The sequence below is a fragment of the Muntiacus reevesi genome, chromosome 1, assembly GCF_963930625.1.
Source record: "Muntiacus reevesi chromosome 1, mMunRee1.1, whole genome shotgun sequence".
Lineage (NCBI taxonomy): Eukaryota > Metazoa > Chordata > Mammalia > Artiodactyla > Cervidae > Muntiacus > Muntiacus reevesi.
Window position 1 is genome coordinate 127,682,713 of NC_089249.1, and position 232,010 is coordinate 127,914,722.

The following is a 232,010-nucleotide window of genomic DNA, read 5'->3' on the forward strand; positions in this document are numbered from 1 at the left end:
TCCAAAGAAAATAATTCAGAAACATAAAAAAACTGTCCAAAGATAACTCTTTATAATATTATTTTAATACTGAAATTTAAAGACTGTGTATTGCCCCGAAGACGGGCAATTACTTTGGCTGAGGCCTCAGTAAGGGACAGAATTCCATGTCACATTAAATGCTAAAATTACTGAGATTATGAAGCAGCATAAATACTTTTATGTCATGCTAGATGTAAAGCAGAATTTAAAACTAAATGAATATAATAAACATAATGGAATGAATACACATGATTTATTAAATCCTCAGACTCTGAGATATTTTAGCTCTATAATTACAAAATAAACAAAAATGTAACTAATTTCTCCATGTTCATACGTTTAACAGGTAATAGACCCCTAGTATAATAGTTGGAGCGCTCACCCATCTTTTCATTTGCAATTGATCCAATTAACCACCTTTTTGTACCCCAAAGCTTACTCTTCCACATCACATCATGCTTCATATAGTCAAAGAATGGGCAACACTAACCAAAAAAAGGAAGTAATAGCTTCTTAAGGTTTATAGGCTCACAGTTTTTCTCCACTGCTTTTCAAAAAAGTTTTAAAACGTCCAGTTTATAATACAAAACCTGAAAGTTTAGTTCAAGGGTCAGACTCAATCCCAGCTACCTGGGAAACGCAAGAACTGTGGGAAGCGCAGGTTTTTGAAGGCTGGCGAGGCGGCCGCCCTCTAGGAGGCGGGGCAAGTGTCGCAAAGGAAAAAAAAAGCAAACCCCGCCCCGTCCTGCTTTACGGCACTCGCCCCGCCTCTCCAGGTGCGCTGAAGCCGGCAAACATGGTCGACACTTATTTTCTCAGCCGGGTCTTGACTACCCTGGCAGGGTTGTTGCTCTTGCCCTTCGGCAGCTTGGCCGCTAGTCAGATCGAGGTAGGAGTCAGGCCCTCTGAACGACAGGGCCCTGCGGGGGACAGCTGTGTCGTGGCCGTAAGCGTCCAGCAGATGTCCGATACACAGCCACGGAGGGAAGCCTCCTAGAATCACCCATCAGCCTCTTACTAAGCTGACTGTGCTGTGGGGAGGGTGTTGCAGGGAACGGGAGAGGACAGTGACTGTTTGTTTCAACCTTTAAAAATGGCGAATGAAAAGAAGTCCTGGGCGGCGGGAGAGGGCCTGATCCTTTGCTCCGAAGAGCGTGCAGTCCCTAGTAGGTGAAAGGTCAGCTCTAGAGTGCCGCGCTTGCGTCCCCGCTACCAAACTACAGTGCTCTACTAGGAATCAGATGGGTACAGTGTTTTATTTTCGGCTCACACCAAGTTTTGACCAGATATAAAGCCTTTACTCTTCCCTGTACTCTGATAACACCTTCGTCCAGTTCTGCAGCCTACATCTCTAGCATCATGTTTCAGAATAGCAGACGTTTGAAAATTTGTGTCCAAAGTTTTATATTTGGACCTACCCCACCTCCTATGGGGTTTCCCCTATGCTGGAAACCTAGGATTTAAAAAAAAGAAATGAACTCCTCTCTTTATTTCACATTTTAATCATCACTAAATTCTGTATTCTTAATTTTTAAAATTGCTTTCACTTCTTCAGTTCCACTGGCTTGATGCAGGCCCTTGTCTTTTCTTGCCTAGACTGTTTCAGTAACCTTATCTTGTTTTCTTCAGGCTTCCAAATTCCTTCACTTTAGTCTTCATCAAAGTAAGTTTGATCAGATTATTCTTCAGATTGCATCCTTTCAGTATTTTTGCACGGAGTAAAATGTAAACATCATGATCTAGTTTCTGCCTACTTCCCAGTCTTCATATAGGAGCCCATTCTCTCCACCATGTCAGACGTTGAGCTTAGACTAATGTTGAAAGCTTTTTAAATACACAACTCTACCATTTAAAAAAGAAAGCATGCATGCTTTCTTTATATTCATGAATTATTGCTAATTTATATATTCACTATTAATGAAGTGTGTTGTCTAGATAATATAAGTATGTATAGAAATTCTATTTTTCTTATATATTCTAGCAGATTATTCTGTATACTTTGTTTTGGATACTATTGCTCTTTTTTGTAGTTACATAGTTGTATTTTTTTACATTCTGATGTGTTATTCTTCCTGTTCCTTTGTTTGCTCATTTACTAAAATGTAGTAAAAGCTAACCCCTGTAAAACCTTTCCCTATTCTTTATTTTGCATTTACTGTTGTAATGTGTGCACTTGGCTAGTATAGCACTCATCTATCATATTATAACCCATGTATAGTTTGTACTCACTATTATTCCATCATCTTTCATTTATAGGGCAATAGCTGCCTACTTGGTCTGCCTCAGGTCATTCTTTTTTCAATCCAGTCTGTTCTCCAAGCCTCAGCCAGAGTAACTTTTAAATACACAAATCTGACCATGTCACCTATATATACCTTAATGTTGTTTTAAGGATAAAGAGCTAAATCTTGGTTATGACCCATAAACAGGCCTAGCATACTTAGGCTTCTGGCTGCACCTCTGGTTCTATCTCCCCTCTCTTTAAAACTTCTAGTTATGGTAATCTTCCTTTAGTTTCTAGAACCTTTAAGGTCCCTTCTGCTGTTCGGATAATGTTCTCTCTGTCTGGAATTATCTTCCCTCTCTATCTGTTGAATTGTAACCCAGATTTCTCTGGAGAAACCTCCCCTGACATCCCTGCTGGGCTCCCCCCACCATTCCCTCATCAGGTCAGGTCCCCCTCTTACTCTTTTATGATACTGTATATCTTACCTTTAGAGAATTTGTAGGTTGTCCTTTTCTGTTTGATGTGTGTCTAGTAACCTCTTTGGAGGCAAGTGCTAGCACTGTTTCACCCATTGTTGTGTTCTGATCATTGAGAACAGTAACTGGCACTTGGTACCCAATGAATGTGATGAATGAATGAATGTTATATTGTAGTGTAATGTGTTTGCATGCTTGTCTTTATTGACCTCAGGGATTCTTGAGAGAAAGCAGCATGCTTTTTGAGTGATTTTTGGATCACTGTACATTACATGGTACCTGGCACATAATAGGTGCTCCACTAACCATATGTGGATTGAATAACTTTGCAGTGTCTGTATTATCTTAACAATCACAAAAGAATTTTGACATCTCAGTTTTTTTCACTGAAGTCTTAACAATGTGAGAGTTTGGAGCTAGAAGGGACATTAGAGATTATTGGGTCAGCTCTCATTTCTACACGAGGAAAATCAAGTCCAGAGAACTAAATGACTTAGTCTCGTTTCACAGCCAGGTAAGGGATAGGATCTGGGCAGAAACCCAGATCTTCAGATTCCTAGCTCACTATTGCACGTTGCTTTCTTTAGCATCTATTCAACTGTTGAGAAGTTTAAAAAGAAATATATATTGGGTTGGATTGGCCAAAAAGTTCATTCTGGTTTGTCCATAAGATGTTACAGGTATATATATAACACAAACACATGCACCCGAGTGATTTTTTAATTTCATTCTTCCGGAAATTTTCTTCCTAGCTGAAAATTAAAAGAGCTAATATTCGTTTTGCAGTTATATTCCAGTCACCATTCCTACATTCTGTGTGTCAGATAATGCTACCATTTTATAGATGGGGACGTGAAAGCACAGGAAGTTAAGCAGCTTTCCTAAGTTTATACAGCTAGTAAGTAGTAGGGTCCAGATTTGAATCCAGGCAGTCTGATTGTTCTCATAATTAATGCTGTTTAGGAGCAGTACTCTTGCCTGGAAAATCCCACGGACAGAGGAGCCTGGTAGGCTGCAGTCCATGGGGTCGAGAAGAGTCAGACAGGACTGAACGACTTCACTTTCACTTTTCACTTTCATGCATTGGAGAAGGAAATGGCAACCCACTCCAGTGCTCTTGCCTGGAGAATCCCAGGGATGGCGGAGCCTGGTGGACTGCCACCTATGGGGTCGCACAGAGTCGGACACGACTGAAGCGACTTAGCAGCAGCAGCAGCATGAGCAGATCTGAGATCATTATGGTTTATATTCACTGTTATTTTAATATATAATAAAAATCATATTCATTAGGTGTCTGGATGGTATTGGATGTTGAGATTTTTAATGTTCTGTGATGGCAAATGTAATTAAGATTTACTCTTAACAGATAGCAAAATGGTACATGGAAGTATACCAGAGAATGTATTTAATCAGATATATTGGTGAGTTCAAATAAAATAATAGGAAGCATTCAATATTCATTCCTATTCAACAGGAAGGATATTGTTATGTGTAGAATCAAGACATGAAATAAGTCATTCACAATTTAAAGACTGAATGGAAAACTGGAAACATATGAGGAAGAGCTGACTGTATTTGAGATAAAATGTTTAAAAACAGCCCCTCTCACAATAACCCCCGAAATAAAATTATTTTGTCTTTCATAAAGTCAGATACTAGAATATTTATAGACTTGTGTGGTGATGACTTATTATTATTGTAACTAAAAGTTCCATGAATTTTAACTTTCCTTTATCAATCTTTATTCTGGGAAATTTGACTTTCTTCTAATCTTTTTGCTATTATTTGATTACTAGGATCAAGCAGAACAGTTCTTTAGAAGTGGCCATACAAACAACTGGGCAGTTTTGGTAAGTATTCTATAAAGGTCTACCTCGTTTACATTAGATATATGTCTGAGAAATTTTGTGTGAATCAAATTCTTAAGAATAAAATTTATTTCTTGTAACAGAAATTATATTAAAATTATATTTTAAATTGGCCACATCAACTAATAATATTCTTTGCTTTCAGTATATCTGTCAAGTGGTGATGTATAAAAAATAGATAAGCTAGAGATCCTGTTGTTAAAGGAAGTATTTTATGAAGTGTTGTGGTATTTTAATGACAGAAATTAGTAACTTACATTGAATATTTCTTATCTATAATGTTAGTTTATAGAAACTCTCTACTTTGGCTATTTTCTTAAAAAATTTTTTTTTTTGTTTACAAAAATAAATGATCATTGTAGAAAATTCAAGTTATACAGAAATGTTTAGAGGAAGACAGACTAATTTTATGTTATTGTGATTAAATAGAATAGTAACATGTCTCATGACTCATTTTCTTGTTCAGGTTCATGACTCATTTTCTTGTTCTTCAGGAACAAATACCTTTTATATGCTACTCTCATAAGAGATTTTATAAAGGAATTGAACAAAAGCTGCTCATGATAAGAAGAGAGGTTTTAGTGATCATTTAAATTGGGCAAAATTGTGAGGTAGCAGGCCATGATCCACCAGTTTGTGAATATAAACTTGTTTTGTAGAAAACTAGTGTTAGTCGCTCAGTTGTGCCTGCCTCTTTGTGACCCCATAGACTGTAGCCCACCAGGCTCCTCTGTCCATGGGATTTTCCAGGCAAGAATACTGGAGTGGGTTGCCATTTCCTTCTCCAGGGGATCTTCCCTACCTGGGAATTGAACCTGGGTCTCCCATATTGTAGGCAGATTCTTTACTCTCTGAGCCACCAGGAAAGTGTAGGAAACTTAAGAGCACTTCCAATTAGTCTTTCTATGGAAATTCTTAAAAGAGGGAATAACTGCCTATGTGCAGACAGCTAATTTCCAGAAGTCTCCTTTAGAATAGAAGCCTGTTAGCTTATACCACACACACATTAAATTCTTCCTTGTTCTGGGAACTTCCATGTTCTTGAAACTGAGCCCCTTTCTAATCTCAGCTACCTGGGTCTCCGTAGAGAAACTGAGGGTGAAAAAGAATTACCATTGAGTATTTCACAACTGCTGTTTTCATATTTGTGCAGTATGTTGCACATTAATGGCTTCCCTGGTGCTCAGACGGTAAAGAATCTACCAGCAATGCTACTGGGGAGATCCGGGTTTGATCCCTCAGTTGGGAAGATCCCCTGGAGAAGGGAATGGCCACCCACTCCAGTATTCTTACCTGGAAAGTTTCATGGGCAGAGGGGCCTGGTGGGCCACAGTCTATAGGGTCACAAAGAATCGGACATGACTGAGTGACTAACACTTTTATGTGTTAACTCAGATTTACTAGAGTGAGACTTCAGTAAATTGTACTTTCTTAAATGGAAAATTATGAAATTTGACCAGGAAGGGCCAAGTTGAAAGTATAAAACATATGTTTCACTCAATATTATATAATTCAAATTAAATATATATATACACACACACGTATGTGTGTATATTCCAACCGCCTCCCCCCGCGCCCCCCGCCCCCACCCCGCCCCTTGCAGTTTGAGTTAGTTTTAGCCTTGACTGGATGTGGATGGTCAGAGGTAAATGAAATGCCCCTTTGCTCTTGTAATATGACTGAGAAAACTTGCCACCAGAGGGAGATAGAAGAAAATTGGATTCCATTTTAGTTTCAGAATCTGCTTTGAATAAAACATTTTTGTCTCTGTTTAATAAAAAAGTTAAATAATCTGTACTCGTGGTGAAAAAAGTAGTACTGATGGGTAATGATTTTGTTTCTACCCTTCTTGGTTTTGACTTTTGCTAATATAGGCAACAGTATAGTGAAAATCCTTGAATACCTATTTTTGCACGCTTCAGTTCAGTTCAGTCGCTCAGTTGTGTCCGATCCTTTGCGACCCCATGGACTGCAGTATGCCAGGCTTCCCTGTCCATCACTAACTCCTGGAGCTTACTCAAACTCATATCCATTGAGGCGGTGATGCCATCCAACCATTTCATTGTCTGGTGTCCCTTTTTCCCACCTTCAATCACTCCCAGCATCAGGGTCTTTTCCAATGAGTCAGTTCTTCGCATCAGGTGGCCAAAGTATTGGAGTTTCAGCTTCAGCATCAGTCTTTCCAGTGAATATTCAGGACTGATTTCCTCTAGGATAGACTGGTTGGATCTCCTTGCTGTCCAAGGGACATTCAAGAGTCTTCTCCAACACCACAGTTCAAAAGCATCAATTCTACGGTGCTCAGCTTTCTTTTTAGTCCAGCTCTCACATCCATAGATGACTACTGGAAAAACCAAACTTTGACTAGATGGACCTTTGTCGGCAAAGTAATGTCTCTGCTTTTTAATATGCTATCTAGATTGATCATAATTTTTCTTCCAAGGAGCAAGCATAGTTTAATTTCATGGCTGCAGTCACCATCTGCAGTGATTTTGGAGCCCAAAAAGATAGAGTCTGTCACTGTTTCTATTGTTTCCCATCTATTTGCTATGATGTGATGGGACCAGATGCCATGATGTTAGTTTTCTGAATGTTGAATTTTAAACCAACTTTTTCACTCTCCTCTTTCACTTTCATCAAGACGCTCTTTAGTTCTTCACTTTCTGACATAAAGGTAGTGTCATCTGCGTATCTGAAGTTATTGATATTTCTCCCAGCAATCTTGATTCCAGCTTGGGCTTCATTCAGTCCAGCATTTCTCATGATGTACTCTGCATGTAAGTTAAATAAGCATGGTGACAGTATACAGCCTTGACTACTTCTTTTCCTATTTGGAACCAGTCTGTTGTTTCATGTGCAGTTCTAACTGTTTCTTCTTGACCTGCATACAGATTTCTCAGGAGGCAGATAAGGTGGTCTGGTATTCCCATCTCTTTAAGAATTTTCCAGTTTGTTGTGATCCACACAGTCAAAGGCTTTGGCATAGTCAATAAAGCAGAAATAGATATTTTTCTGGAACTCTCTCGCTTTTTCAGTGATCCAGTGGATGTTGGCAATTTGATCTCTGGTTCTTCTGCCTTTTCTAAGGCCAGCTTGAACATCTGTTCAAGGCTCATGTACTGTTGAAGCTTGACTTGGAGAATTTTGAGCATTACTTTATTAGCGTGTGAGATGAGCTCAATTCTGCAGTAGTTTGAGCATTCTTTAGCATTACCTTTCTTTGGGATTGGAGTGAAAACTGATCTTTTCCAGTCCTGTGGCCACTGCTGAGTTTTCCAAATTTGCTGGCATATTGAGCTCAGCACTTCCACAGCATCATCTTTCAGGATTTGAAATAGCTCAACTGGAATTCCATCACCTCCACTAGCTTTGTTCATAGACACTTCCTAAGGCCCACTTGACTTTGCATTCCAGGGTGTCTGGCTCTAGGTGAGTGATCACACCATTGTGATTATCTGAATCATGAAGATCTTTTTTGTATGGTTCTTCTGTGTATTCTTGCCACCCCTTCTTAATATCTTCTGCTTCTGTTAGGTCCATACCATTTCTGTCCTTCATTGTGCCCATCTTTGTATGAAATGTTCCCTTGGTATCTCTAATTTTCTTGAAGAGATCTCTAGTCTGTCCCATTCTAATGTTTTCCTCTGTTTCTTTGCATTGATCACTGATCATTGATTTTGCATGCTTATATGAGCTAAATAAAAAAATAAGTACATTTTAAAACTTGGTATGTATTGCAAATTACCCTCTTAGAAGGTTTATATTAGTTTACCTTCCCATAAGTAGGATTTGAGTGTTCATTCACCACAGCCTTGCCAATAATATGAATTGTCAGGCTTTTGGATGGTTATCAATTTATGTTTTTAAAATTATGACAGAAAATGAGCATTGTTAAAAGTTTCATTGTCCATTTTTAAGACCTTTGTTATGAAATGCTTGGTCTCATCTTCTGCCCATTTTTCAGAATGGAGTTGTTCATCTTATTAAGTTATAATTTTTTTAAGTTTTTCATTTCTGTTAGGATTATATGGTACATTTTTCTTTAATGTAGTTAAAAATTTTAGTGTTTTCCTTATCGGATTCCGGGTTGAAAATTCATTGTAGTGAAAAAGGCTTGTAGTTGCTTTTCACTTGCAGGGGCAAGAACGTTTGTGATGTTATCTGTCATTACACCTAAACCATTAGTAGAAGTATGTGATAGGAGGTAGGATGCTTAGCAAGTAGGTACACTACCAACCAACCCCAGTCTCTGGTTTTTCCTTTGAAATAGATGCTCCAGAGGGCTGACTTCTGAGGCACTGTGTTAGATTTTCCTCGTATCCTTGGTATCTTTTTAAGGGATCTTTTCTTTTTTTTTTAAAGTGTAAAGTTTGTTGGAATCATTTCTGGTTTTCTTTTCAGTTCAACAACTTCTTTATGATGCATTCTCTTATGTGCATATAAAATCATTTTCTATGCTCTGTTTTTATCTCTATCTTACATTTTTCACAACTAAAATTAGGAAGCTATCCAGAGTGAAAGGAACAGTATATAACTCAGTGTAGTTAATTTTCTCTTCTATTCTGTGATGAGATTATGTTCCTTGTCTTGGATTCTAAAGAATTTAATATTTTAGGAATAAGAATGTTATAGGATAACATAAATTGAGAGTAACTAAGTTGATTCAGTATTTGATTAAATTCCACAAAGATTTGTTTTCTCTTAAGCCGAATAGTTTTTTTTAATTTAAGACCAGTTATGAAAGACCTCTTTTTAGGGAGGTTGGTTTTTTTTTTTTTTCTTTTATTTATTTATTTTTATTATTATTATTATTTTTTTCTGTGGGGGAGGTTGGTTTTATTGACAATTCTTCAGGTGCCTTGCTGTTTGTAGGCCTGATTATGATACACTTTTTAGGCATCGCTATATCCTACTTAAACAGAAGTAATTTTGTAACTCTGTAGTTTATTTTGATTCCTACAAATAATATATTTGTTTTGATACTTTAGGTTTGTACCTCCAGATTCTGGTTTAATTATCGACATGTTGCAAATACTCTTTCTGTTTATAGAAGTGTCAAGAGGCTAGGTATTCCTGACAGGTAAGAATTCTTAATAAAGCTTAACTCTGAACCTCAGTGAAAATTGCTTTTAGATGACTGTTATTATATTTGTGTATTTGTGTTGTTTTTGAAAAACATAAAGAAACCTAATTTGAAGTTATTTTTCTATTGTCACAGCACACTGTCATGTATAAAGTAGTTTTAAGACTATAATGGCAAATTATATAAAACAGCAATCAATAAATACTAAGGTAGGAAGATTTGATAAAATATAATTGTTTAGTGTCCCTTATTTAATTATTCAGTGCCTCAGTCTGGGTTTAATTGTAGGTAACAGAAGGCAATTCTGACCGATTCAAGTAGAAAAGGTATTTATTGAAAACATATTGATTAGTTTACCAATTTGCTGGGAGGGTTGAGCGCTTGAAGAGTCAGGAGCAGGAGAGACTACGTAACAGAAAAGGTGTATCTGAAAATCACAGCATAAAACCAGTCTGATGACAGGAATGCAGCCTCGAATTGCTGAAGGCTAGACTCAGCTGCCACACAGCTGCCACCGTTGCCTTTGGAAACTTAATGCTGCTACTGCTGTCACAATCTGACCTTTGTTGTCCCAGTTTCTTACCGTCTCTGGCTTTTAATTTAGAGTGCTTGATGGGAATGTCATGTTGGCAGAGCATAGATTAGGTGCCCATGTCCATGCTGCAGGGGTGACAGGGAGAATGACTGTGTGGCATTGTTGGCTTCTGAATAGGGAGGGGGCCTCTGCCTTCTGTGAAGACTCGTAAAGTGGTGTATTCCCTAATTGTATGAGGGAGCTCAGGTACTAAGCAGAGCTTCCACACCTCCACCCCCAAATATCTGTCCTCCACCTTTGGTTTGTCAGATATGGTAGATCTATTTTAGCTACTTCGGAAGCAGTTATAGAAGAAACTGCAGTCAGTTTGGTTACCTAGGTGTGATTCATCTAGTCCTCTGGTTCCTCTCTACCATGTGAAGCAGTGTGGAAAGAGCTTTGCAGTTAGATCTGAGTTTGAAATCTGGGTTCAGTGGTTCAGTGGTGATTTCGGTTAGTCACTTTGCCATACTAAGCCTGTTTCCTTGGCTATTACCTGGTGATGGTACCACCTTCTTTGCAGGACTTAGGTACTTAAAGTGAATAGAAGTATGTATAAAATGCTGCAGGAGCAGAAAGGAAGCAGTGCATGACTCAAGAAACAAATTTAGTCTATGTCAATAGATCATTTTAACCTAACAAGCTGACAACTATTGCCTATAATTGTAACTATAATTTAATTCCTATATTTCATCTGGAAATTAAGGCATCTTGGTAATATCACTTTTAAAAAGTACATTAGGTCTGAGAAAGGATGATTTGTTTTATCAAGTATAAGAATTATTATTGTCATTAGCTGATTACTATAATTTGTTCTCTATAAATAGGTGTATGTGTTTAGTCTGTTGATTTTTAACTGCTATTTCTTCTATACCAAACGTGCTCCTCCAGGGAATTACTATGCATTATTTGGCAGTAGGTTTCACTTTGGTAAATGAGTCTTTGTCCTGTCTATTATTCATTTGTTGTTGTTTAGTTGCTAAGTCATGTCTGATTCTTTTGTAACCCTGTGGACTGTACCTGCCAGTCTGCTTTGTCCATAGGATCTCCCAGGCAAGAATACTGGAGTGGGTTGCCATTCTGTTCTCTAGGGGATCTTTCTGACCCAGGGATCAAACCCATGTCTTCTGCATTGGCAGGTGGATTCTTTATCCCTGAGTGACCTGGGAAGCCCCTTGTAAGTCATTAGGTGTGTGTTTTTTTTAATGATTTGTTTTAGAAGGACTGAACTGTACAAAAAAGATCTTCACGACCCAGATAATCACAATTGTGTGATCACTTACCTAGAGCAGGACATCCTGGAATGTGAAGTCAAGTGGGCCTTAGAAAGCATCACTGTGAGCAAAGCTAGTGGAGGTGATGGAATTCCAGTTGAGCTGTTTCAAATCCTGAAAAATGATGCTGTGAAAGTGCTGCACTCAATATGTCAGCAAATTTGGAAAACTCACCAGTGGCCACAGGACTGGAAACGGTCAGTTTTCATTCCAATCCCAAAGAAAGGTAATACCAAAGAACGCTCAAACTACTGCACAGTTACACTCATCGCACATGCTAGTAAAGTAATGCTCAAAATTCTCCAAGCCAGGCTTCAGCAATACGTGAACCGAGAACTTCCAGATGTTCAAGCTGGTTTTAGAAAAGGCAGAGGAACCAGAGATCAAATTGCCAACATCCGCTGGATCTTTGAAAAAGCAGGAGAGTTCCAGAAAGACGTCTATTTCTGCTTTATTGACTATGCCAAAGCCTTTGACTGTGTGGATCACAATAAACTGTGGAAAATTCTTCAAGAGATGGGAATACCAGACCACCTGACCTGTCTGTTGAGAAACCTGTATGCAAGTCAGGAAGCAACAGTTAGAACTGGACATGGAACAACAGACTGGTTCCAAATAAGAAAAGGAGTACATCAAGGCTGTATACTGTCACCATGCTTATTTAACTTATATGCAGAGTACATCATGAGAAACGCTGGGCTGGATGAAGCCCAAGCTGGAATCAAGATTGCCAGGAGAAATATCAATAATCTCAGACATGCAGATGACACCACCCTTATGGCAGAAAGTGAAGAAGAACTAAAGAGTCTCTTGATAAAAGTGAAAGAAGAGAATGAAAAAGTTGGCTTAAAGCTCAACATTCAGAAAACTAAGATCATGGCACCTGGTCCCATCACTTCATGGCAAATAGATGGAGAAACAGCAGAAACAATGACTGACTTTATTTTTTTGGGCTCCAAAGTAACTTCTGATGGTGATTGCAGCCATGAAATTAAAAGATGCTTATTTCTTGGAAGGAAAGTTATGACCAAACTAGACAGCATATTAAAGAGCAGAGACATTACTCTGCCAACAAAGGTCCATCTAGTCAAGGCTATGGCTTTTCCAGTAGTCATGTATGGATGTGAGAGCTGGACTAAAAAGAAAGCTTTTTAAAGTAAGCTTTTAAAAAGAGCGCTGAAGAATTGATGCTTTTGAACTGTGGTGTTGGAGAAGACTCTTGAGAGCCCCTTGGACTGCAAGGAGATCCAGCCAGTCCATCCTAAAGGAAATCAGTCCTGGGTGTTCATTGGAAAGACTGATGTTGAAGCTGAAACTCCAATGTTTTGACTACCTGATGCGAAGAGCTGACTCATTTGAACAGTCTCCGATATTGGGAAAGATTGAAGGCAGGAGAAGGGGACGACAGAGGATGAGGTGGCTGGATGGCATCACCGACTCAGTGGACATGAGTTTGGGTAAACTCCGGGAGTTGGTGATGGACAGGGAGGCCTGGTGTGCTGCGGTTCATGGGGTTGCAAAGAATCGGACATGATTGAGCGACTGAACTGAACTGAACTGAAGGTTTAAATGATTTAAGTTTTAGAAGAATTTAAGCTTTAGAAGGACTTCTTAGAAACAGAATATAACCATAGGGTGTATTTTATATATTAGGTTTTTCCCAGGGTTTCTGAAGAATTTTCTTATTCTTGTTTCAGATGCTTTCCTTTCTATATCTTTGATTATGAAGTCTTTATTGGGGAATGAATTTCAGATTTAAATAGTTGATGATTTGAACTGTTTGTTGCTTAGTCAACAGAGATCAATGGAATAGATTCTTTTTGACTTTTAGCCTATTATGGTGAATATTCTTCTTCCTGATGACTTATTCCTGCTTTACTTCTACCTGGAATTAGGTAAATTATAAGTAATTTATGATTATAAGTAAATTTTAGTCAGAAAGTAATATGCTATTATGAAATAATAGTCTGGAAACTTAAAATCATTAAGAGCAGTTTTCAGTTTTAATGCTGGAATTTCAAAATACTGTTTGAATTTATCTTGTACTTTAATGAACATTTTTAACTTAAAGCAGAATAATCCTTTGTATCCTGAGAAAAATGACCGGTCACTGCATTGAATAAAAATTATAACTGTGTTTTGTTTACCCTGTTTGCTTTTTTAAAGGAGCATTTTGCTTTGTCTTTTAATGCAAAACATTTGCGTTTAGGTTTTCCGTATACCTTCAGTAAGAAACTAGTTCATGTCAGAAATCATTTCCCAAAACATATGACATAGACGATTGCCCTTTATTGCAGAAGTTCACATCAATTCCTAGATCTTGTTTGAAATATCACATTAGTTGTATCAGTACTCTTGTTCTGATTTCTCTTTGATTTTCTGTCTGTATTTCATTTACTCTGATTGTACTGAGCTATTCTCTCTGCCTGGAATAGTTGTCTGTATACTTCTGGCTCACTGCTAACAAAACCTGGCTGTGATTCTGAATCATTTATGGTACTTGCTGAAAATACTGATTCTCCAGCTTCACCCCCAGAGAGTCTAATTCACTAAATCTGAAGTGAATCCTAGACATCAACTTTATATGTGGTTCTGTGCATAATCGAGTTAGAAAGCACAGCTGTAGCTTTTACCTGACCTTCCAAATTCACTTTAATACTTCTTCAAAAAAGCATTTCCTAACCTTCTTGTTTGTTTTCATAGTATCCTTTGTATGTACTTTTATTATAACATGGTCAACTAATTATAGTGTCTCCCTTATTAGATTATTAACTCCTTGAAGGGAACAAGGATTATATTTTATTTCACTTTGTACTTATAGCATCCAGCACAGTGCCTGGATAGTAGGTGCTCAGTAGATGTTGGATAAATTAACTTGTGATTTGGAAATACTTTACCCAGTTCAGTTCAGTTCAGTCGCTCAGTTGTGTCTGACTCTTTGCGACCCCATGGACTGCAGCATGCCAGGCCTCCCTGCCCATCCCCAACTCCCGGAATTTACTCAAACTCATGTCCATTGAGTTGGTGATGCCATCCAACCATCTCATCCTCTGTCGTCCTCTTCTTCTCCTGCCTTTAGTCTTTCCCAGCATCAGGGTCTTTTCAAATGAGTCAGTTCTTCACATCAGGTGGCCAAAGTATTAACCAGTTAGGCAAAGCAAGCACAAGTTTTTACTTTAAAAGTAAGAACATTTCTGTCTTCTAAAGTGTTCATCTAGTTTTTAGCAAGTTTATGTGATATAAAAGACCTTTTAACACATAGGTTGTCAAAATTTTATAATACTATATCAAAATATTGATTCAGAGAGGGAATTTAATGGTTATGGGGAGAAAAGAAAATGATGTGCTCACAAGATTTTTATAGTTGCCCTCCAGCTTGTCTATTACCCTGTTCACATTTAAGTTCCACGGAGTTCAGCTGTCTTGCACTTTGTGGCTCTGCTTTCTGTAACCTTACCCACTCACAGAGAGTTTGTTTTTTTTTTGTTTGGTTTTAGCTTCTTGAAATAATTTCATTATTTTTAGGAAATTCTGTGTCCTCAGTTAATAGTTTTGGACTAAATCTCTGTTTTGCTACCTCCAGTAAGCTTTATATGCTTAAGATGAGGAAGAGAAAAGGCGTTAAGCAGAGGTTAGTTTCTACAGTTGGTATGTGAAGCAAAAATGGAGCCAGTTATTCTTACACGTTTCTTAAATAGCACATAAAGTACAATATAGCATTATCTTTCATCAAGTCTAACACAGTCAGTTTTAGAGCAATGCTAGAACAAATTACTGTGTTCTTTTTCTTTGATGGAACATTTGGTGAAGTGGTTTACTTCAGATTAAAGGACATATTATATGAAAAATATCCATATCTTTTTCAACACTAGAATCGTGATGCTCGTGCTGTGAGAGGCACAAGAGAATTGAGACTGACTGAGAGAATGTAGAATCATAGCTCCCATCTCATCTCATGTTGACTTTGGGGAATAAATGCTTGAGTAGTTGGGTGGATGAAATCTGTCTCTCCTTTAGTTTTTTTGACTCAATGCATAAGAATTAAGTTTATGGAGTTAAATGTGTATATAATTATTTAGCTCTACCACAAGCTGGGTGGATATGAGTTTTTATAACAATCTCTATCTTATAAATAATTTCTATAGTTAAATCCTGTAGCTTTTCTTTTTAAAATTTATGTTTTTATTTTTATTTTTTTTTTATTTTTCAGTGGGTTTTGTCATACATTGATATGAATCAGCCATAGAGTTACACGTATTCCCCATCCCAGTCCCCCATCCCACCTCCCTCTCCACCCGATTCCTCTGGGTCTTCCCAGCCCACCAGGCCCGAGCACTTGACTCATGCATCCCACCTGGGCTGGTGGTCTGTTTCACCATAGATAATATACATGCTGTTCTTTCGAAACATCCCACCCTCACCTTCTCCCACAGAGTTCAAAAGTCTGTTCTGTACATCTGTGTCTCTTTTTCTGTTTTGCATATAGGGTTATCGTTACCATCTTTCTAAATTCCGTATATATGTGTTAGTATACTGTAATGTTCTTTATCTTTCTGGCTTACTTCACTCTGTATAATAGGCTCCAGTTTCATCCATCTCATTAGAACTGATTCAAATGAATTCTTTTTAACGGCTGAGTAATATTCCATGGTGTATATGTACCACAGCTTCCTTATCCATTCATCTGCTGATGGGCATCTAGGTTGCTTCCATGTCCTGGCTATTATAAACAGTGCTGCGATGAACATTGGGGTGCACGTGTCTCTTTCAGATCTGGATTCCTCAGTGTGTATGCCCAGAAGTGGTATTGCTGGGTCATATGGCAGTTCTATTTCCAGTTTTTTAAGAAATCTCCACACTGTTTTCCATAGTGGCTGTACTAGTTTGCATTCCCACCAACAGTGTAAGAGGGTTCCCTTTTCTCCACACCCTCTCCAGCACTTATTGCTTGTAGACTTTTGGATAGCAGCCATCCTGACTGGCGTGTAATGGTACCTCATTGTGGTTTTGATTTGCATTTCTCTGATAATGAGTAATGTTGAGCATCTTTTCATGTGTTTGTTAGCCATCTGTATGTCTTCTTTGGAGAAATGTCTGTTTAGTTCTTTGGCCTATTTTTTGATTGGGTCATTTATTTTTCTAGAATTGAGCTTCAGGAGTTGCTTGTATATTTTTGAGATTAATCCTTTGTCTGTTTCCTCATTTGCTATTATTTTCTCCCAATCTGAGGGCTGTCTTTTCACCTTACTTATAGTTTCCTTTGTTGTGCAAAAGCTTTTAATTTTCATTAGGCCCATTTGTTTATTTTTGCTTTTATTTCCAATATTCTGGGAGGTGGGTCATAGAAGATCTTGCTGTGATTTATGTCGGAGAGTGTTTTGCCTATGTTCTCCTCTAGGAGTTTTATAGTTGCATCCTTGTCTTGTTCCTGATTTCAGAGGAAATGCTTTCAATTTTTCACCATTGAGGGTGATGCTTGCTGTGGGTTTGTCATATATAGCTTTTATTATGTTGAGGTATGTTCCTTCTATTCCTGCTTTCTGGAGAGTTTTAATCATAAATGAGTGTTGAATTTTGTCAAAGGCTTTCTCTGCATCTATTGAGATAATCATATGGTTTTTATCTTCCAATTTGTTAATGTGGTGTATTACATTGATTGATTTGTGAATATTAAAGAATCCTTGCATTCCTGGGATAAAGCCCACTTGGTCATGGTGTATGATTTTTTTAATATGTTGTTGGATCTGTTTGCTAGATTTTTGTTAAGGATTTTTGCATCTATGTTCATCAGTGATATTGGCCTGTAGTTTTCTTTTTTTGTGGCATCTTTGTCTGGTTTTGGAATTAGGGTGATGGTGGCCTCATAGAATGAGTTTGGAAGTTTACCTTCATCTGCAATTTTCTGGAAGAGTTTGAGTAAGATGGGTGTTAGCTCTTCTCTAAATTTTTGGTAGAATTCAGCTGTGAAGCCATCAGGTCCTGGGCTTTTGTTTGCTGGAAGATTTTTGATTACAGTTTCAATTTCCTTGCTTGTGATGGTTCTTTTAAGATCTTCTATTTCTTCCTGGTTCAGTTTTGGAAAGTTTTACTTTTCTAAGAATTTGTCCATTTCATCCAAGTTGTCCATTTAATTGGCATAGAGCTGCTGGTAGTAGTCTCTTATGATCCTTTGGATTTCAGTGTTGTCTGTTGTGATCTCTCCATTTTCATTTCTAATTTTGTTAATTTGGTTCTTCTCTCTTTGTTTCTTAATGAGTCTTGCTAATGGTTTGTCAATTTTGTTTATTTTTTCAAAAAACCAGCTTTTAGCTTTGTTGATTTTTGCTATGGTCTCTTTAGTTTCTTTTGCATTTATTTCTGCCCTAATTTTTAAGATTTCTTTCCTTCTGCTAACCCTGGGGTTCTTCATTTCTTCCTTCTCTAATTGCTTTAGGTGTAGAGTTAGGTTATTTATTTGACTTTTTTCTTGTTTCTTGATGTAAGCCTGTAATGCTATGAGTCTTCCCCTTAACACTGCTTTTACAATGTCCCATAGGTTTTGGGTTGTTGTGTTTTCATTTTCTTTCATTTCTATACATATTTTGATTTCTTTTTTGATTTCTTCTATGATTTGTTGGTTATTCATATCTTTTTATTGTGATAGAGTTGATTTGCAATGTTGTATTAATTTCAGCTGTATAGAATAGTGACTCAGTGATGGTCCAGTGGCTATTCTGATACCTTTTTCCCCCTTACTCTATATTTTAATCATTGTATGAGATTAATATTCCTAATTTAAAAGCTTTATTCTCTCCTTATCCATAAATTCTTGCAAAACAAAGTACCAGTCCTTTATTCTGGAACTCAAGGCCTCTGTAGTCTGTCTATATCTAATATTCTGCTCATTTCAGTTTTTTATGCTTTCTTCTTGTAAGTCTCTGTATTGGCATCTGTTGTTGCTTTACACTTGTTCTTTCATCTATAGTTTTTTTCCTTCTTCCCTCTTTTCAGGTTTCCATGTGTCCAGATTCACTTCATACATTCCCTAAAGCTTTCTTGGTCCTTCTTGTATAAATATTTTATTTATATTTCTGTCAAGGCACTTTTTTGTATGTATTGATCTTATTTTTTCAAGGCAGTTTCTGATACTATTTTTTGTATTCCAATACATTCTTTAGTATATTGTGCAAAGTTGAATGAATGAATGAATGGATAGTATACTAAAGGCCCCTAGTTAAGTGGAATTTAATTGGTCTAGGATAGAAAGGAAATATTTATGAATATTGCTTGCTTATAGTTGTTTAAGATTTTGATTCATAAACTCTTCTGAGCTAAAAGTGCTCTGTAGTAGATTTTATAACTATTCCCTGAGTCCTACTTTTGGGATCCATGGGTAGGATCATCTCACCAAGGGAACTTCAGATTCATTTCTTTCTATCAGATTAACTTCAATTTATTCTCTATCTTCTTACTGTTTATGTTCCTCAGGATGCACTTTTGTATTTTTGGTCAGTTGTCCCTTTTAACTTCTTTCTCAAGTAATAAATATTAGAATTATAAATGCAAATTCCAATAATGTTGTAAATTAAAAAAGAAAAAAATATCACTAACTGCCTATTATTGTTGTTTTGAAAATCAAGTTGGTAACATAGCTTTTGACTAACAATTCTTTAGGCTGCTGTGAATTAGATCTTATACATAAGAGAGTATTGTGTAAGATGGAGCATTAATAAGATACTTCAGGGATTTTCTTGTATAATTTTCCATTAAAATAATATGGAGAAGGCCATAGATATAGTTCTTTGGAGATGCTTGTGGCTTTCCAATAAGGTCAGCCAAAGTGGACCGCTATTTTTGGCCTCCTTTTCTACCACCCTGCAGCATACATTCACTATCTACCATAATTCAGATACTGTGATAGGCATTTTATAATGAATTATTTCATCTATCTCTTGAGACCTTTATGGGAGAACTCCCTAGTCGCCATTTTCATATTAAAAACTCTTATTCAGAATGGTTAAATGACTTGCATAAAGTACCATTAAATAATAAAACCAAAATTTGAATTCAGGTGTTGTGATTTTATGGCTGGAGCATTTCTATTATTTCACAGCTGTCTCTTCCCTAAGAAATTACAGCAGATAATATTTATGTAACATTTACAATTAGAGAATTCTTGTTATAACATGATCTCATTTTATTCTTATGACAGTCTTATAGAGGTTGTTTTAATTATGCACAATGGTCATTTAATACCTTATTTAATTAGAAATGTATATCTACATGTTGAATGTAGTGCTTATGAAAACCATTAATATTAATTGAGTAATATAATGAATGCCTCTCCTATTTTCTCATTTTAACTTTTTTCCGTAGCCTTTACTGTTGCCTGAGTTTCATTATTTCGTGCTTCGTGTACTTCATGCCTCTGTACTTCAGCTGCTTTGTAGCTGTTTATTCCTTGTTTCTAGTGTCTTTCGCCCTCCAGCTCATCCTACACACAGCTGTTAGAATTATCTTTCTCAGATATTGCTTTCGTCTTTTAACTCCCACGATCAACAACCTGCAGTGCCTGTTGTTTCTCTAAAAAATTACATAAATTTCAACCAGCCTTCAGTCTTTACTGCTTTGTTAATAATAACTTACTGCATTCTTCTGTTGATTTGTTCTGATGTCTACTACATAATACTTATTAACTTCTATTTCCATTTTTTTTTAATCATTCATCCTTCTTAGAGTGCTTAGAATATCCTCCGTGCTGTCCTTTCCTACGCATAAAACTTTCTTTCTTTGTGTTGCTATGTAGAACTTTGTACAGGGAGGTCACTGAGTGATATTTTTTTAAACCATTACCATTAATTTATAAAATTTTCTCAATAATAAATATATATTTAAAATTTTATTCTACTATTTTTGTTTTATAATTTTGCCTCATTTTTTGTGAACAAAAGGACTAAAACAGTAGTAAAATGCTTTGTAAATAATTTGTAATATATTATTGTAGTTATTGTGAAGATAATATTAACTTATACCTTTGAGTGTTCTGCTTCTTGTCGTGTGTCATTTCCCAACAGTTTTTTCTCATATTCTATAAAAATATAAATAATAATGTTTGAATATCGATCCTTATGTATTCTGAGCAGTCTTGTTGTTTTATTCTCACGTTGGCAGCTGATCTGTCTACCACTCCCTGTGATGTTCTTGGTGAAGTCCATAATATCTTGAGTAGGTAAACATTTAGAATAGTTAAGAAGCCAGAATGTGCTCTGAGGAGGAGAATAGTGACGATGGTAAAAGGAACATTTGGCCACTACTGTCATGCTCTTATGTTTAGATAAGATCCATTTGTAAGACTTAGAAGACCTTTAAGAGTTTTATGGGGCAAATGAGAAATTTCTTTATTGATTTCTAAACAGATAGGAGTACTGTGTATGGACTGCTGAAATGAGAGATGCTTTTTCTTGATCAATACCACAATGTCTTCATTCCTGACACTATCTTCATATCTGGTAACTTGATTTCTTTGACTTTGTTCTTCTTTGGAACCGTCTTGTCTATTCTTGGGTCTTGTTCTTCCATATTAAGTTTACAATCAGCTTGTCAAGTTCTTAAAACCCTGTTGGGATTTTGATTTGCATTACAGTAGATTAATTTAAAGAGAGTGGACTTCCCTATGGTATTAAATCATTCAATTTATGAAAAGGTATATTTTCATTTAATTAGATGTTTAACAGCTTTCAAATAAGCCTCAGAATTTTGAATTTTTATTTTTTGATAGAATTTTTAGCTGTCAGTTTTTTTCCTTTTTTGGTTGATTCTATAAGTGGTACCCTTTACAAATACATTTTCTTCTGTTGTGCTTGCAACACAAACAGAAGTTCGTGGATTGGAAAAATTAATATTGTTGAAATGTCTGTGCTACCCAAGTGTCTATACTACCCAGTGCAATCCCTATCAAAATTCCAATGGCATTTTTCACAGAAATAGGAAAAACAACCCTAAAGTTTGTATAAAACCTTAAAAGACCCCAAATAGTCAAAGCAGTCTTGAGAAAGAAGAACAAACTAGGGGCATCACATGCCCTGATTTCAAACTATATTATAAAACTGTAGTAATCAAAGCAGTATGAAAGTGTTAGCTACTTAACTGTGTCTGACTCTTTGTGACCCCATGGACTGTAGCCCACCAGGCTTCTCTGTCTATGGAATTCTCCAGGCGAAAATACTGGATTGGGTTGCCATTTCCTTCTCCGGGGGATCTTCCTGACTCAGGGGTCAAACCTGGGTCTCCTGCATTGCAAGCAGATTCTTTATCATCTGAGCTATCAGGGAATCAAACAAGTATAGAATTGGTATAAAAACAGTTACATAGACCAGTGGAACAGAATAGAGAGCCCAGAAATAAATTCATGCATATATGATTAGTTAATTTATGGCAAAGAAGCCAAAAATATACTATGGAGAAAGAGCAGTCTCTTCAATAAATGGTGCTGGGAAAACTAAACAGTGACATATAAAAAACTGAAATTAGAACATTTTCTCACACCATACAGAAAAATAAAATGGATTAAAGACTTGAATGTAAGACCTGAAACCATTAAACTCCTAAGGGCAAACACTGGCAGTAAACTCTTTGACATCAGTCATAGTGATGAATTTTTGGGGGTTTGACTCCAAAAGCAAAAATCAACAAATGAGACTACATCAAACTGAAAGTACAGGAAAGGGAACCATCCATAATGAAAAGGCAATCTACTGAATGGGAGAAAATATTTGCAAATCACATATCTGGTAAGGGGTTAATGATCAAAATATATAAAAAACTCATAAACTGAATGGGCTTCCCAGGTGGCACTAGTGGTAAAGAACCTGCCTCCCATTGCAGGAGACATAAGAACTGTGGGTTCCATCCCTGGGTCAGGAAGATCCCCTGGAGGAGGACACGGCAACCCACCCCAGTATTCTTGCTTGGAAAATCCCATGGACAGAGGAGCCTAGAGGGCTGCAGTCCAAGGGTTGCAAAGAGTTGAACACAACTGAAGTGACTTAGCTGCCGACTTAGCACATACCCATAAACTGAATAGTAAAAAAACAATCCAATCAAAAAATGAGCAGAGGGGACTTCTCTGGTGGTCAGTAGTTAAGAATCTGCCTGCCAGTGCAGGGGATATGGATTCAATCCTTGTTCCAGGAAGATTTCGCATGCCTTGGGCAACTGAGCCCCATGCCACAACTCCTGAAGTCTGCATGTTCTAGAGCCTGTACTCCTTAACAAGAGAAGACACCGCAATGAGAAGCCCACACACCTTGACTAGAGATTAGCCCCTGCTTTCCACAACTGGAGAAAGCCCATGCGCTGCAACAAAGACCCAGTGCAGCCCAAATAAATGAATAAATAAAAAACTAAAATTTTAAAAATGAGCAGAAGATCTGAACAGACATTTCCCCAAAGAAGATACAATGAAAATGAGTTTGTTGGTCAGTTGTATCTGACTCTTTGTGACCCCATGGACTGTAGCCCACCAGGCTCCTCTGTCCATGGAATTCTCCAGGCAAGAATACTGGAGTGAGTAGCCACTTCCTCCTCCAGGGGATCTTTCCGACACAGGGATCGAACCCGAGTCCTGCATTGCAGGCTGATTTTTTACCATTTGAGCCACCATATGCTGATGGCCAATGGGTACATGAACAGGTGCTTAGCTGTTCACTAAGCGTCAGGGAAATACAAACAAAAACCTTAGCTATTACTGTAAATAATCTAGAGATGATATAAAGTATAGAGAGAATGTTGGTATGTAGAGTATATGCAAATACCAAGGCATTTTATATATAGAACGTGAACATCTGTGGATTTTAGTAATTTTAGTAATCACAGGGATTCCTGGAACCAACCCCTTGCCAGCCAACCAGGGGACAACTGTATTGGGGAAGCAATAAAAGGAGCTGATGCATTTTATATCATGTGATTTTGGGTAGGTGCTAGGTTGTTCTGAGAAATAGGAGGGAAGAAAGACAATTGGTGGGGTGGAATACACACTAATTTACTTCTCTTTCTACCTTCTTTCTTTTTTCCTTTCCTTCTTCCTCCCTCCCCTTTTCAACCAGCAGATATGTATTGCGAGCATATGGTCTTTCAAATATACTTGCCAATTTTTGTAATTTCAACTGATGTGGAGATACAGGGAGAGAAAAGGGCAGAGAAGGAAACTATAATTTTCATGGAAAACCTAAGTGTTTGACTGGTGGCAGGGGGAGTGACCTCAAAATAAGTCAGACTCAACTCGACATTTCACCAGGGAAAGTGGTGATAATAATAAGTATTTCTAAGAAATTTCTGAGGAATTTCTAGTGGAAATTTGATAGAAATAATTTGTAATCTGTCACATTATATCTGACTCAGGAGGTGTTAAGAGGATAAGTGAAATTAACATTTGTGAACATAATTTAATTTTTTTGGAGAAAAGATATTTCACAGAGTTTTATATTAATGGTTTCCAAGAATTTGGCCATAGCTTGAGTGGGAGATTACTCAAGTCAGTAAAAAGGTAAGCTGACATTAAATCCTTATACCTACCCATTAACTTAAATTTAATTATATCGACTTCCAAGGCTTCAAATCATGAAATTGAGATGTTATTTCTAGAAAGTAAAACCTGTATTAGTCAGAAATTAATTTACCTAAACTGTTTTTCTCCACCATACTGGAAGCAGAGACAATCAAATAGATCATATAAGGGAGCTTATTCTACAAATATATTTTCATATTTATTCTGGATAAGTAAAAGTTAACTTACTATTCTGTAGTTCTTCTATCTATATTGTTATACTTAATAAAAATAGATATTAAAATGTTAACTTTGATCTACTGATAAAGAGTTTTAGTAGATTGCACTTACTCAAGAAAGTAGTTTAGATATGGTCTCCCGCCCCATTTGTTTATTTAGATGTTTAGCTCTTGCGCTAGGTTTTTATAAACTGACGAACACTGACAAATTTTTTGCCTACAGAGCTATAACCACATATTATAAGACAATGTAGATATATGGTCAAACTCACATTAATACACATCACCATTTGATCAATTATATAATAATTATCAAGTAGCCAAGTGAGTATACAACTCAAAAGTCATAAAAATTAGATGTCTGTTCAGTTCACTAACAGAAACCCACTTCCTGTTTTGAAAGGGAGGTTGGGAAGAGAAGGAAAAAAGCACACTTCAAGCAAAAATAATAACTGGTGAACAACTTCTAGTAGGTGTAGAAGAATGACAAGAGCTTCAAAAGTGTTATGACTAAGAAATTTTTAGCTACAGTAACAAAACATCTTTAACTTTAAAAAATATTTACTAATTAAAGAGCATATTCTTTATATTCTGCAGAAGATAAAGGCAAGATCTTACTAGAAATATTTAATAGCCTTCTCGCATTCCATTTTAGGCTCTTCTGTTGTTGTACACAAAAGTGCAAAGATTAAATTAATTGTACAGCTTTTTTTCTTGGAGGTGTTAAAAGATATACTTCTTTGTACAATGTAGATTTTCAAAATGCAGATTTTCCATAACAGCACAAATGAGATTTATGGGACGATATTCAATAACATCATATGACTTGTGGGCTTCCTTGGTAGCTCAGTGATAAAGAATCCACCTGCCAATGCAGGAGGCACAGGTTCCATCCCTGAGTTGGGAAGGTCTCCTAGAGGAGGAAGTGGCAACCCACTCCAGTATTCTTGCCTGGAGAACTCCATGGACAGAGGAGCCTGGTGGGCTACAGTCCATGGGGTTGCAAAGAGTCAGGTATGACTGAACGAGTAACACTTCACTTTCATATATAAATGATTTGACAGTGAGACCCAGTCAGATTTTTTTCCCTCCAGACAAGAGTTCTGAACATTTCTTAACTTTTAGAAACAATGCATTAGAATATATGGTTGAATTTGTAAACTTTTGAAATTCAGTCTCTTTTCTGTCCTGTTTTTCATATATTGTCTCCAGATACCATGATTTTTTATGATATATTGATTATGTTAGCCAAAGGTTATAATACTTACATTGAAGCTCAAAATTATCTATCAGAAAAGTGTTGATTGAATTTATAATTTTATGCTGAAGTGATTACTTCTTTATGAAATTGACATTTAATTTCAAGGAATGAATTTAACCTTCAGCCGAAAACATGGCCTAAAGGAATAATCTTATATTGAGATTTATAGGTCAGCTCATTTTTGTTTAATAGTAGTTGTATAACAAAAAAGGTATGGTTGCTAATAACTTAATATAAATCATTTTAAGTAAAATGAGAAGATATATTTTCCATTTTAAGAGCAATAACTTTAACCATTTTGTGAGAATGAATCAGTAACAGCTGAAGATCTGATCTTTGAATGTGGCAGGGTTGGAACCCTTTCAAAATAGAAATTTAGCCAGTTTTTAAGAAAAATCACAATGTTTCAGTTCTGAACTTTAATGTATTTGGAACATATGCGGAAGAACATTTTCTTCTTGCTATCTCCTGCCAGACTAATTATGTATGCCATATTAATTTTTCCCTTATGTTGGGGAAGCTCAAGTATATGGTAGAATAAAGAATTGCCTGATTCATGTTCACTCATTTTAGTGGTAAGATCAAGATGAGAAGAATTTAAGAGACACGTTGTAATTTTCTCTCAAAGAAAATTCACACAAAAAATGAAAATGTTTCATTCACTCAGTTAGTGTTTCTTGAATGTCTACTATATGCCAGGCTGTATTTCTAAGCCTGAGTGATACAGCAGTGAAGGACAGAAAAAGCCCCTGCCCTCAGAGAAGTGCTCATATTCTAATAGGGGTGGTGATGGGAAATGATTTCAGATTTGTAAATGACCTGTATAAAAGAAAGCATGTAGTGAGAACAGAGCACTTTAGCTAAGATTGGAATGATAGGAAGATTTGGGAGGAAAGAAGTCTAAATTTGGTCAGTAGTCCCTGAATTGGAAAAGGTTTAGCATGTTCCTGAATAGTGTGGAAGGAGCATAGTGAGCTTGGCTGTTAGGGGTGAAGTGAGAGAGAGAGAGAGAGAAATAGAGAGAGAGAGAGACAGAGATCACATTAAGCCTTGCAGACCATGTAAGGAGTTTCTGTTTTCCTCTGATTATAATGGGGAGTCCTTGAAAGATTTTAAGTGAGAAAGTTTAATGATTTGACTTGTTTAAGGAAGGGCTCTCTGGTGGCTCTAAGGAGAACGAACCATAGGAAGATGGGAGTGGAAGCAGGAAGCCAGATGGGAGCTATTCCAGCATCTAGTCCAGCATCAGCTAGAGAGATGGTGGCTGATTTCAGGGGGATGGAGTGGAGCCAGTGAAGAATGATTGCACTGGAGATGTGTTCCTGTGGTACAGAGACTGCACTTGCTGATGGATTGTATGTTTTCATACTAAAGCGTTTGAGATTCTGAAAAGTAAAATTTTTGGACTATCACAGTTTAACTCTGTAAGTCTTGAGAGAGTCAGATATTACTAAAATTAAAAGCAATGTTTGGGGAGGACAGTGTAACTCTTTCATCTTAGCTTCCTTTTGCTACATGGCATAAAGTATACTGTGTTGGAAAAAAAATTGAGTTAGTAACTCCCAGTTCTGTGGATAAGTTCATGCCAGATTTTTCCGATTTCTTTTCTTTAAAACTTACACTACATAGGGACATATTAAAAATTTTTTTTTAATATAAGCACTTTTAAATATGTGCTCAATAATTGTTTTGGGTTATTTTTAATAAAGAATGAAAATAATTGCCACATGATATGAATAAAATATGGGCTTTGCAGGTGGTGCTAGTGATAAAGAACCTTCCTGCCAATACAGGAGACAGACATGGGTTCCATTCTTGGGTCGGGAAGATCCTCTGGAGGGGAGGGCATGGCAACCCACTCCAGTATTCTTGCCTGGAGAATCCCAGGGACAGAGAAACCGGGAGGGCTACAGTCCATAGGGTCACAAAGAGTTGGACACTACTGAAGACCTAGCACGTATATAAAGTATATCTTTTTAACTTTTTGATTTTATCGAAATAGTATATTTACTAAAATTTTCTTTTCCTAGCCACATTGTTCTGATGCTTGCAGATGATATGGCATGCAACCCTAGAAATCCTAAACCAGCTACAGTGTATAGTCACAAGAATATGGAACTGAATGTGTATGGAGATGATGTAGAAGTGGATTATAGAAGTTATGAGGTAAAATGTTTAATGTGGCAACATTTTTGAAATGTAGCTTTCACTTTTAAGTTCTAACAGAGTGGTAGAATAAAATAATCTTATTCTTTTTCTTTAAACTTTGTACAGTTGTCACTGTAGCCTTGACAATCTGCAGTTTCTGGAATTCATATTAAGGAAACAGTATATGAGTAAAAGTATCACAGCATGAAAATTTCATATATGTATCTAGGATAGAACAACTCTATCTTGGCTTCTGTATTATTTTACTGAGGTTTAGTGTATCAACTTCCTTTTATAGTAAGTGTATTCTTTGTTTTTCATATTTGATCTAAAATTTCAAGTTTTATATTTTCAGTAAATATATTAATTATGGAAATATTAAAATGACTGATACTACTTAAAGGTAACCACTTTTAATATGCCTCTAGTGTTTTTATGCACGTATGATTAAAAATAAATTTAAAAAATGGCACTGTACTCTATTTTCTGCCTTTGAAACTTTATTTTAAATTTAATAGTGTGTTTAGCATTTCAAGTCTTTCTTGATAAAAGTCTTCCTCAGTAATCCTTCCCCATTCACTAAGCCTACCAAAAGTAAGACACAGTTTCCCATGTTCCCAGACCTGTTTTGAAGAAATTAATATCTTTTCCCAGGCTGTAAGTTCCTTAAGGACATGTATCTTCTGTATCTTATACCTAGCGGGTTCTTACAGCCCTCTGAAGGCACTCAGAAATGTTTGTTCAACACTTAAATGTTTGTGAATGTTGGACTTTTTCTTGTTCTTTTTTGGTCATTGTAAAATGTAGACCAAGTACTTCCCTTTGTTAGCCAACAAGAAGTCCTGTTAAAAGAAACACCCTTTTGGTGTCTTCTGAGAAAATGTAAACCAAACAACTTACACATACACTCACAGACACACACTCATAGACACATACTCACCTAGGGAAGAGTTGAACAAGAAAGCTGGGTTGATTTTCTGCTTTTAAAATTTAGATCTGTATAATATAACTTGAAATTAGCATTATACTTCCAAGAACTTAAATATCTTTCAAAGCATCCTGGAGATGCAGAAATTCCTGGTTGGAAAATCTGGCTTGCAGTGTTATGAATTTTTTTACATAATAAAGTTACCGCTAATGAAATTTAAGTAACAAAATGCATTAAAAAATTAAAGATGTATAATATCAGGGTTATTTATGGATCTATCCTTATGGTTTTATTTTTATGATTTATTATGGACCTGTCTTTTGTTGTTGATCTAGAATTGACTAAGTAGGTATTTTTTACTGTAATTAATGGTAATTGACTGTATTAAGTGCAGTAGTTACAATATTGGTAAATTTGTTTATATTTGTATATTTTATATCTTCCCAAAGAACTGCCTGTGAAGACAGATTAATAATCTATTTTCAGTTTTTGGCAATACTTTGTATAGCATTTGAACTTTTAAAATTTATAATTAGCTTAGTTTTCCCCAAACTAGTTTTTTGTTGGTTTTTAGTATTTTGTAAAGAATGGAAACAAAGTTATTTTGAAGTGTATATTTAAATAAATATATTTTAATTGAATTATATTTCTCTTTTTAAGTTTTATTTTTAATTTATGCTGAGTAATACATAGAGAAAGAAGAAGGAAAGTTTTTAAAAGTTGGAAAAACAATTGATAGGTTTACCCAAGTTCTATTTCATCTGATTTCTAAGTTTTTTCCTCAGGTAACTGTGGAGAATTTTTTACGGGTGTTAACTGGGAGGATTCCATCTAGCACGCCTCGGTCAAAACGTCTTCTTTCTGATGATCGGAGCAATATTCTTATCTATATGACAGGTAATTTTTCAATTTAGATATTTAATGATAGAATATGCTGACTCTTTTTCAAAAAGGAATTTGCATGGAAGGAAATTTAAATACCTTAAATTATTTTTGGCTAAAATAGTTTGTTATGAAGTTCTCTTTTCTCATAATGTATGACAACTTGAAGTGATATTTGAAAACAGTGTATTACTTATCAGCTGATGATAAAACGGGGGCAGAATGATTTTTAGATGTCACACAGCAAGAGAGTGACTCTTACCTAGTGGTTTACTTTTCTTTATCATGGGGCATTTATTTATAACTTTAAAAATTCAGTCAATTTATAAGCTTTATAAATTAACCCAGCGGAGTTAATGAAGTCAGGAAACTTCATTTTCATCTACCTGACATGTACAAGAAATTTTCACTCTTCTGTGGCAGATAAGATGAAGTATAGTCTTGTAGCTTGGCTTTATTTGATGTACTAAGCAAAAGGTTTTATTTATATTTCCTCCCTCATTAGACACAACTCTATATCAGGGCACTCACCACTCTAGTCAGATACTTATGTGCAGTGCACAACCCATAAGTCATATGTGAGAGCCCTGAAAATCAGCACCAAGATCTTTAGGTTGTGAGAATGAAATGAATTAATATACACAATGATTAAGAATAGTGTGTGGTGTATAGTAAACCTCAATAAACAATACCTATTGCCATTTTTTACCATTATATTACCATAATTACAAGCCTTCCTATTACATAGGCTGCCAAACTTTTTCTGAGTCTGTTGGTACTCTTTCAGGATAACTGCAGGTTTGGGAGAAATTCCAGTGTTAAAGATTGAACTGGCAAACCATGGCCCATAGAAGGGCTGCCTGTTTACAAAATAAAGTTTAATTAAAACACAGTTGCATCTATTTGTTTTATATATTCTCAGAATATATAAATTTGTTTTAAACATTGTCAAAATATATGGCAGAGTCCAGTAGTTGCAGCAGAGACCAAATGACTCACAAGCCTAAAACATTTACTACTTGGCTGTTTACAGAAAAAGTTTGCCAGAGTGGTGAGTGCCCTGCTATAGAGTCTAATGAGGGAGGAAATATTTTTTATCCCACAAAGGCATATACTAACCACGGTTAAGCTCATAGGACTGCTTATATTCTGAAGGGGAACTGAGATAGATTTTTCTACTTTGATAGGCAGTGGGAAGTACCTTTTAAAATTTACACAAAAGGCCTATATTGGCATGCTATTGATGGTCTTACTCATACATTTCTTACTTTACAGCTGAGGAAACTGTGGCATAGAAGTGTTATTTGCCTAGGGTAACACAGTCATTAAGCGGTAAAGCTAACTTTTGTAATCCAGACAGAGAGCATGGCTCTCTCATGCATTTTGAATGTCATGATCTTCTGGTCAGCTCTCATAGTACAGTGGCTGATGGTTATGAAAGCGTAATTTTTTAGGTGAAAACTGCATTTCCTAGAGTTACAACATTTCAAGTATACACTGTGAACGGTGCTTGCTTACTAAGGCACTAGCTAGTGTCTTCAACTCCTTTCTCACCAAAAGTGTTTGCCTGGTATTTGAGAAATGTTTATCTATGGAAACCTCATTTCTGACATAATAATGGAACCAGTGAAAAAGTATAAATATGCTTTTATAAAACTGAATGATAAGAAAGCTCTTAAATATATATCTACTATATTTTACACAGTCTATCTTATTCTGTTTAATTGGTATAGTAGAAAAATTAAGTACTTTTAACCATAGAGTATGTAATAACAAGTGATATTAAAATATTGCCATGAATGAAGTGAATGTTAATATCTAGATGTTTGCAGTTTGCATTTAAAAGAAGTGTCTGTTTGATCTTTCTGACCCTTCCTATAAGGACATGGTGGAAATGGTTTCTTGAAATTTCAGGATTCTGAAGAAATTACCAACATAGAACTTGCAGATGCTTTTGAACAAATGTGGCAGAAAAGACGGTAATAAATGACTACTTTTCATAAGATAAATTAGTACCCAATTTTTCCATGGTTAGTAGATTTACAAATCTTGTGAGATTTAAACTTACTTTTATGTTACTTCTTCTAACTTTAGATTTATGTTTGTTGTTTCTATAGAACTGAATTATATTTTCTTTTTTTTTTTCTAGCAATTACACACTATGGCAGTAGTTTTATTATATTTTAGAGAAGTATGAACTGAATTCTTTTTAAAGGAAAAATTTAGATTTCTTAAAGAGCATGGAAAAAGTTCACCTTTTAAGATAATCTCTCTTATTATTTCTCATCCTTTTTGAAGAAAATAAGATTCCTAATAACCAAGTGCCCCATTATTTAGGGGGATTGTGAACATACATTTATTTCTTATCTTGTTTTTATTCTTACTTTTTGCACATTCTTGGACTCTTCATGTGATGACAACATATTATTTCTTCTTTGGGAAAAATGCTGAATTTAGTATAAAATTTGTAGCAGCTCACATTAGCAATGATATATTATTAGTAATCTGGTAAGCACTCTTTTAGTTGAAAGTTGTTATGTGGACTAAGTGAATTTAAATGAGTAGTTGAACATACAGATGGCTAGTAAGCACGTGAAAAAAATCCTCATTATCACTAAATATTAGAGAAATGCAGATCAAAACAGTGAGATATCACCTCAACACCAGTCAAAATGGCCATCATCAAAAAATCTACAAACCATAAATGCTGAAGAGGATGTGGAAAAAAGGAAACCCTCTTGCACTGTTGGTGGGAACCTAAATGGTTACAGTCATTATGGAGAACAGTATGGAGATTTCGTAAAAATTGGGAACAAAACTACCATTTTATGGGCGTATACCCTGAGAAAACGACAATTCTAAATTTCTGGATTGGGATTCCTGGGTTGAGAATATCTGTGGGAGAAGGGATAGGCTACCTACTCCAGTATTCTTGGGCTTCCCTTGTGACTCAGCAAAGAATCTGCCTGCAATGTGGGATACCTGGGTTTAATCCCTGGGTTGGGAGATCCCCTGGAGAAGGGAAAGGCTACCCACTCCAGTATTCTGGCCTGGAGAATTCCGTGGACTATATAGTACATGGGGTCGCAAAGAGTCAGACATGACTGAGCGACTTTTACTTACCCCAGTGTTCATTGCAGCACTGTTTACAACAGCCAGGACATGGTAGCAACCTAAATACCAATCAATGAATGAATGGATAAGGAAGCTGTGGTACATATATATACAATGGAGTATTACTCAGTCATAAAAAGGAATACACTTGAGTGAGTTCTAGTGAGGTGGATGAACTTAAAGCCTGTTATACAGAGTGAAGTAAGTCAGAAAGAAAAAAGCAAATATTCTATATTTGTACATATATATGGAATCTAGAAAAATGGTACCGATGAATGTATTTGTGGGGCAGCAATAGAAATGCAGACATAGAGAATGGATTTGTGGACACAGCGGGGGAAGGAGAGGGTGGGACAAATTGAGAGAGGAGATTGAAGCATAAACACTACCATATGTAAAGTAGATAGCCAGTGGGAATTTGCTCTATGACACTGAGATCCCCACCAGGTGCTCTGTAACAGCCTAGATGGGTAGGATGGGATGGGAGGTGGGAAGGAGGTTAAAAAGAGAGAGGACATTTGTATACCTATGGCTGATTTATGTCACTGTAAGGCAGAAACCAACACAACATTGTGAAGCAATTGTCTTCCAATTAAAAATCAATTAAAAAAATAAAGTATCAGTTGAATTGCTTTTAACTTGGTTATGCTCAACAAATGCTTATGGTTTACCTTCTAAACATATGGCACAGAGGGGAATAGGATGCTTACTGTGCCTTCAGAGTGTTTAAAATCTGGTAGAAAACAGAAATATGTACACAGCTATGCTACAAATTAAATATTCTAAGTACTGGATTATAAGCATAAGGAGAATGTATAGAAGTATCGAGACAGCTTTTGCTTGGTACTGATCTTATCTTATTCATAGCTATGTTTATTGAATGTATACTAGGCACTGGCACTGTGTTGCCATGTGTTGTTGTTCTGTTTAATTTTAATAACTCCATGAGGCAGATACATTATGATTCTCATTCTTAAAAGTGTCTAAATTGAGCCCAGTTTAAATAACTTGCCAAACTTTGCACAGCTCTTAAGTGCTCATGCTAGGATTCACATCCAAGTGGTCCCAAAGCTTACTCTCTTAATTGTCTTATTGTACTGCCTCTTGTAAATTTAGATGGTCCTGATCCCCAGAAGTATCCAGATTTTTGTCTCTGAACAAATGTGTCATATTCATTGTACCTTCTATCATCTGCTTAGATATCATTCGTGCTTTCTTTTTGGGTGTAGTGTTAGCTGTTTACCTAGATTCAGTATCTGAGAAAATATTATCTGCTTTCTATTTTCATTTTCATCAGCCAGGCAGCTCATTTTAAAATGTAGAGCTGATTATGTTATTCTTTCACTTTAAAAAAGCCTTTGATGGCTTCTTCAGATTTATAGGATAAGATCCAAACTTCACACGGGATACTTTACAGATTGGCCCTATCTTGGTGGCTCAGATGGTAAAGAATCTGCCTGCAATGCTGGAGACCCAGGTTCAATCCATGGGTCAGGAAGATCCCCTGGAGAAGGGAATGGCAACCCACTCCAGTATTCTTGTCTCGAAAATTCCATGGACAGAGGAGTCTGGCAAGCTACAGTCCTTTGGGTCACAGAGTCAGACACGATTGAGCAAGTAGCACACTACCTTTCTGAAACTAATTTCTCTCCATTTTACCAAATTAATTCTAAATCTGAACTGCACCATACTATTCCTTTACCCCCAACATTGATAGTTTTTATGTTTAGGTGCCTTAATATGGGCTTTTTCCTCTGCTGGAATGTGCTCTTCTTTCTTTACTAAAGAACATTCATCTCTCACTGCTCTTGCCAGACACATCACCTTTGTGTAACCTGCCTTTCCCTCTGTTTCTTTCTCAGTGCTCTTGGAACATTTGTGACTTTGTTAGACTCTACGCTTGTGAGGGCAGGGACTGTATTGCATCCCCAGCTTAGTGTCAGGCATGCTGTAGGCCCTCAATAACATTTGTAATACTCATTATATTCTGATTCAGTTACATGTTTACGTCTCTGTCTTCTAGTTAGATTTTGAGATCTTTGAGTATGGTGAGTGTCATATATATATATGTGTGTGTGTATTTTTTTTCCCCTAAAACTAGCTCAGTTTCTAGGACTGTGTGAGTGCCAGAGAAGTGCTTTTTGTTTTGAACATTTTTTCAGACTCTGAGTTGTATGTCATAGATAAGGGAAGGGAAGAGAGTTTGGGCAGCCACTTTGTGGTACAGCCACTGCATTCTGTTGACGTGGTTTCCCCAGATATGATTATACCTTTAAATTTTCTAGTATAGATATGTATTTGGAATTCTATTGAAAAGTCTCAAATTTTTAGCTGATGAAATGATTAAGATATGACTTAAATATCTTATGGAAGTATTATAAAATATTGATCAATATGATTAGCAGCATGATTCATGTCAAAGATACTATCACTTTTCTTTCAGATACAATGAGCTACTATTTATTATTGATACTTGTCAAGGAGCATCCATGTATGAGAGATTTTATTCTCCTAACATAATGGCTTTAGCTAGTAGCCAAGTGGGAGAAGATTCACTTTCGGTAGGTACATTTTTTTTTCCTGTTTGTAAATGGCATTGTTGGAATATGTAGCTATTTCTGAAATTACTTATGTGCTTTATAAATATATGTTATTTCGTATTCTTAGACTTTATATCTTAGATGGAAATTTTGATTATATTTTAAATATTGTGTTTTAATGATCATATCTCTTATTAGACACGTACTTTTTTTCTTTTGCTTTTTCATAGCATCAACCTGATCCCGCAGTTGGAGTCCATCTTATGGATAGATACACATTTTATGTCTTAGAATTTTTGGAGGAAATTAATCCAGCTAGCCAAACTAATATGAATGACCTTGTAAGTATTTGCTTGATTTGATTATAGCACGATAGCTGTGCTAACTTTCCTCGTACTTTTAGGGTACTCTTCCTTATGCTGAATGATGCAAAAGCAGTTTCTAAGAGGGAATTTCTTTGTAATATTGGCCCGCCTCAAGAAACAAGAAAATTCTCAACCGTCTAACTTTACATTTCAAAGGACTAGGAAAAGAAGAACAAAGCCTAAAGTTAGTAGAAGGAAAGAAATAATAAAGATCAGAGCAGAAATAAGTGAAATAATAGCTAAAAAGGCAATAGAAAAGACTGATGAAACTAAGAGCTGGTTCTTTGAAAAGATAAACAAATTAGCAAATCTTTAACCAGACAGACTTATTAAGAAAAAAAGAGCCCAAATAAATAAAATCAGAAAAGAAAGCAATCAATATTACAGAAATACAGAAGATCATAAGGGAACATTATGAACAGTTATATGCCAACAAAGTAGACAGCCTAAAAGAAATGTATAAATTCCTAGAAACATGCAGTCTTCCAAGACTAAATCATGAGGAATTAGAAAATCTGAATTACTAGTAATGAAATTGAATTAGTATTCCACTCTCCTCCCCACTAAATGCCAGCAAACAGAAGTCCAGATCTAGGTGGCTTCACAGGTGATTCTGCCAAACATTTAAAGAAGTTTAATACCCATCCTTCTCAAATTATTCAAAATAACAAAAACAAAATTGAAGAAGAAAGAACACTTCCAAAGTCACTTTATGAGGCCAGCATCACCCTGACACCAAAACAAAAGAATTGATACTACAAGAAAAGAAAATTGCAATCTAATGTCCCTGATGACTGTAGATGCAAAAATCCTCAACAAAATACTAGTAAACCAAATCCAACAATACTTTAAAAAGGATCATGCAGCATGATCAAGTGGGATTCATTCCAGGGATGCAAGGATGCTTTAACATTCACAAATCAATTATGTGATGCACTGCATCACCGAAATGACTGATAAAAATCATATGATCATTTCAGTAGATGCAGAAAAAACATTTTACAGAATTTAGCATCCATTTATGATAAAAACTCTTAACAAAGTGGGTGTAGAGAGAATATCCCTCAGTATAATAAAGGCCATATATGACAGATCCATAGCTAACATACTCAGTGATGAAAAGCTGAGAGAAAGCTTTTTCCTCTAAGATTAAGAACAAGACAAGGATGCCCACTCTTGCTGCTTTTATTCAATATAGTATTGGAAGTCTTAGCCACAGAAATTAGACAAGGAAAGAAGTAAAAGGCATCCAAATTGGAAAGAAGTAAAATTGTCTCTAATTGCAGGTGATGTTTTATAGAAATCCCTGGAGTCTCCACCAAAATACCATTAGAACTAAAGTTGTAGAATACAAAAATTTTGCCATTCAGTAAAGTTGTAGGATTAATATACAAAGGTTGATTGAATTTCTACACACTAATGAACTATTAGAAAGAGAAATAATTAAAGCAATCCCCCTTAAAATTGCATCAAAAAGAATTAAACACCTAAAGATAAATTTAGCCAAGGAAGTGAAAGACTTGTATTCTGAAAACTCTTAAATACTGATGAAAGAAATGGATGATGACACAATTAAGGAGAATAAATCCATGATTCTGATTTAGAAGAATTAATATTGTTAAAATGTTCCAAAATCCAAAGCAATCTACAGATTTCATGTAGTCCCTATCTATATACCAAAGGCATTTTTTTTTATAGAACTTGAATAACTAATCCTAAAATTTGTGTGGAACTGCAAAAGACCCCACCCTAGTAGCTAAAGTAACGTTGAGAAAAAAGAGCAAAGTTGGACATGTCACACTCCCTGAATCCAAAAAACTATGCTGCTAAGCAATAGTAGTCAAAACAAGTGTGGTACTGGGAGCCCTCTTATAGTTGCTTGATGGGACGCTGTCTGCCCATGATGAATCATCTAATAAAGCACAATACATTTTCAAATTTATTTCATTGAATTTAGTTTTTAACAGGTGGTAGCAGTGAGATTTGCAGTGAACTTCTAATGGCTTTCAGGGACAGCGAGAAACACAGGCATGGTACCCTGTGAACTCTTGAGTTCATTGTCTTTCTTGTTCTTTCCAGGGCCATTGGTAAGTTCCTTTTGGTTGAGCTCCATACTTTGTATCTTTGAGCTCATGATCTAATTGGCTTTCCACAGTTCATTAGTCTGTTGATTCTGTCTCTAGATTCCATATTGGGAACTGTGTTGGTTCGATATCTGTCTCCCCATCAGGAATCCTTTCCTAGATTCCCTGCTGAGAAGACTTGTGATAGCTGCAGCTTTCCTTTTGCTTGGCATCAGTCTGCAGTCCCCATTCTTTGAGGTCTGCTGATTCAGACCTTTCTTTAGTCTCTATTTTCTTTTTTTAGTTACTGTGCATTTCTTTTAATGTGCACCTGAAGTAAAGGCCATGTTCATGGCAGTCTCAGAAGCCAAAAGGCTGCAAAGATTTGTGGGTACAGGTCAGACATTTTAAAGTTGATAGAATGGTCATCACATAACCCAGGGACGCCCATGTTAGGATAAGTTGATTACAGAATGGGTTAGACTGACATCTCGGTCACTTGCCAACCTCAAGAAAACTGTGCAACAGATACACTGTGAAATACCCCATCATTCCCAACCCCACCACAAGTCCCTTTAGGTATTAGTTTGGCTCTGAGAAAACCAAAGGTCTGGCTAAAAGAAATGTGATCCTTTATGTCCAAATAGTTGAGCACACTGTCTTCCAGCTCACCTACTTATTTTAAGAGTTATGAATCCTGGAAGCTGCAATTATTTAGCATAATGACAAAGCTTTACTAAAATCAACCTAGAATTATGTTAGGAAGAATGTCCTAACACAATAACACAATAAGGTTAGGACACAAGAATGTCCTAACACAATAAGGTCAGTTAATAAGTACCCTTAAAAACAAGGGTTCCCAAATCAAACAAACCAAATGGAATACCTGATTTAATTTGTAAGCGGAAGTCTCCAAAAGCTTTCAGAATTTCAAAATAATTCACTAGAAGAGTCCTTGCAGAAGTCTAATGAAAAATTAAACCTAGAAAAGATATTTAAAACAATGCCTCAGCCTCCCCGATATCACCTTCTTGGGGGTTCATTATCAAAACTGGCCCAGAGATCAGTGTTTCAGTTGTGACCAACTGGGACACTGGAAAAGAAATTGTTTTTAAGGGTCTATGCAAGTTTTCCAACATCAAATAAAATGGCCCCATATGGGCCCCTCGCAAAGTTGGTGAAACAGGGATTTTTTGGGTAAAGTGCTAAATTATTTCCTTAAATATTTAAAGGAACTGAAAATACTCAACAACTAGTGAGAATTTATTTTGCCTTATACCCTAAGCTAGATATACCCAGAGGGAAACAGCCCAGCAACAGGTGGGTGGATGTCATTCCTTTTTGTGAGTCTCAAAACCTCTTCTGTTTATCTCAAAGTACTTGTAGATATTGGGACTTTGGAGACAGAATTGTTCTGCACTTAATCTGTGTCTTTGTGATACAGATTTCCTATTCCCATCTTCTTTGAGACTTAAGATCTGTTCTTTGAAATGCAGTTGTTTCTCATAAAAAAAAAGGGGGGGGTGATATTTGGAGATTGGGCAGATAAAAAAATCTTAGATGTGTATTTCACTAATATTGATAACTATAAGATCTCTGCATCTGTGTGTATCAACATATTTATGTTGTAGATATGCATGTGTATGTGTAACCTCTGGATGGTACTGCAAAATTATTTTGTAAAAGAGCTTTATTTAGTTAGTTTGACCTCAAGCTCATAAACATTGGGCATTCTGAAATTCTCAGAAATGTTAACAGAAACTAACTGAAATGCTTTTCAAAATTATGTGATCTAAGATATTTTTAGCGAATAAAAGTTAAAGGTTGTTGGTTAAAACAAACATCTCTTTAGAATTATCTAGGCTTGCAAGAAAAATAACTGGGTATGATGTATCCCTAAGTAATCTAAATAATTGTTAAGAGCAAGTAAGTAAATATGTTGTTTGATTGCTCTTTTGTGACTCCATGGACTATAGCCCACCAGCTGCTCTGTCCATGGGATTTCCCAGGAAAGAGTGCTGTAAAGGGTTGTCATTTCCTTCTCCAGGGGATCTTCCTGACCCAGGGATTGAACCCATGTGTCCTGCATTGGCAGGTGGATTCTATAGATAAACATAAGTAGGGTAAAAAGCTTTTAGTTGAGTTTTTCAAATTAGTTTTCCAAATCTTTTCAGTAAATTGAAACCTTAAAGTTTTGCCAAAATTAAGTTAAATGCTAGAAATGTGTTGAATATCTATTACAGATCTCTCCAAATTAAAGAAAATACTGAACCGTTGAATTATTGAACATAGGTTTGGGTCTATTTCTTTCTTTGGCCACACTGCATAGCTTGTAAGCTGTGGAATCTTAGGTTCCCAGCCAGGGATTGAACCTGGGCCCTTGGCCATGAAAGCATGGAGTCTTAACCACTGGACTGCCAGGGAAGTCCCCTTGTTTTCTTATTGTAGAAGAACTAAGATAAATTTGGGTTTATTAGTAAGGTTGTACCTTGTGGCTATACCTTCCACAATCTCTACCTTCACAAGTGGGTGATTGAGGCGCCACTTCCTTGGGAAAATCATATGAACCTTAATGAAAACCTTGGAATTTCTTGGAGTTATCACTGTCCCTATCATCCTTAATCCTCAGGTGAGGTTGCAAGAAGTAATGGGAAAAAAACTGGATTCAAGAGGAATAAGAATTAATAACATGAGACTAAATGAACTGATAAGGATGATTTTAATTTTTATGACTTTGTATTTATAAAGTATTGTGGGTTCTTTAATGTTTTTTTTCAGATTTAAAGAAATCTTTTCCCTTAAGCTGTCAACAACTTGGTAAGATATACCAAAGAACAAAGATGAAACATTTACTTTTTCTTCCTATCTGATCCCCCAAGTTCAGAAACTCTCAGTGAATATTCTTATTTTCATTCTCTTCGTAATAGGACACAATTAGAAACATTGACTGTATTAATCTGTTTTGCCTGGAATGTTTTATATTTGAGAGAGGTGTACATCAACTCAGATATGACCAGACAGCTTCAAGAAAACTGCTTGGAAAAATCAACCTGGTACTTTGCTTACGAAGTTCCAGTGATGCAATCTTAAAAAAGAACTTACATGGTCAATCATTATTCTTGTTGCACTTCTGTAAAAATCAGGCCAAGTTTAATACAGACAAATTAGTTTTACTGTGATTATCTTGGTTTAAAAAATGGGGTAAAATTATTTGTTCTAGTTCTGTGAAAAATACCGTTGGTAGCTTGATAGGGATTGCATTGAATCTGTAGATTGCTTTGGGTAGAATAGCCATTTTGACAATATTGATTCTTCCAATCCATGAACACGGTATGTTTCTCCATCTGTTTGTGTCCTCTTTGATTTCTTTCATCAGTGTTTTATAGTTTTCTATGTATAGGTCTTTTGTTTCTTTAGGTAGATATACTCCTAAGTATTTTATTCTTTTTGTTGCAATGGTGAATGGTATTGTTTCCTTAATTTCTCTTTCTGTTTTTTCATTGTTAGTGTATAGGAATGCAAGGGATTTCTGTGTGTTAATTTTATATCCTGCAACTTTACTATATTCATTGATTAGCTCTAGTAATTTTCTGGAAGAGTCTTTAGGGTTTTCTATGTAGAGGATCATGTCATCTGCAAACAGCGAGAGTTTCACTTCTTCTTTTCCTATCTGGATTCCTTTTATGTCTTTTTCTGCTCTGATTGCTGTGGCCAAAACTTCCAACACTATGTTGAATAGTAGTGGTGAGAGTGGGCATCCTTGTCTTGTTCCTGATTTCAGAGGAAATGCTTTCAATTTTTCACCATTGAGGGTGATGCTTGCTGTGGGTCTGTCATATATAGCTTTTATTATGTTGAGGTATGTTCCTTCTATTCCTGCTTTCTGGAGAGTTTTAATCATAAATGAGTGTTGAATTTTGTCAAAGGCTTTCTCTGCATCTATTGAGATAATCATATGGTTTTTATCTTTCAATTTGTTAATGTGGTGTATTACGTTGATTGATTTGTGGATATTAAAGAATCCTTGCATTCCTGGGATAAAGCCCACTTGGTCATGGTGTATGATTTTTTTAATATGTTGTTGGATTCTGTTTGCTAGAATTTTGTTAAGGATTTTTGCATCTATGTTCATCAGTGATATTGGCCTGTAGTTTTCTTTTTTTGTGGCATCTTTGTCTGGTTTTGGAATTAGGATCACCCTAGAACAAATAATTTCACAATTTGTATGGAAATACAAAAAACCTCGAATAGCCAAAGTAATCTTGAGAAAGAAGAATGGAACTGGAGGAATCAACCTGCCTGACTTCAGACTTTACTACAAAGCCACAGTCATCAAGACAGTATGGTACTGGCACAAAGACAGAAATATAGATCAATGGAATAGAATAGAAAGCCCAGAGATAAATCCACGAACCTATGGACACCTCATCTTTGACAAAGGAGGCAAGGATATACAATGGAAAAAAGACAATCTTTTTAACAAGTGGTGCTGGGAAAACTGGTCAACCACTTGTAAAAGAATGAAACTAGAACACTTTCTAACACCATACACAAAAATAAACTCAAAATGGATTAAAGATCTAAATGTAAGACCAGAAACTATAAAACTCCTAGAGGAGAACATAGGCAAAACACTCTCCGACATAAATCACAGCAAGATCTTCTATGACCCACCTCCCAGAATATTGGAAATAAAAGCAAAAATAAACAAATGGGACCTAATGAAAATTAAAAGCTTTTGCACAACAAAGGAAACTATAAGTAAGGTGAAAAGACAGCCCTCAGATTGGGAGAAAATAATAACAAATGAGGAAACAGACAAAGGATTAATCTCAAAAATATACAAGCAACTCCTGAAGCTCAATTCCAGAAAAATAAACGACCCAATCAAAAAATGGGCCAAAGAACTAAACAGACATTTCTCCAAAGAAGACATACAGATGGCTAACAAACACATGAAAAGATGCTCAACATCACTCATCATCAGAGAAATGCAAATCAAAACCACAATGAGGTACCATTACACGCCAGTCAGGATGGCTGCTATCCAAAAGTCTACAAGCAATAAATGCTGGAGAGGGTGTGGAGAAAAGGGAACCCTCTTACACTGTTGGTGGGAATGCAAACTAGTACAGCCACTATGGAAAACAGTGTGGAGATTTCTTAAAAAACTGGAAATAGAACTGCCGTATGACCCAGCAATACCACTTCTAGGCATACACACTGAGGAATCCAGATCTGAAAGAGACACATGCACCCCAATGTTCATTGCAGCACTGTTTATAATAGCCAGGACATGGAAGCAACCCAGATGCCCATCAGCAGATGAATGGATAAGGAAGCTGTGGTACATATACACCATGGAATATTACTCAGCCGTTAAAAAGAATTCATTTGAATCAGTTCTAATGAGATGGATGAAACTGGAGCCCATTATACAGAGTGAAGTAAGCCAGAAAGATAAAGAACATTACAGTATACTAACACATATATACGGAATTTAGATAGATGGTGGCGATAACCCTATATGCAAAACAGAAAAAGAGACACAGAAGTACAGAACAGACTTTTGAACTCTGGGGGAGAACGTGAGGGTGGGATGTTTTGAAAGAACAGCATGTATATTATCTATGGTGAAACGGACCACCAGCCCAGGTGTGATACATGAGTCAAGTGCTCGGGCCTGGTGCACTGGGAGGACCCTGAGGAGTCGGGTGGGGAGGGAGGTGGGAGGGGGGATCGGGATGGGGAATACGTGTAACTATATGGCTGATTCATGTCAATGTATGACAAAACCCACTGAAATGTTGTAAAGTGATTGGCCTCCAACTAATAAAATAATATTAAAAAAAAAATAAATAAAAAATGGGGTAAACATAGAGAGAAAAATTATATTTGTACCTTTATAGATAGTGGACTCTAATTGTCTTTCTGGTCTTGTTATGTACCTGTAAACTGAAAGTGGATCCTGGAATTTATTTAATTTCCTCATGACGATGACTCACCAATTAACGGTTCCAGTTTCCTCTCACTGTTTTGATTTGAAATCACTAAGAACAAAGGCGGGCATCCCTGGTAGCTCAGCTGATAAAGACTCTACCTGCAGTGCAGGAGACCCTGGTTCGATTCCTGGATGGGGAAGATGACCTGGAGAAGGGATAGGCCACCTACTCCAGTATTCTTGGGCCGCCCTGGTGGCTTAGTCGATAAAGAGTCTGCCTGCAGTGCGGTAGATCTGGGTTCAGCCCCTGAGTTGGGAAGATCCCCTGGAGGAGGGCATGGCAGCCCACTCCAGTATGCTGGCCTGGAGAACCCCCATATGGCCGGAGGAGCCTGGGGGCTGCAGTCCGCGCGGTCACAGAGTCAGGCACAACCGAGAGGCTCAGTGCAGCACAGCCGAGCGCAGGAACAAAGGCAGCCTTCGAGCCCCTGCAGGAGGGACCTTCCCGAGTGTTTCTGACCGCTGCCGCCGCTGCAAAACTAAGGGGTGTTTAGCCCTGGGTGCGCATCTCACAGCCAAGGAGGAGTCTGCCTGCCATCTGCTCCTGTCCAAGTGCTGGAGACCTCCGAATCAACCTGACAAAAGAGAGACATAACTCACACTGACATAGACTGCTTCTGCCCATGATGACAGATCGATACTTCATACTTTAACTGAAAGCTCTTCTTCCTTTATTTCCCTTCTTTAGTCTGGCATTGACCTGGAAAGATAACTCCGTCATCCATATCTCCCAAGCCATTGCTTAGAGGGATAGCCTCTGGTATTTAGAATAACTTTTTATTTTAGATTAGGAGAAAACCTAACTGACCATTTGCTTGAATGGGCAAAAGCAACAGAACTTGCAAATGAATCCATTAACAGTGCCACCTAAGTGGAAGTAGTTTGTGCCCTGATAGGATTTGTCTTGGTTTGTTGTGATGGTTATCTTTCTTGGGTCTATGAATGCCTAGATGACTGGTATATAAGCAGATAATACCTTTTAGATTATATAATTGTGCCCCTGTCTGTTCTGGAAAGGACCCACCAGGAGGTATTTAGGATTTGAAATTGCTTCCTTTGGCAGGGCTAGTTTCCCCAATTAGGAGTAAATAAAAATGAGAATGATCAGAAGCCTCTCCGTAATTCTTGAAAGTGTTGTAGAACCCATTGTGAAAGCACTAGCTGCCTGGAAGGCTTTCTTAGGCTGTGGCTGTAGTTGTTCTTGATAATAGAATAGCCCTTGATTATCTTTTAGGTCAACCAGGAGGGGTCTGTGCCATGGCTAGTATTACCTGCTGTACCTGGATGGACACTTCTGTGGAAGGTGAAACTCCACTACATAAGATCACTGAGCAAGCCAGTTGGCTTAAAAGGCTAACTCCTTCACTGGGGTCTTTGGTTGGTTTGAGTATTGTGGACCATGACTCTGAACTGCATTCTAAGCATTGGGGATAATCCTGCTTATAATAATCAAAGTAATCCCCATGGCGGGTTGTATTTTCTCAGAAGCTTTAAATTCATATTCACAGCTGCTGACCACCAAGCAAATGATCTCCCTAAGACTGGAAGGTCAGAAATGGAATGAAGAAGGATGACCGACTTAAAATTTATGAACCTGGAACCAGCATCTCTGGTGTCATGGGAATTAAGCAAAAACATTGTGGTCTCTCTTTATCCCCCATCACCCCAGAGGCAGTTTGCATGATAAAACTCTTGCCTTTCTACTGCTCCTCCCCCCAAAAAGGAAGATATCCTGGCCTAAAAAGAATTTTTTTCTTTTGCTAATAGCTACCTTGCCTTACCTTTCTTCCTATGAAAATCTATTTTGTACAACCCCTTGGAGAACCCTTTGAGTTGCTGGATGGGATGCTGCCTGACTCATGAATTGGCCTGATAGAGTCAGTTAGATCTTCAAATTTAAAAAGTAATTAACAACAGTATGGTTCTGGCACAAAAACAGATATAGAGAATACTGAAACAGATAGATAGTCCAGAAATAAACCCATGCTTGCTTATTTGTTAAATTAATTTACAGTGAGGGAAGTAAGAATACAGAATAGGGAAAAACACTCTCATGCACCTCCATGTTCATAGCAACATTATTTACAATAGCCGAATATGGAAGCAACTGTAAGTCTCTACCAATAGATGAGTGAGTAAAGATGTGGTGTGTATATATATACAATGAAATATTACTCAGCCAAAGGAAATAATGAAATTCTGCCATTTGCAACAACACGGATGGACCTAGAGGGTATTATGCTTAGTGAAATAAGTGAGAGAAAAGACAGGTACTGTATGCTATCACTTATATGTGGAATCTAAAAAATAAAACAGAAATAGAGTCAGAGACAGAGATAACAGATGGTTATCAGATGGGTGAGTTAAGGGGAGGCACAGTGAAATAGGTAAAGAGGATTAAGAAGTATAAACTTCTAGTTATAAAGTAAATAAGTCATAGCAGTTTAATGTATAGCATAGGGAATTTAGTCAATATTTTAATAACTTTGCGTGCTGACAGGTTGTAGCTAGACTTCTCATGGTGACCATTTCATAATGTACAAAAATGGCAAATCACTATGTGGTACATCTGAAACTAATGTAATTGTGTCAGTTATAATTCAGTTTTTTTAAAAAGTGAAGGTATATTTTTTGTGTGTTTTTTTAGCAGCAAGGAAGAAAATATTTATTGTGTACTTAACAAAGCCCACCAGGTTGTTCACACAGGAATACCTTCAGTATACCTAAAACTTTAATTTTATCTTTGTTTATTTTATCTTTTACTTTGTTTCTTCAGCCTTCCATCTTTTTTGTCCTTGTTTGACATTTTACTTTCTTAGCCTTCCCCTACCCATTTTTTCCTCCTTTGCTTCTTAATTTATATCATGAACTCGTCTTATTTCCTATTATTGCTTTCCTGAATCTGGAAGGCACTGTGATGTTACACAAATTACTTAAGCTCTTTGAGCTTTAGTTTGAAGGGGAGATAATAATTTTTGTATGCCTCAAAGTTATTGGTGAACTTCAATGCGAGTATCTACAGGCTGCTTCGCACAGTTCTTGGAACACTGCGTGCCATAAATTAGAGTTGCTCTGCGCTTCCCTGTTCCTCTCCTGTCGTGTTGGTGCACATAGGCTTGTTCTCACAGGTGGGCAAGTGCTGTGGCCTCTGGGCCTTTACTAGTGGGCCTGTGACGGTTTCCTTCAGATAGCCTGGGCTTCTGCCAAACTGGGTTCTTTGCCTTACACATCTCTATAGCCGCTCCTTTATTAGAAGTGTTCTTATTTCCCATCTGTAATCTTCCTTTTTCTTTCAAAAAATAGCTTAATCCCACTCCCTCTTTTTTCTTATCCTCAAACACTTAGAAGTTTATTTTTTTCTGAATTAAAACCTGTTACGTTTTTTTCCTACCTTGCTACGTTTATTCATCTCTGACTAGACTTGAAGAGAAGACCCAAGTTTTATCAATTTTTGTATCCTCTATGAAAGGTATATGACATATGTATAATGGGCACTTTTTATGCTTTGCTGAGTGAATGAACGTGTGTCTGGCATTGGGGTTAGCAGACATTTGATCCTGCCCAACATGTCCATAAGACATTTGGTCCATGGCAAAGGATCCTTGAAATTTGGCTTGTCCGAATGTCCATGAGCATATTTAGTTCATGCCAGATGGTTTTGGACAGGACCAAATATTAAGGACTTTTTGACATGGACCAAATAGCCTGTAGGGGTCCTTGGCAGTTCACTGGTGTGGAATATCAGGAATAAGATTGACCTAAAAATTATTGTGAGTTCTGTGTAGTGATGAAGTTGTAGTTTTCAGACTGTTCCTTGGAGCACTAGGGTGTCTTGAGGTGCTTTGGGTTTATGGTTTTCATTATGGATAAATTAAGAAAGGTACCTGATTTTTAGAATAGTTTAGTTTCACAGCAGGAGGACAGGGGGATGGATAGTGAGGAGGCTATGCTTCAGCTTCTTGCAGTCTAGAGCAGCTATAATTTCATCTTCTTTACATACTTGGCTATTATGGAGTATTTTATTGGAATTTAAAATTTGAATGAAGGGTCATGATTGCAAAATGTTTAAAAAATTGCTCTGGTAAAAGCATTCTTCTGAGATGGATATAGATGCAGAAAAAAGCAGTTCTCTCGTCATAATGTTGCCTGTGAGTTCTCAGACATTTCCCTGGTGACTCAGATCGTAAAGAATCTGCCTGCAGTGCAGGAGACCTGGGTTCAGTCCTTGGGTTGGGAAGATCCCCTGGAGGAGGGAGTGGTTACTCACTCCAGTATTCTTGCCTGGAGAATCCCATGGACAGAGGAGCTTGGTGAGCTCCAGTCCATGGGGTCTCAAAGAATTGGACACAACTGAGGGACTAACACTTTTGCTTTCAGACTTTGTAGCATATTATTTTAAAAAGGGAATGTTTGTTTTCCTCCCTGGCCAGCTTCCTGTTTTATCAATAACCTATTCTAATGTCTGTAAAGCTTTCTTAAAGTGTCAAGCAGTACAGTAGCAATGAAAGTTTAATCTTTAGAACTACAATCTTTAATCTTCTTTAGGTTGGGAGAGTTTTAAAAATATACTACAGTCTACTATGTTGTGTTAATGAGTTTAATATAAGCTGTTTGAATATGTAAGCATGTGTATTTATTACTGCTATACATATTTTTTTCAGTTTCAGGTATGCCCCAAAAGTCTGTGTGTGTCTACTCCTGGACACCGCACTGATCTTTTTCAGAGGGATCCTAAAAATGTCCTGATAACTGATTTCTTTGGAAGTGTACGGAAAGTGGAAATTACAACAGAGACTATTAGTTTGCAGCCAGATTCAGGAGTCATGGAAAGCAGGTATTCCTCTTAAATTATTTTTTGAATAGAGTATTCTAGTCTCATGGTTTGTAAATTTTTATGTGATATAATAATGAGATGAATATTAGTATTTATAAATAAAATTGCACCTTTCTACCCATTCTTCACTTTAGTTGGTTCTTTGCTTTTCAGATTAATGGACTCTAAATATCAGTTACAAGCTATAAGATCTTGATCAGAGTTATGTTGTAGCTTCAAAATATGATGTTTGTAAGTAGTGTGACTTCAGACTGACTTTTAAAAAGACTAAAACCGTGAAGACGAGGTGGCCGAGTGGTTAAGGCGATGGACTGTTAAAAAGACTAAAACCTTCCTGACAACTGATTATCTTTGAGTCATACTTTTCTGTCAGTAGAGGTGTATATGATGGTTCAGAAGACCTTCATAACTTTCAGACATTAACACTCTCTAACAAATGTGTGTGTTGTCACCTATTGCAGTAGAAGGTATTAAATGATGTAACACTGAATAGGGAAGCTGGCAGCTGGGCATTTAGAATATAATAGGCCTTAGGAATCTGGCAGAGGCAAGGCAGATAAACATAGAAAGGGATGAGTGCCAGGAGAATATAGATGCCAAACGTATACTTCAAACCCTAGCACAGTGCTTGTTTTCAGGATTTCTCTGGACTCCAGCAGTCTGATTAGTTCTTTGCCGTGTATTTTGTTTCACAGAGTCTGGGTGGTTTATGAGTCTGGTTCAGGCCTATCTCTGGCTTTTGTCTGGTGTTGTGTTCTATTAAACAGTTTATCTGGGGCTGTTGTAAATTTGAAGTGGCCTTTTATGAACAGGTGCCACAGTTCAGGATTTCTCTGGGGTCCCTTAGTTATTAGTTAGGGAAAGGAATGAGGAAAGAGAAGTAGGTATAAGCCAAGTACTCTCCTCTTGAGGAGTGGATTGTGTGTGAGTGAGTAATATGTGTGTGTGTGTGTGTGTGTGTGTGTGTGTGTGTGTGTGTGTGAAAGGGAGTGGGAGACTGCGAGAGACTGGTTGATTTTGGCTATGTGACTTTAGAAGTATAGATACTGTTCTGTTTTTCTTCTCTGTAAACATTTTTAAAGGCAACATACTTTGTTTGGGTTAAGTAGTGTCTCAGTTAATAGTCATTTTCTTGAAATGCATAGAAATCAATATTGTTTGCCATTCAGCTTTGTTATTTGTAATTGTTTAATGCTATCTATTGGAAACACATACTCCAGGGAGCTTTCCTGGATTGCTAAATGGCAACACATAAATTACTTTAAATTTTGAAAATTTGAAAGATTTGTAATTGAGGTTGTGAATGTTTTAGAAATAGATTTTAAAAGCTAGCAGTAAATGTATTTCTTATGAAAATTTGAAATTGATTTTATTATTTCCTATTATGATATGCAAAGTCTAGATTTTTTCATTTTCAATTTTTTATGTCTGTTGGCTTTAAAAATATTTTCTTGAGACAACAGATGATATCCGACAATGTTACTTTTATTTATTATTTAAATACTGTTTCAAGTTACTTTTGTAAAATAGCTAAACTATACCTTAATAATTAGCAATTGAAATTGAGCTGCTATATGTCTTTTACCAAATTCATTTTGTAATTTTCCTTGAACCTAAGTCCATAATATACAGGATACACCTTCTGTTAATCATCTGAATATTGCATTAGTGATAAGGGCTGTCTTTATATTTCCTCTGTACTTATTTTCTATTCTGTTCACTTAACACAATATTAAATATAATAATTGTACAATAAAAATGATTTCAGTGGAATTCTACTAAGTATTATTATATATTCTGGAAAGATGAAATTTTATCTCATGAAGTATCTCTATATATAGTTCGAAAGCAAAAGTTGTTGGTGCTGATAATTATCTTCATTTATCTTTAATTAAGGAGAAATTTATTTTAAGCATCAAGGCCAGATATCAGGCACTGTATTTTGTTTTTTTAATTTTTATTTTATATTGGAGTATAGTTGATTAACAGGGTTGTTGCTTTCAGATGCTCAGCAATGAACAGACACTGTTGAATTAGAGCACCCTCTAGTGTTTATAAATAAATTTTATTTAGAACATTGCTCGCAGATGGTTTCATAATTACTGATACTTGTTATCTAATTAATTTAGGAGGATTCAATTCTCAGCATATTCCAGAAATTTTTTCTTGGGTGATACAAATATTTTCTCATTGTTATAGGTGCTATTTATATGCAAGTATGGGTGGCAGTTGGATGTTTGTTTAGAGAAAAGTATATTAAGAAATCAGCTATCACAAAAAGCTACCTTATTAAGGAAATTATGGGCTTGAATGCATATGTAATTTTACAGATCTTAGGTTAAAACATCAATACAATTACTTTATTAAAATTGACAGTTAAGCTTTTAAAAATAATACTTTCTACATATATTAGGAAAATAATGGAACTCATTTTTCAGATTGTCCATATTTCATATTTCGTGTATTAGAGCAAGCTAAACCAAAATCCAATACGATGGAGAACATTAGTACATAAAATTGACTGAAGTAACTATATGAAATAATTGTTTTTTTATATGTCTTCCAACATACACATATTATATGAATAAGGTACAGTCATATACTTACTTAAGTGATAATCACAACCTTAGCGACAAGACTTGTTTCATCGTGTGTCTTACTGTGTTTTTAGTTTATTTACAAGAAAAAATGAGGTAAAATAAGGGATGGTTGCAATAAGCTTGCCTTATATAACTTGATTCTGAACTATTTTATCCCAGTGCATAGGTTGACTTTGATAAATAAGCAGACAAACAGCCTCAAACAGTTAGACTTTCTAGAATATAGTAGTAAGTCCATGTCAGCATTACTTGGTGTACCAGAGTACCCTACTGTATGGGGAAAATAGCCTTTAGCTTGTGAATGTAAAAATACCCACACTCAAATGTAGAAGTGTAAATTCTGTAGGCATTACCCAAGAAATAATGAAATCTTGGACAATATCAAGTATAAATACTCAATTTTTACCTTGGTTGGTTAGGTGACATCTTACCATGTCTGACTTTTGCTTTATGCTCTAAATTTAGGCACTTGATTCTATTAATTTTTTGTTGTTGTAATTTTATTCTGTCATGCTATAGAATTTCTTTCTGTCTTGAGGCAGTCTTTAGCAACTGAAAATTTTGAATCTAACTGGAAATTTGAACTGGTTGCTTTTCTTACAAATTTCTTATAGATAGAGGGATGAAAATGACCTTAACAAGGTTAGTCTGTGTTTTGGACACCAGAGTAGAACTCTTTCAAGGGCTGGATAAGGAAGTCAGTTTATGTTTTGGACACCAGAGTAGAACTCTTTCAAGGGCTGGGTAAGGAAGTCCGCAGCTCATATAGGAGTTCAAAGATCAGAAAGTTCCTGCCACAGTTTCTAGATGTTGAGCCTTTTCTCTGTGCTTCGTGCTTTATATAAGAACTATTGCCTAGCCTTGTTGAATTGAAAATAATAGAATCCAACCTGAGCTAGCATTATTTCCTTAGAGATACCTCTTATATAGATATTCTGTTTTATGGGACCCAAGGGTAGCTTCCAGTAAGTGGAATCAGGAAGCAGAAATCAATAAAAAATGTGGGTATTACTCTTTCTGTCTCTGTGTTGTTCTAGACTTTTCTTTCTCTCCTGCTCTGAATGTAGGGCTTAGAATGTGTCTACACTGCTCTTCTGGAGCAGAACCTCTTCTGGAGTGTTATATCTGTTCTATTCATCATAATACTTTGGCCACCTGATGTGAAGAGCTGGGATGCTGGGAAAAATTGAGGGCAAGAGGAGAAGAGAGTGACAGAGGATGAGATGGTTGGATCGCATCACTGACTCAGTGGACATGAGTTTGAAGAAACTAGGGAGATAGTGATGGACAGGGAAGCTTGGCGTGCTGCAGTTCATGGGGTTGCCAAGAGTTGGACACAACTTAGCGACTGAACAAAGATTCATGAATAAGTGCAACTAGGGAATTAAGTTGCTCATTCTCCATTCCACAGGGGGCTTCTTGAGTAGCCCAGCTTGAGTCAGTTGCTCACTTCTGACCCAGCTGGGTGGTAGTGGGGTCATTTAACACAAAATCTAGGCTACTGGAGGGCCATCCCCAGGTGGATAAGATGAACCTTCCAAAATAAACTTGGAAGCTAGGCAGATACCCTCAAGGAAAAATTATGTTAATTGCATTTAATTCACATAATTATGAGGCAGGTGAAAATTTCCCATTATACAGATGAGTAAAGTGAGACTGAAAAAGGTTAAAAAAGCTGCCTCAAGTCACACATCTAACAAATGGTGTAGTCAAGGTATGAATCCAGGAATGCTTCCTGCCTCTGAAAAATATAGATTATTTTATTCTTTTGTAATATACCCTGAGTTTACATGCCTTGCTTGCTTTTAAAATGATATAAAATGTAAATGATAACACAGTGAATTATCAGAAAGCAGCTGCTCATGTAACCACCAGAAAAAGAATGAGAACAAAGATGGGTACACCAGAAGATCCCCCAACCCTTATACCCCTTCTCAATCTCTGCCCTTTCACTCCCCCTCAAGGTTAACAATTTTCCTTTCTCTTAAACGGAGTTTGCTTTCTTGCCCTTCATTTTGGTTATATAACCTAAACAGGTATCTCTAAACATTATGTTTTGTTGTTCTTGCATACTATAATACTATGTTTTTGGAAGTCATTTTATATTGTTGTATGCACCTGTATTTTTTTCTTTCCTTCTTTTTTTAGTTTGGTAAAATTACCCTTTTTTAGTATACAGTTCTGAATTTTGATAAATGCATGAACTTTGGATAATCACCATGCCAATCTGTTATTAAAATTTTTCTAATCTGGCTTCTTTTACTGCCAGCATGCATGTCAGATTGATTCCTGTTGTCACATGTATCTTCAATTTGTTCCTTGTTATTGGTGTATCTCACCAATTGGAGGACATTTGCCCTCCAGTTTTAGGCAATTAAAACTACTATAAACATTGTATACAAACCTAAGTTTTCATTTCACTTGAGTAAATATACCTAGGAGTAGGTTTGCTGGGTCATATGGAAGTGCATGTTTAGCTTTATAAGAAACTTCCGAACTATTTTCCATAGTCATTGTACCATTTTACATTTCTACAGATAGTTGTTCCATGTCCTTAATTAGACTTGATGTTGTCTTTTTAATTTTAGCTACTCTGTGGGCAGGTAGTGATAATCTCATTATGATTTTAATTTGCAAACCCCTGGTTGCTAAGGATGTTGAGCATCATTTCATGTGCTTACTGGTCATTCATACATGTTTCATGAAGTGCCTTTAAGTCTTTTGCTCATTTTTAAAAAACCAGGTTATTTTCAACAAAGACCTACTGTATAGCACATGTAACTATGATCAGTGTTTGTGGCAGCCTGGTTGGAGGGGGCTTGGGGGAAGAATGGATACATGTGTATGTATAGCTGAGTCCCTCTGCTGTTCACCTGAAACTATCATGACATTGTTTGCTAATCAGCTGTCAGTTCAGTTCAGTTCAGTTCAGTCGCTCAGTAGTGTCCGACTCTTTGCTACCTCAAGGACTGCAGCACGCCAGGCCTCTCTGTCCATCACCAACTCCTGGAGTTTAATCAGACTTACGTCCATTGAGTCAGTGATGCCATCTAACCATCTCATCTGTTGTCTCCTTCTCCTCCCGCCTTCAGTCTTTCCCAGCATTAGGGTCTTTTCAAATGAGTCAGATCTTCGCATCAGGTGGCCAAATTATTGGAGCTTCAGCTTCAGCATCAGTCCTTCCAGTGAATATTAGGACTGATTTCCTTTACGATTGACTAGTTGGATCTCTTTGCAGTCCAAGGGACTCTCAAGAGTCTTTTCCAACACCACAGTTCAAAAGCATCAATTCTTCAGTGCTCAGCTTTCTTTATAGTCTAACTCTCACAACCATACATGACTACTGGAAAAAAAATAGCTGTGACTAGATGGACCTTTGTTGGCAAAGTAACGTCTCTGCTTTTTAATATGCTATCTAGGTTGATCATAATTTTCTTCCAAGGAGCAAGCGTCTTTTAATTTCATGGCTGCAGCCACCATGTGCAATGACTTTGGAGCCCAAAAAAATGAAGTCTGTCACTGTTTTCAGTTTCCCCATCTTTTTGCCATGAAGTGATGGGACCAGATGCCATGATCTTAATTTTCTGAATGTTGAGTTTAAAGCCAACTTTTTCACTCTCCTCTTTCACTTTCATCAAGAGGCTCTTTAGTTCTTCTTCTCTTTCTGCCATAAGGGTGGTGTCATCTGCATATCTGAGGTTATTGATATTTCTCCTGGAAATGTTGATTCCAGCTTGTGCTTCATGCAACCCAGCATTTCTGAGATTGTTCTGTCTTCTCTGAGGTTGCATCCAATTGCTGCATTTCAGACTCTTGTTGACTATCATGGCTACTCCATTTTTTCTAAGGGATTCTTGCCCATAGACTAGATATAATGGTCGTCTGAGTTAAATTCACCCATTCCAGTCCGTTTTAGTTTGCTGATTCCTAAAATGTCGGTGTTCACTCTTGCCATCTCCTATTTGACCACTTCCAATTTGCAGATGACATCACCCTTATGGCAGAAAGTGAAGAGGAACTAAAGAACCTCTTGATGAAAGTGAAAGAGAAGAGTGAAAAAGTTGACTTAAAGCTCAACATTCAGAAAACTAAGATCATGGCATCTGGTCCCATCACTTCATGGCAAATAGATGGGGAAACAGTAGAAACAGTGGCTAACTTTATTTTTTGGGGCTCCAAAAATCATTGCAGATGGTGACTGCAGCCATGAAATTAAAAGACACTTACTCCTTGGAAGGAAAGTAATGACCAACTTAGACAGCATATTAAAAAGCAGAGACATTGCTTTGTCAACAAAGGTCTGTCTAGTCAAGGTTATGGTTTTTCCAGTGGTCATGTATGGATGTAAGAGTTGGACTATAAAGAAAGCTGAGCACTGAAGAATTGATGCTTTCTAACTGTGGTGTTGGAGAAGACTCTTGAGAGTCCCTTTGAGTGCAAGGAGATCCAACCAGTCCATCCTAAAGCAGATCAGTCCTGGGTGTTCATTGGAAGGACTGATGCTGAAGCTGAAGCTCCAGTACTTTGGCCACCAGATGCGAAGCTCTGACTCATATGAAAAGACCCTGATGCTGGGGAAGATTGAGAGCAGGAGGAGAAAGGGACGACAGGATGAGATGGTTGGATGGCATCACCGACTCGATGGACATGGGTTTGGGTGGACTCCGGGAGTTGGTGATGGACATGGAGGCCTGGCGTGCTGCGGTTCATGGGGTTGCAAAGAGTCGGACATGACTGAGCGACTGAACTGAACTGAACTGAATTTACCTTGATTCATGGACCTAACATTCCAGGTTCTTATGTAATATTGCTCTTTACAGCATTGGACGTTACTTCCCTCACCGGTCACATCCACAACTGGATGTTGTTCTTGATTTGGCTCCGTCTCTTCCTTCTTTCTGGAGTTATTTCTCCACTGATCTCCAGTAGCATATTGGGCACCTACTGACCTGGGGAGTTCATCTTTCAGTGTCCTGTCTTTTTGCCTTTTCATACTGTTTGTGGAGTTCTCAAGGCCAGAATACTGAAGTGGTTTGCCTTTCTCTTCTTGAGTGGACCACATTTTTCAGAAGTCTCCACTGTGACCCATCCGTCTTGGGTGGCTCTACACATTATGGCTCATAGTTTCATTGAGTTAGACAAGGCTGTGGTCCATGTGATCAGATTGGTTACTTTTCTGTGATTGTGGTTTTCAGTCTGTCTGCCCTCTGATGGATAAGGATAAGAGGCTTATGGAAGCTTCCTGATGGGAAAGACTGTATATACCCCAGTATAAAATGAAAAATAAAAAAGCTGAGTTGTTTTCTTATTGAATTGTAAGATTTCTTTATGTATTCTGGGTATAAGTCTTGTGTCAAATATATGTATTGCAAATATTTTTTCTTAGTCTTTGACTTTCCTGTCATGTTCTTAATATCTTTTGAAGAGTAGGAGATTTAATGTTGATAAAGCTCATTTATCACTTTTTCCTTTAAGCTTAATACTTTCATACTTAATATTCACTCCTCTGTGCAAGGATTCTTAAGCTAAATCAAGGTCATAAAGACTTTCCTTTACTTTCTGCTAGAAGTTTTATAGTTTTAGCTTTTATGTTTAGGATTATGGTTTATTTTGAATTAATTTTTGAGTATAGTGTTAGGTAGGAGTTGAGGTTTAGTTTTTAAAATATGAATATCTAGTTACTGCCACACCATATGTTGAAAAAATTGAGTTCATTATTGCATTATGCTGATGCCTTTGTCAAAATCACATGACCGTATGTGTGTGGGTCTATTTCTGGACTATGCTCTGTTTCATTGAACTCTGTCTCTGTTTATACAAATATTGTACTGTCTTGATTATTTCAGAATTATAATAAGCCTTGGAAATTACCAGTTGGAGGACATTTGTTTTTATAAGTCCTACAAGTCAATTTTTCTTTCTCAAGGTTCTCTTGATTATTCTAGATCCTTTGTTTCCATACAAATTTTAGAATCAGCTTGCTTGTTTCTAAAAAAACCTATTAGAATTTTGATTGAAATTGAATTGACTTCATATGTTAATTTTAGAAGTATAGACACCTTAACAATATCGAGTCCTCTGATCTATGGACATATATCTGCATTTATCTAGATCTCCTGTATTTTCTGTCTGCGTTGTTTTATAGTTTTTAGTGGAGAAGTTTTCCATACTTTTCATTAAATTTATCCCTAAGTATTTTTGGTTTTGATGCTATTTTAATGATATTTAAAAAAAATTATTTTTCATTTGTTGCTCAAATATAGAAGTACAATTAATTTTTATATTGACTGTATTCTTGGATTTTATTGATTCTGGTATTGATCAACACACTCCCAGTCAAAATTCCAGCAGGGTTTTTTCTATAGAGATTGACAGATTCCAAAATTTATATGGAAATATAAAAGACCTACAAAAATATTTATTATATCATTAATCATAGGAGTTCTAGTCTCTGTTTATAATGTTTGCTAGGAAATTAGATAAAATTTAAATATACACATTCAGTAGAAACATGAAATTTGGCCAAAATAGTTTGTGAGGAATATGAAGCTGTGTGATAAAACAATTCACTGAAAATTGCTTATAGTGGACTGATATGATTATGAAACTTTATGAATCAAAGATTCATCAAAATGGTTCAAACAACAGTTGACAGGATTTCTCCCCTACTGCTCTACACACTACTCTGTTTTTCAAAGTGATTAACTTACTCATTGTTATAATTCTATATTAACTTAAGCATCTTATTTGGCCATTTATTTTATATTGTTATTTATAACTGTTAGTTGCAGTTATTCAGAAGCTCATTAAAGTAGAATATCAGAGCATAAAATGCATGTGGTTGATTTATAAAGATACCAAAACTGATGGTTAAATTATTTGTTTTGTCATTTTACATACACATAAAGTTTTTTTAATTGAAGTATAGTTGGTTTACAATATTGTATTAGTTTTAAGTGTACAGCAAACTGATTTATTTATACATATCAACACATATATGTAAATACTCTTTTTCAGATTCTTTTCCGTTAAAGGTTATTATAAGATGTTGAATATAGTTCCTTGTGCTATACAGGGGGACTTTGTTGTTTATTTTATTTGTATTAATGGTGGAGTGTATCTGCTGACCCCAAACTCCTAAATTGTTCCCCTCCGTCCTTCCCTCCCTCCCCCATCTCTTCCCCTTTGGTCCCTATAAGTTTGTTGTCTGTGTTTGTGAGTATGTTTCTGTTTTGTAGTGCATTTGTATTTTTTAGATTCCACATATAAGTGATAGATATGTCTGTCTGATTTACTTCATTAATATGATAATCTCTAGGTCTATTTATATCACTGCAAATGGCACTATTTCATTTTTATGACAGTAATATTCCATTATATTTATACACCACAGCTTCTTTATCCATTTATCTGTTAGTGGTTATTTAGGTTGTTTCCACATCTTGGCTGTTGTAAATAGTGCCACCATAAACATTAGGATGCATGTATCTTTTTGAATTAGAATTTTCATCTGTTTTGGATATATACCCAGAAGTGGGATTGTTGGATCATATGATAACTTTATCTTTAGTTTTTAAAGGAATCTTCATACTATTCTCCCTGGAGAAGGCAGTGGCACCCCACTCTAGTACTCTTGCCTGGAAAATCCCATGGATGGAGGAGCCTGGTAGGCTGCGGTCCATGGGGTCGCTAAGAGTCAGACACGACTGAGCGACTTCACTTTCCCTTTTCACTTTCATGCACTGGAGAAGGAAATGGCAACCCACTCCAGTGTTCTTGCCTGGAGAATCCCAGGGACGGGGGAGCCTGGTGGGCTGCCGTCTATGGGGTCGCACAGAGTCGGACACGACTGAAGCGACTTAGCAGCAGCCACATACTGTGGCTAGGGTTCCCATTTCTCCACACCCTTTCCAGCATTTATTATTTGTAGACTTTCTGATGGTGGCCATTCTGACCAGTGTGAGGTGATACCTCATTGTAGTTTTGATTTGAATTTCTCTAACAGCGACAGTGAGCATCTATTCATGTGTTTGTCAGCCGTCTGTGTATCTTCTTTGGAGGAATGTCTATTTAGGTCTTTTGCACATTTTTTTGATTGGGCTGTTGGTTTTTTGATATTGAGCTGTCTGAACTGTTTGTATACCTTGGAAATTAATTCCTTATTGGTTGCATCATTTGCAAATATTTTCTCCTATTCCATAAATTGTTCATCATTTTGTTTATGGTTTCTTCTGCTGTGCAAAGGCTTTTAGACATAAAGTTCTTACTGTTGCAGTATAAAAATAATGTGTTGAATCCATGGCTGATTCATGTCAATGTATGGCAAAAACCACTACAGTGTTGTAAAGTAATTAGCCTCCAACTAATAAAAATAAATGGAAAAATAAAATAATGTGTTGATTATTTTATAGGCAGTTTTTTTTACACAATTTATTTCACTATGTGAAATTGAAATTCACTGAATTGGTTTATGACTTTTAAGAAATCAGTGTATAGAAATAGTATAGCAGAATGTAGTATATCCTTTTGTGTAAGTAAAACCTCTCTGAATATAAATTAGTAAATATTATGTGGACTAAAGATAGTAATTTCTAACTGGTGTTTTTTAGTATTTTAAACTGTGTCAGAGCAAAATTAAATTTAAACACTGAACATATAGAACATAAAATTTTTTTTAATTTTGAAAGATTTCAAAATGACATGGTATAATTATTTGTAAAAATAGAACATTAGACCTTAATCCATTGGCTAAATGTTTAAAGAATATAGATCTCAATTATATGGAAAATTTGATTGTGGGACCTTTACAGTTTCTTTGAATTCTTTAATTCTATGTTCTGTGGCTCTTCTAATTTCCTCACTAATTGTAATATTGTTGCTTTACCCCACTAAATTAAGATTTAATGTCCTAAATGAGTTCAGTCAACTTATTAATATCTATTATCTGATGTTACAGAAGCTATTAGAACACATTGATCAAAGGCAGGGTCATTGGAATCAATGTTTCTAAATTCAGTCTGCCATTTAATAGCTGTATACCTCAAGCAGACCACTTGATTTCTTCGATTCTCTCTTAAAATGGGAATAATCATTCCACTTTATAAAGGTTATTAAAATAATTGATTTTTATTTTGCTTGTAAAGCTCTTCTGTGCTCAAATAGTAAAGTGCTTAATAAGTGTTAACACTGAGAGAATATATTACATGTACTGTAAAAATTATTGCTAAAATTCTATTTTTAGTATAATTTTGCCATTTGTAAAACTAATTTATTCTGCTTTTTATTAATCTAATATTGGAAAGGAGATATTTCATATCTGGAGGTTTGTCACTTTATAGTCAGACGTACTATTAAAAATTGGGAAATTGTGTTTTACCAGAAGGTGGCAGTAGAATTACGTATTTGTACATAAGAAAGGCCTGTTTTTTTGTTTTTTGTTTTTAATGCTAAAGAGGGAGGTAGGCTATACTTTTAAAATAAATCATAGTATTTTTTTCTTTGTACCATTATCAGGAGAAAAAGTTTTGATACTGAATTGTCAGTTTAAAAAAAGTGTGGTAAATGTACCCTGCATATGTAAGTTGTCTTGCTTTAATAAACCTCGTAACGTGGAATTTTGGCTATAAAGTAGGTAAATCTATAGAATCATTTTGAATTTCTACTCTTCTGGCATATTTTTAGGAATTAATTTATATTTAAAGTAATTAAGAAAGTAAAGGATCAGAAAAAATTTTTTAAATGTGTGAGGATTATTTGTGATAAATTAATAATAAGGATAAAACAGTTTTTATAATTTATCAGTGGGGAAAACTGGATTCGATTTTTAAAAAATTAATTCATATGCTACACATTAGAATTTTAGTTGTTAGGTAAAGCAAGAGGCAGAAGACATTTATATTAACAACATAAATCAGTAATCCCATTTCAAAAACTGCCACTTTTGTTGAAATCACAGTATCTTATTACATGGTTTCTAAATATTTTATAGGTGAAGTGTTGCCTAATTATTTCTTCTGGTGCTAAATCGAGCCTTTAAGGCAGTCTCATGTAGGTAGAGAGTCTGGAGATGAATGGACTTGTATTCAAATTTTGGTTTGGTTCTTGGCTTTATGTCTTAAGGCACATGACTTAATCTGTCTGAAACTCAGATACTTATAGAAGGGTGATCTACCCTCTACCTTCAGAGTTATTGTGAGGATTAGTGATAAGGTATATAAAATGAGCATACTCTGTCAGTATATTTCTAAGAATCTTCCACATAAAACTCATCACAACCGTACTGATGTCTCTCCAGTGCAAAAGATAGAGTGGAAGTATTACCATCTTTATTTGATTTACTACAGCTCTATATAACTTGATTTACGTTTTTACCAGCCTTGCCACTTAGCGCCCATTCTGACAGGAATTATTCTTAGGTTGGCCTTCCATGCTTATGCATGCAGTTGATTTTTTAAAAATACCATTTTAAACTTTATGGTTATTTCATTGTGTTTTTATCATACCAAAATTATAAGTACTAGTTCATTATTGTAGTTTATCAGTCTTTCAGAATACTCATTCTGACTTCATAATATTAAGTGTATCTTTAGGTTTTATTGTGGTGGGATAAATGAAGGGAGAGGACCATAAGGTCTTTATTAGCAATATGCTCATGATTGACATCAATTTTGGGGCACAGTTATTGTTTATTAGAATACTATGATTTTTCTCAGGGATAATGGATGATTTGACATACATGACAAATTTTTTTGTAAAATGAAGCCAAACTGTACCATAAAACTGTAAGTTAAGTTATTTATATGATTTTTCATTAAATTATATACCTTAATAAATATTATTTAAAGTATGTCTTTTATAAATGTTATAGATAATTTCCTACAAGATGGCAGGTAATTAAGAATGCTTATTTCAAAATTGATTTTCTCGTAAAAATAAAGAAAAAGCAGGAGATTTAAAAAATTCATTTGGTTTTTTGTTTTGTCCTGGTGATATAAATTACCAGGTACTTTATATTTGATATACATATTTGTGAGAAATATTTACATGAGAACAGGAACATATTAATATTATATTTCTTCATGAACATTATTGACAGTTTTCATTTGAGCTACAGATGACATTAATCTATGCCACGTTGACTAACTTTATTATTCTTCATCTTTGGCTACATGAATTTCAAGTATGCAAAGTTCTTGTCATATTCAGTAATATTTTAGACTTTGCACTTTCTTTTGTTTGATGAAATTGTCACATATTATTTTGAAAGTACTTTCACTAAGAGAGACATGCAGTTGATATTGTTATGGAATGTCTTTTTTCAGTGAGATTGATCAACCTCATTTTAGCTTCCAATATTAAGAGCCTTTTTTTATATATAATTTTTAAAATGTTAATTTTGTTACACCAAAAATATGTGTATTAAAAGTATGTATCTTGAGAGATGGAGTAGGAGAATTGAATGCTTTAGGAGAGTATTTTGCACTTTCACTTGAAGGTACTGAGACAGGTGATAATGAGTTATATGATTGGACATAAATTATAAATTTAGGTGATTTCTGGCTTAAAGATGCCACACCCTGTTTCTGTTGTTTGCAGTAGAAGTTGCAGCTGCTCTAATTGCTTTGTATAAACATGATGTATACATTTAAAATCTTGTATTCATTGTTAGGGAAAGCTCTAACTTATGTTTTAAAAAATAACTGATGTTCATTCATAGTAATTTCTCTTTAGTGTGTTAAAACTCTGTAATACATATCTTCTAAATCAATGAAGATGATTAAAATGCATCTTGTATGCTTTTAATGTTAAAGGTAATTTTCTTTCCCTAAATCTTTGGAAATTAGGCACAATAAACCTTGAGTATCCAGATATTAGGTAACTCTAATAATAAAGAATACATGAAAGTTGCTAGTGAGGGGCTCTGAACATGAGAAATTCCATTTGAACGAAACATTTTTCAATAAAAGTATACCCTGTAATAGTCAGAAATAGATATAACATTGCATTTTTCTAGAACAAGAAATTAATATAAATGAGTTAGAGGGGCTTGAAGGTTTGAAATTAATAAGGAACAATCATTTGACTTCACTTTCGGAGTTGTTGCTGACTCAATTTTTCTGAAATAGTCTTCTATTATAAAAAACCTAGATGTTATACAGGTATAGGAAAAAAAACCCACCTTTTTAATAGGTATAAAAGAAAAGCACTTTTAAATGCATAGCTGAGCTACCAAGAAAGTAGTTGTGTGGAGACAAACACCATTGTTTGATGATTTGCATTTCTGACTTTTTCCAGATTGAACTAGAACTGGTGGCACTTCTTATTAAGGGAAAGAGGCTGGACAGGTTCACTTTCCCATAATGTTTTTAAATAGTCACAGCTGATATTCCAAACATGCATCTTCCCTAAAGTGAAAGTGAAAGTCACTCAGTCATGTCCAACTCTGTGACCCCTTGAACAGTACAGTCCATGGATTTCTCCAGATCAGAATACTGGAGTGGGTAGCCTATCCCTTCTCCAGGGGATCTTCCTGACTCAGGAATTGAACTGGGGTCTCCTGCATTGTAGGCAGATTCTTTACCAACTGAGCTATCAAGGAAAGCCTATGCATCTTCCCTAAGCAGCTGGCAGTAAGCTAAGATTGTTTATCTCCTTTGCAAGGCCTGCTTAGCTTTACTACAAAACAAGTATCAGTGGGTGGGGTTGCTCTCCTGGAGCCAATCAATGATGTGTCCAGCTGCACCTTAATCCAACATGTCTTTACAGAAGACATGTTTTTATCCTACTGAAGGCTTTTTTTTTTTTTTTTAATCTGTGAGACAAAAAATATCTGTTGCTGAACAGTCACTCTCAGTAGAAAGCTCCACTTTCTTCAATGATAGGGAAATCTCTTGGAGAAAAATTTGGATTTAAGAACCTAAAATTCAAGTGGTACACAAACATAGAAGGTAAGGTTCCCTATAATTACTGCTATAGAAATCTGGAATTCTTAATTACCATGGCTTTGTGTGAGATTCAAGACAAAAGGCTGCACATCCATTTATGGATGAATGGGTTTAAAAAAATAACTATCAGCTTAAAATTGACTACCCAGTTAAACTGTCTTTACAGAATGAACAAAAATAGGGCATTTTCACATATAGAAAAGCTGAGAGTATTTTGAATCAATACTTTTTTACTTAAACAACATCTAAAGGGATCACTTCTTGGAGATGGCAAAGGAGCCAGAAGAGAGAGATCTGATACAAAGTAGTGAAAATGGAAGTGTATGCTAAGTTGCTTCGGTTGTGTCTGACTCTTGTGGTAAAAACTGATTATGTTTTATAATTGTGATAGTACTGATGATAATTATTTGGGGAAGTAAGATAAATCAAAGTACTGATGTCTTTAATAGCAGTATGTAGAAAGAACAGGAAGTTGTTGATTTGGTAAGTATGTATTTTTACATATTAAAAAGTACTTCTACTGTCTAGAAACAGGAAATAAGATTAAAAAAAAGAACAGGATAGGAGAAGAAATGGAATTAAAAAAAAATCAGTGAGGAGGCAGCAAAGCAGTGAAGGTGAAACAGAAAAAAAGGAAGAGTAGAAACTACAAAGTAGGCAAACAATTATAATTAGAAGTTGCTTATAACACTAAATTTAAGTGAATTAATCCTAGTTTAAAACAGATCATCATATTAGGATAAAAAGAAATCTAACTACAGACAGAAAACATCCTGACATTACATGCTGAAAATAAAAGCATTACCAAACAACTGGTACTCAAAGCTTGTATAGTTATATTGATATGAGATAAAATAGACGTCAGGAAAGGGCACTGTTAAATGTAATGAGGGCAACTGATGGCAAAAGGTTTACTCATGAGAAAGATAGAAGCATGTTAAGCTTTTAGTTATCTCATAGCATAGCCACAATATATATTTTTAAAATTTATGTAACTTACAAAAGTTTGATAAATTCACCACTGTAGTAGATTTCAATATCACATTATCAGAAATTGATGAAAGATTCCCCCAAAGATATGAGCAAAATGATTCACTGATAGATTCAACAGTTAGAGAATAAACATGCTTCTGAAGGCCATATTAATACCTTAGGAAAATTGACCCATAATTGGCCAAAAAGTACACCTTAACAACTATAAAGTGTTTGTAATGTGGAGTATGTTTTTCTGATCACAATATAGTTGTTAAAATCAATAGCAAAAAAGATTATATATTTTATTGTTTAGTATATATATGTGTAGAAATTTAAAAGCACACTTTGAGTTATTCTTAGAATAAATAAAAATGATGGAAAATTAAAAATACTTAGAAGTGAATGATAATGAAAATTTTAATTATCAGAAGTAGTTGGATATAGATTCTGATTCTGGAATGAGGAAAAAATTTGCACTAGGCTTATGATTCCACCAAAAACAGCTAGAAAAGCCGCACAAAAATAATACTTTTAAAGGCTACAGAAGCAATGTGGACAGAGAAGGTAAAAATAACAGATTTGGGAAAACTTCTCAGAGATGAGCTGAAAGTCTGTGACCACTTCTCCACTGAGTTAATTTGCTGATTCTGGGAGTAAGCCAAAGGTTGAGAATCTGGGTTTGCTCCAGGCAGTGGGTCATTCATTGCTTGTGGATAGAGAAACCAGTAAAAATTTTGGTGATTATGTGAGGTTAGCGTGACCCAGTTGTTAACTTGATCAGAAATTAGTTTCCCTTTTAAGATATTTGTCTCAATCACATGACCAGTTTCCCTTTTGAAATATTTGCCAAATTTTGAAGCTAAAGGAAATCTAACTGCTGAGTGGAAAACTTCTGAAAACAAAGAACTGAATTTCTGAGTCTTAAAGTTATGAAACAATAAAGATATTCAGGGTGTGAGTCCCTGAGGCATATGCCAGGTGAGAGTTGACAGTTCTGGAGATGGTGGTGAACTGACACAATTTCAAGCTACTTTCCCTTTGGATACACTTACTGATTCTAGATGCAACAAGAGCAAAGGTCAGCAAATTATGGCCTATGAGCCAGGTTTGGCCTGCTGCCTGTCTAGTAAAGTTTTTTTTGAAAACAGCCACATTCATTTCTTTATTCATTTACATATAGTGTATGGATGCTTTCATGCTATAATGGAGAGTTGAGTACTTGTGATAGAGACTTTATGGCCAGAAAGTCCAAAATAGTTATTCTTTGGCCCTTTGCAGGAAAAAAGTTGTGTACCTCCATGTTAGAGGAATCTGGGCTTGGTCTCAGAGTATCAGGAATGGGGACAGGGTGACTAGTACAGCTTATGGCAATTCAGTGGGGTTGGAGTGTGTAATTCTGAAGCTATGCAGAGCAACAGGACAAAAAACTAAGCCAGGAACCTCTGAACAGCATATGGAATTTTCTGCAGTCACTCTTTGTTGAGGTGACAAAGACCTGCCAGGCTTCAATTTAAAATCTTGAAAGGTCTCGCCATGAGACTAGGGGTAAATTAAAGATTGAGTGAGTTTTGTCAAAATTGTGAGGCAGTCTTAATTCAGCTTAATCACTGACTGAATGGTAGTGCTCTACCAGTCACACCACCACTCTCTAAGTGCCCACCAGAGCAATGTGTGGACTTCTCAGATGGAAAATAGCATTGTCAGTAGGTTTTTTTCCCCCTTTAAACAAGTATGTAGTGTGCTGTATACAATCAATAAAAATTTACTAGGTGCATAAAATGGAGAACATTAGGACTATATTGTGTGTGTGCTAAGTCACTGTAATCGTTTCCGACTTTTTGAGTCCCTATGGTCCATAGCCCTCCAGGCTCCTCTGTCCATGGGATTCTCCAGCAAGAATACTGGAGTGTGTTGCTGTGCCCTTCTCCAGAGGATCTTCCCAACCCAGGGATGGAACTGATGTCTCTTATGTCTCTTGCGTTGAAGGCTGGTTCTTAACCACTCGCACCACCTGAGAAGGCCTTATGACTATATTACAAGAGAAAACCAAGCAAAACAACATAGAAGTAGACCTCAAAGTGATTAAGATCTTGAAGTTAGTAGAAAAGAACCTTGAAATACCTATTTTTAATATGTTCAAGAAAATAGGAAAAAATTCTTGGAAACAGATTAAAAGATAGGGAGTTCACCAATAGGGAATTCACCAGAAAATATGAACATATCTAAGACACTGAAATGACCATTCTAGAATTGAAAAATATAGTATCTGAATTGAAGAACTCAATGACTGGCTTGACATCAAATTGGATACATCAGAAAACTGTGTAAGTGTAACTTGAAGATAATTCAGTAGGGAAAAGATCCAAGCTGAAGCACAGAAAGAAAGAAAAGAAGAAAGGAACAGAGGAACAGAGGGAGTGTGAGAGGAAGGGAAGCAGAAATGAAGGAAGGAAGAAGGAAGAGTAAGGGATATTATTAGGTTCAGTAAAATGTTGTAATGTATCTAAATAGTGTCTTTTTTTTCATTTATTTTTATTAGTTGGAGGCTAATCACTTTACAATATTGTAGTGGTTTTTGCCATACATTGACATGAATCAGCCATGGATTTACATGTATTCCCCATCCCGATCCCCCCTCCCACCTCCCTCTCCACCTGATTCCTCTGGGTCTTCCCAGTGCACCAGGCCCGAGCACTTGTCTCATGCATTCAGCCTGGGCTGGTGATCTCTTTCACCATAGATAATATACATGTTTCGATGCTGTTCTCTCAAAACATCCCACCCTCACCTTCTCCCACAGAGTCCAAAAGTCTGTTCTGTACATCTGTGTCTCTTTTCTGTTTTGCATATAGGGTTATCGTTACCATCTTTCTGAATTCCATATATGTGTGTTAGTATGCTGTAATGTTCTTTATCTTTCTGGCTTACTTCACTCTGTATAATGGGCTCCAGTTTCACCCATCTCATTAGAACTGATTCAAATGAATTCTTTTTAACGGCTGAGTAATATTCCATGGTGTATATGTACCACAGCTTCCTTATCCATTCGTCTGCTGATGGGCATCTAGGTTGCTTCCATGTCCTGGCTATTATAAACAGTGCTGCAATGAACATTGGGGTGCACGTGTCTCTTTCAGATCTGGTTTCCTCGGTGTGTATGCCCAGAAGTGGTATTGCTGGGTCATATGGCAGTTCTATTTCCAGTTTTTTAAGAAATCTCCACACTGTTTTCCATAGCGACTGTACTAGTTTGCATTCCCACCAACAATGTAAGAGGGTTGCCTTTTCTTCACACCCTCTCCAGCATTTATTGCTTATAGACTTTTGGATAGCAGCTGTCCTGACTGGCGGGTAATGGTACCTCATTGTGGTTTTGATTTGCATTTCTCTGATAATGAGTGATGTTGAGCATCTTTTCATGTGTTTGTTAGCCATCTGTATGTCTTCTTTGGAGATATGTCTGTTTAGTTCTTTGGCCCATTTTTTGATTGGGTCATTTATTTTTCTGGAATTGAGCTGCAGGAGTTGCTTGTATATTTTTGAGATTAATCCTTTGTCTGTTGCTTCGTTTGCTGTTATTTTCTCCCATTCTGAGGGCTCTTTTTACCTTGCTTATAGTTTCCATTGTTGTGCAAAAGCTTTTAAGTTTCATTAGGTCCTATTTGTTTATTTTTGCTTTTATTTCCAATATTCTGTAAATAGTGTCTTAAAATAGAGGACAGATTGAAAATAAGGAAGCAGCAATACATGAAGAGATAGTGAGCAAAACTAATGAAACGTATGCAACACATCAGATTCGATTAATTCTACTAATTCTCAGCAGGTTGAATACCGTGAAACAACATCATAGTCAAAATGTTGAAAAATCACAAAGAGAAAAATCTTAAAACTCCACTGAGAATGCACATTGCCTTTAATACTGACACAAACAGTGGATGCTGTAAAAAACAATATTGCATAGAAGCCTGGAATGTTAGGTCCATGAATCAAGGCAAGTTGGAAGTGACCAAACAGGAGATGGTAAGAGTGAGCATCAACATTTTAGGAATCAGTGAACTAAAATGGACTGGAAAGGGTGATTTTAACTCAGATGACCAATATATCTACTACTGTGGGCAAGAATCCCTTAGAAGAAATGGAGTAGCCATCATAGTCAACAAAAGAGTCCAAAATGCAGTACTTGGATGCAATCTCAAAAATGACAGAATGATCTCTGTTCGTTTCCAATGCAAACCATTCATTATCACAGTAATCCAAGTCTATGCCCTGACCAGTAATGCTGAAGAAGCTGAAGTTGAATGGTTCTAGGAAGACCTACAAGACATTCTAGAATTAACACCCAAAAAAGATGTCCTTTTCATTATAGGGGACAGGAATGCAAAAGTAGGAAGTCAAGAAATACCTGGAGTAACAGGCAAATTTGGCCTTGGAGTACAGAATGAAGCAGGGCAAAGGCTAATAAAGTTTTGCCAAGAGAACTCACTGGTCATAACAAACACCCTCTTCCAACAACACAAGAGAAGACTCTAAACATGGATATCCCCAGATGGTCAATACAGAAATCAGATTGATTATATTCTTTGTAGCCAAAGATGGAGAAGCTCTATACAGTCAGCAAAAACAAGACCAGGAGCTGACTGTGGCTCAGATCATGAACTTCTTATTGCCAAATTCAGACTGAACTTGAAGAAAGTAGGGAAAATCACTAGACCATTCAGGTATGACCTAAATCAAATCCCTAATGATTATACAGTGGAGATGACAAATAGATTCAAGGGATTAGAGCTGATAGAAATATGGACAGAGGTTTTTGACATTGTAGAGGAGGCAGTGATCAAGACCATCCCCAAGAGAAAGAAATGCAAAAAGGCAAAATGGTTGTCTGAGGAGGTGTTACAAATAGCAGAGAAAAGAAGAGAAAGAAGCTAAAGGCAAAGGAAAAAAGGAACGATATACCCATTTGAATGCAGAGTTCCAAAGAATAGCAAGGAGAGATAAGAAAGCCTCCCTAGGTGACCAATGCAAAGAAATAGAGGAAAACAATAGAGTGGGAAATACTAGGGATCTCTTCAAGAAAATTAGAGATGCCAAGGGAACATTTCATGCAAAGATGGGCTCAATAAAGGACAGAAATGGTATGAACCTAACAGAAGCAAAAGATATTAAGAAGAGGTGGCACGAATACACTGAAGAACTGTACAAAAAAGGTATCACAACCCAGATAATCATGATGGTGTGATCACTCACCTAGAGCCAAACATCCTGGAAGGCAAAGTCAAGTGGGCCTTAGGAAGCATCACTATGAACAAAGCTAGTGGATGTGATGGAATTCCAGTCGAGCTATTTCAAATCCTAAAAGATGGTGCTGTGAAAGTGCTGCACTTAATATCCAGCAAATTTGGAAAACTCAGCAGTGGCCACAGGACTGGAAAAGGTCAGTTTTCATTCCAATCTCAAAGAAAGGCAATGCCAGAGAATGCTCAAACTACTGCACAATTTCACTCATCTCACATGCTAGCAAAGTAATGCTCAAAATTCTCCAAGCTAGACTTTAACAGTATGAGAACTGTGAACTTCCAGATGTTCAGTCTGGATTTAGAAAAGGCAGAGGAACCAGAAATCAAATTGCCAACATCCTTGAATCATCAGAAAAGCTTGAGAGTTCCAGAAAAAATCTACTTCTGCTTTAATGACTATGCCAAAGGCTTTGATTGTGTGGATCACAACAAACTATGGAAAATTCTTAAAGAGATGGGAATATCAGACCAACTTACTCACCTCCTGAGAAATCTGTATGTCAAAAAGCAACACTTGGTACCGGACCTGGAACAATAGATTGTTTCTAAATCGGGAGAGGAGTACGTCAAGGCTGTATATTGTCACCCTGTTTATTTAACTTACATACAGAGTACATCATGTGAAATGCCAGGCTGGATGAAGCACAAGCTGAAATTAAGATTTGAGGGAGAAATATCAATAACCTTAGATATGCGTTTGACACCACCCTTATGGCAGAAAGAGAAGAACTAAAGAATGTCTTGGAAAAAAAAAATAAAAGAACCTCTTGATGAAAGTGAAAGAAGAGAGTGAAAAAGTTGGCTTAAAACTCAACATTTGGAGAACTAAGATCATGGCATCCAGTCCCATCACTTCATGGAAATAGATGAGGAAATAATGGAAGCAGTAGCTAACTTATTTTCTTGGGCTCCAAAATCACTGCAGATAGTGACTGCAGCCATGAAATTAAAAGACACTTGCTCCTTGGAAGAAAAGGTGTGACTAACCTAGACAGCATATTAAAAAGCAGAGACATTACTTTGTCAACAAAGGTCCATCTAGTCAAGGCTATGGTTTTTCCAGTAGTCATGTATGGATGTGAGAGTTGGACTATAAAGAAAGATGAGCGCCAAAGAATTGATGCTTTTGAACTGTGGTGTTGGAGAAGACTCTTGAGAGTTTCTTGTATTGCAAGGAGATCCAACCAGTCCATCCTAAAGGAAATCAGTCCTGAATACTCATGGGGAGGACTGATCCTGAAGCTGAAACTCCAATACTGTGGCCACCTGATGTGAAAAGCTGACTCATTTGAAAAGACCCTGATGCTGGGAAAGATTGAAGGCAGGAGGAAAAGGGGATGACCGAGGAAGATATTGTTGAATGGCATCACCGACTGTATGGACATGAGTTTGAGTAAGCTCCGGGAGTTTGTGATGGACAGGGAAGCCTGGTGTGCTGCAGTCCATGGGGTCACAAAGAGTTAGACACGACTGAGCGATGAACTGAGTGACTGAAAGAGTGGAAGTCATAAAACAACAGAATGACATGTTAAAGTGCTGAATGGAAGAAAACTTCTAATATATCAATCTATATACAGCAAAAATATCTTCCAAAAATGAAAGTGAAATAAAGATGTCTTCAGTCACACAGAACAAGTTGTTGCCAGTGCACCTGAACTACAGTAAAAACTAAAAGAAGCACTTGAGCTAGAAATTAAATGATCTTAATGGGAAACAGAAGTTTAGTAAGGAATGAAGAGAACCAGAATGGACATACGTATCATTTAATATAATTAAATATTGATAGTACCAAAAGAATCCCAATCGCTTGTTGAGTTAAAACAGTAGTTGCATAATTAAAATATATTACAGCAGCAATGCAAAAGGCACAGGGATAATTAGAATGAAAGTGTTGCAAAATACTGTTCTTATTGGAGAAATGATAAACGTGGGTCATTTGATTAGATTACCAGGCCAAATTTTGATGTTATAATGTCACACCTAACCACTATAATTATTATAAATGTATGTATAATTACCATGTTAATAAAGAAAAAAGATTAATAGAATTTGGTTAATTCAAAGGAACAAAGGAAAGTAAAAGAAGCATCAAATAGATGAGGAATAGAAAATTGATAGTAATATTAAACACAGCTGTATCAGTCTATAAGTTAAGTATAATTGGACCAAATGCCCTCTTTGAAAGAGTAAAATTATCATACTAATTTAAAACAAAATCTCAAAATGTGCTGTTTACATGATGCATTTTCAGTATAAGGTTATAAAAGTCACTTGGAATGTGACTAAAGTAATACAGGAATACAGGGGATTTAGGAAAAAAATAAATAAAAGAAATAAATTAAGCATTCAAGTAAGAGAATTTGCTTCTTTATCAGTTGTAAAAAAATATGTACCTTCTCCCAACAAACTTCAAATAAGCAGTAGGCTTAGATAGTTTTTACTTGTGGCATTTACCAAACATGTAAAGCTGACATACAAACAGAATAGAAAAGAAAGCATGCTACCCAATTAATTTGATGGAACTAGTTAATTTTGAAACCAAAACTAGACAAGAAGAGAATGAAAAAATAATAGAACCAACCTAATTTTATTATTACACTTGTACAAATCTTTTTTTAAACAGATGTACAAATCTTAAATTCAAATCCAGTAATGTAAAAGTAAAAATACTTCATGACCAAATAGAAGTTATCTTAAAATTCTAGGAATGATTTAGGGTTAGAAAATATATTAATGTATTTCATTTTATCTGTACATTAAATGAGAAATAGTTTGTAATTGTTTCAGTAGATGCAGAAAAAGCACCTGATTAAAATTCATCAATCATTAATGATGAAAAAAAGCAACATGGCTTAGTGAACTGAAAATAAAAGGGAGCTGCCTTGACTTAATAAAGGCTGTATATCTAAAGCCAGCAGAAAACATTACATTTTAGCATGACTCTTTAGAAGCATCTCTATGAAAGTCAGATGAGATGAGGATGCATCCTGTACTTCCATCTACACAGGAAGTCACAAATAATGCCAGAAGACAAGGGAACGATAGCAGGTATAAGATTCAGAAAAGGCAACTTTCACTGTTGTTTTCTCTTTTTTCTTTCTTTTTTTTTTTTTTACAGGCTGTATAATAGAAAATTTAACAGACTCTACCATTTAATTATTAAATTTACATGAGTTGGGAAATAGTGTGGAAAGATAATTATACTAACCAATCGTAGCTATTTAAAAAATGCTTTGGTTAGTGTAATATCAATAATATGATTGATAAAGCTTAACTACAACAAAGTTAAAATGCCATATATAGTTAAAAAAAATACAAAGTTAAAATAGAAACTCTGGGTGAAATTATTTGCAACATGTATGTCAAAAAATTTCTTTCCAGATTATATAAGTAACTGCACATAGATTCTTTTTAAAAGACACCCCAATAAAAAAGTGACCAGAGAGATACAGTTTGGAAAAGAAAAACTCATGTCCAGTGACTTTTCAAGTATTTTTTAAAAGGGGAAATGGAAACTAATACAATGAGATACTGTTTCTTGTAGAAAATGAAGTGGTGATGAGGGAAATGGGAATTTGCACATTTCTGGTGGCAGTGTAAATTGATGCAGCCCCCTTGGATAGTAATTTGGTTTTTACTAGCAAAATTTAAAATATGCATAACTATGACCCTACAGATCCACTTGTAAATAATTACTTTATAACAGGGGTTAGCAAACTTTTTCTGTGAAAGCCCAGCTAAGTAAACATTTTAGCCTTTGTAGGTCGAATGGTCTCAGCTGCAAATATTCTGTTCAGTTCAGTTCAGTTCAGTCACTCAGTCGTGTCCAACTCTTTGCGACCCCATGAATCTCAGCACGCCAGGCCTCCCTCTCCATTACCAACTCCCGGAGTTTACTCAAACTCATGTCCATCGAGTTGGTGATGCCATCCAGCCATCTCATCCTCTGTCGCCCCCTTCTTTTCCTGCCCGCAATCCCTCCCAGTATCAGAGTCTTTTCCAATGAGTCAACTCTTCTCGTGAGGTGGCCAAAGTATTGGAGTTTCAGCTTCAGCATCAGTCCTTCCAATGAACACTCAAAAATATTCTGTTATTGTAGTGCAAAAGCAGTTACGGATAATACATTAACAGATGAATGGGTTCAAATAAAACTATTTATAGACACTGAACTTTGAATTTTATGTTTCATTTGTCATGAAATATTCTCCCTTAATGTCTTTTTAACCATTAAAAAATGGTTAGAAACAGATGACAGGTCAAATTTGGTCTATGGGCTGGCTATAGTTTGTGATGTTATAAAGCATCTTGTACATGTAGACAAAGTAGCCTGGAAGAATATTTTATGCAACATTATTTCTAACAATAAGTAATTAAAAGCAGATGTCCATCCATAATGTAATATCTAAGTAAAATGAAGCATTTTCACATTATGTCTGTGCATACATGTACTCAGTTGTATCTGACTCTTTGTATCTGTGACCACATGAACTATAGTCCACCAGGCTTCTCTCTCCATGAGATTTTCCAGCCAAGAATACTGGAGTGGGTTGCGGTTTCCTTCACCAGGAGATCTTCCCCACCTAGGGATCGAACCTGCATCTCCTGCATTGGTAGGCGGGTTTTCAAGCACTGAGCCATCTGGGAAGCCCGTTCATATTGTACTGTATAGCTATTAACAGTAATGAACTAGATTGGTAGTCATATCGACATGCTTGGATCTCAAAAACATAATAAATGAAAAAAAAAGTGGTTAAATTTTATATATATGTGTATTATTTATTTACTTTTTTGCTGGGCCTTTTATCCCAAAGAATGCTCAAACTACTGCACAATTGCACTCATCTCACACGCTAGTAAAGTAATGCTCAAAATTCTCCAAGCCAGGCTTCAGCAATACGTGAACTGAGAACTTCCAGATGTTCAAGCTGGTTTTAGAAAAGGCAGAGGAACCAGACATCAAATTGCCAATATCCGCTGGATCATCGAAAAAGCAAGAGAGTTCCAGAAAAGCATCTATTTCTGCTTTATTGACTACGCCAAAGCCTTCGACTGTGTGGATCACAATAAACTGTAGAAAATTCTGAAAGAGATGGGAATACCAGACCACCTGACCTGCCTCTTGAGAAACCTGTATGAAGGTCAGGAAGCAACAGTTAGAACTGGACATGGAACAACAGACTGGTTTCGAATAGGAAAAGGAGTACGTCAAGGCTGTATATTGTCACCCTGCTTATTTAACTTATATGCAGAGTACATCATGAGAAACGCTGGGCTGGAAGAAGCACAAGCTGGAATCAAGATTGCTGGGAGAAATATCAATAACCTCAGATATGCAGATGACACCACCCTTATGGCAGAGAGTGAAGAGGAACTAAAAAGTCTCTTGATGAAAGTGAAAGAGGAGAGTGAAAAAGTTGACTTAAAGCTCAACATTCAGAAAACTAAGATCATGGCTTCTGGTCCCATCACCTCATGGGAAATAGATGGGGAGACAGTGGAAACAGTGTCAGACTTTATTTTTTTGGGCTCCAAAATCACTGCGTTTGGTGACTGCAGCCATGAAATAAAAAGACGCTTACTCCTTGGAAGGAAAGTTATGACCAACCTAGACAGCATATTAAAAAGCAGAGATATTACTTTGCCAACAAAGGTCCGTCTGGTCAAGGCTATGGTTTTTTTCAGTGGTCATATATGGATGTGAGAGTTGGACTGTGAAGAAAGCTGAGTGCTGAAAAATTGACGCTTTTGAACTATGGTGTTGGAGAAGACTCTTGAGAGTCCCTTGGACTGCAAGGAGATCCATTCAGTCCATCCTGAAGGAGATCAGTCCTGGGTGTTCACTGGAAGGACTGATGCTGAAGCTGAAACTCCAATACTTTGGTCACCTGATGTGAAGAGTTGACTCATTTGAAAAGACCCTGATGATGGGAGGGATTGGGGGCAGGAGGAGAAGGGAACAGCAGAGGATGAGATGGCTGGATGGCATCACCGACTTGATGGACATGGGTTTGGGTAGACTCTGGGAGTTGGTGATGAACAGGGAGGCCTGGCGTGCTGCTATTCATGGGATCGCAAAGAGTCGGACACGACTGAGCAACTGAACTGAACTGAACTGAACTTTCCCCCCTTACAATTTTACCGCGATATAATTGGAAGAAAGCACTGTGTACATTAAAGGCATAATGATTTGACTGACATTATAAAATGATTACCACAAGTTGAGTGAACATCCATTATCTCTTGATAGAAAAGAATAGATGAAGGAAAAAATATATTTTCTTTGTGATTCGTAGGATTTACTTAAGAATTTTCATATGTAACACATATATAGCAGTGTTAATCACATTAATCATGTTGTACATTACACCTCTAGTACTTCTTTTTCTTATAACTGGAAGTTTGTATCTTTTGACCACCTTTATCTAGTTCCCTCACTCTCCACACCCAGCCTCTGGTAAGCATAAATCTGATCACTTTTCTCTATGAGTTTGTTTGTTTGAAGTATAATTGACCTAAAATTATGTTAATTCCTGGTGTACAATATAGTGATTTATATTTCTGTACATTATAAAGTGATAATCTTGATTAGTTTATTTACCGTCTATCCTTAGAAAAATACTGTGTTGTTATTGACTATATTCCCCACACTATATTTTTTCCCTGTGACATTTATTTTGCAACTAGAAATTTGTACCACTAAATCTCCCTTACCTGTTTCACTCATTCCCCAACCTCCTCCCCTCTGGTAACCCCCTATTTGTTCTCTGTATCTGTGACTGTTTTGTTTTGTGTATTTATTTATTTATTTATTTAATTATAATCTACATGTCAGCGAAATCATGCAGTATTTGTTTTTCTCTAACTTCTTTTCTTAGCATAATACCTTCCAGGTTCATCCATGTTGTGGCAAATGGCAAGATTTTATTCTTCTTTATGGTTGAGTAATATTCCATATCCAGTCAAACACAAGTAAAGTCACTTAGCACCATGTTCTGTTATATTTATGCCATATCTTCTTTGTCCATTCATCTATGAATGGATGCTTGAGTTGTTTCCATATTTTGGCTGCTGTAAATAATGCTGTAGTGAACACAGAGATGCACATATCTTTTCAAATTGATCTTTTTGTTTATTTTTGGTAAATACCCAGAAGTGGAATTGCTGTATTGTATGGTAGTTCTATTTTCAGGTTTTTTTTTTTTTTTGAGGAGCCTCCATACAGTTTTTCATAGTGACTGTACCAATTTACATTCCCACCAACAGTGCGTGAGAGTTTTCTTTACATGCTGGCCAACACTTGTCATTTGTTGTCTTTTTGATAATAGCCATCTTGACAGGTATGAGGTGATAGCTCACTGTGGTTTTGATTTGCATTTTCCTGATGATTAGTGATGTTGAGCATCTTTTCGTGTATCTATTGGTTCTCTATATGTCTTTGGGCTTCCCTGGTGGCTCAGTGGTAAAGACTGCCTGCAATACAGGAGACCTAGGTTTGATCCCTGGGTTGGGAAGATCCCCTGGAGGAGGGCATGACAACCCACTCTAGAACTCTTGTCTAGAGAATCCCATGGACAGAGGAGCCTGGCAGGCTGCAGACCATAGGGTTGCACAGAGTCGGACATGACAAGCAGCTAAGCTATATGTCTTTGGAAAACTTTCTGTTTAGGTTCTTTGCTCATTTTTTAATTAGGTTGTTTGTTTTTTTGATGTTGAGTTGTATGAGTTCTTTGTCTCTTATGTTTTGTATCTATTTGTATGTAGAATACAATTTATTAATGAAACTATGAATATTCTACATACTTTCATGTATACATATATATTTTAGCAAAATAAAATGACTAGAACAACATACATATATAACTTCGCTTATGTGTACCTACTAGATGCATGCATGCTAAGTTGCTTCAATCATGTTCCGACTCTTTTCAACCCATGAACTGTAGCCCTGCAGGTTCCTCTGTCCATGAGATTCTCCAGGGAAGCATACTGGAGTGGGTTGCCATGCCTTTCTCCAGGGGATCTTCCCGACCTAGGTGATTGAACCCATGTCTCTAACATCCCCTGCACTGGCAGGCGGATTCTTTACTACTAGCCCCACATGAGAAGCACTCAGTAATTTTGACAGGATTTTCTCTGACTGCTGCTATTTTAAAATTGCCTTTGACTCTACAAAGATTATTCCTTATGAATATACACATTTGCTGGTTTGGAGAACTTCTGCAAAGCCTGCTTACAACTTGTACCAGATAAGAGGTCCTTCAGTGAGAATTAGAGCTTGGTTTTCCGGGATTTCGTTATATTCACTTTACTAAATTTCTGGGGAGGTATTCTTTTTTAATTGGTATGTGATCTTTTTAAACTTACGTTCTTTTTTAACTGATATGCTACCTCATTGCAAGCTGATGGTAAAAAAAGATGCATTTCAGCAGTTGGGCCATAAGCTCCTGTAACCTTATTTCTCTTGGGAGTTAACTTTCTGTTCCCTACCTCAAATGATGTCTCTTTCCCCAACTCATTATCTTCCTTGTGCTTCTTTAAGGTAGGTAATAGCCAAGGCTTTGTTTAGTATCTTTGCTTGCAAGATTGTAGTTTGATAATTAGAAGAATGGTGATGCTGTGAGCGTGGAAGGGGGATCTCATTTCAAGGAAGATGCATTAGATTGTTGTGTCATTTCTATATAACCTGTCTTCACAAAAATAATCTTCAGTGACTCTTGGGATGTTTTGGAGTTGTAATAGCATTTTGTGTTTGTCTCCATCGACCAATAAATTTGAGTTGTCTTTTCCCTTAGAGTGTCTTTAAACTTTCAGGAATGTCATAGGGCTGCAGGTTTGTCAAGTATATCTTGCACAACAATATGTGTTGTCAATTATATGAATGCTTGGGTATTTTTTTAAAGCAGTTTAGGAAATTTTTCTGTCCTTTTCTCCCCCAGAAGGATTGTATTAAGAAATTAACTTGATTTCTTTATATATTTTTAGTTTCAAAAAATTCTTTTAGTCTCTCATGTTCAAGAAGTAACACTAACTTTGGCTAGCTTCCTGTTTCTGGTGTGTTTAAAGAATTTCTTCCTAATGATTTCAGAGTACTCTACATTATGTGTCTTGAATTATTTATTGATAATACTAATTTTTAGTTTGTGTCTGGCATAGCACAATGTGTCTGTTTTTCCGTTCTTTTTGTTGGGTGTATTTCTAGTGTTTGAAAAGATGCTTTAGTTTTCTGTCTTTAGTCTTCTGCCCAGTAAACTAGGCCATCTTATACTTGAATAATCTAATCTCTATATGGCAATATGGAATAAAACCTCACCTTTTTCTGAATTAGAGGTGACCTTTTATGTGGGTACATTAATAATTTTGCAGTGTTATTTTAGGAGTGCTGGATACAACAGAGGAGAAAGATTTTTGAGGGAACTGAGCATCTTGAAAGAGTAAAAAGAACTCAAAAGAAACAGAAGTTTGTAGAGGGTAACTGTGGGTTTCAGAATTTTGCAAGCAGCCTTTTATTTACTTTGGCAAAGGATTTGGACAATATTTTAATTGGATTTTGATTTAAGATGGTAGTGTCACTGTATTGTATACAGTTATTCTATAGTGTAAGCAAATTCCATTCCTATTATTGTTTTTTTAAAAAGAGACAGTAAAGTAAGAAAAGGAATGTATAGCTTTTTGTGTGCAGAAACTACTCTTTTTAAAGTAGATGTCTTAGTGAAGGATCTTGGAAAGAGATAATAGAAAAGTATATCTTAAAAAAATGAAAAATATATCTTTTTAGGAGGAACTCAAATGTTAAATAAAAGGAATAATGAGTAGCTTTAAGAAAGAGAACTTTACTGTTTTGCAAGAGAAAATTCCAAGTTCCCTTAGAATGGTAGCCGTATATAAACTGGAAATAACACTGATGGTTTTCGTAGTTCCTGAATTTCGCTATAAACATGGACTACTTGCTAGGGCCCCGGCTACTAAAGATAGAAGATATGGGGTCCAGGAAGTGGGGGTGACTTGGCTTAGTTGATAGTATTGGGAAAGCATTAATTCTGAGGAAATCGATGATAGTCTGCAGGGAAGGAGGAGGTGTCCCATGGAGTCTTGTAGTGAAGGGAAAGAAACAAGCAACCGCACACAGGGGTCCAAAGGAAATGAGAGGGGGAAAAGGACAAAGTCCGTTCTCACCACTACCACAAAAAGTACCACTTATTAAAAAATCTCCACTTTGTTGTAGCCACAGAGGAGGGTGTTGTTGAATGGAGAGAAACCTAATAAGCCAACTTAATCTCCTCTCTTCTCCCATCACAAGATAGCTTACTGTATTGCTGCATCTAAAAAAAAAAAAGCAGATAATTTTCAGTAAAAGAGAAGCCAACATCCATACACAGTTACTATAAGAAAGCAGAATACTAAAACAAAGCTTCTAAACATGCTCACCACACAGAGAATGAAGGGAAAAATAAAAAGAAGGAAAAGAAAGGCACAAACAAGGAAAACTAAGATAAAAGTCAAAGTGTTAGTTGCTCAGTTGTGTCCAACTTTTTGCAATCCTATGGACTGTAGCTCTCCAGGTTCCTCTGTCCATGGAATTTTCCAGACAAGAATACTAGAGTGGGTAGCCATTCCCTTCTCCAGGGGATCTTTCCAACCCAGGGATCAAACTGAGGTCTCCCGCATTGCAGGTAGATTCTTACCATCTGAGCCACCAGGGAAACCAAGACACAATACTCAAATATAACTTACATTACACAAGCAATTGCATTATGAAAGAACACTGTGAATCAGACACTTCAAAATTCACAATTGAAATAGACAATGAATAGGAAGATGTATGAAATAGGAGCTGACTGAACTCTGGAAAGGAAACCAACAAAAAAAGACAAAAATCATTTCAGAAATGAAAAGTAAATTACAAGGTTCCCAAGGTAAGATAGATATTGCCAAAAGTTCAGTAAGAGACTAGAATTGAAAAAATTCATGAAAGTGAAATTGAAATAAGATAGATAAAAGGATCAGAGAAAAAGAGAGAAGATCCAATATATTTAGATCAAGAAATTGAACTAGAAAAATAAATGGGAAATGAACAGAAATAATATTTAAAATTATAATAAATCAAACTTTTCTAAAATAAAAGGAAACTTGGATTTCCATATTGAAAGGGCCCTCATGTGCCTCGGAGAATTGATTGATCTAGAACAATTGACTCTTAGCTATATCTTATATATTAGTATTAGACCTTAAAAGAAAAAGACCACCTGAGCCTTCAAGCCAAAAAAAAAATAGTTTTATTTTTTAAATAAATTAAAAGTGAGAGTAATTAAAATAGAAAGAAAATCAGTTTGACATCACACCTTTAGCAACATACACGGCAAGAAAATGATGGACATTTTCAAGAAATTCAAAATGAGTAATTTGTTGTGGGACACTGAATAAGTAAAAAGCTCAAAATCCATAGTGGTACCCAAGATTACTTGGGAATTGCACTTTGAGTGACTTTTTAAAACATGCTGCAGTTATTAAGAAAATTTTCAAGAGTGTTCCCTGATGGTTAGGGCTCAGTGCTCTCACTGCCGGGGTCAGAGGCGTGGTATGATCCCTGGTGGGGGAACTAAGGTCCTGAAAGCTGCACAGCCAGGCAAAAGAAAGAAAAAGAAAATTTTCAAACCTCTCATTGGTTGATGCATACTGACATGTTTAGATGTGATCTGTTGTGATATTTGCAACTTTAAAATGGTTTAGAAAAAATAAAATAAGGAAAAAGAAGTTGATATTTTTTGCAGCATCTACTTGTCATTTTTGAAAATGTTAAAATGAATTGCTAAAATTAGATTTCTAATATTTTTGTATCTTTTATATTGATTGAGAGACATTTTATGAGTAAAATGAATTCCATTTTATATGTCATTACTTTGTATTTTTAGAAGAATTTTTCATATTTCTATTTACTTTTAGAATTACCAGTGATCTCATCTACACTAATTTTTTTCCCCAGCAGATATTTATTGAAACTTCTAGTGCCTTAATCAAGGCAATAGCACCAAACTCTACGGAGTAGTCATTGTATTCTTTCCTACCACAGACATACAGTAAAAAAAAAAGAAAACAACCCACAAATAATCCAGTTTCACTTAGAAATATCCTTAATGAGGTAGGAAAATTTTAAATGAAGTATTTATCTTTTTATTATAGAGTTATAATGTAGTTTTGATACAAATATTTTTTCAGATGTATCAGTTCAGCTCAGTTGCTCAGTCGTGTCTGACTCTGCAACCCCACGGACCACAGGACCCCAAGGGCCTCCCTGTCCATCACCAGCTCCGGAGTTTACCCAAACTCATGTCCTTTGAGTCGGTGATGACATCCAACCATCTCATCCTCTGTCATCCACTTCTCCTCCTGCCTTCAATCTTTCCCAGCATCAGGGTCTTTTCAGATGAATCAGTTCTTCGAATCAGGTGGCCAAAGTATTGGAGTTTCAGCTTCTGTATCAGTCCTTCCAATGAACACCCAGGACTGATCTCCTTCAGGATGGACTGGTTGGATCTCCTTGCAGTCCAAGGGACTCTCAAGAGTCTTCTCCAACACCACAGTTCAAAAGCATCAATTCTTTGGTGCTCATCTTTCTTTATAGTCCAACTCTCACATCCATACATGACCACTGGAAAAACCATAGCCTTGACTAGATGGACGTTTGTTGATAAAGTAATGTCTCTGCTTTTTAATATGCTGTCTAGGTTGGTCATAACTTTCCTTCCAAGGAGTAAGCGTCTTTTAATTTCATGGCTGCAGTCACCATCTGCAGTGGTTTTGGAGCCCCCAAAAATAAAGTCAGTCACTGTTTCCACTGTTTCCCCATCTATTTGCTGTGAAGTAACGGGACTGGATGCCATGATCTTAGTTTTCTGAATGTTGAGCTTTAAGCCAACTTTTTCACTCTCTTCTTTCACTTTCATCAAGTGGCTCTTTAGTTCTTCTTCACTCTCTGCCATAAGGGTGGTGTCATCTGCATATCTGAGGTTATTGATATTTCTCCCAGCAATCTTGATTCCAGCTTGTGCTTCTTCCAGCCCAGCATTTCTCATGATGTACTCTGCATATAAGTTAAATAAGCAGGGTGACAATATACAGCCTTGACGTACTCCTTTTCCTATTTGGAACCAGTCTGTTGTTCCATGTCCAGTTCTAACTGTTGCTTCCTGACCTGCATACAGGTTTCTCAAGAGGCAAGTCAGGTGGTCTGCTATTCCCAGATGTATGATTTGCCAAAATTTTCCTCCATTCTTTGGGTTTTTTACTTTCTTGGTAGTGTATTTTGAAGCACAAGAATTTTAAATTGGTATTATTTAATCTATTTTCCTTTTGTTGCTTGGTATATCTTTTGTATACCTAAAAATATAGGTAGAACTTTAAATGGTGGTACATTGTGAAATGTTTAAAAATAATTTGGGTTATTTTTGGTCAATGAATATTTTATTTTTAGTTGTATACTGTATTAATTTGTGAGGGCTGCCATAACAAAGTACCACAGACTGAGTGACTTAAGCAACAGAAATTTATTTCCTCACAATTCTGGAAGCTGGAAGTCCAAGATCAAGGTGTTGACAGGATTGTTTTCTTATAAAGCCTCTCTTGTTTATTTATAGATGGTTAAATCTTCCCCTGGTATCTTCACGAGGTCTTTGTCTTTATCTGTGTCCACCTCCAGAACTTTTTTCATCTTTTAATACTGGAATTCTACCCATTAAATAGTAATTTCCCCCTCTCCCCTCATTTGCTCCTGGAAACCACCCTTCTATTTTGTGTCTCTATAAAGGAATATTTAAGACAGTCTTTTTCATCAATAGTGAGAGTCTACAAAATTCCTCCAATTAATTATGTTTATGCTAATCTGCAAAGTATATATAGACTTTTACCTATCTAAGAGGTCTTTTAAACTCTTACGTACAAAATTTTGTCCTTATTTGTATATTTGCCTTTTTATTGGGAGAGATTCCAGATTTCTCGTCATCAAATTTCTTACTAGAGATTTATACTAGTCTTGTTTATTTTTCAAGGTAATTCAAGGTTTCAGTTTTTAGATTTAAGTTGATAAGGCAATGTGTACTTTACAGGAATAAAAGGTAATTGAAAGTTTAAATGTATTTCGGTCTTACTATTTTGAAATCTAATGTTTATTTGCTATTTTGTAAATGTTGATACTTTTTTAAGAACCTTTTTTTGTAGTTTTCTTCATTTGGGTATATTTTATTCTTACTCTGCTCTTTACTCTTTTATACCATCAGGTATATGTTGTGTCCATTCTGCATCTCATTGAAATATAAGTTAAAATATTTTCCATATTGAATAACCTCTCAGAGAGTTATTGTTGTCTTTATTTTATTCATATATTCATTCAGCAAACATTTGTTGAGTCTTCATTATATGGTAAACAGTAGCTATACAAAGAAGAATAAACATGGTTTTTGTCTTCAAGGTGGTTAAAAAAATGCACCTAAGTAGATCTAAATAAATTACTATATTTGAAAGAAGAGTAAACAAAAAGGGAGTTTTGGTTGGTCCAAAAAGGAAACAGAATGGAGAAAGTCAGAGTCCTGGGAATACAAGGCCCACTGGCAGGGGACCAGTAGATGGGCATGGCTGAAACTATTGATTTGGATGTAGAGGAAGAGTTGCTGAAGATGAGGCTTGAATAGTTAGAGCCAAATTTTGAAGACACTTTAAAAGCATATGCAGTGAACATGGAGTTCTTAAACATTTTTAAGTCTCAGAGTGAAAAACAGGATGAGACTATTATGTGATGTTAGCTAGTCTTATTAAATAGTAATTTTATGCGATCTGAATGTATATATGGTTGTATCATTTAAAAATTATCCTTAGATTATTTTTCATAGATTATTGACAAATACTGCTTATTTTACAATCTCAGATATATATTTTTAATATAGTTCATATTTTGTATGTTTAAGTATCTGCCATATTTAAAAAAATATACTTTAGCTTTGTGTTTTTTAATTTCTTTTTTTCCAGCTATAAGCAAGACCAGATGGTTGAGGAACTAATGGAACCTCTGAAATACGCTGAACAACTTCCTGTAGCTCAGATAATACACCAGGTTTGCTTTCCATTTTATTCTTTTGAAAGAAACAAGATTTTTAATCTCTGAAAAGTAATTGCTTTTGTTAGGTTTTTCAGAATCAATGTGCTATAGCTGAAAGGCATTCCAGGCTGTCTAGCCCTATTTAGGCTCCACCTCTTACAGTTGGAAATCTCATTCAAAGTGCAATATTAAAAGGCTACTTGCTGTTTAACAGTAGAATTCTTGCTTATATAAAATACAGGGTAGAATCAGAATTATCTTTTGTGCATTACTTAACAACAAGACTTAATTTCAGAGAACTTTCATTTGAACCATTGTATATGGTACTTATTAATGACAAAAAAATTACTGAAAAAAATAACATTTGGTGTAATTTTTTTGAGTAGGTAAAATGAGAAAGAAATCTCTCCTTAATTCTTCTACCCCACCCCATTATCAACTCTTGTAAAGTGTAATTCTAAATGTCATGTGGGTAATTTTTTCATTTCCAATTATAATGACTCTGTCATCCCTTCTACATTACTGTAATCTTAGAGAAGGCAGTGTGGTAAGTTTTAAACTTAGATTTTGTACTATAATTCTGACAGCATACAAAGTTCGCTCTGCTGGGCCAGAATCTAAGAATTTTAAATGTGGTTTGTTGATGAGAGTTATGGCCGATAGACCTACCAGATTTATCAGAGGCTATAGATTATAGGAAATATTAAAAGTCCTTAAAGGTCAGAATTTGTCAGAACTTTTACGAATGTTAATTACTATTATGAGTCTTTCCATATATCTTTGCCAATCAAACAAATTTTTATTTAGCAGATACAGATTGATTATAAGTACCAGGTTGAGCTTATTAAAAGAAAACAGGCTTTTACTTTAAAATGTTGGCTACATGGAGAAGGGAATGGCAACCCACTCCAGTATTCTTGCCTAGAAAATTCCATGGATGGAGGAGCCTAGTGGGCTACAGTCCATGGGGTCGCAACGAGTCAGACACGACTGAGCGACTTTTCACTTTCACTCTCACTTCCTAAATACAGTGGTGGTTCTGATTATTGCACTTAAAACTGGGATGTTGGACTATATTTTCAGTATTCTGTTAAACAGTAAAGTACTGTGTAGATAAAATGATATTAAAAAATATTGTTACCAAGTGTCATCATGTAATATGACTGAAAATCCTAAAAAAAATAAAATGTTGGCTACATAGATCTTTTCATGGAGGTTAAAATTGAATATTAAAATTCTATGAGAAATTACAAAAAGTGGTCTAAAATTTGCCCATAGTCTATCTATGGTTGGTAATCAGGTCCAGTTATATGTCAGGAATTCTCTGGTGTTGTCAGCGCTTAAATGACCTAACAGCCTGCAAATGTCACATTTAAAATTCTGTCTTCATGCCTGACTCTCAGCATAAATGAATTAAACAGCAGAGCAGGCAGCAAGTCAATATGTTCTTAACAGTAAGAGTGAGCAATGAAACAGTTTGTGGTTTGTTCAGAATAGGTAAATAGAATCTGCCCACAACACTTCACCTAGAATAAAATCTAAAACAGGAAACAAGAGTTAACCTTTAAGATGGTTGACCAGATGAAATGTCAGTCATATTTTTATAGCTTGAATGAACCAATAAACTGCTGTTATATACACTGTGTGGATTCAAAGATGAAAAACTTTGACATTGGTCAAAATTTTTATGATGATATTCTTGGCATTATAAGAAGCTATATTAATTTTAACACTGAACTATAAACATTATAATGAAATTTTTATAGTACCTGAATTTATAAAATTTTTATTTTAAGATTCACGATAGGGATTTCTTCTTCTTAATAATGAATAAAATTAATTTTGTTCTCAAGGGGTAATCAGGAAAGATCATTTTTCCTCTTATTTCCCTTTATTGACAATACCATAATTTTGAAACTGTTAACAGTTGTCTGTCGAGTGATCTTTAAGAAACATGTGAGTTATGTTGCTAGGAGTTCACTTATAAGTGAATTATTTGAAAGCCGTTTTCCCCCCTAAGAGAATAGTAATGTATGTAATAATTAGGTGCAGCCAAACCCATAATATCTCAAAATATGTAATATATCTGTATTATAGTGTTATTGAAGTATATATTTAACCTCCACCTATAATAGTGTGTTTTTGTACTGTAAGAACTGTTTTTCTTCTCATCTTGAGTCATGCTTTACCTATGTCTCTTATGGAGTATGTGTCATTCTTATTGAAATAATGTTATTTATTCACATATCTTATCCTCTGTGTGCTCAGTCACTTCAATTGTGTCTGACTCTTTGCAACCCCATGGACTGTAGCCCACAGGCTCGTAATCAGGCACGATTATTGGAGTAGGATGCAGTTTCCTCCTGCAGGGGATCTTCCTGAGCCAGGGACCAAAATCGTGTCTCTCTAGTCTCTTATGTCTCCTGCCTGGGAAGGTGGGTTTTTACCACTAGTGCCACCATATCTTCTGTTTGATCGTCTTTCTGGATATCCTTGATTTCTTGACATTTTTTTTAGCATCTTATCTTGTGCCATTTTTGCATATATCTGAATGGCTGGAGATATGTGTGTGTGTGTGTGTGTGTGTGTGTGTGCGCGCGCGCGCAATGGTATAGTGAGAGCCAGAGCATCTCTTTTTCTTACCACCGAGGCATCAGAAGCCAGAGCACAGTTTAGAAAATGAGAGAGGAGGAGCCAGGCTTAGGGCTTAACATGAAGAGCAATTCAAGGAATAGCAGAGAGTGAGAGAGAGGAATCTATTTCAGTCATTTGAGTAATTAATTTCTTGTTTATTTTACTTAAACTGCATGTTACAATGAGGAGATAGACAGGATTTCAGTATTTCCATTTTGTACTGCCAAATTATTTACCTTTCTTTAGGTGTCCTAGCAAGCATGATTGCACATCTAGGAAATCCAAGACATTCAAGTTATAAGCAGTAGAAGTAAGAAGAGAATCTGGTGAGATTAGTCATGTAAGATGAATAAAACCGGTACTGCTTCGTATTTGCAATAACCACACAAAATGAAAATGGGAAAAATGTTCTTTCACAATGAAAGGAACTATAAAATACCTAGGGAGTACATTTGTCAAGTAAACTATAGAACTTACAGTGTAAGAATCATGGAAGCATACCACATTTCATAAGCAGAAAGTTATACCAAATATTTGATGGGGTAGGGAACTTAATATCATTAAGTATAATTTTCCCAAATTAGGAGTTCTAATTAGAATAGAAGCAAGTTGGTTTTTTTTTTAATGTTAGAAAAAAAAAGGACCACATAGTTCATGTGGAAGAGCAAATATCTAATAATAGACAAAGAAAGTACATAAAAGAAAACACAGCCTCTTGAATCATATAAATATGTATGGACAAAGGAACAGATAAATGGATTAATGGAATACAGTAAAAAGGTGGATTTCAAACATTATTATAATTCACAATAAGAAATACATTTTACATACACTGATGTATGTATGTGTTAAAAATTAGAAGTAGAAGTTTTATGGAACATTTACCCTCATTACATGTGATGCACATTATTTTCTTTTTCTGTTTTTTTTTTTCAGTGTCAAATAAAGCATAACTAAATTAATTTCAAAAGCAAATAGTCCTGACCTGAGGCTTGAAAAAACACTGAATAGAGAATTCAAAGAAAAAAATTTATGAGATTTGATCATTAAATATATGATTAAGATTATATATATTTCAATAGAAAAACAGCTTAATTTGATTTTCATACTATGTAATATAAAATAAATTTTGTATGAAGACTTAAAATAAGATTTTAGAAGAAAGTTTTAGCAACTGCATTTTTAATCTAAAGTAGGAAAGAACTTCTTAATAAACATACACATGCAGGAGATATGTTTGGCTCCATAAAAATTTAATATTTTATATATCAAAAGATACCAGAACATTAAAATACTAATGTTAGAATCAAAATAAGATCTTTGCAAAGAATACAATAGTGAATTGGTTAATATCAAAAATATATGCAGAATTATTGAACGTTTATAAAAGACAAAACAACTCAGTAGGAAAAAAAAGACAAAAGAGATGAAAAGCAGGTCAGAGAAGAACAAATAGAAATGGCTAGTGAGTGAAAAGAAAGCCTAAAACTCATTAAGGAAGTACACATTACAAATTAAGTAAAATTATTGTATGCCTATCAAACTGGCAGAAATTAAAATCACATATTGGAAAACAGTCTGGCAGTTCCTCAAAAGGTTAAATGTAGGTTTACCATTCAGTTCAATTCAGTCGCTTAGTCATGTCCGACTCTTTGCAACCCCATGAACTGCAGCATGCCAGGCCTCCCTGTCCATCACCAACTGCCAGAGCCTACCCAAACCCATGTCCATCGAGTTGGTGATGCCATCCAAACACCTCATTCCCTGGCGTCCCCTTCTCCTCCTGCCCTCAATCTTTCCCAGCATCAGGGTCTTTTCAAATGAGTCAGCCCTTCAGATCAGGTGGCCAAAGTATTGGAGTTTCAGCTTCAACATCAGTCCTTCCAATGAACACTCAGGACTGATCTCCTTTAGGATGGACAGGTGGGATTTCCTTGCAGTCCAAGGGACTCTCAAGAGTCTTCTGCAACAACACAGTTCAAAAGATCAGTTCTTTGGCGCTCATCTTTCTTTATAGTCCAACTCTCACATCCATACATGACTACTGGAAAAACCATAGCCTTGACTAGACAGACCTTTGTTGACAAAGTAATGTCTCTGCTTTTTAATATGCTGTCTAGGTTGGTCATAACTTTCCATCCAAAGAGCAAGCGTCTTTTAATTTCATGGCTGCAGTCACCAACTGCAGTGATTTTGGAGCTCAAAAAAATAAAGTCTTTCACTGTTTCCATTATTTCCCCATCTATTTGTCATGAAGTGATGGGACCAGATGCCATGATCTTAGTTTTCTGAATGTTGAGCTTTAAGCCAACTTTTTCACTCTTTTCTTTCACTTTCATCAAGAGGCTCTTTAGTTCTTCTTCACTTTCTGCCATAAGGGTGGTGTCATCTGCATATCTGAGGTTATTGATATTTCTCCCAGCAATCTTGATTCCAGCTTGTGCTTCCTCCAGCCCAGCGTTTCTCATGATGTACTCTGCATGTAAGTTAAATAAGCAGGGTGACAATATACAGCCTTGATGTACTCCTTTTCCTATTCGAAACCAGTTTGTTGTTCCATGTCCAGTTCTAACTGTTGCTTCCTGACCTGCATACAGGTTTCTCAATAGGCAGGTCAGGTGGTCTGGTATTCCCATCTCTTTCAGAATTTTCCAGTTTATTGTGATCCACACAGTGAAATGCTTTGGCATAGTCAATAAAGCAGAAATAGATGTTTTTCTGGAACGCTTTTGCTTTTTCGATGATCCAGCAGATATTGGCAATTTGATCTCTGGTTCCTCTGCCTTTTCTAAAACCAGCTTGAACATCTGGAAGTTCACAGTTTATGTATTGCTGGAGCCTGGCTTGGAGAATTTTGAGCATTACTTTACTAGCGTGCGAGATGAGTGCAGTTGTGGGGTAGTTTGAGCATTCTTTGGCATTGCCTTTCTTTGGGACTGGAATGAAAACTGACCTTTTCCAGTCCTGTGGCCACTGTGGAATTTTCCAAATTTGCTGACATATTGAGTGCAGCACTTTCACAGCATCATCTTTCAGGATTTGAAATAGCTCAACTGGAATACCATCACCTCCACTGGCTTTGTTTGTAGTGATATTTCCTAAGGCCCACTTGACTTCACATTCCAGGATGTCTGGCTCTAGGTGAGTGTGATCACACCATTGTGATTAAGTGGGTCGTGAAGATCTTTCTTGTACAGTTCTTTTGTGTATTCTTGCCGCCTCTTCTTAATGTCTTCTGCTTCTGTTAGGTCCATACCATTTCTCGCCCTTATTGAGCCCATCTTTGCATGAAACGTCCCTTGGTATCTCTAATTTTCTTGAAGAGATCTCTAGTCTTTCCTATTCTATTGTTTTCCTTCATTTCTTTGCATTGATTGCTAAGGAAGGCTTTCTTATCTCTTCTTGCTATTCTTTGGAACTCTGCCTTCAAATGGGTATATTTTTCCTTTTCTGCTTTGCTTTTTGCTTCTCTTCTTTTCACAGCTGTTTGTAAGGCATCCTCAGACAGCCATTTTGCTTTTTTGCATTTCTTTTTCTTGGGGATGGTCTTGATTCCAGTTTCCTGTACAGTGTCACGAACCTCCATCCATAGTTTATCAGGCACTCTGTCTGTCAGATCTAGTCCCTTAAATCTATTTCTCACTTCCACTGTATAGTCATAAGGGATTTGATTTAGGTCATACCTAAATCTAGTGGATTTCCCCACTTTCTTCAGTTTAAGTCTGAATTTCGCAATAAGGAGTTCATGACCTGAGCCACAGTCAGCTTCCAGTCTTGTCTTTGCTGACTGTATAGAGTGTAGAGCTTCTCCATCTTTGGCTGCAAAGAATATAATCAATCTGATTTTGGTGTTGACCATCTGGTGATGTTCCTATTTAGAATCTTCTCTTGTGTTGTTGGAAGAGGATATTTGCTATGACCAGTGCGTTCTCTTGGCAGAACTGATGACCCGATGATTCCAGCCTACATATGTACAAACATGCATCCACACAAAAACCTGTACATGAATGATCATAGCAATATTATTTATAATAGCCAATAATTGGAAGCATCACAGTGTTGATCAACTAATGGACAAATAAAATATATCCATACAATGGGGCGTTATTCAGTGATTAAAAGGGAATGAAGTACTGATACTTGTACTACATGGGTGATCCTTGAAAACTGTGTTAAGTAAAAGTCTATCATAAAAGACCACATGTTGTATGGTTCTGTTTGTGTGAAATGCCTAGAATAGGCAGATCAGTTGTGGGTTGTCTAGAACTGGGATGAGGTGGGGGAATGAGGAATGACTTCTAAATGGGTGTAGGGATTCTTTGTTTTTTTAAAATGGTAAAAATGTTCTAAACTTGATGGTAAGCATTCCATTTGTTGTTGTTCAGTTGCTAAGTTATGTCCAATTCTTTGCGACCCCATGGACTGCAGCACACCAGGCTTCGCTGTCCTTTGCCATCTCCCAGAGTTTGCTCAAATGTACATCCATTAAGCTGATGATGCCATCCAACCGTCTCATCCTCTGTCATCCCCTTCTCCTCTTGCCCTTAATCTTTCCCAGCATCAGGGTCTATTCCAATGAGTCAGCTCTTTGTATCAGGTGGCCAAAGTATTGGAGCTTCAGCTTCATCCTTCTGATGAATGTTCAGGGCTGATTTCCTTTAGGATTGACTCATTTGATCTCATTGCAGTCCAAGGGACTCTCAAGAGTCTTCTCCAGCACCACAGTTCAAAAGTTCGGCACTCAGCCTTCCTTATGGTTCGGCTCTCATGTCCGTGTGTGACTACGGAAAAACCATAGCTTTGACTATACAGACCTTTGTCAGCAAAGAGATGTGTCTACTTTTTAATACACTGTCTAGGTTTGTCATAGCTTTTCTTCCAAGGAGCAAGTGTCTTTTAATTTCATGGATGCAGTCACCGTCTTCACAAATTTTGGAGCACAAGAAGATAAAATCTGCCACTGTTGCCATTGTTTCCCCATCTATTTGCCGTGAAGTGATGGAACCAAGTGCCATGATCTTAGTTTTTTGAATGTGGAGTTTTAAGCCAGCTTTTTCACTCTCTTCTTTTCACCTTCATCAAGAGGTTCTTTAGTTCCTCTTTGCTTTCTGCCATTAGAGTGGTATCATCTATATATCTGAGGTTGTTATTTCTCCCAGCAATCTTGGTTCCATCTTGTGATTTATCCAGCTTGGCATTTCACATGATGTACTCTGCATGTAAGTTAAATAAGCAGGGTGACAATACACAGCCTTGACGTACTCCTTTCCCGATTTTGAACCAGCCTGTTGTTCCATGTCCAGTTCTATTGCTTCTTGACCTGCATGCAGGTTTCTCAGGAGGCCAGTAAGGTGGTCTGGTATTCCCATCTCTTTCAGAATTTTTCACAGTTTGTTGTGATCTGCACAGTCAAAGCTTTAGCCTAGCCAGTGAAGCAGAAGTAGATGTTTTTCTGGAATTCTCTTTCTTTTTCTATGATCCAACAAGTGTTGGCAATTTGCCTCTGGTTCCTTTGCCTTTTCTAAATACAGCTTGTACATCTGGAAGTTTTTGGTTCATGAACTGTTGAAGCCTAGCTGGAAGGATTTTGAGCATTACCTTGCTTGCATGTGAAATGAGCACAGTTGTATGGTAGTTTAAACATTCTTTGGCATTGCAGAGCTCTGTGAATATACCAAATCATTGCATCTCAGTGCAGTGATATTTGCAGCAATCTTTCTTATGGCCACAACAAGTTGGAAATGATGTGAATGCCCCTCAGCATTGTTGCTTTATAGTGTGGATGGTTATCATAAGCCACAGTCAGTAGAGCAAATACATGTTTTTTATATTTTCTTATAGTTGGATTTTTTTTTTTCAATCAACTAACCTCTTATTCCTCCTCTTCTTTCAGCCTAATGGTAGAAAATTTAGTCACCCACACCTAGAGTTTTCTTTGTTTTCCACTCCTTCCTGGTATGATGGAATCACAGCTTACGTAGTAGTGGGTAGTGACATGGCTTCATGGTACTGGGAGATTCAAGGTGTTCCTTTCTTGAGATATACTGTTACATTTTATACGTTTGGATTGGTATCTGTCTTTTCTGATAGCCGCCGAGTCAGCTGTGTGCACAGTACATCTGTTAATTCTTTGCATATTGTCTTTCCACGTGGTTGTATAGCTCTGGCAGTGTTAGAGGAAGAGAACAGAGTAGATGATGAGAAAGACCAGCTCCTCATTTGTTATCATTCCTTCCTATTCCTTTCCTCTGTTCTCTATACTCTTTTGACTTCCTCACTTCTTTTTGCCCCTTTCCCCCATTTTCCTCTATTTCATTCTTGTAAGCTGAAGTTATTTTAATTCTTCTCAAATTTTGTTGAGTGTTGTTAGTATTTTCATTGGAAATTAAATTGAGTGTGGTGTCTGATACATAGTAGACACTGGACATAGACACTGGATAAGTATGCTGACCTTTGTTGAATTTAGGAGTCTTTGACATGCTGACTAAGAAGAAAAGTGAAGAGTTTTCTAAAGGTCACAAAAAGAGTTTACTGCAGACTATTTATGACACTTGGGTTCCTTTCATGACCAACAGTGGTAGTATTTATTTAATGTTTCTGAGTAGGTAGAGGCAAATTGTAGGTTTCATTATATTAACAATTCGGACAATCTAGTGGTCTTGCAACAACAGGAAGAAAACCATAAATTGCATAGGATAATGTAAATTGCAAATACTGATGAAAGGAGCATTATTTTATGTGAAAATACAACTAATCCTCTTAAAGATTTATAAAGTTAGGACATAAAATATTATGAAAAATAGAAAAACATATACAAAAGAAAGTGGTTTGGTTAACCTTGCATGCTTACCTTGATAATTTTTCTTTTAAGGAAGTTATTTTTTCTTTTAATCTGTTTGCTAGGAAGGCAGGTACAGAACTATCTCGCTGAGATACGTATGGAGAGATGTGGTTGATTTTCCCATATAAGTAATTTTACATTTATTTCAGAGATGTTAATTTTAAAATCAAACCACTTTAAAAAAATAGCTTAAATTTACTATTAAGATTTGAAATATGTGACTATACTATGGTGCTTTTGTGGAAAGTTGATATTTTTTGTTCTTTGTGAAAAGAATTACATACAGATGGGTTAGAAAATGTTTTTCTTTCTTTTCTAATTGGTAGGTTTGTGTTACTTTAATTTGTAAACATAAAAAATCAATTAGCACCATGTAGAGTTTATTGAATTATAAAATAGTGACAACTAGGGATAAAAAAAAAACAGACACAGTTTTTGAAAAAGAAATGAATATGTTGTTAAAAGTAGTATAAGCTGGAGTCAAGATTGCCAGAAGAAATATTAATGGCCTCAGATATGCAGATGACACCAGCATTATGGCAGAAAGCATAGAGGAACTAAAGAGCCTCTTGATGAAAGTGAAAGAGGAGAGTGAAAAATCTAGCTTAAAACTCAGTGTTCAAAAAACTAAGATCATGGCATCCAGTTCTATCACTTCATGGCAAATAGATGGGGAAACAATGGAAACAGTGAAAGTTTTATTTTCTTGGGCTCCAAAATCACTGCAGATGGTGACTGCAGCCATGAAATTAAAAGACGCTTGCTCCTTGGAAGGAAAGCTGTGACCAACCTAGACAGCATATTAGAAAGCAGAGACATTACTTTATCAACAAAGGTCTGTCTAGTCAAAGCTATGGTAAGGTCTGTCTAGTCAAAGCTATGGTTTTTCTGTAATCATGTATGAATGTGAGAGTTGGATAAAGAAAGCGGAGCGCCGAAGAATTGCTGCTTTTGAACTGTGGTGTTGGAGAAGAAGACTCTCGAGAGTCCCTTGGACAACAAGGAGATCAAGCTAGTCAATCCTAAAAGAAACCAGTCCTGGATATTCATTGGAAGGACATGCTGAAGCTGAAGCTCCAATACTTTGGCCACCTGATGCAAAGAACAGACTCATTTGAAAAGACCCTGATGCCAGGAAAGATTGAAGGCAGGAGGAGAAGGGGATGACAGAGGATGAGATGGTTGGATGGCATCACTGACTTGATGGACGTGAGTTTGTGCAAACTCCAGGAGTTGGTAATGGACAGGGAAGCTTGGCATGTTGCAGTCCATGGGGTCGCAAAGAGTTGGACATGACTGAATGACTGAATTGAACTGAACTAGGAGTAGTATAGACTTCCCTGGTGGCTCAGACGGTAAAGCATCTCCCTACAATGCGGGAGACCTGGGTTCAGTCCCTGGGTTGGGAAGATCTCCTGGAGAAGGAAATGGCAGTTCACTCCAGTATTCTTGCATGGAAAATCCCATGGATGGAGTAGCCTGATATAGGCTATAGTCCATGGCGTCACAAAGAGCCAAACACGACTGAGTGACTTTACTTTTACTTTCAGGAGTGGTAGATCAGTCTCAAACAAAATTGTTATTGATCTTTCTTTTTAAAAAAAAGTGGTATATTTTAGAAATGTACTGGAAAAATGAAATTCATCAGTAATGAATGTATAATTTACCATAACACTTTTTCTTTAGTGTCATCTAGTTAGATATGTGTTTTATTTCTTGATATTTTGTGTCAAGAATCATTTTTAGTTAGCTCTGCCAGATATTAAAATATTTAGACTTGTGCTATTTAGATATACAAAGTGGTGCTGATACAAAAATGTAGGTAAGTCCTAAGTGCAGAATAGATCTGAGCAGAGTAGATAGTATAAGTCACTTAGCTAGGCTAGAAACCCTACTGTGTATTTGGACTATATAAATGATAAAGATGACACCACAAATCAGTGAGAAAATAAAGGATTATTCAGTAAATGATGCTGGGACAGTTAAGCCTTTGGGAGGGGCAGCAGAGACTAGATTCTTGATTTATAAGTGTGGAAAAAGTAGATGCTAATTGGATTATAGATCACTGCTAATAATGGGACCTGTCAAAACTACATATTGGTAAATATTTGTTGGTAAGGAATTTCTAAGTGTGAAAATCATGGCAAAAGCTTTAAGGAAAATCAATATATTTGACTTTGTAAAACTGTAAAATTTATGTACATCAAAACAAAAAGGCAAATATCAAAGTGCAAAACTATTTTCCTCACAGAATTGACATCTTTATATATAAAGAGCTTTTACAAAGAGATAACAATCCTAACACTCCAAAGGAAGAGGAGCAAAGAAATTCATACGGACAGGTCTCAAAAGTTGAAATAAAAATAAGCTGATAGAAACATTAATATTCATTAATGATGTAAGAATTACTCATTTCAACCTTAAAAATTAAAAAAAAAATTCCCATTTAAAAGTATCTGTTACATTAGCAAAAATATGAAAAGTAGTAATACTCAATAAAAACAAAGCACAGAAACTATTGGAGAGGAGTGTAAATTGGTAGGGACAGTGTGGTAATTTTTACCAAAATTTATAAATTATGTTTGTGAGCTATTTAAACATGGCTGATGGAACACATGTCTATTTTCCTTCCTGAAAAACCCTACTAAAATGACAGTAAAGATATAAAAATATATAAATACCATAAAACAAAGGAAATGGAGGAGTAGAAAATAGCAGATGAGAGGCACCAAAATTGGAAGAAGAAAAGAAGAAAATCAGTTGAATAAATGGTGATCAGCTTGGTGGAGCGGACAAGCTATACCGTAACTTCCATCATGAGGGAGATCTCTGAGAACAAGCCATTTGTATTGTAGAACCTGGGAAAGCAGACACCAGACACCTCAAAGGTTGTGTGCAAAGAGGAACTCCCGCTGCCCTTCTGTTTAGTTCACAAAACACTGGTGTCAGGCTTATATTCTATCAGGCAGAAGGCTGCAGAATTCCTCCCTGAAGATACTAGCCTAATAGAAAAAAATGGTGTATTGTGACATTTGCAGGACTCCAGTTTAATAGCCCAGGCCCAGTCTGTTCACCTCATTGGTAAGCCCTGTGGTTGGTAAGTGGTGTTAATGCATAAAGTCTTATGATCAGTGTTTTATTTCCTCACTCTTGAGATACAACCAAGGATCATTAAACTTTTGGAGAATTCTTTATTATGGAAGACAAAGCTCAAAATAAGCAAATGGAAAAAGGGAACTTAGCAAATATAGACAAAGCCAGGAATAGGAGAAAACAGTAATAACAGCAACCACTACTACCAGCACCATTTCAGAAAGCAATGAGAAGGTATTTTATTTAGGAAGCAGGGTACTATACACAAAAAGGAATATGCAGAAAATAAGGAAGATCTCTTAGAAATTAAAACTATGCGACTAGAAATAAAAATTTCGCTAGAAAATTTTGAACGCATAGTTGAGGAATCTCTTAAAAGATGGAACAAAAAGAGAAGGCAAATCAGAGATAAAGGATAAGAAAATTCGAGAAATACACTGTAGACAATTCCATATGAGTCTCACATTTCTGTATATCTTACAAGCAGAAGCACTGACAGGCTTTTTAAAAACTATTTATTTTTGTTTATTTGTTTCTGGCTGTGCCGGGTCTTCCTTGCTGCACATGGGCTTTCTCTAGTTGCAGCGAGTGGGGTAAAACTACTCTTTGTTGTGGTGCACAGGCTTTTCATTATGCTGGCTTCTCTTGTGGAGCACAGTAGTAGTTGTGGTGCGTGGGCTCAGTAGTTGCAGCTCGTGGGCTCTAGAGCAAGGGCTCGGGTTGTGGTGTGTGGGCTTAATTGCTCCATGGCTTGCAGAATCTTCCCAGACCAGGGATTGAACCTGTGTTCCTGTTCCTGCATTGGCAGGTGGATTCATAAGTGCTAGACCACCAGGGAAGTCCCACACTGACAAGCTTTTACTCTGGATTATTTTGGCAGAGATGTTTGTGCACAGTATTGGAAGACAGAGATAGTGACTCCTTTAGATTTGTTTGCTATCTCAAAGATAGTGTCTCTTTCCCTGGCACAGATTGGACAGATTCGTTGCAGCTTGTTATAAAAGACTTGGGATTTCCTAGGTTGGGGATTCGTTGTCTGTTACATAAACCTACTGTGTGCATAGTAATTACCAAGGTCTGCCACTGCATTGTCCCCATGGGACTTGGGGACAAAAAGAACTGGCACACATGTGAAGCTCATGTAGCTTATGAGTAATAAAGTACTTTGTCTCTGATTTAGGAGTCCCATGTCTTCTGCCAGTAACCATGAAACTGTTCTAGGCCAGCTTGTTATCTTGGAAGCAGGGTAAAATTTCAGAACCTTCACAGTGAGGTCCAACATATGACTAATGAAAAGTATTGGAAAAAGAAGACAGAAAGAAAAAGGGGAAGCTGTATTAAAGAAATAATGCAAGAATATGTTTCCAGAACTCAGTGGTTTGCTAAGAAACAAATAGACCCCATCCAAGGAACATCAGTTTGAAATTTTAGAACAATAAAAAATAAAAAGAAGGCCCTAAAAACTTCCAGAATGAAAAAAAAGAAAGAGGCCCGGATCAAAATAATAAACACCTTTTGACCATAATCAGAAGAATTAGAGGAAGGAAAATTGGAAATGAAGTAGTAATGTCACCATTATTTTTTTGTTATAAAGCTCATGTTGCTCGTTAGTTTCTAAAACAATGTTCAGGCAGTGCTTTACTGCTACTTCTGCTGCTGCTGCTAAGTTGCTTCAGTCATGTCCGACTCTGTGCGACCCCATAGACGGCAGCCCACCAGGCTCCCACGTCCCTGGGATTCTCCAGGCAAGAACACTGGAGTGGGGTGCCATTTCCTTCCCCAGTGCATGAAAGTGAAAAGTGAAAGTGAAGTCTCTCAGTCATGTCCGACTCTTAGCGACCCCATGGACTGCAGCCTACCAGGCTCCTCCATCCATGGGATTTTCCAGGCAAGAGTACTGGAGTGGGGTGCCATTGCCTTCTCCGAGTCTTTACTAGATATAAAAATTTACTAAAGATAAAAATTAAATGAACAAAAGCCAATGAAACCATGTTATTACTTTGAAGAGATAGACAAATTTGGTAACACAGACTAAGATAATAAAAGAAAAAAGTTATCAAAATCAAGAATGAAGAGGGGGCATCACTAGAACCCCTTTAGAAATCAAAAGAATGATAAGTAAAGGTTATAAAGCCCTTTTTCAACAAATTTTAGACAACTTAGATGAAATGGACAAATTCCTAGAAAAATTCAAATATTAAAACTGGTCCAAAAATAAGTAGAAAAGCTAAATAGATTTTCAAGTTAGGCAGTTGAATTCATAAATTAAAATTTTACCACAAAGAAAAGTATGGACTCTGATGGCATGGCTGGTGAATTCTGTCAGACATTTAAGTAAAAAATGCTATACAGTCTCAGAAAATTGAGGAGTAGAAAACACTTCCTAACTTATTTTATGAGGTTAGTGTTGCTGTTGTTCAGTTGCTAAATCATATCCAACTCTTTGTGACTCATGGACTGCAACACGGCAGGCCTCCCTGTACTTAATCATCTCCCAGAGTTTGCTCAAATTCATGTCCCCTGAGTTGGTGACACTGTTTAACCATTTCATCCTCTGCTCTTCTCTTATCCTGGTGCCTTCTATCTTTCCCAGCATCAGGGTTTTTTCCATTAAGTCAGCTCTTCGAATCAGGTCAGTCCAAAGGACTCTCAAGGGTCCAGCACCACAATTCGAAAGCATCAATGAGGTTAGTGTACCCCGATACCAAATACATCACAAGGGAAGAAAATCACAGATCAGTGTCTCTCATGAAGGTAGACACAAAACCGTAACAATGTTGGCACAGGAACAAGAGACAGCTTGTAAACAATCAAATATCTAGTCTGTGGCAAAGCAAAGGTTTGAACCTGGACATGGTAGCACTGCAGGCTTTCCTCGCGGTGAGTTCACTGTGCTGTGAAAGTGGCAGTGATATGGTGTGAACTCCGTAAGTACGAACTGAATTTTAAACCTCCAGTGAGTCTGTTCTTGGTCCTGATGATTATTGTCCTCACTTGTGAAATTAAATTTATCTTACTGTCTCAGCTTGTTCCTCTATTAAACAAGCATAAATATGCATGATTTAAACATCTTGATTAGACATCTTTTAGTAGATACTTTCCTGGAATTTAAGATATGTGAGAGATTCATTCTGGGAATCAACATCATGAAACAATTTTATCTTTATTAATTTAAGACCCTTTACTAAGGCAAAGGCTATGTGTAAACAAAGGCACAAACCTGTGTGTTCTTTAAAAAACTTTAACTTCTTCATATTTTGTCGTGACAGAGATATATTATCCACTGTTTTCCCCACTGTGTTCTCATTCATATTGCAGGCTTTCCCTGGATCCCACTGTTTCAGTTATAAGACTTCTTATAAATCCTTTAATATTTTAATAAGATTAGTAGATTGCAAAATCTATATTTTTTAATGTATCTCTGTAGGGTACATAATGATGATATAGTGTAACCCATTTTCTTTCATTTAGACAGGCTACCCAAAAGATTACTATAGAGCTATATATATATCCATTGAAGATTCAGTTTACTGGGAAGAAGTACTGGAGTGTGTCCTGATAGGCCTTGGCTTATAACATGGAAGGCTGTTTTGCAAAATTTTGTTTCATCTATGCTTTGTTGTTCCTTTTAAATCCTGGAGATAATTTTTTTTCTAGTACAACCAATCCATATAGTTTCCTGGTATGTCCATTGTTGTGCTTTGTGGGTACTCTTGGCATTTGAGTGACATTGTCTGTCATTGTACGAGACTGGACTGTGCATCACAGGGTTGTTGGCGTCCCTGGTCCTTCCAAACACGGGTTGCCATGAGTACTTTTCACTTATTGTGATACCAAACAATGCAGTCGCATTTTCTGAACTCCTCCCATCCCATGGAGGGCAGTACTGCCTCATGTTGAGTACCACTGCAGGTAATTATTTCCAGTGTTTGCCTATAAAACCTTTTATCTGTGTGCTCTAGTCTCTTAATCTTATAATGTAATATTTAAAAACATGTTTAATTGAGAACCTCTCCTCACTTTTCTGCATTCTCAGATGCTGTCTTAGATGCTGCAGTTCTACCTTCTGTCATTATGTGATATATATTTGGACAGTTTTTTAGTTCTTCTGTCCTTGTTTGTGATAGCTCTTTGTCTTGTTTTACTCTAGCTATTTTGGCATGTTTATGTTTTTCTATTCTAGTAATGCCTGCCTCATTAAAGCTAAACTTTACTAAAGGTTGACTGAAAAGTCTATCAAGTAGAAAACTTTTGACAATTTCTCTTTTAAATTGTGCCTATTGAATTATCAATACCTGGCAACTCGTCGAAAGACAGCATCCATAGAACTCTCCCTGCCTAGGGACTGACTGAGGTTGTTTTAAATTCTTACAGAGCTTTCCCTAATTGTAGACTTTAAAACTGAAGTCTAGTGAAAAATAACATACTGCTTATTTATTTTCAAATTATGAGACAAGTAATGAAAATTATACTGCTTGAAGGTCTTGTGTTGCTCCTTTAATATCACCTGGGATATGATTTTATATTCATATAAATTAATATCAGATTTCATATTATAACTTATAAGCCCTGCTTCCCAAAATGTCACTTTTCAAGGCATACATGAAACTGTAAAGCTATTTGAAAATAGTAATCAATATTTCAGTACTGATATTTCATTAACTTTATGTAAATTTGAAAAAGTCTGTCTACCTACAAATTTGTCATATAGTTCCTGATATACTAAATTTCTATATTAGGAATGAAAAGTTTAAGCCTCATTAGTCTGTTAAGTATTCCAGAATAAAAACAAACAGATACCAGTTTCCACAAAAATTGAAAAGATTTAAAAAATGAGAATGGTTTGTATTGGTGAAAAGGCAGTGAGATGAGCATGCTCTTAAATTGCTGATGGGAATGTAAGTTAATACAGCCTTTTTGAAAAGTAGTTTGTTAGTGTGTGTGTATTTATAACTAATAATAGTAATTCCACGCCACCTCTAGGATTTTATTCAGAAGAATTAAAACAGAAAGATTTATGTTTAAAACTGTAAAGTTCATTAGCATTTCTTAGGTCACAGCATAATGTAATAAGGTGGCCTGGGATTGAATCCAGTCTCCACCATTTAATAGCTGTCTAGTCTGGGACAAGTCTCTTAATCTTTCTTTTGCAAGTTATACGTTGGAAATATGATGATGATGATGCCAATGACGATAACAGAAGCAACAGTGAAGACATTGACAGCTTCATCTGGGTTAAATGCTGCTGAATAAATCTAATTAGGCTCCTTACCAATTTTCAATTGCAGATGCTCCAAATATTTGCTATAGTCTCCATGCCTCTTCCCCACTTCTATCCACTTTCCTGTTCAGCTTATGACTTAGCCTCCTAAGTCTTGAGAAAATTAGACAAAAATACCTTCAGTGTACCTTCCCATACTTTCAGATTTATTTGTATTGTCACAAGCCTTTATCTTTTTTTGTCCATCTGAAAGGAAGAAGCGTGTGAATTATATCAGAGAAAACTATGCTTACATCGTTCCATCTGTCATGCCTTTCTTTCTCTTCTTTGCACTTTCCATTCCTGATTTAGATGTTTTTAGTCCTTAAAAAAAGTCATCCTCAATCCTGCTGTAACTGAACCCAACAACAGAGAAACAAAATGCATTTTAAAAATGTGCAAAGGACTTGAATAGACATCAGTCAATAGGGAAATGCAAACCAGAGCTACAGTGAGATAACCTCTTCATACCCATTACGATGGCTGTTATCAAAAAGCCAGAAAAGGATGAGTGCTAGAGAGGATGTGGGGAAGTTGGAACCCTTGTATACTGTTAGTGGAGATGTAAAATGATACAGCCACCAGGGAAAACAGTACAGTGGTTCCTCAAATAAATAAATAAATAAAGCAATTATTATATTATCCAGCAATTCTACTTGTGACTACAAACTCCAGAGAATAATTAAAAGCAGGGATTTGAACAGATTTTGTAAGCCAGTGTCTATAGCAGCATTGTTCATCATAGCCAAAAGGTAGAAACAACCCAAATGTCCATTGACAAATAAATGGATAAGCAAAATATGGCATATACATAAAATGGTGTATTACTTAGCCTTAAAAGGGAAGGAAATTCTGAAACATACTGAACCTAGAAGATTTTATACTAAGTGAAATGTTAAACACAGATGTACAAATACTATATGATTCCATTTACATGAGGTAACAGGAATGGTCACAGAATACCAAGAATAGACAGAAAATAGAACAGTGATTTCTAGGAGCTGAGAGAGGAGAGGCTGTGAAATTATTGTTTAATGGGTATAGAGTTTCAGTTTGGGAGGATGAAAAAGTTCTGGAGCGGATGGTGGTGATGGTTGCACAATAGTGTGAATGTATTTAATGCCACTGAATTTTATTCCTTAAAATGGCAAATTTTGTGTATATTTTACCATAATAAAAAAAGTCAACTGCCACTCTTTATTTCTTTGCTGCCTTATTTTTCCTCAATCTACTTTATTCTAGTTTGTACTCTAGTAAATGCTCTGCAACCGTTCTTGCAAAATGTACTAAAATGTCCTAATTTTCGCATCATCCTAATTAAAAAAAAAAAACTTATTTGTGATATTTAGCTCTCTGAAACCATTTTTCTTTGCTTTTGGACCAGCTATCACTGTGTACTGGTTTTCCTTCTATCTCTCTGATCACTTCCTTTGAAAATCTTTTGCTGTTATATTCCTAGACCTATCTCTAGGATTCTGTCCCTATTACAAATTCCTGCTGGACCCCCACTTCCTACTGTTCAGTGTACCATAATGATTTTCAAATATTCTTGGGCTTTTTTCCCTCCGTCTCTCCTCCCTTCATCTCTCCCATTTTCCCTCCCTCCTCTTCTTCCCTTTCTTATTCTCTTCCCCTCACAGTATTCATATATAGTTAGTTTTTATTTGCTGTTTGTTCTGTCCCTTAAATGTGTCTCAAGTCCATCTTCATTCCATATTCAGGGGGCACCTGCAAACTGGTGTAAAACATCATATTTCACAGTTAATTGTAATCATTGTCATCAGAAAATAATAATTATCATTGAGAAAGTTGTCTTTCCCATTTTATGCATAGATTAAACTGAGGTTCAAAATGGTTTAAGTAACTTGCCTAAGATCTTTCATCTTGTAAGTGGCAAAGCCAGAATTTGGATATGGGTCTGTTTGACCTTAAAATCCTTCATCTTAATATAGTTATAGTTCCTCTGGCCAACCTTGTGAGTTCTTATAAAGGAACTTTGTCCCCAGGAAATGTAATGAATAAGGTATCAACAGATGTAATTCATGTTTTGTTTAATTAGGACCATATTTTAAAGAACTGAATGTCAACAGAGTTCATTCAGTATTCAGCACATGAGTATTCATTTATTTAGAAACTGGCCTAAAGAGAGTCACCCTCCTTATAATTCTGTTCCTGCTTTCCTTCTCCATCCCAGTTGTCCTTGGCTCCCAAATGAAAACTTCAGATAAGGTAGAGATCTGAGGGGATGTGGTCGTGAGTGGTAGGAGAATGCGCTTAAGATTAACTTTACTCATGTAAAACTGTACCTATGGTTGACTCACGAGAAAAGTTTCTTCTACATTATCACCTAATCTGAGGATCTATATTTAGTTCAGAAAGTTCAGCAACATTAAGGATTTTATAGACTTTTGTGAGCTACCCTTATAACAACCATTTATAATGTGATTTTCAAAAACATCTTCCATAAAGTTGATGGTAAAAAGGATATTTGTGATAGAATTTATTTCCTGTTTGCCTGTACTGATTCTTTCTCTCTTCTTCACCACTGAAGGCAGCCTGATAGATAGTGGTTTGTTCAAAGTTGTTAAGAAAAAGGAGTGTCAGTGATCTCGAATGATCTCCATCTTGCATGAGTGGACCTTGAATACTTGAGAATTAGCTATACACAACTAAATTAAACAGTCAGCAATTAAATCAAGTAGACAAATACACATTTCTTTCACAAGCAAGTAATTCAGAGTTCATCACATTTAGAAAGTAAACATCCCTAATGAATGTTAGTCATTTGACCCTTTGTATTGTTTTGAATATTAAGATCTTGGTAGTAATTAACCTTACTCCCTTTGCATTACAGCCTTATTATCTTAGTTACTAAGACAGAAGGCTTTCAGAAGAGTTTTTGATTCTTCATAGAAAATATATTATAATTTTTCTTTTAGAATATTTTGTATGAATAGTAAAGACTTGTTAAATGTATTTTATAATGGGTTTTTATTTTATTATAATAACAGATACTGTGAGGTGATCATAATGGCAGTTTTCAATGTTTTAAAATTCATTGTAATTTTGTAAGTGTGCCAAATATAAAGAATGCCTTTGTTTTCTATATTCCATTGTATCAAAATGTATCCCTAAACTTATGGTACATTCTTAGATTTTCTGACAGTGTTTGTCTTAACAATGTGTAAAACACGGTATTAGGGGCATAAGTGTGCTTTGGTGGAGGATTGTTGGGCCCTGAGGCAAAAAGTACTGGAAGCAAGGAGATGGGCCATTTTCCACTTCCAGGAAATGGAAAAGTGATGTGCTCCTTGGCTAGTTCCCTAGCTGGGTATTTGTATCTACTTTTTCAATAGAAATATGTACATAAGGAAGAAAAAGTACATTATACAGTGAAGAAAATAACAACCAGATCACTCATGCTCATTGTATCCTGTGCATCTAGTAGGAAGATTTTAATTTGCAGTACAAAAGGTAAATTAACATTTTAGTTAAAAAAATACATTGTTGCTTTTATCAATAGGTGGTTGTGTGCCTGTCCTGATACACTTGACAGCATGTGAACTCAAGGATCCACCAAAGGCAATAGCCATGACAAAAGGAGAATAGGAAACGCAGGAGGAGCTCTTCTTAGAGACTGACTGTTTGGATAGAGACATCTCAAAATACAGTGTCCTTCAGCTTATGCTGTGTGCTTGGCAGTGGTTACTGACCAGCAACAGATCGAAATAGTGTGACTAGGAGTTATCTAATCTGTCATCTAAGTTGACCTGAAATCACCTTAATGTGCTTCGCAATAAGAATTGAGATTATCATTCACTTTACAATGGATATATTCATGTCAGAAAAGTCATATTTTATATTAAAAGAATCAATAATTTAGTTACAGATTTGTAACATTCAAGATTAACTTTCATTTCATTGTGCTAATCATGTTTGGTGAGTAATTAGTGTAGTATATTTCAGTTATAATTTCTGATAACATTTTCTTTTTTATTTACCAAGGTTATTAATATCTTGTGAAAACAGAATAGTATCCATTTTACCTAATTTTGGTTAACTAAGACATTTCTAGTTTAAATGTGCCAATAGAGATTTAATTTTGTAGAATAAATGTATTTAGTTTTAGGTAATGTTGTTAAATCTATAAAGATTGCTAGAGAGAGAGATGTAATAATTATAAATGGATCTATTAGGCACTAATTATGTATTTTACATATTTTGTTTTGCTAAATAACTATATCTGTTATACCTAAAATTGTTAAAGTTTGTGATAGATTTAACTGACATTTTAGCAATCAATTTTTAAGAATTTCAGACTGACTTTGCTTTTTTCCTAGTACATCTCAACTGTTTCTGACAAAAATAAAATAGTAACTGTAATAGCTATAATCCTCAGCATTCAACTAATGTAGAAGTAGAAAAGGACTATTTCAGAACATTGATTAAGCCATTTATAAGGCCTTTGTCCTTGGAAAGATTGTTACAAGCAGAGTATGGGAAAAATAATTATAAGATTTGTTTTTGTTTGCAAATATGTCAAACATTTCTATAATGACTATCATGACTAAATGTGACTGCTTTTGTTAAAAATACTGTGTCAAACTTTAGAAAGCTTATTGTAAAAGAAATTTAGTTTCTAATTTTTAGGTACAAGCAAATGATATTCAAAAAATTAATTTGACTGAAATTAACTATTTCTCTGAATAATGGCTTCGTTTAAGCACAAAAGTAGGCTTCCTGATTTGTACTTCATACTATATATTTCTAATGCCAAAGAACACTTACAAGCACTGTAATGATAGTTTTGGAAGAGTAACATTACAGAAGTTACAAAAATTCTGCCTAAAAACATGGAGTTGGAATTTTATTAACTTTTCCTTAAATAAAGTGCTAGTCACTCAGTTGTGCCCAACTCTTTATGACCCCATGACCTGTAGCCCACCAGGCTCCTCTGTCCTTGGAGATTTCTAGGCAAGAATACTGGAGTGGGTTGTGATTTCCTTCTCCAGGGGATTTTCCCAACCCAGGGATTGAACCTGGGTCTCCTGCATTGCAGCAAAGTAACAAAAACCCATTATAGTAATTTTCAATTTTTTTCCCTCAACTATTTACCCATTTAGAAATAGTTGTATAACTGGAAACAAGCATTATTCATTATTGGTGTATTAATGAGGATTTTTGTCTTTGTTTTTTTGTCTTTTTTGGTAGAGAAAAAAATTAATTTAGATGTACTTTTTGGAATTTGGGAATTTTTGAATTAAATTATTGACATTTTTCTTAACAGAGTGAGAAACTTTTCCTCATGGTTTTTAAAAGGTAATATAAAGTATGCTGATTTTGCACTGCTTTCTTAGATTCATGTTATCTTAATGTTACCAAATCTTCTAGATTCTTAAAAATCTATGCAATCTTTACTTCTCTTAGATGGCATCTCACCAAAATGTTGTCCACTCAGTCATAGAAAAGTCCTCTCATACTCCTCAGAGCAACCTGTTCTTTCTGAACTGCTTGTTGGAAAATTTTCTTATATCTAATTAGGAACAATCTCTTATGCTTTCCACTCCTTCATTTTAGTTCTCACACTGACGGCTACATAAAACAAGTCTAGTCCAGGTTGCATTCTGCCAGCCATCATCAGATATTTGAAAAGATACTACTTTTCTCCTCAACTATCCAAGAAGATTCTGTTTTAAGGAAGACATTGCGGTGTCATGGGAAGACCATGGTCTTTTAAATGAGCAGGCCTAAGTTCAAACTAAGTAGGCTAATTATAATTTTGTTACTTTGGATGATTTACTTACCTCTTTTACTCTAATTCTTATCTATAAAATGGGGTTAAAACTTTCAATGAAGAATTGTTACAAGATAATGTGTCCAGAGCATTTGGCACATTCTTGAAACATTCTTGACACTGAACAGATGTTGGTTGTTTACAGATGTTGACTGTCTTCTCTTCTTCCTTTCCCATTCCACCTCCCCTCTTCCATATTTAGGAGAATGTATTTAAGAGCATGATTATTTTATTGAGGCAGAGAATGTGTTAAAGAAATGATAGAAATCACTTAGTTACTCACCAACAAATGGGAGAAGAGAATAGGCCCAAACTACACCTTTCCTTGTATCCATTAAGTTTGACTGAATGCAGAAACCATTGATCCATGTATCTGACTGATAAAACTGAGGGTACATGTAGAAAAATTCATTTAAGGAGAATACAACTAGATGGTATACATAAATAATGAGAAATTTTGGGAGTGTGCACCTGTTTCATTTTTTTCTGTAAAAGATGTGTGGCTTCTTTACCAACTGAGCTATCAGGGAAGCTCAAAATGAGAGTTGCTCAGTTGTGTCCATCTCTTTGCAACCCCATGGACTACAGTCTATGAAATTCTCCAGGCCTGAACACTGGAGTGGGTAGCCTTTCCTTTCTCCAGGGGATCTTCCCTGTCCAGGGATTGAACCCAGGTCTCCTGTGTTGCAGGCAGATTCTTTACCAACTGAGCCACAAGGGAAACCCAAGAATATTGGAGTGGATAGCCTATCCCTTCTCCAGGGGATCTTCCCCATCCAGGAATCCAACCAGGGTCTTTTGTATTGTAGGCGATTCTTTATGAGCTGAACTATCAGGGAAGTCCTAGTGGCAAGCAAGCAAGCTATAAAAGGATTCCATGCACAAAATAACCCACTTCTTATATATATCATATTTCTGTATACAATTTAAATTCATATTCATACTTGTAGCCATGAGATTTAAATTTGCTTAACTCTGAGTTTCACATATAATATGTTCCTGAAACACTAGTTTTACAAGATGTTAGTAGTTAATGGGTTAAAAAGAGTTTCATGTTATAAGTTAGGGAAATGCTTAAACAAAAATTACATTTTTTTCCTCTGGGACTTGAAATCATCTTAATAAACTGATATGTATTGTGAAGGTATCAGATTTGAAACATCATTTTATCCTCTCTTGAGGACATGCTTTATTCTTACAATTTATTTTACCAATATAAATAATGTAAAAACACAGAGTAAAAGAAAATCACTAGACAGGGGAGGAAAATTCCTCTATTCTCTTAGTCTTGAGAATTAAACTGACATAAGAGAAATTAACAGGAGAAAAGCATAGAAAGTTTATTTAATATTTTTCTGTACAGATGGGAGTCTTCATAAAGAAAATGAAGACCCAAAGAAGCAGTTACAATTGAGAGCTTATATACTTTAATTAAGAAACAATAAATTTGTGGAGGAGTGATGAGACAGAGGGGCTTGGGCAAGGGGCAGAAACTGCGGGAAAGTGGCTAGGAAAACACATATGGGAAACTAATGGAAGATAAGGGTTATTTTAGTAGTTTAGTTTGTATAGATTCATATCCAGACTCCAGTAATGAGAATATTCTTCCCTTACTGGTATAGAGATGGTTCCTTTCTCACAGGAAGTTTTATGATCTGTTTTTCGGTAGAAAGGTGGAGGTCAGAGAAGTCTTCCTGCATCTGCTGTTTCTCAGGTGCTTTCAGTTCCAATAATGTACCCAAATGGCATAGCTTGGGGTAGCAAGGTAGTTCTCAATCCTTTCAACAGCATTCTCTAGAGCGTGGGTTGGCAAACCATGGCTCATGGGTCAAACAAGCATGGTACCTGTTTTTGTAAATAAGTTTTATTGGGACACAGCCAAACCCACTCATTTGCATATTGTCTACAGCTCATGTTGTACTTTGAGGGAGAGTTGAATAGTTGGAAGAGAGCTTCTGTGGCCTTGAAAGCCTAAACACTTACTCTCTGGCCCTTTATAGAGAAATGAATGAAAAAAGACTCCTGTCTAATAAAACCTTGAACTAGCTTCTCAGAATCATCAGTGTTTATGAGCATGACTAATTTGTACCACTGTTGTTGTTGCTGCTTAGTTGCTAAGTTATGTCCATCTCTTTGTGAGCCCTCCAGGCTCCTCCATCCATGGGATTTCCCAGGCAAGAATACTGGAGTGGGTTGCCGTTTCCTTCCTCAGGGGATCTTCCCGACCCACAGATAAAACCCACATCTCCCACATTGGCAGGCGGATTCTTTACCATTGAGTCACCAGGGAAGCCCTTATTCAACTACAATATATATCTTAATTTTGTTTAGGAAATAAGGATTTGTCTACTTTATAAACATAAATGAAGTGGTCTTTTTTATGGCCCACAATTATAAGTACAAAGGAACCTACGGGGTAGTATACTGAATGCTGGGGAAAAAAGCTGAGCACCGAAGAATTGATGCTTTTGAACTGTGGTGTTGGAGAAGACTCTTGAGAGTCCCTTGGATTGCAAGGAGATCAAATGAGTTCATCCTGAAGGAAATCAGTCCTGAGTATTCATTGGAAGGACTGATGCTGAAGCTGAAGCTCCAGTACTTTGGCAACCCAATGTGAAGAACTGACTCATTGGAAAAGACCCTGATGCTGGGCAAGATTGAAGGCAGGAGGAGAAGGGGACGACAGAGGATGAGATAGTTGGATGGCCTCACCGACTCGATGGACTTGAGTTTGAGCAAACTCCAGGAATTGGTGATGGACAGGGAAGCCTGGTGTGCTGCAGTCCATGGGGTCACAAAGAGTTGGACGCGACTGAATGACTGAACTGAACTGAACTGATGTTAATATATGTTACTACTTTTACAAGAAAGAATAACCATACTTACAAGCCCCTTAGCTCAAAGGGCTTGTACATAGTACACCTTCAGGAAATATATGTTGAACTTATAATTGGTGATAAACAGAGAAAATATAAGACCAAAAGTATAGTACAAAAGGATTCTTAGCTTTAAAATAAAAGAGCATCTGAATTTTGAAAGCATTTGTCAAACTGTTAGGAAAATCTTTTTTACATTTTTCATGTGTAGGAAATAGATATATACACTATACACATTAAAGATGCAGAAAATGATGGGATATTATCTTTATATTGCTAGTATTAGTATACACTTAAATATCCTTTGCTACATAAATTACCAAAAAGGGGTAAATCCTAGTAGTTTTTAAGGTAATCATTTGTATATGGAAATATAAATTAGGGCATGTGTTGTGGGGGACTGCTTCTTGCTTTAACTTAGCAAATTTGCAATAGTTACAAAGACATCTCCACTCCAAGCAGTTATGCCTGCCTCCAAGTGCCAGTATAAAGTGGAGACTGAAACATTTAAAGGTGTGTTCCATGTGTGCTGTATTTGCTGCTTGACCATGAATAGCTAGGAGAGCGGTACTCACAAGAGCCAGCGTCTCTGGACACGTGCCTCATACCCATTTAGGCTCTTCTATTGCTGTTAAAACAACCTTTCTTCCCCACTTCTACCCCTGAATCCTAACACCAGCTTTCTCTAATATGTGCTCTATTGCTCATTAGTCTGGTGCTTATTTTGTTGTTTTGTGTGTTGTGACTCCATGGACTGCAGCATGCCAGGCTCCTCTGTCCTCCACTATCTCCTGGAGTTTGGTCAAATTCATGTCCATTGAGTCGGTGATGCTATCTAACCATCTCCGCCTCTGCTTCCCCCTTCTCCTTTTGCCTTCAAGCTTTCCCAGCATCAGGGTCTTTTCCAGTGAGTAGGCTCTTCACCTCAGGTGGCCAAAGTATTGGAGCTTCAGCTTCAGTATCAGTCCTTCCAATAAATATTCAGGGTTGATTTCCTTTAGGATTGACTGGTTTGATCTCCTTGTAGTCCAAGAGACTCTCAAGAGTCTTCTCCAGCACCACAATTCAAAAGCATCAATTCTTCGGTGCTCAGCCTTCTTTATGGTCCAACTCTCACATCCATGCATGACTGCTGGAAAAACTCTAGCTTTGACTATATAGACCTTAGTTAGCAAAGGGGTCTCTTGTTTTTTTAACTTGCTTTCTAGGTTTGTCATAGCTTACTTTCCAAGGAAAGCTTTTTTTGTTGCCCCATAATATTCGTGAGGTAAGGGAGTTGCCTGGAGGAGGAGAAGTCTTGACCTATTCCCAGAGGAATCCTGCAATTTAGGAATATTATGTAATGGTTAAGAGCACTGACTTTGAAATCAAACTTAACCATGTTTCAGGCCTAGAAAAACCCCTTACTGAAGTTTCTAGCTTGTGACTAGTCAGGTTACTCAATCCGTTTTCTCATGTTTTAAATAAGATACTAATTGTATAATTGTGTCACAGTGCTGTTGTAATGATTAAATAAGATAAAATATGTGAAGGTCTTATAAGGGAGTGGATCTTTTGGTCAGTACTCCATAAATGATAATCATGATTATGGGTAGTGGTGGTGGTTTTGTAACAATTGTTAGTTTTCCTCATCTGTTAAGCAGGGTAATGATATTATCTACCTTGAAGGCAATGCACTGACACATTTAAAATTCTTTAATGCATGGCGTATAGTAAATGTTTAAGTGTTAACCATTATTATTTGCAGTTTCTGCTTGACTATTCTGGGTTCTTCCCTAATGCATTCTTATCAACACAGATCTCTTGTTTTACAGGCTGACTGGAAATCCCTTTCCTCTTTCTTGATTCTCTTCTTTCCATATCAGTTAGGGATGTGGAAATTTTTGTGGACTCTGCAGAAGTATGTGTCTTTTAATTCTCTGGCTTAAAATTGGATAAGATGATAATTTGTATCTGTCAAGGCATAGCTTGTCAAATTTATTGCCATTAAGTTATTTTTATGTCCTATTATCTTATGAATGTTTGTGTAATCTGTAGTGATATTCTCTCTTCTTTTTTTTCTTTAAACCAGTTTTTTCAGAAGTTTATCAATTTTATTGAACTTCAAAGAAGCAGTTTTTGGTTGTTGATATTTCTCACCCCCCTGTTTTTTGTTTTTTTTTTTTTTTTTTGCTTTTATTGAATTTCACTTTTTAATTTTATTTTTTGTGCTTAGTTTGGGTTTCATTTGCTCTTTTTTTTTTCAAATTTCTTTAGGTGGGATCTTATTCATAAATTGCTGATTTCAGATATTTCTTCTTTTCTAATACAATCGTATAAAACTATACATATCTCTGTAAGCATGATTTATGTACATCCCACACATTTTGAAGTATATGAATAAAGAGTGTCATCTGTCATTTCAGTACACAGGCTGCCCACCATCAAGCCGTCAGCAACTGCAGCCACCCCTGACAATGCACCCTGAGGATAAGGAACTCAGAATGGAGAAAAGTGGAATACTGGCACTAGATAGCTAAGATGCAGATCAAGGGAATAATTTCAATAAGTCTAGACTCTTGCATCTACCCATACATAGAAAAGTGATAAATTCATTAACTTGAGATGTCTGGTTTTTAAAATATAGTTAGCAGTAATCTTTTGATGTTGGACACCTGGGTTTTTTTTTTTTTTTCTTTCCTTTTTTTCCTTGCCCCCCACAGAAACTCCTGTATATCCTGACTTGTCACTTACCTCTTTGCAACAAGCCCTCAGAGCTATCTGAGAGGCTGTATCCTGGACTCAAGTCTTCAGTAAGTCTGCCGAATAAAACATCAGTTTTTCAGCTTTGCATTCTTTTCAGTTGACAAGTATATTTTCATTAAATTCAAGATATTTTCTAATATCCCTTGTAATTTCTTCTTGGGTTACTTAGAAATATATTGTTTACTTTCTAAATATTTGAATATTTTTCCAAGTTCTCTCTTCTGTTACTAATTTCTAGTTTAATTCCACTTTGTGGAATATTCTGTGACATCAGCCCTTAAAAATTAACTGAGACTTGTGTTAAAGACCAGAAATTGGTCCATCATGGTGAATGTTCATGTGCACTAATATAGCATTTGCATTCTAATATCACTGGGTGGAGTGAAATAAATATATCAACTACATCAAATTGGTTGATAATGTTCAGATTTTCCATATTCATACTGATTTTTTTTTTTTTTTTTACTAATTCTGAGATTGTGCTGGAATACACAGTTATAATTTTTCCTTTCAATTCTATCAGTTTTTGATATGTGTTTTTGAAATTTTAAGTACATAAAGCATTTAGAATTGGTATACCTTTTTGGTGAATCAATCCCTGTATTGGTATGAGAAGTTCTTTTTTTGATCCCTGTAATATTCCATGTTCTAAAGCAGGGGTCCCCATTCTCTGGGCAGTGGGCCTGTACCACCTGTCGAATCAGTGACAGCATTAGATTAGAAATAAAGTACACAATAAAGGTAATGTGCTTGAATCATCCTGAAGCCATCCCTCCACCCCAGGTCTGTGGAAAGATTGTCTTCCACAAAACCAGTACCTGGTGCCAAAACGGTTGGGGACCGCTGTTCTGAATTCTACTTTGTTCTGACATTAATATGGCCTGCCCAGATTTCTTTTTCCATGGTATTTCTTTTTCTATTTGGAAAAAGAGATTTTCATTTCACTTTTAACTTATCTGTGTTTTGAATTTAAAGTAGGTTTCTTATAGGTAGAGGATCATTGAGTTTTATGTTTTTATTCAACTTGACAATCTCTGCCTTTTAATTGGAATACTAAGATCCTTTGTAGCTTAGATGGTCAAGAATTTGCCTGCAATGGCAGAGATCTGGGTTCGATCCATGGGTCAGAAAGATCCCCTGGGGAGAAGAATGGCAACCCACTCCAGTATTCTTTGCTGGAGAATTCTATGGGCAGAGGAGCCTGGCAGGCTATGGTTCATGTGGTCACAAAGAGTAGGACAGGACTGAGCGACTAACACTACTATTACTATTAAGCTCCTTTCACTTAGTGTAATTATCAGTATTTAACTTGGATTTAAATCTGGTTGGATTTAGATCTGCTGTATTGCTGTTTGTTTTATATTTGCTCCATCTGTTTTCAGTTCCTTTTCTTTTTCTGTTTTCTGTTGAGTTTGTAGGATGCCATTTTAACTCCACTTTTGGTTTATTAAGTGAATCCACTTTATTAGTGTTGTTAGTGTAGGATTTATAGTATGCATCTTTAATTTAACACAGCCTGCTTTAAATAGTTGACTTCCTTGGTGCTCTTCTTACCAAGGTTTCCCTGGTAGCTCAGCTGTTAAAGAATCTGCCTGCAATGCAGGAGACCCCGGTTCAGTTCCTGGGTCGGGAAGATCCCCTGGAGAAGGAAATGGCAACCCACTCCAGCATTCTTGCCTGGAAAATCCCATAGACAGAGGAGCCTGGTGCGGTACAGTCCTTGGGATCACAAAGAGCCAGACACTGAGTGACTAAACACGAAGTTTAAATAGTATGTTATTTTATGTATAGCATAAGAACGTTATAATGATATGTTCTCAGTTTCTCCCTTCCATTCTTTGTGCTGTTGTTGTTATATGTTTTGATTCTACATCTTTATGAGCCATACAATATGTTATCATTTTTACTTTGAACAGTTATCTTTTAAGGAAATTTTTAAATGAAGAAAATATATATTTGTTTACCAGTTTACCATTTTGATCTCTCCTCTTTCATTTGTAGAAGTCTGTATTTCCCTCTGGTATAATTTTCGTTCTGCCTGAAGAACTTCTCTTAACATTTCTTGTATTATAGGTCTGCTGTAGGTATACCTTGTAGTATAGGTATTTGGTATACCACTTTGTATATTGCTGTGTATAGGTCTGATGCAGAAAATATTGCATCAAACAATATTCTCAAAGCTTTTGTCTTACTGAAATTTTATTTCATGTTCATCCTCGAAAGACTTTTTTCACTTGGCACATTTTCCCTAGAATCTAGGTAACAGTTATTTTCTTTCAGTACTTTAAAGATGCCTTTCCATTGTCTTCTGGATTCCATGGTTGCTGACAGCACATCTTCAATTATGCTTATCTTTGTTCCACTGTAGCAGGGGTCAGTACACTTTTTCTTAAAGGACCAGATAGTAAATAGTTTAGGTATCTGGTCTTTGTTGCAACGACTGAACTTTGGTGTAATGTGAAAGCAGCAATAGATAATATGTAAATGAATGAGCATGGCTGTGTTCTCATAAAACTTTATTTGTGTAATCATGTGACGGACTCATCTGCTGTAGTTTGTTAAACCCCTCTCTGTAAAAACAAATCTCTTTTTACATGATTGCTTTTAAGGTGTTCCTGCTATGATTGCTTTTCTTTTCTTTTCATTTTAAATTGTATGTATCTATCTATTTTTGCCTGTACTGGGTCTTCAGTGCTGCGTGCGGGCTTTCTCTAGTTGTGCACGAGTTTCTCCCTGCGATGGCTTCTCTTGCAGAACACGGGCTTTGGGTGCAGGGGTTCAGAAGGTGTGGCAGGTGCGCTCTAGAATGTGCAGGCTTTAGTAGTTGTGACACATGGGCATAGTTGCCCCGTGGCACGTGAAATATTCCCAGACCAGGGATCGAACCTGTATGCACTGCATTTGCAGATGGATTCTTAACCACTGGACCACCAAGGAAGTCCTACCACTGTTTTTCAGAATTTTGATTATGATGTTCCTTTGTGTGGCTTTCTCTGTGTTTCTTGATGTTGGGCTTTGTGGATTTGGTGGTTTATAGTTTTTATGACATTTGAAAAAAATTTCAGTCATTATTTATTTTACATATTTTTGTCTCTCCCTACTTAGGACTCCAATTGCAAGAATGTGTTCCTGCTTAATATTATGCCACGATAGGCGTAACTGAGGCTCTGTGTATTCTTTTCCCTGTCCTTTTTCTTTCTGTGCTTCATTTGAGTAACTTCTATTGCTATCTTAATAGTTCTCTGCTAAAGTTTCTAATCTACTCTTAATTTCATCCAATGTAGTTTTCATCTTATGTATATTTTTCATCTCTAGAAATCCTATAATAGATCTTATTTATATATTCTCTTCTCTCATGCTCACATTTTTCTTTACATGCAATTTATAATAGCTGTCTTAAGAGCCCTGTCTACTAAATACATCATCTTTTTCATATATGGGTCTATTTCAATTGATTTTCTCCTGGCTTTGGGTGATATTTTCTTCCTTCTAATGTCCTTTTAAAAGATTGGATGCTAGCTATTTTATTTTTGTTGTTGTTGTTATTGGCTGTTACATTTGATTTTTATTTTATTCATGTAATGAGTGTTAGATTTTGTTCCAGGATCATTCCTTTAAGGATTGCTTTTAAGTTGTTTTAGGCAGATCAGATTAGTCTTTTGGCAGGGCAGGGGCTGAGCTAGCCCCACTGTTTCTGGTTTAGCCCCACTGCTGTGACAGGAAGTTCTGCGTACTATAAGTATTAGGAGTTGTTTGGCTTGTTGCTTTGGTGTTTTGTTTTGCTTTTCTGTATGAGCTTCTTGTTATGCCTGCACAGATTAGAACTCCGCCAAAGATTCACGGAAATCCCTCTGCAACTCTCTGGGGCCCTGTCTCTGTGGAGCTCCCTCTTCTCCCATAGTCTACCCTGAAAGTCTAGCCACTGAAACCTCCCTGAATTCTAATCTGGGTCTCTTCAACTCTTCAATACTGCCGGGCTCCAGTGGGTGCTCCATCCTTGTGTTGTTGCAGCTTGGGAGTGGCCTCTAGGCAATAAGGTTGGGCAGTTGAAGGATTCATCTTATTTGTTTCCATTCTTTCAAGGATCAGAAAACTGCTGCAAATTGTCCAACTTCAGAAAACCATTGTTTCTTACCTTTTGAATTATTATTGAATTGTTCAGAATGGCAGATAATTCCTATAGAATTTAATCCTACATGGGCAGAAGCAAAACTCTGATTACCTCTTAACAGACACAGATACTAAGAAACAGTTTCATTTATTTCCAAATTCGTTTTACACATTTTTAAATGAATATTTTTTAACCTCTCACTAGGGATTCTTGAAATTGTGCTGTTATTTGATCAGTGGAATTCTTAATTTTTTCCTTAAGTCATAAAACCAAGAGTATAAACTAGTAAATTGATTATTTATATTTGAATATTTTACATTTCTTATTTTCAAGAAGAAAGTAATATATTACTAACACAAACTGATTATTTAAAGTTTATGAAGCCTTGATAAGGTTTAGAAATAGATAAAATATGACAAACATATCAAAATGTAGTAGAAACACATTGTAGTATAAGATATAAACCAAATATCATTGGTGCCCAGAGAAGAAAAAAGTAATTCTTACTGATGTATGAAAACAGGATTCATCTGGAGGTCATATTTGAGCAAAGTCTTAGAGAATAATGGAGTAGGAAATGGTAACCCACTCCTGTATTCTTGCCTGGAAAATTCCATGGACAGAGGAGCCTGGTGGGCTACAGTCCATGGGATCCTGAAGAGTCAGACACGACTGAACAACTGAACACTCATGTACTTGAGAGAATAAATAGGTATGGAAGAGTAGGAGGAATTAGTCTAGAATATTTAATTCCCTTCTATTTTTTAAAAAATAACATAGGAAATTAGTATTCTAAGTTTTTCCACTCAAAGAACATTTGTCAGATTTAATGTTAGGTTGATATTAGGATGGTGCAAATGTAATTGCGGTTTCGAACCATGAATTTTAAATCATTATAACTAAGTTCAGACACATTTTTATTAATGCAAAAAAGGAAGTTAACACATTTTTGCCGAGGAGAAATAAGTTTGTTTATTCATGTAGCATAAAAATCTGTGCTTTAGGATTCAAAAAACTCTTGGAAAGCATTTTCTGCCTCCTGCTGGTTGTAAAAGTGTTTTCATTGTATCTCATCAATTTGCTGAGCATACTTCTCAGATATAGTGGTTTTGCTTAGATGCAGTGGATCATATGGGCAGCAGAGTGCCAAACAGTGACCATGACCTTTTTTGGGTGTAAGTTTGGCTTTGGGAAGTGCTTTGGAGCTTCTTAGTCCAACTACTGAGCTGGTCATTTTTGATTGTTGTATAAAATCCACTTTTCTTCACATGTCACAGTCTGATTGAGAAATGGTTTGCTGATGTTGCACAGAATAAGAGGACACTTCAAAACGATGTGTTTTTTTTTTTTTTTTTTTTTTTTGCACTTGGCTCATAAGGCACCCACTTATCAAGCTTTTTCACCTTTTGAAAGTGATTCAAATGCTGAATGACCTTAGAATGGTCAACGTTGAGTTCTTCAGCAACTTCTTGTGAGAAGAAGAATTTCTTGTAGTTGTGAGAGGATCAACTTCGATGACTGCTGTCAATTGGTCGTTGTCAACTTCTGATGGTAGGCCATTCTGCTTGTTTTCAAGGCTGTCGTTTCCTTTGCAAAACTTCTTGAACCACCTCTGCACTGTACATTTGTTAGCAGTTCCTAGGCCAAATGTGTTGTTGATGTTGCAAGTTACAACCCATCTTGAACTTGAATAAGGAAATAGCTCAAATTTGCTCTTTGTCTAACTATCATTCCTCTAGTCTAAAATAGATATAAAATAAACAGCAAGTAATAGTCATTAGCAAAAAAAAAAACCCAAAAACCAAAACACCATAAAGCAAGAAGTATGCATTAAAATGATGTATAATATAACCACATTTTTAAAAGAATATATTCTAATATCAAACAGCAAATTTCAACAATGCAAAAACTGCAGTTACATTTGTACCAACCTACCTGTCTGTTTCTCTTGACTTATGTCCCTGATATCTATCTAGACCCTCTTTCAAAGGGCTCATCTAATTAGGTCAGTCTGTCCAGGATAATCTCCTTTTTGACTAATTGAAAGTCACCAATATCATCTTCATAATCCTGTTGTCTTTGTTATATAATGTAACCTAGTCAAAGGAGTGATATCCCATCATATTCATAAGTCCTGGTCCACACTCAAAGGAAAGGGATTATACAGCATATGCACACCACGGAGAGGGAATCTTGGGGGCTCTCTTAGAATTCTGCTGACCACAATTTGATTTATACTACAAGTATAATTTGAAGATTACAAATCATACTTTATGCAGAGGATGTTGATAGACTGGAAATACTAACAGACTACAACTAATTAAACAGTTGAAAACAAATAGCTAAATTATTTGCTAAAGTAATTGTAACTTAGTGGATTGTTATTTTTTTTTCTTCTTTCCTTAAAATATAATTTAACTGCTCTGATATGCTCATTATGTTTAAAGGAAAAACTCTCATTGAAACATTGTGAATTTTCCATTTGTTTTTCAGTAAACATGTACAATTTTTTAAATCCTCAATTTTTTCTTTTTACATAATTTTAATACTTAGCTCTGTTCTCTGTTAACCGTTTGAAGTTCTGTGGTTAATGTTCTCCTAGAAACATGACGGAGGAGACTGAACACTGTTCACAGTTGGCAGTGTAGTGTTGCTAAGCTACCTATCTTTTTAATTTGAAATATTAGGCATTTCAGTAATAGGTAGCCCTTAAGCTTTTAACACATTGCAGTGTTTTATATATGCTTTTCACCTCTGTATTATAGCTATTATTGTGAAGGTTTTTTAAAAAAGAGTGTATTTAATAGCAGTCAGTAGAGTACCTTAACTACATAAAATTAGTCATTTTATGAGAAGTTCTAATATGGACACAAATGAAATTACAAGCTATACTTTAATGTGAACTTACCTCAAATGCAGCGGTACTACAAAGTGCAGTAATTATACCAATCTCTCATTTGGTTGTAAGTAAAATCATTGTAGAATGCCAACAATATTACTTATAGTTGTTTTAAAAATAGCAATATTGTTATTCTCTGGGAATATCATTAAATACATACTGAAAAACCACTTTATTATGGTGCTGTCATGCTATTCATGTTATTTTTTCTCAAAGTAGGCTATCATGTACTAAATGGTATTATTGTAGAACATCTTCTAAATTTGTCAAAGATGAATATAGAAAGATTCTTCTAGGTGGACTCTTTTATTACAAGTTTTTCCTCTGTATTCCTCTTTTCTCCATAAAAATAATTGAAGAAATACCTATCCATTGTAGAAAATGTATTTTCAAAAGTATAGATAAGTGTAGAGAAATGTTTGAAACTACCTCTAATCCTATTTCTCTCACAGAAACTGTATTCAGACTTCAGTTTCCTTTTTTTGAATATTGTTATAAAGATCATATTTCATATTCAGCTTGCATTTTACTTTGATTTTCTTATTACAGTCTAGGCATCTTTCCAAATCATTAAAATTGAGAACATTTTTGATGACTAATTATGTTGATGTGCAGTATTTCTCATATTATCTATATAGTTTCCCATTTTTATTATGTAAATAACAGTAAGAAGAAAATCTTTGTGCAAAATCTTGGTCAGCATTTCTGAACTCCTTACAATCCTAACTAGGAGTGCAACAGATTCTAGGAATGAAAAATTATAACATTTTAGACTTCTGAACATGTAAATAGATTACTTTCCCTGAAAAGTTGACCATCCTTATTAACATTTACTAATTTAGTTTTGAAACAAGGAAGAAATAATTAACATATTATTTTAACTTGCTTTTATGATCAAAAATTATATTTTTCAGGTTTCTATTAGCCATTTGTAATTATTGTGAAAATTTTCATTTCCCTATAGCATTTGTTCATAAATCTATGTGTCTTTTCTTACTCATTTTTGGCAGATCTCAAAGTACTGAATTTATTCCCCTTTCTGTCATGTTTTCTCATTTATTTGCCTCTTAGTTTGATTTATACACTTCATAAAATACTGATTTTTCAAAAAGTTCTTTTAAAAATCTCTCCACCTTTTTATATCCATTTATTGCTTTTAGACTTATAAATCCCTTTATTGTGCAGATTGTCTGACATTTTATCTCTTTTTACCATATTCACCTGTGGGTGGTTGCTGGCTAAGCTCTCAGAGGCATTTCATTGTTTCAGATCCCAGAATGCAACTAGGTATTCACAGAGTGACCCTCCTGGCCCTAATGCTTGCTACTTTCAAACTGCATCCTTTCTTTCATCAGGATTTTCTAAGTGCCAGAGTCCTGTGGGTTTGGCATTGAATAAAGCAGATGCAAATCTCTGTCTGTCACCTTCCCCCTGCTAGCAAAGTATGGCTGGGGCATCACTCTTCCCAATGCCTGGCTTTTACCATAACCATGATTTTGTTCCATGTGTCACCGCTTGGGTGTTATCTCCTCCTCTCCATCAACTTACATATGACATCTTGTTCAAGGGCCAGGTCATTCAAGAAGTCCTGCCTGAATAGCCGCCCACTGACAGTCCCCTTAGCTTGCAGGCCCTTTGACACATGCTCTTCACAATGAAATCCTTTGCAACTGCTCTTCACTGGAACCGTTAACATAGCTACCATTATGATGGACCCCTGGGTGCCACTTTACAAAAGTAATTTAAAACATTTTTTTTTACATGTCTTATATTTACATCTAATTCTTAATTGTGTGAAGTATATTTTGGTTTGTAATTTTGGTTTAGAAACAAAACTGATTTCTTTTTCAGATGTTAACCCATTGTTAGAGGACCAGTAAGAATATTTCCTTGCTTGTTGATTTGTTATAGTTCTTTTGTAATATCCAATATAATATCCAAATTCTTGGATACTGAACTGATTGCCTACTTTCTATTCTGTTTCATTGATCTTTTCTATTTTGTATCAGAAAAATATTATAGATTAGCTTTATCATATCCTCTTTGATATTCAGGACTGTTTACCCTTCTATATAGTAATATAGATTTTACCATATGAGATGAATTTATAAAATGAGATTTTATAAGTTTATAAAATGAGATTAAAAAATGAGATATTTATCCTCATGCTGTGGATATTCCCAAATATTTTATGTTTTTTAGTGCTGGTGTGGATGAAATTTGTTTCTGTTCTGTTTTCCAACTCATTTTTACTGGCATATTGGAAGGGTATTTTTTAATATTTATCTCAGATCTGAACTCTTTGTTCTCAATAATTCTAAGAGTTGGTTTTGTATAGTTTGTTGATACCTAATTGTAAATTCTGCAAATATAAAAATTATTTTTTCCTTGAACTCACATCTGGATTGGCTGCAAATTCCAGAGTGATATTAATTAGCAGTTTTAATAGTGTTTGTGTCAGAAAAAAACTAAAATTATGGTTAAGGTAGAACAGTGGTTAACTTTCTGTTGGAAGCAAAATTATAGTTAAAAACAAGTCATCTTTAATTATCCTAGATTAGATTAATTGGTTTGCAAATTTACCATGTGTAAGATACATCAAGATTCTGGGAGAAACGAACATTTCTCTCGCAGAGGGTTGGGTGGGGGGCAATATCCAATGAGTATGAATTGCTAACTGACTTCTAAAGGAAAGGAACAAGACTTGAGCTGGAGATTGTAGTTGGGAGGGGGAGGTTAGAGAGAAGTGAGCTGAGTTAGTCTCCAGGCTCCCCCACTTTATTTCCTTGGAAGCAGTCCCCAGTATGGAGACAGGTGGAGGCAGTCTCTTCCCAGGAGGCCTACGAGGAGAAGCTCAGAGGGAGCGTAACTGCGGCCCCGTAAAGTGGGGGGTACGGGGCAAAGAGCGTTCACGAAGCTCAGCTCTAGGAGACGCTGCGGCATGACTTCTACAGTCGGCTCTACATACTGTTCAGCTGAAACAGGTGTTTGCTGAAGTCCTGACTTAGTGAAGTTTAGATCAGATGAGTGAAATGGGGCTGAATTGCTTGTTCTAGAATGCATCAAGGGGATTCTCTTGACAGACCTCCCTCACCTCAGCCAAGTTCATGATCAACAAGGAGCTGATTAGCTACCCTTCATGCTGTTTTTATATATACCATTGTTGCAGAAACTTGAAAAGTATGTAGTTGAGAACTTTATTTTCTTATGATAATAAAGGATCAGGATTTTTCCTTCTATATTAATGGTCATCTCAGGGGATGTATTTCATAGCTTTTGATGAATAATAAGCCGCTCCAAAAGTTAATGGCTTAAAACTTCAACTGTTTATTTGACTCGTAAGTCTTCAGGGTAGTGATTCAGGCTGAGTTTAGCTGAGCAGTTCTGTTCTTAGCTGGACACCTTCATGAGTCTCTGGTCAACCTTGTCTTGATTAGGCAATTCTGCATCTGGGAGATGGCTGGTTGCTGACTGGAGGACTTGAGTTCCTCACTATCTGATGTCGTTTTTACCTCCAGAAGCCTTGTCTAGGTTTGTTTCTCATGGTGGTAGCAGAGGTCTGAGAGAGAGCAGAAGCAGGCAAAGAAAGCCTCTTGAGGCTAGCTTGGAATTAGGACACTGTTGCTGATGTCCCTTTCTGTTGGCAAAAAGAAGTCACAAGGCCAGCTGATTCATGGAAGAAGGACATAGAGTACACCTCTAGATGAGAACTGCGATAAAGCAATATATTCAAAGTGTATGAACACAGAGAAGGAAGTATGGGGAATTAGGACCTTTTTTCCCTGTGATTTTCTACCACAATTCGGTGGATAAAGGACTCATAGAGGTGCTTGGGACACCATCTTACAGCTTCCTTTTTACCTCAACATTTTGTCCCTGTGTCTTGTATTATTTTAGCTTTATGCTATTCATTTGGTCTTGGCTTCTTGTGCGTTTTTATTCAAATCCATGTCAAAATCTTTCTAAAATTATTCTTTTGTTCTTTATGAAATCTCTTCAGAGATATGTTCTTTGTGTCTTCAGGAAATTTCTTCTTCATATGTTGGAGTGTTTTTACTCATGGACCTCACCTTGGTTTTTGCCTTTTTCTTTAGAATACTGTCAGTATCTCCCAACAGAGCGTGTGGATGTTTCTCACCATCTACTTAGACTTGGATCCTTTCAGATCTGTATCTGAAGAATAGTTCGACATTTCCCAGTGACTGGTGGCCACTCATCAGATGTGGTTTTGGTAACCTAAACTAGGGTCATCTGCTGCCATGCTGGGTGTGCCTGGGTTTTGGACACTTTAAAAAGATGAGTATGTGCAACAAACATTGTTTCTGAACATATATTATTGAAAGGATTTTTCCTGTATTTTCCTTTCTTTGCAGAGATTTTTGTTTGGATGTTGAGCCTTCTTGGATGCAGTAAACCATTGTCAGTGCCTGCTACCTTCTGATACGCTCTTTACTGGAAATTATATTTAAATAGATGGAGAAAGAAGTATGCTATTAATTGGTTGGGGAAGGGTTGCGCTACTCTGGCTGCCTCATAAAGTCACCTTCTATGGCAACACTGTTTCTCTTAAACAGCAGGCAGAAAAAGGGAGAGAGCTCAAATCCCTTTCTCAGCTGACAGAATTTCCTATTTCACAGAGCATAGCAATCTTTTGCATCCTGTGTACTATTCAGAAAACTGGGCCACCATTAATTTGTTTCTAGACCTGGTTTCTAGACTTCTAGATAGTGAAATTGTCTGAGGTTTCTCACCAGAGGTTAAGTTAATTGTAGTAGAGACTGTTGTCTCTTTCTGTGCCTTTTTATGTGCCTTTCCTGAGAAGATGGGAGCAGCTGCACTAGCAGGATTCTTCACAGATGTCATGCTAAGCTAAGAGTCCACACTGTATTTAATTAATAATTCATTTTCCATTTTTTGTTAGTCAAATATATGTAATGAATATACAATGAAAAATAGAGGAACTGCAAATAGTAGTTTTGAAAGACTGAGATTTGCTACTTTTGTTAGCTTGTACAGTGTTGTAATGTGAATAAATATACCATTCCATAATACTTCTGGAGTAATAACATACATTTCTTGGTCCTCCATTATTGCCTTCAGAGTTTGCCATTGGCAAACCACAGCTCTAGCACTTTGCTTTCTCCTCTTGTCCTCTCCTGGGCATCAGTGGTCTAAATGTGGGACATATTTAGTTGAAGGATCAGGAAGCAGTACCTCCAGAATTCTCTGAAACAGTTTTTAAAATAACAGATTGAAATAACTATCAGGACCAATCTTTGGAGAAATGGTAGTTACTTCTAAAGAAATGTGGGACATATTTAGTTGAAGGATCAGGAATCAGTACCTCCAGAATTCTCTGAAACAGTTTTTAAAATAACAGATTGAAATAACTATCAGGACCAATCTTTGGAGAAATGGTAATTACTTCTAAAGAAGTTATGTGCTAAGTCACTTCAGTTGTGTCCAACTCTTTGCAACTCATGGACTGTAGCCCACCAGGCTCCTCTGTCCCTGGGATTCTTCAGGCAAGAATACTGGAGTGGGTTGCCATTTCCTTCTCCCGGGAATCTTCCCAGCCCAGGGATCGAATCTGAGTCTCTTATGTCTCTTGCATTGGCAGGCAGGCTCTTTACCACAAGCGCCACCTGGGAAGCTACAGTTGTCTTATCTCAGGCAACTGTTTCTGGCTTCTGAGTTTAAGATGTAATGGTAAAATCACAACTTCGGGCAATCCATCTCATTGAAAAGTAACTAGAATTCCTACAGGTGCAGAAGTAAGATTTGCTGTTAACTACTTGATTATTTATTTTAGTAATTTGTAATGAATCATAGTGCCTAAATGATGTTCAGTATTTTCTTACATGACTTGGTTTAAACACCACCTGAAAGTTTTAGGTGCTCTTGAACTCGTGAAGGTTCACATCTCCTGAATATTTAGCACTGAAATCCATTAAATTAGTTTATAGGACAATTGTCTATATTATAACCTGTTCTTCTACAATTCATAGCTTAATGCCAGATTTTGACAATATTTATTTAACTTTTTGAAAGTAATAACCTAATAACCTCTGTGTGTGTGTGTGTGTGTGTGTGTGTGTGTATTTTCAAATACTGTATAAATCAGACTCCTAGTTACTGGGGAAAATCTGAATCATACCTCCTCAACCAAGTCAATACTCTTTAAAGTGGATTCTCAGCGAGCATCCTCTGATTACTGTATAAAGGTGTATTTCCACTAATAATAAGTTTTTTTTTTGAGTTAATAGCTCTTTACTAGAAAATCATTTCCCAGTTGTGGAAATACAATTTTTGATCTTAAACTTGTTCATCCACTTGGCAAGAGTGACCAATGTTTGACTATTAGAGAATAAACAGGACAGAAACTGAGAAGTAGTTAACCATGTTTATTTAGTTCACTCACTGTTTCTTCATGTCACATGCTTATGATACTTATATGCCTACCTTTATTATAGATGTTTTATATTAATTACTATAGATTTTCCACTGAAATTAAATTAAGGTTTTTCAGTGTTGCACAATGTTCCAAGAGCTTACAAACCATCTGAAATTGTTTGAGAACCACTGAGCTTATCATACATGTTGATGTATGACAAAAACCATCACAATTTTGTAAAGTAATTATCCTGTAATTAAGATAAATTAATTTTAAAAAGTACTAGATGTGTTGTATGCAATAGGATTAATGTAATTAACACTGCCTTATATTGTATATAGAATTTAGAGTAAATTCTAAGAGTTCTCATCAAAAGGAAAAAAAGAAATTATTGATTTTTTTATATCACATTACAGTTGTTGCAAATTTCTTAAAGTATTATTCTCAGCTTGACTTTGAAATTATTTTCTGCAACATTTTAATTTAAAAATTACATGTTACTTTGTCAAAATTTGGTTTTTTAAAGTTTTGATAACTACAACTTCAATATAGTAATTCATTTCCTTTGTAAAAAAAAAAATGAAAAGGATCACCTAATTGAAATCAGACATTTGCATAAATAATTTCTCCATTTATAAAATTAAAAGAAAATAGAATTTCTTTCTATCAAAATATCCTTTGGAATATTTTCAGTGAGTGTATAATCTTGAATACGTTAGGTAATTATTAAATATTTTAAAGGATGTATAGTAAACATAAATTTATAAGAATCATGGCAGTGAATTAATGGCATGGTCCTTACTGATCTATGGTAGATTTGACTTGTGTAATTTTTTTCCCTCCCTTCCTCTCTCCTTCCTTCCCTCTCTTCCTTCCTTCCTCCTTTCCTTTCTTTTTTATTTTTCCATGTGATAATTTGAAGATTGAGTGGAGAGCATTAGGTGTCCTGGTTATGTAGGGGAAAAAACAAAATATAAGATATGGAAACCACTAAAAGATTTATGAGGCTTTCTGGGATCTAGTTTACATGGTGACTAAAGCAAATTTCAGATTGCAGTTTTTCACTTTAATCCATCCTAGAATAGGATTCTCAGAACTGTCCTTACAATCTTGGCTCATAATCCGGGAAGTATTACTATAACTCATAAAGAGACAGTAGTCACAGACCTCCAATTTCAGAATCATAAATGTAGCTGGTGAAATGACAACTGAATGTTCTACCTTTCTATGCTGGACAAAGAAACATACAGGACATGTTTGTATGTGTGGAACCTGCAGATAGGGAAGGCTAACAGTACATTTAATTTAATCTACCTTACTACCCCTTAAAAGTACACTCTGTGAGTTACCTGTTTTCTATCAGTCTTTATCGATTGTTAAATTTATAATGGCCTTCTTGTTTTGCAGAAACCAAAGCTGAAGGATTGGCATCCTCCTGGCGGTTTTATTCTGGGACTGTGGGCACTCATTATCATGGTTTTCTTCAAAACTTATGGAATCAAGCACATGAAGTTCATTTTCTAAATGTGGTGATGTATGAAGATTGCATGAAAGGCTACAACATTGGATATAAGTTCATGTCAATATATTTTCAAAAATACATTGTTCTTGTGTGACTTGGCAGAAAGTATAAGCAAACTGTAAATTTGAATGAACTATTGTTTTTATAACTTAAAGAAAAATTATTGTTAATGCAAGTGCTAAATGGCACTAAATATATTTCAGTTTTTCATTTTGTGTGTTATTAAAATATTGGGATAAAGAGATCACAGTATTCTCACTGACTCTTTCTGAAAATAAAAATTTCCTCTTGTTTAATCCCCTTTCATTTGGAAAGGAAAAAAATGTGAAGACATTAAATTCTCGCTAGCAGGGGTATCCTCTGTTAATATTTTATGTATATTCTCCTAGTCTTTTTCATATTTTTTTCCAAAATAGACATCATATAGAAGATTTTGTCAGTTGTCATTTTGCAGTGTGTTGTCAACCGTTTGCCTCTCCTTGGACATTCTTCAAGGACACATTGTGAATGGCTGTGTACCATCCATTTTATGAATGTACAGTAATTTGTTTAATATTCTTCTATAATTAGACTACTTACTTTGTTCCCCAAATTTTCTTCTGGTTCATTCTTTGATGTGTTAATATGGACTTCCCTGGTGGCTCAGATAGTAAGGAATCTGCATGCCATGCAGGAGACCCAGGTTCGATCCCTAGGTTGGGAAGATTCCCTAGAAAAGGGAATGGCAACTCACTCCAGCATTCTTGACTAGAGAATTCCATGGACAGAGGAGTGTGGTGGGCTGTAGTTCGTGGGTTTGCTAAGGGTCAGACATGACCAAGTGACTGACACTTTCAGGTGTTAATATTTTATTTATCAGCTATTTAGCTAGAATTCTACAGCTAAAATTGTAATGTGAAAAATTAGTTTTTTAATCTGTGGTACTGACAGTCCCCAGGGCTTTATTTACTGTCAGTTTATCTGGAAAATTTAAGATCTTTGGAAATGTCACATAATGACTGCTCAAGAGAAACAAATCCCATCATTTTTTGTTTCTAAGCATTCTGTGATCCTCTAGAATTGCTCACCTCCTCTTCGGTTTCCTCACTGAAAAAGATATTGCTTCATTCTGTTTAAGGTAAACCATGCGCACTGGCTGGGTCTGCATTTTTTTCTGGACGGTCCCATAAGGTGGATAGACTGTAGGAAAAATTCGTGCTTGTGGCCATGTCCTTGTGTGTGACTGATGCATCTATAAGACAGTAAGCCTCTTGTCTGATCTCTGATGAGATGCAAGGCTCCTAGCCCCACACTGACTTTTTCATCTTGCCAGCCATCTTCTATCTGTTGTAACGGGAAATGGTATTGAGATTGTGCTTTGCTCTCAGGCCCAGATATTGTTTCTTCATGTATGAGGGGGAGGAAAAAATCCTGAAAGTTGAGTATTCATGTACCTGGGACACATTTTTATATTTTATCTGTTTTATCTAGGAACTTTGTGTTAATCTTAAAGTCACTATGAAGATGTGTTTTGTAATTATAGGAAACATTCAGAAGACAACTCTTCCTCTACAATAAGACCTCTTAAATCTAATATTCCTTAGATTCTGTTTTCCTCTTAGCACTTAAAATATTACCTTTTAATTATATGCAAAATGATCATTCATTCTTTTCACAGGCAAAGGATTAACTGTGTTATGTCTCAGGTTAGAACAAATGGTATTGAAGCTTTTTGCAAGTTCTGAATCTTCATTTTAATGGATCTTTTTACTGGTACAGGAGGTAAATGAAGAGGGAAAAATTTTATCTGATTATATGGAAAAGCATCTTTTTGTACATAGAAAGGAAGAAAAGCAAACTTAAATTCAAATAGCTGGATTTTAATAGTCCTATGAGACAAAGGTTGACTGTGTTATCCTCTAAACACTTGCACAAGGTCATGGACACTATAGTTGGAAGGGGTGAGCTACTTAGATTAGTAAAGGAAATATGATTGTTCTTGAGCCAAAGTAATTTAGTTTGAATATAATGAAACATACCCTGATGGTAAAGCCTACCAGAAAGTAAAAGGATTCCTCTTCAGAGATTGGAGAAGGTGCCTTTCTTAGTTAAAACCAAACTGGGAGAAGTAATACTGGATATAATATATGAGATCAATTGTATTCCAGACAAATTTCAAAGAGCAGTTATTTCTTTCTGTTTCATTACTGAATTGTCAGAATACAGTTAAAGCAAAAAGCTTGAAATATGTTAAATGCTTAGCTCATAACCATAATCTTTTTACGTAAAGTATATTCTGCCTTCAATAATAAGTAAATCCTCTGCATATGTTAAGTGGGTAATATCGTAAGTGTAATTAAATGGCCCAGACTTTAACTGATAACATAAAAGCACATCCTTAAATATATTCTGCTCAAGTCACAAAGAGCTGAGCAATTGAAAGGTGTTTTCCTTTTGCCTTTCTCACAGTGTTGTAGTGAGGATCAGATGAGCTAATGATATGACTAAACCCTTTGGAAACTGTAAATATTTGCTGGTGTTATTTTTCATATTTCTGGTTAGGAAGATACCAAGGGGGAAGTTAATGGTGCCAGGGTCCCTTTTGTACTTATTTACCTTTCTAAGCTCCTCAGTGTTATTCCTATTCTCTTTGATATTTTTTCTCTCTTTCCCTACAGTGCCCTTCAGGGAGACAAGGATACTTAGATAAATGGATCCCAACAGACTTGTCCTGACCTTTTTGGGGAGGGACAGCATATAATGATGCTGTTTTAAGGCAGCCTGCTTGAGAAAAAGAAACCAAGTGATGTGGATTTTAAAGTTATGAAAAACATTTACTTGCAGTTTATGAAAGAGAAATGTAGCTTGGATGCAAATCTGATTAAATTGGATCAAGAAAAATTGGAATTAAATACAAAAAATAATGCATGCATTTATAGTTTCCATTTTTATATATCCTAAGCTAGTTGAAAATGATGATTCCCACAACAAGCATAACTCAGCGTGTTTCTGCTTACTGAGTATTTTCCACTGTGGTATATGTTGATATCATTTCTTCCATTATGTATGTTGTACAGCAGAGTTACTGTAACTGTGGGAATCATAATTTGAAATTTTGACTTGTGCATTTCTAGAATCTTTACAATAAATGTTACATTAGCATAAAAATTTTTTTTCATTGAGTTTACCAAAATTAAATTCATCTATAGCAGATACTATTTTAACTTATGAAAGAAATATTTTATAAACATACCACAAGATATAACAATAAAATGAGATCAGTCTCCATTTTACTTTATGGAATCAGCTCCATTACTTCATTGTCACATTTCCTGCCTGAGTGCATATACCTGCGTGTGTACCTGCTACAGAAATATGAAAGTCTTTTAGTTCATAGACAATATGTGCTAAGTTGCTTCAGTCGTGTCCAACTCTTTATGACCCCATGGACTGCAGACCACCAGGCTCCCATGTCCATGGAATTCTCGAAGCAGGTATACCAGGAATTGAACCCTCTTATGTCTCCTGCATTGGCAGGCGGGTTCTTTACACCAGTGCCACCTGGGACAATACACCTTAGCCAGTATCCTTTTTCCCTTTTCTGCTGTTTTGAACGTATGCTGTAAAACATTTGATGCAATTTATCTGAGTACACCCTTTAATGGGATTGATATAGATGAAAGTGTGGTCAAGAAACTCATTATTAAAAATTCATTTACACTAAACTTGGAAAGGTGGTCACTGTCATTTTTGTTTCACTTGTGGTGCTTGCAGCCTTAGAGACTTGAGAGGGCTTTCAGATTCACCTGAGGTGTGCACCCAGTCAGCGTTTACTGGGTGCAGCTCATGTGATATGACCCTCTACTGATAATGAAAGTGCCAGCTCTGACTGTGCTAGGATCTCAGGGACAGCTGGCCAGAACAATGTAGATCATTTCCCTAGGGGTCATTTAATAGGATCATAAATGTAAAGCCCCTTGTACAATACCAGGCATATATGAGAAATTCAGCATTTTGCTCTTTGCCGTGCAGGGCTCCACCTCCCTCTTGTTTTTAACCTTTTCTCGGGCCAGGTATCACTCTTTAAAGAACCATTAGCCTTGGTGTTCTGGGCTGTGCTGTTCACTCCGGTTTTCAGCAGATGTCATCTTGAGGTAACAGTTCCTTTCCACTTTCAGTGCTGGTCAGCACTTTCAATCCACAGGCTCTCTTGCCTGCCTTTTCACTTTTCCCCCCATTTTCGAGAGGTTGAGGCTTTCCTCCATCTTCCCTCAGCCTTAGCTTTTTGTTATCTTCTCTCTCTGTAGCTTATCCACTCTGTTGCAAACATATCTTTAGCATGATTACTGGACAGTCTAGCCTCACCCCAGGTCCTAATGTCCAGATAATAACTCCATCTGAATTCCTCTTTACTTCTCCATCACAGTGGCCACCCAGTTTATAATTTTTAAAGTTTCAAATGAGGGAAAACCAACTAGAACAAATATAGGCTGAAAGGGGAATTTGCTGGAGGGATATAAGGCTATCTCACAAGCTTGCGAGAAGGGGGTCTGGCGTGAGCCTCACCAAGGACTGCCATGTTCCTGGATTCTCTTCTCAGCCTGTTTCCTTTCTGGTTTTCTCACATGGCTGGTGACTCCAGAGCCCCACGTACTGTGCTTTACCACAAAAAAGAAAAAAGTTACTCCCTTTCTTTATTTCTAGTTCTAATAGTCTTGGGAAAGAACTGATTAACATTGTTGGCATCAAGGGTTTACCTGGCTGGAGAGTCAAGTCCTGAAAACACACAGGGACCTCTGGCCGCAAACCCATATTTAGACAAACGTCTATTAACATTCATCCTAGAGGAGGGAGAGATCACAGGAGCCAGGCAGCCACCTTTGCTACTACTTTTCTACTAGTCTGCTATTCAGTAGGTGATCTGTGGAGCTACAGCATCACTCTGGCGTGCCCTAGAAATGCAGACTGTCAGATCCTACTCTGGACCTCCTGTAGCAGAGTCTGCATTTTACCTGATTCCCAGGTAATACACACACACATGTTAAGTAGGAGAAGCACTGATCTACACCTTCTACTAACTAGCTCAGTTTTATCTCCTAAAAAGGAGATTGTAAAATGATTGTGAATAGTCATTTGTAGAACAGAGAGCATGGGTAGCATATTTTATGGGTGAATTGGCTTTTTAGCATTATTTTTAACTCCTATTTAGACTTTTAAGACTACCCACTCTCATTCTCATATTTTAATGCTTAAAGTGTGAGAGTGTTAGTCGCTCAGTCCTGTCCAACTCTTTGTGACCCCATGGACTGTAGCCCGCTAGGCTCCTCTGTCCATAGAATTCTCCAGGCAAGAATACTAGAGTGGTTAGCCATTCCCTTCTTCAAGGGATCTTCCTGACCGAGGGATCAAACCCTGGTCTCCTGCCTTGCAGGCAGATCCTTTACCATCTGGACCACCAGGGAAGCCCTTGAATGCTTAAATGAGCATCTAATTAACACTTCCTATATGTCGTATATGCATATTCTTTGATACCCCTGTCATCAAGAAGTGGAGTCTAGGGACTTCTTGGTGGTTCAGTGGTTAAGAATCCCCTACCGGTCCTAGGAAGGACTGGGTTCAAGCTTGGACAGGAAGGTGAAGCTCTTGTCATTTAAGAAAAAGCTTGGACAGGAAGGTGAAGCTCTTGTCATTTAAGAAAAAACAACGACATGGGGTGTGCTGGGAAAACTGACTTAGAAAAGACGCAGGCATTTATTCTTAGCCAGTCCAAGGGAGTCTGGGCCTGAGATAAGATGCGTCAGGAACTTCAGTCACAGGTTGGAAAAAATAGCAGCCTAGCTTTGTCACAATATTAAAAAAAAAAAAAAAAATCATCCTGCAAATTCAGGGGACACAGTTTCAATCCCTGGTCCTCGAAATTTCTCTATGCCTCGGGGCAGCTGAGCCTGTGGACCACAGCTACGGATCCTGCATTCTAGAGCCCTCGAGCTTCAACTGTTCAGCACATGAGGCCCAACTAAAGAAGCTCACATGCCCTAGAGCCCGAGCTCTGCACACAGACCCAGCACAGCCAAAAATAAATATAAATAAGTTAAAAAAAGAAGTGGAGTCTAAATTCCTCTCATCTGAATATAGGCTGACCTTAGTGACTTAATACTAATAAATAGGATGTGGCGGAATAATACTGTGTGACTTCAAGGCTAGGCCATGAAAGGAGATACAGCATCCCCCTGGCTCTCTTTCTTAGGACACATCCTCTTGGAACCCAGCCACCATCCCCTGAGGAAGCCCAAGCCACTTGGAGAAGCTGTGTATTTGTGTTCTGGCCATTACCCTGGTAGGGTCCCAACCAATAGCCAACGTCAGCTTCCAGACACTTGGGGAGACCGCCCCAGATGTTTCCTGCTGCAGCCCTAGGAGAGATCTCCAAGCCACTCGTTGACTCTCAGAACTTTGAGAGATAGCAATTAGAAAAAATTGTTGTTTTTACCTGAGTGTGTTCAGGATGGTTTGTTGTATAGGAATGGTTACTAAAACTCTGGGTTAATATGTACCTACTTTAGTATTTAGATGCTAGGAGACATACAAAGAAACAGCATTCCTTTTTTTAAAGAATTACAAGTTAATTCTTGAAGCACATGTGAAAAGATGAATAACTGTATAACAAAAAATGACAAGTGCCATGTAAGAGCTGTAGAATAGGGATTTTAAAAAGAAACTTCTAACTTTAATTGCTAAAGAAGTACGTTATTCATAATGTATTTATTCTCAGGGGAACAGACAGAGAAGGCTTCAAGGAGGAAATGAAATTTGAGCAATTAGATATCTCTCGTATTTTCCCTCTCCCTTCCTCATTATTGCTCTTTTAAAATTGTAATTTTTTTTCAGTTCTGTTCAACTCAAACTTTTCTGTCATCAGAAGATTTTGCTTTGTAATCTGAAAGTCAAATTGAGGGAAGATAACTAGCTCAACTTCCTTTTCTACCTTCTACAAATTCACCTCTGTTTTTCTCCCCTTACATTCCTACCCCACCACTTTGATCTTAGAGATTGAGTTATTGATCCCAACCTTCTTGTGGGATATTGCTTACTCATAAAATCGCCTTTCTTTTGACCCTGCAACTTTCTTTTGCATAGAAGCGTTTTCCCTTACGTTTTGTAAGATGTTCAAGCCTTCTCAGCTGAAAGACTCCTCAAAATTCTGTCCTCTTTTTAAATTCTAATATAGAAACACTATGTAGAGCTCTTTTCTACCTCATTCTGTAGCTTATAATTGAATGAATGGGCAGCATTCTCTAATTTGGCTACGTTGCCTTGTATTCATTTGTGAACCTTTTTGTGAATCTGTCTTCTGTTCCCACAACTCCCCTGATATCTTTACTGATATCAGTGATTTCCTGTTTGCCAAATCAGATGGAATTTTACTGCCTGTGTCTTTTTTTCTCTCTCTCTCCATAATATGTAACAGTTGTTGATTACTCCTGCTTTGGGGAACATTTTCTTCTCTGCCTTCCTGGGACTGCTGTCTCCCCAGGTTTTCTTCACTTGGCCTGTCCTTTTCAGTGCGTCTCTTTGACAGTGTACCCCAGATATTCTGCCAAGTTCTGTCTTCAAATTATTCAAATTTAACACTATCCCTGATTATTTTCATCACCAGCTGTGGTTTCTGCTATTATCTCTACATCACAGGCAGCGAAATTTGTATATCCCAGGATCTCCCGAGTTCCAGAAGCACCCTTTTCTACCTGTAAACCCTACAGGAGTCTCAAACTTAGCATACCCCAAAGTGAACTTACTATCTTTCATTTTCTGGCTCTCATTTCTCTATTTTCTTTTGCTTAATTAATATTCTACATCCTATCTAGATGGGCACAAATAGTGAAGGTATCTGTGGCCCATACAAGTGTTCACCACTTATATGGTGAACAGCATTTACTACATGGAGGCGCCTAATAATCAGGTGGGTTAAATGACATGCTCTGTGGATGTCATTAGCCTCTTTTGCCAGCCATGCCAGTGCTTGCCAATGGGGCCATGGAGAATAGTGGGTTTGGTGGAGGACGGACACCATGCAGGGGCTCAACAGGCTGGATTTTTCCTTACCAAGGCTGATCTGGCTAATGCCTCTGCTGAGAGGCTAATCTGCCAGGAGCAGGAACATTCATGAAAACTCAGCCACTGGGACTTCCCTGGTGGTCCTGTTGTTAAGAATCTGCCTGCCAATGCAGGGGACATGGTGGGTTCGATGCCTCATTGGGGAGCTAAGATCCTACATGCTATAGGGCAACTAAGTCACACAACTACTGCAGCCGGCGCACCCTAGAGCTCTTGCTCTACCACAGAGCAAGAAAAGCTACTGCAATGAGAGGCCTGCACAGTGACGTGAGAGTGTAGCCCCAGCTCACTGCAAGTAGAGAAAGCCTGCACACAGCAACAAAGACCCAGAGCAGCCAAAAATAATTAAAAAACTGAGTTAGTGCCCCTATTCCCCAGGGGACCAGGCCAGTCAGCTGATGGGGAGTAGGTTGATTATACTGACCATCATAAAGTGGGCAGAAATTCATTTCCGCTGAAAAAGACACACCTTCTGGGTATGGATTTGTATTGTTTAGTCACTCAGTTGTGCCCGACTCTTTGTGACCCCCATGGGCTGTAGCCCACCTGGCTCCTCTGTCCATGGGATTTCCCAAGCAAGTATACTGGAGTGGATTGCCATTTCTTATTCCAGAGAATCTTCCCAACTCAGGGATCGATCCCACGTCCCACAAGTCTCCTGCATTGCAGGTGGATTCTTTACCGCTGAGCCACTGAGGAATCCATGGATTTGTATTTCCTACTCTTAAACTTTTTGCTAGCATCGCCATCTATGAATTCACAGAAATCCTTATCCACCATCATGGCATTCTGCAGAGTATTGAGTCTGATTAAGGAACTGATTTCACAGCAGAGGAAGTATAACAGTGAGTTTATGCCCATGAAATTAATCAAACTTACCACATAACCCATATGCACTTAGTTTGCACGCACCACAGGACCCACAGGACACAACACTCTGAAAAGAGGGAGTTCTGTTTCACAAGGAATGGTACAGGCTTTAAACCAGAGGCCATTGGACAGCATTATTTCCCCCACAGCCAGAATGCATAGATCTGGGAGCAAGAGTAGAAATGGGGAAACTCCTCTCACTATTACATCTAACAATATAGAATCTTTGCTTCGCATCCTGGCAACTCTGAGCTTTGCTGATGTGGTGGTCTTAGCTGTGAAGAGGGGAGTGCTTTCGTCAGGAGACACAATGGTAGTTCCATTGGATTTGAAGAGAGGATTGCCACCTGGCCGTTTGGGGCTCTTTATATCACCGAGCCAACATGCCAAAAATAAGGAGTTATTCTACTAGCTGGAGTGATTAATCCCAGTTACCAAAGGGAAGTTGAGTGGCTGCAACACACTGAAGGCAAGACAACTATGTGGCAGGAGGATTTTCTAAGCTTTCCCTTACTAGCTCTGTGACCAATAGCAAAGGTCAGTAGAAACCCGTTATAACCATCAAAGGGCAGGATGATTGGGGACTCACTTTTCTGAATGAAAGTTTGGGTCACTCCTCCAGTTAATACACTGACCAACTTCTAGCTGAGACCAAGGGAAATACGCAACAAAGGGGAAGGTTGGAAGCCATAGTTGTCAACTATGGCCTATGGACAACTACTGAAATGTGATGGCTTTGTGTATTTTCTCTTTGCCTGTTAACATGTTTATGTGTGTATGCTTTTTCTCACTCTTTCCCCCGACTTTTATTCAAGTTGGTGGGGTTTAGCCTTACTATATAATCTTTAAATAAGAAAATATTCAATAACAACATCCCTGGAAGTCTGGTGGTTGGCATTTCACCTTCCAAAGCAGGGGGGTGTGGGTTCCATCCCTGGTCGGGGAGCTAAGATCCCACATGCCTCATGGCCAAAAAACCAAAACATAAAACAGAAGCAATATTGTAACAAATTCAACAAAGACTTCAGAATTGTCCCAGAAAGAAAATCTTAAGAAAGAAGATATTCCATGAGACTGTGATGAAATTTGAGGAGTAGTTAATGTAGCCAGCAGCTCATAACAGCAACAGTTGTGGCTGTGCATTTCTTTATTTTGGTGAAGGTTGAGAATTCCTTCATTTGCAAGAACAGCAACATCTTGTTAGATGGAAATATAGACTTGTGTCATACAGGGCTCACATGTGTGGAAGAGTAGATGCAAGAGGTGAGTAGCCCAAGAACTGTACTGTTCAGTGATCAATTCACAGTTTCAACTGAACCCTTTAAGAATGTCCCCATGTAGTGACTATGATGTTACTGTCATTTTGCCAGTAGAGGGTGCTGGGAAGGCATGGCGAGGAGAAGGAGCTTCTCTTCCTGGTGTATTCCTCCCACGTGTCTTCTGCAGTCTGTGTGTGTGTGTGTGCACGCATGCATTCACCAGTGAACATGTGCAGTCTGTGTGTGTGGGTGTGTGCGCACGCACGCATTCACCAGTGAACATGTGTTTTCTGCAGCACCCAGCGGCTGGCAGCACAGAGCACCTTCCTGTGGGCAGCTTCATAGCAGAGGATTGCCAGCGAAGCACCTCCTTATGAGTGGCACCCTGCCTCCTGCTGCTCCGCAGTGGCACACCCATGGAAGGCATTTCTTCCAGTATGCCTCCTTGGGCATCTATCTCCATCATGGGGTGCTGCTGGCAGGGCACCTCCTCTGGACAACTTTCCCCATATCTTTTGCACAGGACCTTTCAGACATGTGGAAGCCATTCAGTGAGGGTCTCATTGACCCTGTTTTAAAAACTCTGGATTCTCCTGGCTCGAGGCAGCATCTCCTTGCTCCTTATAATGAGTACAGGAAGTGAAAAAGATTCAGGCAACAAGATGTCTTGTAACCCTGCCAAGAAAAGAAATGGATCAAAAGAGAATAAAGCAAGTTAGAGGCAGACTGGTGCAGGAAATACTCTGTTTGGTTGGTTATGAAAGTGCTCACAGATTAATAAGGCTGAATAGCATGGTGGTTAAAAGTCAGCTTTGCATTTTCATTGCTTGTCAGCCTGATAAATGCACACTGTACTAGGAACAGAATAATTACAAATAAGAAAATACACTTATAAGCCAATAAAACCAAAATAATTAAAATTACAAATAAGAAAATACACTTATAAGTCAATAAAACCAAAAGTGAAGGAGAAAACTTGAGGCTGAAATAAGAGAAATCAAATGAAAAGAATAAACATAATACATTAAACATGTTAAGAAACAAAACCCGAAGCTCAGAAACTATGAAGTATAACTAGGGAAAATGAGATAAAATAATTTAAAATTTTAGGTGTTAAAATCAGAGGCTTAGAATTTCAAGGAGATATTAATAACTGTGAATAAAGTTAAAGTAGAAAAAGGAAACAAAACATGTTTTAAAGTGAAAACAATGGAGGAGAGAATTAAATGGAATATAAAGAGTAAGCCAGGTAGCTGAAAAATTTATTTTAAGAGAAGATTAAAATAAAGCTAAAACTAGTCAAAGAAATACAACATTCTCTAGGTGCTAAACATTTAGAGAATGAAACAAACTAAAACTAGATATAGAAGATAAGAGATGAATAATTTAGACATCAGAAGAGCAAACATTTTTTTAAAAAAGCAAATTACCTGCTTTTTAAGAGACACCTGGCTTTTGTTATTGTTGTTCTATAGATACTCAAGCAGCTACAAATTCCAATAGATTGTGTCTGTAATTTTGATTCCCAAGGTCAAGTTCTTTGCAGAGCACCCCCCTGGGGTTTCTTCAGACCAAAAGCTAAAGGTAGCAAGCAGTTCAAAATGTTAAACCATTCTCTAAGTCACCTGGCTCATGTGTCTTATTGTTTAGCCACTCAGTCAGGTCCGACTCTTTGTGACCCCATGCAACCCCACGGACAAAGTAATGTCTCTTTTTCAGCAAAGGAGTAGGTCATGTGTGTACATGGCTTTTAATTCAGTCCCTTAAAGAGTTGCAAAGAAACTATGAACCATGCCGTGTAGGGCCTCCCAAGACATATGGGTCATAGTGGACAAAATGTGGTCCACTGGAGAAGGGAATGGCAAACCACTTCAGTATTCTTGCCTTAGAACCCTATGAACAGTAAGAGAAGGTGAAAAAATAATGACACTGAAAGATGAACTCCCCAGGTTGGTAGATGCCCAATATGCTACTGGAGAAGAGTGGAGAAATAACTCCTGAAAGAATGAAGGTACAGAGCCAAAATGAAAACAACACCCAGTTGTGGATGTGACTGGTAATGGAAGTAAAGTCTGATGCTGTGAGGAATAATATTGCGTAGGAATCTGTATAGGTCCATGAATCAAGGTAAACTGGAAGTAGTCAAACAAGAAATGGCAAGAGTGAACATTGACATTTTAGAAATCAGTGAACTAAAATAGACTGGAACAGGTGAATTCAACTCAGACGACCATTATATCTACTACTGTGGGCAAGAATCCCTTAGAAGAAATGGAGTAGCCCTCATAGTCAACAGATGAGTCCAAAATGCAGTACTTGGGTGCAATCTCAAAAACAACAGAATGATTTCTGTTCATTTCCAAGGCAAACCATTCATCATCACAGTAATCCAAGTCTGTGCCCCAAAGACTAATGCTGAAGAAGCTGAAGTTGAACAGATCTATGAAGACCTACAATACCTTCTAGAACTAACACCCAAAAAAGATGTCCTCTTCATGATAGGGGACTGGAATGCAAAAGTAGGAAGTCAAGATATACCAGGAGTAGCAGGCAAATTTGGCCTTGGAGTACAGAATGAAGCAGGGCAAAGGCTAACAGAGTTTTGCCAAGAGAACACATTGATCATAGCAAACACTCTCTTCCAACAACACAATAAATGACTCTATACATGGATATTACCAGATGGTCAATACCAAAATCAGATTGATTATATTCTTTGCAGCTGAAGATGGAGAAGCTCTATACACTCAGCAAAAACAAGACTGGGAGCTGACTGTGGCACAAATTATGAACTCCTTATTGCCAAATTCAGACTGAAATTGAAGAAAGTAGGGAAAACCACTAGACCATTCAGGTATGACCTAAATCAAATCCCTTATGATTATACAGTAAAAGTGACAAATAGATTCAAGGGATTAGATCTGATAGAGTACCTAAAAAACTATGGACTGAGGTTTGTGACATTGTACAGGAGGCAGCGATCAAGACCATTCCCAAGAAAAAGAAATGCAAAAAGGCAAAACAGTTGTCTGAGGAGGCCTTACAAATAGCTGAGAAAAGAAGAGAAGCTAAAGGCAAAGGAGAAAAGGAAAGATATACCCATTTGAATGCAGAGTTCCAAAGAATAGCAAGGAGAGATGAGAAAGCCTTCCTCAGTGATCAATACAAAAGAAATGGAAAACAATAGGATGGGAAAGACTAGAGATCTCTTCAAGAAAATTAGAGATACCAAGGGAACATTTCATGCAAAGATGGGTTCGATAAAGGACAGAAGTTATATGAACCCACTGGAAGCAGAAGATATAAGAAGAGGTGGCAAGAACACACAGAAGAACTATACAGAAAGGATCTTCATGACCCAGATAACCATGATGGTGTGATCAGTCACCTACAGCCAGACATCCTGGAAGGCGAAGTCAAGTGGGCCTTAGGAAGCATCATTATGAACAAAGCTAGTGGAGGATGGAATTCCATTTGAGCTATCTGAAATCCTAAAACATGATGCTGTGGAAGTGCTGAGCCCAATATGCCAGCAAATTTGGAAAACTCAGCAGTGGCTACAGAACTGGAAAAGGTCAGTTTTCATTCCAATCCCAAAGAAAGGCAATGTCAAACTACCGCACAATTGCACTAATCTCACATGCTAGCAAAGTAATGCTCAAAATTCTCCAAGCCAGGCTTCAACAGTACATCAACAACCAAGAATTTCCAGATGTTCAAGCTGGACTTTAAAAGGCAGAGGAACCAGAGATCAAATTGCCAACATCTGTTGGATCATCGAACAAGCAAGAGAGTTCCAGAAAAACATCTACTTCTGCTTTATTGACTATGCCAAAGCCTTTGACTGTGTGGATCACAACAAACTGTGGGAAAGAGATGGGAATTTCAGACCACCTAACCTGCCTCCTGAGAAATCAGCATGCAGGTCAAGAAACATATATGGAACAATGGACTGGTTCCAGTTTGGGAAAAGAGAACGTCAAGGCTGTATATTGTTACCCTGCTTATTTAATTTATATGCAGAATACATATTGTGAAATGCCAGGCTGGTTGAAGCACAAGCTGGAATCAAGATTACCAGGAGAAATACCAATAACCTCAGATATGCAGATAACACCATTATGGCAGAAAGTGAAGAAGAACTAAAGAACCTCTTGATGAAAGTGAAAGAGGAGAGTGAAAAAGCTGGCTTCAAACTCAACATTCAAAAAACGAAGATCATGACATCCGGTCCCATCACTTTCTTGGCAAATAGATGGGGAAACAATGCAAACAGTGAAAGACTTTATTTTGAGGGGCTCCATAATCACTGCAGATGATGACTGCAGCCATGAAATTAAAAGATGCTTGCTCCTTGGAAGAAAAGCTATGACCAACCTAGACAGTATATTAAAAAGCAGAGACATTACTTTGCCAACAAAGATCCATCTAGTCAAAGCTACGGTTTTTCCAGTAGTCATGTATGGATGTGGGAGTTGGACTATAAAGAAAGCTGAGCACCGAAGAATGGATGCTTTTGAACTGTGGTGTTGGAGAAGAGTCTTGAGAGTCCCTTGGACTGCAAGGAGATCCAACCAGTCCATCCTAAAGGAAATCAGTCTTGAATATTCATTTGAAGGACTGATGCTGATGCTGAAACTCCGATACTTTGGTCACCTGATGCGAAGAACTGACTCATTGGAAAAGACCCTGATGCTGGGCAAGACTGAAGGCAGGAGGAGAAGGGGATGACAGAGTATGAGATGGTTGGATAGCATCACAGACTTGATGTACTGGAGTTTGAGCAAACTCTGGGACCTAGTGAAGGACAGAGAAGCCTTGGGTGCTGCAGTCCATGACATTGCTGGGAATCGGACAGGACTGAACGACTGAACTGAGCTGAACTGAACTTGAGTAGTTGAACATGGCAACAGGCTAGAAAGATACACATCCATGGCTTGGACAGCCCTGTCGTCAGCTCGGCCCTCTGAGCTGTCCTTCAGACAAAGTGTGTTAGTCACTCAGTCATGTCTGACTCTTTGTAACCCCATGGACTGTAGCCCGCCAGGCTCCTCTGTCCATGGAATTCTCCAGGCAAGAACACTAGAGTGGGTAGTCATTCCCTTCTCCACGGATCTTCCTGACCTAGGAATGGAACCCACGTCTCCCTCATTGCAGGATGATTCTTTACTGTCTGAGTGACCTTGGACATGCTGTCACCAATTGCCCAGAAGCCCATTCTAGAACTGTATATTCCACCTACATGGGTCTCAGGGCTGAGGTGATGGTGAGGTGATCATGGACCCTCCTTCCTTCCCCTCACATTGCTGGCTGCAGCTCAGACAATTGTACCTCTTTGTAATATTTCTGGCCTCAGTTAGAAAACAAATCAGTTGTGTCTCAAACTTTTGGGCTACCACCCACAGTAAGAAATATGTATCATATTGTTACTACATATATATGTGTGTATATATATGTGACTAAAAAAGTTTTATAGAACAAGTACCCTATCTAATGTCATACACTATTATTTACCTGCTTTTTTTGTCCTCTGTGTTATAAAATTGTCTCAGATGGGAACCAGATCAGTGATTTTCAAAAAATACTTTGCACTAAGAAATAATTTCACACTATGATCTGATGCACATACATGTGTGTGAATCTATAGAGCCAAAAGAAAAGTTTTACAAAATATAGCTGATTGTTGGGGAGGAGCCAAGATGGCGGAGGAGTAGGACGGGGAGACCACTTTCTCTCCTAGAAATTCATCAAAAGAATAACTGAACACAGAGCAAACTTCACAAAACAACTTCCGATCGCGAGCTGAGGTCATCAGGCGCCCAGAAAAGCAGCCCATTGTCTTCGAAAGGAGTGCTGTATGGTTGGAGAAGTCCTGAGACTACAGGAAGAATAAAACTGAAATCCAGAGGCAGGAGACTTAAGCCCAAAACCTGAGAACACCAGAAAACTCCTGACTACATGGAACATTAAGTAATAAGAGATCATCCAAAAGCCTCCATACCTACACTGAAACCAACCACCACCCAAGAGCCAATAAGTTTTAGAGCAAGACATACCACGCAAATTCTCCAGCAACGCAGGAACATAGCCCTGAACGTCAACATATAGACTGCCCAAGGTCACACCTAACACATAGACCCATCTCAAAACTCATTACTGGGCACTCCATTGCTCTCCAAAGAGAAGAAATCAAGATTCACGCACCAGAACACTGACGCAAGCTTCGCTAATCAGGAAACCTTGACAAGCCAATCATCTAACCCCACCCACTGGGTAAAACCTCCACAATAAAAAGGAACCACAGACCTCCAGAATACAGAAAGCCCACTCCAGACACAGCAATCTAAACAAGATGAAAAGGCAAAGAAATACCCAACAGGTAAAGGAACATGAAAAAAGTCCACCAAGTCAAACAAAAGAGGAGGAGATAGGGAATCTACCTGAAAAAGAATTTAGAATAATGATAATAAAAATGATCCAAAATCTTGAAAGCAAAATGGAGTTACAGATAAATAGCCTGGAGACAAAGATTGAAAAGATGCAAGAAATGTTTAATAAAGACCTAGAAGAAATAAAAAAGAGTCAATTAAAAATGAATAATGCAATGAACGAGATCAAAAACACTCTGGAGGGAACCAAGAGTAGAATAACGGAGACAGAAGATAGGATAAGTGAGGTAGAAGATAGAATGGTGGAAATAAATGAAGCAGAGAGGAAAAAAGAAAAAAGAATCAAAAGAAATGAGGACAACCTCAGGGACCTCTGGGACAATGTGAAACGCCCCAATATTCGAATCATAGGAGTCCCAGAAGAAGAAGACAAAAAGAAAGGCCATGAGAAAATACTCGAGGAGATAATAGCTGAAAACTTCCCTAAAATGGGGAAGGAAATAGCCACCCAAGTCCAAGAAACCCAGAGAGTCCCAAACAGGATAAACCCAAGGCGAAACACCCCAAGACACATATTAATCAAATTAACAAAGATCAAACACAAAGAACAAATACTAAAAGCAGTGAGGGAGAAGCAACAAATAACACACAAAGGGATTCCCATAAGGATAACAGCTGATCTATCAATAGAAACCCTCCAGGCCAGAAGGGAATGGCAGGACATACTGAAAGTAATGAAAGAGAATAACCTACAACCTAGATTACTGTACCCAGCAAGGATCTCATTCAGATATGAAGGAGAATTCAAAAGCTTTACAGACAAGCAAAAGCTGAGAGAATTCAGCACCACCAAACCAGCTCTTCAACAAATGCTAAAGGAACTTCTCTAGACAGGAAACACAGAAATGTTGTATAAACGTGAACCCCAAACAACAAAGTAAATGGCAATGGGACCATACTTATCAATAATTACCTTAAATGTAAATGGGTTGAATGCCCCAACCAAAAGACAAAGATTGGCTGAATGGATACAAAAACAAGACCCCTATATATGCTGTCTACAAGAGACCCACCTCAAAACCAGAGACACATACAGACTAAAAGTGAAGGGCTGGAAAAAAATATTTCATGCAAACGGAGACCAAAAGAAAGCAGGAGTCGCAATACTCATATCAGATAAAATAGACTTTCAAATAAAGGAGGTGAAAAGAGACAAAGAAGGACACTACATAATGATCAAAGGATCAATCCAAGAAGAAGATATAACAATTATAAATATATATGCACCCAACATAGGAGCACCGCAATATGTACGGCAAACGCTAACAAGTATGAAAGAGGAAATTAATAGTAACACAATAATAGTGGGAGACTTTAATACCCCACTCACAACTATGGATAGATCAACTAAACAGAAAATCAATAAGGAAACACAAACCTTAAATGATACAATGGACCAGCTAGACCTAGTTGATATCTATAGGACATTTCACCCCAAAACAATCAACTTCACCTTTTTCTCAAGTGCACACGGAACCTTCTCCAGAATAGATCACATCCTGGGCCATAAATCTGGTCTTGGAAAATTCAAAAAAATTGAAATCATTCCAGTCATCTTTTCTGACCACAGTGCAGTAAGATTAGATCTCAATTACAGGAAAAAAATTGTTAAAAATTCCAACATATGGAGGCTAAATAACACGCTTCTGAATAACCAACAAATCATAGAAGAAATCAAAAAAGAAATCAAAATATGTATAGAAACGAATGAAAATGAAAGCACAACAACCCAAAACCTATGGGACACTGTAAAAGCAGTGCTAAGGGGAAGGTTCATAGCATTACAGGCTTACATCAAGAAACAAGAAAAAAGCCAAATAAATAACCTAACTCTACACCTAAAGCAATTAGAGAAGGAAGAAATGAAGAACCCCAGGGTTAGCAGAAGGAAAGAAATCTTAAAAATTAGGGCAGAAATAAATGCAAAAGAAACTAAAGAGACCATAGCAAAAATCAACAAAGCTAAAAGTTGGTTTTTTGAAAAAATAGACAAAATTGACAAACCATTAGCAAGACTCATTAAGAAACAAAGAGAGAAGAACCAAATTAACAAAATAAGAAATGAAAAGGGTGAGATCACAACAGACAACACTGAAATCCAAAGGATCATAAGAGACTACTACCAGCAGCTCTATGCCAATAAAATGGACAACTTGGATGAAATGGACAAATTCTTAGAAAAGTATAACTTTCCAAAACTGAACCAGGAAGAAATAGAAGATCTTAACAGAACCATCACAAGCAAGGAAATCGAAACTGTAATCAAAAATCTTCCAGCAAACAAAAGCCCAGGACCAGATGGCTTCACAGCTGAATTCTACCAAAAATTTAGAGAAGAGCTAACACCTATCTTACTCAAACTCTTCCAGAAAATTGCAGATGAAGGTAAACTTCCAAACTCATTCTATGAGGCCACCATCACCCTAATTCCAAAACCAGACAAAGATGCCACAAAAAAAGAAAACTACAGGCCAATATCACTGATGAACATAGATGCAAAAATCCTTAACAAAATTCTAGCAAACAGAATCCAACAACATATTAAAAAAATCATACACCATGACCAAGTGGGCTTTATCCCAGGAATGCAAGGATTCTTTAATATCCGCAAATCGATCAACGTAATACACCACATTAACAAATTGGAAGATAAAAACCATATGATTATCTCAATAGATGCAGAGAAAGCCTTTGACAAAATTCAACACTCATTTATGATTAAAACTCTCCAGAAAGCAGGAATAGAAGGAACATACCTCAACATAATAAAAGCTATATATGACAAACCCACAGCAAGCATCACCCTCAATGGTGAAAAATTGAAAGCATTTCCTCTGAAATCAGGAATAAGACAAGGATGCCCACTCTCACCACTACTATTCAACATAGTGTTGGAAGTTTTGGCCACAGCAATCAGAGCAGAAAAAGACGTAAAAGGAATCCAGATAGGAAAAGAAGAAGTGAAACTCTCGCTGTTTGCAGATGACATGATCCTCTACATAGAAAACCCTAAAGACTCTTCCAGAAAATTACTAGAGCTAATCAATGAATATAGTAAAGTTGCAGGATATAAAATTAACACACAGAAATCCCTTGCATTCCTATATACTAACAATGAAAAAACAGAAAGGGAAATTAAGGAAACAATACCATTCACCATTGCAACAAAAAGAATAAAATACTTAGGAGTATATCTACCTAAAGAAACAAAAGACCTATACACAGAAAACTATAAAACATTGATGAAAGAAATCAAAGAGGACACAAACAGATGGAGAAACATACCGTGTTCATGGATTGGAAGAATCAATATTGTCAAAATGGCTATTCTACCCAAAGCAATCTATAGATTCAATGCAATCCCTATCAAGCTACCAACGGTATTTTTCACAGAACTAGAACAAATAATTTCACAATTTGTATGGAAATACAAAAAACCTCGAATAGCCAAAGTAATCTTGAGAAAGAAGAATGGAACTGGAGGAATCAACCTGCCTGACCTCAGACTCTACTACAAAGCCACAGTCATCAAGACAGTATGGTACTGGCACAAAGACAGAAATATAGATCAATGGAACAGAATAGAAAGCCAGGGATAAATCCACGAACCTATGGACACCTTATCTTTGACAAAGGAGGCAAGGATATACAATGGAAAAAAGACAATCTCTTTAACAAGTGGTGCTGGGAAAACTGGTCAGCCACTTGTAAAAGAATGAAACTAGAACACTTTCTAACACCATACACAAAAATAAACTCAAAATGGATTAAAGATCTAAATGTAAGACCAGAAACTATAAAACTCCTAGAGGAGAACATAGGCAAAACACTCTCCGACATAAATCACAGCAAGATCTTCTATGACCCACCTCCCAGAATATTGGAAATAAAAGCAAAAATAAACAAATGGGACCTAATGAAAATTAAAAGCTTTTGCACAACAAAGGAAACTATAAGTAAGGTGAAAAGACAGCCCTCAGATTGGGAGAAAATAATAGCAAATGAGGAAACAGACAAAGGATTAATCTCAAAAATATACAAGCAACTCCTGAAGCTCAATTCCAGAAAAATAAACGACCCAATCAAAAAATGGGCCAAAGAACTAAACAGACATTTCTCCAAAGAAGACATACAGATGGCTAACTAACACATGAAAAGATGCTCCACATCACTCATCATCAGAGAAATGCAAATCAAAACCACAATGAGGTACCATTACATGCCAGTCAGGATGGCTGCTATCCAAAAGTCTACAAGCAATAAATGCTGGAGAGGGTGTGGAGAAAAGGGAACCCTCTTACACTGTTGGTGGGAATGCAAACTAGTACAGCCACTATGGAAAACAGTGTGGAGATTTCTTAAAAAACTGGAAATAGAACTGCCATATGACCCAGCAATACCACTTCTGGGCATACACACTGAGGAATCTAGATCTGAAAGAGACACGTGCACCCCAATGTTCATCGCAGCACTGTTTATAATAGCCAGGACATGGAAACAACCTAGATGCCCATCAGCAGATGAATGGATAAGGAAGCTATGGTACATATACACCATGGAATATTACTCAGCCGTTAAAAAGAATTCATTTGAATCAGTTCTAATGAGATGGATGAAACTGGAGCCCATTATACAGAGTGAGGTGAGCCAGAAAGATAAAGAACATTACAGTATACTAACACATATATACGGAATTTAGAAAGATGGTAACAATGGCCCTATATGCAGGGCAGAAGAAGAGACGCAGAAGTACAGAACAGACTTTTGAACTCTGTGGGAGAAGGGGAGGGTGGGATGTTTCGAAAGAACAGCATGTATATTTTCTGTGGTGAAACAGACCACCAGCCCAGTTGGGAGGCATGAGTCAAGTGCTCGGGCCTGTTGGGCTGGGAAGATCCAGAGGAATCGGGTGGAGAGGGAGGTGGGATGGGAGACCGGGATGGGGAATTCGTGTAACTCTATGGCTGATTCACATCAATGTATAACAAAACCCACTGAAAAATAAAAAAATTAAAAAAAAAATATAGCTGATTGTTGCTTTATATAAAACACCTAGTAATTTTCTATTTATTGTATTACAGTTTTGTTGATGGTTTCCAAAAAATATCTGGCTCTATGTACATCTCCAAGCTTCATGGGAGCGTGGAGAGCCCCAGCCAAGGAAAATGTCCTACAGGGTGGTAGAATTACTGCAAACATCCCTGTACTGACAGTGTACTTTACCGCACCCTGGGGCCCATCTAATCTTTACATTGTGTGGATGACACAGCCTCAGTCTCAGTCTGTCTGGTGAGCCAGAAATGTCTTTATTCTGTCTTGTTTATTTTCATTTGGGGATGGAGAGCCCGATGAGAGGAACTCCAGGAGAATTTCTAGAAGTTGTCATGAATTGAGCGCATAGGTTGAATATAAACTTTTTGAAAGTTACAAAAAAAACCAATACAAACATGCTAAAATAAAAGCAGAATCTACTTACACAACTGAATGTACAGGAGAGACTGTCTTCAGGCTCAGCTTGATCCAGTGCTCAACAACATTCTAAGATCTGTTACTCATAGCAGGTTCCCCTGTGGTGGCTTCATTCCCCAGGTGGTTCTTCTTGTGGTAGCAAAACATGGTCTTATCAGTCTTAAACTCGAAAGCACTATGAGCTGGAGGGAAGAGTCGTATCCCTGCATGGGGTCATGTTCCCATGCCTGAATCAACTCTTGTGTCTGGGGGACAAGACATGCCAGTAGGTTTAAGTCCATCACAGTCAGACAGGGCCTTCCCCCGGTGCTGTGTATAGAGCTAACCACATGGTTAATGGTGAAGGGATTGACTTTCCAAAGGTAATACAGGGAACCTTCACCTGAAAGGTAAGGAACGGAAGCTGGGCTGCCAATGGCAGGTGCTGACTCTAGAAGCCTTGAAGGCAGTGTGGAGAAGGTGAAAGAGTTGTGGGGGAAGGCTTGTCAACAGATGGGGACACGGGAGAAGGGTTAGCACTCGAGGGGCAAGGAGCAGCCTGGGTGAAGCCTGGAGCCATGTTAAGTCAACTGGTATGGCCAGAGCTCCAGGTCTCACATGGCTGTGCTGTGAAGGAGGAACCTAGAGCTAATAAGGCAGGCGGTGGCTCTGAATCCAGGCTACGGAATGAGGACTAAACGTGGCAGCTAGTCAGAACTTGAAACGAGGTTCGGAGCAAAATGGGTCCTTTCCGAGACTCATCTTGCACTGGCAGAGTGAATAGGAGACAGGCAAGCCTGGGAGGCCGTGGCAGTGGTCCAGGCAAGAGTTAAATGAGCATCAACAGGGAAGCAGGGAGCAGGGAGACAGGAGGGGAACTAACATTAAACTCTGGGCTCCTTTATCTCCTCACCTGAAAAGAACTATCTAGTCTGTTGACGTGTGCACAGGAGGGAAACACCCTTTAATATTTAGTTGGCTTCAAACAAAGATCAAATTATTCCTAAGAGCTTTACTTTTCAAAGGCAGGAAACTACCTGTTGAGGGAAAATGAGCCAATGGTCATGTAACTCATACGCGTCTACCCCATCAAATGGTTAAACTACTTTGCAATAAAGCAAACAGAATAGAGATATTTCTAGCTCATCAGACAGGCTCTGGAGACCTCCTGGGACCCTCTGATTAGAATTCCTCTTCCTCTTACCCCATAGAACCTTGGGTCCAAGTGTCTTGCCTCTGTGTTACGTTATGTGCACGTTCACCACCCACTTTGAGTGGGAGACCAGAAACCTCTTCTTGTTGACTAAAATCATTTCTCTTACCTCTTCTCCCTCCCTTTCCCGAGCACCTCTGCCTGGACCCAAACATCATGATAGGTGCTGGAGATACGGAGATGAGTTCCAGGTAGTCCTGAACATGAGGAGGCTCTACTGTGGGAAGTGAGACATTTAACAAGCACTAGAAGAGACATCTATGCAGGATACAGTGGGAGGAGAGTTATGGTGAGATCACGAAATGCTCCATCAGAGGCAATGTGATATGAGTCTTAAAAGACCAGCAGCCAGAGAGATGGGCAGGAGAGAGAAAAAGCATTGAGTGGGAAGCACTCAGTCAGGCAGGGAGGTGTTCTACTGTGGGGGAGGCCATCACAGCTTTGACCTCATGGATGTCTACAGAAATACATATCCATTTCTTTTAGATCACTTTCAGAGCAGCTCCCAGCCCTGCTGGCACTGAGACATCATGGATAGGAGCCTTTCATATATTCTTATTTAATTCTTACTACAACGCCATATAATAGAAACAATAAGAGGAATCCCAGTTTATATAAAATGAAGATTTAGCAAAGTGGTAGAGAGGCGTGCAACTGGGAAGGGAGTAGAGGGTGGGCTTGGGAATAGTCCTGGCTTGCAAGTCTTTTGCTCCAGGAGGGCATACAGCAACTGCCCCCTCTCTGCTTGCAATGATTGTCCTTTTGGAGTTGATTCAGGTTGGAGAACTGGGACCCCTTTTCCACCCTCAGCTATGTCACTTCTTTATTTCACTTACCAGAATCAGCCCAACAGTTTGTTTTTATTGAAGCATAGTTTATTTACAATGTTGTGTCAGTTTCAGATGTATAGCAAAGTGATGCTATTCATTCTTTTTCATATTTTTTCCATTAGAGGTTATTACAAAATATTGAATAGAGTTTCTTGTGCTATATAATAGGTCCTTGTTGCTTATCTATTGTATAATAGTAGTGTGTATATGCTAACCCCAAACTTATAATTTATCCCTCCCTGCTCCTTTCTCCTCTGGTAAACATAAGTTTCTTTCCTATGTCTATTTCTGTTTTGTAAATAAATTCATTTGTATCATATGTTAGATTTCACATGAAAAAGCAATATCATGTTATTTGTCTTTCTCTTTCTTAGTATTATAACCACTAGGTCCATTAATGTTGCTGCAGATGGCATTATTTCACTTTTTAAAATCAGCCCAATAGTTTTGACATTTGCTTGAAGAAGCCTGTTATAGATAGTCAGACACACACATAGAATAAACTGTACGCACACAGACACACACATTTGGCGTAACATGGTGATGGTTAATCTAAAATGAAAGACTACCTGCTGTTAAGAATACACGTTTATTTTTACTAAAATAAGTCAACTAAGATTCATTTCTCCTTACATTAGAGCCACTTACAAGTACATTGAAAACAAGGAGTAATCTTGTAGAAATGGAAACACTGATACTTAGTTATTTTTATGTTTTTCCTTTAAAAATAATTCTTAGCTGCAGAAAACATTTTAAATATTCCTTGAACTCCATAAAACATTGCTTTACTCACATAACTAACATGCTTATACTTCAGTGGTACATGGCTGACATCACCAAGTCTCACCTTCAACTTAGAATTCAAGGTCGGCAGTAATTTCACTGTAATTTATGTTTCTAGTTTCATTTACAGGCTACTTGTAGAGTTCTTTCTTTTTGTCCATGCTCACTTCTCTCTACTTACTTTTAGCTTTGGCTTTGCCTCCGCAGTGATACCTGTTGCTATTGACAATACTGTCTGTTTTTGAAAATACTCACTAGGAATCCAAAGTCTTCTTCTGACTGAAGTTCCAACCTGGCACATTGTGGAAGCGTGTCTTTTGCCAGGGATGTGTCTACCATCTTCTTTACCCTGTAGGTGAGCCTGGCTGGAGCTGATTCCCCTTCTGTACCTCTTGTTTGATTCAGAACAGAAAACTGTCCAGGGCTTAGCTGGACAGACCCATTTGGTATGTGTCAAACCCACACCTTGTTACTACCTCAAAGAAGAATAAGAAGTGATAGTGAAAAGGTAAGGCATAAAGCAGATCAAGGTACCCCTCCTCAATGTCTTGTTTCATTATGTTCCTTACTAAAAATGCAAGCCAGATCCTCAAATCTCTTTTGAATTCCAGGGGAGGACTAGGGCAGACATATGGGTTCAAGAAGTGGAAGGATGTGTTTGTGACACAAGGAAAAGAGGAAACGGAAAACCAGAGCAGAACACTGCAGGGAAGGGTTATGCTGTAAATCAGCAGAGAGTCACAGGGAAGAGTTTTGAAAATTCTGTGAAGCAAGAACTTAAGAGAAGGAACACAGCGGTCACCGTGTGCCAACTTGATTTTCTTTTTACGTTTAGTCAGGGGGATGATACAGACACTGTGTTTTAGCAACATGTTTGTTAAAGGCTTCTACCGCATCTTTATAAAAAGGTAGTGAAATGCTACCCGCTACCGGGCAGGTCAGTTCTATCCAAATGAGCAGCTTTCTCTCACCCTACAGGGAATCCTTGCCTAGAAAACCATCTCCTGAATAATATGCTTATCAGTGTTATACTTAGCACAGACAATAAGAGATTAAATGTATAATACATGACAGAATTAAAATTGCTTTGACAGGCCGACACCAGTTAGATTAAATTTAACATAGATAAATGTTAAGTTCTTTATTTAGGTTAATTGTTTTTTCCCCTGAGGTTGATATGATTTGGCATAAAGGACTATAGGAAGATGCCACTGGGAACTGTACTTTAAAACTTGCCCATTTTAAAATGCAATTAAATTTTTAAAAATTCCATATATATTTTCTATGTTGATTCTGATAAATAATTCAAATATTCAAAGTCTTGTTTGTTTTTTTCTGTTAAACCTCCTCTATGCTGACATATTTCCTTGTGTGGTTTGTGATATTTATATAGATTATACAAATACATACTTGATGAGATGTCTACAAAGGTATATTCCCCCCAAAATTTATCAATAGAAGTATGGATTTGGACCAAAGCTTTTGCTCTGAATTGGTCATATGGTCTGGGTTGAACTGGATTAAATGATAGATTAGACAAGATAAGGGAATATTAACAAATCAGAGACTGGAATTAAAAAACTTAACTAGGATGTGGCACATAAAGACAAGGAGATGAAATATATGAAAGAGTGATTTAGAGCATGGAGGATAAAATAGGAGATCTATTATGTATCTAATCTAAGTCCAAAGAAAAGGAAAACAGAGGAAATACAGGAGAGGCAATAGGTGAAGAGAAAATGTCTAATCATTTTTCAGAACTGATAAAAGACATTAATTAGTACACGTAGGAAGGAGCTTGTTTACTTAGCAGAAAAAAAAATAAAGAAAGAAAATCTGTATCTAGACATGTTATAGTAAAACTTCACAAGCACAAAGACAGAAATAAGATTGAATAAGCAGTCAGAGACCATACAACAGAATAAAGTGAAAAACAGGAGACTTTTCAACAGCAGCATAAATAAGGAGACAGTATCCTTAAAGAAGTGAAAGAAAATCACTTTTAACCTAGAATTATGTATCTGGAAAATTAAGGATGAGATAAAGACATTTTCAAGGATTTAAATATGATATTAAATACCTATAGATAAATCTTTACCCATGTAAATTTTAAAGTATGTAATTTAAGAAAGATAGAAAGAAACACATAGAAAATGTCTGATATGCAAAAAAGGTATATAAAGCAAGGAAATAAAGTAAAACTAATATAAATTAAAGCAAGTATGTATTTTTAGATATTTTAATGAATTTAAACTGTATTATATATGAAATATATAAAAATAAAAAATATAATGTGTGACATTAAAAATGGGGCAGATGGAAATAGGCTGTATGTAAGAATTTTATGACTATGGATGAGAGGGTTCCTTGATTATTTGGGCAGGGAATCTACAGATATTGATTAATCAAAGAATTAAGTTTTTATATATATATATCATGTATATATATATGATAAAAATTTACTTCAGGCAACCATTAAGAAAGAACATATTGCTTTCAAACTAATAGGAAAAAAAGTCAAATAGTAATCACAAACAGTTGAAACAAAGAATAGTAAAGGAAATAAAAAATTAGATAAAGAAGAATGAATGGAAATTACAAAGTAAGATTATGGTAACAAGTCTAAATATAGTATTAATCTCCCCAGATTGGAAGTGAACTCAACTTTCTCATAAAAGTCAGAGATTGTCTGGTTTGCAAAAGAAAAAAAAAATGTTTTTTTTATGAGAAATGCCTAAAATTTAAAGACATGAGATACTGAAAATAAAAGAATGAAACAAGACGGTCCTAGAAAATACTAACCAAAGGAACACTGAGGTAGCTATTTTAATGGCAGAGAAATGAAGACTTTAGAAAAAAGCAATACAGTATTAAGAATACAAGTGGTTAATACCAAATGATAAAAATTAATTTCGTCAGGAAGAATAGACAGTCATAAAGTTGTGTGCACCTCAAAATAGCTAAAATATTTATTGACTTATAGAAGGGAAATTCAGTATCATATTAGAGGATTTCAAAGTACTTCTCTGTTATAGTTTGACCTAGTAGACCATAAAAGCAATTATTGCTATTTATAAGAGAAGCAATTCAAACGAAGACAAAGAACAATTCAAATTTTAAAAATATAAAAAGGATAGATGAGAATGTAACCATACAAGCATTCATAAAATAAAAACAAATGTAACTATACTTCCACCAAACAAGGGACTTTAAGGAGTGAGATATTACTAAAGATAATGAGGGATATTTCATAATGATAAAAGGATCACTTCAACAGGAAGATTTAAGATCCTAAATACATATGTACCTAATGACACATTTTCAAAGTATATAAAGCAAAAATTTACAGGCTAGAAGAAGAAATAGACAAATTTGCAATGATAGTTACAGATTTCAATACATATCTCTTAGTAACTTAATGAACAGTAGAGGAAAAAAATTAATAAGTATAAAAAGATTTAGACCACACTTGTAATGAACTTGACTTAAATTGACAAAAAGAATACTATATACAACCATACCAGAATATAGGTTTTGATCATGAGACACTGATCAAAATAGGTGATATTCTATGCCATAAAATAATTCTCAATAAATTTCAAATAAAAACTGAAATCATGAAGAGTATGACTTTTGACCACAGTGGAAATGAATTAGAAAATAATAGTTAGAACATTTCAAGAACATTCCTAAGTATTTGGAAATTGCATAGCACATATATGAATGACATGCATTAAAGAAGAAATCACAATAAAAATTGGAAAATATTTTAACTGAATGATAAAAATTCAACAGTACATGAACTGTGAACTTCCAGATGTTCAAGTTGGATTTAGAAAAGGCAGAGGAACCAGAGATAATGTTGCCAACATCTGCTGGATCATCAAAAAAGCAAGCGAATTCCAGAGAAACATCTACTTCTGCTTTATTGATTACACCAAAGCCTTTAACTGTGTAGATCACAATAAACTGTGGAAAATTCATCAAGAGATGGGAATACCAGACCACCTTACCTGCCTCCTGAGAAATCTGTATGCAGATCAAGAAGCAACAGAACCAGTCATGGAACAACGGACTGATTTCAAATCGGGAAAGGAGTATGTCAAGGCTGTATATTGTCACCCTGTTTATTTAACTTATATGCAGAGTACATCATATGAAATGCCAAGCACAAGCTGGAATCAAGATTGCCGGGAGAAATATCAATAACCTCAGATACGCAGATGATACCACCCTTATGGCAGAAAGTGAAGAAGAACTAAAGAACCTCTTGAGGGGACTTCCCTGGTGGTCTAGTGGTTAAAGAATCTGCCTTGCAATGCAGGGTATGTGGGTTCAATCCCTGGTGAGGGAACTAAGATCTCACAAGCTGCAGAGCTACTGAGCCCGGGCTCTCTGGAGCCTGTGTACCACAACAAGAGAGCAAATCTGGCCCACTGAAGATCCCACATGTTGCAACTAAGACTCGACACAGCCAAATAAATAAATACTTAAAAAAAAAAAAAACCCTCTGATTTATTTATTATTTTTTTAAAATATTTATTTATTTGTTTATTCATTTGACTGCCTCGAGTCTTAGCTATGGTATGTAGGACCTACTTCCCTGACCAGGGATTGAACCCTGGCCCCCTGCACTGGGAGCATGGAATCTTAGCCACTGGACCACCAGGGAAGTCCCTCAAACCTCTGATTTAAAAATAAATAAATAAAGAACCTCTTGATGAAAGTGAAAGAAGAGAGTGAAAGAGCTGGCTTAAAACTCAACATTCAGAAAACTAAGATCATGGCATTTGGTCCCATCACTTCATGGCAAATAGATGGGAAAGCAATGCAAACAGTGAGAGACTTTATTTTCTTGGGCTCCAAATCACTGCAGATGGTGACTGCAGCCATGAAATTAAAAGACGCTTACTCCTTGGAAGGAAAGCTATGTGACCAAATTAGACAGCATATTAAAAAGCAGAGACATTATTTTGCCAACAAGTTCCATATAGTCAAAGCTATGGTTTTTCCAGTAGTCATGTATGGCTGTGAGAGTTGGACTATAAAGAAACCTGAGTGTCAAAGAATTGATGCTTTTGAACTGTGGTGCTGGTGAAGACTCTTAAGAGTCCCATGGACTGCAAGGAGATCAAACCAGTCAAACCTAAAGGAAATCAGTCCTGAATATTCATTGGAAGGACTGATGTTGAAACTCCAATACTTTGGCCACCTATGCAAAGAACTGACTCATTGGAAAAGATCCTGATGCTTAGAAAGATTGAAGGCAGGAGGAGAAGGGGATGACAGAGGATGAGATGGTCGGATGGCATCACCAACTCTATGGACATGAGTTTGAGCAAGCTCCAGGAGTTTGTGATGGACAGGAAAGCCTGGCATGCTGCAGTCCATGGGGTCACAAACAGTTGGACATGACTGAGTGATTGGACTGAACTGACTGAAGGAAAATTCAACATAATAAAACTTGTGAGATGCTCCTAAAGCAGAATTTAGAGAATTTTATAGCTCTAATTTACATGTTAGGCAAGACAAGACATATGGTTGAAAAAACAATCTAACCTATTCAAGAAACTAGAACAAGCGTAGCAAATTCAACTGAAGAAAGGAGAAGGACGAAAAAATAAAACAACTCAAGAATATATTAAGCAAATATATTACAATAAAGACAAGAAATCCCTGGCAAATTACAATGATAAAAAAAGATATATCAGATGTCTCAAAGAAATTAAAAAGAGAATAAGTATATTATGAAAAACTTTATTCAACTTAGATTAAATGGACAAATTTACTAAAAACCACAATTTACCAAATTGCTATGATAAAAAATAGAAAAATCAGAATAACTCCATATGTATTAAAATATTAAATCTGTAATTTAAAATGTCTTCACACAAAAAATTGCAGTTCCAAATGGCTTCAGTTCTTCCAAAGTTTATGGAAGAAATAACATCAATATCACATAAACTTTTCTAGAAAATAGAAAAAGAACAAACACTTTCAAATTCATTAATGACACCAGCATAACCTTCACAGCAAAACCTGACAAAGCCAATATGGACAAAAAAGAAAAATTGCAGGTCAAGCTATCTCATGAACTCTGATAGAAAAATTCTTGACAAGCTATTAGCACTCAAATACAGTAAGGATATGACATCACAATGTTTATTCCAGTAATTCAAGTTTTATGAACTTTTGAAAATCAATGTACTTTAGCACACTATAGAATAAGGAAGAAAATCTATTTTTTCATCTTAATAGGTGCAGAATAAGCATTTATTTCAATCCAAAAACACTAAAATAAAAACTCTTAGCAAACCAGGAATAGAAGGGAATCCCCTTCATCTGATAAAGTATATATCTACCAAAAGCCTACAATGAGCTCATTATTTTTTGTTTAAACAGTATTAAACCATTTTTTCTGAGGTTGGGAAAAAAATAAAAATGACCACTCTTACCACTTCTAATCAATACTGGACTAGAAGTTTTACTCAATAACATAAGCAAATTAAAAAATATGCAAGGTTGGAAAGAAATAAAACTGTCAGTATTCACAAAAGCATGACTGTGTATGAAGACAATTGAAAGAATTTACAAACATACTCTTAAAAATCACGGAGTTCATTTAGCTTTAATATTGGATATAAGCTCAACATGCAAAAATCAATTGTGGGGCTTCCCTGGTGGCTCAGTGGTAAAGAATCTGCCTGCCAATGCAGGAGACATGAGTTTGATCCCTGGTTGAAGATCCCACGTGCTGTGGGGCATCTAAGCCTGAGTGCCACACTACTGAACCTGTACTCTAGAGCCCAGGGACCACCACTCCTGAGCCCATGAGCTGCCCTAGAGTTCATGCTCTGCAACAAGAGAAGCCACCACAATGAGAAACCTGCTCACCACAATTAGAGAGCAGCCTCCACAACTCACCACAGCTTGAGAGAACCCACATGCAGCAGTGAAGACCCAGCACAGTGAAAAATAAATAAATAAAGACATAAAACTATTTTTAAAAATCAGTTGTATTCTATATTGGAGAAGGAAATGGTAACCCACTCCAGTACTCTTGCCTGGAAAATCCCATGGATGGAGGAGCCCAGTATGCTACAGTCCGTGGGGTTGCAAAGAGTCGGACACGACTGAGCGACTTCACTTCATAACAAATAAGTAGAAAATTAAATTGCAAACAATATCATTTATAATAGCACCAAACAAACCCATCAAATTTCCAGGAATAGCTATAAGAAAAGATATGGATGACTTCTATACAGAAAACTTTAAATTGTTCTCAGGAATTGAAGACGTTGTTAAAATGTCATTTCTCTCTAAAGTCTCCATAGAATTAATACAATCTCAATAGAAATCCCAGCAGGTTTTATTAAATATGGAAACTGATACTTGGTTTCTAAAATTGTATGTGGAAATACAAAGTGCCAAGAACAGCTAAAGAATATTGATGAAGATGAATAAGCTGGATAATTTTTAGATATCAAGACTTATGAAGTTATAATATTTAAGATAATGTGGCAAGAGTACAAAATGGTATAGAACTCAGTGTCAGAAATAACCTGATTTACCAACAAAGTACCAGTGAAGTGGCATTTACAATAAATGGTGCTCTGTAAATTGGATTTCTGTAAATGGAAAAAAAAAGAACTTGACCCCTTCCTTACATCATATACCCAAACCATACCCAAGTCAATTTGAGATGAGTCCTAAATACAATATGGAAAGAAGAGAAAAAAAATCAAGTTTCTAGAAGAAAACATAAGCAATTAACTTCATGACTTTGGTCTCGGTAAGTGTTCTTAAATAATACACAAATCATACTATGCATGAAATATTGATAAATTTGAATTAAAATAATTAAATTAAGAATTTTTAGTCATCAAAATATACCATTAAGACATGAGACATAGCTCAGTTGGTAAAGAGTCCGCCTGCAATGCAGGAGACTCCAGTTCGATTCCTGGGTTGGGAAGATCCACTGGAGAAGAGATAGGCTACGCACTCCAGTATTCTGGTCTGGAGAATTCCATGGACTGCATAGTCCATGGGGTCGCAAAGAGTTGGACACAACTGAGTGACTTTCAGTTCACTTCAAGACATGAAAAGGCAAGCCACACCTTGTAATAAGAAAGGACTTATTCCCATAAAAATTCACATAAATAAGAAAAAACTTGCTAGTCCAATTAAAAGAATTGGCCAGAAGAATACTGTCTATGTTTTCTTCTAGGAGTTTTGTTTTCTTGTCTTACATTTAGGTATTTAACCCATTTGACTTTATTTTTGTATATGGTGGGAGAAAATGTTCTAATTCAATTTTTACATGTAGCTGTTTAGTTTTGCTAGTGTCATTTATTGAAGAGACTGTTTTCCCCCACTGTATATTCTTGCCTCCTTTGTTGTAGATGAATTGACCACATGTGTGTGGGTTTATTTCTGGGCCCTCTGTTTTGTTCCATTGGTCTAGGTGTCTGTTTTTTGTGCCAGTATCATACTATTTTGATTATTGTAGCTTTGTAGTATAGTCTTAAGTCAGGGAACATGGGCAAGCTTTGTTCTTTTTTTCTCAAGATTGCTTTGACTGTTCAGGCTCTTTTTTGGTTCCATACAAGCTTTAGGACTATTTGTTCTAGTCATGTGAAAAATATTATGGGTATTTTAATAGAGATTGCATTAAATCTGTAGATTTCTTTGGGTCATAAGGACATTTTAACCATATTAATTCTTCCGATCTGTGAACACAGGATAATGTCTCATTTATTTGTATCATCTTCAATTTCCCTCATCAGTGTCTTAAAGTTTTCAGAGTATAGATCTTTCACTTCCTTGGTTAAATTTATTTCTAGATGTTTTATTCTTTTTTGATGAGACTGTAAATGGTATTATTTTCTTTATTTCTTTTTCTCATAGCTCATTACTAATGTATAGATATGAAACAATTTTATGCATATTAATCTTGTATCCTGCAACTTTACTGAATTCATTTATTAGTTCTAATAGCTTTTGGTGGAGTCTGAGGTTTTCTATGTGTGGTATCATGTCACCTGCAAAGAGTGACAGTTTTGCTTCCCTTCCAATTTGAGTCCATACAGTCTTTGATATAGATCTTAGCAATATTGTTTTTTGAATCTGTCTCTTCAGATAAGGAAAATAAAAGCAAAAATAAACAAAAGTGACCTAATCAAACTTAAATGCTTTTGCACAGTCAAGAAAATTATCAACAAAACAAAAAACAACCTATTTAATGGGGAAGATATATGCAAATGATACATTTGATAAGGGGTCAATATTCAAAATGTGTAAAGAACTCATACAGCTCAGTATCAAGAAAAATAAAACAATCTGAATAAAAAATGAGCTTAGGACCCAAAAAGGCATTTTTCCACAGAGGACATACATATGGCCAACAAGCACATCAAAAGATGCTTAACATCAATAGTCATCAGCAAAATGCAAATCAAAACCACAATAACATATGATCTCATACTTGTCAGCATGACTATCATCAGAAAGACAAGAAATAGAAATTGTTGGCAAGGATGAGGAGACAAGAGAAGCCTGGTACACTGTTAGTGGAAATATAACTTGGTGCAGCCACTATGGAAAACAATATGGAAGTTCCTCAAAAAATTATAAATAAAACTACCATATGATCCAGCCATTCCAATTCTGGCTATTTATTCAAAGAGAATGAAAACACTAATTAGAAAATATATGTACAACAAAGCTCTTAGCGGCATTGTTTATAATAGCTAAGATGTGGAAGCAACCTAATTGTCTATCAATAGATGAATGGATAAAGAAGATGTGGTATCTGTAGGTACAATTGTATGTTACTTAGCCATAAAACGAATGAAATAATGCCACTTGCAACAATATGGGTGGGTCTAGATGGTATTATTCTTAGTGAAATAAGTCACAAATAAGTGAAATAAGAAACACAAATATTGTATTATTTCACTTATATGTGAAATCTAAAAATAAAACAAATAAACAAATATAACAAAACAGATTCACAGATACAGAAAAAACTAGTGGTTACCAGTGGGGAGAGGGCCGTGGGAGTGGCAAGGTAGTTGAAGGGGGTTAAGAGGTACAAACTGCTAGGTACAAAAGAAACAGATATGAGGATATAATGTATGGCACAGGGAATATAGCCAATATTTATAAAAACTTCATATGGAGTATGTGCTGTGCTTTGCTTAGTTGCTCAGTCGTGTCTGACTCTTTGTGACCCCATGGACTGTAGCCTTCCAGGCTCCTCTGTCCGTGGAATTCTCCAGGCAAAAATATTGGAGGGGGTAGCCATTCTCTTCTCCAGGGCATCTTCCGTACCCAGGGACCTAACCAGAGTCTGTGACATTGCAGGCAGATTTGTTACTATTTGAGCCACCAGAGAAGCCCCATTTCATTGATGAGGTAATATTAATGGAGAAGAAAAAAAAAAGCTAAACCTCATAAGGAATCAAGAAAATACAAGTTGAGATGACAATGAGATATAATTTACATGTACTAGATGGACAAACATTTACAGTCTGAAAATACCAAGTCAAGTGTTAGCAAGGATGTGAACAACCACTGTTAGGAGTGTAAAGTGTTCAGCAACTTTGGAAAACAATCTGGCAATATAATGCACATGTGAACCATTTTATACTATAGCCCAGCAATTTTATTCCTAGATATATACTCTGCATAAAAATTCTTGCACACATGTGTTGAAAGACCTTTCCAGAATGTTCATAAAAGCAGTAAGCAACAAACTGGAAACTTAAATATCTACTTAAAAATGGATAGAAATAAATTATGATATATTTATACAATGTCAATACAATCTTGAGAACAAATGAGAGTTACAAGGGAGTGGATGAATCTCAGAGTAAAAAGCATGATTTAAAGACTAGACACAATGTTGTAACAGTTTTACATTTATTAATATATAAAATAAGAACTGTATTATTTGTTGATATGTCTATGTGTATTAATAATACAACTATTTAGAAACCAAGAGAATGGAAAATCAAAAATCCAAGATGATAGAAGGAACACTCAGGTGGCTTCAAGGGTCGTGGCAATATTTTCCTTATGTTTGCTTCATAATATATAGATTTGTCACTTATTATTTGGTATATCTCAAATATTTTATATTCTATGAATATGATATAATAGAACAAGACAAATATTCTCGTAGAAATTGCTACCTATACAGTTAAGTTTCTGCCGGGAAGTACATGATGACCGAAGACAGAGAGTCCAGACAGACCCCGTGGTGTCTACCTGACTTTCCCTCTTCCTAGCTGCATGAGCCTGGAAAAGTTACTGAAGTGCTCTGTGTCTCAGTTTTCACATCTGTAAAAGGGGAGCGCTGAAAGAAATTATGTTTATTTTGCTCATCGTGAGGATGAAATGCATTTATAAATGTAAAGCATTTAGAAAAGTGCCGGGTCCCTGGCAAGCTGTGTGTCTGCTCTCATCTTCCTCACTCTGGGGACTGGATGAACAAACTGTCCTAGTCTCAGCTTACTTATTTTCACAATGGGATCATTGGATTATTGTGAAATAACAAATATAAGAAAAATGACATTGTGCAAAGAACTCATTAGATAGTAGATGAAATACAGTTATAAAGATTTGACTCAGTGTCATGGATTGCCTGTATTTGGTTTTGAAATGAAAGAACTAGTCACATGGCAAAGAACTAAAGATGCTACTCCTTGAGATGATTTACGTAGTGAGCAATGACCTTCTTGTATGTGGAGCTAGCCATGGCATGTACTAGCTTTTTACTAACATCCCTGTTGGAATTCAGTTTGAAATCCTGGTATAACATCTCTCTTAATATTTTATTAAATTACATTTTGAAGTTATATTATTTCTGAAAATATGGGTAAGTCTATAATCCTATCCAGTCAGAGGAAAGCATATTTCACAGTTTCACATAGTGACTTCCAGCCCTTTTTCTATGTTTAAAAATTGAAATTGAGATCACACAATTAAAAGATTAGGTGGAAGAGCAGACAATGTAGGAGCAGAATTCCAGAGTGTCCACATGTTCAAAAAGGTAATGGTTCTGGTGCCTGTAGAGGTCCTAACCAGCAGCTACTCACCTTTGCTGACATATCATTTTGCCCTCTGCAAGCAGGTGGTCTTCCAAAGCCAGGTGCTGGCCAGGTGGGGTGACTCAGGAGCCTGGGATACTCCACCTGAGGACACCTTTTCTCAAGAGTTCTTTTCCTTCATATTCTGATAGAGATGAAACCATTTTAGATGTGTTTCATGGAAACAAAAGGTTGGGGGGGATATTTTATTTTTAAGATAAATAAGCGGTTAATTTTTATAGACCTTCGGTAACCATCAGTTGAATTCTCAGCAGCTTAATTAAGCTGTCACGTTTAAGGCAGGCTGTACTCATCTCATTTAGCCTCTTTTGTGGGTGAATCACAGAAGTCAGAGCCCAAAATGTCTTTGCCTTTTTTGCATGTGGTATAGCATTTGTCAATATTAAATTTAATTTGTGCTAAGAGCAGCTCACTAACAGTGAGAAAACAAAGCTTGCTGAACTTCATTTTGTGAGTTCAGAACAGCCAGCATAGCGAACCTAACGAATTCAGCAATATTATTCTACTGAATCTAGGTCAACTCTGTTGATTAAAAATGTTATAGGTTTAAGGACTGACCCTATAAAAACCCACTTAAAATTTAACTATTTTACCACCTATTCTGTCTCTTGTACTTCTTACATGGAAGGATATATACCAATTACCAATCCAATGGGCCAACATTAAGATGTCATCATCAACAACAGACCTTTATTGAGCGCCTATTGTGTGCAAGGCACTGTGCTAGGCGTGGGGCTACAGAAACAAAGAAGAAAGCAGTCCCTGCTCTCAAAGAGCTTACAATCTAATTAGACTAACAGGACACACACATAAAAAGACAAAAGACGATCCAAGGTAGCATATGATATTAGGTCACTGAGTAGAAACAAACAAGAATGCCACCTATTTTTTTTTTTTTCATTTCTATGGTGGCTCAATACCCTGAATAGGTGGGGGTGAGGGAGCTGGAATAATAGGGTTACTCCTGTTCATTTATAATTTGCGTAGATACGCTCTCATCTTTTCCATTCCAAAGTATCTTCTGGCAAGTGCTACAACCTAGGCCATTGGTTCACTTTTATCCCAATGACCTTGGTATTGTGGTTCTCATTGAGGTGGCCTTTTGATAGGATAGCCCACTGTTCTGGCTTTCCTGGGGCTGTCTGGAGTTTGGTACAAGATGTCCAAATTTTGAAACTCCTCCCCTTTTCTCCTCCCTTGACCCTGGAGAAACCAGGACAGTACTTCTGAACTACCTGTTTCTGCAGCTCTCCCACCTACTATGGCCATTACCTGGCAGGACTCACCCCGAATCTGTTCCCCAGTTAGGGGTCTGGTTTAAAAATCTATGAGGAAGACCGTAACAAGCCCCCAAAGACTGCTGGTTTAAGAGTGCACTGTAGACAAAAGAAGACAGCAGGATAAAATGGCAACAAAGACAAAATGAGGTTTAAGAGAGAAGCAGGGAGGATGCAAGCAAGACATGGCTGGGTGGGGAATGAAAGACATAAGTGTTAGCATCACCTCCTAACAGAGTGGGAACACAGGCCCTTCTCTGAGTAGGTCTGTTCAACAACTTGAATCATCACGCCAGTGGAATCCAGGGTATATTTCTGAAATGAGGTCACTCCTACCTAAGCGAAGATATTTGGGCTTATTAAATAGGTACATATGCGTTTAAATAACACTCTCATTCCTAATAGAATTTCAGCATTTTCCCTCCTTCTAAATACCCTTACCATCTAAATCAATAATTTTAATTTTGAGGTGAGTTTTTATTTCAAAATGAGGGAATAGCCTTCCACTTTTAATGTAATTCAAATAAATCAGTAACAGAGAGAACCTCAGAAAACAAAGGGAATCTGTCTTGAGTGGTCTTGTTTGGAATCCGATACACATATCCAGTAGCAACCTAAGGATTCCAAGGAACCTCACAGAAATTTCTCTTTTAAGTACAGGACTGTGTTTTGCTTTCATTTATTTTTTGGAGAGAAGCTCCAAGTCTGCAATCTTAGGATCCTGGAAGTTCCTGCATGGCTCTGGTTTTATGTCTGGCCCTTAGGAGCACATCCCAGGGTTAGTGAAGCACAGGGGCTTAGTTACCAAACACCCATTAACCATAATGGAAATCACACAGCGAAGGCCCCACGCAGCACACTGAATATTTACCTCCTAATGTTCTTTTAATGTATGTTTTCTTGGGTGAATATTTACTGTAGAATATTAAATGCAAGATTCTTCTTTTTATGGGCCATTTGAAGTGATTGATTTTGTTTGTGCATTCCTGTATCCTTGCCCATAAAGGCTATCTATTGTAATGGCCTCTATTCAAATGTTCTTGTGTTGAAATAACAGACGCCACGGACGGGCCAGCCGTGGCTTTGACTTGCTTCGGTCTTAAAAGCTAGGAGGAAGCTGATGACAAAGCTGGGGAGAGAGGGAAAAGGTATATAACATAATGAGTACGACTCAGGCTTCAAATATAATCGGATATTGAAATCACTGAGGTCTGTAAACGTGGTTTGTAGTTTTTTTATATCAGAGCTGATTTTAATGGCATTGCACTATGTTAAAAATGATAGCCATGAAATGATTTGGCAAGATAGTTCAAATGCTCATAACCAGGTCCAATAGCACAACTTATCAGAATTCTAGGTATTTCCTTTAAATGCTATAATAAAACCACTGACCAAGTAACAATTTCTTACATATTTACACCATATTTTTAAAAAATATAAATTCACATACATATCCTAGCTACATGTAGATTTAAAATATTTCCCAACAAAGCCAGGAATTTCAGAATTCCTTTGATTTACACTCTTTTGAGTATTTGAGAGGGAAGAGTTTCAGAAAAGATGGAGCTATCATATATTCTTGAAAAACAAAACAAAAACAAAACTCCTAAAACCTAAAGATAACATAGACATTTGAGATTATTATTGGATTCGGTAATATAGCTTTTTGCATGTCCCGAGTATGCCTTTCTGAATTTTCATAAAAATAAGACTTGTTAAAGAAGCTATTTACATCTGAGCAATATAATCTCTTCAAGTGAAAGGAAATGTGGCCTATGTTCTTATGATTTTTGGTAAGTTCATAAAGCATTGTTTGTTCAGAGTCCGTGCTGTAGAAGAGATTGTGCTGGAATAAAATTCCTTTTGTCTCCTTAAAAAATTGAGAAAATTTAAAGAAAACATTCCAATATGTCTTGGACAGACATTTCAATTGTATTGACTTTTTACAGCTCAAGCCACACCACAATAATACCAATATTGTTTTTGCTATATAAGTATCTGGACTGTGTCTGCATCTCAGTAACAGTACTTCATATAATTAGTAGTACTAGTGCAAGAGAATGGAATTTTAGTACTTCATAAGGAAAAGGAAAAGATGGTAATGTGAGAAACCTTCTTTAATCACAAACCAGGTCATGTTTTGTAAAACAACGTCAGTCTCCATACATAATATTTGCTGGTGCCTTCAAATTTGGCATTAGAGAAATTAATTCCTCCTAAGCCATGAGTAAAGAAAACATTGATATATTTTTTAAAAGACTATTTTTGAACAATATTACTTGCATAATTGAAATCTTCCATACTAGCTGATCTTGGCTTTGAATAAAATAAGTCCTTTATACTCCTGAAGACCAGGGAACGGCAGTGAATATAAGATTTGCAGTGACTGAATCTGAATAGTTCATAGGATAAATGAGTCATGTGATGGAAAAATCTTGGGTTCTCTTCTCACAGATTCACAGAGGTGTAGGTCCTTGTTCTTGTAGTCAGAGAACAGCATGAAAGTTCTCCCTCCTGCCTCACTCTCTCACGGGGAATAGAATGAAAGTCTCCCCCCGCAGCCCCCCTCCCCTGCCACAATACACATACGTTCTCTTCCACTCTTTTGGTGCAAAAAGCAGCAGAGAATCAGGGGATGGAGTTTTGCCTATGGGGTCCAGGGAGGAGGCATTTTTAAACCACAAGGGGGAGCTAGGTAGTGGGGAAAGTGAACGTGTTAGTCGCTCAGTCCTGTCTGACTCTTTGTGACCCCTTGAACTGTAGCCCACCAGGCTCCTCTGTCCATGGAATTCTCCAGGAAGAATACTGGAGTGGGTTGCCATTTCCTTCTCCAGGGGATCTTCCCAACTCAGGGACTGAACCTGAGTCTCCTGCATTGAAGGCAGATTCTTTACTGTCAGCCACCAGGGAAGCCCCTAGGGAGATATAAAAGGCCCCCTAAAATAAGGCTCCTGCGACTGCAGGAGCCCCATCATTCCAAGTATAAAGTCCTTATGTAGATCAATGAGGTGCTCATTGGGAGAATTTCAGATCTGGCATGAAACTTAGGTGATGTCACTGTCCTCGTATAGTGACATCACTTTGCAGAAGAGCAAAGTAGGGCTTAAATGGCGTGACCTACATTAATTATTACCCAAGCCAACTGTCTTTCAGTTTCTGTCGTTGGTCTGTTTTTTGTTTGAACAACACAGTTTTTGGTTTTCAATATTGTCATCTGGAGCATTTCTGCATGTTGGAAAATATCATAGTTGCTTTTGAAGCCCGAGGGTTCGAAAAATGCAATGCAATGTTTCCAAGTCATATACTGCTTGCTAACAGTGAGCACTACGAACACGGTAGTTCATCTCCCAGTTCTGGGCTTTTTCCAGTTATCATTCAGGATTAAATAATTAGGAGGGATAAATTACCACATAATCATAATCTATAAAAATACTGGCCTAGCGCACACTAAAAAACTCTCAATAAATAAATATTGGGCATTTGCTTATGAAAGTGAAGATGTACTCTTCAGAAATCATGTCCATATTTTCAAGGCTGCTCTTTATAAATCACACACACAGAGTCCAACAGATAACAAAGGTTATAGTTCAGGTTAGGATACAATTTGATAGAAAAATGACTTTAGAGGTGGTATTTCTACAAAGGGATACATCTAATGCTGAGTTGTTTATGTCTCAGTTTCGAAGGCAATACTTAAAAAGATCCTACACACTTTTTGCCACAGCAGCATCACTGAAATGCACATTTGGCTCCTAAGGTAACCCCTTTAGAAAGGGACAACACTCACTAGGATGTATTAATTCTGGAATCTTCCCTTATAGACCAACTGCACTACTTGTAGTCATGCCTCAGAGGCATCTATACATGGTACCTCTTGAGGAGGAAGCTGTTCCTGCGACCAGTTCTGTTCCTCTTTCATGTCTGGTGTTTTAGGAAGTTCAGTGGCCCAATGTTTGATACAGTGGGGTTCTTAGGATTTCCGTCTGGCCACACACATTCCTCAGAACACAGGTTTATTCTCAGGATGACTTATAGCAAGAGATTCTGGTTTCCAGTCTGGTTGAAAAAAGTGAATATTGAATGTCTGTGCCCAGTTCTTAAAGACTCGTTTCTCTGTGATAAAGCGGTGATGACTACCCTTCCGTCCTCGCTCATGGGACAGGTACATTGTACATTCATCAGGTCCAAAAGGTTCATAATAGTGATAAGGTACTGAAAGGTGGTTGGGATCCCTGTAGGAGGAAAATGAAATAACAGATTAAAACCAAAAAAAAAAAAAAAAAAAAAAACCGTTCACTGATTGAGGTAAGATGTTATCTTACCTTCCACACCTTCAAGTTAAATGAATTTCCACAAATGGCTTTTCTGATGTTTAAGCAATATGCACATGGAGAAGTTCTGAGGTTGTGAAATAAAATCAGTGACCATCATGACCAGTGAGATTAAACATGTGCAGTAGGACATTCAGGCTCTTAGGATTTAGAAACTACATAGTCCTAAGACCCAACTATAGTTCTGATTTCCACTCTTGCCCCATACAGTCTGTTTAGCATGAGCAGTTATGATAATATTTATAAAACAAAACCAGATCATTCTGCTTCCCCAGCTCCACCCCTCTCCAAACCCTCCAGCGGCTTCCAGCTATACTAAGAGCATGGCCTACAGGTTGTAAGCTAGCTTCACTCCAGAGCCTCTCCTAACCTACTCAGCCTTGTCTGCTACGCTCCTAGCTTACTGGCCTCTCTGGTGGTCCACTCGGCCAAGCTGGTCCCTCCCCTGAAGTCATGGCTCTTGAGGGCAGTTGCCTGGCTGGTACATCCCCTCAGTTAACTCCTTCTCATTGCTGGAGATTGACACCGATGTATCATCCTCAGAGAACCCTTAACCAATGCCTGCCCCCTTCTCTCCATCTCACTTGGATTTATTTTCTTTCTTTTTTTTTTTTTTAAATATTTATTATCGGCTGTGTGGGGTCTTAGCGGGATCTTTACTTGCACGCTAGCTCTTAGTTGCAGTATGTGGGCTCCAGTTCCCTGACCAGGGATTGAACCCAGGCCTCGTGCACTGGGAGCATGGAGTCTTTCCTGAACCACCAGGGAAGTCCCTGGATTTATTTCCTTATGACATTAATCGGTTTCTGAAACTGCTGTTGTTGTTTACTTGCTTTTTGTCTACTCACGAGAATAGGCCTTTGTCTTATTCCTAGCAGGTGCTCCATATCCCTGTCTCTATATTCTGCCTCAAAGGAGAAATACTGGCTCTTTCTTAAAGGTAATGTGAACAGGATTAACATGAAGGGTGGTGGGTGCCCTGATGTTGGATTACTAAAATATCTCACCCTCTTAGAGCTCTGGTCTCAGACCAGTTTCCGTTCTAGGCCAGCCCACTCCACCTCTTCTGTGTTGAAGTCTAAATGATAAGAGCAGTCAAGATATCCCAGTAGATTACCCTTCCTACTTTGACCTACACTCACCAACCAGCCTTGCTGCAGAAACTAAGTTTTCCTTGTCCCTCTTATGGCTTCTCTTAAAAGGCATCCCCGCTTCCTGCAAACCACCTTATAGCCCCTGATGCCCTAGGGCCCCCTCCCAGCACCCGGCTCCACTCTAAGCACAGTAGCTTGGTTTCCCAGAGATGCTCATGCTGCTAGATACCTATACGCTTTCTTCAGAGGAGATCAATACACAAATGGCTTTTAGAGCAGCAACTTCACTGAGGTCAGGGATCGAAGTCTTTTATCAAGAGGGGTGTCGAGTTTGTGGCCCTGACAGCAATAAACCTTTGAGCTTCCTCTCCTCTGAGGTTAAAGTTCTTCCAGGAAGAGAGATTTATTTTTGTCATGCACCATTTAAACATTCCTCATCCTGGGTTGGATGCTATGCTGAGTTAATACTTTGCATCTCTATTATGCTTGTCTCGGAAGTAATTCTGTGTTTTATATTAAGACATCAGATCCTGCCCTATCTAGTTATTATAGAATTCACTTAATATTTATTCCCCTGGTGGCTCAGACAGTAAAGAAGCTGCCTGCAATGCAGGAGACCTAGGTTTGATCCCTGGGTCAGGAAGATCCCCTGGAGAAGGGAATGGCTACTCACTCCAGTATTCTTGCCTGGAAAATTTCATGAACAGAACTTTGGCAGGCTACAGTTCGTAAGTTGCAAAGAGCTGGACCCGACTCAGCGACTAACACTTTCACTTATTTATTGCCCTAGAAATTAGAATCCCCTTCAAATTTTACTAGAAGTTGTTTTCAACACAGAAAGTGCATGGTAGGAAAAATTCAAGTTGGAACTGACCAGTATGAAAAAAATAAAAAAGAAATAAAAAGTTGTGAGACATATCTTTCCTAGATTCATATGGCATAATTTGGGGAACCATGCTAAATTCATGTCACCATAGTAGACTTGGGGTTAAGTTTTTACTTCAGTATGCATCAGATTTTAAATCTGATTCAGCTAAGTTTTGAGCATATTATTGGCATCAGTATGACTAAAGAAACAATCAGGTTTCTAAAAATATCATGAGATTGATTTGGCACCTAGGAAAAGAGGGAAATTGGAAACCAGCTAAAGGACGCTGTAGGTTCAATTTCCTTATTCAGGAAGACCATCTCCTTGAATGAAAACACATCTGGCTCCCTGCTGATCTCCTCAAGGGAGAATTAAATTTACATCTTTGGTTATTATGGTTTCAAAGGTGTCCAAATAAGTGGGGGTTGTCTCCACACTTTAAAACTTTGTCCAAATGGCAGAAAAGTGCTTGATGGGATTTATTATAGAAGGCAGAGCCGAAGCAACTGCAGGAACAATCTTCCTGTAGATTGTCAGCCTGCTGTTAGCTGTCATCCACTGTGCCATTCAGAAAGGCCTTCCTTCAGAAAATTTAAGGTTATAATTCCTCAAGTTTTTTCTCAAGTTTGACTTTCTATAAGCTGCTATAGGTTTTTTCCCCTCCACCTGATCCAAATGAATACAACAATAAGAATCAGCAGAATTTCCACATCAGGAGGCTACTGTCGTAGAAGGGAGGATTCTGGCATCCAAGTTGCTGGTGGGGCCAGGGGTGTTTAGGGAGTGAAGGTGTGGGGGTGGGAGGGCTATGGTAATTACAGAGCCAGTCTGTTCCCTGAGTGGCTGCAGCCTGTCATCAGCCCCCCAGGGGCCAGTGTGGGAACAAAATCCTGTAGAAGAATGTGAAGAAGGAATTTTTATTTTTCTTTACAGAGAAACCAGGTGGGGAGGATAAAAGAGCTAATGTTTAGTGCACAGGAGGAGTTTTAAAGAAATACCACTGCCTGTGCTTCACCTCCACAGAGTCTTGTTTAATTGATTTAGAGAGGGTCCCAGGCATAGGTATTTTAAAAAGTGACTTGGTTTTGTGTATCAAAATAAATAATGGCAGTATTGAATTGTAAGTCCCATAAAGTAAAATAGAATAAATATCTATGAGTTCATGATGATTTCAATAAATTACTGATTAAATAAATAAATGAGGGAGAAGAAAAAGCATTTCCTTGCAGTATAATTCCAATTAATACTCTAGAAAAAAATGAGGGAGTAGAAAATCGCCATTAGAATAATGCAGTAATTACTGCAGGCAAGATGCATGAATGAATGGAATATGAGAGGGGGAAAGATGAGAAATAGATTATTTGCATAAAGCACCCCCCTCAAGGTATTTAATGACAAAAGGATGAAGTAGTAAATTGACAATGAGTAAACCCAGCAGATGACACCATACCCAAGGGACCAAGGTTAACATCACCAGTAGTAAGATATTTTGAGATCATGTACCTCTTGACACAAGATGCAACTGCTTCTGTGGCATCCTTCTCAGTAATGCATAACCTCAATCTAACAATGAGAAACTATCACACAAATCCAAAGCAATGAATATCTTACAGTAATGAGCAGAATTCTTCAAATGTTTTGGAGTCATGAAAGATATGGAAAGACTTAGGAACTGTCACAGACCAGAGGAGACTAAGGGGACATGATAAGCAAATGCAAAGGGAGCCTGGATTGGGTCCTGGAGGAGACAAAAGACATCAGTAGAAAAAATGGTGAAATCTGAATAAAGCCTGCAGTTTAGTTGAGAGTACTGCACCAGTGTTAATGTGTTACTTTTGAGAACTGCACCAGAATATTAACTTCAGGGGAGCAGGATGAAGGATATACAGAAACTCTCTTGTACTATTTTTGCAACTTTTTCTGCAGGTCTAAAACTTTTTCAAAACAAAAAAATTTAAAAAGATAATAATGTGAGACTTTCCAGGTGGTCCAGTGGTTGGGAGTCTGCCTTGCAATGCAGGGGCTGTGGGTTCTATCCCTGGGTGGGGGTCAGGGGGGCTGAACTGGGATCCCATATGTCATGGAGAAACTGGGCTGGACACTGCAACGGCTGAGCTCGCGTATGGCAACTAGAGAGCCTGCACGCTGCAGTGAGAGATCTCCTATGACTCAGCAAGGACCTCATGTGCCACAAGTAGGTCCCAATGCAACCAAATCATAAATAAATAAATATTTTTTAAAAACGGTGCTCATGCTCAGTCGTGTTCATCTTTTTGTGACCCTGTGGGCTGTAGCCCGCCAGGCTCCTCTGTCCATGGAATTTTCCAGGTGAGAAAACTGGAATGGGTTGTCATTTCTTCCTCCAGGGCATCTTCACAACTCAGGGATCAAATCAGAATCTCCTGAGTCTCCTGCATTGCAGGCGGGTTATTTACCACTGAGCCCACGGGGAAGCCCCTTTTAAAAGGTAATAATGTTATAAAGTTCTGTAGGACAGCCTAACATGCAGCCAGGTTGAAGGTGGCTGATTTAATTAAGTCCCTGCCAAATCAGAGCTTCAGTTCAGTTTGGTTGCTCAGTTATGTTCCACTCTTTGCAACCTCATGGACTGCAGCACCCCAGGCTTCCCTTTCTTTCACCAACTCCCAGAGCTTGCTCAAACTCATGTCCATCAAGTTAGTGATTCTATCCAACCATCTCATCCTCTGTCGTCCCCTTCTCCTCCTGCTTTCAATCTTTCCCAGCATCAGGGTCTTGTCAAATGAGTCATTTCTTTGCATCAGGTGGCCAAAATATTGGAGTTTCAACTTCAACATCAGTCCTTCCAACGAATACTCAGAACTGATTTCCTTAAGGATTGACTGGTTTGATCTCCTTGGAATCCAAGGGACTCTCAAGAGTCTTCTCCAGCACCACAGTTCAAAAGCATCAATTCTTCTGCACTCAGCTTTCTTTATGGTCCAACTCTGACATCCATTCATGACTACTGGAAAAACCATAGCTTCAACTATATGGACCATTGTTGGCAAAGTAATAGCTCTGCTTTTTAATATGCTGTCTAGGTTTTTCATAGCTTTTATTCCAAGGAGCAAGTGTCTTTTAATTTCATGGCTGCAGTCACTATGCTCATTTTCTAAATTCAGTTCTAGCCACTGATATCACTAGTAGCAGGAGTTGGTGATATGCCATTTTTTAATCTTCTAAAGCTAAGCTTTGCAATTATGAAAAGCTTATCAGTAACAGGTAAGCATGGATACTTCCATTTCTGGGTATGACAAGATTGACCCTGATCTCTGGATTTGGCCTGGATTATCTATAAGGCTAAATATCCCAATGAAAGAACGGTGCTTTTGTCTCTCTTTAGAGCTCTCAGACACTCTCTTCAAACATACTTGTATTCTTGGCATGGTATATAGAACCACATGGCTTAAAGCTCAACATTCAGAAAACTAAGATCATGGCATCTGGTCCCATCACTTCATGGCAAATAGATGGGGAAACAGTGGAAACAGTGGCTGACTTTATTTTTCTGGGCTCCAAAATCACTGCAGATGGTGATTGCAGCCATGAAATTAAAAGACGCTTGCTCCTTGGAAGGAAAGTTATGACCAACCTAGAGCAACTTCACTTTCACTTTTCACTTTCAAGCATTGGAGAAGGAAATGGCAACCCACTCCGTGTTCTTGCCTGGAGAATCCCAGGGACGGCGGAGTCTGGTGGGCTGCTGTCTATGGGGTTGCACAGAGTCTGACACGACTGAAGCGACTTAGCAGCAGCAGCATCAGACAGCATATTAAAAAGCAGAGACATTACCTTGTCAACAAAGATCCATCTAGTCAAGCCTATGGTTTTTCCAGTAGTCATGTATGGATGTGAGAGTTGGACTATAAAGAAAGCTGAGCACCAAAAAATTGATGCTTTTGAACTGTGGTGTTGGAGAAGACTTGAGAGTCCCTTGGACTGCAAGGAGATCCAACCAGTCCATCCTGAAGGAGATCAGTCCTGGGTGTTCATTGGAAGGACTGATGTTGAAGCTGAAACTCCAATATTTTGGCCACCTAATGCTAAGAGCTGACTCATTTGAAAAGACCCTGATGCTGGGAAGGATTGAGGGCAGGAGGAGAAGGGGATGACAGAGGATGAGATGGTTGGATGGCATCACCTACTCGATGGACATGGGTTTGAGTAAACTCTGGGAGTTGGTGATGGACAGGAAGGCCTGGCGTGCTGCAGTTTATGGAGTCACAAAAAGTTGGACACAACTGAGCGACTGAACTGAACTGAACTGGCAGGTAGTCAGGCAAACTTTGAGGAATAGGGTTGAATCAACATCTGTCAAGTGTCCTGGTGGTTCTGAAATTGGCTTGCTCTGGACACTACAGAGCATTCAGAAGAAAGTGTTCCCCTAACAGGCCTTCTTTAGAGAAGGCAATGGCACCCCACTCTAGTACTCTTGCCTGGAAAATCCCATGGATGGAGGAGCCTGGTAGGCTGCAGTCCATGGGGTCACTAAGAGTCGGACACGACTGAGCGAATTCACTTTCACACATTGGAGGAGGAAATGGCAACCCACTCCAGTGTTCTCGCCTGGAGATTCCCAGGGACGGGGGAGCCTGGTGGGCTGCCATCTATGGGATGACACAGAGTCAGACATGACTGAAATGACTTAGCAGCAGCAGCAACAGGCCTTCTTACACAGCTGCTTCAGGCCTGTGAGACCCCATGAGACACCTTCATTCTGTTGCCTCCATTTCTTGTCTTACAGTCTCTTTTGGGAGGAAACTGCTGCACGCTTCAAGTGGTAGAAGCCAGCGGAATAATACTTGTGTTTCTGGGGCACAGGAAACACCAAGAGCCTGTAGCTGTCCACCCTTCATGGATCAAAGGGTACAAGTGAGTCATTTGCGTCCTGTATCCACTACCAACCACTCAGGCACCTCAGAAGCATTGCACCCATGGGACAGAGGAAGGTAATGAGGACACCCAGTGACCAGTAAGATTGGGTCAAATTATAGCAGAGGTAAAAGAAGAAATTATGGAAAAGTGAAACAGCTATGAAAAAATACAGCAATCGATTTTAAGTTCACTTCATAAAATGTGAACCACATGGATGCATTATATTCCATACCCATCCTCCGTAAGCATCTACATGGTGGACTGTTGCCAAGTAGGAACTTGCCCTGTTACGCTGGCAGCTTTATTAATGTTCACTAGCTAATAACTCTAGCAGAATCAACTCTCTGATATTCACGATACCTTTGAGATGTCCTTCACATTATGGATGAGATATTAATTTAGTTCCACGACAGTGATCACTCTGAGTCATTACTCTGCTAATTAATACTCAAGAAATGATGGGTAACAGAGAGTTGTAAACTTGGTAATGTGTTAAGTATGATCAGAAATAAGATTACTAGGTAGAATTTAAATGCTTGGCCCATTATTATCACAAATAATTTACAATGGAAAATGGGATTAAAAATACTCACCATAACTTAGTTTGGAAAGCAATGATAACAGATCTTTTTCATTGCAATTTATAGTCCATCTAGAGAGAATGGATTTGCCTTCTTATATGGATATGGCATGATTTAAAGGTCCACGTCCATGTAATAATATATTCTGAGGCTGTCTCTGGTGCGACATGACATTAATTTTCTCCAGCTTTCTGAACACTGATGAGGCTACAGTGGGAGTGATAGAGGCAGAATAAACTGATGCCTCATGCCTGAACCTCTCTCTGAGGACCAGTGCTGGCCTTGGCTAAGAATGATACAGGTGGCTACCAGTGACTTCTTCGGACCCTTGAAATCTGAATTTGTCACTGGTTAATTATACTCTTCACTCACCTGGCACTTTTGATCTTGGAATAAATATAGAATTAGTCTCCTAAACACTGCCAAGGAAAGGAAGGTTTTTATTTATTCACCGAGTTAATCAACACTGAATACACGCTATGCGCCAGAAAAAGTGGCAAGAACTGGAGATCCAAATGTTGCTTGAGATAGGACCCCTTTCCTTAAGGAGAGCACAGGCTGATGAAGATGAATGTGTCACCCAGTGAGGGGTGCAGAGGAGAAGGTGGCAGAGGCCCCAGGAGGGGCCTAGGTGAGATCTGACCCAGATAGGAAGTCAGGGAAAGCTTGGAGGAGGAGGATCTCTGAAGCACTGGAGGGAGACGTTAAGAGTTTTGCCTTTTGAGTCCTGGAGACCTGAATTCAAATCACAGCTCCATCACTTTCCTGCCCCACAACTTGGGCAGCTGTTTCATGCCCTCAAGCTTCATACATAAAATGGCAATAATAATAATGTTTACCTCCTGGGATTATCATCAAGGTTCAATGAAATGGCACATGCATTCACAGTAAGCATAGGGCCAGCACATGGTATGTGTAGAAAAATACCAACCATTAATACTACAGTGAAAAACTAGTACCCATCAGCCAGATTAAGAATGAGGGGATGCAGAGGAATCGGGTGGAGAGGGAGGTGGGAGGGGGGATCGGGATGGGGAATATGTGTAACTCTATGGCTGATTCATATCAATGTATGACAAAACCCACTGAAAAAAAATAAATAAATAAATTTAAAAAAATAAATAAATAAATAGGTGAAAAAAAAAAAAAAAGAATGAGGGGATGGACGTCCCAAGATAAGGGTGAAGGGACCGGTGTGCACAGGGTGAACTCCTTCTTAAGTTCCTCACTGTGGCTAAAATAAGTCTGTGAATAGAGATGTGTGTGTGCTTAGTCAGTCAGTCGTGTCTGACTCTTCGCGACCCTGTGGATGCGCTGTAGCCCACCAGGCTTCTCTGTCCATGGGAGTTTTCAGGCAAGAGTACTGGAATGTGGTGCCATTTCCTCCTCGAGGGAATCTTCCCAACCCAGAGACCGAACCCACGTCTCCTGCATTGCAGACAGATCCTTTACCCACTGAGTCACTGAAGAAGCCAGGAGATGAGACTAAAGTGGCTGCAGAAGGTAGGTCCTGCGGGTTTGTGTGCTAAGCCAGGGAGTGTGAGCACTGTTCTAAAACCTGTGGGGCCTACTGAGGGGTTTCGGCGACAGAGTCAGATTTGATGGTTATCTAGAGGAAAGAGAAAGTCCAGAGTCGTAGAGAGCAGGCAGAAGGCTACTGTGGCTCCAAACTAAGGAGGAAACGGTTGCACGCCAGTCATGTGACTGTTAGTCAGCATTAGATATTGCCAGGTTTTGAATATCATGTCCTTCATCTGCCAACATGGTCATTCACACATTCACTGCCTCCATTTGTGGTTTTAAATATGAACATAGGGTTATTATTCTCCCCAAGGAATCCATGTGCCTGGAACACTAGAAGTGGCTACTAGAAGCTTTCTGGCCAATAAATGGTAATCGGTCAGTGGGGAGGGCCCGGCTGCTGGAAAGGGAAGGCATTATGGGCGTGTTCAGTTGTATCCGACTCTTTACGACTCCATGGACATAGCCCACCAGGTTTCTCTGTCCTTGGGATTTACTTCCTCTGGAAGTAAGTCAGGCCCCTCTGGGTGGGAGGGGTGAGAAGGCCAGACTTGCAGGAGAACTGGAAGAAAATGACAGCTCTAGGCCTGTAGGAGATAATCTACCCACACTGCTTAGAAGTCAGGCACTCGTGGATTTCCTCTGCTGTCTGCTCTGTAGGATATAATTCAGTCCTCTACTCCCTGTCCTACTCCACCCCCCTCCCTATATGTCCCAGCATACAGCAAGCGGCATTGATTCCCTTTGGGTCACTGCCGTACTAAGCTGATGGAAATGACTGCAGAATTAGTCCAATCTATGGTCTTTCTGTGCTTCAGTTTCCTTGGCAATAAGAAAGTGATGATCAGATTCTCTTTAAAAGTGTGTGAGGGCCTTCCCCAGTGGCTCATTGGTAAAGAAGCTGCCTGCAATGCAAGAGACATGGGTTCAATCCCTGGGTCTGGAGATCCCTGGAGAAGGAAATGGCAACCCACTCCAGTATTCTTGCTTGGAAAATCCCATGGACAGAGGAGCCTGGTGGGCTACAGTCCATGGGGTTGTAAAGAGTCGGATGCAACTGAACATGCTCACAATGCCTATCCTTTCCAGAAGCCAGGTCCTTCCCACTGACTGATTAGCACTCGAACTGGACAGCTTCTTAAAACGTGCTCATGGGTATCCACAAGTGCAGATGAGCAAATCCTCTCACTTGGTAAATTTATCCATGCTTAGCATACACCAAGGCTGTGCCGGGCCTTTCCCATCTGATATCTGATATCACATAAACCCTGGAGGTGAGTACTACTGCCGCTATCATGCAGACATAGAAACTAAGGCTTGAGGGAGACAGTCAAAGTAACTTGTCCAAGGTAACGAAGGCTCGGTGATGTTCAACAACTTTCTCAAGGTCACACAGCTTCTGAGAGGCAGAAATGGCTTATGTTCACCCATTAAACACCGTTTTACTACAGCGAGAGAGACAATGGACAGGGCCATTACTCACTCGTATGCATGAAGCATCTGCTTTGGCCAGAATGGTACCTGTCTGCTGTCCTGTGTACCACGGCTCCGACAGTGATCCCACCACACAGAGGTCTCTGCCCTCTAGGCATTTATATTCTGGTGGGCTCAACCAGCACCGGTCTGCTACCTCACCTTTCCTGTGAGGTTTTACTTTTGTAAGTCCTAGAACTCATGATACGTGTACTCTGCTGTCCTTAGAGTTCTTAGCTTCTTTCAAAATCAGGACAAAACGGGGAGTGGTCAGGCCAGTAACAGGATTAATTTATAAGTTGCGTTTTCATTTTTTGGTGGCAGGTGCTGTTTGCAAGAGACATTTAACTACAAGTGGTTCTGGTGTGTTAGATTTCCTTGCAAATAAGGCTTATTATAAGCCTCTAGAAAGCAAGAGCTCTGGCCTAATCTTTGAGCACCCTCAAAATTCCTGGTACCTTTCTGGGAAACTCTCGGGTCCCTAAGATAATATTAATAATTATTAATAGTTTATATCTCTTACAGTATAATGTATTAATGACATGAATGATATTAATAATCTTCCCTGTGTTAGGCACTGTGTCAAACATTCTACATCCATGATCTCATTTAATCCTCACCATGATCCATTCAGTTTTATTATTGTTTTCTCATCCCCATCCTGCAGATGAGCCTCCACCATTTGGGACCTGGGGGCCTGGTGGTTCAACCCATGTGTCCAGGGCGTGAAGAGGAAAGGAACTTGGGATTAGTCTGTGCTGCTCCTGGTCTTTCCCTTATTTTCCTTTTTAAACAGGCATTGGGACTGAAGAGAATGCTATTTCCAGCCTAACCCGCTGCACCAGAAGGCACCCAGCACACCTCTCCACTTCCCCCACGGGGTAGGGATCCTTCTGAAGAATTTTTGTCAAAAGCATCTTGTGAGAATACTTATGGAACCTCTGGGATGGTGACTGAGGGACAGAAATTCTGAGCAGGTGGAAATTCCATTCGGTGCATGGGCAGTATCTGGACTTCCTTGCTAATGTCATTCCAGAAATTGCTCCCATCCCACGAGCACTAAGGTGTGATGAACTAACTCTGAGTAAGAGAAATGACAAGTTAACTTGCCTTTCATTTGTTTTCCATAATAAATGGAATATTTCCTTGAACACTTTAAGTCATTAACATTTCAATTTATTCATACTCTTTCTCTCTGGCATCTTAATGGCAATATTACATAATTATATCTGCCGTTTAACCATCAGTTTTGATGGCTCTTGGCACGCCCGAAGGGGCTGCTGCCACTGCCTTTGTTGGCCTGTTGGTTTGAGGAGGCAGTTTGTTTTTCTAATACCGTCCAACCTACCTTTTTGCATGGAGGTTGTTAAAGGGGCAAACAAAGCCAGTGCGTGAAGTGATGAGGAATAGCATAAGGGTCCACGCTCACTGGTCATGTACTAGGCGCTGTACCAAGCACTTATGTGTATTCACTTCTTTAATTCGCCCACCACCCCATGTGCATGCCTGTGTGCTAAGCCTCTTCAGTCGTGCCTGACTCTTTGCACCCCTGTGGATTGTAGCACACCGGGCTCCTCTGTCCAGTATTCATGCCCACTCCAGTATTCTTGTCTGGGATTCTTCAAGCAAGAATACTGGAGTGGGTTGCCATGCCCTCCTCCAGGAGATCTTCCCAGCAAACCTATGAGGCAGCATCTGTTACTATCATCACATCCACTTTTAAAGGCAAGGAAGCCGAGATACAGAGAGAGTGAGTGACCTGCTCAAGGTTACACTAGGTTAGTAAGTGGCGGGGCTGGGCTTTGAGCCTGTGCCATCTGGGTCCAGACTCTACATCCTTCCTTACTACATTATGTCTTTGCTGGGGATTCATGAGGCCAAGAAGATTTCACAGGCCTGTTCTATCCATGCGTTTCCTTCTCTGTGACCTGACTGTTAGATATACATTAGCACTGCTGCTGTGTTGTCTTTGGGTTAAAAAGGATGAGAGGGAAGCAGCAAAGTGGCAATGGCATGATGTCTACTTCGTCATGCTTCATCAGCCTTGCATCTAACCTCCCAATTGTAGATTTTATCTAAAGATCAATGGCCTTTGAGAAGATGTTAGGTTTAAAATACATGAAGGTATGCATGCATGCCTGCTCACTAGGTCGTGTCTGATTTGTGACCCTGAACTGTAGCCTGTCAGGTTCCTCTGTCCATGGGATTATCCAGGCAAGAATACTGGAGTGGGTTGCTCTTTTCTCCTCCAGGGGATCTTCCTGACCCAGGGATAGAACCTGTGTCTCCTGTGTCTCCTGCATTGCATATTCTTTACCACTGAGCCACCAGCCCCACATGAAGATATAAGTGAGCGTAAATTTTAATGAACAAGTTGAGGATGCCCTCCTACCCCAGGTTTTACCATTTGAAGACCAGAACTGAGTCCATGTGCAGGTCAGCAGGCATGTCTGAGAACTAGGAAACTTTCTGAATTTATTGGCACCACTCCTGTAGATTACAGGTGAATTTTCAATCAGGCTTCCACAAATCAGGCTCGGAATGTCTCTCAGTGCATCTCTGAGTACATACCAAACTCTGTCTGGGCACATGCCAGGAGGTAACTTAAGGTAGCAACAGAGATGCTTGTTTGTTTCCTTCAAAGTGATACATCAAAAATAATTATGCCTGTGCTTCTGGTCTTAGAAGCACAAACTGAGGCTGCTGATGTGGAAAGGGAAAGAGACTCAGAGGAATATTTTAATTTTAGAAAACAGGCCTTAGCGTCAAAGAAATTGCCCTCTTTAACTCATTAAAAATTACCACATTCCTTTCAAATGAGAATAAAACTAATATTTCTTAATGCTGTTCATCATTAATATTATGCCAATTATTGCGTTACTTTTGCTTGATAAATATTCAGAGGATAAATGAAGCCCACAAGATGGATTAATTCTACAGCAGCACAAACAAAAAACTTTCAATATTTTATATCACATAATTAAATGCTGTTTGTTGTTTCTAGAACCAGGACTTGGGACATGTTAATTAACTGCTTCAAGAAGACAGTCAGACGTGTCTCGTGGTTGATATTTGAAATCAGATATTTATAAACACTGCATAACGCTGCTGATGAATTATGTGTGCAAAATAACTCCTACCTGCAGAAGTCTGGGGGCACCATGCCATACACGTTGATCCTGTCACAGAGCTCCAGGGCTATCGTCATGGTGAACCAGCCAGTGCTCAGCCAAGTGTTGGAGATCTTCCTGGAAGGAACAGTACTTTAGTCTGCAAACCGGTAAAGTAATCATTATACCCCTTCCACCTTAAATCTTATCTGGAACAAGGATGACTATATACACACACTCTCTCTCTATTTGATAAACAGCCAGAACTTTACCAGATAGCAATATGTTACCAATACCACCATATTCCATGATACAATGGTAAATGATGTCAATGTTCCATTATGGTGGGTTCTTAAGGGACTTCCACATAGTCAAAGATGATGATCAATGTTTATGTGCAAGTTATTACTAATTTATTTTTTAAAAATATTTATCTATTTATTTGGCTGCATTAGGTCTTAATTGTGGCATGAGGGCTTGGTTGCCTCATGAAGATCCCCTTGTGGGATCTTCATTTCACAACCAGGGATAGGACCCATGTCCCCTGTATAGAAAGGTGGATTTTAACCACTGGACCACCAGGGAAGTCCCACCACTCAATTTCTTGTAAGATGACAATCCTCATGTGTCAAATCTTTTTTAACTAGAATACTTCACTAGCTATAAATATTCTTTTTTATCCAAGCAGGGTGGATAATGAAGAACTTATTAAAATGAATAAATACAGTTGTCTTTATCTACCAATTGATCTATTTATCAATCAAATGGTTGTAGGGTAGAAGCTTGCCTTTAACTAGACTGACACCCAAATCTTGACTGAATGTCTTTCCTTAAAAGAAGTCCATTCATTTAGGAAGGGACTAATGATCAGAGGAAGAGGACACAGGAACGCTTATGTTTGAGTATCTGCTTTCTTTTCCATCAAAAGAGCCAGAGCCCTATGAAAATTTTTATTAGAAGAACCAAAAATTGACAGAATGTAAGGACTGCATTGGTGGGTTACAACATTCATTCATTTACCCATTCAAACATCTGTGTTGAGCTCTAACCACATGCTGAGTCCAAGGGTAACTGGGGAGACACACCATCAGGGTCTCAGCTGACCTGTGAGGATGACTTGGTCCACCATGCTATGCTGCTGTGGATATTAATTTCAATTCTTTGGGGACTGCTGTTTTTATTTCTCCCCAGTGCTTATGGTAGGTCTCATTAGCCAGTTTCAAAACCTTATCCCCAAGGTCAGACTGCCTGACTTTGCCCAGCCACAGCACCATGTGAGATGTGAATAACAGAATTGCAGAAAAGCTTTTCTCCTGGCACTGCACAGTATCCCTCTTTAAGGAGGAAGAGTTTTTGTTAAGCAGTTTGCACTATTTCCATTTCACATAAGGAATAACAACCAGAAAAGGTGTTTTAAGAAGTCTTTTGTTTTATCACATACCTGACAGGAATGGGTAATTTAGTCATTTCTGAGCTCATGGCTTCAACTTTCTAGTTCTTAATCCCTTTACTCATTTTTATTTTCCATTCTATTGTATCCTGATCCAGTAATAACCCAGGAAGTACATTTAAAAGATTCTCAAGATGGAAATAACACAGATTTGCATCTTACTAGTTTCTATCATTCACCAGCTGAATGACCTGAGGCAGGTTACTCTTATTCTTTCTTATCCAGAAAGCAGGCATGGGAAGCTCTGTCTTCCTGAGCAATTTGTAATTTCAAGGACTAAGAGAGACAACATCATAAGAAGTATATAGTCTGGTATGTTGCTACGTCAAGGTCCCTTCCTCCTCTCTTGGTTGCTAGGTTGGAGCAAATGAAGTAAATAATTCAGCCATTACTCTCAGTGCTTTTTAACACACACAAAGAAACTGATATCCTTCTAACATGTCTACTGGCTCTTATGTAGAATCCATCATCAGCAGTTAGGGAAGTAATCAGAAAATTCTGGGACCTCCAGTCTACACAGGTGTTGATGATCCCACTTCTTTCTCATCAGGGCTGTGTATTCCTAAGACCCTTGGGACTAAGAGGGTAGTACAGCTGAATGCGGGAGGGGGAGGGAAGGCCATGCCACGCCTCGTCTTTATCAAGGCTATGACCTTGAGATGGCCAATTGTTCTAGACTTAAACTGGGTTAGTGAACAAGTAGGAGAATGTGGGGCCCAGGAAGAGAAAGACAGCTTATTGATATCCACAGATTCCTGATCCAGGAATCACACCGGGTCCCTGTGATTTCAAGTCGTAGGAAACACCGAGAAGGCTTTTCCCAGTGGCAGAAACTTCCCCACAGTTTTGGCTTTCTTTTGTGTGATGTAGTAGAAATCACAAGCCACAGTCTGAAATACAGGAGGATGGGACTCTACAGTAAAAGGTTTAATGGGTAAAAATGGGGAGAATACAAGATGGAGGACTAAGGAAACCAAGATGAAGGTGTCTTTAAAGTACCACTTAAAATTCCCCAGACCTGCAAAATAATAGCCTTTTGCAAAAGATCACATGCTATAGAAACGCACCTGCTTTGTGCTGTCTGTCTAAAAAGATTCAAACTCTTTTTCCAGCAAAGGAATATCTACTGTTTTTACACTTAATCAGCTGTAATGAAGGAATATGAAGAGCTGTCATGTGCTTATTAGGGAAAATGATCAGATATTCTTTTATATGATGAAGTAACACAATGAGCTGATAATTCTATAGTGCACACTAAATTACAATTAAAGGCCTTTCTGCTCCACCAGAACCTCATTTATAATCTCTGTGGAAATATTCTTCCTGCAGTTATTTCATTTATGCTTCTTTTATCTAATTACTATAATATTGGTTTTGAATCATATTTTCCTAATGTACCCTTATTCAATTATAAAGTTATTTTCAAGTATAGTTACTTTCTAATATCAAAGAATACCACTTGGCCATCTATGTCATTTGTCATGCTTCTTAATTGCAGATTGCTTCTGAGCCACTTTTTTCTTCACTTTTAAGTAGGGTGAAACTTCCATAAATCACAATCTACTGAATTATCCCATTTCTTCAAAATGCCAGCCTGAAATGAATGTCCGGATCATGAGATGTGCAAAATCAAATATTCCATGCTAAGTCTATCTTTAATTCACGCTACTGTGGTAGGTTTCAAGAAAGCATAACACAGGCAATACTGTTAGAGACTAAATGTTTTGTTTTAGTTTATAGAAATAGTTTTGCTCTGAAGGGCTGTTTCTGACTTTGTTCTTTCAGCTTGGAGTAGACTACAGATTAAGAATAAGGACACATAAGAATATTGAGGCAATACAAGATCAGCTTCTTTTTTTTAAGCATACTTTAAAAAATTCTTTCTTTCTTTCTTTCTTTCTTTTTGGCTCTGCTGGGTGTGGCTGCACAGGCTTTTCTCTAGTTGGAGAGAGCAGGAGCTACTCTCCAGCTGTGGTGTTTGGGCTTCTCATTGCTATGACTTCTTTTGTTGCAGAGCACGGGCTCAGTTGTTGTGACCTGTGTGTGAGGTCAGCAGTTTCAGTTTCCAGGCTCTATAGCCCAGGCTCAGTAACTGTGGCACACGGGCTTAGCTGCTCTTCTTTCCAGATCAGGGATCAAACCTGTGTCTCCTTCATTGGTGAATTCTTAACCACTGAGCCACCTGGAAAACCCTTACTTCTTGCATACTGCACAAAAGGTTTTCACTGGTCAGAATTTAATGAGTTTAGTGAGTGGGTTGTGTCTTAATGTGAGATTGTTTCCTAAAGGTCTGAGGAGAATCAGGATGGAATGACTAATCTCAAAGTTATCAACTTAATCCCTTATGAAGATCCAGCGTGTGTGCAGGCTAAGTTGCTTTAGTCATGTCTGACTATTTGCCACCCTGTGGTCTATAGCCCACCAGGCTTTTCTGTCCATGGGATTCTCCAGGCAAGAATTCTGGAGTGGGTTGCCATGCCCTCCTGCAGGGAATCCTCCAAGCCAGGGATCGAACCCGCATCTCTTGCATGTCTCTTGCGTGTCTCCAGCATTGGCAGGAAAGTTCTTTACCTCTAGCACCACCTGGGAAACCCCAAGAAGATCCAGAGCAATGTGTAATTATTTGATATAGCTAACACTGCAGCAGTGTTTCAGGAATACTTAAATTGAGCAAACAATCATTAAACTCAAAAGAGAAGTGTTTTCTATTGAAGAGAGTGTTTTTACTTATCTTGAATTTTCCAAACACAAAAACTGAAACTGTAAATAACTTCCCTTATTCTCCTTCTCTTATAAAATGCTCTTTTGGTTAAAGAACTCATACAAATGAGCAACAGTCTGTCTTATTTGTGGTTTTTAAAAGATAATGAATGACTGGATTTCATGACAGTGTGTGATGATGACAGGATCCCTTGTGTGATCTACTGACTGGGCTAACCATGGAATTAGTAACCTGGACTTCCAGGGAAGGAGGCCACGGTGCCAGGAGCTGGGTCCCCCTCTCCTCACTCCATCAGAAATCATATTCACTCTTGCCTGACCAGTCCTCCAATGATCACAAAGTTTTCTAGAATTTAAAAAGAAAGCTCTTCCCAACAAAGAATTTGGGGATAGTGAGCTCTATTCTTTCTTTAAGACTGTTCTCCATAATGAGTTGCTTAAGCTAGCCCAAAGGATTTAGTACTTCCTATTCTTTGTTTCCTGGGCTCCAAAATCACTGAGGGTGGTGAGTGCAGCCATGAAATTAGAAGACGCTTGCTTCTTGGAAGGAAAGCTATGACAAATCTAGACAATGTGTTAAAAAGCAAAGACATCACTTTTCCAACAAAGGTCCATATAGTCAAAGCTATGTTTTTTCCAGTAGTGATGTACAGATTTGAGAGTTGGACCATAAAAAAAGGCTGAGCTCTAAAGAATTGATGCTTTTGAATTGTGGTGCTAGAGAAGACTCTTGAGAATCCTGTGGACTGTAAGGAGATTGAAGTAGTCTATCCTAAAGGAAATTAACCCTGAATATTCATTGGAAGGACAGGGAGGCCTAGCATGCTGCAGTCCATGGGGTCGCAATTAGTCAGACATGACTGAGTGACTGAACAGCAACATTCATTAGACTGATGGTAAAGCTGAAGCTCCAATACTTTGGCCACCTGACGTGAAGAGCTGACTCTTTGGAAAAGACTCTGATGCTGGGCAAGATTAAAGGCAAAAGGACAAAAGGGTGGCAGACAATGAGATGGTTGGATAGCATCACTGACTCAATTTACATGAACTTGAGCAAACTCCGGGAAATAGTGGAGGACAGGGAAGCCTGGTGTGCTGCATTCACGGGGTCACAAACAGTTGAACATGACTAAGCGACTGAACAACAACAAATTCTTTATTTATCAGAAATTGGCTCAGGAACAGTTTTTGTTAGGAAAGGGGTAAATTATATCATTAACTGCGTATTAATTATAAATGTACCTATTTTTAGAATTGAGGAAATGAGTAAAATGTAATCATTAGAGCAGTCCTATGAAGCTTAGTCACTGTGCGCTTTTCACATGTGAAGTTACTAAAAGGTTAGCTATTTTGCCTAGACTATACAACTAGTGAGGGAGAGAGTCAAAATTCCAACCCAGAGCTGTGTATTTGGGCTACACGGAACCGTTCCTTTCGATACCTGTAACTGTCCTTTTCTTCACTTAGATTTGGCCAATTCCTCACCCTTTATCTCTGCCCCCTCTCCAGCTGCCCACCCTGCCACCCCAGCACCAGTCCGCTTCTCTGGTTCTTCTTTACCTGGATAAATACTTACTGACCTCGGCCTCTGCTTAAATACATCTTTGGGAGAAAGTCTTTCCACCAGACCCTCATCTTCTAGACCAGTGCTTTTCAAAAGATTTGGACTTACAGTAAGAAATACATTTTACATCGTGACTGAGTGTATATGATCACATGTATTATACATGGTTTTCATTTCATAGTTTTCTAAAGCACGTAATTTAGTGCTTTTTAGTATATTCACAGTTATGCCATCATCATCCCTATCTAATTCTAGAAAGATTTTATCACATCAAAAAGACGTCTCTGTATATGTATATTTTTATGTATAAAACTGAAACAAATTTTATTTCATGAAATAATACTTTGCCTTACTTACTGTGGGGAATGAATGCTGAAATTGTCTTTTATTACATCTATTCCATTCTTTCTATTATATTAAAAAAATCTTATAGTGACTCACTGCATGCATTTTGTGTCCCATCTCGGATCTGTAACTAACAGTTTGGTAAGCCTTGCCCTAGACTACAGCTTATTTCCCTGTCCCACAGGTCAGAGGACCATTTTCTTCCCCTCACATGACCTAGCATACTGGCCACTATTTGGTGAATATCTGCCCAGCCTAGAAGACTATATTCCTGGAGGGCAGGCTCTAGATCTACCTTATTTTTAGTAACGGTTAACTATATGTATTTCTGACACTAGGTGCAGTGAAATAGTAGGCACTAATAAATATCTGTCGAGTGAATAAATATTTGCCTTTGAAGAGAAAAACAACCCTATGTACTTATTTTAGGTTAGTGTTCACATGAGGAAATAAAATGCAAGAAACCTATTATCTTACACTTACTACCCATGTAAGCCAGCAGCAGTGTCTGTCACCTCTTCCTCCAAAGTAGGGATATGGCCCTGAATTATCCATGTAAATGCTGTCTTTGCTTTGCCTGTAAATTCAACTTGAACAGTCCAGTCTCCAGGAGGACCCTACAGATGAACTCTGTACACGGCAGGACCATATGTATGAGCAGTGGGGCCATAACAAAAAGCCCTAAGCAAGAGCTTTTAGAAAGAATAAATAATTCCATTGGCAGCAACATGGGTGGACCTAGAGCTTATCATATTAAGTAAAGTAAGTCAGAGAAAGACAAATAGCATATGATATTTGTGATCATATGTGATCATGTAAGTGATCATATGATCACTTACATGTGGAATCTTGCAAAAAAACTATGAATAAATGTATTTACAAAACAGAGACAGACTCACAGATTTAGAAGAAAAACTTACAGTTACTAAAAGGGGTAGTGAGGGAAAGAGATAAATTAGGAGTTTGGAATTAACCACTCCTATATGTAAAACATATAAACAACAAGGACTTACGCTACATCACAGGGGACTATATTAAATATCTTGTAATAACCTATAGCAGAAAAGAATCTGAGAAAGTATATATTGCACATAAGTATACATATAATACATATAAAATTATATATAGTTGCTCTCTCTCTCCACACACACACACACACACACACACACACACAGACACACACACACACACACACACACACACACACACACACACACACACAGACACACACACACACACACACACACAAAACTGAATTGGCCTTCCCAGGTGGCTCTGTGGTAAAGAATCTGCCTACTAAGGCAGGAGACTTGAGAGCGTGGGTTCAACCCCTGGGTCAGGAAGATCCCCTGGAGCAGGAAAGGGCTCCCCACTCCAGAATTCTTGCCTGGAAAATTCCATGGACAGTGGAAGCTTGTGGGCTACAGTCCGTGGGGTGGCGGAGAGTCAGACAGGACTGAGAACGCATATAACTGAATCATTTTGCTATACACCCGTAACTACAACACTGTAAATGAACTATACTTCAATTAAAAAAAAAAAGGATTAAAAATGTAAAGAAAAAGAAGCTTATCTGACATAAGCCTTAAAACAAAAGCAAATTCGCTCTCGTGAACCGGCCGCCAGGGAGACCGATCCCCCGCCCCCGCCCGCCCCCGGGCCGCCGGCGCCCGCGCCTCCGTGCCTGTCTTTGCCGGTCTCCCGCTTGAAGAGCTCGTCGAACTGCAGCATCTTGTGGCGCGTGATCATGAAGGCCTTCAGTCGGGGCAGCACCCGGCTCAGCAGCTGCAGGTTGTTGTAGACCTGGCCCTTGCCGTCGCGACGCATGTAGCTGCTGGGGCCCCAGAAGATGAACACGGTCCCCTGGCTGACGTTGAGCAGGTCGTGGCGGTTGCGCAGGATCCGCTGGATGCTGGAATGCGCGATGACCCGCAGGCTGGTGCGGTTGCCCACGTCGCGCCCGTAGCCACGCGTGGGGGCGTCGTTCATGCGGATGACACACTCTGTCTGGTCAATCTGGGCGCCTTGCCGGCTGCGCAGCAGCTGCCCCGAGCTCGTCACCAGGGCGCAGGCCCTGCAGTGCATTTTCAGGGGCTGGAAGGTGAGGGAGAGAGACTCCATCAGTGGGCGATGCCCTGTTGGCACCACCAGGTCACTTCCCTGCCTCTGAGGGCTGCCTCTCTTTTTGCTCCTCCCTCCTTTGCCAAAACATACCCCTGATGCTACTACCTCATCAGGCTGGTGTCAGGGAGCCCTGGACAAGAGGAAAAGAGCCAGCAGTGACCTGTCGAACATGGGGGTCTGGTCTTCGCTGATATTAACAGATCAGATTGTCATATCAATGTAACAAGCTTGCTGTGACTGTTATTTTACAGATAATGATACCCCAAGGCTCAGAGACATTTAAAAAAAAAAATGCTCAGATACATAACTAGCAAGTAATGAAGTCATGCTCTGAAATTCAGGTCTTTCTGAATCCAAAGTTACCCCTAAGTTGAAGGAAAGACTATTCTACTAGTGCCGTGTCTACAGTGTGCCGTGACACGAGTTTTGATGCTCTTGACTCACCTGATTGGAAGTTAAGCGTGTATCACTGTTCTTGGATGCTGTACAAATATATTTATCCTACACAGGCATCGTCTAAAAGTCACAGGAGAAAAGACATGCAAATCGTAACCCCTCAGATGCCATAATTTTGAAATGACAATTAGGATTGTTTCTCCCATTTTAAAGGGAGAGAGAGAGAGAAACTGAGTTGGTCCACCCTCAGAAGTGCAAAGAAAGCCTTAAGCTCATCGAGCGCACACATGCCCTGTGGGAGCCCTGGGTCTGCAGTCACCACCAGGCCAACGCCAAGGACGGGGCTCGCTTCGACACCCTGAGCCTCTGGTGTGTTTTCTGAACAGCAACACTCCTGTATGTTATACATTTCCCTGATCGTGTTTAATGAGAACTATCTCAGTTGCTGTTTGAAGATAATTTAATTAGGGCCTGAGGCCAAGGCCAACAAGTGCACAAGAAACTGACAGTCAAGAATGTTCTGAAGGACAGTTGCTGTATTATATTTTCCCCAGAGACTCTGTCCTCCCTCCCTGTTAACTTTGAACTGGACACACGGTCCCTGCACAGTCCCAGGAAATTGTTTCAATTTCGTGCTGCATGTATTCAGTTGTATGTTTACTCTGGGAGTTTCCTGAGCCATGGTTCTGTCTTTAGAATTGGACAAACAGCACCCAAGGGTGGCCACCTTCCCTCACTGCAGAGTGGCAAAGGGCACCCACACAGGATGGTCCAGACTTGGCCCTACCACCTGTTAGCTTTGGGATCTTGGCCATTCACTAACCTCCACAAGTCTCAGTTTTCTCATCTTTAACTGGGGATAATTTATGCACCATTCTGCTTTGCTAGAACACATAGTATCAGCTTGAGTCATATGAAATTGCCAATATTTGACCTGCAAAATTATTAATAGAAATTGCATGCAGTTCAACCCAGTCCTTACCATAGGACCTGGCACAGTGTCATTCATTAAGTGATGGCTGATTCATGGATTATCAGGCGGAGTGGAGAGCATTGTAGGTCCGTACCAAGTCAGTGTGTGCTGATCACCCGGAGTCAATAATTGACACATGGGCTTATGAAATGGCAATTCTACCACTGCGAATTCTTATCATTCATTTGACATCAAGTCACCCTCAGGTGAGGCTTCCCTGGTGGCTGAGACAGTAAAGAATCTGCCTGCAATGCAAGAGACCCAGGTGCAATCCCTGGGTTGGGAAGATCCCCTGGAGAAGGGAATGGCAACGCCAGTATTCTTGTCTGGAGAATCCCCATGGACAGAGGAGGCTGGCAGGCTACAGTCCGCAGAGTCACAAAGAGTCGGACACGACTGAGTGACTTTCAGTTTCACTACTCTTGGGTGACATGTACTGTGCTGGGCAGTAAGAATGCAAATGGAATGGAAAAAGAGAACCCTTCAAAGTTTATACTTTTGTAGCAGGCAGTGGGTCAGTAAAGATGTGCAATAAAGTATGACATATTGCAGGGCTGTGCCTCAATGTTAGTAAAGAGGGCTGTTTGGAGCAGAGCAGAGCGGGGGGCATAAAGGAAAGAGTGAGCTAATATTAATATTTTAATATTAATTAAAATTAACATTAATTTTATTAATATTTACTTATTAATAAAATTAATTAATTAAAATTAAAATTAACGTCCAGTTAATATTTCTGGATGTCCTCTATGTGCCAGGCACTGTTATGAGCTTTTTATATAATTGCATTAATTCTTCAAATAACCCTATAAGAAAGATACATCATCACCCCTATTTTACTAATGAGAATATTGAGGAGTGGAAAAACAACCCGGTTTGTTAGGGGTTATTTGGGTTTTAGCATTAAAAGTCGTATATCCTGGGAAACTTCTACTCATGTAGAAACCCACTTAAAACAGTTCTACAAAGATGACTGGGGCATCTGCAAATAGCACATTACCAAATGGTGATTAGGGTCAGGAGACCCAGGGTCTGAAGCAGACTTTATCACAAATCAGGTACTTAGCTTTCTCAGTCATAAAACAAAGAGAGGGCCAGCTAAGATGCTAATAGCCAGATGACATTCATTCGTTCATTCATTTAAAAGACATTCATTGAGCACTTAGTATACCCTTGAGGTACAGTGTAACTCAGTCCATTTGCTTGATAAGGTCACTTTGTAAGATTTCATTCCACTCGACCCTAAGGCCATTGGAACCTGCTTTTTCTTATCAAACTCACTTAGAACTATTAACCCTGAATTTTCCAGTCTGATCTATAATTTCTAGATATTGTGCTCATTTTTACTGGTGAAAAATTCTAAAGAAAGGTCCAAGCATCTCTTTCCCCGTAATGAATTACTCTACTGTGATTCTCAGAGCACAGGCTGCTTGGTGGGTGAAACTGGTAACACCTCTGAAGATTCCTAGGACTTCTCTCTCTCTCTCTCTTTCTCCTATGCCCATGTGAGGCCAGATGAAGACCCTTTTAGGGAAGGTCAACGTTCCTGACTATGACATACAGACCCTCTTGTGATTCCTGGGCACCATCAGAACACACTGGGGTCCACTCTGTCCCAGAAAGCCCTCCCTCACGCCCACCTGCCTGAGCTCTGAGGTATATTGATTACCTTGGACACCAGCACCCTCTCTTTGTGTTGCTCAGATGCACCAAACAATGCAGAAAAGATCGATGCCTGAATTATGCCTTAAGTGCCTTTCAGTAAGTGGAGCCAGTAAAATGACAGTAACTGTTCTAAACATAATGTTACACTTCCTGCAGTTGAGAAGAGCGTGTACCAAAGGCTGAATCCTTTCCAAAGAAGGAAATGAAGTCTCTTTCCTGCATTCAAAGGGACTAAGGATATCTTGGGAGGTGGAATGACTATACAGATTTTGGGACCCAGGTTCTTGGAATGTTACTCCTCCGAGACAGCCTTGCTCCTCCACATTGCAGGACCATGACCATCCTGAGTGTCTTAATGAAATGGGTGGATATGTTTATGCCTTGGTGAGTTAAGATTCCTGACGGAATATTGACACCATCTTCACTTAAGTACTCAGATGTTGAGTTGATGAATCACGCAGAGGAGTTTGGGAAAGTGAACTTGGGGCTGTGCTGGCATGCCTGGGAAGTAAACCTGCGCCAAGGATGCAAGAGGGGTAGTGGGTCCCTGTGAACTCACTGCATCCCTGTCTTTTTCTTTCTTCTCACAGTATTCAGTCTCCCTGACTCTCGGGGACATTTTCCTTAAAGCCCCATTTTGGTGAGGTGATCTGACCCTGGTAGGAAACATGAGCACCCATATTAGGCCACTCCAACCTTGATAATCTCTCTTGCTTCCTGGCCCATAAAAAACACTCAATTGCTACTGAATAGACAGATGAGTTGAAAAGTGAGTGAATGAAACTCAACTTCTACACCTCTCTGTCCTCTGAGAAAACCTACACACATAAAAAGAAGACGTCACGTGATGCCCTAACCAACAATTTGCCTGTAGCTCTATGTACCAATGCCATGGAGTGAAGCAAGGGAGAGCACAGTGGAAGCTTTGTCTGCAGAGAAGGAGGCTGGGCCATTTGCTTCAAGGCAGCCACTTGACCCAGGGAGTCATAATGGCCAGAGCCCAGGGCACTGCTTGGAATTAATGGCTGACTGGGAAAATGGCCCAGGACACAGTAAGGGCCATTAAACCCAGCCAGTTATTAATCCCCAGTAAGAGCTCGATGCCAAGGTCATTAGAGCTGTTGTATGGTGAAAAATGCTGAGGAAAGTCTGCAAGGCACGGAGGAGTTTCCCTTTCTCCAGGCCACTGATGCTCAGGCCATAGGAGCGTGGTTCACAGGAGTGTGCGGGGGGCAGCCGAGGGAGCGTGCACATACCACACACATGCACACACACACACAGATGTGGGCACACACAATGCTTACCATTTTATTTTTGCTATCACTTCTCCTTTTTGATAATATAAAGATTTGGCATTAGCCCACTTCCCTGGGTTGGGGAGATCCCCTGGAGAAGGGACCGGCTACCCACTCCACTATTCTGGCCTGGAGAATTCCATGGACTGTATAGTCCATGGTGCCGCAGAGTTGGACATGACAGAGCGACTTTCACTTTCACTTCCTAGGACAGTGGCTGCCACTTACTGGGGGCTCATGAAAGTGTAAATGAACTTCTCTCTCTCCATCTCCTACTCCTGGGGAAATAAAAAAGCAACCCTACAATCAGGGAATAGGGGAGAATGACAACTTTCATCACAACTTACTCCTTTGGGCCATAGCAACAGGGGCAATTCCTGCTTGAGAAAGTATGCTCAGGGTATCAAGGTTTGATTTCTGTCACAGCTCAAAGAGCAAGAGCAGAAGGAATTCTCCCTGTGACCCAGCTGATGCCTCCTGAGCCTTTCTTAAAAGAACAGACCGGGCCAAGTCAAATTAAACTTGACACCTGAAACACTCGGTGATGTCCTTGCAAACATTTGCAGCATGGCTATCTTGGGCTTCAGTTTTTAAAATTCTGATTTATTTGGAAGAAAGAAAGTCACCTCAGAACATGATGTCCATTAGTTTGGTAATGAGACCAGTCTTGCTCTGGGAGCTGACTCTTGGTCTGGAGCAAACATAAGATATATTAAATGGCTTCAGGTATTTCAAGAAACTCTGCACTTTTCAAGCTGACGTTTTCCTGTAATTACTGAGCTGTTATTACCTGTCAATCTCTGTTTAGCCTGACACTGGGTATAAGGCACTCTGGTTATTTAATATGATTCACTGGAAAAATGTTACTCCTTCAAGTTGCTCCTCTCCCTCTTGTTCAATAACAAGCCCACCCATTAGCCAAGAAGCCCTCCTTTCACCACCCAATGCCACTTTCCATGATTTCTCTCCACTGTCTGGCTGAGGATGAAAGAACACTTTGGGCAGGAGTGAGTACTAAACAGTGTTTAAAATAGATAACCTGGGGCAAAGTGGCTTAGCTTCTCTGAGCCCCAGTTTCTTCATCCATGATCAGGATATAGTAGAGTCAATCTGAAAGAAGTTTGCCCTTTCAATTAATGGAGTGCCTTCCACCCAATTGCTCAAGGTAAAATCCAAGGATCATTCTCAATACCTCCTTCTCCACACTCTACAGAACATCCAACCCTATTGGATCTATCCTCCTAAGATGTCCCAGATACTAGCACTTCCCACCATCTCTGCTGTCACCCTCTTCATTGAAGCCACCATCATCTCTCTTTAGCTCCTGCTGCACACTCTTAATTCTTTACTTCCCTCACTCTTCCCCTCCTACATGTTCCCACATCCACAAAGCTTCTGGGGTGACCTTTAATATGTAATGAACAGAGAGTTCTGTCCAAGATGATGCCAATACCACACTGTTTGACTACTATGGCTTTGCAATGTAGTTGAAATCAGGGAGTGTGGTGCCTCTACTTTGTTCTGCTTTCTGTTAATTACACTGCTATCTCTCCATTTCCTATGGCATGATGTGATTTATATTAGCTATTTCCCCACCCGGGATACTCTTCTCCCGATCCTTGTCTGATGACACTTTTATATTCTTCAAATGTCACCTCAATCTACCCCCACTTCTGCCAGAGACCTTCCCCGAGCCCTCAATTTCCACTGCCCTCCTTTGCCATCTTCTGCGACTCTCTCCATTATCCAGGCTTATTTTTAAACTCGTACATCACCACCTAAAGTAATCTGTATTATGGCTTGTGTGTTTACATGTTTATGTCTTTCTCCCTTACTAGAATGTAAGCTCCAAGAATTGTGGGACTTCGTCTTACTCATACTGTGTCTTCAGCATCAAGAACAATGCTGAGCATAAAAAAAAGTTCAATAAATATTTTTGAATGAATGACTGAAGGATAAAGCATGTGGCACTTACCACAATGCCTGGTACATCAAGAATATGAAAGAAATGTGCTTAATGTATTTAAGTGTCACCATTCTACCTACTAATAACCAGTCTAATATTTTCTTGTTTGGGTAAACAGGTTGATCTTTTCTAAAGAGAAACATTTGAATTCTCCTGCACATGTCTTAACCACTTTCAGCATTAGGTGACCTTCAAAGAGAGGCCCAAGAAATCCCATTAGTTTTTTTTTAATTTTAATGGAATTGCATTCTATTTCTTAAATGCCTTTTGACAAATTTATTTATATATAATTTACATACCATAAAATTAACTTCTTTTAAATGTAAGTTCAATGATTTTACAGAGTTTTATGACCATCACCATGATCTAGTTTAAGAACATTCCCATCATCCTAAAAAGATGCACATTTCTGCCAAGACATGTTATTTTTCACCTTATTGATAACAATCCTTCTTACAGGTATGAGGTGATATCTCACTGTGATTTTGATTTGTATTTCCCTGATGATAACTACAAACAAAGTTAGTGGAGGTGATGGAATTCCAGTTGAGCTATTTCAAATCCTGAAAGAGGATGCTGTGAAAGTGCCACACTCAATATGCCAGCAAATTTGGAAAACTCAGCAGTGGCCACAGGACTGGAAAAGGTCAGTTTTCCTTCTAGTTCCAAAGAAAGGCAATGCCAAAAAATGCTCAAACTACCCCACAATTGGATTCATCTTACACACTAGTAAAGTAATGCTCAAAATTCTCCAAGCCAGGCTTCAGCAATACGTGAACCGTGAACTTCCATATGTTCAAGCTGGTTTTAGAAAAGGCAGAGGAACCAGAGACCAATTTGCTAACATCTGCTGGATCATCAAAAAAGCAAGAGAGCTCCAGAAATACATCTATTTCTGCTTTATTGACTATGCCAAAGCTTTTGATGTGTGGATCACAATAAACTGTGGAAAATTCTGAAAGAGATGGGAATACCAGACCACCTGACCTGCCTCCTGAGAAACCTGTATGCAGGTCAGGAGGCAACAGTGAGAACTAGACATGGAGCAACAGACTGGTTCCAAATAGGAAAAGAAGTATGTCAAGGCTGTATATTGTCACCCAGCTTATTTAACTTATATGCGGAGTACATCATGAGAAACACTGGGCTGGAGGAAGCACAGGCTGGAATCAAGATTGCAGGGAAAAATATCAATAACCTCAGATATGCAGATGACACCACCCTTATGACAGAAAGTGAAGAGGAGCTAAAGAACCTCTTGATGAGTGAAAAAGCTGGCTTAAAGCTCAACATTCAGAAAACTAAGATCATGGCATCCGGTCCCATCACTTCATGGCAAATAGATGGGGAAACAGTGGAAACAGTGTCAGACTTTATTTTTCTGGGCTCCAAAATCACTGCAGATGGTCATTGCAGCCATGAAATTAAAAGACACTTACTCCTTGGAAGGAAAGTTATGACCAACTTAGATAGCATATTAAAAAGCAGAGATATTACTTTGCCAACAAAGGTCCATCTAGTCAAGGCTATGGTTTTTCCAGTGGTCATGTATGGATGTGAGTGTTGGACTATGAAGAAAGCTGAGCACCAAAAAATTGATGCTTTTGAACTGTGGTGTTGGAGAAGACTCTTGAGAGTCCCTTGGACTGCAAGGAGATCCAACCAGTCCATCCTAAAGGAGTTCAGTCCTGGGTGTTCACTGGAAGGACTGATGTTGAAGCTGAAATGCCAATATTTTGGACACCTGATGTGAAGAACTGACTCATTGGAAAAGACCCTGATGCTGGGAAAGATTGAGGGCAGGAGGAGAAGGGGACAACAGAGGATGAGATGGTTGGATGGCATGACAACTCAATGGACATGAGTTTGGGTGAACTCCGGCAGTTGGTGATGGACAGGGAGGCCTGGCATGCTGCAGTTCATGGGGTCACAAAGAGTCGGACATGACTGAGCGACTGAACCGAACTGAACTCGAACCGAACGTCACTCATGATCAGTGACGTTGAGCTCCTTCTCATGTATCAATACCTGTTGGCTATATGTATGTCTTCTCCAGAGAAATGTCTGTCAGATCATCTGACCAATTTTTTCTTCCAGTTTTATTGAGATATAATTGGCATATAGCACTCTCTAAGCTTAAAATGTACAGCATAATGACCCCTGCCCATTTTTAAGCTGGATTGTTTGTTTGATTTTGCTGTTGAGTGGTATATGTTTTTTAAAAATATATATTCTGGATATTAATTCCTTATCAGATATATGATTTGCAATATTTTCTCCCATTCAGTAAGTTGTCTTTTCATTAAGAAAATTATTTATTTATTTACTTATTTTTTGGGTTGTGCTTGGTCTTTGTTGCCTCACTCAGGCTTTCTCTATTTGCAGAGAGCGGGTCTAGTGATGGTGTGCAGGCTTTTCATTGTGATGGCTTCTCTTGTTGCAGAGCACAACCTCTATGGGCTTGGGCTTCAGTAATTGCAGCAGATGGGCTAAGTAGTTGTGGCAGACAGGCTTAGTTGCTCTGAGGCACGTGGAACCTTCCTGGACCAGGGATGGAACCCAGGTCACTTGCATTAGCAAGTGGATGTCTATCTATTGTACCTCCAGGGAAATCTGCCTTTTCATTTTGTTTATAGTTTCCTCTGCTGTGCAGAAGTTTTTTAGTTTGATGGGGTCCCACTTGTTTATTTTTGCTTTTGGTGTTGGAGCAAAAAAATATTATCATCCAGACTTATGACAAGTAGCTTACTACCCATGTTTTCTTCTAGGAATTTTATGGTTTCAGGTTTTATGTTCAAGTCTTTAATCCATTTAAAATTGATTTTTGTGCATGGTGAATGTCCAGTTTCTTTCTTTTGCATGTGATTGTCTAGTTTTCCCAACACTGTATACTGAGGAGACTGTCCTTTACACATTATATATTCATTAGCTCCTTTGTTGTAAATAAATTGACCATAAACACATGGGTTTATTTCTGGACTCTCTAGTCTGTTTCATTGATATGTGTCTTTTTTTATGCCAATACCGTACTATTTGATCACTATATCTTTGTAATATAGTTTGAAATCAGGAAGTGTGATGCCTCCACTTGGTTCTTCTTCTTTCTCAAGATTGCATTGGTTATTTGCATTTTTTTGTGGTACCATACAAAGTTTAGAATTGTTCTATTTCTGTGTAAAATGTCATTGGAATATTAATTGTGTTTTTGATTTGCATTTTCCTAGTGAGTAATTATATTGATCATCTTTTCATAGTCTTATTTGTGCCATAGTTTTCAAATTTCTAATTCCATCTATTTGACTCCTTTCCCACCCCCAAATAAGTTCTATCAGGAATAGGTGATTCTATTAAACTCTAGGTCAACATTTTGTTGACTTCTGTAGGAGTCTTGTATGTGCAGGACTCACAAGGCAGAGGAAAGTACATAGTCTATGTGTACAGAGAATATAGAGAAAGAGGAGCCTTTTAATCAACACCTTTAGGTTAGGAGAGATAAATCCAAAGTGAAAAATAAGGTGAGCAGTGACTGGGACATATATTTATATTTAAATCAGATTTTGTAAAAATAAAACCACCATTTGATATTACAGTCCCATTTCTGAATGTACACATGAAAGAAATAAAATCAGTGTTTTGGACATATACCTACACTTTAATGTTGACTGCCACATTATTCATAATAGCCAAAATGTGGAAACATTGTAAGTGTCCATAAATGAGTGTATGAATAAAGAAAAATGACAAATAAAGAAAATTATTCAACCCACAGTGAAACAGTATTCAGCCATGAAAGAAGGAAATTCTGCCACCTACAACATGGATGAACCTGGAGGACATTATGCCAAGTAAATTAAACCAGAGAAAGAAAAATATTAGATGATCTCACATATCTGGGGAGAAGGCAATGGCAACCCACTCCAGTACTCTTGCCTGGAAAATCCCATGGACGGAGGAGCCTGGTAGGCTGCAGTCCATGAGGTCACTAAGAGTTGGACACGACTGAGCAACTTCACTTTCACTTTTCACTTTCATGCATTGGAGAAGGAAATGGCAACCCACTCCATTGTTCTTGCCTGGAGATTCCCAGGGACGGGGGAGCCTGGTGGGGTGCCGTCTATGGGGTTGCACAGAGTCGGACACGACTGAAGCGACTTAGCAGCAGCAGCACGTATTTGGAACCTAAAAAAATTGAACCCATAGAAAAAGAGAGCATAATGGCAGTGGCCAGGAGCTGGGAGAAATGGGCAGATGCTGGTCATAGGGTAGAGATTTTATTCATAAGATGAATAAGTTCTGGGGATCTAATGTACAGTATGGTGATTATAGTTAATAATATGACATTGTGTACTTGAAATTTGCTAAGACAGTAGATCTTAAGCATTCTTACTACACACACCTACACACAAAATGTAATGTGGAGTGATAGAGGTGTTAATTAATTAATCGACGTGGTAATCACTTCACAATATATATGTATATCAAATCATCACATTATGTACTTTAGATATACACAATTTCATTTGTCTATTATATGTCAATAAAACTGGGAAAGAAGAGAAAGCCAGATTTTGATAATTAAAGTTAGACATTTTACTTTGCCTAGTCATATTATATTGAAATTTGAGTTTTGCAGAATTATGGGATAGAATCACTGGCAGAAATCTCTGAGATTATCTAGGACAGTATTTTTCTGATTGGTTCCTCAACCAGCAGCAACAACAAAGTCTAGAAACTTTCTAGAATTGCAATTCTCAGGCTCCACCAGAATCCTTCTGAATCAGATGCTCTGGGGTGAGGCTCAGCAATCTGTGTTTTAGCAACACAGGTGATTCTGACATATCCTCAAGGTTGAGAACCCCCGGACCAGGACAATACCTTCATTTTATAGAAGAGGAAGCTGAAATTCAGGAAGTTATATGATTTGCTCAATGTCATACACTCAGGGCAGCATCTGAGATAAACCTCAGGTTTCCTCTTTCCACAAATCTAAGAAAATTCGCCTATGTCTGTAGATTGTTTAAAGTCACTGGGGATTCACTGGAAAGGAATCATGAATTAATAGTTTTACTTAAGATTAAACCTACAAATGGAAGAGGTGTGGTGGAGACAGATGAATAAGAAGGAACATTCCGTATCTGCAGGGCTTCCTGCCTCTGTGCCACCTGCCTGCTGATTTGGAAGGAGCAGCCAGGGATAACTAGAGAGCATTCAGACCCCTATTCCAGGGGTTGAAGGGGCTGATGCTCTGTGTGGCCAGGGTTACTCTTGCTGGGGAAGCTGGGCCAGTTTGGCTTCTCTCCAGCACAGCTTCTCAGAGATGTGGCCAGTCAGGACCCTCCTGCCTGTTGTGGGTTGAACTATGTCCCTTAGAAAAGTTATGTTAAAGTCTTAACACCCCAGTACCTGTGAATGTGAACCTTATTTGGAAAAAGGGTTTTTGAAGATGTATTTAAAATGCAAATCAAGATGAGGTCTTACTGGATTAGAGAGCCCTAAATGCAATTACTAGTGTCATTATATGAAGAGATCAAAGACCTAGAGACCAAGAGAGAGAACATCACATGATGAGGCAGAGATTGTTGTTCAGTCACTAAGTTGTGTCCGACTCTTTGCAACCCCATGGCACGGATTGCAGTGATTCATCTGCTGCTTGAGAACACCGAAGATTGCCGGCAAGCACCAGAAGCTGGGAGATGCCAGGAAGGATTTTGAGAGCTTTGAGAGGTAGGAAGACCCTGCCAAAACCTTGATTTCAGACTTCTGACCCCCCAGAACTATGAGAGAATAAGTTTCTCTTGTTTTAAGACACCCACTTTGTAGAAACTTGTTTTGGCAGCTCTGGGAAACCAATGCATAGCACCCCTGCCCCCACTCCTTGCCTCCCCCCCCCTCTGCCCACAGAGTCTTTATTCTGCCTTCCAGCCTCCTGCCAGCACTCTAGCCAGCAAGGCTCTATCCTGGCCCTGCAGCTTTCACCCTTACAGTTCACTCTCTGCATGGTTCTCAGAGGGAGATTTTAAAGCATAAAGCATTCACTCTCCTACCTTGCTAGAAAAACAAAATCCAAATTCTTCACCTGGCTGGAATCATGCCTACCTCTTGGTCCTCAACTCATTGCTTCATTCTCCAGCTCCACTGCCCACAGATCTCCTTTCTGCTTCGGGGAGAGAGCAGGCATTCCTTCTTTGATCTCTGGACTTTGCTTCCCCTATTATTTACAGGCTTGGCCCATTCTCTCATGTGTCAGATTTTTAAGAAAATATTTATTTATTAATTTGACTGTGCCAAGTCTTAGTTGCAGCAAGAGGATCTTTGATCTTTGTTAGAGCTTGCAAGATCTTTAGTGGCAACCCATGGGATCTAGTTCCCTGACCAGGGATCAAACCCGGGACTGCTGCATTGGGAGTGCAGAGTCTTAGCCACTGGACCACCAGGGAAGTCCCACACGTCAGATTAAAAGCCATCTCCTCCAGGAAGCCCTCCCTGACTGCCCTAATTGGAGGCGGCCTCCCTCACTTATTATATAAGAAAGATATTAGCCACTAATAACACTGACAAAATGTTCAACTAACTCACGTGTAAGGCACTGTTCTAAGCACAAATCATGCATCATCTACCTTAATCCTGAAACAGCCTTGAGAGGCAAATTCTACCATCATTCTTATTTTATGAATGAGATGAGATGAGAAAGTTGCACAAATTAATCACCTGTCATGATCCTGTTTATTTCCTTCATGGCACTTTCCACAGTGTCTAATGACATACATTATTTATTTATTTATTATTTGTCACTTCCCCTATAACATGAGTGCCATGAGCGTAGAGATTATGATGTATGCTTGGTATACAGCAGGTGCTCAAAAGATAAAGAAATCTCCTAATACAGGACTACCTTACTTTTCCAGCAAGCGGTAGATGATTGTCCAGAGAGGCATGGATGAGCTGTCAGTGAGACAAGCCCACCTCTAGACCATTCTGAAACGCTAGTACAGTGGTTGATGTTACCCTCTGGCTCACCTCGTAGCCTTTCAAATAACTCCCTGATGTGATTTCCTTCAAAGGTCACTCACATGCAGTTACTTCCTCTAGGAGGAGATGGGATATAAAGGCCCCCTGAGCTCATTAAAACAAACAGAAAGCTCCATTTTCATTAGAGGAAGGTGATATTTAATGCTGCCAGACAAGCCTGATTCCACAGAGCTGGTTTCTTTGGCCTCTGCTACACTTGCGAGGATCCTCAGATAAACACAGCACGGTCCAGATCTGGGAGGAACACCGATAGCTAATGGTCAATTGTTAGAGAGTTGTGAGAGAATTGTGAGAATGTGGGAGTTCCGCACATAGCCGTGTTAAGTGGAGGGGGAGAGCCAGGGTTTCAGTTGACCAACTGAGAAAAAAACCTAATTGAATAAAACATGAAATTTACCATGTTAAAGTAGACAGGGCGCTGTCTTGAGTCAGACGTGGGTTCAAATCTCAGTTCAGTCATTTATTGGGAGGTACTTGCCTGCTCTCAGTCTCCGCTTTCTCTTCTGTAAAATGGCCATAGTAGACACTAAGTAAGAAATAACTATTATTACTATCATGGCTTCATTATCTCAGATAAAAAAAGAGCCCTCCTGAATGACCTACTACATCCTCTCCTCTCATGTCTAATCACTCTCTGAACCTGCAAACTCAACCTCCTTCACTTCTGATGAATCTGAACATTTCTATCCACCTGTACGGCGCTTCCCAGATGGCTCAATGGTAAAGAACCTGCCTCCCAATGCAGGAGATGTAAGAGATGCACGTTTGATCCTTGGGTTGGGAAGATCCCCTGCAGGAGGGTAAGGGAACCCACGCCAGTATTGCTTGGAGAATCCCATGGACAGAGGAGCCTGGCAGGCTACAGTCCATGGGTTGCACAGAGTCAGACATTACTGAAATGATGCAGTACCCATGCATCCACCTGTACATGGCTTCCCCTTGATCCCGCCTGGTTCAACCCACCATCTTTGCCTGGGCACTGCCATGCCCCTTAGCCAATCCTCATGCATCTACTCCCATTTAGTCTCCCCTCCAGGCAGAGCGGCCTTTTAAAATGCACATCTAATTAGGGTCTGCTTTTACTTAGTATCCCTATATGATCTCCGTTGCTTTGTGAGGACGAGAGCTTTACGAGGTCTTCCCTGTGGCTTACCAGGCCCTGATACCTTGCCGGGTTCTATTGTACCCTCCACCCTCTCATGGCTCTCTACATTCTGGTCAAGCTGACTTTGACTCTGTAGCTCCTTGTAGCTCCAGGTGCACTATTCACAAGACTTTGCCTCAGGGCCTTTGGACATGATTTCCCAGAACCTGACTTCCTTCAGTTGTAATCAGAACAATACACATCCATGGAAAAGTTATTTTATGAGATAATAATAGCATTCAAAGTTTCCCTCCCCTGCATTCTCTCCCCATCTATGATTTTTGTAATTCCTTCATCACTTGTCCAAAGTACCACTTCCTTGAACCATCCCTAAATGCCAAGGTTAGTTTAGGATCCTCTTTCTTCCTTTATAATTTTCATAAAATCTGTAATCATTGATTCAGTTTCTCTCTTCCCTACAAAATGGCAAAGTTCTCAAGAATTGAGTCTATATCTATGTTGAGTTTAAGTCACTAAAATATCCCCAGGACCTAAGATACCAAGGATACTCACTAAAAATTTACTGCACAGGTAACCAAACCAGTTCATGCAGCTGAGGGGACTGTTCCAGAACCACAGCCTCTTCCAGGCTTTGTGTTTCAGTTTTCATTTCCATTTGATAAGGCCAAGTGTAGGCAAGCTAATCCAAAATAGGTTATTTAATTTGGTGCAAATACTCATTTTTCAGAATACGTCATTGTTCAGGGGTCTGGATACTGACTACTGCCAGGTAGCTAATAACCAGATTATGTCAGTATTGATACTCTGGTTCTCGGGATGATGGTTTGTTTATTGAACTGCCTATTTTAATGGCTCTGAGAATGACCATCAGCAGCCTGGATAACTCAGTACCCCAGCTGGGAACACATGAGTAAACAAAATAATAATTTTTCACTTTGCCAAGCTCAGTAACACTGTTGTGATGAGCCACTAGCAAAGCAGCCATTAGTTAAATAAATAAAGCACAAGGCTAGAAGCAGGATTGCCAATGCAAGCACAGTCTTCTCTTCTGCTGACCATTGATGGACATTATACATGATGTACACCCTGGGGAAGTACTTGGCCCCCTGCTTTAATTTGCTAAATATGATGCATCCTCTAGGCTTCATGACTTACTTTGTATTAGTGAAAAATCACTTTCTCTTCTTTTCCCGTTTCATTTGCTTAACATATAGTTATTAAGCATCTACTGTCTGTGTAATGGGGCCTCTTGGGCAAGCTGCCCAGTACACAACTGTCTTCAGTCCTCGACTGATCCTCAGACTCAGAGGGAAGACCTAAAATACAAGGAAGCTGATTCCTGGCAAGGAGATACAGCGGTGTCCCAGCTCCTTCATGAAGCCTGGGGGTTGGTGAAAGCAAATAGACTTGATAACATGAGAGAGCTTCAGGGTTAAGAAAGGTTTCCTTTGTTTTTGTGGGGGTGCTTTTAAAAATAAGAAATAGGGGAGACTTTTACCCTGCCTTCTTTTCTTGATACTTCTCTTTTGGCTTCATCCACTTATGTTAGAGCTTTCTTTAGATTACATCCAAACATATTAGGGGCTTCCCTGGTGGCTCAGATGGTAACGAATAGGCTTGCAATGCAGGAGACCTGGGTTCAGTCCCTGGGTCAGGAAGATCCCCTGGAGAAGGGAATGGCAACCCACTCAAGTATTCCAAGCATATTAATGGATCCATAACTCCTGGTGACTATCAAGACCTTGACTCATGGCCTTGACCACTCACTTCATGAAAGTGTCTCCCATATTCTAGTTTTTCCTCCAATTGTATTTGGATTCCAACTCCCTGGGGTTTTGTGGATTATTTTTATTTCTATAGAGAGTACCAGCTGGAAACTAGGTCCCATAAATTCCAAAAGAGCAATGCTGAAGGCAACCAATTTTTACATAGAAGCTATTTTTATTACCATTATTTTATCACTTTACCCCAAAGTAAACTGGCAAGGTATGTACAGTATTACCACCTCAGATTATACTTGAGGAAACAGAGCTTTGAGGTTATACTGCTCAAGCTCATAATTTCTAAGGCTCAGCCTGTGTTGGTGCTGAGGTCAATCCTACTCTCAAGTGTGTGCACGCTCTGTCCACTATTACAAACAAACAATTTGAGTAGAAAGACTGCAAAGAAAAGATGATCAGGGACTTTCCTGGTGGTCCAGGGGTAACCACATGTTACGTGGTGTGGACAAAAAAAAATTTTTTTTTTAATTAGAAAAGATGATTGAAGGTTCTTAAAAGAAGAAAAAAAGAAGCCTAAGGAGGGGAGGGACTAGTTAGATAACAAAAGTGGCAGGAAAACATAGAAAGCATAGAAAACAAAAACTGGAGACACTAGGTAAGACTGTAGCTATACAAACTCTTAGGGGGGTCAGAAAGGTTAAAGAGTAAATTTAGCAGAACAGCCTAGAATTCTGGAGATGTTCAATGCAGGAACAAACATTTTCATACCACTCAAAAGCCAACCGTATACAACACTCTGCATTATAATGTGGCATTCATAATGGGGATCCTAAGTCATCAAGAAAAGCTTAAATTAAGTTTAGCTTTGTTCACTTAGGTAGGAAAGTATAAAATCAATTTGGAACCTTCAAAAATAATTTAGATAAATACTATTTGGTGCTAAAAGGATCTTTGCTTATGTTATTTTCAGACTCATTTGCTCATAAGACTCATTCCTCAACTATGCTTCAAAATGAGGTGCTAAACTACTTTGAAAGTTATTGCTGAAGTATAAATAAGCCTTTCTCCCCTCACTCAGGTGTGGTAGACTTTCTGCGAAGATTCATGCTTCCACTCCACAGTGTAGACGCAGATGGAAGTGGTTGCCCAGTCAGGAGTACATTTCTTGTCCCCGTGCCTCAAGGGGGAGCCACGTGCCTCCCAATGGAATTAGAACAGAGGTCACTGGAGAAGTTAAGAAGCAGGTGCTTTCTCCACACCTCCCCTTTCTGTTGCCTTGGTACACCCAGCATAGTGAACTTGGAAGTCCTGTGTCAAAGATGGCAGAGCCAAAGAGTGAAAAGGGACCAAGTCCATGAATCACTGTTTGGATGAGAGATATTAATCATGCTCACTTTTTTGACTATGTTGTGAGATTGAAAAAAAAAAAAAAAAAACCAACCTGTCATTTTGAGCTGTGACACATTTTTTGGATCTGTTTATGAAGCAGGCAGTGTAACTGTAATTATCACATTAAGCAACCAGGAAACTTTCTTTTTTTCCCACTTATTTTACCAAGTGGCGAGAGTATGCTTCCCAGGTGGCCCCAGTGGAAAAGAATCCACCTGCCAATGCAGAATATGCAAGAGACACGGGTCCCTGGGTTGGGAAGATCCCTTGGAGAAGGAAATGACATCTCACTCCAGTATTCTTGCCTGCAGAATCCCATGGACAGAGGAACCTGGTGGGCTACAGTCCGTGGGGTTGCAAAGACTTGGACATGACTGAGAACGGACAGAGAGAGTGCAGGAACCATGCTTTTTCCCTAAAGTATAGTTCTGATGACATTGCTGCTGCTTAGAGATTTCCCATAACTCCCTGTTACAGAGGGAAGTCTGCATTCTTAAAAGCGACCCTTCATATCTTATTTTTTACTGGTTCAAGAACCCTAAATTCCTCCGGGACACCATTCACTTATCCAAGTGTGCCATGTCCTCATCTTGGCCCTTAGAGTGACCCCCTGGAGTGGACTCGCCAGCAACGCCAGTCACTGAAAACCATCCTACCATTTAAGTTCTTCATAAAGGCCATTTGATCAACAAAGTTGTCCTTAATTCCAATTTCTTGGGTTCAAATCCCATCACTTACCAACTAGTGGCCTTAGGCAAATTTTTCAACTTGCCTGTGCCTTGGTTTCCACATTTATAAAATTATGGTAATGATCCAACCTCCCTCCTAGGGCTGTGTGTGTTCATGAGTCCACAGAGCAGCCACAGCTTGCTCTTCAGTTGATTCACGAGCCCTAGGCCTACCCCACAATTCATACTGGAAATTATTTCTTCCCCATTTTGACCATTCACGAGTCACCCCCTCAGGAGGCAGAATAACTTTTGATCTTTGCATCTCCACACTACCCCACAAAAAGTGGCTTAAATATAAAAGATGCCTAATCCATGTCAGTTGAATAAATGAACATATGAATTTCTAAAGCTGCAGGAACTGGGCTTCATCCTTGCATTCACCATGATTTGCTCAAAGGACTACGATGTTTTCTTCTAGTTTGAATTCTAATCGGAGAATGACAAAGTTTTTTTTTTTTTTTTTTTTTAAATATGCTGAAGTTTTGAAGCAGCTTTGATCATTTTTCTGACCTCCTGTGTAATTATCCACCCTTCGAGCATGGGGACCTGTTTTGCTAGGAAGTTTGCTTTGGCTTTGAAGGCATGAAACAGGGAGTTGTTCTGACCACGCTGAGCCGAGGTGGACACTTTCGTCTTTTGCGCTAATTCCTGGACATGCATGAGGTGTCTGAGTTACCCTGGGTTTGTCTTCAGGGGCTATAGGAGGGTTAAATACTTTGAGGCTGAGAGAACTAACTATCCTTCAGAGCTGACAGCACAGACATGAGGGCAGGGGTTAGTGAAGGAGGGCACTGGGAAATACAGAGTCTGACAGACCGGATTCCCCGCTGGCCTGGCCCTCTTCATTCTCAGTCACACTCAGGGCTGAAAAAATAAAGGTTACCGTCAGACAGAGAAAGACAAATATCGTATATCACTTATATATGGAACCAAAAAGTGATAGAAATGAACTTATTTACAAACAGACTTACAGATATAGAAAACAAAGGGGAAAGTTTGGAGGGAGGGACAAATTAGGAGGTTGGGATTAACATACACACTACTACATACAAAATAGATAATCAACAAGCACAGGCAACTCTACTGTATAGCACAGGGAACTCTACTCAATGTCTATATGGAAAAAGAGTCTGAAAAAGGATACATGTCGATGTCTAACAGAATCACTTTGCTGTGCACGTACAACTAGCACAATGTTACAAATTGACTATACTCCAAAATAAAATAAAATAAAATAAAAGACTTACTTATGAAGGAGGCCAGGACTATAAATCAGTCTAGGAGGATGTCTCTCTAGAATACTATTGATGTTTAAAGATATGAAAAAAGTGAAACTTCCCCAGTCTTTAAATAATATTCTATATTAAATCTTCTACTTCCTAATGGATTTTCTCCTTGCATGGCACATAGGAGCCTTGTCTTCAACATATTTGGAGCTGAAAGCATCTTCAGTCTCCCCAAAGCTTCCATTCTTCCTCTCTCCCAATGAAGGGCCCAGGCCCACCCTGCTGCCCTGCCTGCCCAGAAACCCAGGAGTCCCATTTAACTGCTCCCTTTCCTTCTACACCTCAACCAAGTAATCATGAAATTTTGTCCTTCACCCTCAGTTTCCTTCCAATTCTGCTCATTTCTCTCCATTCCTACTGTAAACATCTCAGTTCAGCCCTCTACCATCTGTCACCTCAATTGCTGCAACTTTGCTACAACCGTGGTTTATTTGCCAGCATTCTTTGCTAGACTACAAATGTCTAAGGGATGCTGTCTTATCCACAGAGCTTAGCCCAGAGGCTGACACACAGTACATGCTCAATAAATGGTTCATGCTTCCAGTCATTAGAACAGGCCAATGGGAAACTGACACAGACCTTCATCCAAGTGCTGGTCCCCTGAGATAGGTTAGAAGCCCCACATCCAGGAATGAAGTAACCTCACCCATTTCAATCCCTCTTCAGTATAAAAGGCAGCATTTATTTTTGTTGCGATTGGATGACAAGGAATACATCTTTTGAGATTAATTGCATGCTAGAACCTTGAAGGGACCATTTTGCTCTTCTCTATATCATTACTGGACTTCCCAGGTGGCGCTGGTGGTAAAGAACATGCCTACAAATACAGGAGATGAAAGGTCTCTTTGTCAGTAACAATCCTCGCAAACTCCTTCAATCAGCTGGGGGAACAGTCACACTTGAGCAAAGGGTTCTTGAGCAGTGATGACCCCAACCCAATTGTGTCCCTGCCTGCAACTTCTCCCTGCTTTGCCCTTGATCACCTTAGGGGTGGCCTGTTGGAAGAAGGCCAGACTCCTCTTTTTGTTTGGCAGCAGGGTACTTGGACCAAAAAATTGCCATTCATTCATTCAAAATGCATTTCTTAGTAGTTTACTGTCTTCCAGGTATAATTCCACATATTAAAGACACAAGGATGAGCTGACTGAACAGAACCTCTGCCATGATGGAAGTAATATACAAACTGGGGGTACAGATAGTAAACTGATCAATAAGTAAAAAGGGCTCAGAAATGAAACTTCTCTGCTGACTTTGGAGAGCCCAGGATTACATCTGCTGCACCTTGGCACATGGAGCCAGGGCCATATTACCTGAGTCCTGGAGAGTCACTAAGTTTAGCCCTCTGAGCCCCTCTCAGCAACACCTCTGCGGGCCAGTGCCATGGCTGGAATTAGGCTTCTGAGATGAATCAGTCCCAGCTCCACACGAAGGCAGCCCAGCCAGGGTGCATGTGTGGACTTTTTAGAAAGCAGTTTTAAATGCAAAGAGCCATGCTGTGCCATTATACGGGGACAGCAGGATTAGAGAGAAGGAAGAGAAAATTAACTCAAGAGGAGCCGAGGCTGAGCCAAAGCGCTCACTGGGACTGAGCACTAAGGTCCCCTCCACAGCTAAGAGGACGAGAGTCCCTCCTTAGTCATATTTCCCAGGGTGCTTCCCCCCACAAACATGGCAGCAAACAAGTTAAAGGTGGCACGACATTTACAAGAAAGAAAACATCCTCAGGAGGTGAAGGAACTTGCCTCAGGTCACAGAGTCAGTGCCGACGTGGGACCAGAATTTGGTCAAAAACTTCCAGCCCAGCTTCCTTCTCATTATGCAATGCTGCCTCTGAACAGAAAATCTTAGGGCGTATACTCTTTCCTGAAACTAGTTTGGACAAGTGCCAGTCTCTTTAAGGAAACGAGAGAGCTCCATGATAAGTGACTGGGGTGACCTGCCTGTATTTTCCTGTTTACTGTTTTATCATCTGCTGAGGGGGACTGAAACGTCTGAGCCAGGTGGTCTTGGCAGGTGGGGGCTCTGTGCGGGGAGAAGTGGTCTGGGGTGATTTGACCAGTGGGTAGAGCCACGCAAAGACCTCACCGTGTCTACAGAAGCATGACCGATTTTCCAGATCTTTCTTAACATTTCCTGATCAAAATCCATCTAGTCCATGATCCATCTTTTCCAAGACTATTCCAGATATGCAGAGTAAGCTGATTCTCACCAAGTAAATTGGGTTGTTCAGATATAAGAATGGTTTAATTGTAATCTCTTCAATTCTTTAAGCCAAAGGAGTGACTGTGGTAGAATATCAGGCATTTAAGCATGATTGGAGTGGGACAGCACTGCGTATATGTGTGTTTGTGTGTGTATGCGTGATATGTTTGAGAGAGAGAGGTTTCAGAATCAATGGAGCTTTTCCAACACATTTCAGTGACTATGATGTTTATGTCTAAAATAAACAGAATCCATAGAGGGAAAGTTGGAGACCAGGGGTGGAAGACAGAGGACGTTAGAAGGGACAGAATGCCTGGGAGGTGACCTGATAGTATTCAGGTGACACAGAAAGGCAGGTCACAGCAGGTGCGGTCACAGGATAGGAAGCTTCTGTGAATCTCTGCTCTGGGTGACTGGGGATCTGGTGGTCCATGGACTGCTATGGACTCTGTTCTTCCCATCTAGGCAAGGCTTGGAGGCTGCTGACCAGCTATCTGTGTGATGCCTCCTCCTGCCTGTAAGGACCATGAGCCCTATAGACAGAGATCATATCCTGTCCCGGTCTCCACAGGCAGGTCCACTGCCCCCTTATTACTCTGCAGAGTTCCTGGACCTCTCATGTCAAGTCCCTGGTGAAATCTCCAGAAACAGACCCATTCACTGAGCTCTTCACTAGACTTTCAGAGGTGAGATGCTCTCCCAATTCACAGTGATGCACTTCGCATCCAAGCCTTGAGGCCCAGTGAGGGCAGAGGCTTCTTATCCCTGGGTAGATGCTGTTTCCTGACTTTGACCTTCCATGCATCCCACAAGGTTCCATACTAGAAGTTAGGCTTAGGAGTGCCATCGAGAATCAACTCATCCATTCATTCCACAAGCATTTCCCGAGCGTCAGCTCTTGCCAGGGACCACATTTGCTACTGGGAAGTCAATAACAAGTAAAGTAGCCACAGTTTCTGTCTCCATGGAACATATGGTTTAGTGGAAGAACAGATGTTAGTCATATAATTGATTAATAATTGATAAATAATCAAATACATAATCACAAACTCATAAATCATAGGGAGGAAAAGCATGGCATGTTATGAGAATATTTATAGTGGGAGCAGATCCAGTCTTGTGTTGGGTGTCAAAATCCTGTTGTGGTCTTTGTCAGAATCCTGTTGTGGTCTTGGCTTCTGAGAAGTTCCCAAGCTCACAGACCCGCACCATACTTTCCTCCACTGCCCTGGGTCTGGGCTGTGACTCGTTCCCTGGGCTTTCTCAGAACTGCCACTGTGATGGTGCCGCTTTTACCTATGTCAGCTGGTATGCTGGTATGTAACCAGCGTGGGCACAGGACACCTGCCTAAGGCGCCCCAAACACTCCCCTTCTTAAGATCATTCCACCAGCTTTGTAGCTCAGGCCCTTCTAGCCGTCTTGGCAACAGCCTGATTCTGCTACGCTCTGTACTCATCCTCTCACTTCTCTGTCTATGTTGTGTAAACACAACGTAATAAAGTGCGATGGGTATAAAAAAGAGCCAACCCTAAATTCGAACTGTGAAGGCACCTGCCTCTCCCCCTGCCCTTATTTCTGAGGCTGCCCCAGATTTCAGGTCTGCTTTTACGGAGTTTCCTCCCCACCCTGTGTCAGCCGCAGTTCTGAAGGGCCCTGGTTTCTGTTACTGATGCCACCGCGTCAGCACAAGCTCAGGTCACCTTCTGGGCTCCTCGGTGGGAGCCTGGACTGTGGGAGTGTGGGTGGCGCTTGTCAGCATGTGGGCTCTGCTGACTCCGGGCACCCTTGCCAAAGATTCTCTTCATGATCAAACTCTAGCCAGGCTCCTCTGAGCCTTCTTCTCCATGAGGCCAGTCAACCTTGGCCCGTGAAGACTTGAACAAACACTGACATAGTTCCTAACAGCCCAAGGCTGCACCTCTAGGATAATCCTAACCTCTTGAAGTGCCTGTATCAGAAAACTCAAGGCTGCCAAAAGAATTTACTGTTTGTTTCAGCTCACACCTGAAGACAGGGCCCTTCTCCCAGCCTCTGTGGGAGGTCGGGAGCCTAACTTCCATAAGTGCCAGTTAGGACATCCAGCTGGGTTTTACATGGGCCAACTCCCCTCCTGTTTGTTGTTATTTTCACTCCCCTGACTCTGCTGAGCTCCTGAACCCCCTCCCTATGCCCTCATTCTCCTTTAAAGTGCCCGGATTCCTCTGTGTAAATCAAAGCTGAGTTCAGTTCACACTGAAATTTTTTCCCCCTATTATTTCCCCATTTAATCAGCATATTACTGATTACAATCCCTCCTTTTCTCTGACTAGTGTCCATCTTTAATTTTTTGAAATCCTGAAAGTGAGACCAGGACACTGTGACCTCACCCACAGCTTGACCTAAAAATGTGCAAGGTACTTTTATTTACTGAGAAAAATGGGTTTCTGTTATATGCAAGAAAAACTCCCAGTGCTCAAAGCTGCCATAACCAAATACCAAGCTTAGTGGATTAAACAACAGAAACATATTGTCCAATAGTTCTGGAGGTTGGAAGTCCAAGAGCAGGATGCTGACAGGGTTAGATTTCCTGAGGCCCTTCTCCTTGGCTTGTAAATGGTCACCTTCTCACTGCTGGTTATGTCTCATCCTGTGTTGTCTGTGGCTAACCCCTGCTTCTTATAAGGACACCAGATGTACTGAATTACAGCCTGCTCTAAAGATTTCACTTTAACTTCATTACCTCTTCAAAGGTCTTAGTTTCAAACAGAGTTACAGTCTGAGGCACTGGGGGTTAAGACTTCAACATGCAAACTTTTGGAGGGAGGAACAATTTAGTCCGTAACCCCCAGTTTGACCAGGAGTATTTTTTAAATTTTATTTGTATTTATTTGGCTGCCCCAGTTCTTAGTTGTGGCACTCAGGATCTTTAGTCGTGGCGTGTGGGATCCAGTTCCCTAACGAGGATGGAGCCTGGGCCCCCTGCATCGGGAGCGTGGTCTTAGCCACTGGACCACCAGGCAAGTCCCTAAACAGAAGTACTAATATTTACTCACAGGGAACACAGATGTTGAAGGAAGAGAAACAGAAAGGTTCTGAGATATTATCTCTTTTAAAGGGGCCGCTCCACTTTCAGAAGTGAGAACAAGAGTGGGAGGGAGATCTAACTACTCAAAACAACCGCATTTTTGTATTATTCCCCAGTGGATGTAATTGGATCTGAATTTTTAAGTTATAATATAAAAGGATCCCGAATTGTCCTTACTGTCTTGCTGGTCCACAGTGTGATCATACAGAGATAGAAAAGACAGAAGCCTCTTTCTTGAAGTTTCATATCATCTCATTAACAAATCATGAATTCAGCTCATGTGGCTTGAAAGCCTTGATTCTGGGGTGTGTGTGTGTGTGTGTGTGTGTGTGTGTGTGTGTGTGTGTGCTCAGTCGTGTCTGACTCTTTGTGACCCCATGGACTGTACCCCGCCAGGCTCCTCTGTCCATGGGATTTCCCAGGCAGGAACACTGGAGTGGGTTACCATTTCCTCCTTCAGGGGATCTTCCCAACTCAGGGACCAAACCTGAGTCTCCTGCATTGGCAGGTGAATTCTTTACTGTTGAACCACCACGGATGCCCTTGATTCTGCTAAGCACCTTTATTTCCCAGATGCAGGCATTCATTTGAAGAATACTCTCAGTCTAATACTGTTTTAACCAAATACTGCATTACATTAGCACCCCTGGCCTGCATATTTTAGGGGTACAGACTTTACATGAGAAATCAAAACACTTTCTTGAGTCTGGAAAAATAAAATTGCAACCCAAGCTTATGTCAGGTGAAGCATGCTGTGTTTATAAATCTCTCGGGAGCTCAGTTTTCCTAGGAAGAGTGAAGCTATATTATGAAGTAAGGTTTCTGCTTCAGTGAGGCGCTTGTTATCATCTTAATTTTCTGTTTTTATGGAATTGATGGCAACTGAAAGCTTTCACTAGAGTAATTAAAGTACCACTGTCTTCTGAAGAGAGAAATGATGCATGCTGGGCTTCTAGGAACTGGCCATGGCTCAAATTGCACTTACCTAGATGTGCATTTTGTTGGCTGGGAAAAATAAAAAATAAAAAACTACAAACAGGGGCGTAGCACAGACTGCTGAATGGCATGACAGTGTCTGTGTATGGAAGGGATTTCTGTTCTTATTAGGAGGCCTGATTACATGATTCTCAAATTTCCCCTTAAGCCTCCTGAGATGAGTGTGAGGTGCAACCTTGTAAATTGTCAGCACATATAAAGCTAAGATTTAGAGAGTGGTTTCCACTGTGCCTCCTATAAAATGTGTCCCACGAGGAAGATTAGTATCAATCACAGGCTTATTGGAGAGGGAGATGGGAACCAATGATAACCTGGCACTATCAACTAGAGTAATGGTCTAAGAAGAAAAAGCAATCAGAGAGGAGAAAGGAATATCCAGAAAGAAAGACAGAAGCAGAAAATCAGAGTGCAATGCATCATACTGATGAACAGGAGCTGTTACCGAGACAAAGCTCAAGTGAACAATGCTGTTCTCAAACAGTGGGTATCGCCTGCTGCTTAGCCTAAGAGGAATGCAAGCCCACTTACATATCACCTCTGGCAACCTGACTCTGGCAGCACCAAAATTTAATAAAGTCATCACCACTCAGGAGTGTTACCTGTCCTACTTGAGATTCATTTGCTAATTTCAGAGGCTGCTAAAAGAGAAATTGGCATTCTGGTTTCACAGATAACTTCATCTTGGAAGAGATAAAAGCAACATCCTCCAGACTCAACCAATTTGGTTTGCTGGATTCTGGTAGACTCATTCGAATTGTTATTCCTCGGGATGTGAGTGCATAATGATGGAATCAAGGACAGGTTTGACTGCGTTTGCAGTTCAGTTCAGTTCAGTTGCTCAGCTGTGTCTGACTCTTTGAGACCCCATGGACTGCAGCATGCTAGGACTCCCTGTCCTTCACCAACTCCTGGAGCTTGCTCAAACTCAAGTCCATTGAGTCGGTGATGCCATCCAACAATCTCATCCTCTGTCTTCCCCTTCTCCTCCTGCCCTCAATCTTTCCCAGCATCAGGGTCTTTCCCAATGAGTCAGTTCTTTGCATCAGGTGGCTGAAATATTGGAGTTTCAACTTCAGCATCAGTCCTTCCAATATCCAATAATCCAATATTCAGGACTGATTTCCCCTAGGATGGACTGGTTGTATCTCCTTGCAGTTCATGGAACGCTCAAGAGTTGCCTCCAACACCACAGTTCAAAAGCATAAATTCTTTGGTGTTCAGTTTTCTTTATAGTCCAACTCTCACATCCATACATGACTGCTGGAAAAACCATAGCTTTAACTAGACGGACCTTTGTTGGCAAAGTAATGTCTCTGCTTTTTAATAAGCTGTCTAGGTTGGTCTTAGCTTTTCTTCCAAGGAGCAAGTGTCTTTTAATTTCATGGCCATAGTCACCATCTGAGTGATTTTGGAGCCCCCCAAAATAGAGTCTGTCATGGTTTCCATTGTTTCGCCCTCTATTTGCCATGAAGTGATGGGACTGGATGCCAATATCTTAGTTTTCTGAATTTTGAGGTTAAAGCCAGCTTTTTCATTGTCCTCTTTCACTTTCATGAAGAGGCTCTTTAGTTCTTCACTTTCTGCCATCAGGGTGGTGTCATCTGCATATCTGAGGTTATTGATATTTTCCTGGCAATCTTGATTCCAATTTGGGCTTCATCCAGTCAAGCATTTCTCATGATGTACTCGGCATATAAGTTAAATAACAGGGTGACAATATACAGCCTTGACGTACTCCTTTTCTAATTTGGAAGCAGTCTGTTGTTCCATGTCCAGTTCTAACTGTTGCTTCTTGACCTGCATACAGATTTCTCGGGAGGCAGGTGAGGTGGTCTGGTATTCCCATCTCTTGAAAAGTTTTCCACGGTTTGTTGTGATCCACATAGTCAAAGATTTGGTGGCATCAATAAAGCAGAAGTAGATGTTTTTCTGGAACTCTCTTGCTTTTTTGATGATCCAGTGGATGTTGGCAATATGATCTCTGGTTCCTGTATCTTTGCTAAATACAGCTTGAACATCTGGAAATTCACGGTTCACATACTGTTGAAGCCTGACTTGGAGAATTTGGAGCATTACTTTGCTAGCATGTGAGATGAGTGCTGTTGTGTGGTAGTTTGAAGTTTGGGATTGGAATGAAAACTGACCTTTTCCAATCCTGTGGCCACTACTGAGTTTTCCAAAGTTGCTGGCTTATTGAGTGCAGCATTTTCACAGCATCATCTTTTAGGATTTGAAATAGCTCAACTGGAATTCCATCACATCCACTAGCTTTGTTCATAGTGATGCTTCGTAAGGCCCACTTGACTTTGCATTCTAGGATGTCTGGCTCTAAGTGAGTGATCACACCATCATGGTTATCTGGGTCATGAAGATCCTTTTTGTAAAGTTCTTCTGTGTATTCTTGCCACCTCTTCTTAATATCTTCTTCTGTTAGGTCCATACTATTTCTGTCCTTTATTGTGCCCACCTTTGCATGAAATATTCTCTTGTATCTCTAATCTTCTTGATGAGATCTCTAGTCAGTCCCGTTCTATTGTTTTCCTCTATTTCTTTGCACTGATCACTGAGGAAGGGTTTCTCATCTCCCCTTGCTATTCTTTGGAACTCTGCATACAGATGGGTATATCTTTCCTTTTCTGCTTTGCCTTTAGCTTGTCTTCTTTTCTCAGTTATTTGTAAAACCTCCTCAGACAACCATTTCTCTTTTTGGGGATGATCTTGATCATGGCCTCTTGTACAGTGTTATGAACCTCCGTCCATAGTTCTTCAGGTACTCTATCAGGTCTAATCCCTGAAATCTATTTGTCACTTCCATTGTATAACCATAAGGGATTTGATTTAGGTCATGCCAGAATGATCTAGTGGTTTCCCCTACTTTGTCCAATTCCAATCTGAATTTGGCAATAAGGAGTTCATGATCTGAGCCACAGTCAGCTCCCAGTCTTACTTTTGCTGACTGTATGGAGCTTCTCCATCTTTGGCTTCAAAGAATATAATCAAACTAATCAAACTGATCATGGGGACCACAGCCTTGTCTATCTCAATGAAACTATGAGCCATGCTGTGTAGGGCCACCCAAGATGAATGGGTCATGGTGGAGAGTTCTGACAAAATATGGTCCACTGAAGAAGGGAATGGAAAAGCACTTCAGTATTCTTGTCTTGAGAACCCTATGAACAGTGAAAAGTCCAAAATATATGACACTGGAAGATGAGCCCCCCCAGGTTGGTAGGGGCCCAATATGCTACTGGAGTCAATAGTGGAGAAAGAACTCTGGAAAGAATGAAGAAATGGAGCCAAAGCATAAACTACACCCAGCTGTGGATGTGACTGGTGATGGAAGTAAAGTCCAACGCTGTAAAGAACAATACTGCACAGGAACCTGGGATGTTAGGTCCATGAGTCAAGGTGAATTGGAAGTGGTCACACAGGAGATGGCAAGGGTGAACATGGACATTTTAGGAATCAGTGAGCTGAAACTGATTGGAATGGGCGAATTTAACTCAGATGACCATTGTACCTACTACTGTGGGCAACAATCCCTTAGAAGAAACGGAGTAGCCCTCATAGTCAACAGGTGATTCTGAAATGCAGTACTTGGGTGTAATCTCAAAAACAACAGAATGATCTCTGTTCATTTACAAGGCAAACCATTCAATATCACAGTGATTCTAAGGCTATGCCCCAACCAGTAATGCTGAAGAAACTGAAGTTGAATGGTTCTATGACAACCTATAAGACCTTCTAGAACTAACACCCAAAAAGGATGTCCTCTTCATTATAGGGGACTAGAATGCAAAAGCAGGAAGTCAAGAGATAGCTGAACTAACAGGCAAATTTGGCCTTGGAGTACAAAATGAAGCAGGGTAAAGGTTAACAGAGTTTTGCCAAGAGAATGCACTAGCCATAGCAAACACCGTCTTCCAACAACACAAGAAAAGACTCTACACATGGCCATCACCAGATGATCAATACCAAAATCAGATTGACTCCTTAAAAAAAAAAAAAAAAAAAATATATATATATATATATATACACACACACATTCATTTATTTATTTGGCTGGGTTGGGTTTTAGTTGTGGCATGCAGGATCTTTGAACTTTGTTGCAGCAAGAGGAATCTAGTTTCCTGACCTGGGATTGAACCTAGGTTCCCTGCATTGGGAACAGAGACCCTTAGCTACTGGACCACCAGGGAAGTCCCTTGACTGCTTTTTTAAAAATACTGATCTGAACTTTTTCATGTTCTGGAATTTTTTGACTCTCCTCTTATCAAGAGGTTCAGTCTAATCCTCCTTGCCCTAACTACAGATTGAGCTTAGTGCTTTGCATGCATGCTAAGTCACTTCAGACTCTTTGTGACCCTATGGGCTGAACCTGCCAGGCTCCTCTGTCCATGGGATTCTCCAGGCAATAATACTGGAGTGGGTTGCCATGCCCTCCTCCAGGGGATCTTATCAACCCAGGGATCGAACCTGCGTCTCTTATGTCTCCTGTATTGGTAGACAGGTTCTTTACCACTAGCCCCACCTGGTAAGCCAAGTTTAGTGCCTTATCTGCAGTGAATGGAATGACCTAGAATGCTGGTAAGGCATCTGTGGGGCTCTGTGTCTTGGGATACTTGACCCTGAGACCCAGCACCCATGCTATGAGGAAGCCCAAACAACAGGAAGAGGCCATTTTTTGGTGTTCTGGCAAATGGGTCCTACTGAGGTCCCAGCCCAAAGCCATCATCACCCTCCAGAGATGTCAGGGAGCTTTTAACAGCTCCAGACTCTGACTGTAATCATATGAATCATAATAAAGATCTTGATGGAGATCTGCTGAGCTGCATCTAGTCAAACCTCAGTGCTGAGAGATAATAGTAGCAAATGATTCTTGTGTTTTTACACCAAGTTTAGGGTAGTTTTTTTTTTTTTAACTAATGCATTTATTAAGAGACATGGCATTAACACCATTGGCTCCTCTCTCCCAAACAATAGAACTGTTAAAATAATGAGAAGGAAGTGAAAATACTGCCTCATGAGTGCAACACCACAGCCTCAGATACCTCTTAGAACCACATTCTAGGCACTTTAAAAATACCAATTAAATAGAGAATTCTCTCCAAAGCATACCAGTCATCACTACATGGGCCATAAGGTGACTTCACAGTTTAAAAAAACAGAAATGGACTGAAAAACATATAATTCAAACTTATGGCTATCAAAGGGGAAAAGGAGTTAAATTAGGAGCATGGGATTAAAGGATACACACTACTATATATAAGGTAGATAAACAGCAAGGATTTACTATATAGCACAGGGAGCTATAATCAATATTTTGTAATAACCTATAGTGGAAAATAAACTGAAAAAATATGACTGAATCACTTTGCTGTATACTTGAAACTAACACAATATTGTAAATCAACTATTTTTCAATAAGAAAAAAGGTGTTCCCACTCTACTGTTCAGAGCTATTGCTAAAGCTTTTGCTCAATGTTATTATCACAATTAAAGTTTTCTTCATCATCAAAATAATATGGACACTTGGCTCAATTCTTTGCATTATTTTGATAGTATAAACACAATCCGAGAGATTTTCATGTAGCTTATGGTCTGGATCTTTCTGCTAAACTATTGTGCTGGCCATGTGGCCTGATGTCTGTGGTCTGATTTCAAGGCTGTTTAATTTTCAGGTCAATTTAAAGTCTAAGACAGGAATGTGCATGAGGAAAATGAAACATGAGACACTCCTCCATTTGTCTATGAACAAAATGGCAATTTTAAATGTGACAAACACATTTTTTTAAGTGTGTTCCAGGGCTGCAGATACCTCCAGGGTGGGTTTTTCTAGCAAAACGAACTAATCTTCTAAACAGTGTAACTGCAACTGGGCAAGAACTTTCAGCAACCCTTCCACTACTTTTTAAAATATTTGTTCAGTCACTAAGTCCTATCTGACTCTTTGTGACCCTATGGACTGCAGCAAGCCAGGCTTCCCTGTCTTTTACTATCTCCTGTAGTTTGCTCAAATTCATGTCCACTGAGTTGGTGATGCCATCAACCAATCATTCTCTGCCACTAACTCCTCCTTTTGCCTTCAATCTTTCCCAGCATCAGGGTCTTTTCCATCAGGTGGCTTTTTGCATCAGGTGGCAGGAGTATTGGAACTTCAGCTTTAGCATTAGTCCTTTCATTGAGTATTTAGGTTTTATTTCCTTTAGAATTCACTGGTTTGATCTCCCTGCAGGTCCAAGGGGCTCTCAAGAATCTTCTCCAGCACCACAATTTGAAAGCATCAGTACTTTGGTGCTCAACCTTCTTTTATAATCCAACTCTAACATTCATATATGACTACCAGAAAAGCCATAACTTTGACTTTATGGGCCTTTGTCTGCAAACTGATGTGTCTGCTTTTTAATGTGCTGTCTAGGTTTGTCATAGCTTTCCTTCTGAGGAGCAAGTGTCTTTGAAAGTCATGACTGCAGTCACCATCTGCAGTGATTTTGGAGCCCAAGAAAATAAAATCTGTCACTGTTTGCACTTTTTCTCCTTCTATTTTCATGAAGTGATAGGACTGGATGCCATGATTTTCGCAATCTAGTTTTTTGAATATTGAGTTTAATCCAGCTTATTCACTCTCCTCTTTTACCCTCATCAAGAAGCTCTTTAGTTCCTCTTTGCTTTCTGCTGTTAAAGTGAAGCTAAAGTATCATCTGCATGTTTGAGGTTGTTGATATTTCTCCCAGCAATCATGATTCCAGCTTGTGACCATATACAGCCTTGTCATACTTCTTTTCCAATTTTGAACCAGTCCTTTGTTCCATGTCTGGTTCTAACTGTTGCTTCTTCACTGACATATAGGTTTCTCAGGAGACAGGAAATGTCTGGTATTCCCATCTCTAAGAATTTTCCACAGTTTGTTGTGATCCACACAGTCAAAGGTTTTCGTGTAGTCAATGAAGTAAATGTTTTTTCTGGAATTCCCTCGCTTTCTCTATGATCCAACAAATGTTGGCAATATCTACTACTTAGATTATTGTGAACAAAGGACTCAGGTGCACTTTTCCATTAAGTCAGGCTAATTATAAAGTTGGCAGAAGTTCCTCTAGACCAGGCTTAAGAATCACCATGGAGAAAGAAGATGGTGTTTTGGACACTGTGGGGAGCTTTCTCAAGAGTTACTGAGACCTGCTTTCAGCTCTCTAACTCCCCTTAGCTGTGAAGATGCAGGCTCCCTTGGCGAGCATTTTGGGGGACTCAAACATCTTGTGTGGTAAGGACACAGGAGCAAAAACAAAGCTGGCTGGGCTGGACTTCATGGGTACAACACCACAGCCTTAAACGCCTCTTAGAACCACATTCTAGGCACTCTAAAAATATAAATTAAGCCCTAGAATTCTCACCAAAGCACACATACCTGTCATCATTACATGGATCATAAGGAGACTTCACAGTTTAAAAAACAGAAACAAAGACATATAAGACAAACTTATCAAAGGCGTAATAAGGTTAAATTAGGAGTATGGGATGTGATGAGGTAACAGCAGCAAAACAAATCTGCTGGGCTGGTCTGCATTGCACTGGATGGCTTTCTCCTGCCCCAGGGTGCCTGTGCTCCAAGGCACTTGTGTGGTAGCAGTGAAGCTCGCTTCCCCTCTGCCTCACTCAGCAAGCAGGCAAGGACCTCGTCCCTGCTCCTGTTCATGTTCCTCCTCCCCCAGCTTCACACCACTGGGCCATGGGGAACATCTAGTACATCTGTCCACAATGAATTACATTGGGAGAAGATCTAGGCATATTTTCCCCTTCTCCATCATTCAGAGGATGTGATTTTTTTTTTTTTTTTTTTTTTACAATGGGACAGTATAAGCAGAGATGGCATTTTTCCTTCCCAGAAGCTCAAGGGAATTTCTGTTGTTTCACATCTTCCTGGGGGACTGTAAAGAATCAAAGTGTCCAGTCAGCAGGGCCAAGGGGGCTGCCTGGATGCCCCCTAAGTATTTTGTAGCCTCTTGTCTTGGCTCCCTGGGCAAAAGTCATTTTCATTTGTTATGTGATTTCTTGATTTCCTGCTTTCCTGCTTCATGGGATGGTTTGCCGCCTCTTTTTTCTGGCAGTTCAATGAGAAAGAAGAGAGTAGGCCATAATAATGGACTAATTACAATAATCATGCTATTTATTGAATGCTCACAAATACCTGATATGGATTATCTAGCTCACTTAATCCTTAAAACTTGTGACAGGTACTTCAGCTCTTCCTGATTACAGATAAAAATACTGGGGCTTTCAAGAGATTAATTTACTTTTCCAAGGATGGCCAGGGAGTGACAAATGCCAGATTTGGACTGAGGCCCGACTCCCAGAGCCCAAAAGATAGGACACAATCCTTGGCCTCTCAGGTGTGATTAAGATCAAGTCTTTTGGAACCAGAGTCCTGGTTGATCTGGCTTCTCCTTGTTGTGTGTTTTGGACACGTGGCTTTTCCTTTCCAGTCTCCATTTCCCATCTGCAAACCCACGCACAGCAGCAGCTCCCTAGAGATTCACCACTTGGGGTTTTTGTGAATAAAATGAACGTTTGTGCCTGACATGGTGCCTGGTGTGTGATAAGCATTTGGTAGATGACTGATGCTCTGAAGAGTCTGATTCCTAACTGTTGTTAGGAGTCTTCACTGTTGATAAGAGGTGTAATTATGATCTACAAAGGGATTGGACCTGGCTGGAGAGAATAAATGAAATCCTGATGGCGACAGGATGAGGAGGCACCAAATTTTCCCAAAGTTTGGCTCTTTCTGGAACTCTCATTCCTCCCTTCTTCTTTCTATATTCCGTGTGCCTTGTTAGAATGTTGTCATTCTTATTCATCAATACATCCTGGAAGAGAGCCCTGTAATTTAGAATAAAAAACCGCTTGATGCTGAGGGGGCATCCCTCTAGAGGTGCTGCATGGATTTCACTAGGGTGGAGGGTTACGCTTAGAGGTGAGAGCAGATATCATTAGAATCAAATCTTTGGTTCTCCAGATGCAGAAACTACCTAAGCCTTTGACCGTGAACACAAAAGACTCAGAAATTCTCATCCTATGCCCAGGGTTCTTTCTACTCCCCGACTAACTTCTCCTTACACAAGGTCTCTGTAACGTGGCTTCCATACTTAGAAGAAGACTTGCTTTCCGTATTTAATACAAATCTCTTTCCCTAATTATTGAGATTTACAAAATCCTAAGTATGGACTTGAAATAATATGCAGTAAACTATGACTCTTCCTTCCACAAAAAAAGGATACAAACAAGGGTTACAACATTGTAAGTCAGAAGTTTTCCAGTTTAAAAATACAGAAGAGAAATGCAAAAATTAGAATTTTAGCTTCCCTTGAAAACACAGAGGGTCTGGGTCACTGGGTATCCCTATTCCCTTGTGATCCCAGACACGCAGAGCTGAGAAGGGCAGCAGCCCTCCATATAGAGACTGACATCTGCCTCGTGCCCTTGCCACTCACCAGGCCAGCCTCGCATGGTTATCCTTCCTTCCTGGCTCCTGGAGACATCTGTATTTGCACCACTTAAAGCCATACCAATTGGATAGCTGTCAGCTCTGTTCTCCAATTAAGGAAGAATAAGACTCTGTCATTTTAATATCTGTGGAAACATTCTCTGCTCTACTTCATTGACATTCTGATGTTGAAGGAAATAGAAATTGACGTCATGGACTTAAAGGAAGGCAAGGCTGTCACAGTCTGGTGCCCCAGTGTTTACTGCTGGGGAAGGAGCCGAGAGGTACTGGTCTTCACTTTCTTTTTGTCTTTTCCTGGTTACAGAATCTGTAACACACAGCTTGGACTAAGTTTGCTCCCTTCATGCTCACCAACTCTGAAACATTACAAGAAGCCTCAGTCTCTCCATTCTTTGAATGCTGGTACCCAGACTTGTAGCATGTAATGTCCCATGCATGCCATTGCTAACTCTCCTATTGAATTGTTCATGTCGGTCAGAAATAAGAGGTCTTAATCACAAAGCTTACCACATTGTATTTGAAACAATTATGAGTCTATTACTTTCGCTCAATTAAAAAAGAGGCATTTAAGAATTTATTGAAGATCCTAATTTCAGTGCAATACCCCACCCCTATTTGTGAATGTAGGATAGATTAAAGGCTTGAGAATGGTGTTATTTTCTTCAATGTGAAACACCCTGGAAAAGAAAACATAATTTGAAAGAGAGTGCATCCCAATAAGTTTTTTAAGTAAAAACATTGACATACAAGGAGACCAAAGGCAGTGTGTTTAAATACTGCTGTGGAAGCAGCTGGGACAGGAAGCGTGGCCCCAAATCTCAGCTCCTTTTGAGACTAGCAGCAAGTGATCCTGATCAAATCAGCCTTCAGGGTCACCTTCACCACCTTCACTATTTTTTTATTTTTTTTTGAGAAAAAAATCTTTGCATGAGCAATCACTATTGTGTACTTAGAGGTAGAAGCATTTCTTCTGCTGAAGCCACTCTGAGAAAAGTCAATCTTCCTTCCTCCTGGAAAAAGGAGGAGGAAGGAGAAAAGGGAGGGAGAGGCAGGAAGGGAGGTGAGGGGGGAGATACTGCTGGGATCTGGGGCCTGGCTCCACTTAAAGGCTTACGAGCTCCTCCATAACAGACCCCGGAGGTCTCTCCCCCTTTCTACCTTATTTTCTAAGCTCCAACCATCTGCCTGTGAAGCTTCGTCTTGCCTCTGGGGCTTTGCATGTGCTGTTTCCTCCGTGTGGCAAGTCTTGTCAACTTGACTCACTCCTGCTTGCCCCTGAGGCCTTAGTCATTTCCCCAGGAAAGGCTTTGCTGGACCACCCCCAAGACTGAAGTAGGCACCCCTCCTCCCTACTCCCTAAGCACCCATGCTCCGGCCAAACACTTAGCGCTTCACACGCTAACACTTGGCTCGCCTGCTGGTCTGTCTCTCTCCCTAGGCTGTGAGACCCTTGAGGATACATAGTAAGCACACAGCACATGGTGAGTTCTTGATAAATAGGTTTTGAGTGAACAAGAGAATAAAGGATGTGTCTATGCAGGAGGAAGCTGGTAAACAGAAATCTACTGACTCAGGAAATATGGTTTAGGGAAAAAAGCGTCTTGCCCTGGAGCTCTGGAGTTTAATTCCAGCCTTGTCATTAAGTTATTTACCTCAGGACATTGGGGAGGTCACTCAAGTTTCTAAACCTTCATTTCCTACCTTGCAAAGTACAGGTTAAAAAAACGCCACCCTTTCTGACTTATAATTCATTGTGAAGGAAATGTGATAATTTTAACATAGAGATGTGTTTCTCAGAAAATTCCACCCTGGATATTTCCTGATGGCTGATGTCCAGGTCCCAGAGGACTTCTCTTTATAAGGAATCAACAGTTTCCTAGAAGGCAAGGAAGGAGGTCAGCTGGCCTGGGGGCAGAGGGATGGAGTGGCACAGTGAGACTGCTCTCTCCACCAGCTGGGCTAGCAGTGGGCTTGAGCGGCTCTCAGCCAACTCAGTCAAGAACATGCCCCATTTTATGACATCTTCTGGGAAGGCAGTGGTTAAAGTCACCAAATTCATTCCTTGGGTCATTCCAAACCTTTTTTCTGGAGAGAAAAATCTGCCTCCCTATATCCTTTATTCATAACTTTGAGAAAAGCTACACGAAATCTGCTATTGCCTTCTGCTAATTGCCTGTAAATCACCCATAGTTGAAGTTGTACATGCCTATTCAGAGGCATGAAGTGAAAGGGCCCCACACTCTCAAAAGCCCTGATGGGGAATCCTGTCATTTGGCTGATGGAATGGTAATAGATGTAGAAGCAAGCATGCATAATGGATCATGGGATTTAAAAACCACCTTCCAGATCCGAGCTGCCTGACAAGGTTAGGGCATTATATGACTGCAGTTGCATCATTTATGAAAGAGAAACTATTCTCCCCTCCCCTCACATCTCAGAAGGTGGTAAACATTTTATACTGGTTCCCTCTGTAAGAGTAAAATACTTGCTTTTATCAATCAGCCTGGAGTCTAAGTAAGTGGAAGGGATATGGAAATCCAGACCCAAGAATGATGGGCAATGATCCTTTACTTATGACTTTATCCACAATTTGGCTTGACAGTTGATGGGAAATGAAGTGTGATCAATTTCAGCCACTGCACATCGTTTCCCATTGATTGACCTGCCAAATCGTTGATTGAATAATTAGTTAAAAGTTCAGTTTGAGTAACCATTTTGCATGGCTGTCTCCAAGATAAGTCCTATTGGCACTCTAGAAAGGCCAGCCTGCTGCCACGAGCTAAGACA

General features: G+C 38.3%; 2 protein-coding genes across 2 annotated transcripts in view; one reads left to right on the top strand and one right to left on the bottom strand.

The window, feature by feature from the left end:
* Positions 1–786: 786 nt before the first annotated feature.
* PIGK (phosphatidylinositol glycan anchor biosynthesis class K) lies at positions 787–129,735 on the top strand. Its single transcript, XM_065910773.1, has 11 exons — positions 787–910; positions 4,521–4,574; positions 9,581–9,672; positions 27,577–27,712; positions 29,408–29,519; positions 31,387–31,483; positions 35,062–35,179; positions 35,389–35,499; positions 48,249–48,421; positions 85,253–85,337; positions 129,377–129,735. The coding sequence occupies exons 1-11, from the start codon at positions 818–820 to the stop codon at positions 129,491–129,493; spliced, it is 1,188 nt and encodes a 395-aa protein (XP_065766845.1). The 5' UTR covers positions 787–817; the 3' UTR covers positions 129,494–129,735.
* A 41,086-nt stretch (positions 129,736–170,821) lies between these two features.
* Positions 170,822–232,010, bottom strand: part of ST6GALNAC5 (ST6 N-acetylgalactosaminide alpha-2,6-sialyltransferase 5) — a 198,622-nt gene continuing 137,433 nt past the window's right edge. The window contains exons 3-5 of the mRNA XM_065928260.1: positions 193,469–193,878; positions 185,735–185,842; positions 170,822–172,062 (exon numbers count right to left, since the gene is read on the bottom strand). Of these exons, the coding sequence (XP_065784332.1) occupies positions 171,831–172,062; positions 185,735–185,842; positions 193,469–193,878 (750 nt within the window). The 3' untranslated portion in view covers positions 170,822–171,830. The remainder of the gene's footprint in view (positions 172,063–185,734; positions 185,843–193,468; positions 193,879–232,010) is intronic.

Excerpts from the sequence above, each read along its gene's own strand:
- PIGK (XM_065910773.1), top strand. The coding sequence starts at position 818 with ATGGTCGACACTTATTTTCTCAGCCGGGTCTTGACTACCCTGGCAGGG. Across the intron at positions 4,575-9,580 it reads CAAACAACTGGGCAGTTTTG|GTTTGTACCTCCAGATTCTG; the intron begins GTAAGTATTCTA and ends TTGATACTTTAG. Across the intron at positions 27,713-29,407 it reads TGGATTATAGAAGTTATGAG|GTAACTGTGGAGAATTTTTT; the intron begins GTAAAATGTTTA and ends TTTTTTCCTCAG.